The 288,358-nt window shown below is 40.0% G+C and overlaps 6 protein-coding genes, 1 long non-coding RNA gene and 1 other non-coding gene across 14 annotated transcripts in view; 4 read left to right on the top strand and 4 right to left on the bottom strand.

Annotated features, from left to right (window-relative positions):
• slc35f2 (solute carrier family 35 member F2) overlaps positions 1–3,196 on the top strand; it is a 4,947-nt gene extending 1,751 nt beyond the window's left edge. Inside the window, exons 4-9 of the mRNA XM_044041433.1 lie at positions 53–180; positions 834–993; positions 1,219–1,375; positions 1,906–1,958; positions 2,056–2,210; positions 2,438–3,196. Of these exons, the coding sequence (XP_043897368.1) occupies positions 53–180; positions 834–993; positions 1,219–1,375; positions 1,906–1,958; positions 2,056–2,210; positions 2,438–2,644 (860 nt within the window). The 3' untranslated portion in view covers positions 2,645–3,196. The remainder of the gene's footprint in view (positions 1–52; positions 181–833; positions 994–1,218; positions 1,376–1,905; positions 1,959–2,055; positions 2,211–2,437) is intronic.
• Positions 3,197–3,720: 524 nt separating this feature from the next.
• On the top strand, positions 3,721–16,722 carry elmod1 (ELMO/CED-12 domain containing 1). Of its 3 annotated transcripts, none has more exons than XM_044042820.1 (12): positions 3,721–3,867; positions 4,259–4,310; positions 7,565–7,710; positions 7,893–7,921; positions 8,357–8,454; positions 9,398–9,527; positions 9,856–9,989; positions 10,213–10,281; positions 11,562–11,582; positions 11,735–11,785; positions 11,958–12,091; positions 12,918–16,722. In XM_044042820.1, exons 2-12 carry the CDS (start codon positions 4,294–4,296, stop codon positions 13,091–13,093), a joined length of 1,005 nt encoding a protein of 334 aa, XP_043898755.1. In that variant the 5' UTR covers positions 3,721–3,867; positions 4,259–4,293; the 3' UTR covers positions 13,094–16,722. The 3 variants fall into 3 exon arrangements, with proteins under 3 accessions (XP_043898755.1, XP_043898753.1, XP_043898754.1); XM_044042818.1 differs by lacking the exon at positions 3,721–3,867 and adding an exon at positions 3,876–3,997 and having other exon boundaries at positions 4,098–4,310; XM_044042819.1 differs by lacking the exons at positions 3,721–3,867; positions 11,562–11,582 and having other exon boundaries at positions 4,098–4,310.
• A 36,517-nt stretch (positions 16,723–53,239) lies between these two features.
• Positions 53,240–53,321, bottom strand: trnas-cga. Its single transcript has one exon. It is a non-coding gene; the product is annotated as a tRNA-Ser (tRNA).
• A 45,833-nt stretch (positions 53,322–99,154) lies between these two features.
• On the top strand, positions 99,155–219,269 carry LOC122779354 (glutamate receptor 4). 3 transcript variants are annotated; one of them, XM_044041571.1, is made up of 16 exons: positions 99,155–99,595; positions 104,190–104,348; positions 159,358–159,597; positions 165,799–165,983; positions 170,881–170,934; positions 171,831–171,989; positions 176,197–176,364; positions 177,296–177,400; positions 180,485–180,595; positions 189,071–189,277; positions 191,229–191,602; positions 204,043–204,241; positions 205,902–206,149; positions 209,368–209,482; positions 212,866–213,003; positions 216,496–219,269. In XM_044041571.1, exons 1-16 carry the CDS (start codon positions 99,502–99,504, stop codon positions 216,658–216,660), a joined length of 2,721 nt encoding a protein of 906 aa, XP_043897506.1. In that variant the 5' UTR covers positions 99,155–99,501; the 3' UTR covers positions 216,661–219,269. The 3 variants fall into 3 exon arrangements, with proteins under 3 accessions (XP_043897506.1, XP_043897504.1, XP_043897505.1); XM_044041569.1 differs by lacking the exon at positions 209,368–209,482 and adding an exon at positions 208,615–208,729; XM_044041570.1 differs by lacking the exons at positions 189,071–189,277; positions 191,229–191,602; positions 204,043–204,241; ... (2 more) ...; positions 212,866–213,003; positions 216,496–219,269 and adding an exon at positions 181,485–181,902.
• Positions 219,270–234,455: 15,186 nt separating this feature from the next.
• Positions 234,456–249,786, bottom strand: LOC122779645 (14-3-3 protein epsilon). Of its 2 annotated transcripts, none has more exons than XM_044042195.1 (6): positions 249,523–249,778; positions 244,267–244,466; positions 242,322–242,428; positions 240,269–240,475; positions 239,148–239,284; positions 234,456–235,449 (listed from the first exon to the last, which is right to left on the bottom strand). In XM_044042195.1, the coding sequence occupies exons 1-6, from the start codon at positions 249,584–249,586 to the stop codon at positions 235,400–235,402; spliced, it is 765 nt and encodes a 254-aa protein (XP_043898130.1). In that variant the 5' UTR covers positions 249,587–249,778; the 3' UTR covers positions 234,456–235,399. The 2 variants fall into 2 exon arrangements, with proteins under 2 accessions (XP_043898130.1, XP_043898131.1); XM_044042196.1 differs by lacking the exon at positions 234,456–235,449 and adding an exon at positions 238,833–238,855 and having other exon boundaries at positions 249,523–249,786.
• A 2,007-nt stretch (positions 249,787–251,793) lies between these two features.
• Positions 251,794–260,192, bottom strand: LOC122780034 (adapter molecule crk-like). The gene is made up of 3 exons (XM_044042799.1): positions 259,701–260,192; positions 257,140–257,741; positions 251,794–255,414 (listed from the first exon to the last, which is right to left on the bottom strand). Exons 1-3 carry the CDS (start codon positions 259,918–259,920, stop codon positions 255,280–255,282), a joined length of 957 nt encoding a protein of 318 aa, XP_043898734.1. The 5' UTR covers positions 259,921–260,192; the 3' UTR covers positions 251,794–255,279.
• Positions 260,193–261,326: 1,134 nt separating this feature from the next.
• LOC122780122 (smoothelin-like protein 2) lies at positions 261,327–274,308 on the bottom strand. Its single transcript, XM_044042928.1, has 14 exons — positions 274,220–274,308; positions 273,291–274,093; positions 266,668–266,719; positions 266,438–266,578; positions 265,994–266,137; positions 265,745–265,903; positions 265,032–265,226; positions 264,762–264,920; positions 264,621–264,683; positions 264,424–264,481; positions 263,220–263,345; positions 263,017–263,131; positions 262,634–262,785; positions 261,327–261,664 (listed from the first exon to the last, which is right to left on the bottom strand). Exons 2-14 carry the CDS (start codon positions 273,822–273,824, stop codon positions 261,538–261,540), a joined length of 2,025 nt encoding a protein of 674 aa, XP_043898863.1. The 5' UTR covers positions 273,825–274,093; positions 274,220–274,308; the 3' UTR covers positions 261,327–261,537.
• LOC122780123 lies at positions 266,534–273,408 on the top strand. Of its 2 annotated transcripts, XR_006361658.1 has the most exons (6): positions 266,534–266,598; positions 267,645–267,891; positions 268,318–268,400; positions 269,130–269,190; positions 269,328–269,358; positions 273,326–273,408. It is a non-coding gene; the product is annotated as an uncharacterized LOC122780123 (long non-coding RNA). The 2 variants fall into 2 exon arrangements; XR_006361657.1 differs by lacking the exons at positions 266,534–266,598; positions 269,328–269,358 and having other exon boundaries at positions 267,395–267,891.
• Positions 274,309–288,358: the final 14,050 nt, after the last annotated feature.

The following is a 288,358-nucleotide window of genomic DNA, read 5'->3' as shown; positions in this document are numbered from 1 at the left end:
AAGATGAAAATGTTTCTCCTTCATTCCTCCGCGTACTCTTACATTTCTGCAGGTGAAAGAAACATCGTACAGATTTTGAAGACAAAGTGGTGGAAGTATTTGGTGATGGGCTTGGCAGATGTGGAGGCCAACTATGCAGTTGTGCGTGCTTACCAGTATACCACCCTGACAAGTATCCAGGTAAGACTCAACTGACAAACTGCTGGAGTTTGTTTAACATTATTTACACAATATGAAATCAATATCATTACATTATTTAAAAAAAAAAAGAATCCAATATTCTATCAGGATGTCACAGAAATATACAGAACCAAACACAATCAGCTATTTTTGGATCACTGAAAACATGGCTTTAAATGTAGAGAAAATAAAAAAAAAGATTTCAGCAACTTAACAGAAGACTCACCCAGTAGAATATGTGTCATGCTATCAAAACAATATATTTTTGGCTTTAGTTCACTGTTCACTGTTTTTTAAATCTCCTGCACCAAATTTCATGTAAAAAATGAGTAATTTTAGCTCACAGGACACAGGAGTTGGTCTTCTACTGTTGCCTTGCTTAGTAAGTTTGTGTTGCTAAGGTAAATCTGAATTGAGGATTTCACACTTTAAACTGACAAAATAAAGTATTTGTGCAGCTGTGGATCAACAACTGCTGTTTGCTGTGATGTAAAATTACAAATTTTCTCTATGGACTTGCGGGGAAGTGAAGTGTAGTATGACGACTTTGTGTCAGTCCCTCATGCCACGTCCAAAACAACAAACCCAATGAGTCTTCTAAAGAAGCTTGTGTTAAATCCTGTGTCTGTCACTGTGTGTCGGTGTGTTTTCAGCTGCTGGACTGTTTCGTGATCCCAGTGCTGATGCTGCTCTCCTGGTTCTTCCTGAAGACTCGCTATAGGCTGGTCCACTTTATAGCCGTGGTGGTGTGTTTGTTGGGTGTGGGGGCCATGGTAGGAGCCGACATTGTGGCCGAAAGAAACCAGGGGTCCAGTAAGTATTGAAACTTAATGTAGAATTGAGTCAGTTTGTGTCGTAGAAGTGACTTGTGGTGTAGCAGATGATGAAATAACCCATGAAAACATTGGTGTAACTTTTCAGAAAAACACCAGACTGCTATAAAACTAAAATACCTTCTCTGCTTACATTTACAGTGTGTACAGTGTGTACAGTGTGTGTAAAACCTTTTTTTTTTACTGTCCTCCTGTGTGTGTGCAGCCAGTTATGTTGTGCTGGGAGACGGTTTGGTCCTTCTCAGCGCCGCCCTCTACGCTGTATCCAACACGTGTCAGGAGTACACGGTGAAGAACCTGAGTCGGGTGGAGTTCCTGGGCATGATGGGACTCTTTGGGACGCTCATCAGTGGCGTGCAGCTGTGAGTTATTGTGGTCATCTCACTTCTAATTTGTCATTCCTCCAGGTCACAGGGAAAATTAGTTCAGTTTACATTACATGTAACACTCATATTCATGTAGAACTTTTTAAAAACAACAAAGAAAAAGACAGTATAGGTAAAGTTCTGTTAATGTAATGTAATGTAATGTAATGTAAAAATCCACTGCAGTTGATACCGATTCAATGTCTTTTGTGAAAAAAAGTTGACCACTATTTTGTTATTTACATTAGTGCATCTCATCACAGTTGACTGTAACTGGCAGCTTGTCCTAAAACAATAGCAAGTCTTGTTGGAGTTAAATGATGTGTGATGATGGTCAAAATCTGATCCCGTATGTCGCATGCTTCACCGCCCACAGACTGTAAAAATGTAAATGTGCTTGTAAATGAACAAACAGACAACAGATCACCAAGACTAGACCTGTGCTCTATGAATAAAAAACATTTTCTTTCCTTTTTACTGAAGTTTTTCCTGAAATAATCGTAACTATTCGTATCTTAAAATTGCAGTGCTGTGCTGGAAATCGCTGCAGTTTCAGCGATAAAGTGGGACCTCCATATTTGTAAGTCGACAGAACAGAAGAGAGGTGAAGTTACTCTGTTATTCCAGTGTCCATGATCCTGACATTTCTTTTTTTTTTTTAAAAAAACGTTCCGCAGCCATGCTGTTTGCCGTCTACGCCCTATGCATGTACGCCCTCTACAGCTTCATGCCCGTGGTTGTGAAGTTGACCAGCGCTACTGCAGTCAACCTCTCTCTGCTCACCGCTGACCTCTTCAGCCTCTTCTGTGGCCTTTACCTCTTCCACTACAAGGTGAGTGATGCTGAACAAGGTTCACCGCTCCACTTTCAGCTGTTAAACTTATCTCCACTGCTTGTTTTGCTTTTCTCTGGTTAAGTCACTTTTGAGAGTATACTGAAGCTTTTATGGTCCTGTATCATTCACAGTTTATGATACTTATCAGCAGCTAGCTGCTCTCTGCTCACTCTTTTTGGTTTTGATAAAGCAGTAAAAGTCTGACTCTCATGTGTGCTCCACAGTTCTCCGCCTTGTACATCATTTCGTTTGTCGTCATCACCGTGGGGTTCATCATGTTCAACGCCGTTCCCACGTACACCGCTCTGCCCGACGACGACCCAGCCGATCCCTCGGCTGATCGGCCCGATCCCAGCCCCGCAGATTACCTGCTGGCCGCGGACAGAGACTCTCCGAGGACCGAGATGCTCACGGCCGTCGCTGCTCTATGACACAAAGTGACTGGACTTTGTTTTTTTAAGCACAAAATCAACTTCTCCTTTTGAAGCGAAGAGATTGTTACTTTTTATGTTGTTGTTATTTTGTACATTTAGTCATTAGATTTAGTTTTAACGCTTTAATGATTTTGAAAATTAAACCAAAACTTGAAGTGCCACTGTTTATTCATGACTGCACAACATGCTGTTGCATCTGTTTTTAAATCCTTATTTTTGTTACATCCTATACATAAATACATCATTTGTTACTGAAGTAGAAATTATGTTTGTTTACTGCCCTGAAACTGATCAGTTACACTTTTTTTTAAAATACTAATTTACGTTGTTTTTTAAAAAAAAAAAAAACCTTCAGCTGTTCTGTTACAATCACACTTGACTTTTATTTCCTGTTGTCATGCTTTTACAGTTTTCCACAGTATAAATTGTTAATTTATCAAATATCCTGTAAAACAAATTGTTTTCTTTCCCTTTCCAATTAAAACATGTCAGCTGATGTTTTTACAAACATTTCTTTTTTTTAACTAATAAATTCATTTTTTGAATATATTTTCTGTGTTTGTTATTTCTCGTTTGGTTGTATATAATGTGCATATACAATAGATTCATTCATGTCCAAACAAAACACAGTTGGTGTCACCTGGGAAATGTGAGTTTCTTTTAGCCAAGTTTTTACTTTTTATATGAGGTCCTAGGAAAATGTTTGGTTTATGTCCTTCAAAAGGAAAAGGAAAGAATATTCTTCTTTTAATGTATTTATTTAAACATTTGCGTTACAAGATTACATTTGCAAGTAATAATAATAATAATAATAAACAGTTAAAGAAACATAATAAAAACAATAAATATCACAGGACAACCAAACTCGATTTTAAATAATCTCAATCAGATTAATTTCCATAACTGGCAATAACATGCAACAGAAAACAATAAAAAGAGTAAAAACAATAAAAACATTCATCATCCAAATATTTTACTGGCCTTCTTAACAATAACAAAAACACAGGGGTGATACAGAGATTTGTGGGGGAGGAACCATAACTGCGATTTCTACAGGGGGAACCCAGAATGTGTAGGTCCGGCCCTGCCTGGCAGAGTGTCATCATGATGGAGGAAAAGCAGGAGACTGTTGTTTAGCCGAGGAGTGAAGAAGAGGAAGAGAAAAACGCTGCACTCCGACACAGCCTCTGCTTTAATTCATCTGTTATTATTACACACCGGTAAGAGACAACGATATTTATCATATTTTCGCTTTTGATGCATGGATTTTGTCGTCTGTGGCGTCGGATTTTGCGCAGACGTTTGGTGCGAAGTATCGGCGGCTTTCACTGGCTCCTGCTTCTCTGCAAGGTTAAATAATGATTTATATGTGTATGTGTGTGTGTGTTCATAAGGCTTTAAAATACCCTTCGGTGTGCGTGTGCGCCTCGTTTTTCCGTGTTTAATTCAGGGGGGAAAAACCTGCAGTAAAACGCGGTGAACGCGCAGATTACGCGCGCCTTAATCCTCCAGCACCGCGGACAGCTCCGGATCCGCGTCCCCGCGGGCAGAGCGCGCCCCCCTGGCTTCATTCACCAGATTTGTCCCCCCCACGTTCTTCTGTGTCTCCAGGCCTTTCCTCCATCAGCAGAACGAGATCTGACAACATGAAGCATTTCCTCAGGTAAAAAAAACACAACACACACTCACTCTGACATTAACATGTTCATCCTATTATTCCCAATATGTGAAGGAATGAATTGTGAGTGAATTCTGCCTCACTGTGTTTTTCACCATCGATCCACATGTAATGAGATGTTAACAGCAAACACGCTGCAGTGAGGAGGCTTTTATTCACAGTCGATATAGAGCTGAGCTGTTTTGTTTGTTGTGGAGTAAAAAGTAGTTCTGTTGTTACAGAGGCCTCATCTTCATCATGATGAAAGACATGTGTGTGAACCACAGCAAAGATCACCTGCTGTGTTTCTATTAATAGTCCACTGCTGACTCTGTCTGCATTTAAAGAGAATAAAATAAAAAAATAAAAAACAAACTCAAAAAAACCCAGAACCTCACAGGCTAATTCATCTAACAATATGTAACCTGATTTCTTCTTGTTTTTAAAGTTGGAAAAAAGGGGAAATGGTTGACAAAGTTTCATTTTCAGATTCAGAAAATGCACAGACATACAGCAGATCAGGCACTGGGTGTCAGACAACAGGGACATAGGAAAGAAAGAAGAATAAAAAGATGCCTGAAATAGGTAAAATTGACCCCAAAGATTACCAAAACGTGTAGAATTGACCCCAAAGAGCACATTTTTTTTTTTTAAAAAAAAGGACCCCAAAGATCACAAACAATAGTAAAATTGACCCCCAAAGATTACTAAAATTAGTAAAATTGACCCCAAAAATTACTAAGATTAGTAAAATTGACCCCATAGATTACCTGAACTAGTAAAATTGACCCCAAAAATTACTTATGAACCCTTTATAACCCTAATCTGGTTTTCACCTTTTAATGACCCCAAAAGTTTGAATTTGTGAAAAATGAAGGACTTTCTGTCACATTTTATTGATTGATTGGAGTTTTTCCATATAGGACTAAAAAAAAACCCAAAACACATGGTGAGGTCAGTTTCAGTGTCTCCATTCTTGCAGGGAATTGAACCTGCAACTGTTTGCCTGCCGTACATTTTACTGTCCATGCGCCTGTCACTTCTTTGAAGGTTAAGAAAATGACAGTGAAATGATTTGACCTGTTTAACATGCCGCTCTCATCTACACGCTCATGGGGGGAAGGAATTAATTCTTCATGACTGTACCAGCGTTTTTTCTTCTCTTTATTGAGAAGGAAGATGGTGCTTCACAGTAATCCTCCGGCATCAGCAGGGTTTATCTCTGCTAGAGTTCCACTCCACAGAAAAGAAAGAAAGAAAGAGGGGAATTCAACGATAAAACCATTAATAATTCCACTAATATTGAAGCATTCAGGGAAATAATCTCCATTAAATCTTCAAGCCTTTCATACAGTGATATGGAGTCAGATTAGAGGAGCCAAGGTGGGATGAGAAGTTCACAGTTTGATGCATCGGTCGTATTTGACTAAAGGTGGTTTACTTTTCAACATAGTCTCCTCTGTGGTCTACATAGAAGTGGTTATTCTGAAAAAAGTCCTTAACAGCAGATATTTACACTGCGTGGATGCCGTCTTTTTGTCTCTGGCTCAAAATGGCGGATTCAACACTCATCCAGAAACAAACCGGGAGCCAGTGAAGTGCCACTAAAATTGTGAAATTGTAAAATCGTACCAGTTACAAGCTGAGCAGCAGCGTTTTGGACCGACTGTAGTCGAGCAAGTGACGTCAGGCTAAGCCCAACATATAGAAAATAGCTTTCTATGGAATGGAACTCTGAATCTTTAGGTGAGCAAAAGTATAGGAACAGACTTTAATCAGATTTAAATGAGTTATACCTAATATTTAGTGGCAAATCCTTTGTTGTGCATCATGTTGGTTCTTTATTTTTAAGAAAAAACATAACGTGGTATCGGGTGCAGCAGTATCAGAGTAGTTTTACAAATACAAATATGAGGAAGTATCAGGCTGAACAAACACTGGATGTGGACTCAAAAGCATGACTTAACAACAGTCTGAGTTTCAAGAGAAAACCACCCTTTACTGGTTTTTGAAACAAAAAAGCACAAGGCAACAAAACATATAAAAAGGCTACTAGTAACTGAATTTAAATACAGGCAAGGACGCTTACTGGTCGACAGACTCAGGAAACAGGCAGGCTAAATACACAGGTGGATAACGATACACAGGTGAAACACATCAGTTAATCACAGAGGAGGGAAACGAGAGGCAATGGTAATAGTTTCAAAATAAAACAGGAAACAGAACACAAGACGACTCAGGATGTTATAATAAGAATATAAAAGAAAATAAATTCAAGATTCAAGAGGTTTATTTAAATAACAACAATATCAACAATACCAACAATACCAACAACTAGCCTAGAATAATGAATCCTATGAATATATGTGACATGAAAATGAAACCATAGACTTGAATGAGGTCGACTGAAGGATACGATTACAAAAGTATAAAGAGCGAGTCCACAGTCAGCTGTTGTTACAGTGTTACATGCTGTTGCAGAACTTGAGGACCTGAGGACAACATTGGACCTGATCTCTGCATCCCCACTAATCCTCAAAGTCTTTAATTTTCAAATGTGTGTTTATCTGGAGGGAAACAACGCAGTTTTTCTAATTTCTCTGGCTTTTCTTCTTCTTCTTATTCAGCCTGTGAACCTTTTCAGTCCACACTCTGAAATCCACAGTTTCTTAATGGGTCACTTTTCATTTCCCCAGACACGCACACACACACACACACACACACACGCACCTTCATTGTCATTCCCAGAGTCACCTGTAAAAATAGCACACGTTGATCATCATCTGCCGCACAGACAGAAAAGTGGTGAAGCTTCACTTTCTTCCCTCCTCCTTCTTCTCCTCATTCTCTCTTTCATCAAGGTCAAATCTTCATTTTCTTTTTTATTTCCCTCACTCCTCTCTTCTCCTGTGAATGAGAGATAATGAAACCACTTCATTAACACGGTAATGTTTTTCAATCTGAAAGTAAAAGTCGATTTAACTCAAATTTGGACCAAATCCATGATAGAACAGTAGCATTAAAAAGGTTGAATATGACTAAAACTCTGATAAAAGCAACTATTCTATTGTTAAATTAACACCAAAAGAGTAATTTACCTTAAGGACAATGCAGATAAATAAATAAATATTAAAGTGTAACTACTGTATACAGCCTAATGCTATTCCAGACTGTAGCAGTTCAGAAATAATGATCCGTGTCTATGAGTAAATCTGCCCAAACTTTCTTCCTTGCTCTGATCTCCTCCTCTTCCTCCTCAGAGCGGTGACCCAGTTCTTCGTCTTCCTCTACTGTAAGTTCCTGTGGCGAGGACTGAAGTTTGTCGTCAGGAAGTTCACGGGACGATGTGAGCTGCAGAGAATCTGCTACAACAACAAGCACGGAGCCCGCAGGACCCTCAAGATAGGTGGGCCCTCGTTCTGAGAGCCTGTTTTCTCACTGATAGATAATTCCAGCAGACATGTTTCAACATCATGTTGGATTCAATTCATCTTCACCTACATTATAATTAATTTATTTACGATTTAGACTTTTATTCTTGTGCCTTGAAGCAAAAATATCTTTTAAATGTTACTTTTTTCTTTCCAGAATCGTCTCTGAGATACTCTAAGAATGGGGTAAGACTTTCTGATTTACTGTATTATGTCTTATATCAGTATGTTGTTATAAATATATATATATAATTTAAGCCAGTGCAGTGAATTTTTCAACAAGTAGTCTATATATATATACTATATATAAACATCTTGATTTAACAATGGCAGCTTAAAACATATTTTTCATTTATATAGTGTGCAAAAACTAAAATATAGTATAGAATTTTATGTAATTAAAATTGTTTTATACAGAAAGGACAGCTTTGTATTTTCTAGTGTGTCTGTCATTAGTTTTCACATTAAAAAAACGTAACAATGCACCTTAACAACAGAAGCAGTTTGTTGTTTGAAGAAAGACAAACATTCATGTGCTGAGTATTCATAAATGAATGGGTGAGCCTCTGTTCTACACTGAGTATCTTCCTTCTTCTTCTTCTGTGGTGTTTCTGGGTGCAGCTGCTTCAGTCGGCCCTCAGCGTCCATCCTGACAAAGTGGAGAAGACCATTGACGACATCATGTCCTTGAAGAAGATCAACCCGGACACAAACCCACAGTGAGACATTGACGCTGCTGCTGCTGCTTCACACATCACTCGTCACATTAGTGTGATTTTAACACGTCAAAGTGCCGACACTGCTGCCTTTGCTGCATCACACGAACACTCCTTTAAATCTGCGTTAGTGTGAGAATCTGTCTATAAATACAGGGAACGTCTGTTTGACTCTTAATCACATGACTGTGCAGTGTCCACTTTGACGTTGTTTGGATAAGAAATGATAAGAGACATAATTACTTTTATAGATTAATTAACACATTTTACAAAATAATAATAACTTCTTCTTTTGTCATTGTGCATCATAATTTCACTCATCTTCTACCACATGAGGGTTGCTGGTGCCAATTTCAGCTGACACAGGGTGAAAGGCGGGGTCACACCCTGGACAGGTCACCAGTCCATCACAGGGACACACAGAGACAAACAACCATTCACATTCACTCTCAGACGGTCAATTTAGAGAGTCCAATTCTCCTAATGCCCAAATCTGCATGTTTTTGGACGGGGAGAACACGCAGAGAACACGGGGAGAACATGCAAACTCCACACAGAAAGGCCCTTGTTCTGACTATAGAGCCAAGTGGAAGAAGATAGAGAGAAATGAAGAGAAGAGGGCCTTGAACTGAGCCCTGAGGGACCCCACACCAGAGAGAGGAGCAGAGGCTGACACAGAAAGTTCCGTCTGCACAACCACTGCTCTAGACCACAGAGATTATCTCCATATACAAATTGAGCATGTTTATTTGTTAGTTTGTCCCTCGTCATGTCAATTTTATTTGTAAAACCCAACATCACAAACACAGTTTGCCTGGAAGGGCTTTTACAGTCTGTACAGCAAGTCAAGTGACTCTATTCAAAAACCAGTGACAAGGATTGTGTTGAACATTTCTTTGTCTGTGTGTCTCTGTGTTTCTGTCTGTCTGTCTGTGTGTGTGTGTAGGCTGAGTATTTCCCTGCAGGCCAGTCTGCTGCAGATCGTCGGCTACAGGAATCTGGTGATGGAGGTGGAGAAGCTGCGCAGAGAACCATACGACTGTGAAAACCCTGAGCACGAGGACATGCTGATGAAGGTAGACAACAAATAAAGACAAAAAGATAAACAAACAATCAGTAATAATAAGACTAATAATAATAATAATGTTTGAGTATATTTAAACATGTTTAAGCAAAATTTAAATGTGAAAGTAGCTGATACACAAACATCTTAATTGTTGGAAATCACCTTTTAAAGCATATTTATTAAAGGAAAGATTCTATACATGACATTGTTCTTTCTTTTGTGAATACATTTTATTCTTTGTTATATTATTTCCATGCATTTGTTCTAATAAAAATAGTGCTAATAAAAACAAAGATATGTATTATTGTATGAATAAACGTTCCCCTCTTTTGTTGCAGCTGTGGAAGGAGCTGCGCGCCGACACGCCTCTCACCGGCCGCATCTCCAAACAGTGGTGTGAGATCGGTTTCCAAGGCAACGATCCAAAGACTGATTTCAGAGGCATGGGCCTGCTGGGTCTGCACAACCTGCTGTAAGAACAAACACACACATCACCGTGTTTCACTGTGTAATGATAATAATGTTATCTTTAAGTTGTAATCTAAAAGATAAAAATGCCAATCTTTGTGGCATCGTCTCTTACATCGCCTACTTTGTCTTCTTTTTCTTCCTCTTTGTTGTTTTACAGCAGTGAACATCTGACATACTGCGTTTTTGCTTCTTTTAAATGAAAACCTTGTTTGTTTTCCGTGCAGGTATTTTGCAGAACACGACAAAGCGACTGCTCTGCAGATGCTCAATGACTCGCTGCAGCCAAAGCACAAGTACGTCAAACTCCTTCATAACAAATCATGAGCACTCAGTGGCAAGTAAGAGTTTGGCGAGCCTTGAATCGCTTAAAGTATAAATAAAGTGTAAATATAATTAAAAAATATTATTTATTTATGTTACAACACTGGACTAAAAGGTGCACCATACAAATTAAACAACACAATATCACTTTTCCATGTCTAATACTGATCACTTCCTCATCCACATCCTTAATCTGATACAATAATTTATACAGTTTTTAAACCATGGAGATGTTAACAACACATTTGTGGGATGAATTTACACATTTAAATAGCTGTTAAAAATAAAATGTTCCGACTCCGCTCCTGCTTTATTTCCATTTTTACAGTCATGATGTATTATAGGATTTTATCCCATTTTACATTTTTATCTTTTTTGTCCATATCCAATCCAGTGACCAAATAATTAGTATGGTATCGACTCAATCCTTAATTTAAACCTATAAAATTCAAGAATTTATGTTTCATTCCCACAAAAAACTGATGCCTCTGACATTACACTTAGATTTTTAACATGAAAAGCAGTTTTTACTCCACAGTCTTTGGCAATTTGGTCAAAATAGGTCACTTTAAGACATTTAATGACAGCTCTGCATATAAAGAACATTAGATAGAAAAGACAGAAACCACAGTGTGCATTATGTATTATTTATTTATTCACTATTGTCCAACACTCATCATGTATTCATAAAGACACACAAACACACAGAAAACGCAGTTGTACTGATGAACAAGTGAATTAGTGAGCTCACGTCAGCTGACCTCAACCAATCTCTGTTCTTTCATTTAGTAACTTATTATTTTCAGTGTTGGACACGAAAACAGAGCTGAAATAATAATTATTAATAAAATGTTGTCCTGGCTCTTGTATGTAAATAGGCAACTGTTTGCTAACAATTATAAATGTTTTATTTCATCAAATAAAGAAAGTTTTTTTTCCAGATTGTTCTGCTGCCCCCTAGTGGCCTAAAACACCTAATACAACTTTGAAAATGTCTTGTAGAAACTGAAAATGTCCTTTAAATATCCATGACTCATGCATTTGTCATATTCTGCTGATTTCTCTTCATCTGCACAGCTTCTTTTATTTCACTGAATAATTTTTGTATCGAGCACCGCTGCTGCCCCCCCGCTGGTTATTCACTGGCATAACATCATGAGCTGTCTCATTTCACAAATGAAGATTCTACTTCTCCTTCTTCTTTTTTTCTTTTCTTTGTCTCCACCCCCCGTCTTTTTCATGCACTGTTCAGGAGCTCACACCCAAAGCAGAGGTATTCTTTTATTCACATGCTTTGTTTATTTATTCATTTGTTTATTTTTTGCTCCATTCATAGCTTTGTCATTTTTTTAGATGATGTTTCTTGCACAAAGTTTCTAAAATGTGATTTTGCTGAAAGTGACTCAGTGTGTTTGTCCTTCATAGTGAGATTGACAAGGCTGAGTGGGAACAGAAGAACCTTGACAAAGCTATCGGGTAAGTGTGTGTGTGTGTTTCTGTCATAAACACTGACCTTTCCATCTTTAACTATGATCCTCATGAGGTTTTTAAAGCTGCTATAAAACACTTTCTCCTTGTAAAATAATCAAACAAACATGTAAAAATTAATATGAATCTTTATTGAAACTTGTTCATCTCACTCTTACAGTTATTCCTTTGCCATCGTGGGCATCAACATCACAGACCTGACTCACGCTCTGCTGGTGAGTGGAGCTCTGAAGACTCACCTGTACAACGTGGCACCAGAGATGCCCAGTCTGCTGCAGTTCCAGCAAACCTTCTGTGAGTCTGACCCACCTTCTCATATCATTATATATAATATAGAATACATATATGTATGTATAAGTGTGTGTGGAGCTGCATAAAAGGTAACAAGTTTCCACAATTTGGTTCAGAAAATGTTGTGTAATTGTGTTATTTGTGCAAATGAGCAGCAGCAGTTTCTGTTGCATATTTGACTTTAACTGCATATTACATACAATAATAATACGACAGCCGGGCTCAAGTCAACAGTTACTGATATTTTGTCCACTTGGGGGCAGCAGAACACAGTGGAAACACAGATGACTCAATCCGACTAATTTCTTTGATTATTAAATCAGTTGTTTATGTTCATGGGATGATGAAAGAGTCAATAGTAATATAAATTCAAACATATTCACATTGAAATGAAAAAGAAAAAAAAAATCTAATATTAAATAAGATAAATAATGTATTTATCTTATTTCTACTAGTGCTTTGTAAAAAATAAGATTTGAAAAGAAAGGGCATTACCATTATCTGTCTGCTGTTGTTTGATACATTAATATAAAATAATAATAATGTAAGATTTAACATAAAAGTACAGTATGGTTATTACCAAGCTTTTACCTGGATATTACTCTGGAAATAACATGATACTACTGAAATATTATTATGTATAATATAATATCATCTTCATATTACTGCACTTTTATTACCAAGCTGGGATTTGCATGAGGAATAAGATTCCTAATGCAATTTACTCATATAATAATACTCATATAGCAAAATTATTGCTGTATAGTTAATGTACCGTAATGTAAAGAGTTACAAAAGTAAATCTTTATTTCCCTCTTGTCCTCGTCAGGTTACCTGATGCAGGAGTTCCACCGGTTCTGGATCGAGGAGGATCCCAGCGACATCATGGAGTTCAACCGGGTCCGCTCCAAGTTCCACAGGAGGATCCTGCGGCAGCTGAAGAACCCAGACATGGCTCTGTGTCCCCACTTCTCCGCCTCTGACCTCCACCTGGTTAACCTCTAAACACACACACACACACACACACACACACACACACACACAGTCCAGACCCCCACACTGAACCCCACATGTCCCTACAGAACCCAGTTATCCCCCAGGTGTCCGCCAGTCCCAAAACCCTTTACACTCAAACAGAGATGGTTCCTGAAACAGCTGGACACATCTGGGGGAGACGTCTCTCTTTCCTCTGCTCCGCCCACCTCGTCCCAGCTAACACGTCATGTCGCGTCACTGCCAACAGCTCACACACACACGCACACACACACTGCCTCTACGCCTTCACTGCACCGTTAGACCACCAGCATCAGAGATGACCATAGCGATTGTAGCTCTGCATGAGGAGGCCGCGCCACCGCACCACTGCGTCACCACATCTCACACACACACACACACACACACACACACGCATTAATTTCCTGTTTCACGTTGCTTTAATGGTTCATGATTGATTGTATCACAGCCGTTACACCTCAGTTTAGTCATTTATTTAACAAACCAAACTTGAGTTTTCCAAATCCAATCGCTCATCAGCTCAGTATTGTATTCTGGCAGTTAAAGCTGGTCGTTAACCTCTAATAACTGATTTGTGTGTGAATATGGAGAATCTTTAGGCAAGGGATATTTGGGCTAGTTTGACCAATCTTATTTGAGCAGGCTTGTTCGTAGCGTCCTTGTATCGGTTATCGTCCTGGTGAAGCTCCAAGAAAACGATCACTTTATTCAACTTGGTTATCTAGAGGAAGTAAAAGTCGTTTCCATCTGGTTCGCTCGACTGAGTCAGCGGCCGCAGAGACTTGTTCATAATTGTCAGCCAACAGTGTTGGGGAAAGTTAATTTACAAATAACTTAATCTCTTTGTTGCAGTGACAGGTTCATTTTACATGAGCTCAACTTTCATTTTACTGTGATATTCTTGTGCTTTTTTAAAGAAAAGGTACAACTTTCCGCTCTTGACGGCTGAACTGCAGAAATCTGTGCAACCGACTTGGCTGATTTTACTTTCCTGTTGCAAAAATGTGCAGGAATAAATCGCAGCAAAATAAAAGCAACAGATTACTTAAAAATAAGCAACTAAATAACTTGAGTACTTTAACTGTTTACTTTTTACATTACAAAAATAATCTAAAGTACCCGGTAAAAAGTTTCCCCAACACACTTGGCCAAAAACTTGACAGTTGTGAAAAATAAAATTGTATTTGGGGAAAACAGCTCAGTTTGGAGCCCCAAAATATTGACCGTTGTCACCACAGGCTATAAGAGGTTGATATGTGTCAAAAACAAGTTTTTAATTCAAAGTGAAGAGCTATAAATATACATATATTAGTTTAGAAGAAGATTTAGATCACATTGAGTTGCGCTGATTCAATCAAAAGCAATCAAACATCAGAGTCAGTTCATCTCTTAACTTTGTATATGGCAGCGAGTATTATAGATTGTATTTTAGGTACTTATTATACCGACATTTACACCTAAGATTTCTACCTTTTGCCAAATCGTGGAATGTGGAGAGTTTAAAATTAGAGCAGCATTTTGTTTCTTGTAAACCTGTAAAAAAAGAGAAAAAAAAGAAAAGCTGTTCATAAATACTTTAAATAAATACTTAAACTTGTTTGGTTGCACTGTAGCATTTGGCGGCATTGTTTCCAACATTGGACACTAAAAGAGTTTCTTCTCCTTTAATATTTTGACATTATTTCTTATGCACATGTTTACACGCGGTAGAAGTATTTAAAAAATACTATAATATGAACCTTTTTTTTTTACGGGATTACAACAGCGTTTGCCTTTTTTGAGCCCCATGCACATAAAGTATGTTCTTTTACGAATGTTTTTCACATCCATGATTGTTTGCTTCTACTTTAATTCATTGAATGTGACACTGTGTCCACTGTTGTATCAGCCAAAGCAATAATTTACATTCACGCCACTGCACATTTCTGGAATTGTGTTGATGTATGTGCACCACGCGTGCCTAAGTGCTCGCTAACTCAGAGCTGGGATCTGTCAAACAATGTGAAGGAGATCAGGGCTGCAAATAACAATTATTTCTGGTGAGTAGTTTCTTGATTATTGATTTGTTGTTTGGTCAACATCGAATGTTAGAAAATGTTGAAAAATGGGGATTATCGTTTTTCAAATTGAGAAATGATGACGTTCCCAAACGTCTTGTTTAGTTGTCAAACTAAAATAAGTCTGTTTTATGATTTATTTATTTTTTCGAGCCAAGAGACCAGATAGTATTCATAGGAAGCTGATGAATCAATTATCAAAATAGTTTAAAAAAGGACCCCAATTGAAGTATGTATATTAAGGATAAGGAGTGGGCCCAAGGTGGAGCCCTGAGTTACACCACAGTTAAGTGGAATAGCCAAAGAATACCAACCTAAATGAGAACTTAGATGCTGCTGTTTGATAAATAAAGCCTGAACCATTGAAAGGCTGTACTTCTAATGCTCATTATTTTCATAATTGATTATTTTTTTACGATTAATTACTCGATTAATTGATTTGTTGAAATGGTGATTATGGTTTCCCAGACCTAAAAGATTATGATGTTCTCAAACGTCTTGGTTAGTCCTCAAATTAAAATAACTTTAAAGGAAAGCATGTATAATTACAAAAGGAGTGGGCCCACAATAAAGCCCTGAGGTACACCACAGTTAAGTGGATTAGCCAAGTAATATCAACCTAAATGAACAGAGAAGCTGCTGTTTGATAAATAAAGCCTGTACTGCTAATTCTCAACACGACTCAAGACGAGTTATGTGTTTTAATGTCTTTATCGGCAAAAAAAAGCCAGATGTTAGCGAGAGTTAGTGGAAAAATGGGCTTTAGATTTGTCTTGCAACAGCAAAGCTACAGTGGTAGACAGCTCTTCTCATTCAAATCAGAGTCATATTACCTGGTTCCAAAGATGACAAACATCTGTTTGATTGTTTCTCAGCTCTGAGCCACTTTTGATTTTCACCCAATCACAAATGAACAAAAAAGGAACCCATGTTCGTCTTTCACAAACACGTGACCACTCCTCTGTGACGCCCACAGGCGTTTGTCTTGTGTTTTCTCACAGCGCCGACAAATGCTCCCATCACAAACTGAAACTGTACACTTTATTTATTTCAGATATTACTGCCATGCTTGCACTGCTGATTGTGTTTAAGAGTATTAAATATCTTTGTCTCACAGAGGTGAATGTCAGTGCTTTTTTTAGTCTTTAGTATTATGCAGCTGTTTACATCAGTGACTGTCAGTACTCGATTCATATTTTGATTACATCTTTTGCTTTGCTATGGTCAGCTTTGCATTATTTAAAAACAAAGAAAGAAAGATGCAGTTTCTTTTAGTAAATCAGTAGTTTGTGGCACTGGAGTTTGAGGGCCAGTGTGTGTCGTAATGATACTGTAGATGAAGTTATAGATACATGATGTTGCCGCTGCTGTATATTGTGCTTTAAAGCTGCCTACAAGACCGCGATGTGCATGAGGATGTTTCTGTCACTGCTGTGACATTCTGTGTTCTTCAGTAAAGCCTAAAAACAAAAAATACTCTCTTGGATATTGTAACTGTGTGCTTCATTTGTCTGTGCTGTAATTTTTGAGACCACAATAAAAACTAAATGTCAGTAAACACAATGGTTGACTTTGTTTATTTAATTTTATTGTATTGTACCATTGTATTTTACTTTTTCCAAAAGGTCCAGTACGTTGATTGTAACCAGAGAAAGGACTCAGAATTGCTGTACATGCATTTTTAATTTTATCAAGTTAAAAATGAAGAAATGAACATCAAAAGCTTGAAGTAAATGGCTGAAGTCTCGAGCTCCCAGCAGCAAACACATCACTGTCTCATATCGTCCTGTAATTGACAACGCGAAGAAAGCAAACAGCCCTGAACATGTTCGCTGCGCCACCTTTGCTGCTCTGTGTTTGCAAAGATTAATGGAGACATTGTAATGTACAGCGTATGTTACATTATCTCCAGCCTGAGCTGCTTCCTCTCTCTCTCTCTCTCTCTCTCTCTTTCTCCTGCTGCCTGGAACACACACACACACACACAAACAAACAGACAAGGTCTGCGGGGATTGTTGATCGTGTGCTGTGTTGGTATTTCATGAAAAGAAAGATGTTGCTTCTTTAGTCGAGCTGTCATTTCTGTTTAGTGTTAACCAAACGCAATGTTAATGTTGGACCTGATGGAATGATGATTGATTCATGCATTAATTAACATGCAAGAAAAAAACCTTCCAATCCACCTGGCCTTCTATGTCACGTACAATAACAACGTAATATGTCATTTGTATCTAATAAAGTGATCAATGAGTGCAAATGTAAACGCACATGTAAGTACATCAAACACATTTTTTTTTTTTTACCAGTGAATCAATGTCAGTCTATGTTTTATAAAAGTGACACCTTGATGTAGAAAGTTAAAATGAAAAGGAAGAATAAATGAGTTTATGAGCACAGTATGAGACACTGAGCCACCATCACTCCGAGCTGATTGTAGCCAGTTTGGAACATGGATGCCAGTGTGGACACAAGTAAAACTGATTTAGCCTAAATGTACACTGTCCTAAGTCTACAGTATCCTAAGAATAGATCTTCTGCTTTATCTTGTGTGGAGAAAATGAAAGCAATTTTACGTCCCAGCACACAGGAGTTTGTTGATCCACTGCTGCCTCCATCACAACGTTCTTAATGTGTCATTTTGTGACTTTGGCATTTGAAATCCTTGTACAGGATTTACCTTAGTGACATAAAGTCACCGTACAAGGCAGCAGTGGAAGCTAAAAACACAGACACTCTATGGAATTAGGTGCTAGAGTGTAACCACGTAATTTCCAGTTGGATATGACTGTCTATGTTACACTGTGTGTGTCTGTGTGAGAGTGAAAGACTGATGACATCATCTTCTGATCCCTCTTTGTCACTCAGCTCTGTCTTTTTTTATTTTGACTGTTTTAACACAAAAACATAAGCTTGAGCCAAAAGATAAAAGTCTCTGCTGTGACACAATGTTCCACTGTCAAGTTTCACCTTGGGGAGATTATATGAGACATTTAACTGCAGTGTCTGCTCCGTTCCAGGACAGTGGAACAATGCATCAAAACGACCACATGAAGGCGCTAGTGGACAGCGTAATTTCATTTCCCATCCTCACTGCATCCTCCTCCACCTCCTCCTGCTGCTGCTGCTGCTTCACCTGCAGCCAGAAAATACACGAGTGCACTCATTGCACTCATCAACACTTTCACACACACTGTTTGCATTGACTGTGCTGTTTCCTGTCAATATCTAAAGTGACACGTACACATACATGTGTATTGGTAACCTCACCCTGTCACCCACTCACGTTCTCATTGTCTCTCTTCTGAATACAGATAAGTGCCTTGTTTTCCATGAGGTGCCTCATTTTCAACAGGAAATTGATTTTTCTTGTTTTCCAGGACAATCAATGTCACTCCAAGACACAGGCACAAAAAAAAATATACACCACAGATTTCATACACATATATATTTATATATGTGGCTCTAATTATGTTAAATTCATCAACGTTGTCATATTGATTAAGCACAGGCGGCTGCAGCCGTTCCAAACACTCCGGGGATGCCTATGCAGATACCATGTTTTCCAGGCTTATGAAGCAGCAGCAAATTCATAAATCACACCGTGTGTATATCAAAGAGTCAGTGGCACAGCAGGCTGATTTGTACTGTATTTCAATACATGGGCTCAAATGTGAGTCCAAGCTATGGTTTTATCAACACAGCAGATACATGTGAGCTTATCTGATTCTAGGCCTCTGATAAATTCAAAGTTCATGCCGGATGTCGACGACAACCTTGCAGAAGTCACTGATTTGATTCTCGTGCTGCACAATTAAACCATCGGCGACATCTGCACAAGTGGCAATCAGTGTCAAAACAGCGAACCGACGAGTAAATTCAGTCGGCTGACAGCAAATTAACACTCACCAGTTAATTTTTTGATAATTGGGTTATTGTCTGAGTTAATTACAGCAGCTGTGAATCCTGCTCCCTTTCTTTTTATGAATAGTTCACGATCGTTTGATGGACAATACAAGTTTTTTTTTATGACGCTGAATTTATAGACTAAATTAATTTGTACTTTCCTGGTCATAAACACAATGACGGATTAAAACTGCTGTCAGCTCCCGAAGATTGCACTGTGAGCCAGTTTGAGACTTCACCTCATAAATTCTACACTTGCTTCAGTCTATGGTATATTTAAGAGCGTGTTCAATGTAGTTATCTCACTCTTAGACGGAGCTTTCTGGCTGGAAACTGACATTTATGTTGCTTTCTCTCTCTGCACAAAAGTCCACAGAGAAAGTCAGTGTTCTTAGCTCACAGGGACACAGGAGCTGCTGGTCTCCTGACGCCTTATTCAGTAAGATTGTGTCACTCAGGTAAATACCAGTGAAGGAGCACAAACACCAAAGTCACACAATAGATTAAAACATGCTGGTGGAGGCAGAAGTGAATCAACAACTTTTGTGTCGCTTGATTTAAAGTTGCTGATTTTCTCTATGGAATTTGGTGTGGGAGAGTGAAACAGAAAAAAGGTGAATTTTATGTACAAGCTTGATAAAACAAGAAACAAAAAATGTCCCCCAAACAAACATTATCAGGAGAAATGTGGGTTAACTTAAGAGCATGTCGGCATTTTGTCCCACACGGCTCTTGCTTTGTCTTCAATCTGTTGGCTTAAATAATTTGGACAGAGCTGCACACCTGTCTCTCATCACTCAGTCACTCAGATCAACACCTGCTCTTAATTTCTCTGTCAGCTTTTCTGGTGCATGTGCTCCACAATGTTCACAATTCCTATACAGGCTTATTGAATAAAAAGTGATATACTATATACTATATATACGTATATATATATATATACGTATATATATATATATATATATATGTATATATATGTATATTTATATATTTCAATCAAAAAGACTGCAGATTCTCCAATTCCTGCTTCTCAGTTCTGAATATTTGACGCAAAATCGTATAATCTTTGACCAAAAGACTGTAAAATAAATCAAGTTTAATACATTTTCACTATATGTATATTTATTATGAACTATATTTTCTATTATAAATGACATCATTTAGAATCATAAAACAATTACATAAAAACCCATTTTTGGAAAAATGTAACAAGGGACAGGAACTATAAATATATATTATATATTACTATATATATATATATATAAATATATACTAAATATATACTATAAATTAGCCTTGGCTGAAATACTCTATGTAAAACAACAGTTTCCTAGTACTGTGGTATATTAAAAAATTATTTTTGCATTTTCCCTGAGCAGCAAGTCAATAAATATGGGGTTTAAACTACATTTTGTTGTAAACATGTGGAACTTTTGGTCTGGTTTCCTCTAAATCTGTTTAGTTCAGGGACATTTTGTCCTGATTTGTCACCAAAGACGAATCTCCATCTACATTGTTGAGTTTGAGGGTGATCTAGCCAGAAGGTACCAACAAAAACCAAAAATACTTTTCCGCGTTAAACTGATCGATCGATCTGAACAGCTGCGCTTAAGATCCTTGTCGGAAAACGTCACTTGGAGCAACATGGAAAATGAAAAAAGGGGAAGATGTTTCTGTCCAGCTGCAGTTATCGTGATCCGCGGCAATAATTTACAGATCATCTCATAGACAGTAAAGGTCACAACCGCATTCATTTGTGACACGCCACTTCAATGAGGCGTAATAAAGTCGTAGATGTGGAGATGGTGGACAATCATAACAATAATCTTTAATGACACCATTGTTAATAAAAGTCACGCTGAATTATTCTGCTCCATGTGGTGTTGCTGCTGCTGATTCATCCATCCATTTTCTACTGTTTATCCAAGGTCGGCTCTCAGGGGTAGGGCCAGACTTCCCTCTCCCCGGCCAGTTCATTCAGCGCTTCCGAGACGTTCCCAGACTGAGTCTCTCCAGTGAGTCCTGGTCTTCCCAGGGGCCTCCTCCCAGTGGGAAGTGCCTGGAACACCTCACCAGGGTGGCGTCCAGGGGGCATCCTAACCAGATTCCCTGGGCCAACCCATCTGGCTCTTCTCAATTCTTCTCACCCAATCTCTAAGGGAGAGCCCAGACACCCTGCAGAGGAAACTCCTTTTGACTGCTTGTATCCGTGATCTTGTTCTTTCACAAGTGAGGGTAGGAACTTAGATCGACGTAAATCGAGAGCCTTCTCCTTCTTTACCATGACAGACCGATGCAGAGTCCACATTACTGCTGACGCCACAGCATTCCCGCCCGTCGATCTCTAGTTCTGTTCTTCCCTCACTCGTGAAGAAGACCCCGAGATACTTAAACTCCTCCACTAAGTGGAAGGATCTCACTTCTGATCCAGCGAGGGCACGCCACCCTTTTCCGGCTTAGGACCATGGTTTCGCATTTGGAGGAGCTGATTCTCATCTCAGCCGCTTCACAGTTGTTGAAGATCACGGGCTAATGAAGCAAACAGAACCACATCATCCGCAAAAGCAGAGACCCAATCCTGAGCCCACCAAACCGGACTCCCTCAACGCCCATGGCTGCGTCTAAAAGTTCTGTCCATAAAAGTTATGAACAGAATCGGTGACCAAGGGCAAGTCCAACCCTCGCTGGATTGCTGCTGCTGCTAAATAGTCGTAAGTATTGTAAAGAAATCACTGATTTATTTTCCTTTCTCTCTGTGACTTTCATTTCTGTTTATTAATTTTTCTTTTTTCCCTCCAAAAGCAGATCTGCACCATGTTCTTCAAACACTACTTTTGTTTCCTCTGTTCTCTGTAATGAAGCTTCAGGCTCAGTGGTTCACTCTGCTCTCTGCGTTCGAGGGCACATTTAATTTACTGCCCTGTGATCTGGAGCTCCTTTTAAGTCTCTAATATGAAAACTGTGTTGCTCCCAGACCAGAATTGGTTCCTCTCCCGCCATGTTTTTGTCCATTTCCAGCCATTTCCACGTGGAAATATGTCACGTTTACATAACTTAACCTGAAAAAACTTTCTGAATGTGTGGTTTCGGAGCAGGGAATGTGGATTGTCGCGTTTACACGAAGCATTTTAATTCCGATCAGGCTTTTATTCTGATTATTTGTGTCCATGTAAACGCAGCTACTGATAATAACTGGCTAACATCTGCGGTGTGTGTGTGTATTGATTTGCCCTTGAGCTTGTGTTGTCGTCCTGACGTGCTCTTGCTGTTAGAGTGAACATCAGGTGCAGTGATTTGGCAGGAAAAAAAGAAAGAAAAAAGATCCATGTTTGGGAAATCACAGTTTTCTGAGTCAGTCATAAAAATTCTCTTTGATCCACTTTTCCTCGTTGTGTTGCTCATCCTCACCACCACCTTCACATTCTCTCCTCCAGTCTGCTTCCCGTTGCCCTTTACCTCCCCTCCCTTTCTCATTCTATAACCGTCCTTTACCCCTTTTTTTCTTGTATTTCTTTAACCCACCTCTCCTTCCTCTGCCTCGCTGTCTCTGATTTTGCTGGTGCATTAATAAAGTGCAGCTCCTCCTCCCGTCCTCCTCCAGTGGGATTAAGCAGAGCACTAATTCCATCTCCGCTCCCGGCCGCTTTGAAGTCGACTGCCAGGGAATCCGCTGGCTTCTTCAATCCCCCCCCCATCAATTTGCATAATCCCACCACTGCACTCACTCATACATGCTCATCAAAGTGGAGGATGAGCTGCATATTGGCATTAAAATAATCCAGTAGTTTCCAGGAGCATCACTTTCTCCATCTCTTTCACTACCAGGCATCAATGCATCGCCATCAATCGAATGTCGTCATCTCACTTCACGACCCTCTTCTTCATCAATCCCTGCTTATCGTAAATTTGTAATTAGCATGCACGGATGCTAACTGCCGCCAATTGGCGAGTGTCTGATTGTATTTGTGTTGCATTATCTGCCTCGAGCAGTGCCATGTGGGTAATTCCCACGTCTGTGCATGGCGAGGCACTGCGGCAATCCAAGAAACAACACAGCAGAACTGCAGATGAAAATGTTTGCATAATTATGTGAGAAAGCTTCTCTGTGAGGGAAGAAAGAATCATAACAAAAACACAGAAGGTTCCACGAAATGGGATTTCCTCACTCTTTCATCTCATCCATGAGTCAGCAAACTGTGGTCAGCAATCCCGTCGATAATACAGTAACGAGGACAAGTGCTGTACATCCTATTATTTTAAGTACATCCTCAAAAAACACACTGTGCCTTTACAGTTCAGGTAGGTAGTTTGTTTCTAAAACACTTTTGATCTCATTTGTTGGAAAATATAGTGATTAGCCAACAATAAATACTGCAGGGAAGCAAAACAAAACAAACACAAGATGGCGGCCTTCCTGTTGGGTTTGGATCATGGTCCTAATGTCATTTTTTCTTCATCCCAACCTCCTACACATGTGTACCAATTGTTGTGCATGTACAATAAACCTAAATTTGGACAGTGGGCAGCACACTTATTTGACCCTCCCACATCCAATTTTCGACGCACATTTCCCCGAACAGTTTTGAAAAAAACAAACACATGGAACTAAGTAAAAAGCAAACCCTGTCTGTCAGAGAGATTCATCTTTGCCTCCCTCCATCATGAAAGCAACATTTCTCACCAGTGACTCAAACAACATATTTTTGATGCTAAAACCTTGTGTTTCTGAGACTCAGTCTTCTTGCACTTTAGATTAAAAAAAACCTAAAAAAACAAAACATTGAGCCATTGCTTAAAAAGCTGCAGAGGAAGTGTACTATCAGTGGAGCCACAACCAGGTACAGAAGGTTTAAGTGCTGAGGCATCACATAAAATAACTGTAATCCCACTGCCCAGGAAGCTCTGCTTTCATCAGCTGCTACTGCTGAGTCAGCCATGTTGGTGTGTGGCAGGTGAAGGTTTGCAGAGGAAACCGTCCTGGAAACCAACCAACCAACCAAAACCAACACACGTATGACTGATGTGTGGACGAGTGCACATCTATGGATCCTCGTCACATTATGATCAGAAACACAGACACTTGCTCACATGCAGGAATTGTGCAGGATGTGTAAGTAAGTATAAGCCATCCATTATTCTTATTCTACACAAACTATACCCAGTGGATTCTTAAGGTCTCATATTTGCATTAGGCTTAATATTGTGATGGTATCTGGTGTGGTCACACTCCATCTTCATTTTTAAATCTATAACAGAGCAAATATTGACCTAAATGTGGATGTAAACGGTCCGTGTGGAGAACAAGAGATGGAACACACTGATATCAGATGGTGAATAAATCTGCATTCATGTGCAGATATCTGGTTAGGAAGATTAGCCGAATAATAGTCAAACAAGCAAAACTGCATCTCACATTGTTTACTGGCTGATACATGATGATTTCAGACCAACGCACAGTAAAATGTGTCAGCTCTGTTTTGCTACTAAAATACAAAAGTAAAACAAAACAAATCCTGGCCTTCTGTCTTGTGTTGTCGGGTTTTTATCGGAAAGTATCTGTAAATATTCATCTTTTAAACTGCGTCAATATTCCCCCCTGCTGGCAAACCTTCATTGACTGCAACTGGAGGAGAAGAAGGAGAAGAAGAAGAAGAAAAATTAAGTGTCTAATCGTTCACCAAATGAGACAGAAATGAACGTCCTCAAGTCAGAAATTTCAGCTATGAAACAAGGAGACAAAACGACGAGTATGTGAATCCCGTTAATAAAATGTTCAGTAAGTGACCCTGAGAGCAGGTTCTCTGCGATTTCTGAAACGGAATGCTTAATAATTGGACCCGAAATGTTTCACCGAGCTGAAAGCAATAACTCAGAGGAGCTGTCAGCTTCCACAGCTCAAAATGCACAAACAAACCCTCCCTCCCTGCTTTAATCAGGCAACAGACACAAAGAACGAGTTAGAAGTTCTGCGTGTAAGGTATGAAGAAAGTTAAATTAGCTTTCGATTGTCTCCAGGCTGCACTTTAACTCTCAATGCAGCTGAGTTAGAGAGGGCAGTCGAGAAAAAAATAAAACGAAATAAAATAGGATTCTTGTTCCTGTGGCTAAACATGATGGAGTTACCCACACACTCTGCTCCGAGAAATCTATTTGGTGTTAATTTCAGGAAACAACACAAGAGGAAAAGCTTCGCAGTCTTCAGGCAAAGCTGACCCCCGGGTTCTCCACGTGATCCTCAATCCGTGTCCGTGATGGACAAGAGGGAATCAGAGGCAGCAAGAGCACAAAACATCAAGTCATCAAGATGCACAAGCACATGTGCTGCAGCACTTCTTATATCCTGTCGTCTCTTTCGTCGGATTTGCTGGATTTGAAGCATGTTTCGTTAAAGCCTCCTACAACCCTGTGGTTGTTCGGCTTTTCTTTTTGGTTCGATCATTTTGCTTTTGTGTCGTCACATATGGCACAGAGTTTGCTAAAATGTTGATGTCTTTTTGAGACATTTTCATGTCTGTTGGTGGATCACATTGAGCTTCTGCAAGCTGGGATTCAGGTGACACCCAATTTGCCACCATATCTTCTCCATAAACGCCTGCATGTTCTTCATTTCTGCTGTCAATTTCATTTGTATTATTATTTCATCAGGTTCTGAACTGATTTAGTCTCAGTGTGAACGTGGCGGCCTGTTCAAAATTTGGTTTGTGAACTTCTGCCCGGAGCCGTGCATGTGTGAAACCCCAAAGAATCCTAAGAATCTATCTTCTACCGCTTTATCCTCCACACAAGGCTCACGAGAGCTGGTGCCAATCTCAGCTGACATAGGGCGATAGACAAACTGGACTGTGGGAGGAAACCAGAGAACCCGGAGAGAACCCACGCATACACAGGGAGAACATGCAAACTCCATGTAGAAAGGCGTTCGGGAACCTGGTTCTTCTTGTTGCAAAGGCAAGAGCGCTAACCAGTATCCAGTAGCAGCAGCAGCAGCTAGTTTCTGGTTTTCCTCAGGACAGCAGTTGTTTGCGTACACAATAATATTCCAGGTAAATGCTTCTTCTAATATGGAATATAATGTAACAATCTGTAGCACGGTATACATTAAAGGACACTTTACAGTTGCCACTTTCCCAACTTAAAAAAATATAAAGATGTCCTCTCCACCATGTCCTCTTCTGTCCATAAAAAGCTTCTCTGTTCTTCATTTAGCTAAATTGCTAAATAAATACATTAACTCTGTATAGCTCTTGATTTATGCCTAAAGACGCCTAATGAAGTGTTGTAATATCCTCTCACAGTGCTGAGTAAAGTCAGTGTGTGGAGGTCGGGGGAGAAGATGAGAAGCCTGTTATGTGACTCCTGTGGCCCCTAAGCAGTGATGGATTACTGCGTGTGGGTAAAAATGGCCGCGTGCCCAAATCCAATGGAGGCCCTTGGATTTATTACCGGCTCATTTTTTAAAAGTATTTATTAGACCTGAAGGACTGATCGTGCCTACCATCAATCCTTCCGAAAACAATGGTTCAGGGCATAAATGTGCGGAGTGGGTCGAGCCTGAACCGGGACCTCGGAGTGCAATCGCGCACATAATTACAGTTAAACACGTCCAAACATTGTGTTAAGACTGGAGCTGACGCGGTGTCAGTGTTTCACTTAAATGTCTGAGAACAAAAAGGACCAAAGTGATGCAGAGAAGATGAAACATACTGTCACTCGTCACTATGGATGCGTGGAAGTGGAAGTTGGATTAGACACTCTGATTAATGACTATTCTTCAAATAGGGTCAGAAGACAGACAGACAGAGTGCATTTGCTAGAAAATGTTCTATAATGTGTAATCAGTGTTTCCCACTGTCTTTGATATCATCAATATCAATGCTGAATAAACACATTCCCACTAAAACTGGGCTTTTTTCACTGGATGTATGAGAGGAAAAAGAAAAACATACAAACAAGAACATAATCCACCAATGACAGTGGATCATTTAGATTTAGATAATACACAAAGCAGAGTGACATTTTGATTTTTTGAAGATGTGAACGAGGTAATCTATTGTTGTTTTTGTTGATATTTTTGTGTAGATTGATTCCGACATGATGCAGAAATTCCAGATATCACATATATTTTTATATTGTGTTATTCACCAACATTTCCCTTCCAAATGCCACTTGCTGCTGAGAGCCACGCAGCTCCTGAGCACAAGCGAAGAAGGATGTCGGTGGCTGTCAGAGTTTTGAGGTAAAGTCAGACACAGGTGCTGTTTTCGTTTTTCTTCTAACCTTTCCTCACGCAGGTTTCTTTGATGCTTTGTCACACAGTCAGGGTCACACGGGTTTGTTCTTACTCGTCCTTCCAGCTCCATCAAAAAAAAAAGTGGCAAAAGAACTCTCTTCATAAAATGAACACTTGTTTGTTGAAGCGAGGGTTTCTGTGCTGCCTCTGTAAATTGTATTTTTCTCTTTCTCTGGAAAAAAACCAACAACCAACGACCCCGTTTCCCTTGCTTGTAGAAATCATCTTTTTTATACATGACGTTGTATAATCTCATTATAACATATAAAGAACAAAAAATCAGCTTCTGTCTAATGAAAGGTCTCTGAAGCTTCATTTATCTCCATATATTACCTGTCCTCTGTCGCCGGTCCAGCATTATAAAGAGGCAGACAGTGATTAATCTGTTTGCAGATGAGACAGGAGTGAGTGACACCTCTCCTCCACATGAAACAACATTTTCTGGCATCGTTTCCACACCTTTCGTCTGATTAAACTCTCAGCTCTTCAGCTCCTCGTGTTTCCTCTCATTGTTGACAAGCCGTGATGGAAAGCACAGCACAAAGAAACTTAACTGCACAGGAGATCACTTTATTCATGGATTTCAAACTTTAAATAACCTGGGGGCCAATGAGTGTCCAAATTTTCAGAATCAAATCAGAATTTTTTTTTCAGAAAAGTTTCAATAAAAGTCTTATAAAACCAAAGTATTGTTAAAATAAAATGCTGATATCCATAATTGGCCCCCAGTAATCAGCAGATAATGGTTGACCCTTACAAGGTTATGTATATAATTTAATGTAATGCATTTAATAACATGATATATATATATATATATATATATATATATATATATATATATATATATATATACATACATACTTTTATTACCATAAAAATATTGCTAACAAATAATAAAGATGGAGCTGCTGGGCAGGAGGAAAAGAAGCAGACCACAGGAAAGGTTCATGGATGTTTTGAAGGAGGACATGAGGACAGTTGGTGTCAAAGGAGAGGACACAAGAGAGAAGCTGAGGTGATCCCTAAAGGGAGAAAAGCTGAAAGAAGAAGAAGTCTGTCTGTATTCTGCCCTCGCAGGCAGCTGCACCTCAGCATAGAAGAGGTGGTCGTGGGCCATGTTTTCATTAAAACATGATATAAAGTGGAGGACCGCATGAAATTGATTGGGGAGCCACATGTGGCCTGCGGACCGCAGGTTCGACCCCTCTGCCTATATTCATCCATTATGTAAACCACTTATCCTCTGAGGGCTGAGGGGGGAGCTGGAGCCAATCTAAAGTCTCATTTCCACCGAGCAGTTCGGTGCAGCTCTGCTCGCCACTGCACAGGTTCTAAAACGCTTCTTCCAGACACACAACGCTCATAATTCAGATTATTATTATGATTTATTATTGATCTGCTCTATATAATCACAGAGAGAGAGAGAGAGTAGTAACTATAATCAGTAATCTAGTGGCTAACAACATGTCTCGTCCACGGTGTGTCGTCTTAATGACGACACACCGTGGGAAAGTGGAGAACAAACATTCACAGTGTGAAGAGTGAAGAGTGAAGAGTGAAAGGATGATTGGACGGAGGCAGAAAAACGGAGACGGCGACAAGTGGCGGAGCAGAGAAGCTGCTCAAAGATGATCCACGCTTCAGTGGGCAGTGATACTCTGACACATTTCTGAGAAAACATTATCCAGGAGGAGATGAAGAAGAGACGTGCCAGAACCTAGAAACTATATAATATATATATCTATATATATATAGATCTATATATGTATAGATATATGTACTGTATATATGCTATGCCCCATGGTTCTTAAACTGTGGTACATGCACCAGCAGTGTTACTCGAGCTTCATCTGGTGGTACTTGGAAAGTAGGAACATCAGAAATACTTTTCGACTGTATATACCAGGGTATGTGACCAGTGAGGAGCTGAGGAATTTTAACTGTGATAGAAAATGAAAGAAATAATTAAATAATAATAATTAGAGTCACCTTATCTCTCGCTCCATCTTAATCTAATTTCACTACACCAGTATGTGAAGTATATGTGAGGAATAGGAAGATGATGATCTTATTAGGAATAAATCTGCCTCCGGCGAAAAGTCTGACTTTGCTCGTATTTTAACGTTGGTGATACTGGTGTTACTTCAAGAGCTTGATATTTTCTCATTTTCTTTACCATCCTTACTAAATACCTCACCCTAACCGCTAGAGTAAAAACAGGTCTTAACCTGCAAAAAAGGACCAGACAAAATCCATCACCATCCCAAAATGTCCCAATTTTATATGTTTTCTAAGTTTTTTGGTGCAGAGGACATCACATTGGCTTGCATTGATTTCCTGGAGACTTACTCTAACCTTAACCATAACCACAACATGCCTTCCCCTTAAATTGTAATAACTTATGGGGACTTGCTTAATGTCCCCATATTGAAGACAAGTCTCCACAATGTTGCTGTGAAAACAGATTTAGGTCCCCACAACACACACACGCCCCCTACTGCCTGGTATCGGCAGTGGGAAGCTGAGCAGCCTTGGTGGAGGTCTGTGCTCTTTGAGTGCTTTCTCCTGTGGTGACAGTGATGGAGTATAGCGCCAAGTTAACCGTGTTTAAATCTATGCAGAAGAAGAAGAAGAAGAAGAAGAAGAAGAAGAAGAGGAAGAGTGCAGCAGCAGTGATTCAACATTAATCACACAATCCCTTTATTGACACACAAGCTGTGAATGTGTCTGTATTCCTTCAGCGGATAACCTCAGTTCCTGAGTGTCTTGAACGATCTCCTCACATCTGTCTGACAGTGTCAGAAAATTAGAGCTACATGCTCTGACATGTTTGAAAGCAAGACCCAGTGTTCCATTAACTCCCTCTTTATCTCTGTACACACAGGGGAGTATCATACTTTGTTTGATGCCGCGTCAGAGGCTCCGTCTCTCATCAGAAGCTGATGGATGTGCTGCCAAACAGCTGTCTAGTTAACCCGCGCTCTGAACTCTGCTAACATGTCACGCGGCGTGACCGAGGTTGCCTTTGGAAGCCTTTTCATGCAGAATCAGAGACTTTTCAAAGGGCATGTGAAGAGATAAGCGCAGCCCGAAAAAACCTGACTGCGGAATACAAATGTCTTCTTTTAGCATGGAGTGGTGAAAAGGGGACGACAACACAAAGGAAAAGTGTCAGAGGGGAGAGAGTGCATGAATGTGGACCGAACGGTAAAGAAATCTATACTAAATGAAAAGACAGGGTTTGATGTGATGAATGGCTTTCCTTATGTGTTTGGCATTTTGTTGAATAGAATATTTCAGCCACGTTATCTGCAAATTGCAAATTCAAAGGTGCTTCTTTCGTCGTCTTAAACAGGGAGAGAAAAACAGCAATGACGCTCTCTCTGAGGATTGTCTGCGATTTAACCCTAAATTATGTCTGATTCAAACCAATCTTTGGGTCCAAATTTCACATATCATAGTTGATTTCAATGGGTTTGGATTTCTTCCTCTTGTTCTTCTAATAATAATGATAATAATACTTTCTGACGGGCTGTACGCTGAGAAGTGTCATGCTACCCTACACAGTTTGAAGTTCTTTACACAGATCTTCTCAGTAAAATTCACTTGAACTCAACCTCCAAGTTGCGACGTCATGCACACAGAATTCAGTTCAAATCAATTCAAAGGTCAAGACCTTCTAAATACTATAGAGAGACAAAAGGAACACAATGAGCAAGCACAAAAAATCCAACCTTTAAACAGGAAGAATTCTCTAAAAGAAACATGAACTTCTGCCTGGACTTCCTCAGTTGGGGTACGAGAGAGGAGACAAAGGGGACTTTCAGTTCTGGAACTGAGGCTTCTGGACAGAACTGAAGAAGCCTCTTGGATGAAAGATGAAACGCCTTCAAACTTAACTCCAGCAAGTCCAGCTGCCGACAGCTAACTGAAAAACAAATAGTAATAGAGCTGTGGCGTCAAATCTGGATCTTGGGACTCTGGAGTCAGGGACACCAGCAAAATAAGAACAGAGAGGAAGAGCACTCACTCACTCACTCACTCACTCACTGAGAATTCCCATCATGTATTATTTTTTCCTATAGTGGTGCAGTGCAGGGTTTTTGTTTGTTTGTTTATTGAAATCTGCAATCTGTTGAAAAATATATATATATTTTATATTTTTAATTTTCACCAACTATATAAACACATCCGCGTAAAGATTATGGCTTGGCTCGTTTTTTTATGAACAAAAATACAAGAAAAACGATCTATTTTGTGATTTCTGCACATTTATCGCTATACTCCTTTTAAAAAACAAAATATGCGATACAAAATGAATCATAACTTTGACCAAACAACACATAGGAAGATGAGGTTTTTGTGGCAATTCACCACTGATCTGTGCCATGGAACCACGAAAGGTTAAGATGTTTATACTGATGGAGGTTTTTATTCTCTCACAGTTAAAAACACAGAATTTGGAATAACTTTTCATAAAGCATCGGGCGGGCAGGTGCAGGTCATAAAAATCCCTGACCCATGCATCACCGCTGCCCATGCATCCACTGTTACCCCAAACAAAGAAATAGGACTTTCTTACCAGCAGAAGCATGTGCATGCATCTGCTGGTATACATGCAGGTAACTCACATCATAGTCAGAGTGATTCATCGTCTCTGGACATTAAATGTTTCAAAAAGATAACGGCAATCAGTCTCTACATGTGAGATAGTGATAGTGACAAAGAGAAAGAGGGAACGCGGGGCAGGAAAATGACAAAAGAGGATTATAAAGTCGTTTTCCTGGGGCCAAAACCATCAGTCAGCCCCTCAGAAGTTTAAACTCCACAGAGCATAGCATTTCTGAGAGCAGCTTTCTTAGATTTCCTCTCTCATATGTTCGCTCACCGATCCTATGATGCATATTAAATCAGTGGGTGAATAATGAAGCCTATCTCACATAAATTAGGGAGACAAGCTGAATTCCCCTCAGGTTTGATCACCATGAATATTAAAGCAAACTCACAAGGTTACTGAGAGACCAAGAGACAGGCAGAACAAGCCGAGGAGAGAAGGAGAAATATGAAGAACGAAGGACAAAGAGAGAGAGAGAGAGAGCAAATAAAGAGGAGCGCTCTTGGCAAAAGGGCAGATAAAGAGGAGAGCTCCTGACAGGAAGTAGTCGTTATAATTTTACATCGACGAAGGCCGTGTCGCCGTTTACCTCACATTTGAAAATGAGAGTTTAAAAAAGAGGTTGATTGAATTTCCTGCTCTATCTGTGATGCCACAATCTGCAAGGTTGATCTTTTTAAATATTTGAATCCTGAACGGACAAAAAAACATGTAGATATTGAATTACTAAGTAAATAAATTCGATTTTTTTTTGTCTGTTCTTGGGGACATTTTGTCCTATTGGAGACAAAAGATGTGTCCTTGTCTTAGTAAATGCTGATTTTCATGGACAGTGGTTAAGGTTTGAATAAGGGTGGTTACTAAGTAGCAGTTAGGGTAGGTGTCTAGGAAAGGTAGCAGGTGTAGGGGTAGGTTTTGGCATTGTGTGTTCTTTTGTTTGCGGGTGTTATATCCACACTATGATATTTTATTTTGAGAGTAAAGTTAAAGTAAGTAAGCCTATGCTACAGCATTGTATACAAATATGATGACATTGTTTTTATTTTTCAAACAAAAAGAAAACTAATCTCATAAAGAAATGACAAAAGAACGAGCGTGTTTTAGCTCGCTTAGCTTGCACATAATGGCCTGTAATGTAGAGCGACAAAATTGTACGACAAAAAAACCCAAAATCTACAAGGTTCTTTGTTTTGGTGGCACAGACCCGAAACCAAAGGTTCTATAGTGCCAATGCAGGTGATGCAGACCTGCTCAGGCTTTGACAGAGGTGACATTCACCCAGTTTAAGTTGATGCACCATCAAAATAATCTCGGGAGACATTTTTCGAAGGTTAAAATCGTACTTATCCCCTGCGTTATTACCAACCATCCACACTGCTCAGAGACAATGCCGGTCTCTTGCCTCTGATCTTTCTGCGCTTGTTCACTGGCTGATGGTCAGTTGGTGTGATGTTCACAGACAGCTGACAGTTTCCATGCATTCTTAATGAAAGGTATTTTTGGAAAGGGTTGACTTGAAGATTCTGGCAGGATAGTCAACTACTGTCAACCCTCATCTCACGTCAGATTGAAATTCTCATCAGTCCATCCTTGTGTCTTTTGGACCATAGTGTCTGCTGGACAAAATGTGCCTCCCCCTCTTGCTCCTTTTGCTTATACAATCTAAAACCCTTCTCACCTTCCCCCCATTGTCCCATGCAGTGAGACAATGTCTAGCACTGTGCGTTAACACAATGTGAAAAGCAAGCAGAATTAACAGCAGGTATCATCATGTTGCAGAAGAGCAGCGGGAAAACAGAGAATATTTTAACATATTACCATAGATATTCATGATTATCACAGTGTGAGCTGCAAATGCAAACATTTGGTCTAAAATCCATGGATAAGAACCAGCTCTGTCAACACACTGTATACAGTAATATAATACCACTGATTGGCCAGTGCTTCCCTTGTCATAATTGAATCAATCAGTCCCGCACGCTGTTCATGTTCAGTGGACATGATCTGATCATCTGGACATGGACATTCTTGTTATTTTGGTTTTCTGTGTTTTAGGACAAGTTGTTTTATTGAGTATTTCTCTCTTCTTTCCCTTGTATCCCTGTGTGTTTGTTCAGTTTCAGTTCCTGCCCCTGTGTTTTCCCCTGATTACTCACACCTGCTGGTAATTGTTCTCACCTGTGTCTCGTTATCTCACCGTCTGTGTTTCATTTTGCTCCCTGCCAGATATCACTGTTCTCTACAGCATTTGTCAATATATGTACGACACAGTTTTGTGTGTTATTTTATTACCCAGTCATTTTGCTTTGTGTTTTCTGGCTACAGGTGTCTTCACTACTTGCACTAACTGCTCTGCTGAGCATTTTTTCCTCTTTTTTCCTTTTGTTTGCACTTAAACTTTACTTGGGTCCACTCCTGTATTTGAGTCCACACTTTCATTTTTGATGTTGCTGTGTGTTCCAGCTGTAACATTCAATATGAAGTTGTAGCTTTTGCCCATTTTTAAAAATAATGATAAACAGAGTAATGTCTAAGTTCATGCTGCTACAGTGTTTTATATACATAATTATGTTAATCAAGACAAATCAAAGCTGCTAACCCTAGTCAGCAAACCTTGCAATAATGCTAACATAAATCAAAGAATAACACATACTGTATGTGATGCCATTCCCCAATTCTAACTTCAACTTTTGAGGTATATGAACATCTGGAATATGAACATCTGCTCAAATGTCATAGTGAAGTATTAGCCTCGTCAAGCTGCTTTTAGCACGACATTTTCAGGCACATGCTTAAAATGCAGAGACAAAACAGATCACTGCTACGACAAAGCATACATCTCATACATGTTTGCATGTTTGAGTGTTGTTCTCTGGTGTTTGTGAGCAGAGAAAAGAGAATCATTACTTCAGTTAAAACATCACTGTGTTTTGTTTAATTTTCGACAAAAATCACACATTATGAAATCAGAAAACCCTTCAGATTATAGTCAGGGGCATTGTGTCTGATGGCTGGCTTTAGTTTTATTGACTGTGGGAATTATGCTCCTCTTTATGAGGATTCACAGAAGGAGCAGTGAACAAGTGGAAGTAGCCTGGCACAAAATTACTGAAAGATCAAGGTGAATTTTGAGCAGATTACTGATCAAACTCAGACAGTCATGTTTCCAAATACATGTTTCTCATGTGTGTGTCAGTGGTGCACATCTAAATCTAACAGTTTTCACTAATTACAGGGAAATCGCAAATGCAATTTTACAGTCAGGCTAACTGCTCTATAAAGGCTATTTTATGGTACTGTGCGTCTTTTGCGTTGGTATGGAAGTTTACGCAACACTTCAAGGTCAAGGTCAAGGTATGTGGACTATGTGGATCAAAAGCACAGTGCGACTAAAAAGGATAAAAACAATACAGGATAAAAACCATCAAAGCTAGATTAAAGCAAGATCCAAAACTTACTCTAGAGGGCAGGGTCAAGTACCAAGTTGCAGGCATCAACAACCACAGCGACTATCGAAGATTTTGCTGATGAGACTTTTGACAACTTACTTCTCCGGAAAGCCCCTCAAATCAAACATGCCGCATCCCCCCACAGCAGCAAGTTTTCTGGCTGCAGGGATAAGCCAGCAAGCTCTGATAGCCGTTTCCATGACTGATTGGACTATTGCGTCTATACGTCTGAATTCCAGTGGTACTGCGCCATGTAAACCATCATTGCAAGTTAACAATGACAATGACTGAACGCAAAGTACGGACGAAAGGCTTCATCCATTTCCATATAAAACGGCCTTAAAGGTAGGGCGGGAGCATTTTTTAATATATTAATATAATAATATAATAATATAGCAACGTTATGGCAGAAAAGATGCCATGTTGGTTGCATTGAAAGACGTTTTTTGGGAAAGCTTCTGCCAAGAAAAAGGCAGATGCAGAGTGGAGTGAACAGTAGTGCTGCTATTATAATAATGCTGTTATATGAAAAAAATGGTGGCGACAACTGAAAGCTGCAAAATGATGCCATGGTGGCCCTGTTTCTACTGGACCGGTTGTGATGTTTGTTTATCGGCATCATGTTTGTCATGATGTCCTTTGAGTAAGTATCCAAAAAAGTTACAGAAAAGTACCGAAAGTTACTGATGCTGCGCAGTTCATTGTGTGTTCCTGTGCTCTGGAGTTGTAGCTTCCAAGGGAAGTCTGAAGAAAGGGGCTTGGACTTTTGACTTTTGAATTCAAAATGTAGCATGCTTGATCAGCTTTTCCAGGATCTCCAACCCTACCTTATGGGAAACCTACTGTATGTGAGTGTACATCTACATCACAACATGTTATGGCTGCAGTCTTATCCTGAGCTTGTGCTGTACATAAAATAGTTACACGCTTGTTATTCTCTCTGTAGAAACTCACTGTATGATGCAGTTCTCCTCACCTTCGTTCCATTATTAAAAACAAAATGTTTGAGCCAGGGTTCAGGTTTACATCCAATTACAGCATGCTTGTGGATAAATTGTTGAGGCTCAAACAAAACCTGGTGTCTGGCTACAACTGCGTGGCTCTATTGTCGGACTTAAAATGAAAAAAAAAAATCAAATCAATCATTAAAATTAAATAGGGTTGCACAATTTTCAGACCATTGTTTTGGTAATTACAGGTTTTAATTCAACATAATGTGAAATCTCTAGCTGCGTGCACCTCACTACAATGGAGTAATCCATCCACCCACCAGCTCATTGAAGGCAGTGGTTCCCGGCCCACCAGCCTGTGGAGAATCGATTAGCTCTGGCTGGGTAGAAAAAAGATCATGCTGCTGACGGATTTGCAAAAGGCAGCTCAACATACACACACACACACACACACACACACACATTATTTTGGAGTCAGGAATACAGATGCTCTCACAGGAATACAAGTGAGATGTATACTTGCAGGTGCCTGGAGGTACATCCAGAACCAAACCTGCACCTTCTGATCCTTAGAGCCTTGGCTATTCGAACAGATAAAAGATGAAAAAATGCCCCAGTGATTGTAAATGCACTGAGCTTTCCTCCATTCTAACATCTACATCTTTCAAAGCAGAACAACATAATTGTCACTACTGACTCTAACGTGCAGCCGCACAGGCCCGTGTAGCTCCCAGACACCTAATGTGCTGTTGTTATTCCTTCATGTAGCCGCTTTAAAAACAGTTTCATTCCCACTACAATAAACATTCTGAACTCTGAACACCCTTCAACAAGCACATGGGGTGATCGGTTGGTCAAACCCTTTAGAAGCTGCACAACCTAGTACAAATTGACAGTTTTTTTTTATGTTGGCATGATAAAATTGCTTGGACGAGTTTGCCCATTTATGAAGTAAGTAACAGGGGACTTGTTTTCGGAGGACCTACTTCCTGTGTGCAGGTCTTGGCTTGCAGACATGCTCATGGTGGGTCCGTGGGTCCCTGGTCTCACATATGAAGTTTCAAGCAGAGCGGTCAATGTACGGCCAAGTTAAAGGGCACTTCCTGTTTTGTGGAGTTTTTATGCATGTTAACCCTCTCAAAAATTATTGGAAAGCCACGGAAGGAAAACAATAGTTTCTTCGCACATCACGTTTAGATTTAACTCAGATCTAACTCAGAAAGACTTAAAGCAAGTCGAAGGGAACTGTTATTAGGGTTTCAAATGTACATCTTTGCCTCCATAGCTGTTATATGATTTTAAGGAATAAATTGATATTTCTATGAACATCACAGAAATTCCACATTTTTCCCAGACTCGTCGTCGATCGCCGCTCTTCATTTGTGATGTGCCAATGACATGGGGTTGGATGGCGAATTTATACAGTGTTTAATTTATTGATCTTCGTCAGCTTGATGTTTGTGGTTCCATATTATCAGGCCCGCTCTCTCAGACGGCATTTAATTTGGTGTTATCAGAATTGCTGGCAGGAACACAGCTGTGCTGTCTCATCACCCATGCTGGAGGAAAACGATGGAAAGTGAGCTGGGACCTCGACAAATCAGCCGCAAATGACACGACTGATTTGATTCTTCATTTAGGCATGGCAGAGGAGCACACATTTTAAGGCTGAAATGGGGACGGGTGCATTAATTCATTAGCGTGAAATATAACTTCAGGAAGAATTTGGAGTTGTTATCGTTGCTCTGGGGAGACTCTGCGCAGTGTGGGGCCCCACAGCTCAGATGAAAACCCACCGAGCCAAGGTTGTGCAAATTGAGTGGGAGCACACACACTGACTGACACACAGGATATAGGCCGTAGTAGCTGGAAGATTGCCAAGAAAGTCATACCCTACAGTCCTTTAGTCCACCGCTTTTAAATATAGAAGACCATATGTCCAGAGCAAATGGAAAAAAGAGAAGACTGGTGCCAGTTTCGGTGATGAGATAAGCAACAAACACGCCAGAGATATGGCTGTGACATTATTCATGAAGGTTTTTTAGTATGTTTTATTTAGGATGCAATGCCTGATTTGCTTACAACTGTAGCTCGACCATATGATTTAACTAGACTACTGCCCTTTACAAGCATGAATGGGGAATGTATTTAATAAAGTGTGTCTGCTTACACTACACTAGGTGGCCATACTCCCCCTTTAAGCTTGTTCGTCAAGTGAATTTTATTTATATAGCCCATTGTGGTTTCCAGTTTAGCTCAACGTGATGACAACTGCATACCTATACGAGTATCCCTATCATCCATTACCACTTTAAAAACATACATTTCTTGAAGATAATGGGGTATACAATTGAAAATAACAGAATTTACATGAACATTTAACAGCATTATTGCTGGCTTTGATGTCCTGGCAACACATACTAAGGATTCAAAGTCATAAATGGTGTGTACTTTGACGACTGTGCTTGATTGGCTTTAGGGGAAGGTTGATGGATGTGATTCTCCTTGTGTGTTTTCACAGGCAAGGGATCTTTGATGACTTTGAACAAAGAAAAAAATTAAGTACTGATTCCACTGCAAGTGTTGAAGAACTCTTAACTGCAATAAAGAGCTTTGAACTGCGATGAGGGCGTGCGCAAAATAAGGAAAATAATAAAAGATGTGGGGAACATAGGATCGTGATCAACAGTAGTTTGATCCAATGTCATCAGAGGCAATGGAAAACAGGAAGGAAACAATGGAAAGATTCCCACTGCCGAGGTTGAAGAACTCTTAGCTGCACTTGAGCTGTGGTGCAGATGAATTTAAAGAGGACGAGACTCAGTGACCCTCCATCAAAGGGAGGGGGCCAAATAAGAAAAAATGTCAATGATGTAAACAAGTACAAGACGATCTTCAAGATGAAAGACCAATCTGTAGAGGGATTTTAAAGCAGTAAATTGCTTGAAAGTGGCTGACTACCAAATGGTGCACTTTTTGGTGATCTGCATGAGTGAGCAGCAGCTTGGGCAGACAAGGAAAATATGAGGAAATCAGTGAATGCCATCTTCACTGCCCCAGTCCTCTTCACATTTGTGGCAAAGGTGTTAATCGGATACTCTGCTTCTTTTAGTATTGACATAATTGCCGTTGTAAGTTTGTCAGAAGTTATCTAGATCTGATCTTATTAAGTTTGTGTCAGAAGCAGGCGTAAGTTTTCCGGGGCTACAGAACTATGTTCACCAGTAACTTGATATGTATATAAAATCAAGTCAGCCTGCAAGTCCCTCTGTCAGGTGGAGAAAGATTTGAAGAAGCAGGACTCTGTTGAGGAGCTTTGAATTGTCTTGAGGAATGTCGAACTGCGACAGACAGAAGTATTATTTTGGAATGGAAGCAGCATTACCCTCAGCATTATTATTAGAAGACAATTCCTACTACGATAACAGTGCAGCAGCAATGACAATGCAAGAAATATTGGTAGAACTGATGAATCGCTAAATTAGTAAAAAACTGAGAATTTCCTAAACTGATTTAATGGCGAGCACAGGCCACACAAGTCCTTTGTCTTCCCCTCAATAATTTCTGGCAAGCTGTACACTGAGAGGTGCAATACTGCTCCCTAATATTTTAATAATTTTCAGCAAGCCTTGCACTGAGCAGTATAATGCTGCCCTATACAACTCAAAGCTCCAAACACAGTTACTTTTATGTGTGAGGTTATTTGTCCAGCCTTGTCGTCCTTTATCTTTGCTGATGACATCAAGTTCCATAGATGATAGGGTTGTACAATATCCTCTCTTCAAAGGGAAGTGGATGATATCTAAGTCACCTTGTTAAGAAAAAAGGTTAGAAGAAAGGCAGAAGGGAAACATTACTGTGGATACCAACATCTGTGGAGCACTGGAAACAAAGATGTCGGGGAATGAAAATGGGTCCCAAGTCCAGAAAGAGAAATGGACAAAGATGGACCTAGTTAATACACAGGTAGGCCCACCCTAAACCAAACCCTAACCAACCTACCCAAACCCTAATTTTAAGCCACCCAAGCCTTACCCTACCCTAACCCTAAAAAAATGCTTGTTTGTTTGCCTGTTGTCCCTGGGCAGGTAGATGGAACAATACATTACAGAACAAAATGTGGGTGGTCTTATATATGGCAAGCTGTCATGTATAGAGCTCCGGTAGCTGATGTTACACAACCAAGGTAACGCCCTCTGGCAGGGTACTAAGCTGTTCACCTCTATTGACGTAGGCAACACACTTTAGGCAATATGTCAGGCAACTCTTTTTGCCGGATGTTTTCAGCATAAAATGAAGAAGGCGGATAAATGTTGGACCATGTGGTGCCAAAACAGTCAGACACAGGCTAATGGGGAGAGCATTTTTTACACAGAGAAACAACTCCAGAGTTGCTTTGTTTCATTCCAGGTTCTTGTAAGCTTTCAGTGACTCTCTGGAGTAAGATGAAGGGAACTTAATCAGTATGGTTGAAGATGCCAGGATCCTGCAAGTCTGTCATAATGTCCTCTCTGGCTATTTCCTGTTGTGTAAAGTCAAGTTGTCAAGTTTTGCAATGTTTTGGTTGATCTCCATGGATTTAATGTGCACAGTGAACTTTCACAGGTTGAATCCAGCACTGGTCCTGTTCATTTTTGCCATAATCTTAGGCTGCCAACATGGTGGTTCATAGGAACTGACTCACATGACATCCGGAGCAGTTGAATATTTTTCAACATTAATATTAAGACAAACCCAGGTTTTACCAATAACATTAGGGTTCGCTCCATGTTTAAAAGAGCCATGGTTGTGCTATTGTTCAAGTGTAAGTGTAGGTCACAGTAAATACTTTAACACGTCAATCTGTAGAGGCATTTTTCTGGATGTGTTTCAATAAAGTAATTGAGAAGTAATTATACATTATGGTCATTATGGCATTGCTACAAATTGCAACAAATCTAATGATGGACGTTTTACCTTTTAAGACTTTTGCCCAGCACTGAAGTCATTTTGATGTTTCTTACATAAAACATTTACGATGGAATGTCAGCAGAAAGGTGTTGTCCCAAAGAAGAGGCATGCACCGGTTTCACCAACCAGTCGGTCCAGGATTATGGAAGATGAACCCAAACCATTGCAATCTCCGCCTACAAAGGTACACATGCAACTGATACAAATTGCTCTTTGTCATCTAAAGTTTCAAGTTTTCTAAATTTGGTGTTCCTTGATGTGCAATCAGAGTGCAAAAAATGAGATGCCACCACCAGAGAGGAGGTTCTTGATGATGCAAGATTCATCGTCCTGCTCCCAATCCCCAGCTCATGGAGCCTTCAGTCCTCTGAGAGACAAGACCGACTTTAAAGATCATGGTGAACACAGGGTTGGAGCAGGAATCACAGAAAGCAATGTGAAGGGATCCATTTTTTTTTGTACTTCAATTTGAAATGATATCACAAAAAGCCAGGTCTTGACATGAAGACTTCATCAGCACTGATAAAGCGATGCAAAAAATCAACTTGTCAGTGTTGGCTATCACTTTAAGGTTACAATAGATTTGCAAATTTAACTAATTAAAAGGTGACTGCCTCACAAGTAGGGCTGTAACAATGAATTGGTTATTAATCTATTATTACATTTATTGTCAACTATTTTGACAACCGACTAATTGATTTGAGCATTATTTTAAATGCAAAATTATCTAATTATTATATGTGAATTTGTTGTTTGACAAAAAAAAAATTCAAATTGAATAATTTTGGTTGGTAGACAAAACAAGACTTATTCTTAACTGACATATTGATCAAATATGTGATAAACAATTATGATAAAATATAATCTTATTACTAGTCAATCATACCACAAAACAACAACAAAAACACAAAACTATAACACATTTCCACAGACCCTTGTGGTTGGATGGAGCATGAGCTGGGTAGAAACCTAATAAAGTGATGTATAGGCTTTGTGATATAAGTGTGTTATGGGCTTGCTATCAAAACTGTGGGACATTTGTGAATTGGTGTCTCATGTTTTCTTTTGTTTTCTCTTTAAAGCTAAAACACAAAATATGGTGTGTCAGCTGCCACCACAGAAGGAAGTCCTGCCTGTCAATCATGGTCCTATGCCTCCTCCACATCTTAAAAGTGTTGCAGATGATACAAACAATGGATCAAAGAGTGGCCTCGCCTATCAAGGCTACATTCATCCAGCAGCCTCTGCACAGGTCCAGATGTCTACAATGATGCCACCAACAGAGGAGCCAATAAGACAGCAGCTCTTTAAACACAAGCTTCTTCAGCTGGTTAACCAGCTGAAGAAGGCACAAGCTCAGCCAAGAAACTCGACAGAGCAACCAAATCAACAGTTAAGTAACAGAGGGGCAAATGCTCAGGCAAGAAACGTCTCTCAACACCCAAATCAGATGACCAGTATTACTACAGCAGTGCATCCAAGTCAACTGAACAGTAACATAGTGGCAGAAGCCCTGGCAAGAAACATTTCAGTGCACCCAAGTCATCTGAATGGTAGCACGATGGCAGAAGTTCTGGCAAGAAACATTTCACTGCATTCAAACCAACTGAACAGTCGCATAGCGACAGAAGCTCTGTCAAGAAACATTTCAGTGCATCCAAGTCAACTGAACAGTCGCATAGCGACAGAAGCTCTGGCAAGAAACATTTCAGTGCATCCAAGTCAACTGAACGGCAGCACAATGGCAGAAGCTCTGGCAAGAAACATTTCGGTGCATCCAAGTCAACTCAACAGCATAATGGCACAAGCTCTGGCACAAAACTACTCGGTGCATCCAAGTCAACTGAACAAGAGTATGGTGGCTCAAGCCCTGGCAAGAAACATTTCAGCACATTCAAGTCAACTAAACAGTACAGATGCTCTGGCAAGAAGAAACATTTCAGTGCATCCAAGTCAACTGAACAGCAGCATGGTGACACAAGCTCTGGCAAGAAATATTTCAATGCATCCAAGTCAACTGAAAAGAAGCATAGCGGCAGACGCTCTGGCAAGAAATATTTCAATGCATCCAAGTCAGTTGAATGGTAGCATAGTGGCAGAAGCTCTGACAAGAAATATTTCAATGCATCCAAGTCAACTGAATGGTCGCATAGCAGCAGAAGCTCTAGCAAGAAACCTTTCAATGCATCCAAGTCATCTGAATAATAGCATAGCAGCTGAAGCTCAGGGAAGAAACATTTCAATGCATCCAAGTCAACTGAATGGAAGCATTGCAGCAGAGGCCCGGGGAAGAAACATTCCAATGCATCAAAGTCATCTGAATAAGAGCATAGCAGCTGAAGCTCAGGGAAGAAACATTTCAATGCATCCAAGTCATCTGAATGGAAGCATAGCAGCAGAAGCCCGGGGAAGAAACATTCCAGTGCATCAAAGTCAACTGAACAGTGCAGAAGCTCGGGAAAGGAACGTTGCAGTGCATCCAAGTCATCTAAACAATAGCAAGGCGGCAGAAGCTCAGGCAAGAAACTGGATTCAAAGTGATCCCTCACGTAAAAATGGTAAACATTATGACCACTCTATAGCATCGTAAGATGCTACAGGATGGTCCGTCCTGTCTTTACAAAATATCGTTAATATGACTTTATTGTAATGTTGAAACATTACTAGTTAATCTGATGGTTTGCGTGCTGGCATGATTAAAAAAAGAATACTGAAACAATTTCAACACACCTTTGTGCATGGCTGGGGCATGAACCAAATATGAACCCATATAATTTGTGTGTAGATTTTATATAATGTGTCTTATGGGCCTTGGCAGAGGTCTCCCCTCTTCTATTATGACTTGTCACTGATTCTGAATCCTCATGTTTTGTTTTTGCTTTCTCTTTTCAGGTAAAATACAAAAGTTAGCGCTGTGCCAGCTGCCACCACAGTGGGCAACTCTGCTTGTGCATCATGATGCTGAGCCTCAGTCATATACAAATAGTATTGCAGTTTATTCAAACAATGGACCAAATCGTAGCCTCATCTATGCAGGCTATGTTTTTCTGCCCACTACTGCACAGGCCCATGTGTTTACATTGATTCCACCAACAAAGCGGCGTTTTTTTCAACAAAACTTTCGACAGCAGATGGAGAAGTTCAAAGGGAAGGAAGCTGAAGCACAAGCCCTATTGTCAGTGCATCCAAGTCAACTGAGCAGTAACACAGCGGTAGATTCTGCAGCAAGCAGTTCACCAGCGCAAGGTGTTGTAACAGCAGAGCCAAGCACTGCGCCAAGCCAAGAGGACACTACGGCTACGAGTGGAGGTAAGATCCCCCATCACCAATCATTGTTGTCTCTATGATATCCTTTACAGAGAGTTCCTCCTAGAGATAGAGCCTCAATAAAAGGCTCATGTAATGTATGTAAACTTAATTCTACAACATTTGTTTGATGTTAAATGCGTGGTTGTCTCTGTTGGCCCTGCAATGGATTGGTGACCTGTCATTCACCCCGTGTCAGCTGAGATTGGCTCCAGTGACCCGTGACCCTCATATGGAGGATAATGCAGTAGACAATGGACGGATGGATGGATGAATATTTGCTGTTGGGCCATATGGTGGCTTGTTGCCTCACAACAAGAAGGTCCTCGATTCGGATCTAGGATCGACCGAGGGCCTTTCCGTAATGGAGTTTGCATGTTCTCCCTGTTTGTGTGTGTGGGTTCTTTACCCAAAACCATGCATATGATTAGGTTTATTGGACACTCTAAATTGGACAATCTAGATGATTGTTCACCTCTGTATGTTGGCCCTGTGATGGACTGTCGCCTGTCAAGGGTGCACCTTGCTTTTCATCCTATGCCATCTGAGATTGGCTCCAGCTCCCCTGTGACCCTCATATGGAGTGTAAGATGGAAGTTGGATGGATGTTGGCCATTTGTTCTAGTACTTTGACAATGTTCTGTGACTGTTCTAGTCCTTTGACAATGTTCTGTGACTGGAAGGTCTGCCCTCTTCTGACAGCCTTTATGGTTTGTAACTGAAATTGGAGCCTCATGTTTTGTTTTTGCTTTCTCTTTATAGGTACAACACAAAAATTTGTGTTGTGTCATCTGCCATCGCAATGGAAGTCCTTGCCTGTACACCGTGGTCCTATGCCTCCTTTACGCTCTAATGGCATTGCAGTTTATACAAACGTACAAAACTGTGGCCTCACCTATAAAGGCTACATTTGTCCTACTGTACCTGCACCGATTCCAGTGTCTTCATTGGTGGCCCCAACAGAAAAGCCGATGAGAGACCAGATTTTTGAGCAGTTTTTACAGCTAATGGAGAAAGTCAAAACTAAGGAGGCTGAGGCAGAATCTCAGCCAAGAAACATCTCAGAGCATCCAAGTCAGCTGATCAGTAACAGAGAGTCAGACTCGGAAGCAAGCAGCTCACCAGTACAAGTTGTTGTATCTTCAGAGCCGAGTGCCACGCCAAGCCCTGATCCAGTTCTCTTTGATATGCCAGAGCCCCTTGGGGAAAAACAGAGACGAAAGTCCATATAGACCTGTTTTTGTGTGTGTGCCCCTGTGCATTCTGGTTAAAGATGGTGGAAGACGGCTACCTGAACATCAACAGCAGACTGAAGTGGAAGGTCAACAGCGCTCCAGTATATAAGCTTCTTGAGGAAGCTGTGATTAGACAGTGTTGCCAGCTTAGCAACTTTGAGTATTCAGACCCTGCTAGCGACTACTTCCAAAAAAGTGACTAGCGACAAATCTATTACCTACAGCACCCATTACAATTACATACACATGGGCAATTATGTAAATTGGGTGATGACGTCATTTAGAGACTTCTCGCGACTTTTAGGGCAAACAATAGCTACTTTCCTTACTGAGGAGTTGGCAACACTGGCTGCAGAATGCCGTTGATGTTCTTACAGTCAGTCGTGGCCTCCACTGTTCTTGGCCATAATCTGCTGGGGGAGCTGCACCATTAACACGCTCGATAAGCTGATCAGGGAAGCTGGATCTATTAATGGATGCAAGCAGGACCTCTGAAGTTATGAGGGAGAGGTACGACACTGGACCACCCTCGCCACAACACACTGGACGAAGGATAGATGTGGGAAATTCCATATAGGACTTTACAACACGTCTGCTTTGTCTGACATAGGACACTTTAAACTTTTAATTAATAAATAGCAAATTCTAAATAGTTTATTCCAGATTCTCTTTATAGGTGTTATATAAAGAGATATATACATATTATATTATGTAGATATTATATACATATATATGTATATGTACACCGTGTTCCAAATTATTATGCAAATTGTATTTAAGTGACATTTTTTGTTTTTCATAAAGGCTATTCTGACATCCTGAAAAGAAATTCAAGCAAAAACTCTCCAAAAATTCACAAGTTCAATGGAATGCAAGAATTGTGAAGCTGCTATCAAATAGGAGTCCTGTGTCAAAATGTAACTTGACCTGTGAGGATGTTTTTGATTGAAATAGCTTTTGATTTCAGTAAATATGACCTCCTAATGCTGCAAATTCAACAAATGACCATTTTCAGTTCTTTACAACACATAGATTTACTATTACAATTACTATTATCACAGCATAATAGTAATTTGGAATAGTGCATTTCAAGTTTTTGTCATTGGAAGGTTTGTTCAATAACATTCAAATTACACTCTAACAGACTTGGAAATTATTCTGACTGTCATTTGCATAGACTATTTAGGAAAATTAGAGAACAATATAATTTGCATAATAATTGGAACGGGGTGTATTACTTTTTTATACTTTACCATATATAACTGCTATCAGTAGCGTACCGTGGGGTTTCAATCAGGGCCTTCAGTAAAAAAAAAAAACACGCACAAACAACCACATGCAAAACACACTATTATGCACTATATTCACGAGACAGTTGATCTACAACAACCATAGCGCACAAGCACACCACTGCGCATCTATAGGCTACCGCATCATTACCACCACATCTTCCGTTATGTCACTCAGCAACCGCAATTTCACAAGCCACTATATGACACAAAAACAAGTTTCCACATAAGCATAGGCGTCAGCTACGCGGGGAACACATCCCCGGCACTCTTAATGATCAACAGTTTTGTCCTCACCACCAATTTTTTATAAATTTATCATTAACACTCGAACTACCGGAAATGATGTACCTCTTCTGTGTAGGTCTTCCTCTTGAAATAATTTCCTTTTCTCCAAACAATCGCCGTGAAAAGTATAAAAAAAAAAGTACACGAAGGAGATCAGAAACATGATGGATCGGTGGTGTTAATGCAGTGGCCATAGCTTACTTCAAAACCCGTCAAAGGTGCAAACGTCGTTGACGACAACAGCGGGGGCTAGCGCCAGACACATCGCTGGGCCTGGGGCGTTCTGTCACTATGATATCACATTTTGATTGGCTGACGACACACGTCAGTCAAAGGAAATAGCAGCTTCAATGAAAGGCCAGCAATACTATGAGAGCAGGTCCACAGAGCTATGATGCGTTTAATGACATATGGAAAATGCAGCTCAGCTTCACAAAAAATAACCATATTCTTTCTGGAAATATAATTATAACATACTGAAAAAGTAATTGAATTCAGACACGTTCAGACACACATTCATTTGATTATTTAAAAAAATTTTTTTTTTTAAAATAATAATAAAAAAAAATACTTTTTTGATATTGTCAGGGCCAGCAGATAAGACCCTGCTGGCCCTGACAGCCCTGCACTAACTGCTATATTGTCTCCTTTATGTTATTGTGTTTATAGTGTTTATATTGTGTAACCCAAGAATCATTAAATCACATATCACACTTACGTTGTAATTTTCCTTTTTTGAAAACCTGCGGTATGTTTTGGAGAAAAGTTGATAGTTTCTGTCATTCAATGAATGTGGGACATGTTGAGGCTAAAGTCAGCCACATTTGAAGATATTTGAATTTGTGTTGTGATTATAGACTGTATATAAAATTGACATAGTCTCCAAGTCTGCACTGATTGCAAAATTAACTCCGATTGAATGGAACTTGCTCTTGGCGTCCCCCGACAGTTGGTAAGCAGTATTGTTTTTCACAACTGTCAAAACCCTTGATCTGAATCCGGACTTTATGGCTGAGTTTATATATATATACACATATATATATTAACCTAACACATACATAAATTATTGCCAATACAGGTTTCCTGAGGAGTCCATGGTTTCAATCACTTGTTTCAGGTTTTCTTCAGTAGATTATTTTGTCAATTATGTTCATGTATGAAGGAAAATAGATGATAAGGCATTGCAGAAATATGAGTGGACTGGGAGGAAACCGGAGAAAACCCAGGCACAACCGGGGAGAATAAGCCAATTCTAAGCAGAAAGGCGCTTGTTCTGACTTGTTCTGCTACTACACCACCACACAAACCATGTGGCCCGCATTTTTGACACCATCTGGCTGAAAAATGTAGCCAACAAAGTTTACAGACCTTGATTTGGGGCACAACTCATCTGTGGCTCCTGCTGCTGGCTGGGCTTGGCTCAACTCTCATCACACACCTGCAGTTCATCAGCACTGATTACCACCTGCACCACCTCTACCTTAAATACCCACCTGGTCTTCCCCTCCAGATCCTTGTTACGCCCACAGTGGTAACTTCACAGGAAACTTTGCTTGTGCCTGATTTCGATTTCCTCTTTGTCTCTTTGTTTTGTTTCCCTTGCCTCCTCTGCCCTATCAGCAGTTGCCAGGTTTTTTTTTCTTTAGGGACACGTCATTTTATGATTGTATATAATTGTGGGCTCAGAACTTGGGATTTCCAACTCACGTCCCTCAAGTCAGGACTGCTTCTTTTACCATTAATAGCACTTCTGTCATATTTGTTTCACAGTAAATCAATTGTACACATTATAGTCATTCTAAAAACAACAAACAAAAGAACTTAGCAGTCTGAAATAATTAATTGTCCAACAACACTTATTCAGTATGAAAGGTCAAGTTACAAACAATTTCTATAGAATAAATGGAATTTGATTTGTTGGTTTGTGAACATATTTTAACCATAAATGCTTCCTTCTTCCTTCTTATAATTTCACAGCACAAAACACAGGAGTGTAATTTCCTCTTCACACACACAGCAGCTTCTCCTGCATGTGATCAGCTCTTAAAGGCTATTGATTTCCTTCACGCGGGTTTGATTGATTTTTGTTTGTCCTTACTGAATCAGGAGGTGACAGATTAAAGTCTTCATCCTCTCCCATGCACGCATACATGCAGCTGATTCACTTGTGATGCAAAAACATGGCTGTAATTAGACTAAAGGTCACATCAGGAGTGTGAAGGACGACAAATGCCCTTGGGGGACAAAGATTGTGAAGGTGTCGGTGTATTTCTGATTTGTTTTCAGCTTGTTTCTGTCAGGTCTTGGTCTTTCTCAGTTTGGCCCTGATAATTCCTTCTTGTGTCAAACTGGTATTTACCCTGCGTTGTGTTACAGCTGAATTATATGCACAGGTCTCTTCCCACAAAGCAAAGAATGAAAGAAACAAAAAAATTAAATTAAAATTCACACTTGTTTTCTGATGCTGCCAGTGTTCGTGATTCTTCTTCAGCTAAAGATAACACCATCATCTCCTGCTCCAAGGTCAAGGATAATAACTTTCTGAGTGGATAACTGGATTAGAGGCAATTTATATTTGCTTGGTCATGGACTGCTCCACACACTCACACACAGACAGACAGACACATGGACTGACACACAATTTTTTTCCCACTCCTAACTGAGACGACCTTCTAACTCTTCTCTGAAAACACAGACTATAATACAATTACAGTGGTCACAAGTAATTTGTTACCATACTTTTTAGCGTATGTGTTTACTTGAGTATCATTATTTGGGGCGACTTCATACTTTGACTCCACAACATTTGAGATAAATACCTTACTTTTTACTCCACTACAGTTTGTGAAACCTGGCGTTCCTTTCCTCAAGATGCCTCAAAAATTGTGACACTATCATTTTACTGGAGTAATATTTTACATTAAGTAAAATCCTGTACTTTTACTCAAGTACTGGGTTTGTGTACTTCGTCCCCACCAGGTCGAAAGGGCTGGGGTACCCCTGAGCAAGGTACCCAACCCCCATTGCTCCCCGGGCACTACTCAGTGTGGCAGCTCACTGCTCCTAATTCTAGGATGGGTCAAAATGCAGAGAATAATTTCCCTAAGGGGATTAATAAAGTATCTAAAATTAAAGGGGAATTTAACAAGCAACAAATGAACCTTTTCTTGAAATCAACATCATATTCCTTCACAGGATTACATAGAGTCTTTCCCTCTGTGTTCTTGTATTTGTTACCTCTTCAGGACATTTTTCTGTCATAAATACTGACCTTTTCAGGACAAGTAGAAGACCAACACCTGGTCCTAAAGAGGTAGGACCTCATCTCTTAGGAACTGGTAAAGTTTAGATGTAAGATTTGAATTGTGGTTAAGGTAAGATTAAGGTAAGATAAAAGGAAGTCACTGCAGCGTCCTCAGAAGAATAGTTGCACAAACCTGCGTGTGTGTGTGTGTGTGTGTGTGTGTATGTGAGATGGTTCAGAAAAACTAGGCTCCCCTCGTCAAAACAGAACAGTATCTGTGTCATGGATGGGACGGGGCCCCCTGCTGGCAGCTGAACTCGATCTGCGAGGGGGTTTGTCATCTTCGACGACTATGCTAGGGGAAAAAGACGTCGTCGCTGAAGGATAATAGTATGATGCCTCTCTGAATTATGATCCTTTTCTCATCAGTGTGACGAGTTTCACTCCTTGATGAGTCATTTACTGCTGAATGTAGTCTGTGATTTTTGATGTTTATTTCTCTGCTGCGTCGGTTGGTAATCCCGGCCTCTTGTGAGCTGAGCACAGTATCTGTGGGGAGCCTTGAGGCTGTGATGCATTATGGATACTGTGGCGCATGAACACACGCTCTCATAATCACCTATGTGCACACATTTGTGTAACTGTGGCATCATAGTGACTTTGTCTCTGCATAAAAGGTGTGGGTTTGTGGTAAAAACAGATGCATAATAGCCCAACTTCACAGTCCAGAGGCTTTCATGTCATTTATATTTGATTAAACGCATGAACCAGCATCATGAGGATGGGCTCAGCTTTAAAGTGGGGTCTTTATAGAGCAAATACTTAATTAAAAAAATAAACATTGCTCTCTTATTTCAAAACAAATTCCCATTTCGAAGCATCAAGATTTGTGATTTCACCGACGCCAGACATTCACAGATGAGAAAGAGGCACCAACTGTCAACGGCACTGGTGTCCACTCGTATTTGTCATGCTTTATTGTTCATTTTCCTCTTAATGGGAACATGTTTTACAAACTTGACATCACGATCTGTTAAAAAAATAGAGCTGAAATGACTGATTGAGATGAGGAAAATGTTTACCGACGTTATAAATCAAGTGAGGAGTAGAAGTAATATTCATTCAAATGGAGTAAATCTTTTTTTGCAACCAGCTGAGTCACCCCCTAGTGGCCAATTGCTATATCCATCATACTTATTGGGCTTCACAAGTGAAAGAGTACATCCATTTACTATGGTTTTCATCCACTCATGACACTACTGTTTATTCATATTAGAGGAAAAATAACTTAATATTTGGGATTTCACATCGCAATAATTGGACTCAGACACAGGACAACAGATGCCTGGGATGTTTCAAGGATTTTGGGATTCCACAGGGTAAAGGAGCCGACACTGCCTTACTTACCCTTAGAACTTACCCTTTTTGACTCCTTTTATTTAGTGTGTTTTGTGATTCATACAGTTCATAATAGCATGGCTACATAAAACTGCTGTGCTGTGATGTCATTTTATACATGACACAAACTAGTGACTTGGGTGTAACTGAATCATTAGAGTCAGTTGATTAAAAAGATTTGTTCACAGAATCGTTCGGGACTGCCTGCATGACCGGAGCACAGACTCCGTCTGACACAGTCACTGAACTGAAATACGACCGAACGGGTCGTGATTCGGTGCTAAATGCACCAGACTCCTCTGCTAAAAAAGAGATTTTTGACTTTCCTTTGCTGAATATTGGAGATTAATGCATGCTTTCAGGATTTTTAAGTCTTTTTAACTGATCTACAGTTTGATTCTTGTGTCGGATGTGGCGCTCATGCCTCTTCCGGTGACAACACTCTCTGACCAATCAGTCAGAGCAAAGTCACATTTTAGTATCGGCTCAGCTCGTTTTAAACCTCGCCAGAGCAGGTAGTAAAAAAAACACCAGGTACTATCCCTGATGGAAAAGCAAAACGTGCCAAGTTGAGTCGTGCTGAATCAGAATTACTTTAGTAAAACTCAAATATGTCATTTATTTGAATGAACATAGCGATGTGCATTAATTGTGGGCCTCCTATAAGCTTTGCCCACCCTGTTGTAAAAGAAGAGTCTCATGTAAGGCTTTTTACAACAAGGCTGATAACTGGTTGAATATACAAAGATAACCTCCCTCTCCTGTGTTGACATTGTAAATACATCTTTTATACATGACGAGCAGTGATGTTTGTTGAAGAGGCTGTGTTGATGAATGTGTTTAACCTTTTTAGTAGTGCTTATATTTGCACACACCCCAATCACTGATGGTCTTTAACTCAATCCTTTTTTACAATATAAACTGGGAGCAGTTGGCATAGCGCTGGGTCTCTCACTCCTGGTCCTGGAGTACTGCATGTTTTAGATGTTTCCCGCTCAAACACACCTGATTCAAATGCTCAGCTCGTCAGGAAGCTCTGCTGAAGCCTGATAAAGACCCACTGTTTGAATCAGGTGTGTTAGAGCACGGAATCACCTAAAACATGCAGGACAGTGGCTAGATAGGATGAGGTGTGTTCATTTGGTCACTTGTGCCACTCACAACGCTGTGAGCAGGATTCGAACCTGCGCGGGGAGACCCCATTGGATTTCGAGTCCAACGCCTTGACCACTCGGCCATCACAGCTGCTTGTAAAGGTTATTTAATGTAAGTTTGAAAATTTACTGATGGCTGTTTTTATGGTGCCATTCATCATGGATGTTAATTAGTCTTTAAAGCATTTCATTCCCATAGCTACAGTTGTCTCTATTATGTCTCAGAGATTCTCAAAGTGACTGGATATTTAAAACAGTGGAAACAGTTTCCTCCGGGGACACGTGTCTCTCTCTCTCTCTCTCTTTGGTTTTATTAAGCTGTAAAAATGGCTGCAGGAGCTTTTGTCTGTGTTCCAAGTCCGTCTGAATTTGCCCGTATTAGCCTGTAAAAAAGGTCAAGTGTCAAGTGTGTAATCGGATGAACAGGTGCAAGTGCATGAAGGGGAGAGACGGGGTATAAAGCGGTAAAGTCAAAGTATTGATATTTCCTGGAAAAGCTATGAGAGCTCGAAGGTAAATACAAGTGAAAAGATCTCATGCGGATGTTCCTCTTTACAAACTAATGGTCGGGACTCACTGCAGAGCTGCACTTTCATTTGTGTGCCAGTGCTAATAAGGGGGTTGGCAGTGAAATGGCAGTCAGCTGAAATATGTCATTTTCATGAAAAGGGATTTATTCTAATGCATATTATGGGTGAGTCACCACACTCCGAGGCCACATTTGCAAGTTGCTCCTTATCTCGCGCCTGTTAATTAAGATTGGTGAACTAAAAAAGCCTGGGAACGGGATTTCTCTCTGAATTAAACATACAAATCTAAAGTGGCCCGTAGTGAAGCTTTGTCTTCAATGTGTTATTGTTCTCGAAATTTCTTTTTTTGTTTTAGACGAAGAGGCGAGGACTGTTTGTGTGACATTTATGCAGCAAAGCAGTAACAAAAGACATCAACCATAATATAGAAAGAAATGGATGATATTTTTATTTTTAATAGGTTAACATTATTCTGTATATTAAAATCAGTCAAGTTTGTCTATTGTAATATGTTTTTTCTGCATATTTTCAGAAACTGCTCGATACTCGATAAATCTGACATTATGATATTATGTCTCTCTGCAGGACAGTTGTGATATAGTTTGTCATATGACAGAAAAATTAACCTGGAATGATTGGGATAATAGTGAAAAGGAGAGTGTCATCTGCAAAGAAAAGAATAATGATGACAAAAAAAATCTGGAAAATTAATGTGAAACCTACTTTTGTTGAAATTGAAATGAATATACTTTACTATCTCATCAAGAAATTAACTTTGTGTTTATTTTGATGATTAAAATGATGACATAAATACCCAAATAGGCACATATTGAATAGGTACTGCACTATCAGGAGACACTGAGATGCTGAAAAGGTGAATTTTCTACTTTCTCCACATTGTAAGTCAGGTTTTAGGAGAATAAGAGGCAGCATCTTTTCACCTGATGTGGTGTGAAGCCATGAGGCTGACAGTCTGAGCCGATGAGTGACAGGAGAGATGACATCAGCTGCCACTCTGCTGTCAGAGAGCAGCAGTAACACAGCCATGGATGAAAGCTCCGACCCTGCACCATTACCAAAACACTTCCAAAAATCACACATTCCCATTGTGCCGTGTCTGGAAGCAGCTGCGAGGGGAAAACAGACAGTTCCTGCAGACTGTACAAACTACACTAACACTGTGCCATGCATAATGCATGCATGCAGCTGGTAGATTTAAAAAAAGTGAATAAAGTTTGCAGGGAGCTGCATTTGCATCACAAAAAATGGAAGTTTTTCTGAGAAGGAGAAACATCATAGCAGCTTGTGATAGATGAAGACAATAAAAACTGGCTGCTAAAGTGGCTGCTGCTGCTGCTGCATCAGTGATGAGTCACTTATAAGAGCGGTGCTGATGTAACCTTGGGTTCAGTGGCATCCAAATCCTCCACCTGCTCTGGGACTGTGTCAGCATCAGCTGGATGTGTTGCTCAGTCACTTTTCTTCCACTTGGATTACAGGAGCCAAAAGTGATAGATCATGTTTTTCTGAAGTGTGTTGGTGTGAGGTATTGAGACGTTATCAAAAGGGACTTTTGCCGAGCACCGCCAAGCGCTGACGCCTGCGACTGGACACAGGCTCTCAATAAAAAACATGGCTGCCAGTCATGACAGAAGAAAATCTACACCAGCTTAAGTCTATAATATCTTTATTTTTGCACTGAGGCAGCTTCAGTTTTGGCTGGAAACTGACGTTTGTGAAGCAATCTTTTCCTGCACCAAAGTCCATCCAGAAAATCATTAATTCTACATCACAGCACACCAGAGTTGTAGATCCACTATAGCCTCCATCTGTAACTTCAGATGTGGTACAGTGTGACTTTGGGGTTTGATATCTTTTGTTTAGATTTAGCAAAGTTACCAAACTAGGCGGCAGCAGACAAGCAGCTCCCATGTCCTTGCAAGCTAAAAATGCACATTTTCTCAGCTAGAAAAGGCTTTCAAATGGTGAAATAAAGTGACAAACATATTTTTTAAGACATCACAAACTCAGGCAGGTTTAGATTATATGATAATCTATATATAGATTATATTATTGTTTAGTGGCCAAATTGGGAATGTTCCCTTCAAAGCTACAGTTGCAGGGTTGCTATAAAAACAGTAGTTGACTCCTGAGTCTCTTTTAGAATGTATAGATTTCTTTGCATGCACCTGTACATGCATCACCCTCTGAACTGCTCTGTGATTGGCCAACGTCTGCCTCACATTACCCGACTTATATTATGCCATGATGTAAAAAACAAGTTACCAGCCCCAGCTTTAATGTTTCTATCATTCTCATTATATTCCGCTGGGTCATGATATTTCTGTTCTGATAAATAAATCAACTCTGGTGTCGGAGAATGTTTGCTTGTATGTTTCTTCGTATCCAAACATCACGTTCGCGCTCTTAACTGCACGTTGGAGAATCTTTGCTCAACACACAAAACACACCCAGAGGGCAGTTCCAGCCCACGACTGGATAACGAGCTGCTGCTTGTTAAATGAGAATCATCAATTACATTGAGCTTTAAATGTAATAAAATAAGGCACAGTGCAAATTACAGATGCATAAATCCTGCTCTTAGAGAAGAGCCTCAACAGTTTACTGAGGATGTAATATATCCTCATGATAAATAACACAATGCATTGCAAACCCTGCAAAGGGGGAAGCGGTGCGAAGAAAAATAACTTTAGTGCGGCTTTAAATTGATGTCTGCTGAATGAAATATGGCTCGACAGATATATCCTAATGAATTTAGGTATTTCCCGGCCTTTATGAAAACACAAAAATGTATATATTGTATAGAATATAGACGGAGTAGAGAGTGTTATGTTCACACAATGTTAAAACTAGTCTTTTTGATGTTTAAAACTGATCACACAGTTTAATAACAAAAGAAAAATGACTGCACCTACCTTCATATGAGTCTGCTGTCCACCTCATTCCTGGAGGTTCAACTGGAGAAATGATTATGGGTGAAACTTTCAGAGCAGAAGCATAAGCAACATTAAACTGCTTCTTTCCAGAGGCAAAACGCGACAGCGGCTGCAGCAGCAGCAGCAGCAGCAGCAGTGACAAGACTTCAGCATCATGCTGTTCCTGGAGTTCATGATTGTCCTGCAGTTTGAAAAATCACTGATTTTGAAACTAAAACCCAGGGTTGGTGATGTTGGACACTGCCTGCCTTTAAATAAATAACATTGAGACCTTTTTTTACCAAAATGTTTGCTGTGTACAAACTAGGGGTCGGTAAATCTCTATGATAATCGATATGCCAGGGCGCATATAAATATTGTAATGAACAAATTAACACGCTCTAAAGTTTGTTTGTTTATATGTTTATTTCATTCATGACATTTAGATCACTCATCACCCAGCATTGTAGTTCACACAATACACATAAAGGAAATGGAAAGCGGGAGAAGCCAGAAGCTTTTTTTTCTATGACATTTAACAAAGAAAAACATGTTTCAGCATCAGGTAGCACTCAGAGATATAGTCTAGCTCTTGACAGTCAAATCAGACTCCATGTGTGTCTGTACATGTGTCCATGATATTCCGTCGCGCTTGACAGTCTCGACTTGTTCCCTGAAGTAAACAGTCCCCGCCAGTTTCACTCACCAGGTGTCGCTACTTGATATCTCCTCACGTTGGCGCTGTAAGAAGAGAGAGTTTACAGCGGGATAATGGCGGCGATAGCTATGTTAAGAGATGCACCATTTACTTTGTTCTCTATGTTGTGAATAAATAGCCAAATCCTTCACTTCAGTTTGACAGATATCGTGATAAATATGATTGTGTGCAATGTAGTGAATATCACAGAATCATTGTATCGTGATATTATTGGTACCATGGACCCTGTATCATATCGTATCGTATCGTGAGGTACCCTGGGATTCCCACGCCTATTAAATGCTGATAAACTTCAGAGCTTCTCCGTCTGTTGCGACAGACAGAGTTCATTTAATTATTTTTATTTATTATTTGGGAAATACAGAGAGTATTGTATCGCTTTGCTCTAATGTGACATTTACGTTTAAATGGCAGGACATTTAGAGTTAATTTAACTCTTTATCCCACAAATACCAATTGTGTCTTGTCCTCATGAGAATTTGGTGTTAATTTGACACTTTGAGTGTCACTTTCACAATTTCACAATTGATCTCTGTGATAAGTGTCCAGTGACCATGGAAAACACTGGTTCTGCTTTAGTGACAGGACATGCTGGAAGTATCATGGACCATAAGAATAAGGCAGATAAACCCTGCGTTCACTGTGATTTTCACAGAAAAAAACATGTGACGTGTCTTGTTTGCCAGCAGGGGGCGTGGCAGTCATCACCTGCTGTCTGACAAACCTGTATAAAACAGGAAGCAGGACAGGTAACATCACATGACCCTTCTGAGGAAGACTACAGGAAGTGGTCCAAGCATGTCAAGGTAAAAAAAGCTTTATTTTTCTGTCTGACTGAATGAAACTTGAGCTCAAATATGATAATTACCAAGAAGACAGTGTGAAACTGTTAGGACTTTCGACTTACCATACATTCAAATGTTTGCCATCTACCTTTATTGTAGGATAGTGCACATTATTGCTGAATTATTAATCGGAAATTTATCAAAATCACAATACTGTCTACTGCAATTTTCAAATTTGCAAGAGGTGAATATTTCTTGAAACCAAATTACCATTTCTGTTTCAATATTACCCTGAACTTTACACGTCATAATATCACACAGTAATTGTTTTAAATATGTGCTTCAAATGGAAATTAGAATACCAATGTAAACATTACCTTTCCCTCTCAAATCGCGAATCATATCACATCGCAATGAGATATCTTTATGAACTTGTTCAGCCCTCGTGCACATCTTCTCAGTGAAACAATGGGGCTTGTAATCGAAGGGGTGCCTGTTCAAATCCCACAACAGGTCAAAGGCTGGGGTTCCCCGCGGTGCCACAGTTGCATGTGCTGCCAACTTACCTGGTTTATGTATGTTCACTACTGGTGTGTAAAAATAATGATAATAATTAAAAGCAGATTCACTGTCGCTAATTGGTGCATGTGCATTCTGATTCTATACATCTGTCGTCCCTGGGCAGGAAAGAGAGATTATATTCACAATAAATGAACCGAGGAGCAATGAGGCCTGTGTATGTGCCTAACCCGTCATATTAGCGTTGGTAAACGGCTACAATAAAAATTGCCTCAGCGTGGAGCTTGGACCAATTTTCCAGCAGCCACTTCCACTTCCCTGCGTCGGTTCCTCTTCCTCGCGTCACACGCTGGTCAGGCTCACTTGACAAGCGCATCCTGACATGCACTGCATCACGAGCAGCTCTGCATCCGCGACGCACCATGAATAATGATTGTGGCGTGTGTCTATGACGTTAACTTTGTGTGAGCAGCAGAACGGCCACACGCTGACAGTCGCCTGGTGACGTCCTTGTGGGACGCTGATGTACAGCTGTTTTTAAAAGGCCAATACAGACATTAACACAAACGGCCATAACAAACATACAGATCCAAAACAAAAGGCTATTTGTGAACTCAGGTGATCTCAACTTGGTTTTATCAGCGGCTGCTCACAGCATCCCTCCATTCACCCACTCACCTCTGTCTCTCAAAGTTATTACAGCGGCGGCGTCTTCTCCCTCTGCTCTGTGCCGATAACAAGCAGCTACACTCATCTGCTGACTCTGCTCCACCCAAAGCAAAGCTTATCATTCTTAAACACACTGCTCCTGTGGAACTAATTATTATGCTGGCTCTCTGCCGCATGTGTCGCCACACCAATAATGTAAAAAGAAACGTGAGGATTTTCAACCCTGACGTTTCCTTTTGACTTCTGTGTCTCTCCTTTTTACTGAATTCTGCTCAGGTGATGGATCAGTGTTAAAATCACACTGTCACGGATTCAGAGTCAATCTCAGGTCCCATCGTCCAACAACGGGCGACAGTGGAACCTCCAGATAAGATGGATATACCTGAGAATACTCAAGACCATAATGAAGTCGCATACAAATGCACTGCGCGAAAGCACATTTATTCAGTCCATCAATCGGACTTTATTTAGCACTTTTCATACAAATATATAAACTGTCTCACAGACAGAGACATTGTGACAAAGATGACAGGATGACAACATCAACAGTGTAATGTAATGAGGTCGAGTGAAAGAGACGAAGAAAATAAAAACAATCAGAGAATACAAATGAAAGGCAGGGCAGAAAGCGACGAGAATGAAATACTAAAAGAGAAGATTATTGTATGAGAGGCAGATAAGATGAACAAAAACCAGATTAAATAAGACAAAAAGCAGGGGGCCATGACATGAAGACATGATCTGGAGTGGTTCCCAAACTTTTTTCTGTTGGGCCCCCCTTTGGAGGAAGAAATTTCCTGGGGGCCTCGTGACATTTTTGCTTTAGCCATACAAATAACCTCAATATTGCTTTGTGAGAAAGCAATTTTCAAATAAAAATATGAAATGTGCAATTATAACTACAAAAGCTAAGTTGCAACGAATTTCACGAAACTTGGTGGAAAACATGTCACAGCTAAAGACTGACATAAAAGTCCATTGGGACCATGGCCTCAACTCAACAGGAAGTGATCATTCCTAGGTTATTATTATTTTTCTGTTATTTGTTTAATTTTCTACACACTCAAAATTCATCAGCTCCACTTCACATACTCTGCATACAGTAGAACAAAATATCTATAAGTACCACCAGAGGAAGCTCATGTACCACTGGTGGTACACATACCACAGTTTGAGAACCATGGGTCGAGTCAATCAACAAAGATGGCTTGACAAATCACTTCCAACATGTATTATCCCAGGAAAGGAAACATGAGCTGGTGGATTCATGGATTCATGGGAAACGTGGCATTAGTTTTTGGAAAAAAAACAACATTTGTCAATAATTTAATCTGCAGAAAAAATACCACAATCCATCTGATTTGCTGTTTGCACGTGAAGCTGCAGACTGACTTTGAAAGGAAAACCCAGATGATTGATTGTGTGTTAGCACTGCTGCGTCTCCGCCACATGAGCTGTCAACGATATATAAACGCTGCACGCTCCCCGCTGATCGGAGACGCTGGTCTTCTGTGTGTTCTATATTTTGCAGAGATAGATTCCACTGTGGCTCGCAGCGCGATGAAGGCTGATTGAAATCTAATGGATAATTTATATTGTGGAGGTGAGCCTGTAATTTCCAGGGGAGCAGCAGTCTATGTGCTTGGCTGGCCACCATGAATGATTAATACATAAACATTATTCATAACTTTCCGTCATAAATTTAGCTGGTCATTAATTCCACCAACCTCTGCACAGGTCGAGAGGGGAGGGATAGAGGAAGAGTTCCAGACTCAGGTGTGAAGGAGGAGGAGGAGGAGGAGGAAGAAAGAAAGAAAGAAATGTGTGCAAACTGAAAAGTCACGTGAGCGAAAAATGATTCTCACTGTTCTTTATTCAATACCCACTTCTGTCTTTGTGCTGTTTTTGGAAGGGCAGTCTGATGCGGTGGTTAAACACACTGTTGACATTTTTAGTGCAGCAGTTTGAACTAATCAGTTACTAATTAGCCTGCGTCAGTGTCATCCTCGGAGAGACGCTGCTTTTCCAGAACAATGAGCTTCAGGAAGCAGCTGATCAGACGTGAGAGAATGTTGACACATGTAGGAGGAGCCTGTGTGGGGCTGCGTGTTTTTAAAGCGTAACTAAACCCAGTGTGTACGGGTTTATAATAATGTTATTTGATGATCCAGGTGCAATTCTTCACAGTTTACTATAGCAATTATTAAAATTATACATTCAATATACCGTATGTATCAAAACAGTGTATCTACTGCCTCTCTGATCAAACACCATCTACTGCATTCAAATTTTGCCATAGGTTTTGTTCCTGTCCAATCAGCATGAGGCTAATTGTCCCAGACTCCTCCCCCTGACTGGACTCACTGTTTTCATTAGTAGTTGGTATTTTCCTCACAGCTGCAATTTGGGGTCAGGGTTCACTACCAGGCCACGTCCCCTGCACTGCGACCCACTCTCGCCTCTCAGCCCACTTCTTGGCACCTCCCTGAATTAGATCTGCTCTAAATCAGTTAGCCTCAGAAGAGCGGGTTTATAATCCAGCTAATAATCTCTATAATCAACTGTGATCAACACACAAGACTAGCATCAGTAATGACACTTTACACTTATAAAAACATAAAATGTCACAATATTGCTACACACACACATATATATATATAGAGTACCTGCTATATTAGGTCAGATAAAATAAAAATAACACGCCATCTTTTGTTTGATTGCTTATAACAGCATTTTGCGGTCAGGGTTCTCACTATCATGGCCTATCTGCAATACAATAACAATTGTGTTCCGGGTGTCACGTGACTAAAAGCCTGAATGACACCAGTGCAGGTTTCAAGCTTTACGAGTTCAATGTGCACTTTATATCCATGGAGATTGAGTCATATATCACAGAACCTGACAGACTGAATATATCTGATCCTTAGAAATTCCCCCGCGTGCTTTTCACAGGTATGAAAACTGCCGCAGCAAACATTATTCCAGACCTGCGGCATAATGACATTTCCAACTTTCTGATAAACTTCCCCTCGTTCTACTCCAGAAAACGCTTACACGTGACAATAAAAGCATGAAAAAAGACATTTCAGTAAATTAAGATGAAGTTGGCGTACAGATTTGCAGCTTCCCGGACAGCAGCTAAGGGGAAACTTAAGTATAATGTTAACTATTTAAGTGTCTGCCAGAACAATGCATCTCTTCTTTTTTTAACAGTAGCTGACTGACACATTTCTTCCAAGAACAAAATGGAACACATGAAGTTGAAAAGCACAGACGGCTGTCGTTGGTCCTGAATCACAAGCTTTTCTTTTTAAGTGGTGATTTAATGCTCCAGTGTGGTTTTGTCTTTTGGCGCGCAGGGCTCTGCATTGATACATTCACTCATGCAGTCGGGCTTTTGAGGTACACTGCCTGTGTGCCTTTTAACTGCACGTTTGGAATCTTCCACACTTCTGTGAATATCATTTAGCGAAGGCTGAAGGGGACTGCAAACTCAGCAGATGTCTGTCATTGTCATAGACAATCTGCTCGCCAACATCACGTGTCCATTTCTGTGTTTCTGGATTTCGATTAGTTTACAAAATCATTCACGATCGTGCCCCTCCACCTCCTTAAAAACGTTGTTCATCAGTACAACACTACAGCAATAACACCTAGAGATATGCGATCTCCATCCAGAGTTCAGTGTGTCTTTTGCACAGTCGGCATTTCCATATAAAGTTAGAAAGTAGTGGAATAAGCTCCGCCAAGGAAATGTTTAGCACATGATTTCACCACCTTCTCCAGAAAAGTCAAAGCATGGTTTCTCAGAAACCAAATAATGTGTACACTAATCCTCTCTTATTGTCTATAATTGTACTCTGCTGAGGCCAGTGTCTGAGGTTTGTCACTGTCTGGCATCTGCTTTGCTGACATCAGGTGCCAGTTTCAGCTGTTTGTACCACGGCCAGTCTGCATTTCCACATAACTGTAAGTTATTTCCTCACCTGGAGCAATATCTCTTGAAGTGCTTATGAAGCAAATGCAGTTTCCTCCTCTTCACATATTATGCAGTAGCGTACCGTGGGGTTCCAGTCAGGGCCTTCAGAAAAAAACAACAAAAAAAAACACGCCATAGCGCACACGCACACCACTGCGCATCTATAGGCTACTGCATCATTACCACCACATCTTTCGTTAAGTCACTCAGCATACGCAATTCCACAAGCCACTACATGACACAATAACAAGCTTCCACAGCATAGGCGTTGGCTATGAGTAGAACACGTCCCCAGCACTATTAATGATCAACAGTTTTGTCCTCACCACTTCTAAAATTTTTTAGAAATTTATCATTAACACTCGAACTACCGTATATGATGTACCTCTTAAAATAGAAATAATAATAATAAAAAAATACTTTTTTGATATTGTCAGCCCACCACTGTACTTATGTCTTCAAGAGATGCATCAAGACATCAGTGTTGCTGTTCATTTCCAGTGGAATTATCACAAAATCTCCTTTACTGAAAAACACACCTTAACCTCTGTAATTACAACAAATCATCCAAACCCTAACTCCATGTTTTGAAAAATAAAACTGACAATAAGTTATAGGGGGAAACAAATAAATAGATAATGTCAACGGGGAGAATTTGAGTGTTAGAAATTCAAAGGCTTTTAAATTTTTTAAATCTAGTGAGATGGATTTACTTAAATCCTCTTGTACCTCTGGGTACAAACCACTCCAGTTTTCTAAGTGAATATATGGTTGTTTTAGTACAACTGGGAAATTCACTGCATCAGACAAACACTTTGTTAGTTGTCGCAGTGATGGAGCCGAGGAGAGTTGTCACAAGCTCAAGTACCTTTCCTGTAAACCAATGTTGTGTATATATAGCACAGTGTATCCACAGGGACTTTTTCTTAACACAACAACAACACGACAGCTGAAGAAAATTCTCCATTACTGTTAAATTGTGACTTTTACTAATCAGTCACTGCGGGTCAGAGGCCACAGCCCATGAAATTGCACTCAATTTCAAAGGTGCAGCTCCACTATCTATGTAAATTGGTAACAAATTATGGTTGTGAACTTTGACTCCAGCTGATTATGGTACTGGCTCATTGTTATGCCACAGTTGGCATTGTTTGATTTTACATGAAGAGCAACCAAAACAGGACATAAAACATACACTATGTCTGCTGCTACTCTACCATTTTGTGAGGCTAGTTTTTAACCACTAACCTTTATTACTCAGCTCTAAGGGACAAACGGCAAAAGGTAGTAAAGGTAGATATTTGAGAAAAATGGAATTGGGCCGTAAACTTTGTGTATTGTTGAGATGCCGCCACAGTAATGGCATCTTGCCTAGTTTTGGCACTGTGCTGGATTTGTCTGCGGCCTGACTGCAGAGTGAAAAGACCACATAGGGCATACTTTTAACCCCAAACAACGACAAAATAAATGATGTAATTTAGAATTTAATATTAATTGCCAAGTGTTTAAATGTAAATATGACATTTATCAGTTGTGTATAAAATGTCACCTTCACACACACGCACAGTGTCACATGGTTTGGCCTGTTTCATTGGCTGATCATTAATGTTGGAGCTTGTGTTCCTCCTGGCTGTGAATCAATAACAGTTTAGAGACATGCAGCGCTGGAGTTGGATGGTCTATTAAAAAACAAAAAAAAACAAAAAAAAAACACCCCACCACAGTGAGGTTTTATTTAGTTCATGACTGGCTGAGATGATGGATGATGGATGGCAGAGGTGACGACAGCGTTTTTGATGATGTGATAGATGATGTGATGTGAAAGCTTCGTAAGACCAGCTGTCCACTTTGTCTCACACAGGTTGTGCACGTTAACGAGACGAGTGCATTACTCTGCAAACCCACAGCAGCTGCCGGGAGTGTTTTTTTTCTTCTTCATTCATTTGCTTTAAAAATGAAACTGACTACAGATCATTACCTGGTGAATCTCCTCTCTGCCGCAACTCCGTTTGAAGTTTTTCAAAGTTTGCATAAACAACATTGATTGACTTTTCACTGACTTTGCAGCCGGGCCTGTGATCAGGCTGAATGTGCTGACTCCAGCTCGCACTCCTCCACGTCTGCATTAGCACTTTAAAGCACATCTGTCGGCTGCGGGGGCAATTACTGCCAGAGAAACGCTAATTTCACAATCTTAGATGGAAAGTGAGGTTTGAATTTTAAGATGAAGGAGCTAATGTTGGAAATGCAAAGATGTTGAAATGGAGAGGAGAAAAAAGATTTCCAGGAGGGATTTTGTCAGTCAGTGGGAGACTCGCATGCTTTTTTCCTCAGCTATTATTTTCTCAAACTTGCACTGACCCACATTTCCTGTTGGTTTGCCTTGGAGGACTTGGCTTTGTTTTCAGGGCTGCATCTCTCCCCGTCTGGCCATTTCAAACAGAAACGACTCTCTTTTTTCAGACAAAGCCATATGCTGCACTGGAGTCAAATCTTTTCCCATCATTCAGAAAACATGAGTGTGGTGCTCTGATTGTGGCTGCACACAGTTATAATACACAATTGGGTAAGGATTGGATTTGTGTATTCTAATTGTAGTTTAATTTAACAATCTTTCAGATTGTTTGATGTCAACATTTGTGCAAGTATTTGTTTTTTCTCCCGAGGTTGAGGATTTAGTGGTGGCAAACATTTCAAGATCATCTTGGCATCAGGTGTGTTTTAATTCTGTCTATTACTGTTATGGGACGTCCTGGATGCAGACATTAAAGTGTATTTTAATGCTGTGACATAGAAGGTTATGACGTTAATGGGACGTCATGGACGCAGTGACACAGCATGTTTTTGAGGACACTGAAGTGAGTTTTAATGCTGTGAGATGGAAGGTTATGACGCTGTTAATGGGACATCCTGGACGCAGTGACACAGCGTGTTTTTATGCTCTGAAATATGGCGTTTTAACACTGTTTTGTGGATATTTAAGTGTGTTTGAATGCAGATATGTGGACATTTGAGTGTGTTTTAATGCAGATATGGGGACATCCTGGTCACTGTGTCATGCTATGTTTTTTAACATTGTTGTTGTGATATCCTGCTGTGTTTCATGATGTGACGTAGTATGTTTAGACACTGTTAATGGGGATATCCTGGATGCAGTCACACAGCATGTTTTTGTGGACATTGCAGTGTGTTTTAATGCTGTGAAATTTGATAAGACTTGTTAGTTGTAGAATCGTTGTATGGTGTATGTGTGCTTTGTGATATGTCTGCAGGGATGTATTTAAATTGTATTTTCATTCATATAAGCTTATTTATACATATATATGTATAGGTATATATACATGTATATACAGTACATAAAATATGTACATATTTATATATATATATCTATACACATATACTGTATATATACTATTTGTGCTGCATTGTGTCTTGGAAGTATGTTAAACTGCATTGTCCCTATTAAAAACAACAACATAATTCTCAATAGGTAAAGACACAACCAAAAATCTGAAATATAAGATCACTTTTTTTCAAGTATGGCTTGTATCTCAGTGTTGTGTTGCTCGTGTAGTTGTTGTTGTCGTCGTTGTTGCTGCTGCTGTGTTTGCTGTGTTTGCTGTCCTGCTGCCTCGCCGATGACACTCAGTTTATCAGGTTATAACCAGCAGCGTATTAGCACAGTTTTGGAAAGCACCCAGGTATCACACATTAGATTACCCTCCATGTGTTCACTGCACAGTCACGGTTGTTTTTCTCCCACTGTGAAAACTCACACACTCCTGACTCCTGCTTTGTGGCTGATTTGCATGAATCCCATCATCGTTTGTAAAAAGCCATATAGTACGTGTATATTTTTGGTATGAAAGAGAAACGTCTCAGGGAAGAATCCTAAAATTGAAACTGGCTCGACACATTCCCTGACCTGTATAGGACTATTAATCCAAGCCCCTTAATTAGAAATTGTTCTCATATCCCAGGACTCATTAATATTAATCTGACTCTGGTCATGGAGAAACTCATAAGTCCGAGCCCTGTTTTGTATCTGGATAATTAGAACCAAACAATTACACAGAATTATTGTTAATTGTGTATTCAGATAGAGGAATTCAACTTTTTAATTGGCACCATTCATTCATGCATTACATTATTCGTCACAATGAATTAAACGTTAGGGCAGAAATGTTCTGCTCAGTTTTCAGTGTGTTCTCATGAACGTTTGTATGTATGTATATATTATTATGGTGTGTAGTATTTATCATGGAGGGTATAGTTTATGATGATATGCACTGGATCAGCTCTACAAGCTGAATTCCATCTGGACGAGCAGGTGTCGGCGATTTTATTATTTGGACACAGTTTATTGTAATGTGCAGAAATTTGGCTGCAACCAAACCTGTGGCCTGAGATTAAAGCAAAGTGAATTTAAGGCACAGTGAAGCCACATTTCCCTTTATTTTCTGTGTGATGTTGGAAAAATGGCAGCTCATTTTTCTCTTTCCTACAATTGAAGGCTGAATTTTTTAATGTTGTGCTGTTCAAAGGTCCAGTCCAGGGTTTAGTGGCTAGTTAGTGTAGCTGTACAACATGCTAACCAATGCTATTCTTACGATAGTACGATATGCTATACAGAAGCCGCCAACTTGTGTCATAATGTTTCTACAGCAGCCTTAACACAGGTGCTAACTACATGTGAAGGCTCAGAGTGTGGCAGACACTTTAAATGTCATATAAATACACAATCAAATACAAAGAGAGTGTAAAGAATGAAACATTAATATAATCCACAGAAGGAAAACTACATAAACCCATGAAGACGGAGATGAAAAAGATTGTTTTGAGGCTTTCTGGTACGTGAAGGCCACCGTAGTTCCCTCATGCTGTCTGCAGTGTCACCATTAGGTGTTTACTAATTAACTCAATTCAACTTTGAGTGCAAAAATATACTTCAAAAACTTAAAAACTTAATTTAGTGTATAGCACTTTACAGTGCAAACTAAAAGCAAACAAGCACTTGATAGATGGGAAGATGGTTATTTATGGCAACACTTAAAATGAGTGAAAATTGAAAACAAATGAAAACTGATGAATGACTTTCGCCAATGTCAGATCAAAGTGTAAATCAAATATTCCCGAAAACTTTGATTAAAAAACTGAGAGAAAAGATGAGATTTGTCTGAGATGAATAAGGAGAGAGTTCCAGAATGTTGGGACGCCAACAGCAAAACCGCGTTCGTGTCGCTTTTTATCCTCTTGTAGGCTTTTCGAGTTAAATATAAAACATCTTTGCGTCATAAACCATATTTACATTTTTCCAGGTGCAGCAAGCAGCTGCTTCCAGCGACAAGAAGGGTAAAAAAAACAAACAACAACCTCCACGCAGAAAACGTTGACGACAAGCTTGAGAGAGCAGCCATACGGGCGCGTTACTGAAGGATTAATGATGAACCACAACTGAGGGAAAAAGGGGGCCTGTCCCCTGAGATACTGGAATTACACTGACATCAGCCATATTCTCCCTGTCTCATTAAAGTGACTGACTCCAAACACTCACACACACACACACACATATGGTGCTGATGTAGGGTTGATCGGCTCCCGCAGTAAATTAACATGTGGCTGATGAATTAGAGTTTTATTAAGATGATAGAACTCGTGTCTCATTCAAAGTCAGACAAATAATCCCAGTGTTCACGGAGAACTAGATAAGCAGAGTTAATGAAACATAACAGCTGACCTCTGGACTGGACAAGAGTTGACCCTTTCTTTGTATTTATAGAAGAAAATTAAGATATACTCTGGAGTGCTGGGGTCTTTTTCACATTTTGACAGACTACAGTAGGAAAATTACAGGTTTAAGTAATCAAATTAACCTCAAACTGGAATGACCTGGGGGCCACTGAGCCTCTAGTGTGCCTCTAGTGTGGTCAGTCAGGGGCCGGTCAAGTGACGAATAAAGAAAAACAGTCAGACTGTTCAGTAGGGGGTTGTGACGATATTTCACAGAATTTAAAAATTAAACTGTTTGTTTTAAACTTGTAACAATAAATAGCACATAATAAAAATATATTTTTGATGGAAAAAAAACCTATTCATACAAAAATCATACAGAAATAACACATTTTTAAGTTGATATTATGTGGCAGGCCAAATGAAATCCTTCGGAGGTCCACATGTGGCCTCAGAGCCATGAGTTTGAGACCTTTTGGTCTAATCTGACCAACTCTCCTGAGTCATAAATGTTTCATAGACATTGTGTTTTTCATCTGAACAAATATAACTGCAGTTGGTTTCACCGGTCCATCACAGGACAAACATGTGTCCAATTAAAACCGACTCACACATGGGGAGATCCAGGAAACAAACCGGTGACCCTCTTGCTGTGAGGCAACAATGCTAACCACTGTGTCACTGTGTGACAACTGAAAGTTCTTCTTCAGAATGTTGCGTTTCTGCCGCCTCCTGGATTTATTCATCTATTAGTTTCCTCAGTCAACCGTGAAAAACTCAGAACAGCTTAAAGTGAGGTCAAAGTGACATGACATTTAAAGTGAAGAGAGACTCTGCTACACGTCATAACTCGTAAAACACTCACCAGACACTTTGTTAGGGAACACAGGACATGACACCTAATTACGTGTCAGGAGAAGCAAACCATGGTAGTAACAATGATCATTTTGAGTCCAGTCCAGTCGTTTTCCTCTGACTTCTGGCATCAACATATTCTGCTGCTCAGAAAGTAGATATCACCTTTTTTTTCCCCCTCAATGTTGATGCTCGTCTTGACCATGATCTTAGGGTGCATTCACACCAGACACTTCTCAATAGAACCCTAGTCGGTTTATTTGGAACGTCCGGTTTGCTTGAGGTGGTGTGAATGCGAAACTGAACTCTGGGTGAACAGAAGTTGTCCTGCATTAACCAACAGACTGTTTGTCTCGTCTTTAGTAATTCTTGATGCAGCGCCCCCCTCAGATGAGGAGGGGAATATGTTAGTCAAAAGGTTCATTTCACTGTAGTGCAGTATGAAAGCAAACTTGGACTGGCTGAATGTGGCAATCCCCAATTGAACCGAGTCCACAATCGTGTCTCACGGACTATTAGTTGTGAAAATAACCTTAATGTCTTCACACACTGAGTTGCTGCCATGTGATTGGCTGATTCAGGTGTACCTGATAAAGTGGCTTCTGAATGTATTTTATATTTGTGATGCTTTCAGTTGTTTCCAATTGAATGTTCAACACGTATATAAAAGTGATGACATGTAAAAAAAAAAAGGTGGTAAACAAAAACAGAATCAGGATGATCTGGTTGTTTCTGAAAACTTGGCTATAATTTGAAAACAAGCCTCCCGAGACTTCAGAGCGCCGAAGCAGACAGCTGCCAATTCCGGCGGCCTCGCGTCGCCACGGTGATGGATGAGCCTGTCTCGTTGTCTCACCTTACTCGTGTAATTTAGGCTTCAGTTGTTGCCACGCCACGCGGCCGTGCTCATAAAGGACAGAGTGCTGCTGTCCCCGGCACTCAAACGCAGCGAATGAGAAAAATCTAATTTTGGCTGAATGGATTTTGGAGCTGTTGTAAAGAGGGGATAGTGGCGCACATTGAGAGTTATGATATGCAAACATGATTGAGCCACCTTCACTGTATAATTCTGGCTCCTCAGAAACACTTTTGTTGACTTATGCTGTGTAGCATTTATGGCGTTTGAATTCTGAAATGGATCTTTAATGACGAGCCAAATCAGAGAAATGTTTTTGAACTCGCGTGCCAGTGTGGATCGTCCAAAAATTAATTAACATTTTATGTTGCGTCGCTCTGTTTTTAGCCAACTTTAATTTACTGTAAAGCTTATGCCAAAGAGCCAGATGATGTTCATCGATGAAGCTGATGGGTTATGATGCAGAGTCTTCCAGAAATACAATAACAACAAAAAATAAAACTCAACCAAAGTGTTCCTGTTAGAAAATCCTGCCTTTTTTTTAAAATGTGACTCCATCGCCTGCAAATATATTCAGCAAGTTACAACACAGTCTACTCACTATATTATTACACTGAGTGCAGTTTGATTTAAATGAAGTTTGAAGGCTCAAAGTGTTTCTGCCTGGGTCGAACACATTTCGCCTGATCGCAGGATGCTTAATATTTAATATAAAACACAGCCGGGGTGTTCTGCGAACACAAACTGTAATATATATGAGCAAACACACAGTGAGGAACAGGGCGGACTCCGTGAAGCGGAGGACGTTTGTCTGGATAAGGAGCTGAGGACGACTTGACACTGAGACTCCGTATCTGCCTCTCTGCTTCCCTTCCCTTCAGATTGGTTTGGAGGGTGTGGGGGAAGACGGCTGTGTGTGTGTGTGGACCAGATGAAGTGCTCATGTTAGATGGAGTGTGTGACCAGTGGAGCAATCAAAAACCAGTTATGCTTGAGCTTGTGTCAGCCTGTCTGTGGCAGGGAGCCTTTTCCTGCAGCAGTGAAATCAAAACTCCGACACACAAGCACTTGACCAAATATTCCAGCTTCTACCCAGCTAACAATTTCTGGTTCCCAGAATGTTCTGGGAACGTTACCTTTTGGATGTGGGAAGGTACCCTGAAGGTTCTTCTATGGTTGATATGGGAAGTTTTCACCTTCATACAACATTCATAGAACGTTCCCTTTGTGGTTCCCAGAACATTCCCCTCAAGGTACTTTGTCACAATCTTCATACAACGTTCTCTTTTGGTTTCCAGAATGTTCCCGTAATGACTTTTGTCACAACCTTTTATAGAACGTTCCTGTAACATTACTTTGTCACAACCTTCATAGAACCTTCTCTTTTGGTTCCCAGAACGTTCCCCTTACCTTTCTTACCCAGAACTTACCTTACGCACATGATGCACACGCAGCCATCAGGAGCCATGTGGGGTTCATAATCTCGTCCAAGGTCGCTGTGATCTGGAGGAGCTGGGGATCAAACCACCGACCTTATGACCACAGGACCATAGACCATTTATAAATAATAGAACATAGTCTTCGTTGATATACCCGCTACTTCCTCTCGTCCTTGTCTTCTGACGCTATTTCCTGTGTCCAACCTATTGTTTTTCATTAGCTATTTGATTGTATAGGCTCAAACAAGGCAAACATGTTTGTTTAACTGTGGCTGAGATCGGCTCAAATCTTTTATCTTCGCACACCAACAGATTTCTGTGCCGACTGTCCCCAGCGAGTGCAGACTGGTGCAGACTGTGTCCACAGCGTTACCCAGGCTACAAAAACACACACAAACATGCACTTTACTGCTAATTAGCACCTTTTTGTCAGCACCTCTGTGTTCTAAATGTCTGTGTCTCCCTCGTTCCACACCTCCAGTTTCCACTGCAGGTTTCCCTGTAATAAATAACCTCCACACACATATTTTCCCTAATGAAATCACCATGACATAATCAGGGTGATTATCACTGAGCAGCACTCTCCGTGATGAGTAAGCCCAAAATTTACAACATAACAACATCAAGGATTTACAGTAAATGTTAATCGACAGCAGGGAAAACTATGTAAAAGTCCCGGAATATGATTTATGATCGATGTATTGACCGGCGCACTTTTTAAAGGATTAGTTTATATACGGGGAGTCGGAGTAAATCACTCTTGTTCACTCTTCTCGGATGTGAGTCACAGAATGAGAACGTGTAAAAATATTAGTCTTACAAAATCCCATTAATATGCTGCTAAAGACACAGAATTTAAATGAGTGATAATTAAAATCATCACAAATTGTTCGTGTGGCGGACAATGATTCATAACATCACCACATGTGCAGTTAATTTGTTGTTTCCTTTACTACAATCATTCAGTAAATAATGATCACATTATTATGGCATTATTATGTTGTAAAAATCTTTTAAAACAATGAAAAAGGGAAAAAATGAAACAAAACATTAGTTTCCCGTTCACTCACAGCGACAGCAGCTTTAATCTGTTCTCTGTGGCAATTAAAATGTCACGCACTGCTTCAGGTGTTATTTGTCAAGTCAGATATTTTAGTATTTACACCCTCTTCATACTGGATTATATGCAGGAGAACAGGTTTCGTTAAATAGTAGGACGTGGCCAGAAAGTGGGTCACTGTGCCAAGTTTAGTTGGTCACAGATGTGTTTTTATTTTGAAGGGCACCCATTTTTAAATGGGACTGCATGCATTTGATCATCTCAAACAGCTGTTTTTGTGTCTGTTATTTTAGGAGTTATTACAGCTTTGATGAAACTGCTAAGACATACAAGCACAAAACCATCAACCATGAAACACAGTTTTAGAAACAAAGGATTCAACAATCAATAAATTTTTTTCAAATAGAAAAAAACAGTTTGAAAAACCATAAAAAAGCTGCAAATTATTTCACCATATGCAGATGACGTAACTATTTACATGCTGGAGTTTTTAATTCATTATTTATTAAACAGCGTTACAGCTTTTGTGATAACTGTTATGTTTTTTCTTGCAATCCCACATTAAAAAGGTAGTTCATACAAAGTTGCCAACATTCAAATTAAAATGTGCTTTGCTTTTAGTGATGGTGTGTCATGTTTTAAACCCATTGACGCCGCTGCATATTAGAGAAAAAAACTTACAATATCAGTCATACAAATAAAATCGCTATTATAAATTTCCCCTGAATGGTTTCGTTCTACTTTCCTCTTTGTCTGACATGTGCATAAAGAATGATGTCAGTAATTATGCAGAATTATGCAATAAAGAGTGCATTAGTGAGTTGTTCAAATTAAGGTGGTGTCTTAATGACTCAAGGTTTAGACTATTTTACCATTGTTGGATATCTTAAAGAGAGAAAGTGTGTGTTTTGCAATGACAATAAAGTCTGTTCTATTGTATAATTTGAGAAATTCTGGGATAAAAGTACTATTTTTTACTTAAACCTACTCAGTCACTCGTGTGTGTGTGCATTTATTTATAAAATAGGACTCACTTGTTTGTTTACACATCTGCAGGCTGACAAAAATCAAACATGCCGCCGCTGTACGAGACGAACCGAAGCCACAAACTCAGTCTGGATGTCTTTTTTAAGCAGTGGATCTAATTGTGCCCGCAGACTAACTTGCACATTGTCTTTGCTGTCACAAACATGCACTGAGTCAAATTGCAGAAAATCAGATGCAGATTGGACAACACACTAACAGCTCAGGCTCCGAAACTCCGATACGTGAAAGACAAACATAAATTCAGCCTCATAGTTAGTGTGCAGAGACACTTTAACAGAGTCCGTTGTGTGACTGTTGTCGTGGAGGATCAAAGTGTCCGCCATTGTGCTTTTCTCTCCTGTGACGTTTCTGTGCTGCACTTCTCTCTCTGCACTCAGTGAGGGATTAGGCCAGCCTTGAATTTAAAAGGGGTGGGGGTGAATTTTAGCCTACAGGGGGTGGCATGTTTCTATTTATGGCATGAGCTGCACAAACTCAGACTTAGAGTCTTGCAGGAATCAACTGGCGTCTTGGCCCTGCTTTGAAACACGCGTTTCATTTCCATCCATCCGTCCATCTTCTACCACTTTATCCTCCGCATGAGGGTCACGGGGTTGCTATGCAATCTCTGCTGACATAGGGCGATAGGCGTGGTCACACCATCGCACAGGGCCACATGAAGACAAACAACCACCCACTCTCACACTCACACCTCTGTTCAATTGTCCACTTAGTGGTTAAAGATATGTACAATATACACTCATTCATATTAAGCGAAATATTAAATTAAAATTTCATGATTCAATTCAAATTTGACCCAAATAACCATGCTCATTATTTTCCCACATTGGATCAGCACTTGTTTCTGGGATGCACTAATGTGTGAGGATGTTCCTTCCTGATGCATATCCGTCACCACATCCACAACCTTTCATCGTTTATGGAAACCCCGCTGTGTTTGCGTCTGCGACTGTCACATCGTGTGAAACGCAGGTGTCACTGCGATCGCCGAGGCCCGGTGTCACGCGAGCATCCACCAATTACACACCAGCTGTGTTAGACCCAGGGGGAGTTTGGCACGTTTTCAAGTGTGCGAGTTCAGTGTGTGAGAATAGGGAAGAACAGCAGAGACAACACACAGCAGCGAAAAAACAAAGGGCTTCTATACGTCTGTCCTTCATTATCATTAACATGATCCTGTCTAAATATGCTACTATTTTAAAAAGAATAAAGGGAAACGTCAACATATGTGTCGGGGAACTACAGTGGCCTTCGCTTACCAGAAAGGACGTTGTTCTTTTTTGTTTGTGTCACAAGGTTTTTGCTGCAAAACACACTGGCTGGTTTGTCCTTTCAGGCTCCTGTAGAACCAAAGAGACGCGAGATGTAAAGCGAGACCCTCGACCAAAGTACATATTGAATTCATGTGGTAGATTCAGAAGAGACCGGCAACACTTGTTTATAGAGGTGATCGCTATAGCTGATGCGTTTGTGTTTTTCCTTCAACTCAATTTTGAACCCTTCAACACCTAAGCCTCAAAATGTCCGTTCAGACTTTTTTTTTTTTGCTTATTTTAACCATAAAAAGTAGGGACTTTGATGTATGTATGTTTTTTTTTATATATACTGTATATTCTATTCCTGTCAATGAAACTTCCCAAATGTTACACACTGTATAATTCAATAGCGGAATATTTTCAGAAGGAAACAATTCTTCAAGAACAACATTTGTTTGTTTGTTATCTCTCACGTTAACTGCGAACGTACCCCAGATTCTCGTCCTCAGATCTTGAAACAACACTGACCTAAAAAAAACAAACTCGTTCTTTCTTTATTTCGTTTATTTACCATATTTCTTTGGATTCCTCTGAGCCACCACCAAGGTCGTAACTGCTCGTCCTGGGAGGGAAAAAAAAAGCTTTACATCATAATAAAGTAGAACAAAAACAACAACAAAAAAGTGAATAAGCAGGCTTTAAAAATAACAAATGATTACTGACAATAGAGTTAACAGTGAATAAAACAAATAAAAGACTGATGTCAGCTTTTCCAAATAAAACAATTGATCTATATTTATACGTAAATGTGTCCTAGTTTATCTTTAACACAACATTACATCAGGAAGTCAAAACATTTACTACTATGTGCATATAACGTAAGATTATAAATGCTGGTGGTTTTCTGAATATTTGTATATCTTATTGCTGCTTCACAGCTTTTGTGTTTTGTTGTGCAAAACAATATAAAAAACAATAAACAAAGCGTTTATGCCTGAAATGGCCACTAATCAGAATTTATGATTCAAATGTGAACGGTAAAGGTCAAATGGAATCAATTTAAGATTCAGGCCACTTTCAAATGTGGTTCAAATGGCAAACGCAAGGACGATTCACCGGTTTGGTTTGATATAATGCATCAATGCAAAGGCAAAAAAACATACTTTTACAGTCAATACACCTTATTTTAACCGTGTAACAGTGTAAAATGTGTGAATAATTTCATAATCAGGCCTCTGGGTGACGTAGAGACAAATGATTTAATCATATCTGATGAAACCGTCGATGAATTTGCACCAAATTGTTTCCTGATAAACAAAAACGATCAAATATTGTAGACGAAATCTGCGGTGATGTTTGGATTGTTTGTGTTGACTGCGGCAGAAACAGTTCCTCCTCCTCCTCCGCTGCGTCTCACACTGTGTTTTCCCACTGATCCCAGCCCATAATAAGTGGAGGTTATTAAATGAACAGTCACTCCTGGAAGGCATTTCCTCCGGTCATCACGTTCCCTGAGTCATTTTCTATTCCCGTTTAAAAGACCTATTTAAAGATTCATGCAATGGCCTCTCCTCCACTTAATAAATAAACACTTAATGAAATGGTAATTAATATTTAATTGTCTCATTGTGCATTATTGAAGACATAATGAGACGGTTAGGCATTTTGGAATTGATTTGGCTAATTAAGGTGGTGGGTTTTAGACTCAGCGTCGACTCTTTGTTTGGTCACGTTCCACACTGGACTTGGACGTGGTGGATTCCTGCAGCAGCACGTTCACTCACAGACAGATGAATAACAAACAGGCCAAAGCAGGGGAAGCGGGAATAGGGCAGAGAAACGCGAAACAAAGCACTGCATGAACGCCGTGCACGTCTGCGTTAGATCATTCTAGATTTAAGCCCGCACTTATCGTCTTCTGTGGTGTGACACTAAATATGCATAATTACACCAAGTGTAAAGCAATTCATTTGGCTAATTAATCACGGATCCGACTGTGGTGTAAGGGTTAATCTGCTGGCATAAATAACACGGCACACGCAGTTCTGTCAGTGTACAGATGAAAAGTACACACAGTGCAGTGGACATGTCTGTGGGTCTCATTCATAAAGAGTGTGTGATTGTGTGTTTGTGTTTGTGTTTGTGTGTCTCCTCCTTCTGTGTTTTAAATTCAGCCAGAGTCTGTTTGTCAGTGCAGATTGTTACTGAGTCTCATTGAAAAGTGAGGAGTAAATAATATAGAATTCCTGCAAACTCAAACAACCATGTCTGACGAAAATGTACAAAACATGCTGTTTATTAATTATCCTTTTTAAACAAAATAATAACAGTTTGAGGCATGAAAAAGACTATTTTGGCTGATTCCCTCCAAGTGATAAAACATCATACATTTTTGTCTCAATGTCCCAAAACAGGCCAAAAAATGGAAACTATGTACAGGCGTTTTTCCCAATTATTCCCTTTCTGGTGACAAAGACGCTGATTTGTCAGCTTCCTGCAACAGTGCAAGTGAAATAACAGTAATTACCACACATTGGCTTGCATTGACGTGCAACCTCTCAGCAAAGTTTTGCATTACCGTAATTACGGCTTGGTGGCCACATTTTTTTGTATACATATTTGGTTGCCAGGTAGCACTTCCTGAGCTCGGAGGCTCAAACTGACAGATCTGCCAGGATACGCCTCGCTTTTTTTGAAAAGTTGTTCCTGGGATTTATCAATTACTTTGGTTGCTGTTGACACAATTTTAAATAGCTTAGTGCTAGAAATAAGAATAGAAAAGCTCCACGACTGCTCTCATCAGCTGCTTCTCTGATAAATGAACGTTTCACCATCGCTTCAAATCAATTAACTTAAAACTGATGGTGCGTTTCTTCAAGATATAACATTTCATCTGTCATTTGGGATTTCTTTTGGGGGGTATTTTCAACTCTGTTTAAAGCAAACCTTCAGTCACGCAGACGGGAAGAGCCCAGAGCCTCTGCTGTCTGTATTCTCTGTGAATGGAAGGTGTCTGTGAACACGAGGCTGCAGGCTCACGCGTCAGAGGCTGCTTTAATCTGCCACGTCACACTGATATATGGCTGGGATGAAAGTGCAGGGAGGACAGACCCAGTGCGTTCTGAAGGGCATCTTCAACCTTTTGCTGCTGTATCACTAACAGAGTGGGTGGAGGGGACCGTGTGTGTGGAGCCCCGCCCCCTCCACAGCAGTGTAATCATTTAGAAAATAACAACGTGCCGGTCAAGCCGCTGCTTTCACTGTGAGCCATAGAACACAGCTGGAAGTGTGAGAATGATGCACATGCTATTTTAACCCTTTAACGCCAAACCCTCAATTTTGTTTTTGCTTATTTTAACTATAAAAGTAACAGAAAATGTCATGTGAGTAAGTGCTTTTGCCCATTTTTTTACAGAATAGCTGTCAATATTACTGCATGTTAAAATGGTGTATTAACATGTGTTGATGTGTTGTTGAGTCAAAAGTTATGATTCATTTTTAGCAGTGATATAAAGTATCAATAATTGTTTCACAAAGTCACAAATTAGACAGGTTTTCTTTTCTTTTTGTTCATTAAAACGAGCCAGGTGAATAATATTTTTAGTACTTTTTGCTCAGGTGTGTTATATAGTTGGTGTGCACTGTACGTTTAAATATAGTAACGGAAAAAAGTGGCCGAAATGCTCTGTGAGACTTGACGTTGTTAGGAAATACCGATGAAACAATGAAATTGTCACACACATGCCAAAACAAAACAGAAATGTAAGCTTTCGTTGTTGTTCCTGCTGGAAACAATTAGACAAAGCAGACAATCGCCTGGCAACCTGATAATGGCTCACTACATTAGTCCAAAGCAACAATGATTTTTGTGAGAGCCCTAAGGAATTTAATTTACAGGAGACCCCGCCCACAAATTGACCTGATGTCACGAGCTTGTTGCCACAGTCTTCATCATTCCACAGCGTCAGAGCATGGAACTTAAAGCACACACACAGTTTCAAGGAGTTTAGAAAGAAAGTGACAGGAAGAGAAGGTGGAAAAGACGGTTAATGCTGACTCCTACGTACAGGAGGTTGGCTCGCTTACAGGAGGTACAGAAGGAGGTTTCCTGCCTTTGCTGAATTGCATTGTGGGTCCAGTGATGTCGTTTCTGAATGTGTTAACTTCTCTTTACTTGTAAGTAACGTTCCAATTCACAAGTACAAGTAAGAGTAGCAAGTACAGTTCAAAGTGTTCTCACTCTCACACCATTTTACCAAGTATGCCTCGGGAAAGCCATGTATCCCAGAATGCCTTTTTTCCTGGACATGTCGACAGAAAAAACACAAAAACTGGGAATAGTACATGTTCTGTGTCACTAAATGCTTTCATCACATGATTTGCTTGTTTTTTTAATAATGGTTATTATAAATCTTATCACTATTTATTAAATCACATGGTAGCTCAGTGGTGGAGTGAGTCGTCGTTCAACTTGAAGGTTGTGGGTTTTGATCCCCAGCTCTGCTCGTCTACATGCCGATGTGTCCTTAAAACACTTAACCCCACGTTGCTCCTGACTTTATAAATACATTACAGACCATTTTACCTTATATTTTAATTAAAATAAATAACTTAGAACATATAAATGATAAACAAGAAAATTAGTCATGGTTGTTTCATATAGTATAGCTTTATTGTTTTGTCATTTTGATTTTATTAAAGGTATTATCAGCACACTATAGGTGGCAATAATGAGGCTTAAGCTCTTCACGTCACCCTCCATTCAAACAGCAGAAGAAGAAGAAAGTACACAGCTGTTCCAATTGCAGTGACCGATCACACTTGTGTTCTCAGGTACTTGGTGAGTGTGTACTTGAGTTGTACTTCCCAAGTACATAGTTACATACTTTAGAACTGATAACTGCTCTTTAAAAACACCTGAACTTCGTATCCAAAACAGTTATTATGTTACATAATGATAAAATACGATCTTTATTGTCACGTACTAACCCGAGCATGAAACAGTAATTGATTGAAAATATTTTCAGGCGTCTGCAGGATTTATTTTTGTGATTCCCTTCACTCCAAAACATCTGTCATATTAATTTATGTAAATACTTCACAGGAGTTAATTAAGCAGGCACAAATACAGTGTTCAGATGTACAAATGTTAAAGTGATGGACACTAAAGTCAGTGAGTCTGTAGTCACTGTGTTGACTCCCATTATTGTGTAGACTTGAATCAAATCCTATCGAGCTTTTCTCACAAAGAGCATTTAATTAGGATTACATTGCCCGGGAAATAACCTGCGACGTACTTTTATTTGTTCTGTACAAAGACCTTGTACAATGTTCACTTTAAAAGTGTGAAAAGGCCTAGTTGTCATTGTTTAATGTGTTCTCCAGACCCAAAAAACCCCAGACTCAGACGTGTCGTTGTCTCCTAGAAACACGAGCAGAACCACGGGCCTTTATATCTGCACATTTTTCCCCACTCGTACTTTAAAAAGTGCCATTAGTCAATATTAGTGAAACTGCTAAACACGGAACATTTGAATAATTAAATAAAGCCACATAATTTGTGCTCTGCATGCTGAGCGCGACGCTCTGCAGCTCAGCTCGGTGCAACAGGAAGAACAACTGTGATGGAGCCAGACTGGAAATGTGAGGCGAGACGATTCATCATGCAATAGAGGCGGCCTGTCACGCGGCGGAATCTATCGACCGCAGCCGCGCTCTGCATCTTGATTCGTTTAGGAAACATATTGCTCTCCTTGTAAGAATAAACATACGTGCGGCTGTGTTTGTTTGTGTGTCAGTGGCCGACATGCTTCACAATATTCCCGCTGTGAAACTGGTCTCATATTCAAAGAGCGATGTGGACTAATGTGGACTCATGACGGCGATGCTCCGGCTGCCAAACGTATTTATGGTATGTGTTACCAATGGTATGGTATGTGTTTGGCAATATTTCAGAGGGACAGCTTACAACATCTTACAACATCAGCCATGACACCAGCAAATGACAATATTTATGTTGAAATTGTTATAAATTAAAGGTCCTTAAAGGTTCAATATTATTGTATTCAGTCATAATCAGTCATATGACGCGTCATCAGCGATTAACCCTTTAAAACCCTTTAAAAAGTTATATTTTGGTTTGGGCTTCAAAAAAAAGGAAATTCTTAATGTTTTGGCTCATCGGTGCCACATTATCGTCAACATACAGGTTTTGTTGTTTCCATTCAACTTTTGCGATAAAGTTTAATATCGACACTTTCAATATTTAGGTTTTGGGCATTTCGAGCAGTAACAGAAACCCAGCCCCTAGGAAACATAGACAAACAACCATTTACTCACACATTCACAGAAAGGCCCTTGGTCAAACTGGGATCCAAAACCGGTGCCTTTCTTGCTGTGAGGCAACCATGCTCACCACTGCAGCACCATGTCGCCCAGCTCTGTACAATGAAAACATCAAAAAGCATAGAGCAGTGAGTTCTCTCTCTCTGTAAAGATTTTACAGATTTTACAGTCGTTTATTTCCGCCTTGTCGTCTCCTCTCAGTGTGTGATAATTTTCTGCTGCTGTGACTCTTTCATTCTCTTCCTACGTGTACATTTAACCACGTATGTCTTGTTCTCTCGTATCTTCTTCTGTATTATATATTACATATGAATATTTTTTCTTTCATTTTCCCCTGTATATTATATTTAAAGCATTCCATATTTTTCTATTCCATATAAAAGGTGTGGATAACTTTAGTTTTACAGCCTTTCTGACTGTTTTTGTTGTGCAGTGTCCCAGTGCTTCCTCAAGGCAATGACTCTGTTATGGGAACATTGTGCTGTTTAAGACCTCAGCTGTGATAAAACTGGTACTTTCTCCTTTAAAGTGAGCATCTTATTGTTGGTAAAATCAGATAGGAGTCAGATTCATCGCCACAGTGGACGCACACACTGTGATCTACACCTCTCATAACCCTTGGTGCTTTGCCTTCAGCTTACATCACGACTGTAGCCAGTTTTTATTTTGTTTCCCCTGCAGGTTCTCAGGTTATTGGTGCAAACCATTTGTAGACAGAAATAGGGGTGGGACATATGGACAAAACAATAATATCTCAATATGTTTTTGTGGAGTTTGATGAAAATAATAATTAGACGATATTCTTACCCGAAGAGTGATAATTCATTAATTGTTGCTCACAAAACTATTTTCCCATTTCATAACAAAACAACACTTTGATTTTGAAATATTGTGACAAATATTGTTATTGCAATATATAGTGTTTACATTTTGAGGTCGTATCACCTATAAACGTGACTGAAAAGATTTTTTTTTTATCCACTTAACCAGTCCCTGCTGACCAGACTGGACACTTAGTGGCCCTCTGGTCATTTAATATACCTTGCATGCTCCTAATTGGAATTCGGAAAATTTTTTCCATTGTGGGCAGATTTCCAACTTGGAGCAACGTCACCAAGATGGCTACTTTTCTGCCTTTCATCCACACAAAAACTCAGAAAACCCTGGAGAACTTGGGAAATGGGAGTCACTGTTCTTTCAGGATTCTTTATTACACTGCCACCTATGGGTATGGCATGCTCATGACTGCGACTGAGAGAGAGAGAGAGAGAGAGAGAGAGAGAGAGAGAGAAAAATCAGTGACAGCAGCTTTAATCACAGGAGCACAGGCATTTGTTCTGTCAGCAGAAAAAATAGAGAGCGTCAGAGGGGACGAGTGTTTTCACAAGGAGGCTGAAAAGCGTTCCTCTGTGGAAAAGATTGAGTGTGTGTGGATGAAGGTGAGAAACACACACACATGCAGTAAATGGACATATGGAAGGATTTCTCTTACCATTTTCAAAATGGATGAAGCCCAGAGAGAATCCCGGGTCTCCTCTTCACCTCTGTCCCCATCCTCTCATCCCTTTTCCCTCCTGCTTCTCGTGATCATTCACACCTGGTGTTAACAAATGGATGGATGCAGGTTGACCTCATTGACTCCCCGGTGCGGTTACAGAAGGAGACACGAGTGGAGCCTCGTCCCGTGAGGTCGTGTATCTCGGTAAATCACCGAGGCTGGGTCTGATCCAGATGTTAAGATGAAGTGCAGTTCAAGGTGAGCACCATGCATCTCCTCTCATGACGTGTGGAGCACAGTCTGGCTTTAACTGGCTACAGTCAGTAAGACCAGATGGGAAAACATGAGCTGCTGGTCCACTGCTGCCTTGTTTTGTAAATTTGTGACACTTAAATAAGTCACTTGGACAGAACCTTCTGATCCAGACAGTGCGTGATGTACTGGGGGCTGAGTAGAAAAAACAGCATGTCCGATGTGCAGCTCTTTGGAGCACATAAGCTGCTGCCCTAAAGCCCTGGGAGAGGGGAGGTACACAAGAGGCCACGGTCAGGCGCTAAAGGTGTAGTAGCTGACACCATCTGCACTGGAATCCAGCACAGTAAACATCAGCCCCTGACTGCTAGCCTTGGCGGCTTAAAGTGGACCTCCAGAAGCAGCTTAAGTTTCCAGAGCACATCACAAGGACATCTCTCAGGCCAGAGTTGGTCTTAACTAGCAGGTGGTGCTGATGGAACTTCTAGTCCCTTGAGAAGAGCCCATGAACGTTAGAGGGCCAAATATCTCGAGTTGGTGATTGGGTGGTTGTGGATCAGGAGGTGGCGAAGCATGGAGAAGCATGGAGAAGTATGGACACTAGCCAGGGTCTGATCAACACCAGCTGGGTCGCCCAGGTGAGGGTGTCCGGTCACCTGATACCCGAAATTAATCCAAATTAAGGTTTTCAAACAATTAAGTCACAACATATCATTTTTGAACTCTGATAAAGTTTGCAGTAGATGAGAAACTCCTGTGTGCTGTAACATAAAATCACTGATTTTCTGATTTTAATTAGTGAGCCTTTCTAATGTGTTCTTGTTCTTCTGTCCTTGCCACCACCATCCATTACCTTTTAAATTGAAGATTATTGACATAATAGAAGCACTAAAATCCAATATGAAGTGGTGAATCCTTTGCGGAGGGTAGTAAAGGCATGTTTTTGGAGTCTGTGTCACATGACACAGATTCTTAGTTCCTCACTTTTTTTAGTTGGATTGTACATCCCATTGTTTAAACTTCACATTCACTATGACTCAAGGATGAACCGCTTTGATTCTTGGTGATTACAGGTCAAGCTCTCCAACTATTCTAATGTGTTATTTTAAAAAAAAACACCTCCAGAGAATCCTTTCAAAAAGGGTTGTGTTGTGCTGACAGATTAACTCAAAACTCCTACACCGTGTTTTTTTTCTGTGTGAGACCACATTATGTCCGTTAGTGTTGCCGTGGGTGACCACATTTCCAAAAAACAAGGTCACGGTGGACTCACAGACGTGTTTTCAGCCTCTTGAATATTAAATTCCCTTTGAATACTGTATGTACGTGATTCTGCACCGGTGTGGGCAAACAACCGCCGGGAGGTAATTGTAGTTTTCATAGTGGAGAACAGTCGCACTATAGCAGCGCGATCACATGTTGAAGTGACTCACACACAGACGTGTAATCTAAAGAAAAGCGACCACAGATTGACAGGAGGGAGGTTCTGGAAATGAGTGTGAGAAAATTGCTTGTTTTTCCAGCCGACTTAACACACGGTGAAAATTGAAAAATAGAGCCGGAATTTACACTGACAAGTTGACATATCGCCACCATTGTGTGGTCTCCGAGAAATTTTCTTTTATTTCTGCCTCATAGAGACACACGACCCCTGTGATTGCCGCGATCAATCGATTTATATGTGATGTCAACTGTGATTTTTGATAATAATACGTAAATGAATTGATTTTACATGACACTGGACTCTCCTAATTTTCATTTAATTTTCTTTCTATACCATTTCTTTCTTACTTAACAATCAATGAAGTCTTAAACTTTAGATGATGGTGAGAAGCAGGATTTATGTGTATCTATTGTAAATGTGATCCATAACTCAGATATTCACTGATGCTAGTGCTTCATGGGTCTGCTCCCACCGACTTAAATGCTCTCGTAAAGGCTTACGTTACCCCGTTCTCCAGACTCTTTTTTGTGTCGTTCCACGCTGGTGGAATGACCGAGCGCTACCACAACAAGGGTCATCCCTGTGTATCTTCAAGAAGCTCTTGAAGACCCAGCTCTTCCAGGAGCATCTCCTTCCCTATAGTATACCTTTAGCTTACCTTTACCCCTTCCACCTCTGCGCTGTCTTTCCAACACTACGTCTATTTCTATAAAAGCGTCCGCTAAATGCGTGAAATGTAAATATTGCAGCCTTGAATGCAGAGATAATTCATTGTTTTCATGTCATCGTGGAGACATTTTATGTCAAATCGTCAGATGAAAACGGAGGAAACGGGTCAACTCATGTACAGAAGGCGCTTTCTTTCTCATGGGTCAAATTCTCCTCAGCACATAATGACTCATGCTGTGTGAGTCACATGCAGCCAAAAAAAGAAGATAATGGAGGCTTTGCGTCTTTGCAGCTCACCTCTGCCGGTCGCCGAGTGCAGAAAAGAAGCTTACAGAGTCGAGCAAAAAGACAGGGGTTCCGTATAGTGACGGATTATTCTCACTAATGGTTAAGACCTTCTGCAGAAGCAGAAGCCGAGCGCACTGCAGACACCCAGCGTTTTATATTCATGAGAGGAGAGAAAGAAGTAAGGAAAGAGGGGAAAGAATGACAAGGGGTGGGGAAACAATGAGTGACAGGATTGAGCAGCATTGACTCACAACCTCCAGTTTCTCTTCAAAGAAACCTCCATTTCCCATAGAAAGCAAAGCTACTACTGCTGAGTGTGAGAGGGGGTTTGCAGGAATCAATGAAGCGGCGGATCATTGAGGTGCTGTCAAATCTCATGTACTGTACGTTAAAGAAGTGGGAGGATGTATCTGAGGGTGAGTTTGGAGCCCGTGCTAATCAATATTCCCTAAACAAAGGCTGCAATCATGTTTGGAACCATTTTGTTGACGTCTTAAAAGCCAATAAATACGATTTAAATGTTGCTGCCGGCTCTGATTGCTTTACATTGTTTACATCTGCCGCACACAAAAGGGCCTGGAATGATCCATTCCAGTAATAAATAGCTTTAATGTTGGGCTTTTTTTTGTGGCATCACGGTGACTTCACAGTAATCAATGGATGTGAGTTAACTTGGTCGACGTGGTGGATCCTCATTATTACAACTATCATTCAAGGATTCAATGATTCAAGGATTCAAGGGGCTTTATTGTCATTCCAACAGCCAGACATGAAAGAATGAAATCTGGAACTGAAGCCCCGGAGAAATGCAATAAATAAATAGTTTGAGCAGTTCATGGATAACTTTAAATCGAAAAGTCGCTCATATCTGCAGGACTGAATATTTGACAGTGAACAATGAGGACAGGTGAATGATGATGATGAGGACAGGTGAATGATAATGAAGAAGACAGGTGAAAAATGTCCTCTGAGTGAGTGAATTTGTGACCTTTGACCCATTGGCATTGTCATTATGTGTTTACATATTTTATTGTGAGATTTGTGTCCCTTATCCTTTTAGGACAACACAAAAAGAACCTTGTTAAAAAAGTAACTTTTACTCTAACAAAAAGTAACTTTTAAACAAGCTACTTTTTAAAAAAAAAACTTTAACTTAATTAAATTTTTAGACCACTAATTTACTATATACAGTATATACATACATATATTTACTTGTAGAATATTTTCTATTCTAGTCAAGTGTGTATACATATATATATATATATATATATATATATATATATATATATGTGTATATGTGTATACATGACGCTGTTGGAATGAGAACAGACTGATATATAAGATAAATAACTACCTCTACTTGAAACCCGACCTCTGCCTTGGAGCCTATATGCATTTTATGAGGATATAGGCTTAAATTGAATTTCCCTGCAGCCAAGGTGTGAGAGAACTGTGAGGAGGTAAAGTATAAGTGAGCATATGTGTGTGTATTAGTCTATAGGCAGTGTGACGGGTGCTGGTGGTGGTGGTGGGTGCTGGTTTGGCAACAAGAAAAGGGTATTTATCACAAAACACCGCTGCTGTTTCCTTCTTACAACAGAGTAATCCCGTCTGGAGCAGCCACGGTGATTACACGTAACACACACCAGCACACACGCTTTCATGTGACGTGCTTCATGCGCACACATAAAAATTGACCAGCGTGCACATATAAACACACGCGCTGGCACATATAATACACATATACAGCATCCTGGGGGTATAGAAGAGGAATGGGCTGCAAATGCACTGTAAGAAATGGCTGGTGGCTGTGGGGAAAGTGTCAGGCCGACACTGATGAAACACACAGATGTAGCTAATACACCTGCACTGCTCTCGCCGCGGCGTATAACTGTAAAATAGGTTCTGTCCCGTGCACTAATTGATTTCTGCTCTTGCTGTGTAGCCTGCAGGGGTAAACGGGTTTAGTCTTTTTGAGTTCAGTGCACCTGTGGGTACATTAGAAAAGCTCAGATCAATACGAGAATTATTATCTACCAGTATTGTTCATTATCTGCACAACATTACTCACATTTCCTCCTGCGGGAACTCAGCCCATCTCCACGGACTCTCCCGCATGCCAGCCAAAGTTTACACACAGAAGTAGTGAGGGATGATAGCTTACATTTGCATCACAGAGGGAAAGGAATGACAGGGCGGAAGTCAGTTTGTCTCCAGCGACTCCATTAAAATCGCTGCACACTTCCGAGGGCGTTCTCCCGAAGCCGACCTGGGACACTTGTGTAAGTGCTTATTCATCTTCTCTGGAAGGCCGCTGCTGTTTGGGCTCTTTCTGCTGCTTACTTGACGAAAGTTAGTCCCCGCGTGACGCAACTGCCTCAGAAGCACAAAGCGCCGCTTCAGCTGATGTGTTGACGCTCGAATGTGAGACTTTTTTAATGGTGCAATGTCAGGGAAACAAATCTGGAACAAAGACGAGGGGAAAAGTTCTCAGCCTCAGCCAGAAAACATCACAGGAAATCTGATTGTTCTTCATCATAATCCAGTTTAATGTCCTTCACATGTAGACACGAAAAACTGATGTGATCTTCCCTCTGTAGGCCTCTATTTTAGGTGTTTGAACACCTGTAAATAGACTGTATCCAACTGGGGTTGTTGGGGGCGATGGTTTCATCTTTAAACCGCAAGGCTGTGAGTGCAATTCCTGGTTCAATGGGTTCTTGGGCAGGACACGAGGACAGGAGAACGGTTAAATATTGTAGACGAGCAACAGCCATAAACGACCTCACTGTGCAGCGTTTGTTACGAGGGTTAAAGGGAAGCCACAAATTGGTGGTGAAATCAAAAAGCTACACAACTTTTACAGTCTTTCCTAGAGCTCACACTAACCGACATTTAGCGTCTGATGAGGCGTCACAGACTAGTAATAATAACTTACATTTCTATCGTGCCTTTCACGAACCCCAAGGTCGCTGTACCAGGAACAGTAAAACAAAGACACACAAAGAAAACACAAACAAAAACAATCAAGAGGCAAAAACCTGCAGGGACAAGTGTCGCTTTTAACATAGATTTAAAACTGAGTAATAGTTTTCATATCAGTAAATAAATTCTCAGAAGTTTAGCCAAAGCTTTTTTTATTATTATTATTATTTTTCTAAAAGAACCCAAGTAGAAACAAAATCTTCTAACAAACCAAAAACAGCGGAACGTAAACTGCTAATGTGTGTGGAACTAACCAAGCCTCGAATAATCTTGATTTACAGAGTTCAGAAAGTGCAAAATACAAAGACATAAGACATACTGTTTGTCAGTCTTTTGATCGATGATGCTACAAACACGACACAGCTGCTCTGACTGATGTGATGTCACTCAGTGATCAATAATGTGACGATACCTCATATTTATCCCTTACAGACAGTTGTTAACATGAACTCCAGGTTAACCTGTTATTCCCGGTTGTCTTTGAGGACTTGACTTGCAGACGTGGGTGAAAAGGGGAAGAAAAGAAAATCCACTACTGTGAGTCAGACTTCTCTCTTTGCCTCGCTGAGGTTTTCTCTGGGGCTGCTGCAGGGCCTCATATCCCCTCTGTCTCCTCCTGTCACTTCCTATTTCCTTCATTTACTTCTCCCCGCTTTTTTCCCCCCTCCCTTACCTCGGTTCTGTCCTGCTCTGGTAGCTCGGGCTGCTTATTGTCCGGGACTCGCACAGTCAAACCACTCTCTGCCCTTAACTCTTTCCTTATTTCCCCGCCATTTACCGCCGCACTGTGGAAATCAATAACACGCCTTCTCAGGACCTCAGCCGTTTAATTTGACATTTGATCCCGTTGTGGGTTATTTATGTGGAGGAGATACAAATGAATTCTCCCTCACTCTTTCCCCTCCTCCCTCTCTCCTGCTCCTTTACCCCAACACCACCCACCACCACCCAGTCTCTTTGCTGTGGATGTGAAGCCGCCCCCCGGTGGGAGCTTGAGCCTCGTTCATTCACATGTGGCCTTGCCCACAGGACCCCCATTTGCGGCGATGGATGACACTGCTGAATCATTTCCTGAGCCGCAGTCTGGATCCCCATCCTGGGCTGCGTGACTAACATCGAGCATGACGACTCACGTGAGTCTGTGTACAAAAATAAGGCAATTTAGATGAGGCATCGCACCGTTAGGATGAAGTCACCACCGCTTTGTAATCTGCCTTGACTCTGCTGGGCTTACAATGATGTCAGACTGAGCCTGTGATGCTCATTATTACACGTGGGACACGGTAAATTCAATTAGTCAAAGTAAAGCTTTGCTTCACTGCCGTTCCTGTGGAGTCTTTTTTCACCAAGGTGTTGGAGAACAGTTAGCAAACTTGCCTTTGCAGCAAGAAGACCCGGGTTTGCGTGGGTTTTCTCAGGCTTCCTCCCACTGTGCAAAAACATGCAATATGGGAATTAGGTAAATTGGTCACTTGAAATGAATAGGTGTGAGTGTGAGAGTGGGTGGTTGTTTGTCTCTATGTGTGGCCCTGTGATGGACTGGCGAACTGTACCCCACCTATCGCCCTATGTCTGCTGAGATTGGCATCTCCCCCCCCCCGTGACCCTCATGTGGAGGATAAAGTGGTAGAAGATAGATGGATGGATGCTTGGCCAGTGCACATTGTCAACCTCCTGGAGGAGGGAGAGACTGTGACTGAAGGTAAATTGTAAAGTGTACATGGAGGGCATATAGTAATGGGAGATAATACGCGTGTATTTTGTTGTTAGGACCAGCTAACAACAAAATAACAAAAATAGCTTTCAGTTATAGCAATAGACCTTACTATGTAAAGTGCCTTACTTAAAGGAAGGGTTGGGATCCTGGAAAAACTCAAAAATCCAAGCCTCTTTCTTCAGACTTCCCACCGGATCTACGCCTCCAGAGCACAGGAACGCACGATGCTTGTTCACGAAGAGCGTTGGTTTCACACGGATTCATGAGCACTGCGCTCTCAAAACATCACAAATACATAAGATTAACTCACCTGTCCACTCGAAACAGAGCCACCATGGCGTCACTTTGCAGCCCTTTCTGGGCTTTCAGTTGTCGGAACCGTTCAAATGCAGCACCGATGTTCACTCGTTGACTTCTGAGAATGCACGATCAATGCACGAAGAGGGGTATGTGCGTGGGGGGAGGGTGGCAGATGGCATTCATTCATTAGTTACAATCAGGGTGTGAAGAGGATTTTAAGCAACACAGTAGAAATACTCCACAAAAAGATCTCCTATCCTACCTTTAATCATCAGTCTTTTCTTGTCTGCAGGTCCAAATGCACAGAGATGCTGTCACGTGATTGGTGAATTTCAAAATTCAAGACACGAGACAATTTCAGTCTGACATGAGCAAGAAAAAAAAACAACAACATTTCCTCTTCGGTGCATTTACTGACATAATGCTGCTGGTGTCATTACAGCGTCTGCATGAAAATGACTGCTGCCATTATCACAGAAAAATGAGGAGCAAGTCTCTCTTTGAATGTTATTATTATTATTATTATTTTTTTTTTCTTAAAAAGCTTCATCAAAAACTAAATCCACAGCATGAGCCACGAACGACTTCAAAACAGCACAAACTCACTGTGTTTATATTCAAAAGAGGAAAAAGTCATTTGGGTTTTGGCTGAAAAGTGGAAATGTTTGTGTTTCTCTTCTCGACTTTAAATCTTTGGAAATGTCTGGCAGTGGTTACTTCTAATTTTTCTGCCAACACGTCTTGAATTGCAAGAAAAATATCCAATTGGCCTCAACACAGTATTTCAAGGTAATAATATAATGAGTAAGGAAGCATTGATTCATTGTCTCTATTTCAGCTCCTTTAAATGAGCATTTTATCATTTTAGTAAGGGTGAAAACACATTTTCTCTCTAGAAGAAGTCAAAGAAAACATAAAAGTTATTTTCTTTTTTTCTTCTCCTGTCTTTTTGGCTGAATTATAATTGCCTTTCTTTAATAAAAAGCAGAGGTTAGGTGTCTGAGGTTTTAAACTTTCTCATCATGGGGGCGAAAAATGGGTTTTTCACAAACGAGAAAACATTCTTAAAGAAAAGAAGCAGGAGTTTGCAAACGTTTGCCAGAGTGTTTTACATTAAATTAAATTAAACCGAGTTGTCTTTAAACATTTGTGATGCAAATTGTCATAATGCAGTGTATGAGTGTCGGAGGTGTCGTCAGACTGGAGTCACGTGACTCCACTCGAGTCTGACTTAAGTGGCAAATTTGAGGACTTTATTTAACCTTTATTGAACTAGGTTGGTTCCACTGAGATCCAAAGATCTCTTTTGCAATCGAGAGAGCAGGCCAAGAGAGCAGCAGCAGCATAATGACATTAAAAACAACCAACCACAGTTACATTAAACACTTGCACACAGACAAAGGTAGATTGACACTATTTCACTGGAGCTTTGAACTCATTCAGTGTAACGAAGGATTGAATTTGAAGTTCAGATTATATTTTTGCTTTCTTGCTCAGTTCAGTTTGTACTTTTCAGATGTGAAATTGCAAAAACATTCATAGACCGGAGATCGTGACGTCCATGTTGACTAACGTCGGTAGAAGACTCGAAATGACTCGACTTAAGGGACATTTATGCCTTTGCGGTCTTGCGTACAAACCTCGCAACCGAGCGACACCAACACCATGACATGACATTTCATTCAACATTTCAAATACCACAAAGGACAGTTTATTGATGTTAATTATAAATGTCCTTCTAAACAATCCAGTTGAATGGGACCATGAAGAAATCCTTAGACTGTACGAGTGATACAGTGCTTCTGTTACAGATAAAACTCTCAAAATGAAACAAAAAAATCATTCAATCAATTATTTAACTAGGAATATCCCATTGAGATAGAATAATGATAATAATAATAATCATGATAATAATGAGGAAGTGCTTCATAATAAAACACAAACACAGGGTGGAATGAAAAGGAAAATTGTTTGTGTTTAACTTTAAAAAAGAGTAAAAATGCAAACAAAACACAACAAGATACATGATCTCTTATTCCATGTCAAATTAGCATCACAAACAGAACAAATAGTTCACTATGGAGACAAAACAAATTTAGATATAAAACACACAACAGAATATAAAAGCTAACAGGAAGTAGTTAAAGGAAATGAAAAAATGTAATAAAAGTAAAGTGCAGAAGTAAACACACTAAACCAACAAGACGCTTAATCCAAACCCCCTTAAAAAAAGGTTAAATGTAAAACAACATGTTTCTTTCATGGCGGTCCATAAAACGCCTTTGAAGGTGTTTAAAAAAGTCGGTGATGTTTCGCAGCTCATTCCATGTCCACGCTTACGTACAAGGAGAAAGCAAATGTGGAATATCTGGTAAATTACGGTTATGGTAAATGACTTGAGTATCACAGCAGAAGCAGTTCATCCTCAGGTAATTTTAAACCATTCTGGTTTCTTCTCGGAAAAGCTTGGACGCCGCCGTACGACAGTGTGGTGTCGTAATTTGGTTGTTATAAAATCCACATTATAATCCCAGTAGATCTGCTAACTGTCAATTAGACTCTGATACAGATGCTCCTGTAAAATAAAAAAACACTCACAGGCTCACGGTAAATTGGATAATGGTAGTGGAGAGAGGTGTGATTACAGGGACGAGAAAAAATAGCAAATACAGAGTATATGGTTGTGATGGGAGAGGGTTTATCAAAGACAGAGTGTATAGAAAAGTGCAGTCATTACACTTTCTTCATGTTCCCTGCTCCTACAGTGAAAAATAAAGTTAAAAAAAGAAAAATGAAAAAAGTTTTAACTAAATAATAGTCATTCCATCCAACATACATAGCATTTACATTTTTAAAAGCAAAACTCTGGTGAAAATAGATTTATTTTACTTTACTTGTGACATGTAACCTCGCTGATGCATTTCCTTTCATGCATGTCATTATTTCAAAATAAAAGCGTGTGCAAGTGGAAAATGTACAATGTGTGGTGTGTATTTGCTGGTTTTAATGGTGTCTGTTTCTTCTGCAGAGCATTTATGAGGCCTGGCACTGGTGTTCCACTTCATTACAAAGATGCTCCATGTGGTTGAGGTCAGGTCAGTCAAGTTCTTCTAGTCACAGTCAAAGCATGTTGCACAGTCATGTTGGACTGTGCCTTATGTTGACCATGTGTGCTCTGCAAGATTTCTTTTCATCAAATCGTTTTTTTATCCGCACAGAACCGACATTTTGGGAGCCCTGAAATACTATTTTTGCAAAACCCAGCGAGTGACAAAATATCAAAAATGCCTCCCTTACATTTTCATGTTTACTACCAATATGCAACTTTGGAAGGAAAATGATGATGTCATAGCTCCACCTCTTGCTCTTGTCTGTGAGTCATTTTGAGGTGTTTTGTGTGTATGAAGATGTTTCGTGAAAAGTTTTAGGGAAAACTTTTTAGAATGAAAAAGAAAAATATCACAAAAAGGAAAGTTCTGTGTCTCGTGTGGATAAAATCTAACAGTCTTTTCATGAGTGTGGATGCTTTTCATCAGTGTCAGTCATTTTGGTGTCAGCAGGAAAACAAAAGAAAAACTTCATTTCCAAACTGCAGGACCTCACTGGGGACAGACATCCATTTCATAAACCATGACGTCAGCTTCTTTTCTGAATCATGAATGATATTTACACAGTTTAGTCAGCGCAGACCTTCAGAACCTTCACTGACGGCAGGATTTGTGACTCTGCACAAACACAAATCTGTCAGCAAAGCGACTTTGAAGTCTCACAGAGACGTTTCAAGGAGGTTCTGTTTTATCCACACCAGTGCAGTTTTGGTCTTGATTTCTATAATTTACCTACACAATGGTGAAGGTAGCTTTTTCTTGTTCTTTTGCACTAAAATGTGCTGTGCTGCCTGCAGGTTTTTTTTCTATTGATTACCCATTGTTAAAAAACAGCTCAGTTAGGATGGTCATTATGTTTAGTTTTGCTGTGAACTGGTCCTCTCTGATTACCATTGCATTGCATTCCAGTTTGCCACAGTTGAATGCACTCTGGTAAAAAGTAAGAATTTCAAACTCAGCAGGACTTTATTTTAGAGTTTCCAAGTGAAATTCCGCATTTCTTTAAAAAGAAATAAAGTAAGTGAGTAAGAGACAGAAAAATAAACTGTCTTACTCCTGAAGAATCCTCTATAATAACTAAAATGTGGACAGCATGTGTCGTTTTTAAGCCATTTACAGACCTGACTTATATCAGGTGATTTTAAACAGCAACAAGATTAAAACTGAGTGAATCAGACACATATTTGATGGCACATGAAAGTATTTATTGTATAACGTTGTAATAAATGACAAAATACAGAACAAAAAAAACACAGAGAAACACAATATTAGAAGACAATGTGTGAAATCGGTAAAGAGTGGAAGCACATATAACATTTTATTTACAACATATTTTAAACATTTAAAACAAATGTGACAAAAGCCAGCATACTAAGGAATATTTGAGTATAGACACATGATGAAATGAAAGCAGCAGAGAATTTGCAAAAGCATTTTAACCTATTTTAAAACTTGTATTGAATTTGGAATATGAAACAAATGATACTATAAGAATCAACTAACACTAATCCACAAATATACACAGAAAGTCAGTTTTTTTTCCAATTGACTAACTGACTTAGACTTTGCCCGGTTACAGCGAGAGAAATTACCGTAATAACCACAAGTTGCCTTTGACGTGCAACTTCTCCGCTTTCAGAAACCATCGGAATTTTTCCAACAACACAAACCGTGGCATAATTACGGTAATGCAAAGTGCACAAATATGTCGTCTGCGATGCACACGGTGTTAAAGGGTTAAAGTGTTACATTTACTCAGATACAACAACATTATTACATCTCCTCACTTTAGCATATAGATATACAGATATGTGACACATGCTCCCTGAAAGGATTAGTCATATTATTTCATGTGAGTCTTTCTTTGTTCAGTTTTCTGTGCTGATATTTGATATTGAAAAAGACATGCTGCAAAAAAATACTGCACACTTTCTTTATATTTGTTGCTCATCATCCTCGAGTGCAAATATTTTCACAGAGAAAATGCACACGCGATGAAGTAGTACTTTTGTTTTGGATGTGCGTGATGTGCCTAACCATCCGTGTTCTGTGCAGATCTGCTGCACAGCGAGAAGCCATTTTCTGCTTCATGGCGGCGACGCTTAGAGAAAAGCAAAAACTCAGCACAAAACAACTGTGTTCGGAAAACAAGTGCCTATATGGAACATACAGACAACTTCAGAATTCACTTAATACGTTATTGACAAACTGATGAGGGACATTCACTCACAACAAATCATGTTTGCAGCACTGTTTTTTCCACACACGGTGTAAATGAAATATTTATATATTTATCGATCCCTGTGAGGAAAAACTGACTTTCACTGCCACAACAACAACTAGAGTGAGCACGGAAGTTTAACCGTCACCCATGAGGACTGTAAACCATTGATTATTTCACTGATCTTTACTAATCCACCTTTTAAGTTCTCAATCCTGTCTGTTCATGTCAGGCCCTCGGTGATGCTCTCCTGCCTTCAAGAATCTTTAGAGTAGAACTGAACTACTTTTTTATCATCAAATAACGTTGTTGTTATTCAAATGTGTTTAAATGTTGAAAAAAGTAACTTCAAACTGCCACAGATTGTTACTTGTGTCATAAAAACATACTGACTTTCTCGTTTTTGTCAAAAAAAATTTTTTTTAAGAAAATCTTAATTTATGAATTCATTTACTGGGCCGAAAATGAATCCCGGGTTGCCAGTTTTGGTCCACGGGCCCTCAAGGTGCTGAAATACTTTATTATGAAAGTACAGTACAGTATCTTAGGAAAGGAATTGGGCTCATAACTGGAAGGTTGCTGGTTCAAATCCCAGGAAGGTTCAAAGGTTATGGTGCCCTTGAGCCCCCCACTGCTGCCCACTGTCCCTGTGCTCACTGCTGGTGTGTAATAATTATGTGTTAAATGCAGAGGACAAAAGTTACTCTCACTAATTACTGTGTGTGCAAAAATGACTAATTCTATATAATGCTGTCATTTTTAATCCTCCATAGTGTTTGTCGTTCTATCTGTTTTGCTAAATCTTTTTTTCCTGTATCTTGTTAATTTCCTGTTTTATTTTGTAATTCCTCCTACTGTGTGTACCTTGTTGAGTTTACTTCCTGTCCTCTGATTGTCTGCCTCGCCCTGATGTGAAACACCTGTGTCTCATCCATTTCACCTGTGCTGTTGTGGATTTAATCACTGCTCTTCTCAGTGTCTTTGTCGGTCCATCACGTTTGTTTCATGAGTTCTGTTGCGTTCTGGTTCCTGTTGTTACTCCATGTTCGCAGGTATTTTTGTGTTTTTTTATCTTTGTGTTGCACAGATAGCGTCTTTAAGCTGCTTTACATCGTTTTGAGAGGAGCCTGTTTGTCAGACAGGGGGCGGAACTTTAAGTGGGTGAACAACACACACAGGGCAGAGGATGGAGAAAAAAAAGAGGACAAGACTTAAGAGAACATAACGGAGTGGATACAGAGGAGGAGTTTTCTAATTCCACAAGGTGGCAGTAATGGATGCAAACTAATGCTAAACCCATAGAAGAAGATGAAGAAGAACTACAAGCTGCCCAAACACGAGATAATGACGGTAAGATGACACTGATCAACATATCGCAGAACCAGACAGAATATATCCGATCCTTTTTGTTTCACCATGTGCTGTGTTTGGAAATAAACAGGATATTAAAGTTAATTAGCGTTGGATTCTGTACCTGACACATACCTGTTACCTGTGGTTTCACATCGCTCATCGTCTTCTGTGTTCACTTTGAGCATGTTTTTGTGTGTGTGGGATTCAGCTCTGTTGTCTCTCAGAATCTTTGCTGATCTGACAAAAAGCTCTCAAGTGTCCTTGTCTCCGACGGTCTCTCTGCATCCTGGAAACGATCTGCCGTTGTCAATCTTTGGGAAAGAAGCCAGGAAAGAGGTGAACCTGTCCTCCAACATCCAGACCCATATGAGCATATCCTAATCTACCACCCCCCAGTGGTAGGAGCGATATGGCAATGGTATTTTTAGTGAATTTAGGGGTTTGGCGTTAAAATACTTGGCTATCACTTCAAAACTTTCGATCAAATGTGTGTGTCGTGTGATTATTGACGCCTTGTTACAGCTATTTGATGATGACACTCACACAGTACCATATTGTTGCTATGTATGCGACTGCTCGAGGCCCTTATTTAAAAAAATAACTATATAATGTATAGCAAACATGCAGTAGGATGGTTTGAGTTGGAGGACAGGCTCCCTGCTGCTGATTTGACATATTTATGACTTTGAGCTGTGTGGCTTCCTGACAAAATGGCGTTGTTTTGGTTCTGGGAGTTGCATGATGGGATTTTTCAGAGCTCTGTTGATTGTATTTGCTTCTTATGTTCAGTTTTATTTTCAGTAGAATAATTTTTTGTCTCAATACAACCAGACAGCAGAAAATGATTTTTTTCTCTCAATAATCAGATGATTGGTGCATATTAAATATCAGAAAATGTAGAAAAATAGTAATTGTTGTTTCCCAAACATCAAAATGATGATGATCACAAATGTCTCATATGTCCATGAACCACAATGTGTTCAGTTTTTATGATTTATTTGTTATTTGGTGCAAAGAAACCAGTAAATATTGATATTTACGAAGCTGGAAAACCAGTGAACTTGCTTTAGATGTTGAACAAACACAGATTAGTTGATGATTAATTGAACATTGCAGGACTGCTGTTAAGCTTGTGATGCTGAATGACTTGCTGGAACAGACTGAGTGAATGAATGAGTGGTTCCCTCGTGTGTGTGAATGTCTGTCCCGCTGTGGAAACAGTAAAACGCGCGTGTGCGCTGATGTCGCTGTGGTGTGAATTGAGCCGCATCCAGACGCACTGGCCGCCGCTGGCTACTGCTCCCCCCTCTCCTCTCCTCCTCCTCTCCTCCCTCACCCACTCACCCCCACTCTCCTCCTCATCTCCGCTGTGGTGGTGGCGGTGGTGTTGGTGTCGGTGGTGGTTGTGCGCAAAATCTCCAGCGCCGGACGCACGGACGCAGCTTTGACGGCAACAAACGAGCGGAGGGAGCGCGACACTGCGGGAGGAGTACCGTCCAAGAGAAAAGAAGAAGAAGAAGAAGAAAAAGAAGCAGACATGGATCACTAAGGGACATTTCTACAGCTCCTTTTAATTTTTTCTACCTCTTTGGTTTAATTTTTTAATTCCTTCTTTCAAAGAAAAAGAAAAAAGCCTGTGATGTTGCTTTTGCCCCGCGGGTGTTTTTAATTCGACCTGCTCGATGTCTCTCATCAGTTCATAACCGAAACAAAATGAGGATTTCTTCTCGACACTGGTTTCTGTTGATATTCTCCTCGGGCTTTTGGGGGCTGACGATGGGAGCTTTCCCGAGCAGCGTTCAGATCGGTGAGTTCATGCACCGTTTTTGAATGAATGAATGATGTGACTGGATAGGTGTGTGTGTGTGGACGGTCCTCTGTCCTGACACCATGTAACATCACCTCTGTCCAGCTGGTCCACTGTTTCACTCTCTCTTTGGTCTTGTCTGAAAACCATCACATTGTTTCCTCTCATGATGCTCTCTGTCTCTCTCTCACACACGCACACACACATGCACCTAATGCGCTCTGCATCTGCAGGCTACACTGTGTGTATCCCAGTGCAATCCGCCACTGCAGCAAAGTGTGTGTGTGTGTGTGTGTGTGTGTATTCCCTGAATGCAGCCTGTCTGCCTGTGCATTGACTGCTGTTAACACACTCGCAGACCCTCTGGTCCTATAACACTGCAATAAACCTCTGCCACACACTTCCATGCAGGCCATCACATTAACACACACATGTCCAGAAAGATTCATTTCAACAGCCTCAACAAACCTTGATCTCTAACCCTAACCATAACCAGTTAATATTTAACCTTAACAACCTCACCCCAATTCAAATCTTTGCTCCAAACTTAACCTCAGAAATGAGATTTTGCCTCATTAGGACCAGACCATGAGGACTATACTGGTCCTGACAAGGTCAGTGTTGATGCCAGAGGAGGTAACATTATGCAAACACACACATGCACATTCTGCATGTTTGCATGTATCAACTTGACCGTATGTGTTTGTCGTGGGAGGAAATAAAGGTGTTAGATTGATGGTTGGTTTCAGTGCTGTGGAGCAGAGGGGGCAGATTGACTTACATGATTTAATGACACTGGGACGAATAAACCAGCAGAAAAACCTGTGACCTCCAGTCTGTTCATGATCACAGCGTTCTCCTCGCAAATCAATCACTAAAGCAGTTGGTCATGTTTTTTCTGTAGTATCTGTGTTTGTTCATATAAGAAAAACGTTATTATTATTATTTTTACTTCAGCCTGTAGCTGGGTGGAGGAACATCACATCACCAGTGAGGCTGATGGAAAATGACAAGCTGCTCAAATGATTCACCTTGTCCTTTTATATTAATGTGATGCTGCTTCGCAGATCAGACATGCTCTCGCTCTGTTCGTGTTTTTCCAAAACACTCAGGAACTTTACATTCCGACAAGCACTATGGTGACAAAAGCGGGAATTTAGTCTCTCGTGTTCTGCGCTTTCACACAGTCTTTTTAAAATACTTTGGATTTTTAAAATCGAATTATTTGTGAATGAATTTGATTAGAATTTTTTTCCACCTGAGCTTGCATTTTATTTATGAAATGAAGGTGCTATAAATTCTAGTATTATTACTCAACAAAGCTTTAGTTGATGCTCCCATTGTGTCACAAAATGTACAAAATGATCCCGCAATTGGCACGGAGTGACGCAACAAATTGCCTTCAAAATCCAAACTCCTCTCCTTGTTTTGTAGCCTTGAGATTTGCAATTCGACCGGCGCCATGTAGACATTTTGCAAATGGAAGTTCACAGAGGCTTCACCACCACCACCACCAGGCTCCTATTGGACGATACCAGCTGTCAAACACACTGGTGTCCACTCGTATGTGCTTTATTGTTAATTTTCCTCTAAATGAGAAGACATTTTACAAAAGAGCAGAAACTGACCTCAGGAAAACGTTCACTGACGTTATAAATCAGGTGAAAAGCTCATTTTCACATAGACTTTTTACATTTAAAATTAGTTATTTTTGCAACCAGTGGGCTCGCCCCCTGGTGGCTATTCAGTATATTCTCCCATCCTGATGAGATCCAATGGCAAAACAGAAGACTACTTTCATTTTTGTTGAAAAGAAAATCAAATCTAAGTGACTTTCTGAGAGCAAAACTTCTAGTAATTGGTCTCTACAGTGCTTATCAGTTTTGAAATGCAGCCAGTCCAGCATTTCATCAGCTTTTGGAGAAGGCAAACAACGTCTCTCTCCATGCAGTCTGTTTCAAATAATTGTCCCCTCCAAAATAAATCAACACTGATTATCACAGGGACGTTTGTCGAACAACACAGAAGCAAGTGCACAAACACAGTCATGGCAAACACACGCTCTGCTCTGAACACCTGAGACGACACAAGAATTCTCTCTGACCTTTCATTCATTCTTTTTCCGTTTATTTCAGAAAAGAATTTGAATGAAAACCTACGAAAGACAGGATTTGTCACTAAACAGCCACAATTAAATTCACCCTCACAGCAACCAAGGACGTCTAGAAATCTGATTTTACACAGTATTATTTTGCCGTTTCATTCATAAACTCTTATTCAGAAAGATGACAAAATAACATTATCGGTAACGCTTGGCTCTGTGTCATTTACGACAGATTTGATTATTTCATCAGTGTTTGAAAATAATCTGAAATGTGTAATAAAGGGCAATTCCCACTGAGTGTGAGCCAAGATGTACAAACTGTTCACACCTTTTCTGTAACTCAGGGATTCACACTTCCTGTGAGCATGTGAGAGCAAGTGTGAGCCAGTGGCACATTAAATCATCATCTCACTAAAAATATTACATGGAAATTAAAAAAAAAACAAAAAACACCCTGCTTCATCAGATTCATACGAGCGGTAAATTATTCTGAGGTTTGCCTTTTTAAGGAGGTCAAACATAAGAAGAACATGGTGGCATTTTGCTCTGAATGACATTTGCGCGGTCTCATCTCAGGAACTATAGCCTTAAGTCAGAAACTGTGAAACGTGGGAACAAACTGCTTCTAACTTCAAACCTCACTGACATTTGCACGACTTGGCTTTGTGGCGATATGTGTGTGTATGAGAGAGGGAGAGGATCCAAGAGCAAAGTCATCTGTGAGGTGTTTCCACACGGGAGTTGGAGCTAATGTACTGTAGGGGAAATACAGCCTATCACCTTGTAGCCGTTTGCATTCATATGAAACAGGTGATTTGCATTTTAAACAGACCGTATATTGTATTTCGCCATGAGGCCTAGTGGTGCTTTAAATTACCCACAAGTTGCCAGTAGTATAGCATTAATGCTGAATTGACAGCACTGCAATATCGGAAATGTGATTTTTCTGACTAATATTGTCCTTTTCATTATTGTCCAAGTCACAGCTGATGAAACAGTCTACGTAACCTTTTTACCAAGCAGATTTCACGACTGATCAAGTTTACTTCTCTTTAAAAACCAAAACCACATGACGCCTCTTGATCTGAACTGTGTCATATTTTGTCATTATGAAATATCTCAGCAGTTACAGGATGGATTGCAGTTGCATTTGGTTCACACCTCCATGGTACCCAATTAAAGGCTGAACAATTACATTCAGTCAGTGCTTAATGGCCTTTTAAAAAACTGCAAAAATAAAATACTATTGACTTGAATTTGAGTATTTTCTGGTTTCTTTGCTCCACATAAAGTAATTGAATCATTTTAGTTTGTGGACAAAACAAGAAATTTGAGAACATCATAATTTCCAGGTTTGAAAAAAACAAACAAACATTTTCTGACTTTTTGTGGACCAAAGGATTACTCAAATAATCAAGAAAACATTTGACGAATTAAGCGATTATGCAAATAATCATTAGTTGCAGCTCTAATTTAATCCCGGCTTTATTAAAGCCTCAAAGTCAATTCATGAGACAATTCATAATTATTATCTGTCATTATCAGATGCATCAACTTGGCAAATTAATTTAAATTTAATAATAATAGTTCATATTTTTGGTGGTGTCATGATGTAGACTTGTATATGTCACAAACATAAACCCTATTTAAAAAAAAAAAGTGGATGTAGCCTTCTGGTTCTCCCAGGGACGCCACCAGGGGGCGACTCTTAAAGCAGTTTCTGTAAGTCTGGAAAACACTTTAACACAATCTTAGCATGAGAACACACTGTGTGTGATCAATTCTGTATCCATAAACATGGATAAATAAACATTAATACACTTTATTGACTCTTTAAAGGGCTGCTGTTATTGTTGTAGACCCAACTCTTAACACATGCTCATGCAGCTGCTCGCATGGCTGTCACCTGTCATCATAACCCATCCCACAATATTCCTGTGACTAAATCCGACTATTGTAAAGACTCCGGCGTCTCGTTTTGCCCCCAAATGTCTCAGGTGTCGTCTCATTTTAGGCGATCGCGCAGTAAAAGATGTGATGCAATTCAAGCAAACGCTCTGTAATGCAGAGTCTTTTCTTTTCCACAGGCTCTGACAGAAAACTTATTTCGCTCTTTGATTCAGTTCCACTTCTCCACCCAGGACCCTCAGGGAGACTGCGGGACATCCTCAGCAGGGGAGGAACAGTTGAATATGACTTAGATTTTGAGTTTGAACACCTCCTCCGAGGACGATGCATAAGACTTGTGATGATTTTTCATTCTCGAGGCTCAGATATTCAAGTGTAAACGGGTGATAACTCAGGAAATCTCGGAGGCTGGAGTGGCAGTTTTAGCGCATTTGTGGGTCGCTGAAGACCTAACGCTCGCCTCTCAATCTTACTCGGTGGACATTTTTCAGATTGTTTCGTGTGGGCCGTAATTGAAGTGTCTGCAGTAAGTGGATTCTTCCTCTCATCAGAGCCGTGTGCGTGTCTCCCTCTTGTGTTCAGGTGGTCTGTTCATCAGAAACACTGATCAGGAGTACACGGCCTTTCGTCTGGCAATCTTCCTGCACAACACCAGCCCCAACGCCTCGGAGGCGCCGTTCAACCTGGTGCCTCACGTGGACAACATCGAGACGGCCAACAGCTTCGCCGTCACCAACGCCTGTAAGTCGCACACCTGCCGCCTTTTCCCGTTGTTTTGATGTATCTAAAGGTACAGTGTGTACAATTGCACCACAGAACCCATGTAGTCTTCAGCGAGTATCAAAACTCAGAAGATCCTTTGTTTGTCCATTGTGGGCTTCAGTAAAAGCATCGTGATTTCATACATCATACATCAGGATGATGATACACTTATGATAATTATATTTTCAATTTCCGACAAACAAAAACAAAGTCCATGTAAGTTTTACACACTGGACCTCTAAGTTTGGGATTTCCATTGAATAAACATAGGATTCCTGGTGTGTTTTAATGGATAAAACTGTTGAACACTCATGAGATCGAGAGCTGCCCATTCTCCTTGTTTCCAGCCTGTATGCTATGCTTAGTTAACAAAACATTAAACAGGTTCACTGATTTTGAGAAATGAGAAATCATTAATTTATTAATGCTTAATGCAGCTCCATTCAAAGTGAATGAGTAGTGTTTCAGTGCATGAGTGTAAATCAGCCATAACTTTAAAGTTCAAGGTTTTCTTTTTCATCCCCGAGGGTTAAATTGCAGTAAAAACACACATTTCACAGCAAATCATCTTTCAAAATGAGTTGTTTATAAATAACAACAGAGGCACAGACAATCAAGTCTTTTCAGTTTGTTCTGCATCTTTGGAGATTGAGTCTGCTGCAAGAATCTGCAAGATGTCACACAATCAGCTCATTCACCGTAGAAAGAGTCAAACGTAAGGTTTGGAATCCTTGAAATAAACATGCATCACAGTTCACACAAGGCAACACTGTGCTTCCATTTTGTCTCACTGTCTTTACTGCAGTTGTTTGCACACAGTCTTTCTGTGCAGTGAAGGAATATTACCAGCATTCCTGCTTTTCTCACCAGTGACTTAGATCATTTGATTAAACTGACGAGCTTCTTGTGCTCTCTTGCCACGTGGGACTTGGATGTTGCCATACCCTCAGGTCATAGCAGTTTAAAATTACACTTTTATGATATAATGAATAGAAATAATGGTTCACCTGGGGCGTAGAAGTTGCACGTTCCGAAGCTCCCGCAAGATGGTTCCAGTCGTTGTAATGGTGTAAATGCTAATATGTATAATTAGGATATAATGGGCATCAGCCACTCTGAATGACACATGTTTTGGGTTTGATGATACTGTCACTAAAAGCAGCTGAGTGTCTGTGTGTGTGTGTGTGTGTGTGTGTGTGTGTGAGATGCGTCAGTACAGAGCTTCTGCTGCTTCACATCTGATCTGAGCTGCACATGCTGAAGGGGACAGCAGCTGGACACGTGTGTGTGTGTGTGTGTGTGTGTGTGTGTGAGAGAGAGAGTGAACGAGGGGGGGTAGGTGGGAGCAAAGACCATAAAACACTGCAGCCTGATGTCTCCTAGTATCTCTAGTGTTATCTGGTGTTTGCAAAATCAATGGCTAAATTAAGCAGAGAATGAAGTGCTGTTATTTTTGCTTGGTAATGTGTGTGTGTGTGTGTGTGTGTGTGTGTGTGGGCATGTCTACATGCATGGGTGTTTGTTCACTAGAGACTGTTTGAGACATTTTCTCATCAGATGACAGTTGTATATTTTATGGAAAATCTAGCATTTACATTTTTTTGACACCGTTCTCCCTTAAATTTACCCTTAACATATTGTGGCATACAATATGTTAAGGGTAAATTCTCAATATCTCAAAGCACATTTATGGATGTTATTCGGGCTGACCAATTTTGAATAAATATCTAATCGCGATCATTTTTGACTGAAATTGTGATGTGATTTGTGATATCAGAGGGATTTTTGCATTATTATGTCTATTTTCTTTTGAATAACATATTTGAAAATGATTACAAGAAACAAAGATGTCCTCATCAGTCTGCAGAATATGATCTGTAAAGGTCAGGACAATATTTGATCTAAAATGGTAATTTGACACACATTTAGGCTTTAGGCTTTTGAGTAATTGTTCAGCCCTACACCCAATGACTTGTTTATCTGGAAAATGTAATGCATATCAAATCCAAAAATATGTACATTGTGTCTCAAGTACAAACCTCTGAATTACACCACCAATATGCTGAGCCACATGTAGTGAAACGGTCGATAGCTACGCAATTACATGTAAAATAATCTCATTTTCCTACATGCAGGGGAAACCCTGTAAGTTTAAAAATGGCATCCAGCTCCAGGGCTTTAAAAAGTAAAATGTCTGTATCTGTAGAGTTTACTGTTTATAAATGACCTCCAAGATGAAGTTACAGTAGATGAAGCTGTATTGATCTCTGTGGGGAAAAGAGTAGTGCCAGCAGCAGACAGAATAATGCAGGGGAAAGAGAGAAAATGTAGGTTACGCGCACGAGAATGGAATATAAGATGAGTGATCAAAACAATGGCAGGCTAATGTATAGGTATATGTATAAGGATACAGCTGACAGTGTGGGAAAAAGCTGAATATCTAAATATATAGTGAGTATCATATTTGTACTTGCAGTATTTTTAGTTTGTATCAGTCACTTGCAGAACTAGAAATGAGAAATTTCAATAATTCCTCATTTTTGCGTGGATTCTATTTGAAAGTTTTTCTAATTGTCTTCCAAAACAGACACTTGTGCATTATATCTGAGAGTCATGTTACAATCAAGGTACTGGAGTGCAGTCATTTCCAGTCAGGACCCACACTTATTAAAATACACATAAAATCAAACATTCTTCAAAATGTCTAGGTTTAAGTGTCAAGATTAGTATTGTTTATGTAGTAGTTATAGTTTAACATCTTTCCAAAACAGGTTCCCATACCATTTATTTAGGAAGCATTGCTCTAAAGTATACCCAGACATCTAATGGTGAGACAACTGATGGCAACACATGGACACCTCTTCCCCAATCCTGTCAGGCAACTACAAAAACAAACTAAAAAAAGAACGCCCCATAGATAGAGTTGATTTATGAATCAACTTCCGCATTAAAATGTAAAACACACTCTCAGTCTTCTATAGGAATGTGGCAATGCAAGATGGCAGCCTCCTTAAAGCAAGAACCCTGCCTTAAGTCCTTTATTAAAAGGATATTTATAAAAATCTTTATTTGAAGCAATTATACACTTAAGTGTACATTCTAATGGGTAGTATATTCAATAGACACTAATAAACCATCCTTAATGTTAATTTAATTGCAATCATAGCTTAAAATTAACCTATTGAAGAAGAATGACTTTTTTTGCGACTAGTGGAGTTGCCCTCTGTTGGCCGTTTGAGAGAATACAGCTTTCAAGCACTTTGTCAATGGCTTCACTTTACATACTTTGTCTTTGAATATAAGTATTATAGTCAGAAATGGTTTATTATTTACAAACGTGTCACGATTTACATTGTGAATTCGGTTTGTCGACTTTGTCGAAAGTAGGATCCCCTCTAAAAAAGTTGCACTAGTGGGTTTAAACTGGATATTTTCCAGGAACAGAAGAAACTATGGGATTTTTCACCTCTCGTCTAATGGCTGCACAGTCACAGGATGTGAGACTGCAGCCCATTGATTGGCCGAGCCAAATCAGAGCAGTATTACATGAGCCAGTCAATGCCTCTGATAGCTCAGGGCCAGCGGGAATTCTGAGATCGAACCTCATCGCTTGTTTTCACCACCACACCCACCCTACCACCCATCCCCCGCACACACTTTTCACATTTCCCCGTCTCTTTTGTCTTTTTCCTTCCAGCGTCGCTGCATTGCTGCTGTTATCAAAGGCCCCTCAGATAATGGTTATGAATTGAACAGTGTTGCTGTGTGACGTTTAAGGGCACAGTACATACATTTGGGAGAGGCGGATGAGAGACAAAGCTAATTTGTAAAACGAGATTAGACCATTCAACATCCCGACGTGCGTTTGTCAGGGAGGCTGATGGGAATAATTGGTGGGTTGACGGGAGAAAAATAGGGCTGCACATTCTTTTTGTCATTGATTATAATTTTGTGGACTGCGACCCCCTGATTAATCTTTCTTTATTAACACTGTGGCCATTAATTCCTTTCACAGGAGGGTTACTGGTAATACTTGTAGTATCTTCTAATCATAAAAAATGATCTTTTCACTTATATCACAACTTTCAAAGGCCCCATTAGTGGCTGACACAGCAATGTCGTGTATCAGAATCAATTAAGTTATGACACCTTGGTGTAATTACTATGAACAGATGAGGCACTGGTGATATTCAGTGATTCCCTCAGGCTGGTGCTCAGGAATGGATTTAAGGATAATTATTTGTCTTTCAGAAAACACATGCAATAATAATGCAGTATTTGCATTCTCCACTTTACTGGGTACACTTGTTCAACCGCTCGTCAGTGCAAATATCTAATCAGCCAATCATTTGGCAGCAACGCAGCAAAGCTCTCAGGCCTGTAGACAAGGTCAAAACGGCCTGATGGAATTAAAATGGGCATCAGAATGGACGATTAAGAGAAAGGTGATTAAAGTGACTTTGACCATGGTAAACGTGCTCGTGTGAGTATTTAAGAATCTGCTGGGATTTTCCTGCACAACCATCATCAGTTTGATGATGGTTGTCACTTTAATAGGTGTGAGTGTGTAATAGTTACTAGCCATCTATCTAGATAGTCAACTCACTATCTGTCTGTCTGTCTTCCTCTTACCATTTCAATAACATTCAGTCACCACTCATATTGAGCTGAGAACATTTATTTAGTCGATGTATAAGTCTGATTTGTGCTCCTTTGAAGAATGTTGATTATGTGTAAATAATCAAAAAATAAAGCCTCACATAGATTATCAGATTTAATTTGCCACATTTTGATTTTTGAAAATGATAATTTGGTTGAAACAGTGACGTTATACCCGTGTTACAGTTTGGTATAAATTAATATACAGCGCACTCATAATGAGCTATTTTTATAAATCAGTATTTAGTGAGAAGAATTATGAAAGAGCTGGCAGTAGAATACCAACGCAACAGACTGCCTGGCTTATTAGCAAGCACTCAGCCAATGTGATGATCACGGATCTCTGCTGTCAAGGTGCCATTGCTGGTGATGTGTGGACATCCACGACGGCCAGAGTTGGGCTGTGTTTGGTTTGTGTTCTTGTTCGTGTTTGAACTTGAAAGGCCTCTCAAACATTTGTTCCTTGGATGTGAAGACTTGTCCTCTGGGAATTTAGACTGAAAGTCGATGAGAATGTCTCAGTTTTTCTGACAACCACTGTGCACATGGAGGGAATTATCAATATGGTGGTGGAAAACCAAGGCATTTTTCACCAGTGTAATGCAGATTGTGTGATATATTTTATATTTTCAGTACAGTACGTACTCTCACTGCAGACTTTGGCTCTCTTCAGACCCGGCATCAAAAACCGTCCTCTGTGATCTGATCACATGTGAACAGATCACAGAGTAAAGTATGACTAGGACTGGACGATATGGCCAAAAAATAGTGATATTTGAATACAAAATATATGATATAGAATAGATATGAAAAGAAAACAATAACCACATGTTATTGTTTTAACCAACGTGTTGCATATCTGCGGCAAAACACGAGAAAAATGCATTCCTGCATGTCAGTTCATATTTTGGGGCAAAATTGTTGACAATTATTGTCGTTAAACTGTCACCGAAACATCTTGCTTCATTTTTAATGTTTATTCTGCTCATTTCCTGATAAGTGGGGAATAATTAACACTTGACTCCGCCTTTTTTGCCCAAGGGACCAACATTTTTCATCACATTTGTCATCTTTCTAATTACAGCGGGATTGTTGGCTGTATTTTGTCACACCTGTACTCTAATGAGCTGCTGCTGGTGTTTGTGTATTTTCTCGTAGTTTTTGTCTTGTTGTTAAATAATTTCGAATGGACAAACTGGCCAAACATCTTTCAAATGTTTTGAAGATGACTGGATCAAAGAGTAGATTAAAGGTGTGCTTTTGATGATGTGGTGCTCAGCATAATGATGAGGGAGTTGGAGATAGGATATTGAATAAATTCACCTCTGAGTGATGAAGGAAGTGGGTTTTGGGGAGCAGTGTGTAATCATGGTGCACAGTTTGCAGCAAAGTGGGAATTGGGTCCCCTTGCCTTGATTATAAACTCTAAATTAAATGGATATTTAGGCCGACTCTTACCACTTTCATGTAGAAAATAAAACCAAAACCAATCACCGTGCCTCAGTGGAGCTGCAGACTTTCTCTGTGGTGTGTTACCTTATTCATCTGCAGCTCATTTTATCCCGCTGATCTTTATTTTCTGTTTCATAACCTCTTCACCATGCAGCCACACAAAGGTTTAAAAAGAAGTGAGGGGGGTGGAAGGGGTTAATTTGACCTCCCACACACCATCCCTGCCTTCGCCTTCATTGAAACAGTGACACTTTAATCTGCATTGAGTCATTTATATTCCGCGTGGCGCCCTGGCTCACTTCAGATCCAGATAGTGAGCAGCCTGTGTCTCTTACATGCACTTGTGCCGCATAGGAGACTCAACATCTTTTGCTCCTGCGAACACATGCCCTCCTTGTCCGTTCATGAGTATGAAAAAGCTCTCCCATTTGTGTTTTGCTTGTGTGTTTGTGTGCGTGTCTGTGGGCATGCACGCACAGAGTCTGGCTGTGCTGCTGTGTTAGCCCCATTTAAATCTATTATCTGTCCCTCCATGGGCTGCATTCAGAGGGGCTCTTTGCTCTGTAGGGCTGCCCTTTAAATGGCTGTCCATGCCCCTCATTTGTCTGAGGATTCTTCTGAAGCAGGAGGGAAAATGTACAGGCCTTTTGGCGATGCATGAACTCGCGTATGTGTGCGTAATAGCTGGTGTTGGGAGGGAAAGGGATGGGGAGAAAGGGGGGGGGAGGGGCTGCTAATGAGAGATTAATGTGGCGAAGCAGGGAGGGGGATGGAGGAATTAGGAGGTGTGGGGGGTAAGGGGAAGAAAAGGCGATGGGGAAGAGGCTTTTTTTTGCTATGGAAGTAGGGATTCATTAGTGCTGTAAAAGGTAAAATGTAAGCATGGTAATGTAAGTACAGTAGTACAGTATTTTTCAGGTCTGCACAAGACTATTCTTCATTTACCTGCACTTATAATAAGTCAAATGTCATGGCTGCGAAATGTATTCGGGGCATTTTGATGAAAAGGGACCTCTGCACCACTGTTCTTTCTCCCTGGTGCGTGTCTGGCAGGTAAAAATCCAACAAAAGAGTCGACTTTACAGTCGTAGTCGTTTGCCCTTGAAATCACAGGCTGTCAGGTTCTCTATAACTGTCAAAATAAATGTCACATTTTCTACCAGGAGTCGAAAGGAACATAACTTTTTTTTTTTTTTGGCCCAGCCAGCATGTCAATGTGGGACCCCATAAGGGATATATTCAGGCTGACCACATGGGTCCCAAGTGGGTCTGTCCATCCATGTTTGTCTACTATAAGCTCACGCCCCCTTGGTCATCTTTCCAGGCTACATTGTGGGCATGAGCTTTGAGGTCCCTTATGGTTTCAGTAACATGGGCCCCAGACAGGAAGCTCATGCGGGCCAACACGGGAGGGGCCACTGTGGAAACTACGGCTTGGGACCCATATTTTCAGCCCAAGTATAACCCTTATGGGGCTCACAATGACACGCTAGTTGGTGTTGCACGATATTGGACTTTATGCTGATATTTTTCGGGAGAGCTGGTGCCGATAACCGATATTCTTTCTTCCCTGCACCCAACTCCCCACAGTCATTTAACGCTTTCTGTAGTGAAACTGACATGTTTTTCATACTCGTGTCACTGCAAATATACATATAAACTTTCCTGTATCCAATAAAAAGCCAATATCGCCTGATACCAATAGATAGTTCATGTTTTTGAACTTTCCCAGGTTGTGGAATAAGGTACTGACACGTAGAGCGAGTCTGCTCTGTGTGTGCAGTAACAACTGTTTTAGCCGCAGAACAAAATGTTCCTCTCCTAAAATCTGCACCAGGCTAAGTCTGTGATGCCTTAAGATGTTTGGCTGCTTTATCTCACAGTTAGATGGCCTTTTCCCAACAGGAAACACGAAATGTTTGTGCCACACTGTAAACCTTTGACTCCCTGCACCAAAGTCCATACAGAAAATCAGCGATTTTACATCAGGGCTCACAGGTGTTGCTGATCCACCACGGCCTCCATCTTCAAGCTCAAATTTGTTATTTTGTGACTTCTGTTTTCCAAGTCCTTCATTCACATTTACCTCAGTGACGCAACGTTGCCAGATGAGGCCGCAGTAGACCAGCAGCTCCTGTGTCCCTGTGAGACAAAAATGCTGTTTTTCTGTATGGACTTTATGGTGTGGGAGAGTAGAAATAAAGCAGCAAACATATTCTTATGATGTTGTCGACGAGAGGTGTTGCTTGTGAAGTGGAGAGAAAACTGCTCGTTTTACATAAGAAAACGTTCCCTTTTACGTCGTAGATTTAATCTTAGATGAGTTACACAAAATGTGCGCACTTGCTTTTGACATCTGAGTCATTGCTGCTTCCACTCCTGAAGAAAGAGTTTTATCGTGCTGCGTTTTTCACATTCTGTCTTTAGCGTTGCATCACACCTGAGAATCCTTAACCGTAAAAAAATAAAATAGACTTGTGTCTGTTCAGAAGGGACACCCCAAGAGTACAATTGAAGTAATGTATACATAATTTATGTGCCAATTCCATCCAATTACTCCTCCTCCTCCTCCCTGACCTGTCTGTTAGTGTTGGTGTGTGTGTGGGCAGACCTCGGAGGAGAGAACCACACAGGAGATTTGGACATTTCCTACAGGATGAGATTCTGTGTGTGGTGGTGATTAAGGTTGATTATTGTGAACATGCTATCATGCGCACGCACACACACACACACACTTATAACAAGTAGATGTTGAGCCCTGAGATCTGCCTCCCTGACATGAGAATATAGGAAGCTACTGTGCCAATTTAAGCTCTGTTTATTCCTAAATGTAAGAAACCAATTTACACTCGAATGGATGCATTCAACAGTGTTTTGAAAAAGCGCTGCTCACAAAAATGTTTGAGGTCGAAAATCAGACATTGAAATATGAAAATGTTTCCTAAGAAGCTCTGCTTATTGAAGCGCATAATGGTTTCCAATCTTCCAAATCACAAACACAAAGACATATTTGGACATATATAAACACATAAGAATTGTTTGTTCCGTGGTGGCACACTTTAGCTGCCGTCGTATTACGGCCTCTGTGGTTCCAGTCAAAGGGAAATATTTGACATTTAGACGCCAACAGTGGTGTAAAAAAGAAGAGGAAGCACTTTTAACACCTTCCCACTTAATTGACGATATAAGTGGTCACTTCCTGGTTTTCAATAAGTCAGGCCGATTATTTCTGGTAAGCTGTCAGAAAAAGATGCAGAGGTGAATTCAGTGGAAGGGACGCAGCTGTGTGCCACTTTTTTTCCATTCCACATTTAAGTGCTGTTTTCATTTGAGACCATTTTGAATCCCTGAGGACGAACAACTAGGGCTGCAATGATGATTTGGTTGATTGAGTGTTAATGTTTATTCATTTGATAATTGATGAATTGGTTTGAGTATTTATTTTTTTTTTTTCAAAAATTGAAACAAGCTTTCTGATTTTTCAGCTTTAAATGTGAATATTTTCTGGTTGCTTTGGTCCAAAACACAAATAAATAATTTCAACTGTATGTTTGTGGAAAAAAAACTAGACATTTTAGAAGCACTGATCAATGTTTTTCATCAAGCAATCACTCGATCGAGAAAATAATCAACAGATTAATCGATTATGAACATAATCATTCCTTGCAGACATAAAAAAGTACTGAAAACACAATGTTAAAGATATATCGGAAATTGTAATCTCTAACATTACATTAAAAAGTCCAAGTTCCCCCTTAACAACACTCATTGCCAAACTAGGTCTGCAAGTCATGTTGATGTTTCTCTTTATGGTTTGGTTTATTTGGCTTTTTATCAACCTAAACATAAGCTTACTTCAGAACTTCCACGCCAGAAAAAATCCATCTCAGGTTTTCCGGGCTTTCAGTCAGAGAGTTCAGTTCAGTAAACATTTGGGTCTCCAAAAAAAAGAAAAACCTAACTATGAAGTCATCCACAAATTAAGTCAAATAGGCCAACACTCATTGAATAGAAGGGAACAAAAAATGGCAACAAAGATTTACAGATGGGGAACAAAGTCACTGCTTCTGCTTCACCACACGCTCCAGATATGTTCCTGGTTTTTTTGGGCAATCTGGGTTCAAAAAGTCAGGGATTTGAAGAGGGATTTAGTTCCTCAGTTTCAGTTCTAGCCAAACTTCATACGTGGACAGATGGCAAATGCAGACTTTTACACAAAAGTAAAAGCCTGAATGGGCTCTTGGCGCTCTGCTCCATTGTCTCTCCACTGGTGTCTCCGAGAACCTATTTGATTTTAAATGCATCGCATTGCATCACCGAGGGAAATAAAGTCACAGTAAACAGCACCGTGAAAAAATACTTTTTCAGTATATGTAAGGCTGGGCAATAATTCAATAATATTACTGTGTATATATCACCATAAAAATGTTTTAATATCGATATCACAGGGGTTTGATGTCATGTTTATTCACAGTTGTTTAAGAAAATGTTTAAAATCCACAAATATCCTGTCACACAGAAGTAGAAATCTGTACATAAATAGATAAATACATGCATTTTGTCATGATAATTATAGATATCGACCGATTTGAAACTTTCCTTACTGTGGTAACATTTTATGCAAGTACATAATTAATAATAAAGTCAGTATTTTCCAGTGTTTTTCATTGTCAGAGGCAAGGGAGCCAGATTTAGTGACGTTTTGTCTCATGTAGCTTTTTGCTGCAACGATGAATCGATTAATACATTAATTTTACTTAAATAAACAGTTAAATAGGAATATTTTCTGGTTTCTTAGCTCTTGACATTGTCTCTGCAAGGTGTGGAAAACAGGGTTGAACATTTTTCCCAATTTTCTGGCATTTCATGCACCAACAATTCATCGATCAGGTGAAACAATATTTGAAGGATTGATCGAGTCCACGTCGGCTGGACAGAGCTTTGGTCACAGCCTCATTGTTCGTCTCAGGGAGTCCATTAGTCGTTGTAAAACAGCAGAAAGGTCACGGGACTGTACAGTGTCTTCTTGTGCCGGTAATTCTCACCCAGCACTCGCAGGTTTATGGCTCCACCTCCACGATATTTTTTCATGCAGCTCGCATAAAAAATAATCAGCTAATCAAAAACCATGGTAAGGTGATGACACACTAAGGTCAAAAAGTCCCGTTTCCTATTATTAGTTAATGTTGTTTATAGGTGTTTGGTCTGGCTTGAAGATGGAGGGACAAAGACGAAGAGGGCAGGGAAGCAGCTTAGTTCAGTGAAGGAGTAACATTTCAAACGTTGTGTGGAAGACATTCATAGTGATGCACTTAGTTGTTCATATAAAAAAGATGGAAGGAGCTCAGGAGAGGAGTTCAAACCCTGGTGAATGTCGGCTTGTCAGTTTTGGAGAATTTGTTTGATGGAGCGTTCTATAACCTTGGTATACGAGGCAATTTCTTGTGATTTTTACCACCAACAATAGTCTATTTTATCAAAGACCTCTCATAATAAAAATAACAATGTTATATCCATAAACAATATACAGTTTAGAGTCAAATGGTTGAAGAGCTGCTGTTTGACCTTCAAACAACCATGTCAGTCATTTGCTAATATCAACGTCTCTCATGCAACATTAACGTGAATGAGACCATAACGGATTGAGGAGAATTGCTTTCGTGAGGCGTTCCCAAGAGGGTCGGAATATTTTGTGACGGAGACGGAAATAACAGTCGATCTGTTCTTGGATCACAGTGAATAAGTCGTGTGAAGTCACAGATGATTTTTTTTAACGGGAACAACACTCAGGCCAGGGGAGTTGTTCTCACACACACTGAAGGATGCTGTTACAGCTCACGCACACATACTCTCGCACGTATCATTTTTTTGAAATGGCAGGAGGACACAGCAGCATTTACATGCTCAGATTTCAGTGGTTTGTAAATGAAGTAGTACAGGAAGTGAGGGACAGAGACTTGATAGTAAATGTCTTCAGGATGAAAGGACAGAGAGCTGAAATCAATAAAAGTCACATATGTTCTAAACATGACTCAGCTAACATGTTTTTGCTGATTTTTATTTACATTTTACAGTCTGTGCATTGTGAAGTGTCAGATTTTACATTTTTAATATCCGATCCAGGGATTTTGACCTGTATCGGACCAATACCGATTCCCATCCCTCATACTGTTATCGGTTTGATTCCGTCATTTTAGACCCTTACTATAAACTATTAACTTGTTAACAACACATTTGTACAATTTCAAGCTGAAGAAATAAACAGCCCAATAAATAATCCTGCAATAGGACTTTGCCATTGTATCAGATTTTACATTTGTATCTGATACTGAGTATAGTATGGGTTCATCCCTAGTTTTTTTGCTGCTTTCTACTTCAATTTGTACTTCCTGTGAGACAGACATTATTTAGCCTATTGTGCATTAACATAGACCACGGAAGAAGCTGTTCAATTTCGCTGGGAATCATTTAAAATTGGCAAATCCAAAGCCTTAAATTGTCGACCCTACCCTTAAAGCTAGGGTTGGCAAGTCCCCAATAGCAGGCTACACTTTCTAAACAAATGCAAACAATGCATCCTAACTCTTCCCGTCGGCTCTCTCATCGAAGCTCTTTGAAAACGCTACTGTAGAAATGTGAATTTTTGCTGCACTTTCTTCCAATTTTCTGCGATTCACTCGCTAACTTCAGGCTATCTTCTCCACTTCATTGGTGCGCGGCTCTTAGGCCTGTTGTGTTTTCAGGGAGGCGGTTCAGTGCTGCACAGGTGCACCAATCGATCATTCCATGCAATCTGAGCTAAATGATGGGTCGTGTTTATTACAGCACTGCGATGGCGCAGTGGCTGTCAGGACATGAGGAGGAAAAACCAGTGTTTCAGAAACAATTTTAGGGGGGTGCAGATCCGAGAGTTTTCCTCCACAGATTTAAAGAGTTTTCAATTTAGTTTTGTCTGTAAAAATGTAATAAAAACCACAGACATTTATGGTGATGAGATCTGAGTTTGTACAATTTGTTGAATTGTTAAATTATAGAAAGTTTATCCAGGAGTTTCTTTTAATTCTCTATTATATTATCAAATGTTTGCAATTCATTTTAAAATCATATTCATTAAAGCATGACACATACATGTTCCTTCTTGTTAAGGCCTTTAAAACCCCAGTGTGTAACATAAAGGAGGGTTTATTGGCTTCAATTGAATGTACTAGCCTTAAGTATATGACCATAAGTGGAAAAATTGCATTATCACAACAATTAGCCTTTAACATGTACTTTAGGCAAAGGCCATGTTTCTATAGCAACTAATCCTCTACTAAGGTTCCTAGTAGAGGATAGGTTACATGCAGAAAATAAATTTCCCTGTACGAATTATTATTTGATCATTTCTGGTATATGTCTCACAAATTCTACTTTTCCATGATACAGTTTTAGCTCGACTCGACTCGGTGTGGAACCTACGTTAATGCATGTTTTCAGTCTTTTTAACGGATCTACAGTTGGACATTGTTCTCTTGATTCTTGTGCTGGACGTGGCACGACCAGTGACGTCACTCTCTGACCAATCAGTGGCCGGCAGTCTGTTGATTTTAGTATTGGCTCAGCTCAGCTCGCTTGAAACCTCACAGTAGCAGGTACCGTGCTACAACTGTACAAAGGAAAACTGTGATCCAAATGTGGACTGATTCGACGTGTTGTCGGAACTAATGAAAGCATATGTTGTGTTGACGTTTCTTTGATGACTCAGCAGAGGATAATTCCTCACAAATCGGCATCATCAGCCTGACGTCGGGACGTTTTACTCTGCAGTGAATGGTGAAGACAAATGAGTAACAGCATCTGCTTAATGAACAGGCGTGTCCATACGCTGAGCAGCTCTGGTTTTCTGGCTCATTATATTTCCAGTGCGAGTTCAGGTGCTGTACGGTGGAGAAAGCCTTGGAGGACTTTTCTTCATTAGCTACTGTTGTTCATTAGTGTGGGGTCAAATGGTCAAACTCACACCGAATGGCCCCGGGAGGGAATGGATCCTGACCACACACACACAGCAATGATGACCTCCTCACCTTTAACCCCACCTCTTTAGGAATAAAGATGCAAGGAAGCCAGATGCTGTCTCTCAATCTGTAGCTCTAGTTCTTATGGATACAACAACAGAAAATAATTGGTTTATGGATGCCGGGGCGTGATCAATAATCTAAAATGGAGACTTCTCAAGATTGAAAACACAGCAGGATTTTTAATGAGTCTATTACATTTTTGATGATACATGTGTAAAAATTCCACTCAAATCAAAAGATTCAATTATATATCAGTTTAGCGTTAGTGGTTTTATATTGACGACTGGCAGGAAGGAAGTTTTGTTGATTGGTCTCGTGAGTCATCATCATCATCATCATCGTGGATCCTCAGTCATTATGTTTCCACAGTCACACATTCCTATTGTAGCCTGTAACTCAGCATTCACGCCTTCACACGTCAGTTCTCCGCCATTTGTAAACGCTGCGGAGGCAGAAAATGACATGTCCGATAACAGAACACATACTGCTGTTATTAAACAGTGAATATGACAAATACAGGCTGCGCTGATGCATTAGCTTTCCAGCTTATCCCGGTGTCTCCCAGAGAACTAGATTTGTTTTTCAGCATCGCTGTAATTCCATATATTCTGTCATGTGTCATCTTCACTTTCCTTCTCCTTTGCTGGCGTATTTTTCTTTGATTACGTGTAAACTTCCACTTGAAAATGTGAAACACACTTTTAGAAACATGGCGGCGCAAGGTGATAAAGTAAGGCCCTTACCTGAAGTACCTATAAAAGTCTTATTCTAAGGCTACAAAAACCAAGTGACTCTTATTTTAAAGTGATTATACACTTATACAAACATACTTATGGGAGATGTTATGCATTTCTGCCAATAAACTCTCATAAATGTCTTACACTGGACCTTTATACCAACCAACACAGACACACAAACTAGTGAGGCACAAAGAAGAATAGATTCACGCGAACACACACATGCACAGTTTTGCATAGCAATTCTTCTGAGGACACGTTATTGACTTAACTATTTGAACACCGTAAACAAAGCATTATACTAACCCTAACCCTAATCTTAACTAATCTGAACCCGAACCATAGTTCACATCTCAAACCTAAACTTTAACAGTTTCTTAAACATGAGCTTCTGCCTCATTAGAACCAGGTCTTGGTCTCCATGAGGACTACTGAGCCTGACAAGTATTCACACAAATGCTCACACACGTGTGCTTTGATGATGGAACTATTATTATGGGGCGATGGTAGATCAGTAGTTATAGTTCAGCAAGTTGTCTTTCAACTGGAAGGTTGTGCTGCAAAAATGATTCGACTACTTGATGAACAATTTGTTTTTTAGCTTCTTTAATGTGAATATTTTCTAGTTTCTTTGCTCCATTATTAAAACTTAGTCATTTTAGTTTGTGGACAAAACGAGACATCATAATTTTCAGGTTTGGTAAACAAAGATCAACACATCGACTTACATTTTGCAGATCAAATTTATTGATTATGAAAATGATCTTGAGTTGCATTACTAGTTATGGGTCCCGGCTCAGATAGTCTACATGCCGATGTGCCCTTGGGCAAGACACTTGACCCCACGTTGCCCCTGACAGCTGTGCGGGCAGCACGTGAAAGGGTTATGAAAGATGTGTGGTAGAAAACCGCGCTGTGTACATGCACGAATGAATGAAAAAACAGTTTCGTCAAGCAGCTTTGAGTGGTCTTCAAGACTAGACAAGCGCTCTATAAATATGGAGCATTTACCATTATGGAGGATTATTATTAGGTATCAATGTGTTTGAAACAGTGTGTGTGTGATTACTCCAGCTTGACTAAGCTGCTGATGGATGGCTCCACCACCTCAGCTCCCTCCAGCAGACGAACTGAGAAGAGCCCGTGATTGCAACGTGATTGGCCAATTATTGCTCTTTTATCACACCAGCCACGGCGTCTCCCTGCTCGCTGGTCAGTGGGAGGCGGTGGATGAGTTCATTCAGTGGAGCTTTTTTTTTTTATTATTTTTTTACGCTGCCGTGTGTGGCTTAATAACTCCATACAAAATCACCCAAATGACGGCGCTGATGACAGTGATTTAGCTCAGGATGCTCACAGTACGGTCGCCGGGGGAAAACGAAAAGGGAAACAGGCGGCTGCTTTGATGGAGAACGGAACAAATAGGGAGTCATTGTGGCAAATGAAGGACTGTACAAATCCAGCACGACTCCCCCGGTTATAATGAAATAAGCTAATCATGTTCTATATATAAAATTGAAGTTCTCTGTGTGACCTGCTCCAATACTAATCAAACGGATTGTTTTCTTCATCAGCTCCCGACAATAATGACAGACACTGGCAAAAAGCTGGAGGGTTTGAGGTTTATTCCTCTATAGTAACAGTAGCACACTGACTGCACAGAAAACAAAACTAACTATGCAAATGGCTGTTGTGCTGTTCTTTATTTATGTTGTGGGGAAAAACACAAAACACAAACTCAGTCTTTGAAAGCCAAACAAAGATAGTCTTTTAACTGTAAGAATCAGAAAACGTTCCACTCCATGGTTCCTGAAAAGGCAGGGAACGAGTTAAACGTAACTATACGTACATATGTTTTGTTTAAATACTGTTTTTCAATCATGACAGAACCTGCTGACCTTTGTCGTGCTTTATGGAAATCACAATGATACCATAATCTTCCTGGTATGGTGCTGTCCTGTGTCTAATCCACTTAACGTGACATATTTCTGTTTTGTTACAGCTGTATTTTCATTCCGAAAAAGAGAATAACAAACAGACACGAAAGACATGGAAAAGGAATTTTCAGGACAATAAGACGGACAGTGTACAGCGAAGGGACGAGCAGACACGTGTTGTGCTTGTTTACTTAGAAAGTGGAAGCGAAGCTTCTTCTTCTGCTGTGCATGTGTACGCGCGCCATTTAATTTTGTGTCCATGTAAACGATAGAATCGGAAACAAATCTTTCCGGGATTGAAGACATTTTCGCACACGTAAACACAGCTATTGTCTAAGGCAGGCGAGACATGCAGCAGTGGCTGCCAGTGTTTTCACCCCGGAGCGTCTCTTTCAGGCAGTAATGTTGCTTCAGGTTATACAACACTGATGTATTCTTCTTCCTCTGTGCACACAGATGCACAATCACACAGCTGACGTCAGGACTTATTTTCTGAGACAGCTTGTGGTGGATTTGCAGAGCGAGCAGGGAATGGCGTTGTTTATGCGGCGCCCTTGACATTTTCCCCACCTCCTCACTTCCGCTCAGTCGAATCAAAACTCGTATTATTATTGAACCGAGGTCCTGGAGCCCACTACCACTATATCCACCCAACCCCCCAACACCGTTTTGCCCTACTCCACTGTGGTAGTGATCATGAATTGCCCTTGAATCCTGACGGAGGCTGGATCTTAAACCCCCTCCTCTCCTCCAGACATTTCCATCTCACACAGCATGACTGGGACCAATGTGGTGTTTGATTGTGATTGAGAAACAAAGCGAGAGATGGAGGTGAAAAGAGGGGATAAAGGGAGAGAAAGAGAAGGAGTGGGTGTGAGAAAGGAGCGTTTGACAATGATTTGTCATTTTATTGGCGTCGAAACGGAAAATGCAAATGACTGCAGACAGAATGAAGCAGTGAATGAATGCTCGCTCTGGTTTTACATGACTAACACTGTGTTTTCACAGTAAAATACCGCAGTGTTCATTATTTCCGAGATCTTACTGATTACTGTGAAGTTACAGTATAATACAGTATTTATAAAGGAAAATACTGCTTCATCACAGTTCTGTACTGTACTGTAAAGTAGCAGTAAAAAACATACTGCTAAACCACAGTAATGTATGGTATGACTGCAGTGAAGTTACAGTAAAACACAGTATTTATACAGGAAAAATCCTTTGCTCTCATGGTAATACACTGTACTGAATAAAGCTACTCTAAAGAAATAGTAAAACAGAAAAAAAATACTGTTAAATCACAGTCATTTACGGTACAGCACAACCAATATAAATAAATAGTAAAATGCCAGCTAAGCACAGTACTATTTTGTTTGGTAAAAACTTACATGTATTCAGGAAAATACTGCTGAATATCAGTTATGTATAGTAAGACTGCAGTGAAGTTACAGTAACACGCAATATTTATACAGGAAAAATACTTATACTAATACTAACTGTACTGGGATAGCTACTATAAAGGAAAATACTGCTTAATCACAGTTCTATATTGATAGTATGGCATAACTACTGTAAAATAACTGTAAAATACAGTAATTTTGCAAAAATACTGCTGCACTGTAAAATATTTGACAGTAAATTGCTCTGTCCTTTATACTGTACTTAATAGCTATGTCACACATTTGTTGCATTAGTAATAGCTAATTAGTAATAACTTGTTGTTTTATGTATAAATACTGTATTCCTGTGACGTTGCAGTATTCCTTTCCTTTATAAATTGTACATTTTACTATAACTTCACAGCACTCAAAACATACAATACATTATTGTGCTTTAAGAGTATTTTAACTAATGTATTTTATTGTAACTTCACTGTAGTCGCACCAACTATTATTGTAATTTAGCAACATCCTACTGCATAAATACTCCTGTATACATACAGTTTATTACTGTGATTTACCACAATTTCCTAGTAAAAACAAAGTATTTGTGTAACTGTGTAAATCACATTTAAAAATCACAAGCAGTTTCCTGTAATAGCCACACTTGTAGTCATTTTACAATATGTAAATGATCACAGTCAAAGCCTGTGAAATGATAATGATGCCATTTACAGTTAAAGCCTATAAAATCCTCAAATATAAAACTCCTGAAAATAATTAACGAGACACCTGCTCCTTGCTATAGTACTGCCGTCTAATACAGCCGCGTGTGGAGTTTGTTGTCGCCTGTCACCGAGAACAAGGTGGGAAATATTGTTATGCAACGCTTATATTTTAAATGTTAAAAACATTGGTGTCAAAAGACGCCACAGCACTGTGCAGCTGGATGTTCTTTATGACTGCTTTAATAGTAAATCAGCTCCTTTGGCAGGGACTTCTACTTTCAGGCATCAGTGCAGATATTAAATATGAAAAACTCTACACTTCTTTTTTTTTTCTTCTTTGTTTACTACTATAACTGGGAGATATAAATAAAAAAATGGCAGGAATCATTTCTCACTGACAATACATCGGTTTAAAAGCCAGTCGGGCTTAAAATCCACCCCACATACATTTCCTGGTCATCTGAGGATGGTGCAAGGCCATGTGCAACAAGGCAGTTTTCATAAATGCTGGTCTTTATGTATTAAAGGACAGAAATTTTCTGACTAAAAGCGTTCAGAGATTTATGCACATTACAAAGTTTTTATAGGAATCATTTCAAAGGATATCCTTGTTCATTTTAAACAGGTTTTTGTTTTTTTTTACCAGGTGTTAGAGCTTGGAAAATGAGTCAAAAATGTCACTGTTGTACAAGGAAAGAAAAACCAAAGTTGTAATAAGCCAGAGAAAAATGACAGATTGTTGGGTTTCATATGCAGGATATTAAAAAATACTAAGATTTTGGCAAGGCCTCTCTCTCTCCTGAATTATGGCCCATTTATTCTCCCCTTTTGTCTCTTTTTTTACATCTGTCCCAAATGTTATGTCCGTCACTACCTCACATATTACCCCCTTGCATCTTTTGCTTTGGTATGACATTACGCAATTCTTCCTCTAGGGGGCAGAGCCAGGTGGCAGGCATCAACAAACATGGTGTTCGTTGAAGACATCATTGTACTGTGCTTGATCCGAAATAGACATAAACGAAAGTGGATGTTCGGTTCAACTACAATTATTTGGTACAATATTTCCTTATCCGGTGAAGCAAGTAAAAAAAAATGAATAACAACGTTCACAACTTGCTTTGCCGTATAGCCCTGCTTCATGTCTGGATGAATGTAATTGCACACCATCTCGCAGACACGCTCTTTAAAACTTTCCTTGGCTGCTTGGACAATTGACTCTATACTGCCCCCACGATTTACGTCATTTGCGTATTTTGAGTATAAATGGGACTTTACTCTGATAATATAAACACTAGGGATGAGCACAAATACTTAATTATTAATATAGTTAATGTGACTAATATATAATTAAAATAATACAAAACTGAAAAAAATGTGTTTATTGATTCCAAAGATTATATTAGGTGACATGAGGCTTTTGCTTTGTTCTTTAAAAATCTGTTACCCACACAAACATCCCTCACACTCACACGTATCCATCATTTACGCCACTCCGTGCATCCAGGCCTCCTCTCAGTGTTATTTCCTGTCTCCGTGGGGAGCTGAGAGAGGGTTAATGAGGCAGACAGGCCAGATGATGCTCCTCCTGGTGAAGAACATCCAACGTTCCTTAAACCTGTGTTACGCACGACCTCTGTATAACATGAGTTAAAAGCTGTGCGCAAGTGTATTTTTTATCTAAAAAGATTTTAGCATTTGTGTGCGTCTCTGTTGAAATATAACAAAATAATTGACCCCACATTTTCCCAGCACAACAACATATATTCACTGATTGTCTGATGGGCCAAGAGGGCATTTAAAATGGACTTGAGAGCGCCCTCTCCTGGACCGTGTGGTACTATCGCCAGACAATCGGATGCACTTCTGCGATGTGTATTTTAAGTTGCTCACACTGGAATCGTTCCATAATTTCAAATGATTTCAAATTCAGTGTAGTCTCTTATAAAGTACATTTATGTAAGAAGATATATTGGTTTCAAATGATGTTACAATAAGCAACATAACCACTAGAGGGCAGTAAAGAGGTACGGTTCTGTCTGATGACAACAGACCTGACAACCAAGGACAGATGTGACAAGGGACAAAAGTGGACACGTTTATGTTCTTTACATGTATGTAATTCTTGTCAAAATCAGACATGTCTGATGGTCATTTCAGAGGAACCATTAGCTCTACTGCCCCCTAATGAGCACCAGTGGTACTGATCTTTTTTGTCACCATCCCATTTTTGTAAGCTTTTGTAAGATATTCCAAAACGTTAATGAAATCGATGCTGAGTGTGGACACAATCCAGACTCTATGTGCATACAGATACTATGCGATAAATATGCTAAAGCAACTGGCAAGTGGGCCATAACATTGCTAAGAATCTTTACATGAGATTTAATTGTAGAGTTAAATTATTACACGAAAAGCAATCACGATAAACGGAAATATGCAGAAAACGCCATTTAACCACATGATTCTCCCTTTGTGTTAAGATCTACACTATTACATCAGTATCAGTCCTTTGTGTGTATAAAAACATGCTCACAGTGGAACGTTTACCAGGTGTAATGTTCACTTTAATTCACTGTGTCAGCACCCAATCCTTGCTACTAATGTGAAAACAAAGATGTACCGTCTCAAGTACTGTACCTCCTGGACTACTGCACTGCACAATTCAAAAACTGCTTGTTCGTGTGTGTGTGTGTGTGTGTGTGCGTGTGCGTGTGTGTGTGTGTGTTTGTGTTTGTGTTTTAAACCAGTCCTGGACAATAGAAATGTTCAGTAAAACATGATGTTGTACATCCTTGTTAGATGTTGTAGACTGACGTCGGGTCGTGTTTGGGCGACTGATGGGACTGAAAGATAACGGGCACAAAAACAGTGAGAGAGGGAGCGAGAGTGTGAGGCTGAAGTTTGCTCAAGGGACCGAGAGACTTTCTCATGTTGTTCAACCGAAGAGCCTAATGTACAACGTAAACGCACACACCTGCACACACCTGCACACACCTGCACACACTTAACAGGGCTTCTTATTGACGTTGATAGGTAGCAGTAGGGGAATAGTGTTGTGTTGTTACTGCACCATACTAAGCAGCTCAATATTCGACTGACTCCAGGCAGGTGTCCCACTCTCTTGCAGTTTGTGTTTATTCTAAGACCTGAAGAAAAATGGGGGAAGTTTAATGATCTCTGCAGGGAAATTGGTTGTTACAGCAGCAAAGTAAAAACAAGGCACAGTGTGTAGGAAGCAAAGTTTATGAAGTTTCCGAAGATGAAACTGCTCATCAGACCTGGTCTGAGGACATCCGTCTGAGGGATCACATTGACCGATAGTGGACATTTAAAGGAAGATAATGTGATGCAAGAAAAGGCAGATAGTTGTTTAACCATCTGATAACACCCTACCCCCATCTCCCCTTGGTAAAATCCACCAGAAATGGAAAGATTTGTAAATGTCTTGATATTCCAAGACCATTTCCAAGATAAAAAAAACTCTGCACAGTGTTGTAAAAATGATAGCATTCATAAGCAAAATGTTTATTTCCATACTTGTCTCATGACCTTCTGATTTCCTCCTTACTTGTGTATCTATTACCACAAAATAACAGCAGCACTAAGTTTGTTTAGGCGACTGCAGAAGTAATGAAATTTTGTAAGGTGCATTGAATGCTTCTCTAAGCTCAATATGCGATGGATCAATCCCACTAACTCTCATGCAAAAGAGTGTTGCGGCTTTTTGCATCATTTCATCTTGTGGAGTCTTTAAATTGTTATTTTTGTTATTAGTAATCAGGAGAAAATCATGTATACACAACAATAGTGGCACTTTAATGAGCAAATATTGCCACTGACCTGTTCAAATCTCGCGATAATCAATATTATAACAACATTTGAGAGTGGGGGTGGTGGTTTTGGGTTAGAATAATATGAGGACTGAAAAGGTCTTATGTTGTTTATCACTTCTTTAGTAAACACTGAAGGAAATGCTCCTCTTCTCAAACAACACCAAAGCTTCAGAAACACTATCATACACAAGCAAGAACAGGATGTTGGCTGTAAGAAATCTGAATGAATGAGACGTTTCTGTGTTGTTATAGCTCACTCTGAGTGAGTCAGTGGTAAACCTTCAGGATGTTTTTCATTTACTTTCATTTTGTATTCATTCTTCAAACATTAGCTGCTACTTCAAACACACTTGGCAAATACAAGATGAAAAGGACTTTATTCCGGAAGGATCTATTATCCTCTGTACTTATTCTTACACTGATCTGAAGTGGGGAGGATTTTGTAGGAGGTCGAGATTGGAACATCAGGTCAAAAATAATTATGTTATGTACTATAAAGGGGGGTTAGCAGTCTCACCTTGCAGCGAGAAGACCCAGGTTTGATCCCCAGTTGGAACAAGGGCCTTTCTGCATGGAGTTTGCATGTTCTCCCCGTGTGCGCGTGGGTTCTCTCCGGGTTCTCCGGCTTCCTTCCACAGTCCAAAAACATGCAATGTGGGGATTATGGTAAATTGGACACTCTGAATTGACCATAGGAGTGAGTGTGAGAGTGAACGGTTATTTGTCTCTAGTTGTGTGTGGCCCTGCGATGGACTGGCGAACTGTCCAGGGTGTACCCCGCCTATCGCCCAATGTAGCTGAGATTGGCACAGCACCCCCCGCGACCCTCTGGTGGAGGATAAAGTGGTAGATGATGACTGACTATAAAGGGGGAAAGTGCATCAAGAATTAATATTTAAAATATAGGTTAAAGACTTTTATTTTTAGATTATCCCTTAATTCATCCACTTGTGCTTTGGTAAATCTTTATTAAATAATTAAAGGTCACCAGGTTATTAGCAGTCTGGATAAAATGACAGCTGGAACCTGGTCATTCTGCATCGCGGCAGGTTGTATCTGCACCATGAGGGAAGCAACATGATCTCACACTGTAAGTGATGGCCAGGACCAGCCAGGATTACTCTGGTTTTCTTCAAAATTGCTGACTTTATTCAGGTCATTGAGGTCGTTCAGGGATGTTCTTTCTATTTGTACTCCACACCTTCACAATGGACAGATTGATGGAGCTGTTAATGTGATGAGCTAAAGAGAAAGTTAGACCAGTCACTTATGGTTGTTCGATCTCACAGAAGAGTGACACTTGGCACCATTCCTACGTCACCTTCGTCCCCATAATCTATAGCTTATAGAATTTCTTTACCACACTTTACACTTGAGTTATGACCCTCAAACTTTCATCAGAGCTGGTGAAATTGATGAAGTGACAAAATTTTCAGTTCGGTTAAAATATATACAGTAAATGTCACAAAGGTCTGTTTGTCAAAATTTTGTCTATTTTCCATTGATGCTTCAGAAAATACATTATATACACCAAGACCACATGTAAAATGACTCTGGAGCTAAACTTGCAAGACCCCAACAGTTTTTTTAGCAGCAACAAATTAAAGTTTGGGAAATGTCAGTTTCACAAGTCACCCCAAATTTCATTTTATTTATTAACAGTCTATAAGGTCATTCATCCTTAAGGCACCATGCGTTAGGGTTGTCACTTTTATCAAAAATCAAATGCAAACAAATTTAGTTATTTCTCCGAATAAATTCAACTCTATTTGCGCCCTCTGCTGGATTATTTGGGGACTCAACCTAAATAGACGCAGCCTGCACTTTACATCCCACATTTGAAATAACACCGACAGCCCTACTATGCATATCTACACCAAATGTTATACAGTGGTTGCATGTGGAACTCCACATATCCAAACTCAATAAGCACTAAGAGCTGACAACTTGAACAGAAATGACCACCTTCTTCAGAATGATGGTCTGACATTTCTTCTTTTCTACTTTTCATTTCTTCAGCCAAGCATTGTACGCATTGTGTTTGGATGTGTTTCGTGTGACGTCTAATTGACTAGAAACGCAAGCACGAGTGAGTTTTATCTAGACGCCTTTAGATGACTGGAGACGTGTCTGCACCAAATTCTATTATATTGGTTGTCATGACATTTCACTCAACTCCAAAAAAAACCATCTTATTGTGAAGGCTGAGAACACGACAGATTGATTTGTACCGTGGGGGCCATGTGTGTCAATTGAAGAAATTCATACTAGTTTTGAGTCAATTTAGACCAAAATGATGCAACACTGGTCCATCATTCGATGAGATTTTGTGATGAAAGCCTTAAACAATAACATTTCTGTTTCTATGTTGTAGTTACAGCTCAAAATTGTGTGACAATATCTAATTTATTTTATCTAAAAACATATGTACAACTGAAGCAACTACTACTAAAAAATATTTGTACCACAGATATGATATAAAATTATAAATTGTGAATGTTACAAGCTGCGGTATGCCTTGAAAACTGTGCGTGCCTATTGGGTTAAAAGTGATAAGTACAAAGTACATATGTTTCTGTAAACATTTCAAAGGGAAAAAATCTAAAATCCTTTCATTTTAACAAATGTCGACATGAACACGAGAGAGCAGACTCTTACTTTCACTGACACCTCATTGTTCTTCGTTTAACTAAGACGCACAAGCTCTGCAGAACATCAATTTTGATGCAGCGTGCGCCTCCTCTGCTCGGCGGTGTGGAGCAACAGCGAGGAGCAGTGGGAATGAGGGGATAAATCCTGAGCCCAAATGGTGTTGATGAAGCTTGTTACCGGCCGTAATGAGGTCAGAGTTGCTGCTGTCGGGACTCGGATGGAGATTTATACGGGAATGAAGAGGTCCAGTTGTCCTCCACTGCAAACTCCTATAAAGATAGATCTACTAAAGCAGTTTGGAGCATCGCGGGGGTGACGGGCATGATGGAGAACGCTGCTGCTCTGATAGAGTATTGATATAATCAGGCGGTGGCGACTCTTTGGGCGGTTGAATGGGCAACAATGAAGCGCAATCACAGTCAGCACCCATTGTTTTTGATGATTGGGTGTCCAACATTCGCGTTAGGAAGAAATTGAGACGCGCTGTGCTTATCTGACCGAGTGTGAATGGAGGAAGATGTTAAATGGAAGTGGGCACATTTGGCCCGTCTTTAATTATCAGTCTTTTTGATGAGTTGACCAGTGCATGAGTTGACCTCATGCACTTTGAGTTGACCAAATGCAAGAAAGGTGCACACCTTTCTTGCATTACAAGAAAGGTGTGCACAATAATTCATTTCTGCCATTAGATATTGTGTTGTCTCTGGGCTCAGGTTCATAACACAGCACACATTTTCAAACTCAATAAGCACACGATACTGGACAAAAGAGTCAAGAAGACAAGCTTTGTGAATCACAGCGTAGTGAAACTGGCAGGGACTGTTTACTTTAGAGCGCCTTCATTTGTGAATATCTGTTTTTTTGCATGTCGATTACTGTATTTCACAAGGAAGGATGACGATATACAGTATCACCAAATTGATATTTTGACCCACCATCTTCCTATTTTCATTTCTTCTGTTCAACATGAGTTTGGATGTGTGCACATTCATATGTTTGACTGAGAAGTTTAGAAACCAGTGAGTTGAGAGGTGTGGTTGACATCTGCAAGAAATAAATGACTGTCATGGCGTCAGAGGTATAGCATTTTTAAGAGTTATGACATTATTTTAACAGTAATATATCATTGTTTTTGACGTGTTAGCTTTCAATCTGTTTATTGTCAATTTACAAAATAACAAAGCATTTGGAAAAGGGCACAAAATGACTTAAACCAGAAGGTTCGGCGACATTCACATTACCAATTCTGGTTACTCAACAGATTTGATTCTTCACAATATTGACTACAAATGTCCTTTATCTGACTTGCATGTCAAAGTCACACTGCTCTGAAACAGCACACATGCTCACAACGTTTTTTTCTTTTTTACATGCGTCTTCATCGGCAGAAAGCGGCATATGCGATATTTTGTTGTCACTGAAGTGTGACATATAGTGTATGTCACAAGTTGAAGCTATCTTGGCAACTTTGTGGGGGAGATTTATCTCTCGAGGACAGAGCGCTCCTCCGCTGTTTTAGTCGTGCTGCTGGTGCAGGTTGATGACATCAACGCTCAAGAGTGCAAGAGTGCAGACTAAAGGCTGCGTAGATTCTGATATGGCCCTTCTCACCTCATGTCGCTTTACCACATATCATATCTGATAGGACCAGATGCAGAACAAATTGACACAAATTTGTTTGACTGAGTCATACAGTCCTGAAAAAAATCACATGTGAGTAGTTTAAATGTGGCTTTGAGGGCATTCGACCAAACTCAGGACTTCTGGAGAGTCTGAAGCCAGCCTTGGCTGGGACTAAATTCAAGACACCAGTGCAAAGACTTCATTTCTGTAATATGGAGGGTATTCTACAGACCGTGGCAGCCCTTCTATCCATATATTGGATATACAAGGTTCCTCAGCATTAGCTGCGGGTCATCAACCTGCAGGTGGGCGTCAGACAGTTTTGTGGAACCGGATTATTCCTGGCGAAAGTCACATGCATAATTTTCTACCAAATGAAATGCCACAGCAGCAGTTTATGAGTCTCACCCGACTCGTCTGACGTATGAATCTCTCTCCGCCGGGGCCAGCGGGGAGGCTTCCTGGAAGAGGAAAGCAATTAAACACAGAGGCTGAACCAATTCACTGCACTGAGCTTCACTGAAGTGTAACAGTAGCAGACGGAGGAGAGAGACCAAAGGAACGTCGTTAGCCACCACCATATCATCTCCTCTCCACAGCGAGGAGGAGACTACATTTCAGCAGCAGAACAAATGCAGAGTGGAGAGAAGGAGCGGTTCTGCTGTGAGCTGAGGCGTTCAAAGTAACCTGAGAGGAGAGAAAGCGACAAATAAGAGAAAACACTGGGGAGAACAGATGGTATATACACTGTCTGGTTTGGAACTAAGCCTGTGAGGCTACAGGGTGGTCTTTTACCAAATCCCTCTTCCACAGCTTCAAAGTGTTTCCCTGTAAAACTGGCCACTTGCTACTTTTTATTCACCCCATACTTTCACCAACTTTGTCAGGATGTGAAGTTGTGGACTTGACAAAATCGCTGACACTGCTCAGTTTCTGCAGCGCGAATGTAGATAAATCTGCCTCTGCAGCAGAACAATCTGATTTAACACATATTAAAATCACATATTAAATTATATACATTATATTTAACATAAGCATATTTTATGCAGTGTGTTGCTATACTGCTGATTAAATGCATATGTTGTGTTTCTCCACTACTACTCCACTATTGCAATATTTTTTTATTACCTACAGACTTATTTATCACATGACTTATAAGATTAATTAACATTTTTGAAGAAATGTTAGTTTCAGGTCATTGTCAATACAGAATGACATCCATTTTGTCAATAATGGTCCCATTAAGAGTCAAAAAGCATGGACACATTGTGCTTGACCACTAGTCCTGTCCTCTAGCTGTGTGTTTGTAGTTGTAATAATATAATTACATATATAGTGACTAATTAATGTCCATATCTGCAACAGCTGATATTGATCTGAATTGGTAACCAAACAACTTCCAAGAGATGTTTAGTAAATTGAATAGAACTTAATTTCATGCATGTCGTTTAAATTTCAACTAAAAGTTTGGGAAAATTATGCAAAATTTATTGGGGAAAATGTATCTGTCTTTGGGGCTTCTGTCAATTTATCAGGTCCTGGAATCATGTGTTCTTTATGGTTAAATTACTTTGTCTGTACTATTCACTCAAAGCATTATGGTAAATGTACTGTAGTGCGAAACTATTCTCTGTCCCAGAGACACTTATTTTCTACATATTTATTAGACGTTAAAAGCCTTTTAAACGTCAAATTCAATTTTCCTCAAATGTCTATCGTGCCATTATATTGCCAAATAGCTTTTTCTGGGTTTACTTACCCTAAAAAAGTAACAGCACATTAAATCCTCAGTGACTCTTCCATATTTCTCTGTGAAGTGGGCTTCAGTCAGCGAGACGTGTGTGCGTGTGTGTGCACATTGTGTGTCGACACTGGCCAACGTGTCCTTTTCAAGGTGAGCGATTCAGCGAGAGGAAACAATTTCTGTTGTGTCATGAGGCGTGTAAATGCAACATGGGTTCTGAGTTATTCATGGTCGGAGTTTTAACAATGCATGGCTTCTAAGTTTACATTCACAACACTGTCTCACACACACACAAACACACAAATATATGACAGTGAAAGTGAGATGGAGCGATGGTGTGTGTGTGAGAGCATGAGCCGCTTTACAGTTGTCCCTTTAAACCACGGGAAATAAACAAAAACAATTACGAATAAAAAACACGTGCTTTCATACTGACATGCTTCGCTTGTACTCGCACATGTTTAATACAAATTTCAATTAACCACGGCCGACGATACACAATACAAAGAATACAACAAAAAACAACACTCCATGTGCACTGGCAAAAAATAACAAAGCCTCTAAGACCTCAAAAGACAAAGTTAATTCAAGTCAACTTTATTTCGAGAGCGTAATTTAATTTAAAAAACAACCAAGGTTGACCAAAGTGCTTTACAGATTTAAAGGCACAGCAACATAAAATGTGTGTATGTACAATAGAAGTAAAATAGTGACATAATAAAATAGTAAAATGGTAAAAACTACATGGAAGTGTCCGGGTTTACGCTGAAGTGAAGGCCAAGGCGACGAGGTGGGTCTTTAAAAAGCCATTTAAAATGTTCAGCTGTGGAGGCAGATTTAATTTCCATGGGTAACTCGTTCCAAAGTTTAGGGGCAGCTACAGAAAAGGCCCGATGATGACCCCAGGTTTTTGGCACTAAAATCTAAAAGCACCCTCTTATTAGACCTCAGAGCTCGAGGTGGTGCGTGAAGAAAAAGAAGATGGTGCCGAACCGTTAAGAGCTGTAAAAAACAACAATAACATTTTTAAAGTCATTCCTAAAACAAACAGGACGCCAGGCGTTCTGGACCAGCTGGAGTGGCTGGACAGACGACACAATCAGGGAACTGCAATCATCCAGCTGAGATGTTATAATGTAATGTGATGTGACTGATGACTGCATCAGCGAGATTCATAGTGTGACATTGCACCAGTGCGACAACAACAAACAACATCGAATGAGACACAAACGACAACAATAGAGGACGTCCAGCAGCTCTTTTTGTCCTGCTCGACTTTAAAGACCTGTTCCTGTGTGTGTGTTAACTTGTATTTGTGACCTCTTTAAGATCTTCTCTGGCATCAACACTGACCTTGCCAGGACCCGTAATTAATAATACAGTTCTTAAAATAACAGTAATTAGTGTAATAAGTATAATTTATAACATAAAATAAAGGAATAATTTAGTTAAGATACAAAGCGTTGAAATCTAAAGACCCAATTAAATAAACACACATTTTTTTCTCTTTTTTAAGATTAATGAACAGATATTTAAAGTTAATTTGTTCCAATTAAAATTTGCTTAAATTTTTAAGCCATGACAGTATGTTTTTAATCCAACAAAATATTGTATATACACACACACACACACACACACACAGACAAACGCTCAATCCTCAGCTCCCTGTTGATTCAGTGCGACATGAAGGTGTTGTGTTCATCGAGATCCTTCCCATCTGGTTGCACGTTGTGTCGGAGTGTAAATCTTTCTGGGAGCCATGAGTCATTCACAACTTCACGTGTGTGTGTGTGTGTGTGTGTGTGTGTGTGTGTGTGTGTGTGTGTGTGTGTGTGTGTGTGTGTGTGTGTGTGTGTGTGTGTGTGTGTGTGTGTGTGTGTGTGTGTGTGTCATGTCACCACGGTTCTTGCTCGCACTCTCATGAGAGTTTCATAGTCACAGATTCTTCTGACCTCTCAGGTTTGTTCATCTCAAAGGGTCAGACTGATAATTAAAGCCCATTGTTGTCAGCCATGACAGAGGAGTGTGTGTGCGTGTGTGTGTGTGTGTGTGTGTGTGTGTCAGTGTCTGACACTGAGGTGGTTTCAATCACTTTATTTGTTTCACATGAAGAGGATTTTTTTCATTTTCGCTATTTTTACTCTATTCTCTCATCAGGCGTCTGTTTTCAAGTCTTTGTTTCCTCCACATACACACTCATACTTATTAATTAGTGCATGTGCAGATAGTGTATGTGTGTGTGTGTGTGTGTGTGTGTGTTTGCATTGCATAAGCTTGAAGGTCGCTGTTGTTTTGTTTTTTTGTTTTTTTCCCTGTCTTTTTCATCCACTCACTGACCTTCTACGTTCACTCCCCCCAAGGGCGAAAAGCATTTCATGACTAAATTAATAATTCTCTGTGCGCGTTCGCTGTTTTAATTAAGTTACTTCTTTGTGCAGCGCATTTCCCCAGGTGCTGTTTGTGAAGCTCAGTTGTTGGATGTTTTATTCAAACAGACATTTCATTTTCTTTTTTCGACACATTTCCATTTGATTTATCTCGTCAGTCTCATGCAGGAGATGAGACTGGCTGTTCAGCTGATGCGAGTGCAGTTGTCGACATGTAATTGCTGTGAAATAGCAATTACTATACCTGAGCATAGAAATAGTTAAACTTAGACCAAGTTGCAACCGCTCGTGACGTCACTTCTAAGAGTCTCAACTGCTGACGTCACCTGCAACCAGGCTTTGATTTGACAAAACCAGCTGTCAAACACACTCGTGCACCATAATTTATCATCTGTTTCTCTTTAAATGGCAACATAATTTACAAAAGTGACATCATGTTCTATTGAAGAAATGCAGAATCAAGTTATTGAGAACATAAACAAAGGAAAATGTTTACCGATGCTCTAAAGAGAGTTCCTTATTGCAGACAGAGAAGTCGCCCCCTAATGGCTGTTAAATATATTCTTATTTCCTGGTCGGCTTATGAAGGAACCCAGAAGATGGGGTTGTCCACATGAAAATTAGTCTAAGTGAGTCCATTTTTTGGAAACAGGTCCCAGAGTGAGCGTTTAGAGTCCTCTCGTGTGGATGAAGACATTTCCTGAAACGATGTCCACAGAGAACTTTTTCAAAGTGACAAACTTGCGTTCATTTACATACTGTTCACACGTCTGACTCCAACTTTGAAGAACAGATAATTTGCTTTTTGGTGACGGTAGAGAAAAGGTTGCTCGTGTTTACTTCAGAGATCATGGCAGAAAAAAAAAACCATGATTTTGTTTTCAGTTTAATGCAAATTTGCTGTCAGGGAACAACGCTTGCCACTGCACCACCGTGTGCATTTCTGCTAAACTCTGTAGACTGTATCACAGAGTCACATCTTCTCTTTGCCCTAATTGTTTACTTGTCACTTTTTATGCTAAGTTGCTGAGTTTGATCCGAGAGGTTGGAACCGCTATGATCAACCCTCCATCTGACCTCATAATTTCAATAAAGATCCTTTCCTTTCACGACACACTAAACCAAAGGTCTCAAACTCGCAGCCCAATTCATTTTATGTGGCCCACCACTTCACCAAGAATTATTTAAGTCTGTTTTTATTATATATAGATTAATTTGGCGTCATTAATATGTTTTTTTTTAATATTGTTATTTATGATGAAATATCTTAATATAATTTAATGTTTTTTCACAAACCCTGCACTAAACTATGAAAGCTGGAGAGGTTATAATCCACGGTGTTTTATCTGCTCTTAATAAACATGTATCCGTCAAAACTCTCTTAAACTTTGATGCGACATGTGACGTTAAATATCATAAAATCAAAGTGTTTCGTCGCCATTCATATAGAAATGTCCCGGTGCTGCTCTCACACGGCTGAAATGTTCTGTCCTGCCGCTACCTTGCACTCGCCACTGTGGAGACATTGTCCTATTTTTGGCACTGAAAGCAGCTCAGTCGAGCAGAAAACATCCCCAAAAAAATAAAAAATAAAAGTTATCCAGCAAAGGCAAAGGAGGAGATAAAGAAGAGAACGGGTGGTGGGGTTATTTACAACTTCAAGTAATCATCGACTTGCCAGGAAATATAAGAAAAAGTGTCAGTCCCTGTGCTGCCTTTTATCAAAAATGAGGAAAAAGGTGGAAAAACGCTGCACAGGCGTTATGTAAATTGTGTATGTTTTTAGTTTAAGTGTATATACAGTAAATCTGTGGAGGCAGCGTGTGGCTTTACATAACAAACTACGCAATAAGAAGAGAAATCCAATAACAAGGTCAGCCACAAGGTTATTATCTCAACGGCAGCAATCACAGCCAGCAAGGCTCTCACTGCTGACAGCTGAGTGTTAAATATGTGCTTGAACTACGTGATGCATCAGCTGACGTCAAACAAAGAGTGGAACGTGGCAGTGGATTATGAATTCACTCAACATTCCCTCAATTATAAAACATAAAAGACTATATAAATATGTAGAATAGCAGGCGCTGCAGAGATGATAGTAATCTGCTACCGTCATTTTGAAGCTGCAACTTTTTTTATTTATTTTTTATTGGTTATTGGTTTTCATGTCCAATAACAATGTCAAAAACTATGTTTGCGACCTAATTATGGCATGTTGTGATATCATTTCATGTTTATTTTGCTGACTGAACAGTACTTATTTTCCTCAAGAAGTTGGTCTTTTTTTCACTTCACTGGCTCCGCGGGCCCAAACAAGGCGCTGAGTGACCCCCCCAGGTCATTTAAGTTTGAGACCCCTGCTTTAGTTTATTTTATGTCTGTCTAGACATGAAATAAATAACGTCCTGCGTGCAGTGTGGAAATGTCACTGGGCGACACGATACTAAGGAATACAGAGAAACACAGAGAATCATGTTAAGCTGAGTTAATCAACCCTGTGTTAACATAAGAAACATCCAGTCAGCTGATTTTGTAAATAAAAAAAGATAAGATGAGACTTATAAAAAGTGTATTGTAGAAATGTTGAAGAATATGATGAAAACAGAATAATGAATACACTCGAATCTGATTATGTACTAATACGAACCCCCTTGTCATAGAATGATTGGTATTTCCGAGTTAAAAGTTATAAAAGTGCATCAGCAATGCATTTTCTCCCAGAGAACTGTCACTCACTGGATATTTTCTTTTATTTCCCAGATCAATCTATGCAAACAATAGAGATAAAGTGCGTAAAAATCCCAGTGGAACATGATGTTCTGAAATATTCAGAGCAGCTGGTCTCATTCGCTCAATCACATTTCTTACTCATTCTGAGTTTTGGTTTAAACTTCAGCAGTCTACATACTTAAATACACTGGATTGTCTGATTGGATGTTTGTGTTAACAAGCATTTGAGAGAGGTGTACCTAATAAAATGGTTGCTGAGTTTACAAATAATAAGCTTGTTTTAACTATATATGAACCTGAAAATGATCATGCTCTCACATGCCTCGTTTTGTCACAAACGCAACATTTTGCAGTTTTAATGATTTCTTTGTCAAATGGAGCAAAAATGTTCACATTTAAGAATCTGAAAACTTGTTGTATTCATTTGTAGAAACCTCCCTAATACCTAATAAAGTGGCAGATGAGTTTATATCCTGTGGTGAGTGAAATGAAAGGATCCACCTGACCTGACGAACATCATGACTAATACCTTCATGAATGGAAGTAGGAAGAGAGACCTCATTGAAAAGCAGACGCTGAGGACATAAGGCTGAATCATGTAGAGAGACTGAGGGTGTGAAGCCGCAGTGATGGAAGGACGTAACAAGTGTGTCTCCATTCTGGACACTGTGATATCACTGCCAGTCCCGCCCCCTCTCTCTCTCTCTGTGTCCTCTTTCTGCCCTGAACCTCTTCATCCTCCTGTTCCTTCTTTTTCTGACTCATAGCTTTGATTTAACCCCCACTACACACACACACACAGTCTGGTTTCCATGTCTTCAGAGGACATCACATTGACTTACATTAATTTCCTGGAGACTAACTCTCACCTTAACCATAATTACTAATGGCCTTATCCTAACCCTGACCTCAGCCTAACTTTAAAACATGTCTTGTTGTGGTAATGTGGTAATTTACATTATGGGGACTTGATTTTTGTCCCGATAAGGACGACAAATCCCTATAATGTGACTATGTCCCCACAACATAAGGAATATCAGGTACACACACACACTGAGAGAGAGAGAGCGAGACTCTGCATGCTATGAATATTCATCTGTTTTTTTGCCTCAATCCTTTACTCACTGTTAACTCACTTGCTCTTATAAGACACAGCTGAATGTGTGTGTCTCTTCTTTGTGTGTTTGTGAATGTGTATTTCAGTGTGTGTGTCTGGGAGTTCCATGCATCTCTGAGGATGAGCAGAACTGACAGCATCAGCAGAAAGAACTGTTGTCCTCAGACCAAGAATCTCTCAGTTCTCTTATAGTTGGTGTGTGTGTGTGCGTGTGCGGTGCGCATGTGTAGTTGTGTGTGCGTTTGTTTCCTTTCATTTGCGTGTGTGTGTGGGTGGATAGACTGTCTCAAAAATCAGTGAAGCAGTGTGTTTCTTCAACCAGAGTGATTCCTCTGTCTGAATGCCCTTTCCCATGATGCCTCAGTGCATGTGTGTGTGTGTGTGTGTTTGCTCCCATGACCTAAAACAGATCCTATTAACGATCATATTCCTCTGTGTGGAGCCACTCAGGGCCCCAGGGTGCAGCTCTGAGCTGGGCCCTAGGGCTGACAGCAGACCAGCAGCCACCTGACTGAGAGAGGAGCAGGAATTGGGGGGGGCCTCGTGGTGCAGCTCTTCCCCCAGGCTCAGACTGTGCTCTCTGACCATTCAGTGAGTCATAAAGCATTAGCTAACATGCTAACAGAGACCCATCCTCCACTACTGGATTCCATGAAAACATGCCACTTAATACCAAGAGTTAGTTCTGTCTGTTTTTGTTTTGCATCATACAAACAAACACTAATAATGATATTCTGTCAAATATCAACATCAGTCAGTCATCATCTACCTGAGCATTTTACGGCCCGCGGGCCACATACGGCCCTTTAAGCGTCTCTGTCCGGCCCGCGGTATGTCGGTCATAAACACAGATGGAGTATTTATGCTGCGCATGCACTACAACTTTTATTTTGAAAAGCCTGACGTATGGACGCACGTATCTGCACTTGTCTGCACAGCGACAGGTGACGCTAGCCAGTTACCCCTGGCCCCCTAAAAATGTCGACTCACGTTAAAAAAAGGAAAAGTTAATTCCGAATGGTGCATTTTCAACAAGACATGGACTGCTAAATATTTCTTTACAGGCGTCAAAGGTAACGCCGTGTACTTAGTTTGTGGTACACAAGTCGCCGTGTTTAATGATTACAATCGCTACTACTTGACCAAACACGAAGAGAAATATAAGAACTTATCTGATGACGAGTGCGTAAAGGATTCGGAGGCAGCCTATATAGAAGACAAGAACGAGGTCCATGATACTTTCTTCAAGTGTCTCGGTTTGAGTTCAGGAGTTATCATTATCTCCCTCCCTGTTCATTATCTAACCAGCGAAGCACCGTCACTCATATGTAAACTCATCCGGTGTGCTCTGTGTGTGTGTTTAATTAAATTAAAATGAATTCAAATTTGGCTCGGCCCTCAACAATATTTTTTGTTTCTCATGTGGCCCCTTGTGGAAAATAATTGCCCACCCCTGCCCTGGACAGTTCGCCAGTCCATCGCAGGGCCACACACAGCTAGAGACAAACAACCATTCACTCTCACACTCACTCCTACGGTCAGTTCAGATTATCCAATTCACCTAATCCCCACATTGCATGTTTTTGGACTGTGGGAGGAAGCCGGAGAACCCGGAGAGAACCCACGTGCACACGGGGAGAACATGCAAACTCTATGCAGAAAGACCCTTGTTCCAACCGGGGCTCGAACCCGGGTCTTCTCGCTGCAAGGCGAGAGTGCTATATGATATTTTGATATAATACAGCAAACAATATATATTTATCTCTGTCATTCATTTCTCATGCACATCAGTGTGTTGGAAAACCTAAACCTCAACTTGCTTTCATGATGTTGCATCTCAGCGACTCAAACAATGTGAATTTTGCGTCTTTTGTCTAAAATGAAAATGAAAATTTGATATTCTGGAGTTCCTGTTAATGGCACTCACTTTAATAGGATTTCTAAATACATTTACAGGCATTTATTTTGCAATAGACCCAGAAATAGTGATATTTTGGGGGGGATGTGAAAGCCACACCGAGCCTAAAAATACGTGTAACTTATCTGTGAGAGCTGTGGCTCTGAAGGACGACACACAGTTTTGACTCAAATTGCATCTCGCGTCTGTCCCCGTGCGACCCCTTCAGCTCCAGAGTTTCATTAAAAAACCTCTGGACCGGAGACTTGCCATAATGAACACTCTGAACTCAGTTATTTCCGTAACTGCTGACATTTAAAGGAACGTCGAGGGGACAGCGCAATGTTTTAATACAACTGCATTCACTTCACCATGGATGAAATTAACCATTTTCATCTCAGAGACAAAGTTTTGTGCCTAACACATAATTTCTTTTCAGATTAACAGTGATACTTTAATAAAGCTGAAGCAGGCAATATATTTTGCCATTATTGATTATTAATTCCTTAATAACCTTGTAGACCAATGTAAATAATGTAAACAAAAGGCATGTTCTGCACTTCATGTCAGCGCTTTGACCAATCACAGGACAGATCAGAGAGCGACAGTGCCTCCTATTGGCTGTTCTACCAAGAAGCTGCTTGTACTCTAAAAGCAACATAATTATACATAAGTATTTAATGATTTGTAGATAAAACTCATCATACAGCACTCTAACAACCCTGCTTATTACAGCTTTAAAGGTCCAGTGTGTAAGATTTAGTGACATCTAATGGTGAGACTGCAGATTGTAACAAACAGAACTCAATCCTCTCTTACCCAAACACATCAGGGAACTATGGTGGCCCTCGCAGACCAAAAAGGATATCATTCCTCTCCATTTGTGTCATAATGCTTCTTCTTCAAAATGAAAAACCCACACACTCTGGCTGGTTTGTCTATTCAGGCTTCTGTAGAAACTTTCCATAAGTAGACCATTTTTATTTTAAAGCATTTATAATTATAATTTCTGCCAATGAACACTGGACCACTTTCTTATTATTTACTGGATTAAAAGAGTAAAATGCATTCCAGCCTTGGTTACACAGTCAACATTTGCAACAAAGTATACAATTGAATTATGTTGTGAAAGGATTCATGTTGTCCTTGTCAGGACCAGTAGTCCCCATGGAGGCCAAATCCTCATTTCTCAACTGGTTAATTTTAAGGATAAGATTTGAATTGTGGTTCTAGGTTAAGGTTCGGTTTAAGCCTGAACTGGTTCTGGTTAAAGTCAGAGATAACAGTGTCCAAATACATGGAAATCAATGCGGCGTCCTAAGAAGACTATCTGTGCAAACCCGAGTTTGTGTTTGTGTGAAATAAACGACAACAGCTGCTGGGTGACACGAGTGATGTCTGTATTGGATGAAGCAAACGACTCAATTGGCTAAGTCACCTGTGGAGCAGAGAAATGTCTGGCAGCTGCTGTAAATCAGGCCGTGCAGATATGAGGCGGCAGCCGCGGCGAGCGTCTGGGGAGCGATGCTGCTGCTTATTGGGTTTTCTCACTGACGCGCTCACACGTGTGCTCGGGAGAGCGTGGCCTCCAGCTGCATGTGAGCGATCCGACGCACCGAGGCTGACACAGCATCAGAATCATGACAACAAACAGGTGAAACATTTGCAGAGGCATCGCGGGGACCCGTTTACACGAGGACATAAATAAGCTTTATTCTCTACCATGGGTCCAATACTGTTAGAGGTTATGAGAAACGGAATGACAAACTAATAAAAATACATAAATCAGGTCTAAGCACTTAGCCTTGTAAAAAGGTGTAGAGTGGTTGGAAATGAAGAGGGGAATTCTTCTCTCGGGCCGAGACAGTGACAAGATGAACCGATAACAGTCACCATCATGAGCAGAATCGATCGATGCTGTTCAATTGACAAACCCAAAACATAAGTGACCTTTTCCCCCTGAACTCGACTCAACCTCGTCAGCAGTTAAAGCTGCATTGTGCAGGATTCAGCGGTGTCCTATCAGCAGAAACTAAAAATATATATATATGTATATTCAAAATAACAATTGGTTTATATTCATTTATTATCTGAAAATTCCAATGGGTTGTTTTTTGGTTGCCTCGGATCTGCTGTCACAGAGTTTACCATGTCTGTACAATAGCCCAGAAAGGACAAATCTTCATACATAATAAAATATCACCTCTAGGGAGGGATATTCATGTTTTTATGCTTCCTGAAGGCCATTGTAATTTCCAATATACACTTGTATGGGTAGAAGGAGGCATTAGTTTCAACATTCATGTTCATTTTGTTGTCGTCTTTCGTTATCATTCCAGTTCTTTTCTCTGTGTCTGTGGAGTCAACACACAACTATGAGTGAATGGCATATGTATTACAGTCACTATCAAACACTCAATGCTAAATGCAATGTTAAAAGTCTGATTTTATGTCACGTAAACAGGACTAACATACCCAGATAATGCGATTCATAGTCCCATTACCTCTGCAGTGCTGTTGTTGGAAAAAGAACAAAAACATGATGGCGTTGACGTGAGAGAAAGCCACTGAGAGGACCCAGTTTTTGATTTTACATGTTTGTTTTTCTGTGACAGAAAGGTCAACGAGAAACTGATTCAATACACACGAGCTTATGGAGAGATACAGCTCCACCTACGGAGGCGGAGTCAGACATACATGGCCAATAAATGGATTTTCTCCTCTACATGAGATGAGACGTCCGATTGCCTGTCGTAGTCAGACTATGACCATAGCTCGATTAAACTGTGCATGTTAAACGTAACGACTGTCACAGTAAAGGTAGTGATATTAGAGACAGAGGACATCTTGGTATGTTAACCTTCTCTAAATCACAGTCCTACCTTACCTTAATGACTAATGTACCTTTTAGCCGTTAAACAAACATAATACATTCACTCTAATTTCCTTGTTTACGTTGTTCATTGATCAACTCCACCGTTTCCCAGTGCTGGATTCAAATGGCCCTTTGCACAAGGGATTTACGGGAAATGATTCATTCATGAAATCCAGTTACCTCCACTACTGCTCGTCCACATTGAAAACATTAAACCGTAAAAACACACACACACACACACACACCGCTGTGTGATAGACTGACGACCTGTCCAGGATGTGCCATAGCTCTTTCCCCAACGACAGCCGGGATTGGCTGCAGCCCCGACAGCAACCCTCAGAAGGATCGGCAGAGGAGCTAATGGATGAATGGATGGATGGATAGCAAGGCACAGACTGACTTTTATTATAACGCAAGCACAAGAAAACCCAGCATATTTGTCACCAAGGGTTACTGCTAAGAGAACATGGGTCTATATACCCAACCCCAACCTAAGAAGAAACATGTCAGTGCCGACAGAGCTAAGGACGTTGTGTAAAAAGCTTCTGCAAAACATGGTGCCAGTGTTGGACTTATGTTAGCAGGAAAAGGCTTAGACATTGGAAAAAAATATATAAAACACGTGATATTAAAGGTAGTTGGCGTTGGATTCCATCACTCCGTTCTTTATGCTTCCACTGAGCTTGTTGTATGGCAGTGATCCACCTCTGCTGTCTCACAGGATCTCTGAAAATGCTCTCTCCTTTCCTTGTTGTGGTGTCTTGGTGGAATAGCAGCTTCTTCCACTATCATTCCACCATGACATATTGCCTGGTATATACAGTATACTAACAGCGGAGTTTCCTGACAAAATGGTGTCCCCCCCAAAACAAATTAAAGTCCCCGTCTCTTGCACTTGCATATTTAAACTCTGTTATTCAGACTCCTTCTCGACCTCTGTGTTCCTCCCTGGACACAAGACAATCTGAGTCCTGATTGTTCTCATTCGTGTTTCCCCCCGATAATGAGCAGCGGCGTCTCTCACTCTCCTCCTCTCCTTCTAAAATCCCTTAATGCCACTAACTAACAAACTCACCCTTGTTATTTCTGATGGTCTCTCATTGCGCCGTTACTCTAAATGAAGTCTCTTAATTGCATCACAGTTTTTTCTATTACATTCTAACCTTAATATGTTGATCACTTGAAAGTCACTCTGTATCAAAGCGTCTTCCAAACAACTTAAGTATACCTAGTTTTTTTCCATATGTGATATAAATTTCCCTTTAGGTGTAAGAAGCCATGTCGATATATTAATTTGTGTGAAGATTGCACGAGTGTCTCCGAGGCTCCGTGTGTAATAGTCTGAATTTCACACTTTGTCAGTGTTTGGCAGCCGTCTGTCCATCAAACGCTCCTCTGCTCAAATGTCCACAGGAGTGGAGAAATTAGAATTTCACACACTCGTGTTATCAGTGTTCGTCTTCTGCCCAGAAAAAAAAGTCTTGTGTGGTCAAACTCGAAGTTGAAGTGTTTCATGTGGTTTTGAAGAAGGAACCTCCTGGTTTTAATCTGTGTGATGTTTGATGCCATGATGGCGAGGTGTTCTCAGATTGTTACAGATGAATTGGAATTGCTAAATTCCCTTAAATCTTTTGGAATAAAGATCATTTTTGATTAGTTTTTCTTAATCGTTCACAGTAGAGAAAACTTGGTCCAGATGGGAACATTTTAAATAAGGAGGTGAGCTGATGCCTTTCACATTGATTCTTGCCTAATGATTATTTAATCTTTTTTCTTCAGTCAGGGAGTTTTAATGAGATCAAAATCTCTTCTCCATGAGAGATGTTAGAAAGATGAACATTTATTAAACATGAATACCAAACATAAACAATGCAAAGAACAGATTTGGAAAGTTCACAGTTACAAGGACAATAAAACGGAACATCGTACCTGAAACAAGTTTGCCTAACAGTAATAGTTGTCGTAGTAAATGGATAAATGGTTGCATAAATACTTTTATTGTGTTGTAAAATGTTCTTGGATCTTTTTGCCATAGTAGCTCCATTAACAATGTTACACAAAGCTCATGAAATAAAAAATACATAATTACAATTAATCACACACCATACCTTTTATTTATTCATTTATTCATTCATTTATTCATTTTACCTTTATTTAACCAGAAATTCTCATTGAGATTAGCCCTCGAGAACTCTCAGTTTGTATTTAAAAACGCTCAATGAAATTAACTCCAGTTCGTTTTCAGTCTTTCTGCAACTTTTTAACTGATCTAAAATGTAAAGTGTGTAAAAAAAAGTGTAAAGCAGGTTTGACCATCTATAAATGAATAGCAGAAGATACATATTCCATCTTGACTGTATCGAGAAGATACCCTTTAAAGTTTAATAATTGTTTTATGTAATTCATGACTTAGTTGGTAACATAGAAATCCTAAAAGTTAACTCGCTGTTGTCCTTGTCTGGGCTTCATTTCCCTGGTAACGTGTCCAGGTTCCAGCTGGGATCAGCTCCAGCTCACAACCTCTCAAAGGAAAAGCAATATAGATAATGGCAGTGTGGATGGTCTGCCTTTGCCTCTGCCGGTTATGATGATAACATAATCTTCAGATGATCAGATACTCAAAATTATGTGGAAGAGAAAATTATGGTTAGGGGTATGAAATAAAAAATGTATTATCTAAATCGTCTCATCTGCTTCATTAAATAAACCCTTTTGATATATTAAGTGTAAAAAAAAAAAAGGTGGGTGCAGATATAGTTATTGATTTTCTTTCACATTTAACATGAAATACATTGAGTTCATTTGCTGATGACTCCAGGTCACTGCGGCGGCCGTTTGTGATCCTATACTCTTCATAAGTGGATTTATTTTGTTCGGCTGCATGTCTGTGTGTGTGTGTGTGTGTGTGTGTGTGTGTGTGTGTGTGTGTGTGTATATACAGTGTGTTTGTCCCATACCCTGTTGTGATATGATGACACATCGTCAATTACGGTTATGACGACACCAGGAAACACCTGGAACTCGGGTTTAATTGCAGGAAAGTGAACTTTCACTGTGTTTCCTGCAGAATCAAACTCAATCTGAGATTGATTCAATCGTCACTTCACCAAAAAAAAACGACTCACAGCTTCACATAATGCGACTGTGATGTCATTTTTCATCTTTGCACCTCGAAAGAATTCACTTTTACTCCACAGTGTCGGTTTTCCTCCTCCTTCAAGAGCGAGGAGGGTGTCGGCAGGAAGTCACTCCAGTTTGAATGGCTGCCACGGCTCCAAATAACTCCCCCTCTCTCCACGCCTCCCTCTCCCCTCTGGTTAGCTCATGTTTTATGGATGAGCAGTGGTGAAGGATTTACCAGGAGTTTAGTTTGCTCATCCCTCGGTGCTTGCACTTTAAATATTCACAGTTAGAAGCGTTTTGTGCCTCTTGACTCCGTCCCTCTGAGGACATGCGCTTAAAGTATTAGCTGTTATATTTGTTGCTTTTTGATTCCTTTTGATTTAGAAATCTAACATGTGTTTTATGGCTGACGTATGGGGCAGCGGCAGAGCCGGTGGCTGCCGTACGACTGAATTATGGTCGTCTGCCATGTGCCTTTTTCTCCCCACAGGGACAATTGGCTTAGGTAGCAGGAGCCCGATGGCTGCAGCAGCCACTTAATATAATTGTTAAGATGGAGGTTGGAGATTGTGTGATTTCAGTTGTGTCACTAATATACTGTATACCCCAATATTTAGTCAATACCTTGATCCACTGGTCTGATTTTCTGCAGGACTGTAACAAGCACATCTTGATAGATTCCTTATGAATATGTGTTCATGCTTTTCTCATGCTGCTTTTTAAAGGATATATCAGGTTGTGTGACACATAAACTGTGCTGTGCAACCAGTCTGAGACATGGAGGTTTGCTCTCTAAATATGTGGCTGCCAGGCTTTTAACCACTTGACAGACCACTCACCTAATAAATGTATATTCCGCTTAAGTTTATTATACGTGAAGACTATGTTTATTGCTGTATTTTCTGACAGGAAAAAGTTTTTAGAGGGTACACTCTCTTGCACCAAAGTCTGTAGAAGCCGAATGAAGGAATTCAAACTGTGAAGTCACAAAAAAACACATTTGGACTTACTGGTGGAGGCAGCAGTAGATCCACGACTCCTGAGTGCTGTCATGTAAATCGCTGATTTTTTCAATGTACTTTGCTGTGGCCTACAAAGCAACACAAACTTAAATTTCCAATTTCCACATAAAGTCACGAACATATTCAAAAGATAGTGTAGATTTTACAAGGAGTGTGTTTTGTTAATTGGCTAAAATCATTTTTTCCTTGTGACCCCACTGTGTTAGAGAGAGAGAGATTAAGTCAGGTTGGTTCTTGGCACAGGGGAGGCTTTTAATGTGTTGTGAGAAGATTGATAAGCACTTATTGTGAAAAATGTGCGGTGAATGAGGTGAATGCCATCAGCTGTGACACCTTGGGTTTAACCAGCCTTCCCATGTACATGTACACACAGAGTGCAGTGAAATGGAAGAGTGTAAATGATGTACAGAGCAGAGCTTTGTCTCTCCTCTGCCCTGCACCACAGCTCTTTAACCCAGGGCATGGTGGGAGACAAAGTCAAGCGGATAGAATGCAGCACTGCACTGTGTGAGTGTCCACTTGTATTTATAGCTTTGTGAGGTCCAACAAAATGTAAAAACCTATCTTTTTTGAAGACATTTTGACCTTGTGAAGACATTTTGTGATTTAAGTGCTTTCTCAGGGGTTAAGACCTGGTTTTAGGCTTGTGAATGTGTTGTGTATGCGGTGTCCTCACGAAGATATAAGCACAAGTTTGTGTGTGTGTGTGTGTGTGTGTGTGTGACTTGGTCTGTCAGTGGCACTTATGCATTTATGTGGAAATGTGCCGCAATGATGTCCAGTGGGACTCTCTCTTCCTCTCTCTTCTGTGTGTGTGCGTGTTAGTGTGTGTCTGTGTTGCCAAAGGAAATGTCGTGCATGTGCACAAATGCATACATGTGTGCAACATTCACTTGAACACACACAGGCACATGGCACGGGCGCCTTATTCGCTGCGACACACACACACACACACATACACACACAGAATCTGAGGTGCCAGATTTATCTGCATGGTGTCATGAAGCAGAGAGACGTGATGTAAATGTTTCATGCAGAGTGGCATCATGTGAAGTGATGTCACTCTGGGATACTGCTCATGTCTGTGTCGCTGCTGTCTGTTTGCTGAAAGCTGCTCCACTTACTGTTGTGTTATAAAGAGTTCACTTTTTCTGTTACGAGAATTACGACATTGAGAAGGGTAAGATGATGCAGACCCAGGAACTGTTTAACCGTGTGAAGCAGCAGGATTTCTCACAAGTGAGAATTAGGGACAGACATGAGGGTCTCGGGGGGCTACTGGTGCCAGGCCATTACAGGGGCCATCGCAGAGACAGGCAGACCATTCACTCTCACTCTTACTCTCACATAGAGTGTCCAATTTACCTAATCCCCAAATCTGCCTCTTTTGGGACTGTGGGGGGAAACCGGAGAACCCGCAGAAAACCCATGCACACATGGGGAGAACATGTTACTTTGACTATTTGTAATAAATTAAAAAGATACAAGTGTAAAAACAAATATTTCTCCTCCAAAGGCGACCTCATTTGTAATGCATCTGTTATCACAAGGTGGCAGCACAAGCAAACATTTAGTTGTAGTGGACTTTTACAGAGGGGATGACATTTACAAGATTTCTTGAATGCATCTTGAAGCGGCTCCTCTAAACTTTACACACTGTGTAGATTAGGGCTGAACTATTTTGAATAAATATCAACTACAGGAATTCAGAGGTTATGGTCATTTTTAGATTGTTATTCTTATTTATTAAACCATGCCTTTTAGTGAATTAAAATTATGCATCCACAGAATTATTTGGATTAATTCCATGGAAATCGCCAAAGGTAGCGACATAATTTTCAAACACTGAATTATCTCTGATGTTGGTACAGTGCGTTGCTATAGGAGACAGTCACTCATTGAGTGTTAACACAGTTTAAAAGGTGATAAAAGTGTAATGACTTTAACTGCAATGACTCAACTGTTGATGCTAACGAGGCAGTTTTACAGTCGCGGCTCAGCCACAGTGAGGTTTTTCCTGCTGACACAGCGACTTTCTGTAATTAACCCTTTAAAGAAGTGGATGGTGAGAAGCTTCTAGACTGTGTTTGACAGACAGCGGTTGTGTCATCAATGGAGTCTTTGAAGTGAGACTGCGAATTGAGAGATTGCTCATTGCTTTTCAAAAATGGCCGCCTGGTCGGTAAAACAGTGATGGTGTCTTTTCAGAAAGAAGGTCTGTATTGATTTTTCAGGCCTCATTCATGTTCCTCCTCCATCTCTTTTCATAAAAGACCTCCACCCGCGTTGCTTTGCTTCTTTGTGAGTCGATGAAGACGCCTCATGACTGCTGATGATAGAAAATACCATCGTCGATGGCTGCCCTTTGTGTTTGAAAAGGTTCCAACACTTGTTTCTCGTCTCATTTTCAAACATTGTATCCTCAGAAATGATCCTTTGTTAAGTCACTGCTGCTCCTCTGCACGGTTGAGCTCAAGTATGAAACTTCCCATTGATTGAACCAAGTGATTCCAGCTGTGTTTGGAAGATGGATTATGATATTATTGGTTTTGATCGATGTAGCTTGGACCACGCAGTAAGAGTTGCCACAGTGGTGGCCCAAGTCTTTATGGGGCCCCAAAGCAGAATTTTATCTGGGTCCCCCTCCCACCACTTTGGAGTCACCACTTTGGAGGGCAGTAAAATCACAAAAGTGTCCCAGTATTAATGTTTACTTTCGAAAATTCAAAGTAAAGCACTAAGTGTGATGATACTGAACTTGAATTAAACAAGGAAACCAGTTCAATGGCTTTGGTTTTTAAAACTTGGAACAGAAACTTCAATAAAACAAAATAAAACAAACTCATTTTAGATAAACAATATTTAAATTTCTCAATATAGAGAGATAGATTTCTTGGGGGCCACTTATGCATAAACTTTCCTAGTAAAGATGGCAAACAATTACCAAGGAAACATTTATGCGTTGGTTTCCTCTTAGTTTTAATATTGATGTTTAAAATGTTACTCAGGACTGTTTATTCAAAAACATATATGTATCTCTCGGTGTGTATTTGTATATGTACCCATATGCATGATTATGCATCTACTTGTTTGTGTCTTTACTGTTTGTGTCATTAAATTGCCTGTTGTTTTTTTGAAAATGGCAATAAAGTTATTGAGGTCTTCAGAATCTGAATCCCTGGTAGGAAGTTGGATTTTTGGACTTTCAAGGCCCTTTGCAAAAGAAATGTCGTCAGTGGGACGACATTTTTGTGCTTCAAAGACGACAAATTCAGCGTTTTCGAAGTTTGAAAAGTTGACGGATTGGAGGAGGATTCCAGGAAGGAACAATGTGAAGTCACTTTACTGTCAGTCATCACTCACTTTCTCACTGAAGTGTCACTGGATGCATCGCTGAGTCCATCACTGTAAATGTTAACATTCTGCAGGGATAGTTTTGCTCTAAATGAAATAATGGAGGTTTGTTCTGTGCAGCTGTGGTCGATGGATATCGATGGAGCAGAGGTCGTGGCGCAGTCGCCATAAAACTGTCCCATTGCTGTGGGCGGGGCCTGACATCTGAGAGACCGAGGGAAGTAAACTGAACGTAAACCGCTCACTGATGACGAGGCACTTTCAAAGTCCCGCTGGTCAATCGTAAAACATCGAGGGAAGTTTATTTTACCTGTTAGCATAACGTAGCATATAAATCAGCTCTGCTGTTTAAGATTTCAACAATTCATGAATGAAATTGTCTAAAACAAAAGTCTGTTTTTTATGTTTTACAGGGATTTGATGCGAGGTGATTTCAGACAAGTGTTAAATGTCAGGAAAGCTTGTGCTGCACGGCTCTGTTAGTGTGTCACACACACACAGTGTTTGGCCCATTGATCAGAGTGAGCTACTCTCTGTGTGTGTGTGTGTGTGTGTGTGTGTGTGTGTGTGTGCGCTCTGACCTGTTTGTGCAGCAGAGTGTGAGGCCAGCGGATGCTGTTTCGGGGTCACTGCCAGTGTGGGACTAAATGGACCAGTCCAGGAGCTCTGCCTGTCACCAGTGGCTGCCCCACTCACTGTCACTACTCTCACTACTGCTGTCACTTCACCGCCAGGTCACACAGAGCAAACGCAGTTTCACATACAGCTTCACTCTGATGGATCGCTACCGCCGGCCTCTGCAGTGTCTTTGCAGCACAGAGAGATTCTGCTCTGGACTCTGAAGTGAGGTTTTCTCAAAATGCACAAGGAAAAAAGACACATCGCAGAGAAAGTCATGAAGACTTTTTTTTTTTAGTGTGAAATGTGAAATATGGGGGCCACACGGTTGGTGAAGTGGTTAGCGCTCTTGCCTTTGCAACAAGAAGACCCGTGTTTGTGACCTGGCTGGAACAAGGGCCTTCCTGCATGGAGTTTGCATGTTCTCCCCCGTGTGTGCATGGGTTTCCGGGTTCTTCGACTTCCTCCCACAGTCCAAAAACATGTAATATGAGGATTAGTCTCTAAAGGTGTGAGTGTGAGAGTAAATGGTAGTTTGTCTCTATATGTGGCCCCGATCTGTCTAGGGTGTGACCGCCTTTGTCAGCTGAGATTGGCACAGACCCCCCCCGTGACCCTCATGTGGAGGATAAAGCTGTAGAAGAGGGATGGCTGGATCTGCTGAAGTTCAATCTGAGCATCAGACTGAGGCAGAAAAGTGAATTAGGTGACTTTGACCCTTTTTACTGCTGCACCACCCAAACACATGATAAAGGCTGAGCTGAGGAAGTAATTGTGGTAGAAATGGAAAGGTTGGACTGTGAAGGTACCAAAATGACAGTCATCTAAAAATGTAGGTGAGCTTTTGTGAATAAAGTGAATTAAGTTTGTTATTGCTCAAGGTGTTTGAGGACAATTTTTCAGTGAGGTTAAATAAAAAAACGAAATTTCAATTTCAATTTCAACATCATCTGACAGCATGTTTTATCTAACATGGGACTATGTGTTGCAGTCAAAGCAAAAAGATCAATTGACTTAGTTAAGTCAACAGTCCTGTTTTATAGTATTATTCATTCTTTTTTATCAAAAGGATAATATATACTATATATACATTTCACCCAGCGGCTCAGAGTGATTTTTCTAATATATACTTTTCAGTGGTTGACATTCAGGAATTCTCCCTCTGGACAAACAGTTCTTTCTTTCGCTAAAAGCTAAAGGTCTTTGTGGTCCAGAGGTGGTCATGTGATCACTGCACTGTGACATTTATTTTAATTAAGAAAATGTACCTATTGTGTGCTAAATATGTATAAATGACGTAAAGTAAGTTAATATTCTTCGAGGTGTTTTAAAAAAAATATCTTCTTTTTCAATTTATTTCCCACCTTGAAGCAGCAGTTGATGACATCCGATCCAGCACTGTTCATGAACCTTTATAAATACTGTATCATGAAGGATTGTCTTTGTACTTTTGGAATATTTTATGTATTTTGTTTTATTTGCTTCAAAATCCCGATGAATACCTGCCCCATACAAGAGGATAATTGGCGAGATTTCAGCCCTTGCAACAATCACGGGTATACCTTCAGATTTTAGGCTGATTTAGGCTCAGTTTTTTTGCGTTTTCAGCACAAAACATCGCACGCACAACAGCTGTTAACTGACGGCGCCGACAGTCCACCTCCATGTCTGTTTATCTTCTGAAGTCTCCCAAAATCCCCGGAATCTCCTCCCTGACATGGTTCGATTAAACGCCAAGTGTGTGGTCCTGCGTCTTTACTGGATCGTTTAGTCTGTGCTTTCTCAGAATTAAATTGTTGAAAATAGCTCAAATCAAGTCAGATTTGAAAATCATCTCGTGCAGAGCAGGCTTTAGGACAAAGGGCTGGGGTACTTCTGAGCAAGGTACCCAATCTCCTTTGCTCCGCATTGATTGGGTTAAATGGATATTATAAAATTGACCCCAGACACAGGGGTCACAGTCAGTGTACTCTGAGTGCCAGTGCCAACCCCTGGTGAATGGGAAGTTGTGTCCAAAAGGTAATCTAGTGTAAAAAATCTCAGCCAAAAAAGATAAACTCTGTAGATTGCTGAAAAAGCAGGTGATATACAGAGGCTAAAAGTAATAGATTAATCGATTACTTAATGAATGGCTATCTATTTTGATCTCAGAGTTGTCGGCGACGACAGGATGGTAACAGACGGGTTAAATGTGAGCATTTTCTGGTTTCTTTGATCCATATAACAAAGAAATCATTAAAAAAAATCATTATAATCAGTGGAGAAAATTAGACCTTTAAGAACATCATAATTTCGAGGCGTGTGACTTTTATGTGTTGGGTAAATCCTGTATTTTTCTTTTTTTGTGGGATTAAAAATAGCTGCTGCTGAAAGGGAATCCAGCAGAAATCAGACTCCCTGGTGAAAGTGCCTGGGGCCGACTCTTAGTTCTTTATAGTTTAGATGAATTTCCCTCTTCAGTGCAGAGACAATCTGTTTGAATTAAATGGGAAACACTTATCGTTTGCCATTTGGCTTGAGCGACTGCAGCTCACTGCTTCACTGTCCGCTGTGCCAGAGCTTCTCCGGGCACCGCGCTCTCGTTGGCAGCGCCTGAGGAAACATGACCTTGGAGCTTTCCTCCGTTATGATCGTAGCTGGACTCTTAACTTATATTGTGAATAAATTTTCCTATTACGGCACTGAGAGTGCCACATCTTTGGGCGCCTGCCAGGAAGTAAGTCCAAGTCCTTCTATAAAATGAATAAATCATTTTTAAACAAATTCAGTCCCACATGGCACGCATACCTCAAACGTTTTATCTAAAAACATGAAAATGATACACCATAATCCAGACTTTGTGCTGTAGTTTAATGGAACTTCGTTGAATATTGTTTTATATGAGTTTTGTAACTGCAATTTCAAATCAGATTGGTGATGACACCAGCTCATGATAAAATCATGTTCTGTGGGAAATGAAAAACAATAATTAACACACTTTTAAAAGGAATTAAGTATAATCAGGCTGCAACTAACAATTATTTTCATACCCAGTTTATCTGTTGATTATTTTCCCGATTAGTTTGATCCCGAAAATGTCAGAAAATATTGATCAGTGTTTCTCAAACGTGGAAATAATGATGTTCTTGAATGTCTCGTTTTGTCCGCAAACCAAAATGATTCAGTTTTAATGATTCATTTGTCACATGGAGCAAAGAAACCAGAAAATATTGACATATAAGAAGCTGTAAAATCAGAAAGCTTGTTTTAATTATGGAAAATAATAGTTGTCAAAAATGTAATAATCAATGAATACAATAATGGTTGCAGCCCTTTTGAAATAAAATGTCCCCTAAATTTTACACACTGGACCTTTTAAGACATGCAAACATGTGATAGACAGGAAAGTAAACATCATCAAAGGTAGAAAAAACATCTTGAGTTTCTGACAAATAATTTCCTCTAAATTTTACACCCTGGACCTTTAAGACACGCCACCATGTGACAGGCAGGCAGGTAAAATGTGGTTATCAAAAGTACTCAACAAAAGTACAAAATACTTTAGTACTAATACATAGAATCATAATAGCACCATATACAGCATCAGTTGTAGATGGTGCAGAATTTTCTGGCTTCAACGCTGATTAAAAGCAACAAAAGAAGATGAAACGAAACTAAATCTGTTCCCATTTTGTGACGCTTGACCTTTGACCTGACAGAAGCAGCTGGAGCTCAATGCTTAACGGTTGAAAAGTGTCGGAAATCATCGCCCAAATCCCTATCAAGGCTGACCCCAGCAGTATTAAAACACAGCCTGAACCTTTTGTGCTTGATTTGTGTGTGTGTGTTTTAATTAGTTTCACTCGTGGTTTTTCTATAAAGCAGAAATCAGATGGAGTCGCAGCAGGAGGAGGAGGAGGCAGAGTTTGAGTTAAACTGTCACGTTTTAATCTCACACCAGTGGCTTTCTTTATGGATTTTATTTTTATTTCTTTTTTTTTAACTCAAACTAGCATTTCTGCTGAATAGAGAGCATGTGATGTGACATGTAAGGATTCAGGCGAAATGTGTGTGTGTGTGTATTGATGTCATCCTGTCCCTCGAGGCGACATCAGTGGACTGTGTGGATTTTTCAACCTCTGGACTCCTTTCTTGGTTGAGTGGACACTCGCTGTCTGCCACTGTGCTCTCCACAGCCTTCATCCCTCCATATAGAGACACACACACACACACACACATACATATGCATAGACACATGTATTTACACTCATGGACATGATGTGTTTCCTTTAAACCAGGGGCGTCAAACTGGTAATGTGAAAAACAGTGAAATTTAACTATATAATTACAATTATGTCTTGACAATCCATCATGATGTTGCCGTTACAAAATATTAAGGATGACACTGCACCCCATTTCAAAGTAAAAGTGTGATAAAGTTAAGTAAAGTTCACACACAAAAAAGAACATGACCATGATGGAATTGAACAATTTAAACGATAATTACATGTAGGCCGTTGTTATTTAAACACTAGACAAGCTTATATATTATTAAATGTTGAATTTAGTGCATTTAATGATGTGATAAATGTAACCAAATATATTATTATAATGTAAATATTGCTAATGGGACAGTTTTCCTTCTAAATTTCAAGTGTAGGGCCACAGGATATAAAAATAATGAAAACGTTAAACAAACAAGAGTATCGTGTATCGTATCACGAGGCACATGCTTCACGATACCATTAATATCGTGGACCATGTATCGAGTATTGTCTCGTGAGGTACGATACCAATAATATCACAGGATCGTTGTATTGTGTCGCGTGTCACATCCTGAGGTCCCCTGTGATTCCTAGTTTGAGTCTTCATGAAATCTGTACATCTCCTCAACCAGTTGCAACTGAATAAATGATTGTATATTATTTCATAGCCATGACCGGCATGAATAAGAATCAACTGAGATATGGTGTAAGAAGATGTAAATTAGAGGAGTCTTGTGAAGTTTCAGTTACTTTGACATAACTTGAAGAGACACTTGTTCCTGCAGGTTTGACACTGCTTTCTTTTTTCTTCTACTGTCCCTCGTACAGTGACCTCAGGGTCCGCCAAAGGTGCTACAGTAATTGAAGTTATTATTGTTATTAAATGTAAGTAAATATCCGATCAGAAAACAGTTCAGTCTCGTCTTGATCGTTGAAGTTCCCGCTGGTTCCGTGTTCTTTAATTGTGTCAACAACAGACGCAGCCATGTGTTTTCTGCGTGTGTGTGAGAGTTTCTCCAGTGAAGTCGTGCACTCTGCACGGAAACAGCGGCTCTGTCAGTGAAGCCACCGCCGTCCCGAGCTCCTGCTTCACTTTTCACTCTGATTCTCGGTGTAAACTGGCAGAAGATGCTCATTATCTCACCTCTCTGTTGTTGTTGTTGTTTTTCTGTGCCGTGTGTAAAACAGTGTGCAATTATACAACCGCTCTTTGTTGACAGCCAAACCTTTTCTATAATGAGGAGGAGTTCTCCTTAAGAAGGACCTGCTCTGTGTGTGTGTGTGTGTGTGTGTGTGTGTGTCTCTGTCGACTCGATGCAAATGAAAAGTTTCCACCGCGCTCAGTTTCCAGAAGACGCTCTAACCACGTTAAGAGAAGCCTTTGTAATGCAAAAATATCTCATTACTCAACACTAATAAATGAAATTATGCTCTAACTGTTTATTTAATTGGACGTTTGCTCACATGCAGTCGCAGTCGCTGTGACTCACGAGATGCTTTACTGGTAAAATCCTCACGATTGGTGACACAATTCATTATGTTTGGCCTCGAGTGACACAGATGATTTATCATCACAGACAAATGCACAGGTTGACAAAGTTAAAAGAATGACTTCAGTTTGTAAGTCACATTAAAGTCACATAAGAGTTACTTCAAAGATTCAAAGATGCCATAAGTAAAATGTTCTTAATTTCAATACAGAAAACACATTAAACAACAGTTTTATTATCAGTTTGCTGTTGTTTTTGATGTTTGATGAAACGCTGTGTATTTTTCTGTAAATGAGTCTGTGTTGATGAATCCTCTGTATATTTTACGACGCTGAATAAAATGAATTTATCCGTAAACGTCGTCTCTGTCGCTGCAGTTTAACGTCTTTCCAGATGAAAGCGTGCGTTTGATCTGTATTCTGTTTTTTCCTGTGAAGACTCAAAGTGCTTAATCAGCGTGATAATGGTTTACTGTGCCGTCTCCACTCATGATGATGCTACGCTCTCATCGCCATGGTGATCGTATTATCATGTTTTTACACCACGTCTCACGGCGCTTCATTGTCATTCAAATCAGTCAACGCTTGTTGTTTTTCTTCACCGTCCGTTCAGGTGTTTAGCGTCTTATCGACGCTCGTTTTAACAACTTACTTCTTCTTCTTCTTCTTTCTCTTCTTCAGTTTGTCTGAAGTGAAACTGAAACATCACTTCCTGTGCATCAAATCCCGACAGCGTGTGTCAAATAAAATTTGCATTCAAAGATTTGTTTATGCTTCTCAGGGGACGAGTCCCCGTTTGTGTGTGTTGTTTTTCTGTTCTTGTCACGGCAGAAACAAGCTTATTAAAAGACGAGTAACAGCCTGACAAAGTCCTTAATGTGTAGATTTGACAAATTTCAGCTGTAATAGAGTTCCTAATATTTAGTTTCTGTTCAGAAAAACATAAAAAAGGTAACATTTTCATTGCAATTCGGTAGAAACATGATAATATGGATCCAACCTCGTTCTGTTTTGTTTAACTACACGATCGCCAAGCTTTTACCTGAACATCACACTGCAAATAACATGTTTATTACAGATTATTTTAGATAATTTCCGAATAATAGACTTTATTTATTTATATATAACTTATAACTGCTGTACAGTAGTTCTCATTTATATTTTCTGATTATTTTATTTGTGTATTTAAGTCAAGTCAAATCCTTTTGTGGGCCGCGTGACCCATTTTGAGGAGCCCTGCTTTACACTATTTTCTCCTACAGCCTCGCAGTGTCTTCTCTTATTTACACGTTGATTTATTGTTGTTTTCTCTTTCTTCTTGCTCTCAGTTTGCTCGCAGTACTCCCGTGGTGTCTTCGCCATCTTTGGCCTGTACGACAAGCGCTCGGTGCACACGTTGACGTCGTTCTGCAGCGCTCTGCACATCTCCCTCATCACGCCCAGCTTCCCCACCGAGGGCGAGAGCCAGTTCACACTGCAGCTGCGGCCGTCCATCCGGGGAGCGCTGCTGTCCCTGCTGGACCACTACGACTGGAACAAGTTTGTCTTCCTCTACGACACCGACCGAGGTGAGTGACCAGAATCACCAGAAGGGACGGAATTAGATACATTTTTTAAATTTGTTTCATTTTCTCAGCACACACAAGTACCACAGTTTGAGAACCATGGATCTAGTTAATTCAGAAAAGTTGTGATAACACCTGGAGCCTAGTACCTAGGACCATGCTCCGACGAGGTTCCAAGCGAGCTGAGCCGATACTAAAATGTGACATCAACAGACTGTCGGCCACCGATTGGTCAGGGAGGGCGACATCCGACACAAGAATCAGAAACGGAACAATGCCGAACTGTCGATCAGTTAAAAAGACAGAGAAGAAAATCTCTGTTAATCTCCAACGTTTTGCAAAGGAAATGGTGTATTTAGCGACAGCGCTGCTAAAAGCACGATCTGTGCCGAAGGGGCACCCTCTGTAAATTGTAAGTCTTCAGACTTAGTAAAAGTTATGATTCATTTTATATTGCATGTTTGTTTATTTAGTTTTCTAAAAAAAAAAGGAAGGGAGTAGTGATTATTGTGCAAAAGTGTGATGCATTTCCGAATTTCACAAATTCAATCAGATTTTGAAAATTCTGAGTACTTTTTTGCTCAGGTTTGTTTATATAGTTGATGAAAATGAAATAAAACTATAGTTTGTGTATGAAACAACTGTAGTTTGTGTATAAAATGACTAGTTTGTATATAAAACACCTATAGTTTATGTATAAAATGACTTCATGAATTTGTTTTGTTTTAGGAAAGTGAATTTATTTTTATTAAACAGTAACAACATTTTCAGGAACATTGGTTTTGTCACTACAGAAAACAAAACCCATGAGGAAAAATCATCTCATTGATTAAAAAAAAAAACAGTTCAATTGCAATATACTGTAGATGACCACTCGTTTTTTACTCTCCGCCTCCTCCGCTCCCTCGTGTTACATTTCCATTGTAAGACAGAATAGACATGCTCCACTGCGTGGATCACATCTCTTCATCTCACATTCATGTATTTTCAAGAAGGCCCTCAAGTGGTTTTAATTTTTTTTTGCTCTCTCTCTGTTCGGCGCCGCTGTGGGTGAACGTTAGAAAAGATTGGGCGTATCGTAGCTGCAGAGTGAAGACAATATCAGGATCTGCTCTTCCTTCAGAACAAATCATTCTCTGCCTCCTTTCTCTCCCTCTTATCTCAGGTCGTACATGCTTGACTGGCTAAAAAAAAGCCTCTGCTCATGTCTAATCAAGTGTTTCCCACCCCCACAGAAAAGAAAATAGCTGCAAAGGTCCAGAGCTGTCAATCACCTGATACAAAACCTGATCGCTTCCATCAGAACTGATAAGAGATGGGCATTGATGTGTGACAGGAGCACACATGGTCTGTGGTTGTGTCATATTTCATGGCACTCGCCTCCTGCCACATGTATGGTAGAAACCTGACTTAAATTTAGCCTCAGTGCTCACATGACACAGATCAGTGCATCCTTGAATGGACATCCTGGGGTGTGTGTTTATAGGTCACATCTACAGGCTTAAAAAAAATGTTTGTGTGTTATGACTCATTTTAAATTGCATATACAATAGCAGGTAACGGTCACTATAATTTTGCAAAAGTCACAAAATAGACCGCTTTTCTTTCATTTTTGTTCAAGCCAAGTGAACTTTGAACTGTGAATTTTTTTCCAAATTTCACTCTTTCAATTCATTCGTTTATTGTCAAAAAGATTCATCAGATTGCCTATAGGTAGTGCTAAAAAATGATATAAGACACTCTATACTGCATATAGCTTCTGTATAAACATATGTTTTAACATAATTAATGGGGAAAAAAAAGCTTTTTGTGTTCTAAGGATTAACTGATTCTAAGGATTCAGTAACAACTGCTTTGTTTGTCACTAGTTTGTGTATAAAACGACTAGTATAGAAACAAACCGAACAATGCCAAACTGTAAATCATTACAAAGACTTAAAAAAGTCCTGAAAACATGCTTAATCTCCAACATTAAGCAAAGGAAATCTCTGGTCTGGTGTATTTAGTGACAGCACTGTTGAAAGCTGCCCATCGTGAGCCGAATAACGACCCGTGGTATTTCAGTTCAGCGCCTGTGTCAGACGCAGTCTGTGCTCCGGTCATGCAGGAAGTTACTGAACTAATCTAACTAAACTAGTTCTAATGACTCACGACACTGAAAACAACTGCTTTGACTGTTACTATTGTCACTAGTTTGTTGTGTTTGTGTCGCGTGTAAAAAACAAAGTCACGGCAGTTTAATTCAGCCATGATGACTCCGCCCACGTTGTGGAGGTCGGAGAATAATGGAAAACCAATCAAACCGTGTAGAGTCGAGCCGTACCAGCACTGTGTAGTTGGAAAGTGCCTTAAGTTTTTAGAGGAAGAAAGTGGAGTGAATGAAGTGAGTTTCACTGTGTGTTGCAGATGATTCCAGTCAAACACAGCAGAAGGTCACATCTTACAACTACAACAAGAATCCACCATGAGTGCTTGTCTTAACTAGAAATGGTTGCATCTCTTTTAGAAATAGAGCAAACAATGAAGAACTTAGGTTCCTCTCGTTGTCCATAGGAGTCGAAGCTAAAAAGAAAAAAAAAACCTGTGCCTTGCAGAGTCATTTGACCCAGCAGTGATTGCTGATTAAACACATTCCCATTGATGAAGAAAAAACCTTTAAAACCCAAGATTTGACTGTTTTTTTTGACCAGTGGGAATGCAGTGTGTGTGTGTGTGTGTGCACATTTCAGAAGGCTTTTGGGAGCAGGCTGCAGCACTTTAGCCTGAGGACTCACACACACACACACACACACACACACACACACACACACACAGGACTAGGCATTCATCCAGTATCGACTATAATGTAGAATCAGTCCTCGCATGGCTGAGCTCAGTCAATGAGTGCCAGACTGATTCCCTGCATCAAAGCTCCAGAGATACGAGGGACCGAACACTCGAGCTCTGTGTGTGTGTGAGAGTGTGAGTTCCAGGTGTTGCTCATGTTGTGGGGACCTAGAAAATGAATGTAAGTCAATGTAATGTCCTCTGAAGACATGGAAATCTGTGTGTGTTGCCTCTGTAGGACCTTATCTGCCACAAACACTGTGCTTGTCAGGACCAGGAGTCCTCATAGAGACCAAAACCTGGTCCCAATGAGACAGAAACTCATTTCTGAGGAACTGAGGATGTTTTAAATTGTAGTTAGGTTCAGGTTGAATGGGAGGCAGTTATAGCCAGTGATTTTTCTATTAACCTTCAAATTTCCCATAATACACACAATTAACACACACACAACACAACAACAACAACAACAACAAAAAAAAGAGGAAATGTTGGAATCAGACACATTAAGGAGAAAAAAGAGAGAGAAAAAACACATAAATCAGATTAATGGGAAACAGAATCCAGGGATGTTACGATGAGGTGAGACAAGAGGAGAGGGGATGAAATGGAGGAAGAAAGGAAGAGAGGAAACAAAATGGTGGAGGAAAATGGCGATAAAAGGAAGAGATAAAAGGGGCAAGTAGGAGGGAAAAGAAGAGTAAAGAATATAGATGAAGGACAGGGGATGGGGAGAGGAAACATGATGGAATCAACAGAGTGGATGGAACAGGACGAGGAAAGGAGGAGGGGAATGAAGGGGGAAGGAAAGGAGAGGAAATGTCAGTGGAGGATAGGAAAGATGAAACAAGAGAAGAGAAAAGGAGAAGACAAGAGAGGAAAGGGCAGAGGAGACAGGAAAGTCGACAGAGAAAAGGACAAACAAAAAGGAGAAGAGGAGGAAGAGGATTAAAGAAAGGAAGAGGGAACAATATGAGGAGAAGGGAAGTAAAGAAAGGGCAGGTGAGAGGAGGAAGCAGATGAAGGACAAAAAAGATAGCAGAGGAGAGGAAACGAGCAGGAGACGAGGGCTGGACGGAGTGAATATGAAGGAAAGGAATTTTTTGGAAGGTTGAGGAATGAAATGAGAAAAGAGAGAGAGAGAGAGAGGAGATGATCAGGGAAGGTGAGAGGAAATAAGGAGATGACAAATGAGGAGAGGAGCCAGAGAGGAGGAGGAAACATGATGAGCTCTCCTCAGCAGATGGGCAGGTGGTTCCAGCAGCAGCAGCAGCAGTGTGGTCAGGTCGTGATGAATGACTCTTTAAAGAACAAAAACCTCAGTATGTTCCTCTGAGAGGAAGAAGAGGTGAGAGGAGGACGAGGAGGAGGAGGGACGAAGGATTGGTGAATCACAGTGGAGGGTAAAGACGTTTTCTCTCCACTGTTGTCCAGCTGTGCTGTGGTCAGTTCAGCACATGTCAGCCTCAGTGTCAGTCGCTCTGACCTCTGACCTCTGGCTGAGGTTGTGACACTGCTGCTGTTGCTGCTGCTGCTGCTGCTGCTGCTGTTGCTGTTGCTGCTGCTGCTGCTGTCCCCACACGTCTCTGCAGCTGGACACATTTATCAGCTGGTAATCAGTTGCTGCTGTTGCTGCTGCCTCATGTCTGTGTGCTGGGACCATCATCATCATCATCATCACATCATAGCAGAATAGCATGATGAAGTGTCATCATCATCATCATCATCATTGTTTCTGTGAAAGAATTGTTATAACCTTTTTGTAAAGATTTGTGCATGTTACAAAACATTTCTTGGAAATGATTGTTTACCAATTCAAAATAATATTAGATGCTCTCATGATTTATATAAAAAAAACAAAGTGTTTTGTTATATGGAAACGTTGGGAAATACAGGTTTAAATTAAATGTGACACTCAAATTGACAGAAGTGACATTAATGTTAAAAGTAGCAGCGTCATCTCAGAATGTCATGTTGCTCCGAGTTGGAAATTCCAGTTGGTAATTAAAGAAAATCCCGAGTTCTGACTACATATGGAACGCACCATTGACACTTTGACACCATTGATTCAAGAAGCTTGAATCACTGAGTGGATTATTAATGATTATTAATGGCTGAACAAGGCTTTAGGGATTTAAACCAGTAACCTTGTTGCTGTGAGGTGAAATTTTCTTCCTCTGCGTCTGCGTTTGCAACAAAGGGCCTCATATGTGTTGTTATGTTCTTGGAATCTGAACAGTCCCATATGGTCTAAGGTCAGGTTTGTGTCTTTAGCAGAAACTGAAGACATCACAAACTACATACGTGTGTGTGTGTGACTGCAGTCAAATGTTCCTGCTGGCATCCACAGTCCCTCTAATGGGGAGCGCAGAGCTGGGGAGGTGCTGAGGAGGTGGAGAGGGAGCCAGGTTTGTCAGTGCACAGGTTAATCCACTAATTGGGAGCAAAGGGAGACGGGTTGCCAGATTGTGATGGCCACCAGGAGGGGCCGTTTAAGGGGGACATCTGCTCCTGCTGGAGAACAGCCGCCCTCACAGCTCCCCAGTTTCCTTTCTGACACTCGTCTCTTTCACACACAAACCTGACAGCGAGGTGTCCCCTTCCCCGTCCTCTCTGGAGTCTAGTGACACATTTAAGTCATGAAACTGAGATTGTTTTTCCCCAGACTGGACCAAAAGACAAGATCAGACTGGAAAAAGATAAAAGCTTGAGAGGAGTTTGATTAAAAGCAGTTTCTTTTCAAACTTCATATTCTGTCTTGTAGTAGTGGTGAGAATCACAAGGAACCTCATGTTATGGGACACGATACCAATAATACCACAATACAAAGATTCTGTGATAATCATGTAGCGATACATCACGATATCTGTCTAACTGAAGAAAACAAAACGTTAAAAGTGCAGGATTTCTCTATTTATTCACAACATAGAGAACAAAGTGCATGAAGTTTAATTGTTTACACTAGGGCAGAAACAATGACCTGGTTCATGAATTATAATATCAATGACTTAATTAATTGTAATTTTTTTTGATAATCATTAGAATTACAACAAGTTTTCTGACTTTTCAGCATCTTAAAAGTGAATATTTTGCAGTTTCTTTGCTCAATGAAACAAAGAAATCAAATGAATAATGTCGCCCTGCTCCAACACACCTGATTCAGCTTGTCATCAAGCTCTGCAGAAGCCTGATAACGACCCAATCGTCTGAGTCAGGTGTGTTGTAGCAGGGCCATGCAGTTTTATTTAAATACAGACATAATTATGGGAAATATATTTAATTATACCATTAAACTCTCTAGAATGTAAACACACAACCTTGAACTTCACTCTTGCATTTCTTTCCTTCACCTCCTTCACTCATGTGTCGTGTTGTGTCCAGGTTACGCCATCCTGCAGGCCATCATGGAGAAGGCGGGGCAGAACAACTGGCAGGTCAGCGCCATCTGCGTGGAAAACTTCAACGACGCCAGTTACCGGCGACTGCTGGAGGACCTGGACCGGAGACAGGAGAAGAAGTTTGTGATCGACCTGGAGGCCGAGAGACTGCAGAACATGCTGGAGCAGGTGACGCCACCGTGTTTGTTTGTTTTTCACTACAGATTTTATTCCCGCTCGCCTGAAAAGCACATGATCACAGGAAGTACGACACTTACTCGGTGTTTGTGCTAATTAGCATGTTTTGAACTTGAAAAACCGTCTGTTCTGATCTCCAGTGGCGTTACTTGGCATAAACACACTCGGAATATGAGTCACGTCTTCTTCTTCTTCTTCCTCCTCCTCCTCCTCCTGCGTCTCCTCGTTCCTTCATCTCTCAGTGTTTCCTCTGGAGCTTCTGGTGTCTCAGTAATTGTTCAATTATTCAGGAAAGCTTCGCTCTGGCATCTGTCATACTTCCAACTATTTATTTTGCAGGTGTGTGTGTTTCGTGTGTGTGTGTGTGTGTGACACAGAGAACATCACGCATCCAGACATGATGGACTTAGAGCGGCTGGGATGATGCACAGCCTCGTGTTCATGTCGTCTTCTTTAAAACCAGCTGATGTTATGGTTATTGTAAACCATCTGCCTCTCTTATCTTAGCTTCTGTTGCGCTTTATTTTCTACTTTTTACATTTCTGTATTTCATATACGTTTTTCACTCGTAAACCCCATTTACACGGGATTACCTTAATCTGGGCAACTCATGTCTGTGTATGGAATCAGATTTAGAGCAACCAGGAATGAACCACAAAAATCAAAACACACAAACTGCAAATAAAATATTAATTTAATCGTTGAAAGATATTGTATTTTATTTTTTTAAAAATACACTTTTGTTTGCAATGACCGGAATTTTGTTTGCTGCGACTCTTTTGTTCTCTCCCTCACTTGTTCTTTGTGCCGTGGGTGGATCTTAGGACGCTGTCTGCTGATTGGCTACTGAGTTTTGGAGCAACAGCTCGAGCTCACGCTTAACAAACGTTCACTACTTAGAATTATTTTGCCAGATGTCGATGGGGAAAACTTGGGGAACGAGTTCCAGAGGGACAGCGACACCAAGCCCATGAAAACTTCCGGTCCGTTGAGCTGTCGCTACAAAACTCAGTAGCCAATCAGCAGGCAGCTTCCTAAGCCCCGCCCATGGACGGAATCGCAAACAAAAAACAACAGCGCAAATCATTGCAGACAAAATGTGTATTTTCAAAAAAATAAAATACAATATTTTTGAATGATTAAAACGATATTTTATTTGCATTTTGTGTATTTTGATTTTGTACTTGCTTCGTGAGACGTGTTGTTTGACAATATTGACACAAATCTAACTTCACACGTGAGGCACATGTTGCACGGTTATGCAAAGCCTGTGATTTGACATGATGTCAGCTTCCATGCACTACAGGTTTTTTTTTTTGCATCACTGCAAATAAAATCACACTACATTGTAAAATGCATGGATTGATGGATGGAGCGTGTTGAGAGATTTCCTGACCGCACGCGCCGACGCATATCATCCGTCTCAGTCTCATCGTTTTTCCTTGGTTCTGGTCTTTTCATTGCCTTCAGTTCCAAGTTAACTCTGCATCCAACGCACATTCAAAACCTTCCAAGGCAGCCTCTGTTCTTGCTTCTGACCGAGGAAGAGGCAGAGAAAACTAATATTATCACAGCACCTCTATGTCTGCTGAAATATGGAAGGTAATTTCCAGTGGAATTTTTACTTTACTCATTACACACATGGACGATTCGCATGGGATTAACATCACAGATATTACTCGAGGTTCCCAGGTCATACTCATTCCGTGCTCGTAGGGATTTAGTAAATTTTGTTGGGTTTTGTTTGGCTCCTCCTGAGGTTTCTCCCTCTCCCGGAGTTTTTCCCCTTACATGAAGGGGTCTCAGGATAAAGGATGTCACTTTCTGTAAACCACTTTGAGGCAAATTGTGTTTGTGATGACTTGTTCTCCGCAGCCGTGGTCACAGTCGCTGCCACAGGCGTAAACATCTATTTTGTCCTCTTTCTTTTTTTTCTCCTTTTTCAAATGTGAGCCGTTCATGTTTACGCTGTGCCACATTATTCTGATGCAGGGCAAGGATTTGAATGCGTAAATGGGTTTTCATTAGCTGCTTTATCAACACCTCGAACAGAATGGATGAGCGCTCATAAGCAACCAGATGTTACTCCACAAACACTAAGTGTCAGATCAGTGCAGAGAACATGACCGACTCAGTTCTCCATGAATCTCTGAGTCAGTTGGATTTAAAAGAGAAGAGATGAAGCCTATCATATATTATTATAATTATTATTATTATTATTATTATTATTATTATTAGAATTACTGTTATTAAAGCTGCCTGCAGTGTTAGACGTGATGTAGGGTTAGGGTGAGCCAGAAACACATTAGAGCATAAGTGAGGTCTCCAACTAAAGGATATATTATTTCAAATCTGTGCCAGTTTGTGTGAGAACCTGACTTTTCTAACGGCCTCAAACATGTGTTCATAAATTGGAAAAAATGCCGCAGGAAATCCAACTTGGCTGACTTCCTGTTTGGGTTTAAAAAAAAAAGTTCTAAACATTCAGGATTAGTGTGAGAGCAACAAACTCATGTTTCAAGTCAAGTTTTGTAATAAAGTCACAGTGGAGTTTATGCTTATCGACGCTGTATATCTGCAGGTTGCAACAAGTCGAATTTAAGATCTTTATAAGACATTTTTAAGACCATTGTGAACACTATTTAAGACCTGTTTCATGTCCATGCTGGCACAACAAATAAAAATATTTGCTATAAAAATAATATGAAGCATGTTAAGGAAAATGACTTAAGTATTTAAGTAATATAATTGAAGTACACATAATTCTGTGGCTTCACGATGTTGTAGCCACAGAATCCGATCCTCACGCTGCCAGACTGGCTCGTGTTTGGTCTGTGCCGATAAATTCTGACTGGGCTGCAATTAACTTTATTAGTTATTGTTTCTTCCATTTTTATATCACAGCGTATCATAAATCCAAACATTTTCCCCCCAAATGAAAACAAGAGTAACCAAACTTTATAACTCAATAAAAGTAGTAAAGTTTTTATTTAAGACGTCGATTCCCTTCTTTTGTTATATTTCCAACATGAGCCAAGACTGAAGTAAATGTCTGCACTTTAATAGCCCCCACATTTCCAGAAGGGTTACTTTTATTTTCAGGTGCAGTGGAAACACAAACTACACAGATTACTGGGAATTCTTTTCCCAAGGTTGTTCCTTGACCTTGGTAAAAAATATTCCTGGTAATCTGTGTAATCTGTGCTGCAGATTACTCACTGCACCTTTTTCAAATGAGTCTGATGACGTGCAGGCGAGTGTTATAAGAAACGACTAAACCTCCTGCTCAGCCTGGACCTTGTCGTCCGTCCTTTTCTTCTTTCTTTGTCTTCTTTTAAAGGTCTTGTTCAAAGGTGGGTTGCAAAGGGGGTTGGTATAAATCTCAGCTGGGATTGGGGCGGAAAGGTGGGGTACATCCTGGACATGTCACCAGTCCATCGCAGGGCCACATAGAGACAAACAGCCTTCCACTCTCACACCCACGCTCAATTTAGAATGTTCAATTTGCGTAATCGCCAAATCTGCGAGTTTTTGGACTGTGGTAGGAAACCGGAGAACCCAGAGAAAACCCAGACACACGGGAAAGGCCCTTGTTCTGACTGGGTCGTGAACCCGGGTCTAGAGTTCCTTGTAATCTGAAAAGTCCCTAGTCCAGAGGAGGTAGTACTTTGAGTGAAAGTGTGGGGTTGAATTTGGTTGAAACGCGTTGAGGTTTTTCAAAATCCCAGCGAAATGAGAAAAGTTCCCGCGCTGGAAGGGAGACTATAGTAAAAGCTGCAGCAGCAGCCGCATAGAGTTAAAGAGTGAAATCTCTAAAGAACACTGTAATTAATGAATCACTTAATTATCATCTCTTTGGCACAAAAAAAAACTGAAATGAGTTTATTAATCTGTGAAAAACTGTGAAAGAGCCAATTTCAACTTGCTGAGAAGGAGATTCGTCTCATATCAGATTAAACCATTAACAGGATTTTTTCCCACCGCTCACAGTTTGTGGTAAAGGAGGTGAAAGACAACAAAAACCAAAGAGAAGAACCGCGGCACAGCTGTAATGATCATGAGACCCGCGCTCAGTCCTTTTAATTTTCCCTTTTTATGCAAAAACCAGCTGCATGGAATTAAATGAGAGTCAGTCACTGCTCGCGCTCGGCTGGATATTATAAAACAGGCGGCAGAGTCTCTATCTGATAACATTTATTAGGTGACTCACAGGGAGAAGCAGAGATTAACTTAAGAATTTAACGGCACACGATTTAAAGTCCATCAATGATTCAGCTTCTGAGAGAATAAAAAAAAAACACTCTTCTTTTTATTTAAAAGGTCAACTTCAACAAAAAATGTAAAAATACGAGGCGATGTTTTTAGTTTGTGGACAAAACGAGACATTTGAGGATGTTGTTTTGTCAACAATGATTGACATTTTATGACATTTTATGGACCAAACACCTTAACAACGATTAATTGAGTAAATAACTGACAGATTACTCCATGGTACAAACAGTTCAAAGTGGTTCAAAGCCTTTTTTTAGGATTAAATCATGCTCTTATTGACTGGATTTCCCAACAGGTGTCAGCTTATATCACCAGTGTTTGTGTCTCTGTGTGTGTGTGTGTGTGTGTCGTGCAAGGTTATCCAGCAGCATTGTCACGTCCTTGTGAGCATGAAGTGTGTTTCTCCTCTGCGACGCAGCACCGTCTGTGAACGACTGCTCATTTGTTTAGACGTCCGATCCTCTACGGATTAAAGCTGACAGTCGCACCGTGTCTCTCACACACACACACATACACACACACATACACCTGCCTCATGCATCGTTTAAAGTCATTAACGTATGATATGCTGTAATCCAGTCAGATTAACGTTGAACTGTGCTTTGACTCCTCGCAGATTGTCAGCGTGGGGAAACACGTCAAAGGCTACCATTACATCATGGCCAACCTGGTGAGGGAAACACTGGCACTTGTTGTTATTGTTATTGTTGTTGTTGTTTACGTGTCTTGTTTGTCTCCTTCTTCCCCTGAATCTGTGTCCTTCAGTCTATGTGAAAATGGGCCCTGAAAATTATTCTTATTTATCTTTTTAAAGAAAAGAAAAGATTTTCTGGAAAACCTACCAAAAAATTGCAAACATTGTGTTGTCTTGTGTCCCGACTGAGCTCCATCTGCTGCTTAACATGTAAATTAAGATTTTTCCTATATAAGGTGTTAATACGTGCTTAATATTTACTAATAAAAGGCTAGTATGCTACTCATATGCATGTTAGTAAGCACCTAGTTAATGGTGAATATGTGTTCCTGAATATAAAGTGTTACCAAAGTAATTAGAATTATTATTTTTAAATGGCAATGTAACAAATCGAAGCCACGCTGGAGTGAAAAAATGGGCCTTCACATCTGGAGTTAAATAACATATGATAACAATAATAGGAGGTGAATGCAGTGTAATGTAATGATAAAGAAGAGGAACAAGCTTTTCAACCAGCAAAAATGTTGAGGTATAAATGATCAAATTATCTTTAAAGCCTTTTAAAACAGCATAAATACAATAAATGCAACACAAAGTAACACAGTTGAGGATAAATGTGTGTAAATGATGTAATATTCAAATGATTTAATCGCTAAAACAATAAATTGTAACTATGTTACGAGCCCATTTCATCAGATTTGTAGGATTAAAACCAAGGAGACAAAATCTTTATGTTCTTTAATTCACGTCATATGTTCCATAAATGTTCAGTGTGTCACCTTCGTGCTCGTCATGTCATGAAATCGAGTCATCAGTCGCCGCTAAACCTGGATTTGGACCGTGACCACGTCTCTCCTCTCCGTGTCCTTCAGGGTTTCAAGGACATCAACCTGGAGCGCTTCATGCACGGCGGCGCCAACGTGACGGGCTTCCAGCTGGTGGACTTCAGCAACCCCATGGTCATCAAACTGATGCAGCGCTGGAACAAGCTGGATCAGAGGGAGTATCCCGGCTCCGACGCTCCGCCCAAGGTCGGTCCATGGCAATTTATTCAGCGTTCATTTGTCTGAAAACTTTGCTTTGTCGTCTCCGAGTTAAATTAAATTCATAAGCAGTGACTCAGTGGTCAGACTTTCTCTTAAAGACTTGAATGTTTCTGAGGTCGTGCACAGGAATCTGTAATACGGTGGCTTTGTAATTGTGCAGGAGAACTGTGCAGAGGGCTTCAGACAGAGAATTAAAGTGGTTCATATTAAAGAGAAAGCACAGTTTTCACAGTTTAATTGCTTCCCTTTGGAGGGTTTCATCTCATTTTACACTCTCAGCGACTAGGAATTGTTTGCACCAAGTGAAATTAAATTATTAAATCATCAAATAGCTGACCTGGATTAAAAAAAACTGTAATTGAAGTCCAAGCTCTATAGTTTTACTGTCTGTTCTTATTTGAAATTTGAGGTTATCTGGTGTTTCTATGTGGCTTCAAATCTAAGTTATTATTATTATTATTATTATTATTATTATTATTATCATTATTATTATTCCATACCAAGGACAATAAAGATTTCACCGAACCTCAACAAGAAGATCTTTATAAAGGATAATGTGAATTTTGTCACTTCTTATTTAAAAAGACCTGTGTTTCATAAAGTTTATCTGCATTTTAAGATAAGATAAGATCATCCTTTAGTAGTCCCTTAGTGGGGGAATTTACATTGTCACAGCAGCAAAGACAGTCAAGATAATGATAATAAATAATAAACATGCATTTCCACATTATGTGAACGTACATACATACAACGTACAACGTATATAGACTTCAAGGAGTTTGTAAGTAACATCCACCAACGATGGTCCCTTTAATCATCACCTGGAGGTTGTGTAAGAATAATAAAATAAATAATAAAAATAAAACAGAGGAGGTTTAATCCTGATAAATGTGCTCTGTTCCTCTGCGTGTGACAGACTGACCCACTTTACGTTCTCTGCAGCCGCACAGATTGTAAGTGGCGGTGAAGGCATCATCATCATCATCACCACGTCGCTGTGGTCAGCAAACCTTCTCCCCCCCAGCAAATCTGTGTCCAACCTAAGATTTCTGTTTTAAAATACAGAGACACAGCAGAGTGGAAGTGGTGCGAGTTACACTGTGTGCGTGCGTGCGTGTTGTATTGTTACCATGTAACTCATGTTTTAGGAGTAAAACTCTATTTTTGGGTCCCAGAGTGAAAACATCTCAAAAATGTCCCACTTGTGTTTGACTAATACACAACTTCAGGTTAGCTAAGGTTAGTTAAGATTAAGTTGGGTGAGGTTGGGTTAACTTAGTGTAGGATAGGTTACAGGTTAGGTTGGGTTAAGATAAGAGAGTCATTGATTAGTTAGACAAATTTAGTTTAGGTTAATCTGTGTTTGCTTAGGTTAAGTGTTTTGTAAGTAGTAATTACAGCACAGGTTTGCATAAATCTCCAGGAATTTAGTCGATGTGAATTCCCCTGAAGTCATGGCGACATGACTCTGTGTGTGTGCGTGTGTACGTGTGTGTGTGTGTGTGTGTGTGTGTGTGTGTGTGTGTCCACTCCACCTCTTGATAAATTGCCTTCCCTCCTGGAAATCTACTCAGACCAAATGACTCTGCTCCCTGTGAGTTTGTCCACAGCCTGACTCACAGTCAGAACCTTCTTTCTTTCTGCTCAGGCTTTAACACGGCTGCTGTGTCTTTGTTATTGTTTTTTTGGCAGGCGGTGAACTAACTCACACTGCTCAGATTACTTTTTCAATCATCAGATCTTTGGGAAGCCTTTGATAACCGTAGAAGAGAGAGAGAGACCAAGTCCAGCTGTAACCTTCACAAACATCCTTATCTTAGCCGGACTTCCCTTCATACCGTATCTTCCAATTAGCCGCAGCAGTTATCTCATCAAAAGCTTGATTTCCTGTGTGGGGAAACAAATTGGCCAATTACAGCTTGGTCAGCAAGAATGAGAATGGTGACGTTCACCTGATCTGTGTCTCTCTTGTCATTTCTCGTCCACAGTGACATTTGTTAGTGAGATTAACGCAGCTGTAACGACAGTGTCTCTTCAAAACCACGCTGCCACACAACGACGCTGCGTTCCTTAATTAATTATCTTTGGAAATGAGATTTCTGAAAGCAGAGCTTGACTTGTTTTGTGTTTTGTTGACAACTGCTCTTTGAGTCTTTGATTTGCCCCCGGGAACTAATACAGTTTTTTTTGTTTTAACTTAATTAAATTTCATTTAATTTTATAAACTAATGAAGAATGAATTGGAAGCAGACGAGAGAGTGGGAGTGTGGAGAAAGTGTGCGTCATTTCTGGTGTGCAGAAGCAAACATAGATGACTGACACAGTTGGGGAAGGGATGGGTGAGTGGAGGAGTCCTCCATTTTGTCGCATCTGCATCTCAATGTCAGTGAAGTATGGGTCTGGAAACTCCCTCTTCCAAGAGGTGTGGCCAAAATCGGTATGCAACTGTACGGACCGATAATCTGGATGACGTATGCAGAGCGACAGAGAAAGTGTCAGCAAAGGTGTTTCTTGTAGTTTTGTAGGCGCGATGACTATCGAGTAAAGCCAGCCTCTCGTGCCCAATTTATGCTTGGTTTTCCAAGTCTGGTCACTTTATCGGAGCGCCCCCTACAGTTTTTGTGTATATTTTTTACTACACCACCATCTGCCACTTTATCCTCTTCCCTCCCTTCCCCTCTCCTGGCTTTGTGTATTTGTTTTCAACGGAGCTGGCGAACACCAGACGTGAAGCCACGTCCATGTCGGTCTGTGTGTTTTAATTCCTCGCTTCCTCCGACAACAGTTTTCTCTGCTTCTTTTCCGCCAGCTCTGCCATGATGAATGCCAAAAATCACGCAATCACTGTCTTGATCTTGTAGTATCTGAATCGGGGGGTTTGTGTGTAGAGCCGTGAAGCAATCCGTGTTTCGACCCGAGCTCCTGATTCTGAGGGCTCTTGCAAGGAGACATTATTTTAACCGTCACAACGATTCCAAAGCTGTTAAATTAGGGTGAAAATCCTGCATAGTTCCACTTTAAGTATCAGCTCTACAGTGTATAATGTCCTGACAGTAGTAGTTCCTTTCATGGAGTCTGCTTTGATTTACAGACTGGTGAGAGATTCTCTCACTTGCTCAGAAAGAGAAGGTGCAGTGAGAGGAATTCATTTACCTACAATGCTTTTAAATCTCACTCCCTAGCGTCTATATCGATGTTTTCTTCAGTGTGCTGATTGGAAAAACAAAAAGTGGCAGATTTCGGACTCTTGTCACACAAGCATTACTCGGATTAATCCCACACTGACACCTTTTTCACGTTCCTGGCAGAATTGAGCTGATAGCAACAATCGTACTGATTGTTGGGTCGTTTACGTCGCACCTTGATTGGTTGCATGTATAAGTGAGTGAGCGTGTGTGTGTGTGTTATTCTCTGCAGCAATTTGTCAAAGAGGAACCGGGGGATGGAGTGTAGTGTCTCTGTTCAGAGCCATAACGTCACAGTGAGCAGTGGGTTTAATGAATAGGATTCACCCCCCGACCGGAGGCAAAGTTAATGAACTCCTGCTAGTTGGGATAATTGATGCCAGGCTGCCGCCCGGCTGGACAGCCCGTCAGCCCTTTCCCTGCCTCCCTCATCCCTCCTTCTCATCCTGCTGCCTTTTTGTCTTTCCCTCAATTAGTTTTCTGCCACGCCAGAGGTGAGTTATAGGGAGAGAGTGATTTTTTTGTGGATCCAAATAATCAGATGCAGCGTGAGGTCTCCGGGTCAAAGATGGACTCTGGGAGAGTGGGCTAACGCTGTGGGGGTGTGTGCTCTTCCTGACTCTCACTCCCGGAGAATAATGAGTGCACTAAAAGTGCTGCGCCCCCTACAGCTGCCACGACTCTACGGCGCGCTGCAGAAACGCAGCGTGCTCGCTGATTCAGCTTCACGCAGGTTGTTTTCAAAGATATCCGACCAGCAAATGCTGCAGAACATTCCGCTAAATCAGCATTTAATTGGCCTCATAACTTTTTTGCACTGTGTGTACCCAAACCAGGTGACAGTGTTACAAATAGTGTTTTATTTCTCTCTGATTAATCGAAAAGGTCGGAGTTGAACCATAATTCCTACTGCAGCGCTTTTATGAGATGTGACGTTTGTTTTTGCAGCTGCAGGATAAGTAAGGTCTTTGTAAACAAACACAGTAAAGTCTGTATCTCCTTCCCAGTACACCTCAGCGCTCACATATGACGGCGTGATGGTGATGGCCGAGGCCTTCAGGAACCTGCGCAGGCAGAAGGTGGACATTTCCAGACGGGGGAACGCGGGCGACTGTCTCGCCAACCCCGCCGCCCCGTGGAACCAGGGCATCGACATGGAGCGCACTCTCAAACAGGTGAGAGAGAGCGAGGGAAGACGTGAAGGATACAACATCCAGGGTTTTTGAAATTCTCCCTCAATAAGAACAACATTAAGTTGACATTTAGGTAAATGTCTCTCTTGTTTGTTACGACGCCACCTACTGTTTCATCCCCCGCATTGCTCGATGTACGTAGACTAGACTTAAATTTGAGGACATAGGTCCTGGATCGTCCTCGAAAAGTCCTTGAATTTGATGTCAACCAAGGTGTTGGAACCCTGCATACTTACTTGGAATCAAAACTAATAAGTTACATTACATGTCGGGATGTATAACACGTTTGCTTCTGGAACTGAATCCACTTTATTGGAACAAAAGAAATCAGATTCTCTCACCTTTTTCTGTGAATTACCATGATATTGTACGTACACATCCTCATCAGATAATAAAACCCTTTAAAGGACAAAATAATCTGCAATCCACAGTCCAGTATTTCCACTCTACTTTGCTTAGTAAAAGTCCTTGAATTTGTTGTCGAGGTGATTTTATTTGTCCTCTATGGTTTTAAATGTCGAATGAAAAGTCTACGGTTGTCACTCCTGAGGACATAGTAAAAGTAGCGTCACTTAAGCTGGAGTCTCTGCTTGAATATGTGTGACCTATTTCTTTAGAACCATGTAAACAGTTGTTTGAAATGCATAAGTATGATTAAAGCCAACTAGAAAATCAGTTAAATCCTCCTCAGGATATATTTAAACATTAAAAATGTGTCCTCAGTTTCCCCAACTTCAAAGATCATGATTGTTCTTCAATCACTGTGCTGCTTCCTGTGAAATTATGTTCTCACCATCCAAAATAAATATACCTTTTTTATGCAACAGTTTTGTTTTTATAATAAATGTATAAACCTACAGTATTTACTGTTTTATAGTTGGAAGTTTGATTCCCTGTCGTCCTCTGTGTGCAGGTCCGGCTGCAGGGATTAACAGGTAATGTCCAGTTTGACCACTATGGCCGCAGGGTCAACTACAATATGGACGTGTTTGAGCTGAAGAGTAATGGACCCAGACGGGTAAAACTTCACACCACACTCACACACTCGCTGTTTGTTTGTGTCGTGATTTATTTTTTTCGATAGATAGATGGATAGATAGATAGATAGATAGATAGATAGATAGATAGACAGATAGATAGATAGATAGATAGATAGAGAGATAGATAGATAGATGTCCAGCATCCTTTTACAATAAATAGAATAAATAAATAGAAAACATGACATAAGAAAGATAGAGAGAGAGAGAGAGATGACAGGAGGGTTAAATGAAATGGAGAGCAACCAAGAGAAGGTAGAATGAGAGGAGGAGCAGTGAGGAAGCATAGAGGAGTTCCCGTCAATCAAAAAAAAAGTTTTAACCTGTCCTTCATTCACAGTGTGTGTCCTGTCAGGACACTGCGTGTGCGTGTGTGTGCCTGGTATTCCTTATGTTGTGGGGACCTAAATCTGTTTACGCAGTCACAATATGGGGACTTGTCTTTTTTGTGGGGACAAAAATGATGTCCCCATAATCTAAATGATTACATTTTAAGGTAGATTTTAAAGTTAAGTCTCCAGGAAGTCAACGCAATGTCCTCTGGAGTCATGGAAACCAGACTGTGTGTGTGTGTTTTTGGATCTTTGGCTCTTTTCTTCTACATTTCCCCACAATTCCTCCATCACCTCGGTGTCCAGCATCACAGAAGAGTATCAGCCAATCACTGCTCCTCCTTCCACTGTCTGGCTCGTCAGCAGCAGCAACACACACTGTGACTTATAGCTGCTTACGGCTGCTGTCAAACGCTCGCGTCTTATTTTACGATCAATACACTCAAAGATCAATACTTATTGGCGTTTCTTTTCGTGAGGGAAATCAAAAGTCATAAATCAGCTGACCGTTACTGTGCGCCTCCTCTCAGTGTGTTCGTATTGTAACACACATATCACATCTGTCACTTCCTGTCAGTCAAACCGTCAGTCAAGGACTCCTGGACGGTAAAAGGAGCTGCATGAGCAGGGCCGTGTCGGGGCAATTTAGGGGCCCACAGGATTAAGGGCCCGACATAGAAGTGAACCACCGACAAAACCTTTTATAACCGCCAATTGGTACAGTGCAGTTTGGAACTGTTTGGAATGTGACACAGTTAAAGAAAAAGGTCTCAAACTTGTGGCTCACGGGCCACATACAGCCCCCTCAATCTACTTCATGTGGCCCACCACTTAGTATCCAGTTAAATTAGTTATTTCTCTCAGTTTTTACTATTTAGAGATTCATTCTTGTTAGTTTGTTGTGAATTATACGTAGTTTCTTGTCAGAACAAATACTTATTTTGAAATTTTGTGAAATATCATCATGAATATTAGTATTGTGATCTGTTTATTATGTATGAAAGTGTTAAGTCTCTGTCAACAAATTAACCGACTGCAGTGTTTCTAGCTCAGACCACTGGTCAGGCATGGTCTCCCAACTGAAGGGTGCCATTAATTTGAAACCTTTCTCTACGTTTGATGATGGAAACCTAAATAATTGCGTGACGTACCAAACTGAACCATTTAAAGGAAATAGAGTTCATCTGACGTAGCGGTAACTGTGCTTTCACTTTCTTCTCTGAAGCATATGTGAGCTTCTCAGTCCATTCGTTGGAATGACAGTGGTTTTGTCAGTAATCTCGTGGCATTGGGCCGTTTTAAATAGACTTCTGGGAATTCTCTCACACAACTGTCCATATTGTGGAGCTAATTCAATCACCCATTCAAACGCCCGCCCCACCTGAACGCTCAGCGCGACTTTCATCTCCAAATTGAGATGGAAATCGATAAGTCAGTCGAGACTACGGGGCAATAACTCGAGCAAAGCAAAAACAAAACAAAGCTGTAGTGTCTTTCACTGCGTCCTCACTGCTCTGTTTTTGTTTTAAAACCAATCAATATGCTCTGGTGGCGCCAAATACGCAACCACTGAAACAGAGATGTGTTAAAACACTGTTGGCTTACACTGGCAACAGTTATTTTTACTTACCCTGTTGTCACTTTAATAAAATGAATCCTTCAGTATTAGACATTTTTTTAAGCAAACAACTGCAGATTATGTTTGTTTACACTAGTTTGTGAATGGTTACATGATCCACTCTCACAGTCAGTATGGACTCACAGAGCTGAATCTCTGGTCTAGATTTGTCCTTTAAATGGAATCACAGCACGATGAGAGAAAAAAGGATTTTAAGGACAGGAAACAGGAAATACATTGTATTTGTATCCAATGAATTAATGCAATGAATCAATTATATATATACACTGATCATGGTGGCACAAGAGCAAGCCTTAAGCACTAGATCAATAGAGGCTGGAGTCTATCATACCAGGCAGAACCCAAAGTGTAGACTGTGTAAAGACGTCCCTGAGACAGTTCAGCACTTACTGTCGCGTGTAAGATGCTGGCTGGGAAGGGGCGTTCATGGACGCCACAACCAAGTGGCTGGAATAGTGTACAGGAACATCTGCACCGAGTATGGACCGGAGGTCGCAAGATCGAGATGGAAGACAACAATAGGGCTGAGATCCTTTGGGACTTTACAGGTCCACACAGACAAACTGCTGATGGCTAACCAACCAGACACAGTGGTCGTCAATAAGCAGCAGAAGAAGGAGCAGTATTGATAGACTTGGCAATCCCAAGTGACGGCAACATCAAGAAGAAGGAACATGAGAAGCTTGAGCTCGAGAAGATGTGGGGAGTAAAAGCTGTATATACATATATATATGTATATATATACACAGTGTAGTAGCTACATGGACAGCCCATGGCCAAGAGGACAGGCATTGGGTTTGTAACCGGAGGGTTGCCAGTACAAATCCCGGGATTTGTCAAGGGCTGGTTTGCCCCTTGAGCAAGGCAACCAATGCCAGTTGCTCCCCAGGTGCAGATAAGTGCTGCCCACTGCTCCTGTGCCCAGCTTGCGTTTGTGTTCAATCCTGGTGTGTACGAAAGAATGTGTGATATACTGTCATTAAATTGGTGTGTGTGTGTGTAAATGATATACTATTCTGATGATACTCATTTTAATTCTACATGCACTTGAACACATCGTGCGACACAAACTCATATTTTTCTCCTCCGCACAGATCGGCTACTGGACTGACACGGACAAACTGGTGCTGATCCAGGATTCTCCGCTGCTCCCTAATGACACGTCCGGCATGGAGAACCGAACCGTCGTCGTGACGACTATCATGGTAAGAGACCGGCATGTCAAACACGCCCCAAACATTAACCCTAAAATCAACCATAACCACTTAATATCAAACCCTAACTTTAACCTTAACCTGACCACAATTCAAATCTTAGCTCTAAATCAAACTAGTTTCCGCCTCATTGGGACCAGGTTTTGGTCTCCATGAGGACTACTGGTCCTGACAGGATCGGTGTGTGCTGATCAGCGGCTTCTTCTACACCTTTTAAATTCAGCATCAGAATATAATATTAATCTCATGGGTGGGAGGGGAAATTGGATGTGCTACATTTCCAAAAAATATATATATATATACATATATGATGAAATTATCAATATGTATAAATGTATAAATATGAAATATTAACGTAGCAAGACCCTTTAAATTATATGAAAAATAAATATAACGGGATAATAAATAGAATGTGTGAATATAATTAATGGAGAATTGTAGAGAATTGTGTATACACACTTCAATAGTTCTACTCTATCTTTTTATTCATTATTTCCAGCTGATGGTTATGAATCTTATCTTTTTACTGTATTTCCCTCGTGTTTCTTGCTGTAGATTTACTGATTTTTGTGAAAATTATTAAAAAAACAAATATTTAGAACAAAACCCCAAATTTAGCACATTTTTCATCCTTAAAATCCAAATTTCTAAATCCAAACAACAGTTATTGGCATGGGAGAAGGGCAATGTGTACTTATCCTGATTCATACACTGTAAGCGTGATACAAGTGAACGGCCTTTGCATGGCATGTGAAAGTCTGGCTGCAGCTGCAGACAGATGTTGAACCATACATGTAGCAGCTGAGTGGAGGAGGAGGAGGAGGAAGGAAGGAGGTGAGAATGGAGAGTCACAGCTCAGCACAATCCTCCCTCTTTTCAGCCCCTGATGAGGAACCCCATTTTAAGAAACTGAGCCCCTGCAGTCGGACGCAAGCAGGATATGAAAGCCCTTAAAGGCAGAGTGACGGACACTGAAGGCCGAGCCAAAATGAAACCTAAAGACACTGAGGAGACGAGAGGAGAGACAGACAGAGACACACACACACACGCACACACACACATACACACACTCACATGTTAATGGACGCCCTGCTCAGAAATCTCAGCGAGGACTGGAGCCACTGGAGAGGAAAATGAAATGCAAATTGAGATTTTACTTTTTTTTTTCTTAAGGACGGTGCTCGCAGATGGACGCCCATTCAGGCTAAAATGGTTTCTCCTAACGGCTCAGTGTCTGTTTGCGAGCATAAACAATGTGTGTGTGCGCGTGTTATCGAGTCGTATGTTGTGTTTTTGTGGCAGCTTCATCCATTCATCCACCTTCTACCGCTTTATCCTCCACATCAGCTGACATACGGCAACAGGCAGGAGTCGCACCCACATCGCCAGTCCATCACAGGGACACGTAGAGTCAAACAACTATCTGCTCACGGTCAACTTAGAGTGTCCTGGAGTTTAAATCGATATTTTATTAAGTGTTGTTTGTTTATATTGACACAGATCTAATTCCATACAGTTCAGTTCCATCTTGGTGTGAATTCTGTGGAGATCCTACGATTTCAAAAGAAAAAAGTAGAATCTTTGAATCTTGTATGTCCAACTGATTCACTCTCTGCTCTGAATCTGTCACTGTACCTGCTCCAACGCACAGAACACGACACACTGAGCCTTAAAACAGCTTAGAAAGACTAATCCTCTCATAATCATCCCAGTTCATATCCATCATGCTTGTGTGTGTGTGTAGCGTGATGTTATAGTTACATTGTGACGGCTGCTTTTAAAGTGTGTGTTCACCGTTTTGCTCGGCACAAACTAAACAAAGTGTCTTGTGATACATGCAGGGTTTTCTTAAGGCCTTTGCACATTGTGATTCATTTGGAAGCAAATTGTGACGCACTCATTCATATTAAGAAAAACATGCAATAGCTGGTGTCTGTTTTGCTTAAATTCTACCATACGGTCCCAATATAAGGTGCATTTTATATGAAATTCATGTCACATGACCTGAAAATTAAGCAATGTTGTCAAAAATGACCAAAAATGGATCCATCTCTACGGAGTCATTTGTTTACAAAATCACCCTGAATTCAACAAAGTGAACTGCTCTACTTTTCACTTTTTACTTTAAATATACTGTTATTTTAAATCATTTTCATGTGTTTTTATTGTGGTTATAGGTTTTCTGTTTTTCTGTTATTGGTGATATTAAGACCTTTTTCTATTCTATTCACTTGGTTGTAAAATGCAGCTTCACATCTAGACACCACTGAATCCTACACACCGTTCCTTTAAAGGTCCAGCTTGTAACATTTAAGAGATGTGAACATACTATGAATTTTCAATTACCATCGATAATAATAACTTTAAATTTAAAAACAGTTTCTTTAGAATAAGACTTGTATGTTTACTATAGGTAAGGGCCTTGTTGTACACAGTCAGCCAGGTCCTGGGTCTCGACTCGATCGTCTAGTCTGTTTTTAATATCAAGTCAGATTTTGGTGTTTGGGGCGGACTTTAGGAAGCCTCTATTTTCACCGTTAGATGTCGCTAATTCTCACTTACTGGACCTTTATTATAGGAAAATATAGCAAGAGGACACTGAAGAACTATAGGACATATGTCACACAGTTTGACGATTTGAAGGAAGGTTTACAGACCCAGCTGTTTGCAGCTTAATCATTTAAATATTATTATATTATTATAAATATCATGTCATAAACAAAACAAAATTGTCTTTGCTTAGATGTTTATCCATCAGTAGCAAAAAAAATAGAATAACTGTTCCCGCAATATTGATGGGAAATCTTGCATCAAACAGATCACTGTGCAAAAACCTGCATTAAGATGTGTGTAACATCTGTGTGCAAAGGCCTTTGGGGGGAACACATGTAAAGGAGCAGTTCCACCTGTTCAGAAATCATCATCAAACATAGGTTAGCACCTTGTTTTCTCGGATTAGTAGACGCCTTTTTCATTTATTTTTATCCAGCTGTATGTGCGCTGCAGTGAAATCTGTATCCGCTCTGTCATTTGAAGTCAGAGAGCAGCTCCTCAGCGTTCCTCTGTAGACGTTTGCCAAAATCCACAGTCTGTCAGTGCTCATGAGGCTTTTGTGCCCGAACAAAAACAACAAAGAAGGAGATGAAGATGAATCCGCGATAACATTGCAATCGATTTTCTTTCATGTTTAACCGAACAAGAGATTTAACAAGAAGAAATAAGTGAACAATAGAAGTTTGAGCGCCGGCAGAGAATCCGCTGCACAGCTGGGACCTGCGAAATCTGTATGTTTGGCCACGAGGCTTCGCTCTGTGAATTATTTCCACTCTTCACATTTGTTTCCAGCACCAGTTTGCTGCTGTTTTCTGACTGAGTTTGTTGTATATTAATATTCCAACAAAGTTCTGCAAAGGAGCTTAAACAGAGACCAGGACTTGGGTGTCACATACAGGGCGGATCATTTCATCGCTTTCAAATCCAAATCACAATTTCAAACTAAATATTTGCCTGTTTTATGCCAGTTTAAAAAATGCTTTACATGAATGTTAGACATATTTCATCTAGTTAAGCTCTCGTCCTTGCATTTGACGAGAGCGGTGGTTCCCAACCATCCTTGGTTGTGTCCAAGACAAACCAGAATCCCTGTCCACACACAGACCACAAGAATCAAGTGAATAATTACAAGCGTTTATTTGCGAAAAATCAACTGCTGTTATAGGTTTTTGTTCCTATTCTCACACAGTATATTTGATTGACACTGCCCTGTGCCTGCATCAAATTTCTCAGACGGGATATTTTGGCTGAAAACAGGATGAGTTCAGATATAGGCGCTGACTGATGTGATGAGACTTGCTGACTCGGGGTGTCACGATTCTCCAAATCCTTCATTCAATTTGGTCTGCCATTTTTACACTTGTCTAGTTTAGTCTACGATCATTGGTTTTGTGTCAACTCACTTAATTAGTTTGCATTGTATTACACTAAGGGCTTATTGTCAAGTTCAAATACTGTATTACCAATATGAATGTAACAATAAGCAGTAAATGTTTAAATCCAGGGTTTTCCACCAATGAATAAGGTCACATGTCTGTCACGTCTGTCGTTAGTTATACGTCATTTATAATCAAGATCGTGACACTCCCTATCGCTTACACAGTAATGGTCACAGAAGGTCAGAGATCATAGAATTTTTAAGGCGTGGGATTAATTGGGATTTTCTAAATTGAATATGCAGAACTCTAATTTCAATAACCTCAGAGTAGAGAAAGTTCTGCGCCCCTGCATGTGGTCTTTGGCACCCCCTGAAGGGGACTTGGACCCCAGGTTGGGAACCATTGCTTTAGAGTAATGTAGTTGTTGTATTTCAATGCTTTAACTTGTCTCAAATCTATGAAAGTGATATCACAAGTCAAATAAAAAATACGATGTATACATTTATTAGTCCAATTACTTTATTTAAATTTTACAGATGATTCTGCATATTCCAGGAAAACATCTGTAATGCAAACAAATGAGGACTTTTCTTATAATAAGAAATAATGAGAAAAATAAGCTACATCAAGACTACAAAGCTACTATGACTAGCCCAGTGTGCTAAATTATCCCTTACAAGAATGATCCAGTGCTTGTACACTTTGATATTCACCTGAAATAAAACAAGAACGACAGTCTTAACAAAAGTCCCCACTGATAAAAATCTCTGTCGTCAGTATCTTGAGAATACGTTTGCTGCTTCATTTCACGTTAGACCAAGTTTTCCAGCAGGAGATATTGAAGTCTCAGTGCTTCACTCTCCCACACCTGATTCCATAGAGATCGTCAACATTTTTATCCGTTTGTGACACAGGAGCTGCTCGTCTACCGCTGCCGTTTTTGGCAAGCTGGTGTCACACAAGGTAAATCTGAAGTGAGGATTTCAAACACTGAAGTCACAAAATAACATGTTAGGACTTACTGGTGGATCAACAACTCCTGCTTGCTGTGATGTGAAATTACAGGTTTTCTCTATGGACTTTGGTGCTGTAGAGAGAGCTTTTGACAGAAAATGCTGTGTGATAATGAAATAAGGATCCAAACTTATTCTGAATATATTGCCGAGTCAAGTTTGCGTAGATTTTTTTTGATGGTTGAAATCTGCCATGTTTTCACTGCGTGTGTTCAGGCGGGTTCACTGTAAAAAAAAGCTTTAAGAAGCTTCTGTTTGGGGATTTTATCCTTGATTTAAGTTGTGATCTCATAGTAGCTTCCCAGTCGACTCATGGAAAATGAATGCATGTGTTCGGAAAAGAGATGGATAGAAAGAAAGAGAATGATTTGTGCAAAAACCTAGTATCCTAATATTTGTATTGCTTCAATGTCAAAAACAATACATGCTTTTAATTGAACCTAAAACCTTTGACAAGGTCTTCACGTCCTGTCGAGAGCGGGGGGGAAAAAAACCTGGAGTGGACATGTTCCATTCTTTTTTCCCTTGTGCTTTAAATGTTTTCAATGGCGTTCACGGCCACATTCAGTCAAATTCAAATCAAAACAGGTTTCGTGCCTGAAGTGGCTGCAGACGAATGAGACCCAGAGAAAATGGAGGAGCAAACATTGGTTTCTCTGTTTATCGCGGCTCATATTCAAACAGAAGGTGCAACAGACTGTTTACGTAACACACGCACACACGTATGGATTTGTGACATTGAGTGTCCGTATGTACATGTGCTGTTAATGGCATGTTTAATGAGTCTCATTAGGCTGTGAGTGATTCAGTGTGGTTGTGATTATTGACCAGCCTGTCAGCCATGCTGGCCTGTTACTCTGAAGATCTCCGTGACGACGACGATGCTCTCCTCCCGTGCCAGAAAACACTGACTGACTCGTTTCACCTCTGACACTTCTCCAGCTCCTCTGGCTGCCGACACCTACACACACGCCCTGACATCATTAATCATATGAATTACAGATTCCTCTCTGATATAAATCCAAAACTAAAAACAACTCGGGAAAGTTTGAAATTTACTCTGAGGAGTTGAGTGATTTCTTCTTTTGGCTAACTTCACATTTATTGTTGTCGTTAGAATTTCCGATCCACACTTTAAACCTTACGCATGTGCAAAGTGCAGAAAAATGTTATATTTTATATTCTCCTTTCATGTTATTTATTTTTTTAAACAGGTACCAAATAATCTAGTTCTTTGTGGGAAACTTGTGGCAATTTATTTGCAAGTAATGGACTGGAAATTAGGGAGTGTTTACAGGATTATTGCATCTTTTAAATGATCCCAATGGCCAAAGAAAACAGAGTCAATTTATAGCTTATATTATTCTGTATTCTGTATTCTATAGTGCGTTTTTTTGATACAATCAGAAAGAAATCTTGGCATTTCTGTCCTTATTTCAGGCTTTAGGGTCTATATATGTATGTGTATATGTATATATATATATATATATATATATATATATATATATATACATAGTCACACTTTACAAATCCAATTAAAGCAAACACATCCTAATCCTAATTATCTTCATAATTCCTTGAAAATCTGTCACAATGAGGCAGGAAATTAATTGGATACAGTCCCTAAATTAAATGTGTGAATACTAACAGTTGCTGTCAAACTGTGAGTTTGTTGTGTGACTACTAAGTGTGTGTCTTATTTTACTAACTTTAAAATGTAGTTTGAGTCCAAACAAACTTCTTCTTTTTGATTCTAATCATAATTCCTCGTGCGATAGCATCTGTGGTATCCATATTTCATATTGCATATGTCTGGTTTCGGCGCAGCGCTGTTAAACCGTGCCGTCATTTTGCTGTACATCTACGCTGTGTTGTGCCGCAGGCTCGAACCAGAACATTTGTGGTCTCTCCCCGCTGACAAGTCTCTGGTTTACCTTTTTGTTGCCCCGGGGCGATGTCAAGCAAACACGTCTGGAAAATAAATTGCTCCTGTTCTCAGTATGCGATAGGCTGCCTTCCATGACAAAAGTAATTTGTTTGGAAATGTAAAACGAGGAAAGTGGAAGAGGTTTACATTTGATCACTTTTCTGAGCAAAGGCAAATCTAATAGTGCTGGTTACAGAGTGGACCGGTGCATTCAAAGTGATGAGTCAGGCCTGTGTTCGGTGTAAAGTCGTTCAGTCTGACTGCAGCTCGTTTCTCAGCTGTGTTTCTGCCTCCAATTCTGCTGAGTCATGTCCTCCCTCCCTTCTGTGCATCAATATTGACACTTTTTTAAATGCTTAAAATCCACTCTTTTGTGTTTGCATACATCACAGTGTCGTCATTCTAATTATTTTGTTGTACAACACTGAATAACGTCTGGCAAAGACACTGATCTGGCAGCCAGTAGCTTTAAAGACATTAAATATAGAGTCGCACAGTGTAGTTTTTTATTTAAACAGAGCCAGATGTTTGAATTACGATATGAAGTGGAATGAGTAAATGTGTAAAGTAACTTTTCAGCTGATTTTGGATTCTGTTGTAGCTCACAATGTTTAACATTCCACACAGACTATGATGAGATGCCTCTGATTAAAAATTCAAAGATACAAACCACGTACATGAAACATGCTGCAAAATTAACTTCATCTCTTCACATGCATCTTTTAAAGAAGCATCTAATTACTGAATGCAGTCCATATAGGGCTGCAACTAGTATTTTCTCAAATATCTTATTTTGTCCACAAGGCAAAAGTGTTCAGATTTAATCATGTATTTGTTACATGGAGCAGAAGCAACCAGACAATATTCATATTTAATAACCTTTTTAATTATTAAAAAAAAACACTTAACCTGGTTAACCGACTATGAAAATAGTCGGTGAATAATTTAGTGATTGACTAAATGTGCTTTTTGTAATCTAATCTATGTCCCTGACTGTATTTCTTTACCGTTACAGCTGAGGATTCTGGGTATTGGAGTGCTTACAGTCATATATCACAATAAACTTTATTTTATTCTTTTAAAAAAGTATGTTTTGTCAAATAAAGAGTTGAAAAAACTCGAGTGCAAAATATGCCGTTCACCTTTGTAAATAAGTTGTTAACTGTCTCATGCCACACGTCATGTTGGCTCAGACTAATTATTGTGAATGTTTTGGATTCATTGATTGATGGCGGAAGGCAAACACACTTTATTAGTTGACCCTGTGGTAAGAAATACAGCATAATATGTGTCTTTGATGCCAAATGGGATTCAAACCTGCTGCGGTCCTGCTCATCAAAATTTTGCTCTATAGCACTCCCGGTGGTCAAAAAAATCTCAGAATCCCTTTAACCCCGACCCTGGTTGGTGCTAATGTTTTCATTGCATTCTGTTGTTTGTTGCCATGTTGATGAGTCACTGTGTGAGTCCTCATGTCTGTGTGTGTGTGTGTGTGTGTGTGTGTGTGTGTGTGTGTGTGTGTGTGTGTGTGTGTGTGTGTGTGTGTGTGTGTGTTTGTGCTGGGTTGCTTCACTGGTTCTGGTCCCATGTGTAGGAGGGTCCGTATGTGATGCTCAAGAAGAACTGGGAGATGTACGAGGGCAACGACCAGTTCGAGGGATACTGCGTGGACTTGGCCTCGGAAATCGCCAAACACATCGGCATCAAGTACAAGATCTCCATCGTGCCCGATGGAAAGTACGGCGCCAGGGACCCGGAGACCAAGATCTGGAACGGCATGGTCGGGGAGCTGGTGTACGGGGTAAGACTTCATGTGTTCAAGTTCTCGTTTTCACTGATTCACTCACATTTAAACTAGATTTGTGATAATACAAGTGTACAAATACTTTATTACTGTACTTAAGTTTACTCCATGACATTACATTACATTATATTACATTTCCAGTTGAAGGAACTTTACGCTTTCATATTTTTATATCAGAAAAAAATACTTTTGCTGCTTATATACATTTTATATCAGAAACTTTAAGACTTAGTTAAAAGTCTAAGTAAAAAGTAATTTCAACTTTTACTTAAGTAATTTTCTAGTAAGATACTCTTGGAATAGCATGCGGAAAATTGGGAACTACTGTTGAATGAGTTTCCATGACATTTATGTCATACAAGGTCATGATTTTCAGTCACAAAATGGGCGGGGCTTGGCTGTAGCGTCATATATACAGACATACCAAACCTATAAAGCTTTTAAGGTGTCATGCACACGGAAACAGAACTTTACCCATGTGATCTTTTTCTTTGTCATTTTTAAAAAAAAAAATCAAAGCTGCAAATTCAGGGGTCAAATTCACTGCCAGACCACGCCCCCCCTGCACCTCCCACTTCTTACCCTTTAACTCCAAGTTGTCAAAGTCAGATAAAAACATCCATCTCTTTCTTCTTCTTTGGGCTTCTCCCTTTAGCGGTCACCACTGCCTCCATCTTGTCCTCTCCCCTGTGTCCTTTTCTGTTACACCAACTGTCCTCATGTCCTCCTTCACAGCATCCCTGAACCTTCTCTGTGGTCTTCCCCTTCTCCATCTTCAGCATCCTTTGTCCACTATAATCACTATCTTTTATCTGCATCTCGACCATGACGCTCTTACTTTATTTCTAAACCTTTCACCCTGAGCTGTCCCTCGGATAATGGAGACACCTGTCTCCTGTCCTCACAATACCATTTACATCCATGGCAGGACAAAAAGAACGGTGTCCTTTCAGTCGTGTGGTCTGGGGTTTGTTTTGTGGTTTTGGAGACGTGTGGGACACCGGAGGCTGTCAGCACTTTGCCGAGCTGCACTTTGCTCCGAGACCATTCACTTCCTCCTGAAAAGCCCAGTAGCTGTGCTGCTCTCACAAAAACCCCGGCCTCCCTTTAACCTGCCGTGTATTTTAGCGCTCACTAAATGCCCTCAAGCTGTCATCTTAGTGCATTTTGCTGAGGATGAAAGAACCTAAATCTCTTTCATTTTCTTCCCCGCGTCCCCATTTTCTCCTTCTCTACCTCCTTAAATGTCAGATGGTCGTAATGAAACTTTAAATTCTCAGCTCTTATTAAGCCCACTGCCGCGGAGCCGGGCAGGCAAGGTCACACAAGTGTTGCTTAGTCACTAACTTTAATCTGGTTTGTGGATTTTCAGCAAACCACTGTGCTTTTATTTCCTTCATCCACACACAACTGCAGACCTTGGAAAATGGCTGCATCCCATTTTTGCCCCCCCGTCCCCCCCTCCCCATCCTGTGCAGTAAGCATATTTCTCTGACACATTATTTTATCCACCCCGCTGATTCCCTCAGAGTTTCAGCTAAGCCTCTCAGCTTTAGACATGGTTTGAGAATTTCTTGTTCAATTTTCTTTTCTTTTTCTCTCTGTGTCTTCACTTGGTCACGATGAGATTTATTCAGCTCCCGTTTTGAATTTGATCACTCTGAGATTTGTTCAGCCAAGGGGAAAAATGATGAAATGACACAAGCTGAAACAGAAAATAGGGTAATTGTTGTTGTTGTTGTTGTTGTTGTTGTGTTTTATGACGGCTGGCTCGCTGTCGGCCTTTGAGATGCCATGAATAAGTGATGTCTGATTGCTTCATGGCACGGCTCAGAGAGATGCTCCATCATTTGCGTTTGTCCATTTGTCATCATCTGGATTTAGCGTTGCTCTGAATCAGACGGCTAATCAGATTCCTCTTCCTGCAACGTTTTTCTTTGCCCCTCAGAAAGCGGAAATCGCTGTGGCCCCTTTGACTATCACGTTGGTCCGGGAGGAGGTGATTGATTTTTCCAAGCCCTTCATGTCGCTGGGCATTTCCATCATGATCAAGAAGCCCCAGAAATCCAAACCTGGGGTGTTCTCCTTCCTGGACCCGTTGGCCTACGAGATCTGGATGTGCATCGTGTTCGCCTACATCGGCGTGAGCGTGGTGCTCTTCCTGGTCAGCCGCTTCAGCCCGTACGAATGGCACACCGAGGAGCCCGAAGAGGGCACTGACGGTCCGCCTAGTGACCAGCCTCCCAATGAGTTTGGTATCTTCAACTCCCTCTGGTTCTCCCTGGGCGCCTTCATGCAGCAGGGCTGCGACATCTCCCCCCGGTAAGACATGTATGCTCTCACTGATGGACGACATCGTTATGACTGTAATTATTCAGCATTTAAATTTAAAAAGGTCTGTGTGCACTGTGCCTGATGTTCCGAAAACCACAAGCTTTTATATCATCACTAAACATTAAACTACAATTTAAGGCAAGTGACAATGCAATTTAACACTTTTCAGCTTCAGTCTGATATAAATATGCTGTAGTAACTGATGTTTTGCATATAGAGGTTATAACGTTATCAATGGTAGCTAAATAACCCTAAATCCAATTCTAATCCAATTATGATATAAAAAGAAGATAAAACATGACAAGCGTGACAAAGCAATGTCACATTCTATATAAAGCTACAACACAGTGTGATAGCATATTGTGGAAAAAATTGTTTTTCAGTTGTAAAATTGACACTTTTTGACAGCTGAAAACTTAGCAGAGAAAATTTGGTGCCAGGTTTTATAAGCATTTTAAGAACAGTTTGAGGGAAGAAAATTAAAATTCCAGTTCCAAAAGTCCAAAGGTCAAGCACATGGTGGTTGTGGAGTAAAAGTCAGGGTTCAGTGAAATCATCAGGATTCATCTTCTGGAAAACCTTTAAAATTCCAAAAATTCTTTACATATTTTTATATGAAATGTTTAAACACAATTCAGTCATTTGTAGCTTTTAGATAAGTTGTTTTATTTGCTTTGACCAGTATTACTGTGTCTCTCTGTTTCTGGTCTTCATGCTCAGCCTAGTTTAGCTCCTAAGTTAAACTACAAACAATAGATTGACATCAGCTTCTGTTTTTATTTCACAAGAAGAAGAAGAAGAAGAAGACTTAGTACTAGTTTCACCAATGTTTACACTCTGGAGATACAAGGTTTTCATCTGCCAAAGATGATAGACTTCTTATTATAATAATTATTATTATTATCGTTGTTGTTGTTGTTGTTGTTGTTATTACAGTCATTGGTGTATATCTCTGGTAGTTTGTATAAGATCTGCGGTTAAGTACTGGGTTCGATGTTTTGTGTTCATCATGTGTCGTGCACTGCTCCTGTTGTGTGTACATCTGTACGTGCACAATGACATCACACCTGTTATGGTGTGTGTGTCGGTGTGTGTGTGTCAGTGTGTGAGTCTCTGCTGGTATTGATTTTTGTTGTCTCTCTCCCTCTTCCTCTGCCATATTGTAATTCACTGTCTGTCTGATTCACACACACACACACGCACACTCTTGTTTGCTTGTAAGGGAATCAGGTTTTCTCAGTGTCTGTCAGCTTTGTGCCACTTGTGGCTTTGGCACTTGAACGCCTCATGTCTCGTGTTATTCCAGTTGCAGTTGGGTTTGTCTACTCCGCACTTGAACCTGCGTGATTCATCGAGAACTCACTGTCCAGATCTCGGCTTTCACCGCGTCTGCAGCTTCTCCTCCTTCTGTCCAAGTGACAAAACACAAACTAAGAGTCCATTTAGCGTCTGTGCAGCAGACTGATGTCCACTACAGACTGATTTATGGTTCCACAGAAGCCTGTTGTGTGCATTTATGCTTGTGCCCCGGTGTTTATTACTCTGCCAACTTGCTAATTGGCGATAACAGGATCAAGAGTGTTGACTTCAAACAGTGTTGGACAAATTAATGAGGAAGTGAAATAAGTACAATCTTTTACAAATATCAGGGTTACCGCTTTTGAAAATTGACCTATATAGTCATGGGTCAAGTGCCTGAATTTTGTGCAACAAAGTTAAGTTGATATTTAAATAAACGTCTCCCTTATTTGTCAAGACGCCACCTACTGCCCTGAATTGCTTGATGTATGGAGACGAGGCCGACGCAGAACAAACGTTGAGGAAATGCAAATTCCAAGATCCCCGTCTCACGACAGAACATTACAAAGACTGACTTTGACCAAGATCCCAAGGTCAATCACTTTTCCAGACGCAGAGCATGCTGCAAGTCAATAAAAGTAGACGCCATGGGCGAAGACGCTCACACTCTCCCATTTTAAGCTGTGTCAGCCCATTTGATCCTTGAATTTGAGGGAATTGGTTGATATCAACCAAGGTGTGGGAACCCCTGAATACTTATATTACATGGAATCAAAACAAAAAAAATACATTACATTACATTTAAATTCAAAAAGTGAAGTATAACAAGTTTCTTTATTTGCAGTCAAACTTCAGACATGGCAGCCTCTCAAAAAAGGCAAAAAATCAGTTTCTCACTTTAACTGTTGTCTTCGTATTCCTTCAGATGTGAATTATCATTATATCGTACATAAAACCCTTTTAGGACAACCAAAATCTATAATATACAACCCAGTTATTCCACTTAACTTTGCTTAGTAATTGTGATATTACTGTTTTGCACATTTTATTCCCTTACACTACTTGTTACAGGGTAAAGTAATGGTTTTACAGTAATCTATTGCCGTCCAACAAACTAAAGTAAAAAAAACAGAAGGACTTTGTTGATTAACCAATCCTCAATTTGATCCATGTTTGGTCAACGAGGTTTGAAAATGGCGGCGAGGTCATCAGATCGTAAACACCTTATATGTCGGAATGTGGAACCATAAATTGGGCTTAAGTGTGGCGTACTTTGGCAGGAGGATGAAGAACTGGGGTTTGTAGAGTCCATGTCTTTAAATAAGAGCTGGTTGTCTTTGTTTCAGGCTTCCTGTCCATCATCACACCGCTGACGGTCAAACATATAGAAGTTAAGCCTGTAATGTCTTCTCTGTGTCTTTAAAGTCGCTCTCAGCTGTTTGAATGGCTTTGTCGGGCTTTGAGTTCCAGCATCGATGAGTGTTTGAGTTATTTTTATCGGCCGCTAAAATGGCTCCTATAGCTATTTTAAGTCTTTCATATAATACGTCTCTTATCTGCTTTTAATCCCTCATGGACCTTGTGCTGTAATAGAGTTGGTAAGATTTTTTTAGTAGATGAAAGGAGGACCAAACTGGAACTGTATCTTTCAGCCTCCCCCACACCAGAGGAGAGCAGAGAAACACACAAGATGGAGGATCCCGAGGTACATTCGAAATTATAGCCCGGTGTCACGTAAGCAACCTATAGAGGAGACTATAGTGGCCGTGTGACTGTGATTAAGCACACTCATTTAAGGAGTGCACTTGCTTTGTTTACATGAGTGCAGACCACCACCACCACCACCATAACCATCTCCGCCTGTGTAGTGCAGATAAGGACTTCAGTGCTGCACAACAATGTCGCCCTCGGAATGAAAAAGTCTACATTTCAGGCCGTCTCTGTCTCTGACTGTGGTCCGCGCTGCTTCCCACCTGTCACTGCTAATCCCACAGGTTTTCCCCCAATCCATCAGCACTGAGCGCCGAAGCACTTCCCCTCCACTTTAACCACACAGGGCAACGTCGCTCCTTCACATTTGGGTTGAGATTAGGCAGAGAGAGGGGAGTCGCCAGGGCAGAGGTGAAGGGGATACATTTGGCCACAGTGCTCGCTCATAGTTGTCGGTGAAACCTTTATTATTTTTCTATGTTTCTAGTTTTGTTTTGTCCATTTTAGTCCCAAGGTAGCAGCAGCACAGTTGCAGTAAAGGTCAGAACCACATAAATTGATGTAATCCTAGGTTTTTCTAGGATTACCTGTTACTGCTCAGTGGGCTGTGGTTGCAACAAACAGGGACACACACAGGGAGAGGATCTTCTTTGTAATTCAGAAAGGCACACGATCAGAGCTACAGTGTTTTCATTTGATCACTACACCTATTTCAACCACAACACTGCAAAACAAGGTGTGCTACATAATCCAATGTTAAAATCAGGAGAGTTATGGGTTTGGTGGAATTGGTCACTGCTTTGGTAACTCGTGATCACGCAGTGTACATTTTCTCAAAAGTAGACCTCAAAGTTACAGCTTTAAATTCATTTTTATGTGGAAACGTGACTTGGTGATCTAGTGTTGCAGAAATCACTGCTGAAATCAGGTCCAGTAACCTCAAGAGTGATACTGAAAACATTATTCAGTGGCAATATTTAGTGCAGAAACTTATACCATACATTCTTAGGGTAGTATATTCAATTTCTGCTAATAAACTCACCAAAATGCCACACACTGGACCTTTAAAGACAGCCCCTGAGTTTATGTCAGTGCAACACAAGTAGCGAGAGGAGGATATTGTGTCACGCTCATGATATTTACATATTCTCTCTTTGTTTTTGTGTGAATCAAACTCATTAAGCCTCTTTACCTGCACAACCTCGTGTTTAATTGAGCCTGATAAATGTCTTGATTTAGATAATTAATCCAGGTTGACTGTTAGCACAACAAACACCTTCTATTTGCTGTATAAGGCAACTGTGTGCAACTGTGTCAATTATGAGTAAAGATGAAGCCTTTTGCCGATTTGATCTCGTCTTGCAGAAATTCATTAGCACATGCAGCTGCAAGCTAACTAGCGAGAGATTAAAGTTTAAACAGGAAGAGGAGGGCTGTGAGGCTTTCATTAAAAGATAATCCAGCTGGAGAGCGAGATTAGCCACTGGCTTCTAAATTTGAGAAACTATATTTGTATATTTTTCCTTGTTCAAACTCAACAGTGAGTGAATGATTTAACAGCTAAGCTAAGGATGAATGTGCAAATTTGACAAACTACCTTAGTTTTAAAAAAGGGAAAATTGTACGTGACTGTGTCCTCTAATAAAAATGTAATTCCGTCTCTTCATGTTCTCTCTCCACAACTGACTACAGCCGTTAGTTATTTTACTTTAGTCCTTCATTTGAACTCAAAAGCATGAGTTCAAATATATCTAAAAAGTAAGGTCCTCTAAAAACATTGATGGCTAACAGCTAGGCTAATAGCTATGCAAATGGCCGGAGGGTCCATGTGGATCTTAGCGTTGCACTAAAAATGACTCAGGAATTTGCATTGGTGGCAAAAAAAAATGAAGACGACAGTGAAGAAAGAAGAATAATCTTGCATTTTTAGTAATTAACTAACAGAAGGGGGCAGCCTTGAGCGTTTCATTAAAAGATAATCCAGCTGGAGAGCAAGATTAGCCACTGGCTTCTAAATATAAGAAACTATCTTAAAAAGTAGATCACCATCATTAAAAGTTAGCCCCCTGATCTTCCTTCTGTCATGTTCAACTTTACTACGTGATTCTGTCCTCTGAGAAGAATGAACTCTCTTTTCTTCTTCTTCTTCTTCTTCTTCTTCTTCTTAATTTCAGGACACGGCTCTTTGACATAAAAGGCAGAGGTTGAGGTAGCATCAAACATTTTATTCTGCGTCTTTCCCTCTCTCAGTAAGGGTTAACACCTCCTTCTGCTTCCTCGAGGCAGCCCATAATAATTAATTCAGTGATTAATATCGCGGTCTCCAATGGTAATGTCTCCAGGGAAACAGGGGAAGAAGAGGTGTTTAAATGAAATACTGACACTGAGACTTTTCTCACTTCACATCAGTGGCTCTAAAGTTATTGTTCTCCCGGGGCCGTCGTTTGTCACGTCACAGGTCAGAGAATGTCTCTGCGAGTGTCGCGGCGCGCAGGTGTAATCAGTCACGGCTTCTCCAGGTGTTTTTCATTCACTTCCGTCTCGTTTGCTTCGGACAAATTATCTTTGTCTCTTCCGCTGAGTCACAGTCGCCACATCTCCGGCGATGCTAATGAGAGCGCCGCGAATGGCCTGATTAGTCGTGATTAGCTCAGAGTGTGCGCGCGCCTGTGTCCTGATTGCAGATTTTCCGATGGCTGCATGCGGATGAAGCATAACTTTTAATTTCAGCGGTGACTTTAGGCCAACAGACGCTGCGTCTGTCAGAGGAGAGATGACTTTCAAGAGCTCTATCGGCAGGATCCACCATTATTCTATTAATTCAACGCCAATTAGCTTTGTCATGCAGCTGACACGCGGCTCTCCTGCCGCATCACTTACTGCTCGAGTCAGCAGCGCTTGTCCTCCCTCGCTCTCGCATGATTTGTCGCAGTATTCCGGCAAATTATGGCCAGAGGCACTGAGTAAGTGCTGTTAAAGCGAATTCTAAATCACGATACACTCGTAAATATTCATCAATCTATGTCATAATTGCATGCAATAAAAAGTAAAATACGTAAGCTATTCATCGAAAAACGTTCATGTATACAGGTAAATGGGCATATAAATTACAAAATAGACAAAAACAAATGTTTTGTTTGTGGTGCCCCCTGCCAAGTTCAGAGTGGTACTGCAGATGCTTCTGTAGTTAAACCAGACGTGCAAGGGACGTTAAGATTAAATAAAAAACTTAAAATACGATATACACTGTGTGTAAAAGAGGCGTTCCAGTTGAGAAGTCGGAAAACTACACTGATGAAAAAGTCACGATTTTGAGCAATATTTGTCAACACAACCATTTTAGCAACATAATAATTGAACAGCACTATGTGTATGATTGACTTAATGTGACACAAATTAGACAGAAGTGCAATTAACAATAAAATGTTGTATTTTTGACATAAGTGGCAGTTAGTTTAGAATCCTATGTCTGGGTTTTTGAGGTTGCTCCAACTTTAAGTTTGGAAATTCGACTTGAGGGGCGTTTCAGTCAAAACTTCCCGACTAAAATATAGGAAATTCTGACTTCGACTACAACTAGAACACACCAATTAGATCCTGCACCTGCTGTTACGATGTGTTCATGCATGTTTAAAATCTACCAGAAATGTAAAGGAGTAAGAGAGTTAGCCAACCTTGGCTAAAGTTGCTTCAGTACGCACTGTTCACTTCCTCTCTGCTTTTATTTCTAGATACTTTTTAATTTTTCTTCTTCTTTTGTTGAGACTTTTTTCAGTGAGGGTGTGAGTCTTTGTTGGCCTGACATCATTACATGCTGTGCTAAAGTGCTCCTGGCTGTGTTAGCGGGTGGTGAGTGGGGATTTTGTGAATTTCTACTTTGCAAAACCAGTCACCAGTTTTTCCATAGAATAGATTATTTTAATTTGAAAAATCAGCAGGGAGGGTTTCTGCTCATGAGAGCTAAAATAAATAAATAAATAAATAAACAATGGGAATAATTTCAGAAAGTTTTTTTTCTGTCAAAACAAGCAACAGAGTAGGTGAGTACATTAATGGAATACATTAAAGGTAGATTACGCTCAAATTACCATGTGAGCTACTGCATTTTTATTCACTTCAGCCATTGATTTTTTTTACCCAAAATTAACAAGTGGCCATCTTCTGCTTCCATTGCAGAATTTATGGTAATACACACATTTTAAATCTCACCCTGTGAGTGTGTGTGTGTGAGGACACGGAGAACAGCATCTGGAGTGACAGTTTGTCTGCAGGAATAAGTCAGAAAGTGAGGTGGCCCCAGGTGTCACCCTGAGAGCAGACGAGCTCCTCCTCGTTTATTTAGTCCTCGCTCAAGGACATTCCTGAAAATCATGGGGAAAAGCAACACACACACACACACACATACACACACTCTGTACCAAATTATGTCTGACAGTCGCTTTAATTTCTGTTCAAACAGTAAAGTGGATAAAAGAGTGAAGCAGAGGATGTGAGGCGTGTGGTTTAAAGTTTGTTGCCTCACTGCTCTCTGATTTTAACATGAACCAAAATGAGATATTTACTTTCATTCAATCATCGCGTACCGCTTTATCCCCCACATTGGGGTTGCTGGTGCCAATCCCAGCGGACATGGGGTGAAATGCTGATTTTGGAACTCAGTATATTTCAGTTTAGTTTTGTGCCTCACACCCTGTATTTTCCTAATTGTTTTTTTTAAACACGTGGAGGTTTATTTTATAAATTGCTGAGAGGGGCTAACGCCACAGAGCATGCAAAGCACGCACACCACACTCCCTGTTTTTATTTTAATGAAAACAAATTAATTTTAATTGATCAACTTAGTCACTTGGGTGGGAAAAAAGTGCTGACTAATGGCTGAGTAATAGCTGAAATGACTCTTTAGTTTTGTTCTTTTACAAATGTATAATTTATTCTCTGGTGTTTGCTGTGAAGGATTCAATTCCCACAAACACTGAGACAATTTCTGCTTTATTTCCAATTTATGTCTCCTAATGATTTTCATGTTCTTGTTTGAAACCAGGGCTCATACATAATTACAGTCAAGTTCTCCCTCAGCACTTTCCACAACATCTTACTGCTCTCAGACCTCTGTGGATTTTCTTATTCTCCTTTTTCTGCAGAGTTTCATATCACGGAAAACACTTTGATACTGTTCACTGTACAGTATATTTACAAAAATGTAAAAAACAACAAAAAAACCTTCACCTGTAAACCTTCTTTAATACAGATTGTTGTTCCTTTTTAAATTTCAAAACTGAGTGATTATATTGACCTTTTTAGCTGCCCTTATACAAATACTGGTTATTAAATATAAAATATTAAATACACTCATCCCTTTCACAAGGAACTACAGTAGCCTTCACATACCAGAAAAGATTATTTTCATCTTCTTTATTTGTGTGCTAACCTTCGCCTTCAAAGAAGAAAAACTCAAGCTTTGGATGATTTGTCCTTTTGGGCTTCTGTAGAGACATAATGGAAACAAGATAGTGTAGATCTACACCACCTGATAAAAAAATGTTGTGGCATGGAGGGAGTGTGAAGGCTCCTGAGGTGACTCTTTATTATTTAAAGGTACAGTGTGTAAAATTTTGAAAAAGTTGCATGTCGCAGCTCTCCCTTTCCTCTCCTCAGTCCCCCATTTTTCCTTTCACCCCAACCTGTCTCGGCAGGTGGCCGCACATCTTTGAGTCTGGTTCTGTCAGACTTTTCTTCCTGTTAAAAGGAAGCTCATTGTGTAAACTGTCAGGTCTCTCTGCTCTCTATAATATTGTAAAGGTGTACAAATAAATAATATATTTATTTGTACACTATACATATACATTTGAATTGAAAAGGACAATGGAGCAACAGTTCATGGCTGACCCTGCTATGATATGATATGATAAGTCTCATTCTGGGATCAGTTTCTGCCAAATGAAAAATAATTTCACCTCAATTTTACACACTGCACCTTTAAATACACATCATGGAGGACTAATTCACCTTGTGTGTCACCACCATCAGCTCAAGGTCAAACCAGGAACAAGGACACACTGAAATACTGATGAAATCCCACAGAGCTGGCCATCTCTTTGACCCCGCCCTCTGCCCCTCCCCCCCTCTGTGTACCGCAGGCCCATGAAGACACTGCAGTGTGTCACTGTGCATCATAGTCAGCGGTAGTTCACGGGGTCATGGGGACCGGCAAAGAGACACTCTTCCTCCTCCGGTCCCTCGATCGCACTCCCATAATCCTCTGCTGCTGCTGCTGCTCACACAGAGACAAAATAACAGCAACAAAAATGGATTGACAGAGAGAATAAAGGGACTTCCTCATGTGTATAACACAGGCAGGAGAAGGTAGAGGAGAGGAACGGTCCACGTATCTTATGAGTGCACATGCTCCAAACCTTGAAGTCATTATTTTACACTTAATGTCCTTGTGCAGAAAAAAGCCACAGAAATGCTCTCAATCATCTCAGGGAGACGGAAAATAGAGAAAGAGACGGAAGTCATTTGTATTCAAATCCAGAGATTATACGTCAACTCGGTGTCTTTCATGGTCTTGTATTTGTTACCTCTTTAGGATCTTTTTCTGTCATAAACACTGGCCTTGTCAGGACCAGTAAAGTCCTCATGGAGACCAAAACCGGGTCCTAAATGAGACAGAACCTCATTTTATAATGTTTAAAGTTTAGGTTAAGATTAAGGTAACTGGTTATGGTTAAGATTAGGTAAAAGGCTTTGTTTAGGCTTTTCAAATGAATGGAAATCAATGCAGTGTCCCCAGAAGACAGCTGCACAAACCTGTGTGTGTGTGTGTGTGTGTGTGCGGTTTTGTATTTGTGCTTTGTGAGGACCAACAATCGTATATAAACCATACAGAGTGAGAACATTTTGGCAAAGTGAAGATGTATTGGCTGGTCCTCATTTCTTTTAAGGGCTTTTTGTGGGTTAAGTCCTGGTCTTAGAGTTAGACTTAGAATTGGGTAAATGTGTGTGTGTGTGTGTGTGTAACCTGGTATTCCTTATGTTGTGGGGATTAGGTCAGTAGTAACTATGGTTAAGGTTAGAGTAAGTCAGAGCAATGTGCATGCACATGTTGATGCAGTACCACAGCTCTTCTGTGGTAAAACTTTTCTTCAGCAGCTTCAGGCTCTTTTTCGTCCTCAGCACAGAAGCAGAAAACAAACGTTTCTTCTGCATTTGTTTGTTTGTTTATTCACAGTGACAGTTTGCAGAACGCTGTGCTTTGTTTCATAAGAAATTCCCCCAAACGTTTCTTGAATTATGTTGTGTAGATGTAGTTCCCCGGGCCACAGAACTGTCCTGAGTCTCCGTTAAAGTGATAGTTGAGGGCTTTTTTGTTTTGTATTTAAGTTCAGCCACTTTAAACGTAAAACTCTTTTACTCTTAAATTAACAGGAATAGTCTTGATTTTAAGCAAAACTAGTGTTTCAACACCAACAACACATACAGCCCTCAGTGATGACATTATATTGGTCACTTTTTTGTATCTTTTCTTTCAGTTATAGAAATCTATGTATCAATCTAACAGTTATGCAACCTGCTGTAGCCGAAACAGAAAAATCCTCCTTGCATTGAGCTATTTGACCAGTAAATACTGATTAATCACATTAAACACTAGTTAAAACCACATTTGGGGCTAATAGTTGGGCTAAACTCTGCCTGAAGTGGTATATTTACCGATAGCTGCAGCTGCTAGTGGGGACACAAGGAAAACACTCTCACCAAATCTACTCAAGTCTCCAGCATCTTTAGAACATGATAAACATTTTAACTTGCTGTAAGACTGTTTTTTCAAACTCCCCACTCTCCCACACCAAAGTCCTTGGAGAAAATCAACGATTTTCCCTCGCAGGGACGTGGGAGCCGTTGGTCTCCCGCTACCTCGTTTGGTAAGTGTTTGTCTCCGAGGTAAATCCAAACAAAGGATTTCAAACACCAAAGTCACAAAATAAAACATCTGAACTGCGGTGATGGATGCAGTTGTGGATCAACAGCTCCTGTGTGTCTGTGTTGTAAAATGACTGATTTTCAGCTCACTGAGGTTGTGAGCTGAGAGTGAAAACATATTGTGGCTATATCATAGACGTAAGAGGGCATCGGTTTTAACAGGTGAGCCTGTTGTTCAGTTATGTTTTATGAGGGAACACGGCTGGTTTTTTATCACTATGTCATGCAGCTGCAGTGGACACAACCATTTCTTTAATGTATAATGTATAGGTTGTATAGAAAATGACGCTCCGTGCAGAGAGAACAGAGTGTTTGCCGGGGACAATGGGATTTGGACACATTTCAAAAAGAATCACAGTTGAAATACGGGCCAGGAAAACAGGGACTGTTGCCAGACGACTCTTTTCCCTCTTCTCCTCCTCACATCTCTCTTTTCTCCCTGTCTATCTGACAAGGCGCAAGGCCTGGGGGTTTTGTTTCCTCCGCTGTTCGACTCGCACCGAGGGGAGATCTTGTTTGTTCTCCTCAATGCAGCATTTACGGTTTAAGATTCTCCTCACGACCTCGCGCTGCTCCAGAGCAGCGAGCTATCTGTCTCCCCCGAGCGAACAAACAGGAAAAGAACAGTGTCCTCACCGCGATGGCGAGAGGTCATCTCTTCTTTTTTCTTTTTTATATCCATCCAATAAACAAACTGGGAGGGTAGTGTACCTTTTCATTCTCAGTAAAGGTGGTCAATGCAAGCATGTGGGACTTTTTATGAGGCAATCTGCTCTAATGAAGGATAAATAACAGCTGTGGAGGGTTTGTGTTGTTAGAGCTCCCCTTTGTGGTGGTCTGCTTTACAACACTTTGACATTACAGTACAGAAACGACATAGTAATATAATATTAGTAGCAGTGTGCTATGAATGTTGGTATGGTAATATGATCTTGATAAATATTTAGGTCATGACAATTCATTTAGGTTTCATCCACACGGAAACAGAAACTTTATTTGGAAACAAAATTTTAAAAAAATTAAAAGTCAGCGAGCTGAGAAAATGAATCGCAATTCTGAGGAAAAAGTCAGACTTCTAAATTAATCTGAATTTTTCCTCAGGATTCTGACTTTAATCTCAGAAGTTTTATATATGTGTTGTTTTGTTTTCACCTCTTCTTTTCCTCACTTCTCCATTACTGTTTTTTTCTCTGATTTGTTGCATTGCCTTATATGAAAAGTGCTTTATTAATAATGTTTGATTGAGTTACAGTCAAGTATAATTGTCTAATCTCTCATTCTATTTTCAATAATAACTGTTTTCTCTTTTCTCTCCCCCTTCTCTTCCCCGATTTTACCTTTATTACGTTACGTTACTTCCTCTCGTTACTTCCATCCAAACTCTCCTCCCCCTCCTTTTTTCTCGCTTCTACTCTTTCTCCTTCTCCCTCCACCTGAAGATCTTTATCAGGCAGAATAGTGGGCGGAGTCTGGTGGTTCTTCACGCTCATCATCATCTCGTCGTACACGGCGAACCTGGCTGCCTTCCTCACCGTGGAGAGGATGGTGTCACCCATCGAGAGCGCCGAGGATCTGGCCAAACAGACCGACATCGCCTACGGCACTCTGGACTCCGGCTCCACAAAAGAGTTCTTCAGGGTGAGTCAGTGCTCTAGTTTGACCGGTTTCCATGACAACGCTGCTTCCTATGATTATGATTAGAACTTCCATTGATAAATTCTAGTTATTATTTTGTTTTTTTATTTTAATTGTGCACTACACGGCAGCTGTAAGGATGTTTTTATTACATCTTTAAGTTGAGAATTTGTCCATTTAAAAAGTGCAGAAATTGGACTTTTAACTTGAAATATCTCTAAAACTATGAATGTGCCACATAGAGTTAATGTTTTATTAATCATTAAAAAAAATCTATACGTGCAAGAACTTACTGTAGTAAAACAGTAAGGGACATTTTTAAGATGCATTATGACGTAATTCCTGTGGATTTTTGTTGGTTTTTGGTGTTTTTATGATATAGACTCAGTCGTATGGCATTTTTTGTGCAGGCAACAACATACTAAAACCTTTATGGCCCTTTTTGGACATGCTTGTGTACAGTATGATGTAGTTTGGTATTTTTTAGGATACATTATTACTTAGACATTGTGAGTTTTGTGCTGTATTTTGGCTTTTTGGTCGTATAGACTGTAGTTTATTTTAACATTTTTACATAATTGTCAACAGCACAGTGTATTTTGGCACAGTCATCATTTAGACTGTAGCTTGGTGTTTAGTTTTTTGGCACACATACTGTGGTAAAAAGTTTTTCTGGCGTCTCCTTTGACGAGCTTCTGTACAGTATGACAGATTTTTGGCTTTCATTGGACGCATTGATTATGCAGGAGGTTCTGTGAATTTGTGCCGCATCTTTCATTACTTAGACTACAGCATGGTGGAGGGTTTTATTGGCACACGACGACGACACACACTGCAGTAAAAGCTGGTTTTTTTTACATTTCTGACATGACCTTATATGACTGATTTTTAGAATTCATTATTCTGAAGAGACTGTGGATTTAGCTTGTTTTTTATGACATGGAGTGTAGCAGTGTGAGTTTTTTTGTGTTTCATTATAAAAGAAGGTTAAAGCACAACAATATCTTTCAGTATGAGAGATTTTGGTATTTAAGCATGAAAACAATAATTAAATGGCAGCCATTTTGACATATTTTAGCAGGAAAGCATTCACCCAGAAACTGAGGAAGCTAAATGGAACTCAGCCTTCATTCTTTTGATTGTTTACATTTTTCAAAATGGCTGCTCTGCAAGGGGCCTATTGTATTGCCTGTTAATTATTATGAATTGATCCTTTTTATATAAATTCTGGTGAGATTATAATGAAATTAAATGAAGTAGTTTAAACCATTGGGAGATTTTTTGAGGTCCCCCAAACAAATGTTATCCTTAATTTAAGTAAATGTTGAATAACATGCATACTAAGTTTTAATTATTTTATCAAACATTTATTGGTAAAGATTAGTTTGGCAATTCAAAATGATATTAGGTGTTACTGATAAGGCTGTAAATTACCCAAATTATACATTATATATACATACATACATAGGATTAATGTTAGGATTTTGATTTTGCCATCTTAAAAAGTGAGTCCCCCATATAGAGAGAGTTTGGGAAACCAGCTTGTAAACTGTGGTTCTTCTGCCTGTTGTTGTGATTTCTTTCTCTCTCTCTCACACACACACACACACACACCTCACCTGTCTTCAAACCTTTTAACCGTCTTCGAAAAAAAAACCCACAGCGCTCAAAAATCGCCGTCTACGAGAAGATGTGGGGCTACATGAAGTCGGCCGAGCCCACGGTCTTCACTAAGACCACGGCCGAGGGCGTTGCGCGCGTCCGCAAGTCCAAAGGGAAATACGCCTTCCTCTTGGAGTCCACGATGAACGAGTACACAGAGCAGCGGAAGCCCTGCGACACAATGAAAGTGGGAGGCAACTTGGACTCCAAAGGCTACGGAGTCGCTACACCCAAGGGTTCACAGTTAAGGTGGGTGGAATAGTGTAACAATATGTTCTACGTGTTGTTATGGTATTCCACCTTCCCTGGTGTGCCGCCTTTTCTATCTCTGTCTCCTCTTACTGCTGGGTGTGGGCGGGTGGCGGCGTTTTCATTTCACTTAGACGTTAGTTTCAGGGCAGGAGTCATGGCTTTTTTTGTTTGTTTGTTTGTTTGTTTGACATCTGTATTTGTTGCATGCATGCTGGGGTGGTTGTAATGACGCAGTGGTGTTTGTTTTATTTCATTTGTCTTTTCTTTACAGCTCTCCACACCAGGTAAAATCTCTGTGCTTGTGCTTGCTGTTTGAGCAAAGACGTTGGAATGGCATGCTTGAGGCCTCTGGTACAGCTAACTCTGAGAAAATGTCTCATTTGAGATCATTTGCATTTTTATAAACAAACCTAATTAGTGTGTGATATTTAGCTCGACACTCTTTGTTTTCCTTCACGGTTGACTGTTTCTTTCTTTGCGACTAAATGACTGGAATAGTGTTTTGGGAGTCATGTGAACGCTCAGCCCTGGGTAACGCTGCCAGACTCTGTCACTGCCTCTCGGAACAGAGTGGAATTTACAGACCTGCCAGAGAATCTGGCGTCATTACTGAGGGGAGTTTGCACTTTCAATCCGCACGCTCATCGATCAAAACCTGATGGCAAGGTCTCACTGCAGGGAACCGATAAATACACGAAAGGCAAAAAGTGCACAGATGCGTGCGTGTGTGTGTGTGTGTGTGTGTGCAAACCGTTTACCCCATGATTGCTTGAGCTTTCATTTATTCCCGTGGCGGCACAGGAACATTGTTGAACAAATGATAGCAACTGTGCTCCATAAATAGATGATAGTCGAGCACAGCGTCCATTCATCATTTGTAATTGGGGAGAGAATGAATTGAAAGCATGAGCCAAACATTAAAGTACACTATGTAACTATTCTTTTTTTATAAACAACCTTAAAATAGCAACTCCGGAGTCATAGTGATGGGTCACTGAGTGTCTTTAAACCTCACTCTGCAACTGAACCTGTTGAATGGGTAGAAACACTGTGCGAAATGTAGAATTTACTGATAGTATGGTCAGGTCAAGACTAAATAAGAATAAAGCTAAACTGAGGTCACTTCAGTAGACTTTACGACGTTTTCACACTTTTTGTTATGTCACTGGAACATTTGTGCTTCCACAAAAACAGCTGGTTAAAACGGCACGTGTTCATGTTCATTTTCCCAAACTTCTCTCGTTAATGTGCTTTAAAACCCCTGGCCGGTGTAAATTAAACACATTTGAGAGCACTGTAGCATCCAGAACAAGTCACATAGTGTTGCTTTCATTATCTACATTGAAAGACAAAGAAGTAAATCAAACTTCCGTTTGTTGTTGTTTTGTGTAAATTCCTGGAGCCTGACATCGATCAGATCAGCTGCTGGTTTGTTTTGCAGCCGAGCTGGTGCCAGTGTTCAGCCACTGCTTTTAGCAGGAAGAGTTCCTGACAGATCACGGTAGAGCCTCTGCGTTGCTGTTTTTCGGGGGATTATCATCTTCTGTCAGTCACTTGTCCATGATATCGGCGAGGAAACACACCAGCAGCATCAGGAGTGGGCAACACTGTTGGTCAGGGCTGTGGTTTCACATGGCTCCACACCTTAAAACTGAAATATCAGCTGTGTTGCTTTGTATCTCTGATTCATCTGCATTATTGACTGTTTTCTTTTTTTTTAGACTTAAATGAGGAGACAAATAAATTAAAAAAGGATCAAAATACACACTAAGGCAAATCTCTCTCAACTACCGTCATACATCACTACAGCAGCCTTCGAATAAACCCAATTAAAATGATCAACTGCGATTTTTCCAGAAAAGCTTATTACTCAGAAAAATCCTGTGAGTTTTAAATTGGCCGACGTGCAAACACCATGTAAAACGAGTCCAAAATTTCAAAAGCAGCGGCTGATGTTGATATTCCGTGACTGCTGATTGTGTCAATGTTTGCTGTTAGAATTAGGCACTGGTTTTGTTTTTCCAGTCATAATAATCATCTTGATATCACTTAGATTTTCTCGCGATTTAACGATGATTGATCGTTGACTGAACTGTTGTTTAACGTTGAAAATGTGGCTGGAAAAAATTAGATCATTCCCACTGATGTTTTATTTCCTCGCTCGGATAGAATGAAAGATAAATTTAGAGACAGACTTAAGTAAGAGATACAAAACAGTCGCTCGTCGCTGTTGTTGTCGTTCCCTTCTTCCTTTAGGAGAGATTTGTGTTCAGCGTGTATTTGGGTCCTGGGTTGGGATGTAACCGCTAGAGCATTGATGCACTTTTCCACCCTTGTCCCCTCTCTCACTGCTACTCCTCCCTCCTTTCTCCCTCCCCTCCCCCCTTTACCCCCTTCCCTCTCAATTTGGACAGCATACTCACCCCCCTCTCACCCAAATAATATGTCTTATCGTTTTCAAGAAGTGCAGTTAACCTGGCAGTGTTAAAACTCAATGAACAAGGCCTGTTGGACAAATTGAAAAACAAGTGGTGGTACGACAAAGGAGAGTGTGGCAGCGGAGGCGGTGGCGAGAAGGTTAGCCGCTATGTCGCTATGCCCATGTGACCTTCATGCGGGTAAAAGAGAAATGTGTTGTTGCTGGTAACAGGGGCATCTGCCGGGTCGACACTCAGGAAGAATTTTAAAAACCCCCGAGAGGAGAGCGAGTACTGTTGAAGCAAGAATATTTGCTGCGCCGCTTTTGTAGCATTAGCGGGGAGATCTGAATGTTAGCATCACAGGTGCGCTACGTCATGTAGCATATTAAATCTTGGGTATTAATCATACTGCTAGAGCGTCAAGCGCAAATTTCCGAGCCAATAGTTTTGGGTTGACAGTAGTGGCCTCCATATTTATTGTAATAAAAGTCCCGGCAGTATGTACCTGTTCCAGGAAAGCGACGCAGCCGGAGCCCCGTGCGTATATGTCTGTTAGCTCCGCCCCTCCCCCGTTAGCGTCCACCCGCCAATAAACCCAACAAACGACCACGAGCAAAGAGACATGTAGCGCTGAATGGGGCTCATTACCGGCTTCGTCGCTTTGTGAAGAGTACTGAGCTGCTCTTGTTGGGCTTCTTCTGATTGAATAACATAAAATAACATGTCCTATGATGTTATTTATGTTATTTTCCCCACCTCGCCCTTCCCCCCCCGGCCCCCCCTCGTGATTTGAAGAACGCCTGTAAACCTTGCCGTATTGAAACTGAGTGAAGCAGGAGTCTTAGACAAACTGAAAAACAAATGGTGGTACGATAAAGGGGAGTGTGGACCCAAGGACTCGGGAAGTAAGGTCAGTCTCCACCAGCCCGGGAGCCTCCCCTCCTCCTCCTCCTCCTCTCTTTGTCTCTACACGCACACTGACGGACACGTACCGCCGCCATGCCAGAGAGATTATTAAAAAAATTATCATTTACACATTAAAACAGGTTTCACTTTATAAGAAGACATTTTGACGTTATTATGACGCACAACCTCATCACGTTACATGAAGAAATGATAGATGATCTCATTATTCACACATCATTTTAATCATTAGCCTTGAATGCTGAGGTAAATTTTTTTATATAATTTGAGTTTGACTTCTCCAAACAGGGATTTATCGTCATTATAACACTTTAAACGTGACATCGAGATAACAAGGAACCATAATTAATCTCACGTAATAATGACCTTAATTGTGATGTTATAAAGTGTAACATTTTACATTATTATGATGTCAGAACATGGAATGGTTTCCTTTATAACGAGAGAATTCATGACACTAGAACCTGAAAAATTTCAAGATGTAATGAGAGTATTTATGGCAGTAAAAACTGAAAAGATGTTACATTAAAATTTATGGCATTACAACATTAAATATTTCACATTATAATGAGATAATATATGACACTATAACTTAAAACATTCCCTGTTCTCACTTCACTTCATTTATGACACAAAAGGTTTCCTTTTGAAATTAAATAGTTTACAGATATAACATGAATTGTTATTATTTTACAATCATGTAAGACATTATACTATATTTTCAATGAGGTTGTTTTTGTTATAATATTGAATTTTTTATTTATTTATTCCTATATTATCTTCCTGACTCTTACTTTGACCTTTACATTGACAGTTACTATCTAACGCCCATAAACCTTGTTTTTAATTGCTTTATATATTATTTTTTATTACCGTTATTATTGTACTTTTATTTCTTCTTGCTGCTTTTGTTTATTTGCTTGTCTGCCATCTCGGTTGGCCTATGAAAACACGCTATGTTTAAAAAGGTGCTATATTAATAAACTTCTTATTATTAGGTTAGAACATGAAACATGTCAGATTATAATGACGTCATTAATGAGGTAATAATGTGACACATTTTTTTAGGTCACGATGAGGTCATTTGTGACGTTTTTAGATTAGTTTCTCGAGGTCGTATGTCATACTAACGTTAAAATATCTTGATATTTTAGATTTTTCTGACATGGCGGCAGTAGGCTTCCGTACATACTCGACTGATACTGTATCACACAAACACAAACACACACACTCTGAGAGCGAGTGACAGACGTGCAGGTAGAGACTTGAGGCGTAGCCTTAGGGAGATACAGCATGACAGAAACAAGGCATGACTCAGCGCTAACACTTTTGTGAAGACTCACACTCCACATGTAAGACGATGCCAAGGCATGTTCATACATTACTGCACTGTATGTCACTCTACATTCTACTCTACTGTTAATAAACACGTCGCACACTGACGACTGACTGCTGATGCACTGGGGCATGAAGAGGGGTCGCCACATTTGAAACAAAGCAGCATGTATATAGAGTCCACGTCAGGCACGTCCTCCCCAGTCAGACCCTTAATCACGACACACACACACACACATACACTCTACATCACCTGCAAATGAGACGTAAGCATGACAGACAGTCGCTTGTGTGGCGGTAATCAGTTGAAGACCTCTGTGAGGATGTCTGGTTTATTTGATGAAGGGAGATAAATAACAGGGAGAGGGCAGGAGTCACAGCTCAGACGCGTCACCTGCATACATGAGAGTAGAGAAAGAGTTTTAAAAAAAGGTGACAGGCAGAGCAGCGCGTCAAATGCAGAGGGACCTTAAAGGGCCAGTTCATCCAAAAAAAAAAGAAGTACAACCCATTGTATCTAGCCATGCAGACAGTTTTAATTACCTTCTTTAAATAACAGCCGCAGCGTCTCGAGGCTGTGGATAATCCACATAACATGCTGTCAACAGATTTTAAGGGACTCTCTGTGGTAGCGCTGAACAATTAATCGAACATAAAATATCATTTTAGATGAATTATTGTCTTGACCCATACAAAGCATACTCTACAGACCGATGAGAACGTCTTTGTTTCACACAGGTCTGCACAAATATCACACAGTGATCATTTGGAATAGGTTTTTCGGGTGAAAATGGGAAGTAAAAAAAAAATCAACTATTTGCAAATTGCATCTCAATCACAATTCCTGTCAAAATAACCGCAATTAGATATTTATTCAAAATCGTCAAAATCAGCCCTAGTTTAAAGCCTTTAAACCAGAGTGAATTTAGGCTGTAATGAGAAGAAAGTTCACCAGTTTATTATTAAGTATTATAAGTAGACATGGGTCAGTGAAAGTGCTTAATTTAGGTTAAGTTGATATTCAGGTAAATATCTTCCTTGTTTGTAAAGACGCCACCTACTGTTTCATGCCCTGCATTACTTGATGTACGTAAGAACAAACGTGAAGTCATAACGAACAATGGGCGAGTAACATTAAGCAAGAAAGATCAAATGATAACGGGATACCTGGGAAATGAAAATTCCAAGATCTTTGGCTCACCAAGGAAAAATACAAAAACTGCCTTGTCCAAGATCCCGAGGACAATCACTTGTCCAGATGCTGCAAATCAATGAAAGCGGAAGCCAAGGGCAAAGCAGCTCTTACAAGTTGACCTCCCATCTTAAGCTGTTTCAGCACATTCCGTCCTTGAATTTGAGGGAATTGGTCCTGGAAAGTCCTTGACAAAGTCACCCTGGTTACCATGTAACCTTTTGTCAACAATCCAAACAGTCGTCGTAGTTCATACTGTGACACTTTTCAGGAGATTATTTTTTGTTTCGTTTTTTTTATTTAAAGTAAATTCATTGATAAAAATTCATTAATTTATTTACGTGAATACGTTTTTAAAGGAGCAATAGAAAACACAAATATAGGTTAAAATAATCAAATACTACCTTTTGATTTGTGAAACTCAGAAGATGTTTAGTTTGTCCATTATGGGCTACTGTAAAAATATGGGGGTCCAAATTGACGGCCATTGCAATTGCCTTGTTTGTCCACTGCGATGAAGTTGAAGAAACAAAAATCTTAATGGTGCATTTTTCAAAAGCTTGGTAATTCAAATCAAAACTGTCGACATGTCGAGAAACCCTGGAGTTCTTTTAGAAAATGTCATAGTTTGCTTGAACTGACCCTCTAGTTTTCTAATGTTTGGGGTAGATCAGGAGTAGACTGAAAGGTGAGAGGAAGTGTAAAAAAGTTGTGTGTGTGTGTGTGCATGATGTAAAGATTATTGAACTTGTGTTATTTGTGTATAAATGTGAAGTGATTGTATGCAATTGCTGCTAAAACCAGCACTGATTTTTTTTTGTCCCTCTCCCCGTCGGCCACAGGACAAGTCATCGCAGGCCCTGAGCCTGAGCAACGTGGCGGGGGTCTTCTACATCCTCGTCGGAGGCCTGGGCCTGGCCATGCTGGTGGCCCTCATCGAATTCTGCTACAAGTCACGCAACGAGGCCAAGAGAATGAAGGTGGAGGCCCAGTCCCCGTCTCAACACCCCCATCACAACCACCGCTTCCCCAGCCCGCACCAAAGCCCCGAGCCTAGCCAGAGCCAAACCCAGAGCCCGAGACCCAGCATCCACAACTTAGCTGAGTTTAGCGAGGTTTTCCGTGGGTATGGCAGCGATGGGGGAGCTGATAAGATGTAGTTAGGAGTTTTTCGTAGAGGGTTTCGTCCAAGCCTTTGCTCCCCATCCCCCCTTCCCCCCTCACTAGCTCGCTGCACAGAGACTGTAAGTGAAACCTACCGTAACCCTGTGCTAGCTATCGTCATGCTGAGTGACTGTCGTGACCAGTGGCAAAACGCATACCCACTTCTGTCTTATCCGCTCACTATGTGGTCATGTGACATCCTGGTCTGCGTTCCAAACCTCTTCTTTTTTTTTGTTTCCTCAGTGTGACAGGAAGCAATGAGTCATCCTCAGACATGACGTCGCTTCTTCGACCGCTTCACGGCTTGTGTGGCTGCAGACTTTGGCCCTCATTTATCAAGCGGGCAATGCGGTGTGACCCATTTCCCTGCCAAAATTTTTAGAATGTATTACTCATCCTGAACTCAGTGGGAAGATAATCTTCATGCCCGGTGCTCACATGAATTAAATAAAGGCCATGACTGATCGCCCTGATCAAAATTCGCTCTCTAATTAGAAACTAATGTTTTAAGTTAGTGGGTATAAAATACGAGAGTGAAAACGCACGTTTACATAGATAGGACAATAGCAGTTTAATTTGGCATAAAAAAAATTATGAAGTGCATTTCTCTTCTTGATGGTACACTTTTGAGTGTCAATATTTGCTAAAAAATAAAAAGTCTCACTGTTGAGATCTGGTGCTTTTCTGGGCTCACATAAGGCAAGAAAGACACGGTGAATGAGGATCAATGTCGTATTTGTACACACGTGTCTACTCCTGTGAGGACATTTCATCATGCTGCAGAGCATTCGTCCATCCAATGTCTACTCTTTTACCCTCTGAAACTTCAGTGCTCTGTTTTCTACGAGCGAGTCACCCAGTGTTCACAGACTGGTCACTTTTCTGCAAACCGCGTTACATTCGGGCAAATTGCCTTATATGCTTCATATCGAGGATTTGGTGGCAAAAGAGTGACAGTGGTGTTGTGGTACAGTGTGTGACATCGTAAGCACTTGTGTCGTCTGTCTGCTGTCGCACTGGTGCTATTTTACAGATTTCCATAAATAAGATACTTTTAAATACTATAAATACTCAGGACTCTTCAATATGAATATGTTGGAGGTGTGAAACAGGCTGAGGCTTGTGGTGAAAACAGGCAAGAGATCTATTCTCAGAAATAGCAGCTGAGTTGCAGGTATTTCACGGTCGGAGTGGCTGCTCTAATCAGTTTATATGTGTGACGAAATGAAAAAAAAATCAAGACATCTTGGTCGTGGTCAGTCAGACAGTTATTTACTCTTCCTCACTTCCTCCCACAGCAGTTTTCTCTGCTTCTTTTCCAGCAGCCCTGATCTTGCATGGCTGGTTTTCCGCTGACAGACAGCACGAAATGTAACCATCGTAATGACACTCTGAAGCTTTTTGGGTTTAAAATCCTGCTTCACTTTTTTTAAAAAGGTGTTCAAATATCACTAGTGTGCTGTAGTTTTGTATTTTCAAAATAGTAAAACTACTATAAGGCTGTCATGAAACAAAATGACACCATGTAGTGTCACAGCAAAAGCAGCCCATGCTGCAAGCCGGACCCGTACTGGGTCAGACTGGCATTTTGACTGAGAAAAGTACCTTTACTTGGTAGGCGGGGTGGGTGTTCGCTGTACTTCAAGGGTTGATTCTGTGCACAAAGTGGCAAGTTTGGTTCCACAAAGATATAGTGGACATAGACAAGATTGGGGCCCTTCCTTATGAAGCTGAACCTGCCGGATCAAAAAAACCCAGTGGTGGTGAAACTAAATCCTCCAGATCTGAACAACCTCATGGTTGTGGACCTGCCAACTGCCAAACTGGGACTGTTTTCACTGTTTAAGACACCAAATCATTGTGGTTCAGAAACATGCAGTTTGCAGAAACGTGACTGTGGTGAAAAAAACTGCAGCTCTGGGACATTATTGCCTCAATTCTGTCCATCAATGTACAACCATAGAGCATATTTAAAAAGAGCGCAGGAAACCCTATATTTAAAACCATTTAAGCAGTATATATGTAAACATTAAACCTGACTGATCAATCCCTAGTGATGAGCTGATATTGACGTGCAGCTGTTGTCTCCGGATATTTCCCTAAGGCCCTCGACCGCTTCACTCTTTCGTCTCACTCGTTGTATATATCTGTCCGACAGTGTTATGTGTCCCCCATCAGCACTTCAGCACCAACTTCATTAGCTTCACTGTTGCTAAGTCAGCTTCCCTGTTCCCCACCTGTCCCCACACCTGTCCGGCTGCCTGCTACGATCAATCACTCACTGTGTAGTATGAGGCTGGCTTCATATCACATATCACAGTGAAAGATGTCTTCTGACTTTACATACATATACATGTACATTTATACTACTTGTTGTTTTTGAACAAAGCAGATTGGAGTTTTAGTTTGAAGTACATAAGCTAAGCTAATTGTAGAAGAATGTAGGTCATTATTGCCCATTTGTTAGCGTTTTTTATTTATTTACTTACTTATAATTTTTGGTGATATTTCAACATCTTGAAGAATTTGTTGGTCAACAGCTTTAATCTTTAGTTTAGACATGAATTAAGTCTGAGGTTTTTGGTACATTGTCATGTGAGCATTGAACATTTTAGCGAACGCAAAACAACACATTTAAAATGTAAAATGTTACTGCCTAACTAGATTATAATTAAATTAAATAATTAAAGTTAATTTTATATTTCTTGCTGTCCATACACAATTTTTTTTTACATATATTTTCATTGAAATGTACTGCTGTGATCTGTTAATAAAATAGCAACACATACAGTAGCCCCACCCATGATAATGACCCGTATGTGGGGACAGTTAATTATTGTTACACCTCAAATGTTGTGGCCTTTTGGGAACAGAAATTATATCACAACATTTCACTCCAGTGGGCCTTTGCTGCCCTCTGCTGGACAACACTGAAACTCCGCACACCTCACCACTTAAATTGTCTTAAATTATTTCAGTCATAACAGAAAAACTATTAAATACAAAAAGGGTTAATTGCTGTAATTTTAACTTAGGTTTTATCTTTTTTTTATTATTTTATATATATATACATTTATATATATATATACATATATTTATATATATACTTTGTGAAAATATAGTCAAGTGTATTAGATATTTGCAGTGGCAGTAAAATTAATGGAAACTACTTAAGTGTTTGTGTTTTAGCACTTGAAAAATAGACTGGAAAAATGTGAATTGAAATGTTTTTAAAACTCCAATCTGCAAACACATCATTTTTTCAAACTGTTCCAAACACAAACCTGTCCTCGTCTCTTTGTCCCCAGCTCACATTTACTGAAGCCATGAGGAACAAGGCCCGTCTGTCTATCACGGGCAGCGTTGGGGAGAACGGACGGGTGCTGACGCCCGACTGTCCCAAGGCCGTTCACGCCGGGCCTCCCCTCCGCCAGAGCTCAGGCCTCGCCCTGGTCTCCTCTGAGCTCCCGTGAAAACCAAAAACCTCTCAAGTGCCTTAATTCCAATAACAATAGACAAAGAAAAAAAGAAACTCTTCGATCGCAACAACCACAAACTACCCACAAAGGAACAGGAGTCACACACACAACATCAGGTCACCTCCAGGGGGGCGAGACAGCACCGACAGAGGAGCAGAGAGGTCAGGACTTGCCGAGGCTTGACGACTTCTCCCTGAAGTCTGTGGAAACCAGAGGCAGACTGTTTTTAGTTTTACTATTTTTTTGAATCACGGGAATCGACTTCAGCGACAGAGGAGGAAACAAAATAATATCATGATTTATGATAAAGACGAAGACCAGAAAACTGTAAACTTGAAACTCAAACTGTGTTGTTTTTTTCCCTTTGGGATCGCTGTGAATTGGCAAAAGAAAAAACACTGAACCACAATCAAGATTGTTTTGAAACGGAACAGTATTTGCTACACAAACAGCGTTCAAGAGACAACAATCTTACTAGATATCAACAAGTGGCAGCACGGGCGAGAGCTGTTGCCCAGTGCTGTGAAGATATGAGGAAAAATATTTGTATTCATAATTTAAAAGTAAAAAAAGAAAAAGAATAATCTATGAATATATGAGCAAAGATAGAAAACTGTGAAAATAAGTAAATATGTATATTCCATGACAAACTAAATAACTCTAGCTGTACATAGGAGACAACTGTGTAACATGCTTGCTTTTTAAACAGATGTACATAACAGATACTGTAGTGAACTGTTTGTTTTTTTTGTAAATCATCTTCAAGGATTTTATGCATCGCAATAATGAAAAAGATGACGCCACTTGAAGGAGGAGACGTGTTAAAGAGATAGTTCAGGGTTTGTTTTTTCAAAGCTACTTTGAGTGTTGACTTCTGACACATAAGCTGCTATTGGCCATTTAACAAATGGCTCATCTTATAAAATCTATGCCTGCTTAAGTCTGTGATATGTTCAGAAGTTGTTTTTCACTTTACCTCACTGTAAAGACGGAGTTTGTACCACTTTGTAAACCGCTTACTCCCTGCACCAAAGCCCATAGAGAAAATCTGTGATTTTAAATCACAGCACATGGGAGCTGTTGGTCCACTGCTGCCTCCGTCAGTAAGTGCAAATGTTTTATTTTATTACTTTGGTGTTTGAAATCCGTTGTTCGGATTTACTTTAGTGGCATACTTTTATCAAATTTTGCAGCAGAAGACGAGCAGCTTGTGTTGCGAGCTAAAATTGGTGCAGGACAGTGAGTGGTACACAAACTTCAGTTGGCAGCCCTAAAATGATATCTAGTAGCAAGATAAAGTACCAAACATATACTTTGGATATCATAGACTTCAGCAGGCTTTGATTTTATAATGTGAGCTTTTTGTTAAAGGTCCAGTGTGCAAGAATTAGCAGGGTCCACGAGCAGAAAAATAGATATATTACCCATAACTCTGTTTGTATTACTCTAATATCACTTTAAAATTAAATACAAAATGTTTGGTTTTTGTAGACCTTTGTGGGCCTCAATTTGTGAAGGCCACCATGTTTCTACAAATTATTCCAGAGAAAAACGGCATACTTTTCAAAAATGACTGGAGGAAAGCATCAGTGAATTACAATCTGCAGTCTCGTCACCAGATGGATTAAATGGATTTAATTGTGAGCCTTTTAGTTCAATGGCTAAAATCTGTTTTTGCTTTTGTCCACGCCATGTTTTCAGTGATGGTCGCACACAGTGTACATTTCAGAAGGAAAAAACTATCCCGAACTATCCCTTTAAATCTGGACTGTATTTGTGTAGGAAACTTTCAGACTCTAAATGTGAACAGGTATCAACTGCCCAAATACTTCTGATACCTGGTGAATACAAATTATTATTATTAATAATAATAATAATAATAATAATAATAACAATAAAAAATATATTCAACAATGAATGTGAAATCTATAGCTCCACCCCCACTCCTTAAACCACACCCCTCACTGTGCAGACGTAGACCCAGAGCGCTCACCAGCTTTTTTTTTTGTCGAGAGATTTTAAAGAGAAAATGTCCGTCTCCTGGTTTTCAAATGTTGAAGATATGAGGTTATTTTAGGTCAGTGTGTGTGTGTGTGTGTGTGTGTGTGTAAGTGTGAGTGGGTGTGTGTCTGTGGAGACACGAGTCCAACCATTACATTGCTGGGAATTTAAAAGAAAAATTTGTGTGTTTTTCCCATAAGACATCAAATCTGCAGCAGAAGATGATGAAGTCAGTGTTTGTTTGTGTGTCTGAACAATGATTTTAAAACCCTTTCTTTATATATAAAAAAACACTGTGGACACAGACACACACACACACCCACACAGAGAAATGTGACTCTCATCTGAGTCTCATCTGTTTTTGGACAATTTGGACGGACAATCTGCAGCAGGACACGAGACGCCACATCGTTAGCAGCACACAAAAACAAAAACAGAGTGATGCTGGTTAACACTTTCACTCACACACACACAACACACATAGACAAACAGACAGAGTGACTGTATGTGTGTAGAGCTGAAAAGTGTAACATGGCAACTTATTTTGGTTCAATTGTACAACTTTATTTTGATCTTTTTTTTAAGTAAAAACTAATTTCAAATTGCAGCGTACAGAGTCGTTATTGGATATTTTGAGTAGGGGCTGCGATGATTTAACAATGGTGAACACCACATCTTGGTAAATAATTCCACCACACTGGGAGAACAGCCAAGTGTACCTCATGTCATATGTTTGTATCATCGAGTTTGTGGCAGGTTTGATTTGTGCAGAACTGCACATATGGTTGGACGTGAAGTGGTGAATTGTGACAGTGCCATCTAGTGGAAATAGCATGTTTTTTCCTTTTTGTTGTGTAGCAATTTGCCATTGAAACAACAATTCAAACATCAATTTTTGATCTCACTTGCATTAAATCATAATACATGCATTTTATTATATCTGGGGGTCAGTCAGCTTTTTCTTTGGAAGTGATCATTTCTACTACTCTCCACCAGATGGCATTGTTTTTTGGTCATATTTGGCATATGGAGGAAAAACATGCTATACAATATCATAAGTGTTGCTGCTAATCATTGACACATTGATCGCAGACTGTAATAATTCAACACAGAAATATTGAAAATAATTATATACTCATTTTTTTTTTTATCTAAAAACCATGGTGTTAAACATAGTATTAAAAGGGTTAAAATCTTTGGACTCAATAATTAGGTCAGATGTCGGTGAAAAAAAACCCATCTTACTGAAGGTAGAATATAACAATGCATAACACTACAATGATTCCTTTCATTTTCAAAAAGCAAATTTTTTGTGCTCAGTGGAATGAGTGTGTATGGACACAAAACGTCTAGTGTCCTAGTAATAAAAGACACAACAAGGAAAAATATCAATTACTGTCACAACATTTATTGTTGATCATTTTAAGATAAAGAGCTAAACGGGATCATTTGGGGAGCTTTGATAAGATGAGGGGGAGAAAGCACGTCCAGCAGGTGGCAGCATTTCCTATAGGTGGTGGGGGTTTTTTCTCTGTTTTAGAAAAAATGTTTTTAAATAACAACAATTTGAGCTGCCATTTTTCTTTTATTTGTCCAGCGAGGACATGAACGTTATTAATTACAGGTGGAGCTGCTCCTGCACAAAGACACACTGATTTAATAGCCTTTGTGTACTTTCCATGACTTGGTACATTCCACTCCTCCCCTCTGTGTCGATCTATTTGGAATGTTCCATTTACCTTGTGGGAGATTCTTCCATGCGGAGAGAAACAACAAGAAGAGGACGAGGAGCAGCGGCAACGAACGTGTGGTAACCAGCTTAAAAATGATCCACACATTTCTTAGATTCCCTGTTGTCGCTCTGTTCACACCTGCTTTTAACATACGACCTGAGCGATCCGATAACAGGTGTTCAGATTACACCTGCTAGGCTGCTACTGCTAATGTGACGTCACTGCTCCACCGCAAATCCACGATCACGTCTAACCATGTACGTGGGTGTTTTCAACGCATCTGTTTTTTCAAAAAATCTGATTTAGTGTCAAATATATAATTATATAGTATGACGTCAACAACTGCTTTCATACTGTCTAAAACTGTCCAAATACTAACTGTCAAAAATATCCTAGTATAATATCAACAAAAATTATTTAGTAAAATTATTTAGTATTATTTAGTAAACTGTCCACTTATAAACTGTCTAAAATGTCAAACAATGTCCAAATATAGTATGTCAACAAAGAATATCAATTTACCGTTAAAATAGTTAAGAATTAGTATCTAGTCTGGCCAGTAGGGGGCAGGTTAAGTAAAAAAAAAAACTGTTGAGAAGCAGTGGTTTAGTAGAATTTCAAAATAAAAGTGTCCGTGTTGATGTGGACCAATATTTAGTTGACAATAAAAACGTTTTAATGTAGTTTACTCGCATTTCTATAGTCATTTACTGCAATGACCACATTTGAGCACTTTAAACTGGATACTACTTTGTCTCATCATGTCTCATGACTGAAGACCTACAAACAACTGCAGTTAAAGTCACAGTTCATGTGTTTTCAAGCATGGTTAAATGAGGTCATTATCATCACAATTTAGGGCAATAAGAAACAAGCCATGACTTTACAGTGAAGAGTAAAAAGAGGCTTTCGGCTTTGCTATCATTGCTATCAATACATCAGAATCCTCTGTTAAATATTGAGATTTTAGAAATGTTTTCTGGATTTTTAAAGTCTTTGTAACTGATCTACAGCATTGTTTGGACCAGGACCAGAACCAGGACCATGAGCCGGCAGGAGCAGGAGGACCTGGAGGAGGACGAGGAGCAGCGCGGACAGCTGTGTGGTAACTGCTGCTTAAAAATGATCCACACATTTATTAGATGTTCTGTTGACGCTCTGTTCACACCTGCTGTTAAAATCCGACCTGAGTGATCCCATCACAGGTGTTCAGATTACACCTGCTTCAGTTTATGTGACGTCACTGCTCCATATGCAAACACACACCTTTCATTTCTCTTCACATACAAATGATGTTGTTTTCTGTTTGTTACAGAAAGACAAAGAATCCAGGAAATATTAATGTTATTAATTTCAAACCAGGAAATAATGTGAAAGTGAGCATTTGGCACCATCTAGTGGACTGAAATCCTAATTTATTTTCTTACTTTTTAATGCTAATCCACAAAAAAGTTTGATGTTATTTGTAACATCAGTTAAAAATATATACTCTAAAAAAAATGTAAGCAATATAATTTTGCCACACAAACTGTCGTGATATTTCACTGTATTTGTTCCCCCCATCACCTCCACTACTAATAATACACTCAAACAGCTTAACATCCTGTGTGCAACCATAGAAACCACAACAACATTAGCTGGACATAAACTTGCACTATTGTATAGACGCACTTTTGTCGCCGCTTTCACGTCAGACACACCGGTGACGCATCGGAGACTCGTTGCATTGACACTGTTCAGTGTTGTCACAATGTGTCCGCGACCACCTCCCGTGTTTGTGCTTTGGCAGATCAGATAACAATCTAAACATTTTCTGTTTTTATTGCTCCATAGAACAAAGAAATCATTCAAACTCAATCATTTTTGCTTTGAAGACAAAACAACCCATTTCACAACATCATCATTTACACTTTTAAAAAAACCCTCATCAACATTTTAGCACTTTTCATGGACCGAACCATGACTCTTTCACCTGTCATTGCATCACCTCACACGGACCACGTTAACAGCACTTGTCAACAGAGCCTCTGTTTAATGTGTGCACATGATTTGTTCCATTGTTAACAGGCGAAAACTATGGACCAGTCAAAGTGGCAACAAGTCAATCAATAAATACACCATTAAATAATGACTCAAATGTGCCATTCATTCATTCAAATTGGAATGAAATACATACATGTCTTTATTAAATGTGCCATTCATTCAAATACTCAATTCATTTGATGTAAAAAAAAAAAACCAACAACATATACAATGACTTGACTATTGAATAGACAAGTCATTCTATATGGTTTTTTTTTTCTTAAAATGAATAGTTTTTAATGAATTAATGTCACATTTAATAAGACGTGTATATATTTCATTCCAAATTGAATGAATGGCATATTTGAGTCATTATTTATGGTGTATTGATTGATTGATTTTTGACACTTTGACTCCTCCATACTTTTCACCTGTTAACAATGGAACAAATCGTGTGCACACATTAATCACACAGAAGTCTAATTCATGTGTTTATCATTTTTAAACAGCAGTTACTGGACACCTGGACCCCAACTGTGTGGTCAACAGTCCAGAGAGTGGACCCCTGTCAATTTTTTCTGTGTTTTTATGGCTTTTTTTGGGATTTCTTTGGCCAAAAAATGTGAAATAAAATGGCATAACCCCCTGTTGTTATGTGTGTGGGAAGCCGGGGGAGCACAGCCCAGCCCCAACCCCCCACTACTACAATGGCAGTGGGAGCGCGCGTAGCGCGGCCCCGGCGCCGGGGCCAGGCATTCGCAGCGTGCTGGATTTGAACCAGCCACGGCCGGACTGGCACAACCTTGCGGTTGCGGACAAATCCACCACGCCACGAACCCTTTCGCTTGTTGGAACAAGCTTCGGGCGTTTTTCACTTTTCACTTTGGCTGTGGAACCTTAAAAGTGACGTACAAAGGAGTTGAACCTTCAACGTCAGAACTCGAAGGCAGCTCTCTAACCAGCTGAGCTATCTGTCCACACTCTTTCTCCGGTTTTCTCACATCAATTCACTCTCTGCGCTGAAAATTGTGCTTAAAAAGTCACTTGGTCTAAGATTCGAACCCCTGACCTCAGGAACTCTAGTCTTTGATTTAACCACGTGAGCTATTTGTCTTCACTGGGTACATTCTGAACGTTGGAAGTATTTCAATAACAGACTGCCCGTGACTTCACAGGCCTCGGCCTGATGAAATATTTAAGAATGTCTGTCCTATGTCTTGGGCCAGATCTTTGGTGTAGTGGTTAGTGCTCTTGTCTTTGAACCAAGAAGACCTGGGTTCAAGACCCATTTGGAACAACTATCTTTCTGCATGGAGTTTTTCATGTTCTCCCCGTGTCTGTGTGGCTTTTCTCCAGGTTGTCTGGCTTCCTCCCACAGTCCATCGATCATCTACCGCTTTGTCCTCCACCAGAGGGACGCAGTGCCAAGCCCAGCTGTCTGGGGGGCATAGGCGGGGGTCCACCCTGCACTCTTCACCAGTACGTTCAAAACAATGGTTAGGTAAAGTTCCACTTCAACATTGACTTCATGTAAGATTCGAACCCCTGACCATAGGAACACCAGTCCATGGCTGAACCATGTGAGCTATTGGTCTTTGTATGCTTTGCAGCAAAATTTGGAAGTCTTTCAATAATAGAACCCATGACTTCAAAAAAACCTCAGACTGGTGGAATACTTAATAAAGTCAATCCCAAATGACGGCCCAGATCTTTGGTGTAGTGGTTTGTGCTGTTGCCTTTGGGACGATAAGACCTGGGTTCAAGACCCAGTTGGAACAACTATCTTTCTGCATGGAGTTTTTCATGTTCTCCCCGTGTCTGTGTGGCTTTTCTCCAGGTTGTCTGGCTTCCTCCCACAGTCCATCGATCATCTACCGCTTTGTCCTCCACCAGAGGGACGCAGTGCCAAGCCCAGCTGTCATGGGGGGCATAGGCGGGGGTCCACCCTGCACTGTTCACCAGTACGTTCAAAACAATGGTTAGGTAAAGTTCCACTTCAACATTGAAGTCATGTAAGATTCGAACCCCTGACCATAGGAACACCAGTCCATGGCTGAACCATGTGAGCTATTGGTCTTTGTATGCTTTTTACAAAATTGGGAAGTCTTTCAATAATAGAACCCATGACTTCAAAAAAACCTCAGACTGGTGAAATACTTAATAAAGTCGGTCCCAAATGACGGCCCAGATCTTTGGTGTAGTGGTTTGTGCTGTTGCCTTTGGTACAATAAGACCTGGGTTCAAGACCCAGTTGGAACAAGTATCTTTCTGCATGGAGTTTTTCATGTTCTCCCCGTGTCTGTGTGGCTTTTCTCCAGGTTGTCTGGCTTCCTCCCACAGTCCATCGATCATCTACCGCTTTGTCCTCCACCAGAGGGACGCAGTGCCAAGCCCAGCTGTCATGGGGGGCAGAGGCGGGGGTCCACCCTGCACTCTTCACCAGTACGTTCAAAACAATGGTTAGGTAAAGTTCCACTTCAACATTGACTTCATGTAAGATTCGAACCCCTGACCATAGGAACACCAGTCCATGGCTGAACCATGTGAGCTATTGGTCTTTGTATGCTTTTCACAAAATTGGGAAGTCTTTCAATAATAGAACCCATGACTTCAAAAAAACCTCAGACTGGTGAAATACTTAATAAAGTCAATCCCAAATGGCGGCCCAGATCTTTGGTGTAGCGGTTAGTGCTGTTGCCTTTGGGACGATAAGACCTGGGTTCGAGACCCATTTGGAACAAGTATCATTCTGCATGGAGTTTTTCATGTTCTCCCCGTGTCTGTGTGGCTTTTCTCCGAGTTCTCTGGCTTCCTCCCACAGTCCATCGATCATCTACCGATTTGTCCTCCACCAGAGGGACGCAGTGCCAAGCCCAGCTGTCATAGGGGGCATAGGCGGGGGTCCACCCTGCACCGTTCAAAACAATGGTGAGGTAAAGTTCCACTTGAACATTGAAGTCATGCAAGACTCGAACCCCTGACCATAGGAACACCAGTCCATGGCTGAACCATGTGAGCTATTGGTCTTTGTATGCTTTGTAGCAAAATTTGGAAGTCTTTCAATAATAGAACCCATGACTTCAAAAAAACCTCAGACTGGTGGAATACTTAATAAAGTCTGTCCCAAATGACGGCCCAGATCTTTGGTGTAGCGGTTTGTGCTCTTGCCTTTGAAGCGAGAGGAGCTGGGTTCAAACCCCCCATTGAACTCGAATCTTTGTGCATGGAATTTAAGAGACAAACAATCATTTCACTCTCACAAATTTACATTACCCATGACTTTACAGACCTCAGCTATGTTCTTGGACTGTGGGAGGAAGCAGGAGAATCAGAAGAAGACCCACACACATACGAGGAGAACATGCAGAAAGATAGTTGTTCCAAATGGGTCTCGAACCCAGGTCTTACCGTCCCAAAGGCAACAGCACTAACCACTACACCAAAGATCTGGGCCGTCATCTGGGATTGACTTTATTAAGTATTTCACCAGTCTGAGGTTTTTTTGAAGTCATGGGTTCTATTATTGAAAGACTTCCAAATTTTGCTACAAAGCATACAAAGACCAATAGCTCACATGGTTCAGCCATGGACTGGTGTTCCTATGGTCAGGGGTTCGAATCTTACATGAAGTCAATGTTGAAGTGGAACTTTACCTAATCAATGTTTTGAACGTACTGGTGAACAGTGCAGGATGGACCCCCGCCTATGCCGCCCATGACAGCTGGGCTTGGCACTGCGTCCCTCTGGTGGAGGACAAATCGGTAGATGATCGATGGACTGTGGGAGGAAGCCAGACAACCTGGAGAAAAGCCACACAGACACGGGGAGAACATGAAAAACGCCATGCAGAAAGATGTTTGTTCCAACTGGGTCTCGAACCCAGGTCTTATCGTCCCAAAGGCAACAGCATTAACCACTAGACCAAAGATCTGGGCCGTCATTTGGGACCGACTTTCTTAAGTATTCCACCAGTCTGAAGTTTTTTTGAAGTCATGGGATCTATTATTGAAAGACTTCCAAATTGTGCTGCAAAGACAACAAAGAGAAGTAGCTCACCTGGTTCAGCCATGGACTGGTGTTCCTATGGTCAGGGGTTCGAATCTTACATGAAGTCAACTTTGAAGTGGAACTTTACCTAATCAATGTTTTGAACGTACTGGTGAACAGTGCAGGATGGACCCCCGCCTATGGCCCCCATGACAGCTGGGCTTGGCACTGCGTCCCTCTGGTGGAGGACAAATCGGTAGATGATCGATGGACTGCGGGAGGAAGCCAGACAACCTGGAGAAAAGCCACACAGACACGGGGAGAACATGAAAAACGCCATGCAGAAAGATACTTGTTCCAACTGGGTCTCGAACCCAGGTCTTATCGTCCCAAAGGCAACAGCACAAACCACTACACCAAAGATCTGGGCCGTCATTTGGGATTGACTTTATTAAGTATTCCACCAGTCTGAGGTTTTTTTGAAGTCATGGGTTCTATTATTGAAAGACTTTCAAATTTTGCTGCAAAGCATACAAAGACCAATAGCTCACATGGTTCAGCCATGGACTGGTGTTCCTATGGTCAGGGGTTCGAATCTTGCATGACTTCAATGTTGAAGTGGAACTTTACCTAACCATTGTTTTGAATGTACTGGTGAATAGTGCAGGGTGAACCCCCGCCTATGCCCCCCATGACAGCTGGGCTTGGCACTGCGTCCCTCTGGTGGAGGACAAATCGGTAGATGATCGATGGACTGTGGGAGGAAGCCAGACAACCTGGAGAAAAGCCACACAGACACGGGGAGAACATGAAAAACTCCATGCAGAAAGATACTTGTTCCAACTGGGTCTTGAACCCAGGTCTTATTGTCCCAAAGGCAACAGCACAAACCACTACACCAAAGATCTGGGCCGTCATTTGGGATTGACTTTATTAAGTATTCCACCAGTCTGAGGTTTTTTTGAAGTCATGGGTTCTATTATTGAAAGGCTTCCAAATTTTGCTGCAAAGCATACAAAGACCAATAGCTCACATGGTTCAGCCATGGACTGGTGTTCCTATGGTCAGGGGTTCGAATCTTACATGAAGTCAATGTTGAAGTGGAACTTTACCTAACCATTGTTTTGAACGTACTGGTGAAGAGTGCAGGGTGGACCCCCGCCTCTGCCCCCCATGACAGCTGGGCTTGGCACTGCGTCCCTCTGGTGGAGGACAAAGCGGTAGATGATCGATGGACTGTGGGAGGAAGCCAGACAACCTGGAGAAAAGCCACACAGACACGGGGAGAACATGAAAAACTCCATGCAGAAAGATAGTTGTTCCAAATGGGTCTTGAACCCAGGTCTTCTTGGTTCAAAGACAAGAGCACTAACCACTACACCAAAGATCTGGCCCAAGACATAGGACAGACATTCTTAAATATTTCATCAGGCCGAGGCCTGTGAAGTCACGGGCAGTCTGTTATTGAAATACTTCCAACGTTCAGAATGTACCCAGTGAAGACAAATAGCTCACGTGGTTAAATCAAAGACTAGAGTTCCTGAGGTCAGGGGTTCGAATCTTAGACCAAGTGACTTTTTAAGCACAATTTTCAGCGCAGAGAGTGAATTGATGTGAGAAAACCGGAGAAAGAGTGTGGACAGATAGCTCAGCTGGTTAGAGAGCTGCCTTCGAGTTCTGACGTTGAAGGTTCAACTCCTTTGTACGTCACTTTTAAGGTTCCACAGCCAAAGTGAAAAGTGAAAAACGCCCGAAGCTTGTTCCAACAAGCGAAAGGGTTCGTGGCGTGGTGGATTTGTCCGCAACCGCAAGGTTGTGCCAGTCCGGCCGTGGCTGGTTCAAATCCAGCACGCTGCGAATGCCTGGCCCCGGCGCCGGGGCCGCGCTACGCGCGCTCCCACTGCCATTGTAGTAGTGGGGGGTTGGGGCTGGGCTGTGCTCCCCCGGCTTCCCACACACATAACAACAGGGGGTTATGCCATTTTATTTCACATTTTTTGGCCAAAGAAATCCCAAAAAAAGCCATAAAAACACAGAAAAAATTGACAGGGGTCCACTCTCTGGACTGTTGACCACACAGTTGGGGTCCAGGTGTCCAGTAACTGCTGTTTAAAAATGATAAACACATGAATTAGACTTCTGTGTGATTAATGTGTGCACACGATTTGTTCCATTGTTAACAGGTGAAAAGTGTGGAGGAGTCAAAGTGTCAAAAATCAATCAATCAATACACCATTAAATAATGACTCAAATATGCCATTCATTCAATTTGGAATGAAATATATACACGTCTTATTAAATGTGACATTAATTCATTAAAAACTATTCATTTGATGAAAAAAAAAACCATATAGAATGACTTGTCTATTCAATAGTCAAGTCATTGTATATGTTGTTGGTTTTTTTTTTTTACATCAAATGAATTGAGTATTTGAATGAATGGCACATTTAATAAAGACATGTATGTATTTCATTCCAATTTGAATGAATGAATGGCACATTTGAGTCATTATTTAATGGTGTATTTATTGATTGACTTGTTGCCACTTTGACTTGTCCATAGTTTTCGCCTGTTAACAATGGAACAAATCATGTGCACACATTAAACAGAGGCTCTGTTGACAAGTGCTGTTAACGTGGTCCGTGTGAGGTGATGCAATGACAGGTGAAAGAGTCATGAAAAGTGCTAAAATGTTGATGAGGGTTTTTTTAAAAGTGTATATGATGATGTTGTGAAATGTGTTGTTTTGTCTTCAAAGCAAAAATGATTGAGTTTGAATGATTTCTTTGTTCTATGGAGCAATAAAAACAGAAAATGTTTAGATTGTTATCTGATCTGCCAAAGCACAAACACGGGAGGTGGTCGCGGACACATTGTGACAACACTGAACAGTGTGAATGCAACGAGTCTCCGATGCGTCACCGGTGTGTCTGACGTGAAAGCGGCGACAAAAGTGCGTCTATACAATAGTGCAAGTTTATGTCCAGCTAATGTTGTTGTGGTTTCTATGGTTGCACACAGGATGTTAAGCTGTTTGAGTGTATTATTATTAGTAGTGGAGGTGATGGGGGGAACAAATACAGTGAAATATCACGACAGTTTGTGTGGCAATATTATATCGCTTACATTTTTTTTAGAGTATATATTTTTAACTGATGTTACAAATTAACATCAAACTTTTTTGTGGATAAGCATTAAAAAGTAACAAAATAAATTAGCATTTCAGTCCACTAGATGGTGCCAAATGCTCACTTTCCTGTTCCTATTTCCTGGTTTGAAATTAATAACATTAATATTTCCTGGATTCTTTGTCTTTCTGTAACAAACAGAAAACGACATCATTTGTATGTGAAGAGAAATGAAAGGTGTGTGTTTGCATATGGAGCAGTGACGTCACATAAACTGAAGCAGGTGTAATCTGAACACCTGTGATGGGATCACTCAGGTCGGATGTTAACAGCAGGTGTAAACAGAGCGTCAACAGAACATCTAATAAATGTGTGGATCATTTTTAAGCAGCAGTTACCACACAGCTGTCCGCGCTGCTCCTCGTCCTCCTCCAGGTCCTCCTGCTCCTGCCGGCTCATGGTCCTGGTTCTGGTCCTGGTCCAAACAATGCTGTAGATCAGTTACAAAGACTTTAAAAATCCAGAAAACATTTCTAAAATCTCAATATTTAACAGAGGATTCTGATGTATTGATAGCAATGATAGCAAAGCCGAAAGCCTCTTTTTACTCTTCACTGTAAAGTCATGGCTTGTTTCTTATTGCCCTAAATTGTGATGATAATGACCTCATTCAACCATGCTTGAAAACACATGAACTGTGCCTTTAACCGCAGTTGTTTGTAGGTCTTCAGTCATGAGACATGATGAGACAAAGTAGTATCCAGTTTAAAGTGCTCAAATGTGGTCATTGCAGTAAATGACTATAGAAATGCGAGTAAACTACATTAAAACGTTTTTATTGTCAACTAAATATTGGTCCACATCAACACGGACACTTTTATTTTGAAATTCTACTAAACCACTGCTTCTCAACAGTTTTTTTTTTTACTTAACCTGCCCCCTACTGGCCAGACTAGATACTAATTCTTAACTATTTTAACGGTAAATTGATATTCTTTGTTGACATACTATATTTGGACATTGTTTGACATTTTAGACAGTTTATAAGTGGACAGTTTACTAAATAATATACATGGAGTTTTTCTTACGACATACTACACTAGGACACACTTAGACAGTTCATATTGGGTTTTTTTTTGTTGATATTATACTAGGATATTTTTGACAGTTAGTATTTGGACAGTTTTAGACACTATGAAAGCAGTTGTTGACGTCATACTATATAATTATATATTTGACACTAAATCAGATTTTTTGGAAAACAGATGCGTTGAAAACACCCACGTACATGGTTAGACGTGATCGTGGATTTGCGGTGGAGCAGTGACGTCACATTAGCAGTAGCAGCCTAGCAGGTGTAATCTGAACACCTGTTATCGGATCGCTCAGGTCGTATGTTAAAAGCAGGTGTGAACAGAGCGACAACAGAGAATCTAAGAAATGTGTGGATCATTTTTAAGCTGGTTACCACACGTTCGTTGCCGCTGCTCCTCGTCCTCTTCCTGTTGTTTCTCTCCGCATGGAAGAATCTCCCACAAGGTAAATGGAACATTCCAAATAGATCGACACAGAGGGGAGGAGTGGAATGTACCAAGTCATGGAAAGTACACAAAGGCTATTAAATCAGTGTGTCTTTGTGCAGGAGCAGCTCCACCTGTAATTAATAACGTTCATGTCCTCGCTGGACAAATAAAAGAAAAATGGCAGCTCAAATTGTTGTTATTTAAAAACATTTTTTCTAAAACAGAGAAAAAAACCCCACCACCTATAGGAAATGCTGCCACCTGCTGGACGTGCTTTCTCCTCCTCATCTTATCAAAGCTCCCCAAATGATCCCGTTTAGCTCTTTATCTTAAACTGATCAACAATAAATGTTGTGACAGTAATTATTTTTCCTTGTTGTGTCTTGTGTCTAGGACATTTTTGACAGTTTATATTTGAACAGTTTAGTTTTTTGTTGAAATATTATACTAGGACATTTTTGACAGTTTCTATTTGGACAGTTTTTGTCGACGTATTATACTAGCCTAGTATAGTATGTCTTCAAAAACTGTCCAACCATAAACTGTCAAAAATGTCCCAAAATATGTACCTGTATAGTATTTCGTCAAAAACTACAAATGTGAACTGACAAAGGGCAATAAGCGGGGTACACCTGGACAGTTCGCCAGCCGTAGTATAATACATCGACAAAACATCTAAACTGTCAAAAATGCCCTAGTACAGCATGACTGTACATGTTATCGATGAATCGCTTTCAGTGTTAGTTTTCAATAATTAAAAATGCATTCGTTTTCTGATTCTGCTTCTTAAATGTGAATAGTTTCTGGTTTCTTTGGTTCAAATATTGCTCCGTATAACAAAGAAATAAAATGTGTCCACATTTTCTGGTATTTCACGGACCAAACAGCAGCATGTATTTAAGCTGCATACAGGTCCAGCTTCCTAAATGTGAATATTTTCTGGTTCTCTTTGCTCCATATAACAAATAATTAAAATTGAATAAGTTTGGTTTGGCAAACACTGACCTTGTTTTTTAATATTTCTGATATTTTATGGACCAATTACTTGATTATGAAAATAATGGTTAGTTGCGGCTCTACTGACTGAGATGGTAATAATAACTGATATCCATGATAACTGACATAAATGAGCTTTAAATAAGTCAAGAAATGAGCGTGAAATAACTTCATTAATAACAAAATGACAGGTGAGGCCTGGTTTGAACCTAATTATCTTCTCATCAGCTGAAATTAAAATTAAAGTTGCCAGACTATAATATGTAAGTAACTAAAGTTTATTTATATGGAAGTTTTCAGAGATAAGTGCTGTACAATCATATATAAACCAAACCTGTTTCTATGCAGGAAATACTGAAGAGTCCTTTAAATACTAAACTTTTTGAATGTGATTGTTTTACTCTTGCTGTTAATAAAAACTACCAGCAGATGGCGCCGTGTGTGCTATACAGAGCGTAGCTGACGCGAGTAAAGTTTAATTGTTAAATTGAATTTAACGTCACCAAGAGCTGATATAGAGATTATTTAACACAATAATTTAGTAAAAAGCGTAACATTTTAGAGATAACTTTACCTTTGTTGCTGCTGCGCTGACTGGTTCTGGTTCACCTGCTGCTGTGAGGAGCTGTAGGTAACAAGGAAAACCTGGAGTGTTTTTTTAATATATAGTGGTGTGGGTGTCATTCTCCTCACGATCCGGTGGAATGGATTTTTGGCGGAGCAATAGAAACAGCGCTGGACGGAAACACTAATGTATGAAAAATTATTATACATTTGTCATTATTGTGACATCGATAATGCAGTAATGTAAGTTTTACAAGAATAGTTGTAATTATAGAATTGTTTTTTGGTTACGTTCACCGTCAATAAACCAAAAACTTTAAAAAAAGAATCTACGAATTAAAGAATCTCCACTTTCACTGCCCTCTTGTGACTCAATACTTGAACTGTCAAAACACACAGTCCGAAGACAGACAAAACAGGACGTAGCTTCAGTTAGCCACCAGGGGGCAGCTTTTCTGGTTACACAAAGAACTCTTTTGGAATCTAAGGCAAATTGAGCATTTATTACTCACAAGCAGTCTTGTATACAACACCTTAAAGGGATACTTGAGGAAAAAGTACTTTAGTAGAAGATGAAGTCAGTTTTTTGTAATATTATTTAAGTAAAGGTCTTTAAGTTTATGACAGTTAATGTACTTAAGTATTAAAAATCATTCTGATATAAACTGTACTTAAGTTTAGTACAAGTAAAAGCATTTAAAAAAAAACATTGGTGAGTCAGTGGTAGGGCAAGTTGTCTTTCAACTAGAAAATTGTGTGCTCAATTCCCAGCTCTGCTAGTCTATACGTGTCCTTGAGCAGAACACTTAACCCCATGTTGCAGTGTGTGAGTGGCAGTTTATTTTATTTGGTAGTAACAAACATAGTTAAGGCAAATGTAGTGGAGCAAAAGTCAAAGTTGCTGGAAATATAACAAAGTACAGATACATGAACCCTGCTCACATGATTTAGAAGATATGTAAACATTTTCCGAGTAGTTATGTGCATCCCGTGTTTCACTTTCACAGCACATAAATCAGTCGTAGACAATGTATTGTTTATTATTTTTGTTAACCGACGACGGATGTTGCTTTGCTATTTGTGAGCACAAAATACCAGGTATTGCAGATGTCACACGCCCATTTCTTTAACTTTTCCCCGACGAGCTTGTGTTACATTAATGGTATATATGTAATTTAATGGTACTTAAATTACATATAATGGTACGATCCTTGCATGTCGTTGGCCGCTTCATTCAATACAATCGGCTCTGAGGCAGCTCGTTCATGGACAAAACATCATCTTCTCCCCGGGGGCAGATTAGTGCTGCCCACTGTTCCTGTCCCCATCGTGCATTTTCTTAACTGGAACACAGTAAAAGTTCCAACTTCTGAGGTAAATGGAACCCAGCATTAAAGCTCCATCACAAGTTTTAGCTGTTCTTAAAAAAATATGACATTGATTTTGTAAACCATGTTCCTATTATAGTGGAAAAAGGAGACAATACATGATGGCAGTGTGATTGACAGCTGATTGTGGGTGAAGTCTGAACTTACCATGAGGCTTTTTTCACGACGACAACACGATGCAGCACGTTTGAAAACAGACACAAATGAAAAATAACTCCACAAAATCTCACTTTTTTTCCATACTTTTTTTCAATTTGAAGTTTAATGTTAATTCCATGCTGTGTTTCAGTAAGAATACAGATGGTACTTGTGGCTCCGGTGAGAATATCCAGTAGTACAAATCAGATTCACGTTACACATACTGAACAGAAGGAAGAGAGGAAATGACAGGAAAAGGGACGAGAGTTGAGACGAGGAAAACCCGGAAGAGTCGGGGTGGGGGGGTAGTTAAAGATTCAGCAGGCCTCCATTTCCCAAAACCTTTTTTTTGTTATATATAGTGCCAATGCAAAACTGCATTACATTACAATCAAAGAGTGTAGAGCATTCCCCTCCCACGCGCACACATATGAACACTTTGTCTGCTAAAAAGCCATTACCTAACTATCTGCCATTAGCAAAATTAGCGCTACAGCCTCACAGCACAATACTTGGTCCGAGGATGGACAAAAGTAAGGTCAGACCGATGCTTAGAAACGGGGGACATTCTGCTGTTTCTCGTTGACGTGGGGGTTAAATAAAAAACCGTATTGATGTTTTTGGAGGAAACTGTGGTAACCACAAAGTAAAACAGGACACTTGGTTCTTCCTAGAAAGCTTTTCCACGTCCCTTTTAGACCCTCAGTCACCACTTTATTTCCTCTGTTTAAGGGGGGAAAATAAAAAACTGACCAAAGCGTGGACAATGTTCAAAAACACACACGTGGGGATTCAGGGAAACAAAACGGAACAAAAAAGAAAATCAGTCTTTAAATAAACTCTTGCATATGTGTTTTTACGAATACAGGCGAGGGTTCTTGGCAACAGATAACAGCAAAAAAATAATAATAAAGAAGAAAACTGCAAAAAAGAAAAACAGGGGGGGGACAGGAACCTTAAAGGGTACAGACTTGCAAGAGGAGTCAGAAAAGAAAGGGTGAGAAAAAACCCGGGAGTGGGGGACTAAGACGCGAGCAGGGGAGGACGTGGAAATGACATGCATACGAGGAGGGGAGGTGTGTGACAGACGAGTGGAGGTGGAGAGAGAGAGAGAGAGTGGGCTGCAGTATAAACCCAGTGGAAAAAGGTGGCTGGGGACAAGAGCTAGTGCTAGAGGGGAGAAACAAGGGAAGGGAAGAGGAGGAGGTGGAAAAGGAAGGAGGAGAGGGGGCTTGTCTTGTGTTGTTCAGTCTCACGGGGCCGCGTCCTCTGCATCTTGCTGTGCATCTTTGTTCTGTTCTTCTGAAATCAAAAAACAAAAACAGGGACAGTCGTCAGTCGAGCTGAACCATGAGGGGAAAAATATCTAACTGCCATCCTACGTGATTTTTATACAATTTATTCACATCCAATATGTCTGGTGTCGTCTTTTTACAAAATTACACTGGTCTGTTTTGTTTGTATCCTTTTAAAAAAAAAAAAGATTTTTTGTGGCACAAACAGTTTACATCTAACAGTAACTGTGAAAATGTAAAATTTGGTAACACATATTGATTTCAACACAAATTCCATAACTTTTTTTGGTAACACTGAGTACAAATATTTTTAGCAGGACAACTTATTTTTTACCTACAATTTGGCAACAGTGTTTTGTATTTTTACATTTTATTTAAACTTTTGGTAGCACATGTATTTTATCAAGTTTGTACAGTAAATAAAGAAAAAAGTATATCTGTGACAAACTTTGGTAACTCTTCTCAGTAGTGCAAACATTTATAAAAACATTTTTAGTGGCACATCTCATTGTTAAAAATAAACTAAATGTGAACCCTTTGGAATGACCTTTTCCTGCATAAATTGGTCAAACACAGTCTTCTTAGTCTTATACCTCTAACAATTATATGTTTTCATGTTTTTATTGAAGGCCCTGAGGCAGCAAAGCGGCCCCAAACCATGATGCCCCCTCCACCGTACTTAACAGTTGGTGAGGATTAGGTTGGTGAGGATATTGGTGTGCTGCTGAGCCTTTTTTTCCCCCCACACATAGCGTTGTGTGTTCCTTCCAAACAACTCAACCTTGGTTTCATGATCTGTCAACAGAACACTTTGCCAGTCGTGCTGTGGAACATCCAGGTGCTCTCTTTTGCAAACTTCAAAAACGTGCAACAATGGGGTTCTCCGTGTTGTCCTCCCACAAACTCCATTCTCGTTTGATGTCTTACGAATCATAGATTTGTCCACAGAGATGTTAGCATGTGCAAGAGATTTCTGCACTGTGCTCTTACAGTCAGCGTTACAGGAAGGCCGCTCCTAGGGAGAGGAGCAACAGTGCTGAACTTTCTCCACTTGTCTTAAGGTGGACTGATGAACGTCAAGGTTTTGAGAGATACTTTTCTCACACTTTGCAGCTTTACGCAAGTCATCAATTGTTCATTGTAGCGCTTCTTTGTGCGAGGCATGGTTCACATCACACAGTGCGTCTTGAGAACAGCAACCTCAAAACTAGAGCAACATTAACCAACAACTCTAACCTTGTCTCAGTGACCGGACTCCTCCTCGGGGGTTTACATACTTTTTCCACCATGCACCGTGAATGTTTACTTTGTGTGTTCAATAAAAACATATTCGTTTGTGAGGTATTAATTTAAGATACCTGTGTTTGTCTGTTGTTGTGATTTAGAGGACAATCAGATCACATTTTATGACCAATTTGTGCAGAAATCCAGGTCAATCCAAAGGGTTCACATAGTGTTTGAGACTGGTGTGCAAATGTATTTATTTTACAGCAAACTGATCCAACCTTTCCTTCTACATTTACTTGTTTAGGGGTCACAACTGTGTGGTGACAACCATCACATTATTTATAGTAACCTTTATTTGTCACTGTCCAAATGATCTATACTAATTTTAAAGCATCAGTTCAGGAGTTAATGTCATACATTTCTATCAACCGTTTAAAGACATAAATGACTGAAATCACTTGTTTATCATGCTACAAAATAAAAAAATCATCAGTTAGTGGTAAACAACATGCAGGTCTGTGACCAAGAGCTAATTTAGTGTCTTCTGAACAAGCTGTGGACACATTTAGTAAAGGGGTGGAATTCCTCGTGAACCTGCACAAGTGGTTGCTTGGGAAGGTTACCATGGAGACGGCACAGCCATCCGTGTAATGAAGAATTAAGAGGCACAAATAACAAAGGACGGAGGATCCATCACGACTAAAATAGAAACCTTAACAGTGCTCATTAGCGCCACAGCAAACTGGGGATGTGAGAAAGTCACAGGAGACGCAGCAGCTTCACATGCAGAGAGTGCTACAGCCGCCGTGATTCAGTGAGCTGCGCTCGCGCGTCTCTACGGTCACGCACACGGTCATCCGCCGACATGCAGAGTGAAGGTGCCGGGGTGTCGGCAAGCTCTGAAGTCACCTCATTAGGTTTAACTGTTCCCTCCACAGTCTAGGGCTGAACAATTAATCACTTGTGTTTCAATTAGGATTACACAAACAAGATCATCTTGAATTTTATCTAAAATAAAGCTTTGGAGGAAGCAAGTATTGTTCTAAAGGCCTAAAGTGTGAATAATTCAAGCGCAATGCAAAGAAATTGATAAATTATGCGGACGTGGGGGAAACATGGGTGATTTGTAATTATTTCTTCTTTGTTTCTGGTTCATACAAAACATAATGAAGCATCCCGCCACCATGTTAAATGTATATTGATGAATGTTCGTCGTCAATAACAACACTCCTGATTGGTTAGCTTTTGAATCCGTCGACTGAACGTCACAATCGTTTGAAATAATCGTGATTTCAGTTTTTCCCCATAATTGAGCAGCCCTACTCCACAGAGGGAAACGTTACCACGACAACTGCTTTTTGTTCATTGACTCGCAGGGAGATTTTAGTTCATTACATTCAACAGCAATAAAGTTTTAGTGACTCGGCCGCAGCTATCAAGCTTTGGAGATAAAATAATGTAAATAAGTAACTTATTGGTGGTGAATAAGATGACATACTATACAAGATGAGATATCTTCGTTACATATACTGAGGATCTTCCAAAATATAGTGGTTAAATAAGGGGCGCTAAACCGGTTACTCTTTGTTTCATGAATCTGTGAGGATTCTGAACTAGTGTGACGGTACCGTGTTTCGGACAAATTGCAGTTTTGAACTTCAGCATCAGCCTGAAACTTCACAATCAATGCACTGTTAAACTAACAAAACTAACTATATCTTTGATTAAACTTGACACCATCGTGACCAGGCCAGCAACGTTTATCGATTTGTGGAAATAAATGAAGACATTTTGAGGTTGGGTAAAACACTGCTCAACACTTCATAATAATTGTGAGTTGCAGCCCTAATCGTGACTGGAGACAACCCAAGACAATAAAAGGCCATCCTGAACAACGTTAACGAATAACAGATTCAAGCTAAATGAAACGCTATTGAACTGCATTTCTTCTTTAAGCGTTTCTTTTATCATCAGCCGTCTTGCAGACACCCATGAGGAGTTTTACATGGACAGAAAAACAAAGTAACTCTGGAGCCTCTGGAGTTTGTGCTGAGAGGAGGTTAGTGAGGTCAGGGTGGTGAGACAGGAGTAAACGCTAGAGGTGGAGGGGGGGGGAAAGCCCATGACAGATGTTTGACTTACAAAATACACCTCTATGAAGGAGGAAGAGGGCTGTCCTTAAGAATCTACAGAAGAATGAGGGACAGAGGAGATGTTAAAGGAGTGCGAGTGCCCGAGAAAGAAAACAGGGAGGAAGGAGGTGCTTCAAATTCAGAAACAGAGGGACGGCTATGAGGAGAGGACATGTTAGGAGGAAGGTTAGAAAGGTTATTGTAGCTGCCGTTTGAAGGTAAAAAGCCTTAGCATCCCTCTGTAAAAAAGACAAATGATGATGCTGATGAAAGTTCCAGCAGTTTAATCCAAAAAGGAACAGTGTGAGATCTGTGCCAACGGCCCGAGAAGGGATGGTGCTCTTACCTTCTCCCTGGGTGTCTGAGGTCCATAGTGTCAAGTTGTCACGTAGCAACTGCATGATAAGTGTTGAGTCCTTGTAGCTCTCGTCACTCAGCGAGTCCAGTTCTGCGATCGCTTCGTCGAATGCCGTCTTCGCCAGCCTGTGGGTCGAGGAGACACAGGGGAACGAGGTCATGCACGTTTACAGTGAAGCTGCTTTTCACAACAGAATGACTGGGTTTATCTGTGATTTCTTTAAAGTTTCCATTATACTGAAATAAAATCAAATATAAAAACAGCACATACCCAAACAGTATAAATTAGGGTTTGCTTTTTATGGCTAACGCAACGCTAAAGGCTCAAAGATAAATGACTTAGCTCTCCTCCAATCAGCACTATTAGAAACCTGCATGAACATGCCATTTTCCTCTTCCTCATTTTTGGCAGCGACGCAAAATTCTGCCTTGACTTCTGAACCGACACTGTTTAGCAGAGTCCTCAGAATGCTGATTGAACACGTTTCCACCAGTTAAAAAAATAGTTCAAACCCAGGAATTAAAACATTTCTTCAGATTACATACTGAACGTAATAAAAGTAAATAAATAATGCGTGTAGTTGTGATGTTTGGCCTCTAGGGGGACAGAAAGACACCAAAGTGAGAAATGACTGTCTACCTGATTAATGGAACCTTTATCACTCTTACAAATCTAGTCCTTTTAAATTGGCAAAAGGTGTTAGCTTTTCCTTTTCTAAATCGGTTGCCCTGATTTCTAAAGATCAGCATCAACCTTTGAATAAAAGACAATCTTAACAAGCTGCCCAGGGTGTAATTTCCACTGTCAAGATCATCCAGAAGTGCCACAAGGGGGAGCATCCATCTCTCCAGTGAGTTAAGATGCAAGAAAATTATTTGATTCTTCCCATTATATTGCGGTATTGTGGTTTGGAGCCATTTTAAGACTTCAAAACATGTTTTATTCCCAATTATCATCACAGATAATCACATTACCTAAGACTGGCTCTCTTTAATATTTGGTACCGGTTAGAAGTGAACAGAAGGCATTATTCCAATATTTAGAGGTTTGTAACAGCTGCTGTGCATCAGAAAACACAGCTTGAACTACCAGGGTAGATTCACACTTACTTGCATGCACGGTCTGGTGAGTTGAGGATTTCATAATAGAAAACTGAAAAGTTAAGGGCCAGTCCCAGGCGAATGGGGTGTGTTGAAGGGAGCTCGTTCATGGCGATGTCACTTGCAGCTTTGTACGCTACCAGGCTGTTCTCTGCCGCCTCCTTCCTGTCGTTGCCCGCAGCAAACTCCGCCAGGTACCTGTGGTAATCTCCCTTCCTGGACAGGGAAAATAAAAAAAACAAAAAAAAAACAGAAACACCGTCAGACTCTGCAATTGTTTTTGTGATTCTGAAGATTGCGGGATTTCAGAGCAACGATTGGTAGACAAATGTGGACTCCATGGACCAAAGTTAATGGAGAAAATCAGTGGTTTAACATCACAGTGAACACAAGTTTGTGGATCAACTGCTTCCTCTATTAATAAGTTAATTTGTTATCTTGCAAATTGGGTCATTGAAATCCTTCATGTGGATTTTCCAAAGCAACGACAAACTCAAGGATTGCAGCATAAGACCAACAGCTCCTGTGGATCCATGAACTAAAAACGCTGATTTGTACTATGCCAGTTTCATAGAATCGCAATTAAAAAAACTGTCTCCAACTAATAAATAATAGTTGGATTACATCATTTACTCAAACAGAACACCTAGTCATCGTTTAATTAAACATATGGCTCAGTGTGGGATAATTATGGTCTATTCCACAACAAGTTATAAATGATAGTTCTTTTTACAAAGAAAATTAATATTTCAAACAATAAGCAGCCAGGACTAAGCATTTTCCAGACCTGAACTGCAGCAGACATTTAATATTTAATTAATTTAAGGAGGTTCGATGATACAAGATACCTTTTTCTTTAATATTTAGTAAAGAATTTGCCAAAATAAGCCAATCAACCACCTTTACTCACGTTTATCAGCTTCTATGTTACTACCATTTCACTACTGTAGCCTGAAACAATTGCTAATGTGATCAAGGAGTTTCTGCTGGTGCAGAAAATGGTAGGTAAAAATGTTTTCATATGATGGTTTCATTTATTCAGAGGTTCGTAAAAGGAGCTGAATCATCTATTTATTTATTTATCTAAAGGGCATGATGTTTCATGTTCGGGCACAGTACCTCTTGTGGCATCCAGCTGTGTGGTAAAGATTAATTTTCCAGTTGGACAATGAGCCTAAAAATCCGTCTACCTGCTGCCAAGTTTATTTGAAGGCGAGGAAGAAGATGAAGGCGTGCTGATTTGTGTGTTTTTTTTACGTACTCAGCAACTTTCATGGAGACATTAATGAAACATTTTAAATGGGAGGAGGTTCTCGTGTGCTCTGAAACTTTTGCCAGGAAGAAAATTGACGGAAAGACATGCTTTAGTTTGGGTAAAAGTATTTTAGCTAATCTAAGAAAAATCTATGCCAATTTAAGACATTTAACACGTTGAAACGAGAAACTGAAACTGTAAACTTCAGTTTCTCCCACACCAATGTCCATAGAGAAAGTATTCATTTTAAGTTTGCAGGGACACAGGAGCTGCTGGTCCACAGCTGCCTTAGTTGGGAAGTTTGTGTAAAATCAGAATGAGACATTTCAAATGCTGAAGTGAAAAAATAACACGTTTGAAGATCATGATGGAGCCAGCAGTGCCATGATGTAAAATTACATCATACAATCAATGGGCTTTGGTGCTGGGAATTAGCGGTTTAGATTTTGTGAGGGAAGCCTTATGTTAAACCTTCATTGTGTAACTTCCAGCCCAGATTCACCTGAACACAGAACTCAGGTGAGCCCACAGAGCTTTCTGAAAGTCCATATTCCAAGGTCGTTTGGTATCTCACTAGATTCAAAATCAAAATGTAATGGGCATTTTGTTTATATTTAAAAAGTTACACCCTACAGATTTCAGTGGTTAAAGTCTGTCTTTCCTAGCTCCCCTGCTGGCAAACATTTTTCACTGATTGTGGGTCTCTGTCATTGGTTTCTGGCACTTTTGGCCCAGTGAGCACCAACTAAATTTCTTAAAAATCAAATAAATTAGCCATCGTTGCTTAGCAAAGGAACATTAACTTACATTTTGTAGTAGAAAACCTTTGACTCTCCCAAATCGGCGGATTTGATGAGATGCTGGTCCAGTACATCCAGAATGTCTTGGCAGATTGATTTCAGCTCTTTCTCGACCTACAGGTCAAAACACACACAAATACCACTTTCAGCCAGTGTGGTCAGAGTTATCAAAAAGGGCTCCACTAGAATAACAACAAGGTTCAGTTGAACCACGTCTTTGCTTGCGGTGTAAATCAAGTCCAAAAGAAAGCCTCAGTTCAAGGGTCAGCATCAATCATTCAAGTCTGGCATCTTTAACATCATGTCCTTGTAAAATAATGCAGGCCTTTGTTTAAATATTGCTTTCACACAGCGGGGAGTCAGGGGAACTTTGGAAATTGGAATTTGCTCGTTTTCACTTCCAAATAAGTGTTTCAGGAATGTACAATAATTTAAATTAATGCCGATATGTAGTAGGAAATCCTTCCTTCACATAAAAACGAGGACGGGATTCCCAGTATTACTGTGTCAATGACTTATTTTTAACCTGGGGAAAATCTCAAACAAAGACCGTCTCAAGCCCTCATGTAGATTTTTGTTTTAGTTTGTCAGGGACAAAGTTCTGGCATCTCTCACTCGCCCCAACGCTGCAATAAACCTTTAAAACAAAGAACCGAACGTGACAATAACAGACTTTAGAAGTCATAAAATCTGAAAGCCTGGAGGGTCACTGTGCTTCACTGCACTCACAGGAGCAGACAGAAGCTGCTCTGCAGCAGAAATGAAGAAATTGTGATTAAATGCTGATTCATGGCTCCTGCCTGCCTTGTTATTTCACTGGGACAAGTGTTGCCGGGTGTAAATGAAATCTGACCCCTTTCCCTGGAGAAGAAGTTACCGGAGGAGAGCTTAAAAAATATCCTGCCTGTAGAAGGTGAAACCTCTTGCCAATGTATATGGAAATGAGAATATCTATGACATCTATTCCATATATCCATGTTAAAGCTGCTGTCAGTGATCTTCTTGGAAACTTTGTGGTCATGAACGTAAACCTCAGGAAATGCATTTTATGTTTCTCGTCTTTATTGTATGTCTATGGCTGATGAAAATTACATTGGCACAGTATTTTCAATAAAAAATAAAATAGTATAAGCTAAACATTAAACCCATCAAAAACCTAAGAAGCTCGGATGAAAAAATACATTCTGTCAGATTACTAGTTTTTTTTTTTTTTAGAGACTGCCATGTAAATAACATGCCCTAGCACAGAAACGGACAAAAGCCAACAAGAGCCATTAATGTCAATTATTAAAAGCCCCAAGTCGAGTTGGCGAACCTAGCAAACAAGCCTCAACTCCACCTTAAATATATATATATATTTTTAGATGTGTATCGTATCAGACCGAGGACCAATGTCTCCCATCAGAGTCAAAGCCGGCTGAAAAAATCAAGGTTAATGTTTCGCAGTAATTGGTTACAGACGTCAGCACAGACAGCCTGCAGTTAAGTGATGTGACTGTTGCTTCATCAACACTCAATATTGAGTTAATCTCTCTTTTCAACTGAGGTCTGGTTTGTTCTCAATAAAAACAGATATCAACATGTAGATTAACACAGACTGTAAAAATGTAAATAAAATCAGCAACAACATTGTTTTGGGCTGATCATTTCTTCTTTAACAGAATTATGTCTTAAGTCTTAAGACTTGAAATGGCACAAACGTCCAAAATGACAATCGGACTGATATTGGTATGGAGAGATAAATGAGTTTGGGATATCAGTATTGGTATCGGACATCCTATTCAAAAATAGAATTTGACTGCAACCTTTCCAAAACTACTAAAATAATTGTTTTATATCAAACCTTCAATCTATGACATTCAGCCTTTCAGGCCGTAAGTGAACCTTCAGGGTGCAAACTTCTGTACGTACGAAAAACCTACAAATACACAATCCCAACGCCACAAACTCACCGCTTTTCTGTAATCCCGAATCATGGCTACTTTGTCCTCTGAGTTTTTGTTATCTTCTTTCTGCTCGAGGCTGCTGATTATCCTCCAGGAGGCTCTTCTGGCTCCAATCACGTTCTTGTACGCGACGGACAGCAGGTTCCTCTCCTCCACCGTCAGCTCCATGTCCATACCTGCCACTTGCTTCATCGACTCCACCATTTCTGAGACGCAAAAGGGGGAAACAAACGGCATCAGGAATAATTCTTCATATAAATCTCAACTCTGGCAGAAATAAAACCAAATATGGCTGAATGGCTCAATGCCAGTGGAAGCATGGATTTACAGTACATTCACCACATTAACGAGAGGATATGTACATACACAGCAATTCCCTTTATTAAATACAAGTATATCACATTAACTGAGAGTTTAAACCTGACAACAGAGCCTCGAAAGGATTCCGTCATCCTCTGCATCTTATAAATGGAGTCGTCTGGGACACTGGCCAGGTATTAAACCCCGTCAGAGCTCCAGAAATCTCACAAAAAAAATCAATTTCTATAACGTTTCCAGGACATTTTCAGCAAATAATCTTGCTGGTAGAACAAACAGATCACAGACTCTCACATAGAGTTTTTCTAACATACTGTCTCTTAATAGTGTAATAACAAGTGTACAATAAATGTACATGCATTACATATGTATACAATAGGGTGATGACTAAAACATCCAGCGACTATTTTGATGAATCAATTAGCCAGTTTGAGTTTTAGTTTCATAAAAACAAATTCTCAGATTTCATTTTTTAAATGGGACAAGTTTCTGGTTTTGCTCTGTTATGACACTGGCTAAATATTAATTAGATATGAAATGTGAGGGTTTGGTAAACACAGATTGACATTCCCAACCATTTGATAGAAATTAATCAACAAATTCAAATATCATGTTCTCATATTTCATAGCCTCATAATAGATATTTAGTCATTTTTGGCCACTATTTTAATTTCATCTGTGACCAAAAAAACACTTGCAGCCACGCCCTATTTAAGATAGATTCTTAATTACCAAGAACTGTTGGCCAGATTAAGGTCGAGCAGCGAAATATGCAGATATTCGTAGATTTGTATTAAAAATACTGTGTATATAATTGTAGTGCAGTGAGGAAACAAAATGTATATTCTGTTTTTTGTATTATTTGCCATCATTAAACAGGGGCTGAAAATTTTACTTGATTATAACAATTACTAAATTAATATTCAAGAACTAAAATAAGTTTTCAGATTTTTCAGCCACTTAAATGTGAATGTGTATTTTCTGCTTTTTTTGCTCTATTTAACAAAAAAAATATTAAAATGTAATAAACTTGGTTTGGGATCATCATAATTTCCAGGTTTGAGAAACACTGATCAATATTTTCTGACATTTTATGATTTATTATGAAAATAATGACTTGTTGCAGCTCTACATTAAACAGCTCTATTTCATCAGGAGGGAAAAAAAGAAAATTGGCTACAAAAACATATTTTGTGTTATGGCGCATGGAAGAAAGCATCAATCTGTAACGCTGACAAAAACAACCGCCATTAGTTACCAGCAGCTGTGAGTCATATTCAAACATGGATGACATAACTGGCATCATGAGGAGTTTCAGTCTCTTCAGTTGTAATGTCCTCCACCCTTCTTCATTTGCTACCATGTGGCGTGTCTCCAGGCTGTGTGTTCACCGCGTTTCCACTGCACAACTGTGAAACACTTCTCACTCTCACTAAACCACAACCTGCACAATCACATGCAGCTCAGCAAACAGCAGACACAGGAGTTATTAAAAAGCAATGAGTGTTAGAATAAAAGTGAGACTGAAACATAAAATAAGTGGAGGAGAAAACCAAACTCATCTTCACAGACACCACGTTACTCAGACGAACAAAACAGATTAGCAGTTGTTCTGCATGCAACGAGCTGTACTGCACATGCGCAGCTCATTCTTCACCGTGACTCTGTGCTGTGTGGTCACGGTGCTTTTCCCATTCACTCGCCGTCTGTCTTTGTGTCTACAGCCAGACCGGCTCTCCACCCGTGGTGAAAAGAGCCAGATGCAGCACACAAGTGCAGCAGAACTGACAACTTTCTCCCTTAGAAAGTAGCTCAGGTCTGGCCAGAAAGTTAAGAGTGAGATTTGACGCGCCTTGCTGAAAAGTTACTAAAGCTAACAACAAAGAGACTAAGTTGGCAACATTGCACATGCTGAGGCAGGATGGGGGGGGTGTGTCACATGTGGATCCAGGGATGAAATGGTAATGACAACAATGACACACTGCGTTAAAGCAGCGGATAATATGCAAAACATGACATTTCCCTGTAGAGTCACTACATCGCACAGACAGCTCAACAAGGCATCGCCAGAACACAATTTTTTTCACACAGATATTCAAGCTCAAAAAAGCTTGAATAATGAATAGCTTTGCATTCTTCCATAAGTTTTAATATGTAGAGTCCATGTACAGCATGCATGCCAAATCAATATCATAGACATTGAGGACCCGTTTCTGGCATCCTTGTCAGGACCAGTAATAATCATACATTTTATTTATCATTTATTCAAATAAATCACAAAGTGCTACATGGATAAAAATCATGTTCATAAAAAAGGCTAAAGGCGGAAGCTGAGCTGCAGACAGGTCACACCTACCAGGCTAATAAACATGTTAGCTGTGAGCAAAGAGCCAATCAATCGGCTTTTAACTTCACAGAAAGGGTGTTCTCTGTTGAAGCCAATGGCAGGGTTCAATGCAGCACGCCGACGAAACCCGATACACAACGGTTTCAAGCCAGGAGGAGCACTGTGCTGCTTTGATCACTTTACCCTCCAGCCTGGCCTGCACTCCAGGAAACTCAATGACCTCTGCTTTTTCAATGTTTTCTCAACATGTAAAGCTCCATATACCTGATTAGCAGATCTGTCAAGTCAAAGATTACATTGGTATACATTTGACGCATACACTGCACACCCTGTGATGCAACAACTACAGGAACAAAGAGGTGGGGTGTGACAGACAGCAGACACCTGAGTACAGGATGTATGTTTTGTTCATATTCTTTGAAGAAGCAAATAAGCCACACTGTAGCCTGACTGCAGACATACAAGTCAGGATGTAACAGTTACCGATGCCATGGAAAAATTCCCAACGGTGAATGTTACTGTATTAGTTTTAATTACCATGGTAACTGCAGATGACAACTTGTGTGAAAAAGATATTTTACTGTATTTAATGTTGATTTTACAATCTATTTAAATATAATTATTGGTGAAATGCTAGGGCTGAAGGACTTTGAATATATATCTAATTATTTTGACAGGAATTGCAATTGCGATATGATTCTCGTAATCATTCTCCACCTTCTCTTCAGTCTGTAGAATAAGATGTATATGTGCAATAAAATAAGTAATGCAAAATTATATTTTGACACATTTTGGATTTAAAAAATATTGGGCCTGCTGCATTTGGAAAATCTCAGTATTTAATTCAATTAATAATCGATTATTTAATTAATCATTGCAGCTCTAAGGTGGCTTATCATTTTCTATTTCCAGCAAGTGAACATTTGGTAAGGCAAGCCTTTTGTTGAGTGGCCAATATCTGTTTTTCCTTCCGTCTCTGACAGTAGCCATGTTGTCAGAGTCTGTCTTCCATGCAGGTCTACAGAAACTACTTTGTGCACTGCATATTTGGCATCTATACCTTATACAACCGCTGTGATAAATGCTGAGCTATCCCTCTGATCTGCTTTCTTTACAAACACAAATGGTGGCGTCTGTGCTGGTCAAGTAAATACTTATTTCATAAAAATTGTATAATTGTATAAAAATTGTATATCATGTGAAGCTACAAACAACACTGTATATAGAGTAACCACCTTTCAAAGAAATGACAAGGGGAAAGTATCTTACATCAATGATACTTATTTTGTGGCTTAAAACAAACTTAATTGTAGATTTAATTTTTTTTTTTTAAATACTATGTCCAAATCATCGCCACATATTTGCAGCAGCACAATTTCTGATGATTGATATCAACAATTTAGTGCTTATAACCTAAATACCTGTGTACAGCTGATTTTTATGATTAGGTCAACACAAATTGGCATCAAATCCAGTACATTTACTGAGCTGCTTGGGGGTGCAATGATTCATCGATCATTTACTGAATTAATTGCCATCTGTTTTGCTATCAGGGTTTTTAAAGGACTGAATAAATTCCCAGATGTTTCTGCTGAAGTTCTTTGCTCTTGATAAAGAAATGATCACGAGTAATGCACACAATGTGTATGGTGTAATTGTGTAGGTAAAGCCACTATACTGTAAATTCACTGTGGAATTAAGAACGTAATTAACTATTAAAGCTTTGAATACACGAGCTGAAATCAGTGCGAAAAAGCACCGATTGAGGACAAGCTGGTCGACTTTACAACCACGGTGGCAAACACTCCCTGCCCTGCCCATCCATGTGTATGATTGGTGCTGCACCTATCAATCATCAACTGTTCATTATGAGCGTCTTCATGGAGTTAAATTTGAAAATACATGACGATGTGGCCATTTATATAGACTGTATATTGAAAATATTGACTGTTAATACATAATGTCACACCTGTGTGGTGAAAAACTTGGGTCACATTAGAGTTTTCCTTTGGCTTCAACCGCTTGGCTAAGCTAACACACTACGTTAGCGTGAACCTGTGACTCAGTTTTCAGATAAATCATTGCTGCGTGTCGGAGCAGAATCTTCCAGACGCTGCCAGTAGATGCTAGTAAATCCAGAGGGGGCGCGGGTCATGTTTGGTAGGGTGTGGACGAATGCTGTATTTTTGACTGGAAATCAACGTGACGCGTGTCGGAGCCAAGGAAAAGGGGGCTAGCGTGCTAACTGGCTAGTTAGCAATTTAAACGGCTTGCTAACTACCGGTGGCCGCGGACTAGCTTAGCTTATTCCGCGTCATGTAAACGGTAACCAGACACCGGACCACCAGACAAAGCACGTTTCATTTTCCCACGGAGCGAGCTAGCTGCTGCGTCCGTTACCGCCGAGACGTGGTTCATTTCAGTGTCCAGCGGCTCGGCTGGCAGGACAAGTCTCCGCCATTTTGTCTCCTCTCACCCAACAAATCCATGTGAACCGCTTTACCTGAGTCTCCGAGCCCCCTGCGCAGGGAGACGGAGGGGGAAAGAGGGGCCAGGCTTTCTGCAATGACCCTGCTTTGTGCGGCTGTGAGGCTTACCATCGTATCGCTCTGCCTGCTCGGCGAGTTTCGCCTTGTACACCAGCATTTCTTTGTCACTCATGGTCGATTCGGCGTTGGGGGCTGTTCGAAGCGTCCCGGGGAGTAAAGGGGGAAAAGATTATCAGCTGCTCGGCGATTCCTTGTGATGGATCAGCAACGGCACCGTCGCTCCGCTGAATCGAAGACCCACCGGTAGCACTGGCGTAAAGATGGCGTCTCTACTCCATCCGGGAAACCCACGCAGCGACAGTCTTCATCTACGCCTACACCCTCAGGACGAGTCCCGAAATAGACCACCCTCCGCGTTTAAACGCCACCAAATCCCCTGGAAACACCGCCGAATACACAAATAATAATATCAATAAAGATGTGCTTAAATTGTCGCTATAAAAAGCAAATAATTGACTTTATTCTATCTAGCGCTTTTAAAAAAAAAAGTGTTTACAAAGGCCTTACGTTGACAGACCAGGTTAGTAAACTGAAACCAGATAAAAGAAACAAAACAGTAATAACAAGGAAATAAAAGTACGCTGGGTTAAAAGGTCAAGATCAAAGGGTCAAATAAATACATAACAATGAATATATTTGTTTAATTTCCTGAATTTAAAAAGCTTGATTCTTTTTTTCTTGTTAATAATTGCAACATACTGTATATTACAACAACCTTTATTTTATATTTGAATACACTCTTTAATCCATACAGAGCACTGTAAGTACTGTATCGAAGAATATTATAAGAGCATGTATTGGAAATAAATACTATTGATTTTTTCACAAATTGTGCCTAAATTGTTAAAAATTTGTGCAAATATTTACTTTCTCACTAACTTTTCAGGAAAATAACTGAAGATATTCAAGTGTGTATGTTGCATGTGTGTTATTTTGTCTTATGCTTTCACTTTGCAATATTTATATGAAGTCATTCTTGAATACTTTGTGACTATTCTGTCATAAGACAAGACTTAAATGCATTTAAATTGTTCAGTTCTTTTCATATGTTGTGTAAAATACATTAACTTTATATTATTGTAGACTGTATAGTCACTTATTTAAAATAATAAATGATTTTGCTAATAATTTACTGTATATATGAGTGTTACATTCATTTCTGACTTTGAACGACAATTATAATATAGGTATTAGAATTTCTGCAGTCTTAATTTAATTTTACCTTTGAACTGTATGTGGTTGAAAAACAAATTTCCCAAGTAATAATTAGTAAAATATTGTGTAAGATGAAAATTCTGTTAGATAAACAAATTCCTGAGAGAATTTTAACAAGGAAAACTGAATCAGCACATTCCAAATTTGGATCCAATTAGGCATTTACCAAATGAAAACTGGGTGTAACTGAGTGGCACATGGAAACAATAATGTAAGGCCATTTTTATTGACTAAGTAAAAGACTACAATTGAGATTAGCTTTTGTAGAAATATGGAAACACGCTCTTATTGTGAAATTGCGTGCAGGTGCATAATCTATGTGGAGAATTAGTTACAGGAATAAACTGGAGAGCTACAACAACTGATTAATTATTAATCGATCACTGATCTATGTTTAGTGTATTGATTGTGTGATTTTTAAATGTAAAGCAAACGTCTATATAGGGCTGCAATGACAAATCAATTATCAATTTAATCATAAACTATTTTGATAAATCCTGTAAATAAATATTCACATAAATGTGAATATTTCCTTGTTTATTAACAAAGAAATCATTCATATATAGAGAAGTTTACTGAATATCTTAATAGTTTGCCAAAAATGTTGATAAATGATTAATCTGTGATTTTTTAATGATTAAAACAAGTTCTCTGTGGGTTTTTCAGCTTCTTAAATAAGAATATTTTCTGGTTTCTTTGCTCCATACAACAAAAAAATCATTAAAACTGATACATTTTTGGTTTGTGGACAAAAAGGGCATTTGAGAAAATAAACATTCCAAAGTTTGGGAAGCTAAGATTGACATTTTTCAACATTTTATGCACCAAACAAATTAATCACGACACTTTAACCAATGATAGAAATAATTGTTTGTTTCACCCCTAGATTTATGATTGTAAAGCCATTTTATGTCAGTATTATTTGTTCTAAACATGAAAAACAAAAATGACTGACCTTCCTATTCTTTTTCAATCTATGAGGTTGAGAGGATGAAACTCAGCAGATCCTCCCTAATGTATTGTCAATCTCTGTGGTCCGACTGTGGCTCAGCAGCACTACCCATGCTTTCTACAGAACTTTGTAAACGAGCTGAAAAACAAACATTTCTTTTTTCATGGTTTATTTTCATATCGACATAGTGAGAGCTGTGTGTGGAAACAAAGTTTTCAATGTGGAACAGTAAACCTACAGCATCGTCAGAGTCAATCACAGCATTTCAGCGGCACAGGAAATGACCAAGTGACATCATGTCTGTTTTAGCAGTTAAACATGAAAAAAAAAAAAATGCATAATAACTAGTGTTTAGGGTGAAGTTTTTCTCAAAAACATAAGCAGCTGATGCAACATCTTTAAAAAAAAAAGGAAAAATAAACTGCTGGAAGACAAAAAAAGAAAATCCCTCCATGTCATCTTCGTCTACGTCCGGTGTTTGTTTTGTTCTTTGCTGCATTTGAAGTCGTCCACGTCGGCGCCGGATAGTGTTTAAAAAGTAATAATAGGCGCATAGTCTCAAAAAAAGTAAACAAAAATCAAATGTAAGGAAGGAAGAAACAAAGGCTTACAGTATTTAAGCATGTAAGGTCAGGTGTGTGTATATATATATATATTCATATATAAAATCAATTCTATCATAATATTTTCCACTTTTAGTCCAAAAAAAGAGGACTTGGGGGGTTTGTAGTGTGTAAGTTACGAGGTGGACGCCGTCAGGAAAAGTCTTTGTTCATTTCACTCCGAGGTTCACAGTCGAGAATTACACCCCAAAAAACAAAAAAACAAAAAAAACCCTCACTGATTCATGATTCAGTGAGAGCAGCTGAGTGTTTCACCTCCTGTGTGCAATCAATGTTTTTCCCTTCTGTGTATGAATGAACTGCAGTGGCTGGGTGTGTGTGTGGGGGGGTACACAGAGCAATGGTGGGAGGGGACAAGTGTGTGTGGAGTGCATACGTCAATACTGGGCTGGATCTGTGTAAACTAAGGTTTGACTGATATCGGTCACTGCTGCCTAATACTGTCCACTGCGCATATAAAACAGGCTTGAATATGACGTTATGCTGTCTTTCCCTGCTGGCCTTTAAACCTGATTTTGTTCATTTACTGTAGCAGCTTTTTCTTTTTTTCTTAAGTGTTGAGTGAATTCATTGAGGCTATTGCTTGTTAAAAGTCCCTGTAAAACAAATGCAGTGTGTCTCCTCTTCGCAGATACACGATACGGACCAAAGTATTTGGCCAGACCTGCTAAGAATTAAATTGAGGTGTTTCAATCAGGCTTTGGTTCTGCATACTGACATTCTGGACAATGTTGTGCTTCCAACGTTATTGATGAAGACCCTTTTCTATTCCAACATGACTGCGCTCCAGTGCACAAAGCAAGGACTATAAAAAACAAAATTTGACAAGTTTGGTGTGGAAGAACGTGACTGACCTGACCTCAACCCCATCGAGCACCTTTGGGATGAACTGGAACATCAGTGCCTGACCTCATAAACGCTCTACAGAATGAATGGACACACATAGCCATAGAAACACTTGATCTTGACAAAAGTTGCCAAAAAAGAGTGGAAGCTTTTGGTGGAATGGTCAGGAGTCTGAACACTATTGTCCATGTAGTCGATGTTAGAGAGTAGTGGTTGAGAACATGTGCAAAAACATTAGGAAAATCGTTTTTCTGTCTTCTGTTCTATAACCGATATAAAAAAACTGTTTGCTGTTTGTAACGTGTGCTGTTTCCACCGTTTACGGTGCACTTGTGAGTAACTGCACCCTGCCTTTGGTTTGCTAGCTATCGGAGACGTCTTTGTCTTGAAAATGTGAAAATGCACAGAAAAGCTCTGATCTGGAAATTTTTCGGAGCAGAATGACGAAGTGGCGACGTGTGGATTTAGTGTATAGTTATGAATGGAACCAAAGAAGAAGAGCCTAAGTTTCCTGGACAAAAGGTAATTCACGAGCGATGTTTACATGGACACAAGTAATCACAATAAAAGCCTGATTGGAATAACAACAATATGTCGTAAATGTCGAACTCTGAACCGATACAGCCCATTCCGAATTGAGAGGGCTGGTAAATGCCAAGTATTGTTTCGATGTCGGATCCACGCAAACTTGACGCTTTTCCATTTTGTTACTGCTGTATTTACAGAAGGGTTGAAAAAATTACTGGATTAAATTGATTATTAAATTCATCGTCACTTTTCTTCATTACTAAAACAATTTTCTGATTTGTCAGCTTCTTTAAATCTGAATAGTTTCTGGTTTCTTTACTCCACGTAACAAAAAAATCTTGTTTTGTGGACAAAAGACATTTGAGATCATCATCACTATTTCCAGATTCGGGAAACACTGATCAACATTTTCTGACATTTCATGGTCCAAACGATTACTTGATTAATCAATAAAATAATCGACCCACACGACGCACACCAAAATCGAATCATTTAACTTTAAGTCCATGTAAACAATGAAATAAATTCCAATTGGAAAGAATCTTTTTGGAATGAAGAAAATCAGCACATACAAACACAGCTACTGACTGGAATGGTTTGGTGACTGTGAGCGTGCGTCATCACTCCCGTTTGATCGTTTCGATCTCATTCAGTGAGACGAAGAGTAAACGAATAAAACAAATGGGTTCAACAAATGGAATGATTAGCTGAGCCTTTAACTGGGGCTTTCTGGTGTAATAAATAATGCCCGAAAGATTCAAAAAACAAAAACAAAAAAACAAGCCAAAGAGGAAGTGTCTTGTGCTAATGCATGGCAGCTAATGTGTGGTCACGACATGACTCTCACTTTTTCCAGTTCAGAGTCAGAGATTAGCTTCGCTTCTGAATGCCTGATAAAACGTGTGTAACGTTATTAAACCCCGTGTTAAATCCGGTGAACTGAACTCAATGCAGCAGTTCATTTGAATCCAAAACCAAGCAGGTTAAGTGTAAAAGCATCTGGAAAACAATGCCTAACTTTAGGTTTACTTAAAGTAGATGATGGAAAAATATAAAGTGAGTTAACGGCCGACTCATGTTTTCTAATCACGGAGGTTAACAAACGAACTCGCAGAAGTCGGAAAAAAAGTGAACGTTGGCAATAGCGACGCTCTACACCGTATCAGTATGGCAACACATATACAGATAAAAATTTAACTGTATTATACGTCCGACTGATTTACGGTGAAACAAATATGACACAAGTTTTTTTTTCTGTTCTATCTTGGAATCCTATGACGGGCTTTGCAAGGTCGCTCCGACGTTCCGAGTTGAGGGGGCGTTCCTAAAACTACAACTGGAACACACCAACACACTTACTGTCGAGCTTTCCTTGTGTGTTGTGGCTGTCATTGAGAAAGGGGGGAGAAAAAAAAAGAAAATAAGCTAATATAGGTAAAACTGATTTCAGTCTGACCGTAGTGTAAACTCATATGAATGGCGTCCATGAAAATGACATTAGGCAAGATCGGCCAACACGTCGTGTGAAGGCAGGGTCAAAGTCCTGACGGGTCATAGGTTCATATTCTGTGTGCTTGTCGAAAAATCTGTCAAAATGGCCAGAGAGAAGGGAGAAAGGACGACGGGAGCGCAGGGGTTTTCTCAGCTCTCGTCGTCGGGATGGTGTTGTTCCAACAGTCGAACGTGGGTGAAGGGAAAGTGGCCCCGTTTGCCCTTGCACTCGCCCTCCCACTGACCGTTCACGTTGATCTTGGTCACTTTTACCATGTCTCCCACCTGTTGGACGACAAAAAACAACAACAGCAGCAAGTAAATGCAAGGACGTAATCAAAGAAACTCTCTGCTCTGTATTTACAGGCAGAATCAGCCGTCAATACAATTTCAATGTGCGACAGAGAGAAAGAAAAGTATTGAACAAGGATCGATTGACCCATCTGGTTTTTCTTTTTACGACTGCACCACATACATCAGTATTGTAGTACTGCACAGACAGAAAACCAGTGGCGGGCAAGTTGTTTCAAGTTCCTGAAGAACTGGTTTGCAGAGAGTCAGTGTCACTGCAACAACTTAAATACAAACCCATAACTCTTAAATTAATGTGAGGTGTCACCGATCCACTGCTAGCTCTTGAAGAAAAAAAAAGTATTCTTTCTCTGAAATTGACTGACAAATAACTGCCATAACTGTGTTGCCATGGTTAACATTTTTGTCTCTATTTATAGCAAACCAAAGCCAAGTCTTCATGTCGCCACTCTGACGTTGGCATTATCAGTTGTTATTCATTGTTGTCTTTCACACAACCACAAACAAATATTTAAATAAGACTTGATTTTTTAAGGCTTGATTTGCGGTAAACCAATAATCGGTTGAGCCAATTTTTGATGACCCGTTTCAAGTATTTAATATTTACTTAATACATTATTTTTTTATCAAAAATACTGTATATAATTGCACTGGAGTGCAGACATTAATCGGCCTCTAGGCTAGATATTACTTTTTCAAGCTATTTCAAAGAATATGTTCCCATAAAGAAGACATGCTAAAGTTTTAGTGCAAATTTAATCGTGTTTTCCCAATTTGGACCAATATTGATACTAAATATTGTCACAAAATGAAATTTTGAGGTTCTCTGAAGCTTTAGCTGAGACATTTTACAATATCTTGTTACATTTTTGTTTCTACTGCCATTTTTTAGTTGCATCTGGCAACATAAAAGTAAAGAGCTGCAAGAGGATGAATAATGCTCAGGTTTTAAAACTGTGCTGCAGATGATTTCAGTCATAAATTATAGATTAACTGTTGAGTGCTTGTCCACACTGACAGCACTGAGCATCTAACTGCACAGACACTGTATTCTGTGTCCTACTTTAACACCAGCAGAGGTTCATAAACACAGTCTGCTCCATCCCACACAGCAGCAGACGCACACCGTCCATTCTTCTTATATTTAACAAAATGGTGGCATCTGCGATTTTCCTCAGGAGTCAAAAGCCTTGATTGAAACAATTTGCTGCTTTTCCTCACTGTAAACTCATTATGCGGGGGAATAAACTACAAATATAATCAATCCAGAACATAACTGTCAGAATTATCTTTCACGAATGTGATGCTTTAGCAGCAGTAAAGAGTGTGTGTTCCTTTAACCAGAATCGCACACAAACTAAACGTTGTCGCGAAAACAACATAAACCAATGTGCCTAATTTCACCAGCATTGATGAATGTGCCATTCACATTAACCCAATGGGCCAGTGTGTACATAGAGAAGGGCTTTTATAAGGATCTGTGTCTGTCTCTATTGATGAAGCCGCCCCACTGTGAGTGTCTTCATGTGCGCTGTCAGCTTGTATTTGTGGCGATACTTTGTGCGTACGCTCGTACACATGAGTGAGCCATTAACAACCGGGACAATCTGGGCCGTCACAGCTGAGAATCAACAGAAGAAAACAAAACAGTAGGGGGAAAAAAAGGAAAACGCAGACAATGGTGGGTGGAATTACTACCTCAAGAGCCAGTGCCGTCTTGTCGTAGGCGTTGGGCACCCTCTTCTGAATGGCTCGTGCATACACAGGACCATTCTGTAAGTTGGGAAGCTGAGTGTTGACTACGGGCTGAGCATACTGGCCTGGGTCGCCCAGAGGGTTGACCGGTGCTGCCCCTGTTCCGTCTGTGCTGCCTAGTAATGCTCCAGCTTGCCCTCCCTGTCCAGCCCCCCCAACAGGAGGGCTCAGACCAGCAGAGGTGGGCGAGGCAGGCCGGTACTTCTCCACGTAGGGCACAGGGATCATTCCAGCTCGGCCCTCTTGGTTCGCAGCGTTCCACCACTGCTCCTCTGGTTTCTCCAGCACGCGCAGAATGTCGCCCTTACGGAAGGGGAGGTCCTCCTCATCATTGCCAGGGAAGTCAAACAGAGCCCTGACGAACTCAGCCTCCTCTGACTGCTGTGGGACACCGGCAGAGGACCTGACGAAACCTGCGTTCTTGGACTTGCTTACGGGCTCTATGAGTGTAGTGGTGTCCAGGTAATGGATCTTATAAAACTCCAGCAGGACTGCCAGCGCGTCAAACTCCTGATCCCCGATCCGAAACCGAGGAAGAGCCAAACCTAGAAAAAGAAAAAGGTTTTTTTTGTGAGTTTGAAACAAACCAACCCACAAAACCCTGCCTTCTGTAGACAGACCAGGGAGGTCCGTGATTAATTGCCCCCCCAAACCAGCTCCCTCTGCCTCTGTATACACCAGTATCAGCCCAACATTAATCATACCCTACTTCATCTGCAGATATTGCACAAACATATCCATCAAACACACAACAAACTTGCATGTTTCATAACAGTGTTCATATCCCAGACATGCTGGGGAACTCATGATGGCAAGTGAACAGATGGAGCACCAACATTCTCACAGCAGGGATACGATGAGGCTTCCAAAATTCCCAGAGTTAAGTTCCAAACAGGGATAGAACAGTCATCTTTTTTAGCAGCATGGCAAACCAAGTGAGAGAGACATAATTTATATGCACATTAATCAGACATTCTGGTTTAGAAGCAAGAAATTGGTTTAAAAACATGATCAATTTCAAATATGGAAATACAATAATGATGAATGGTTTACAGATGTTTTAGTGGCAGAAAATTTTAGTCTCACTTAATCTTTTAAAATGTGCAACTAAATATAATCGTACTGACTCAATGTAAACACTGGTTTTCATTTAGCCCAAAATATTTATGTGAAGTCGATTTGTTGTCGATTATTTCTGCAAGGTTGATGTAATAAACAGTGTCTGGAAGACAAAAGTAATAAATATTGAATTGCTACCGATATGCACACATCTCTATTTGATTGAAGATTTGTGCCAAATTTTATACTTGTTTTTAAAAAGCAGATTGAAATCCGATCTTTAGTACTTCTGCCTAGAAGGTTTCGCTTTTGGTTTCATGTGGTAAAAACAGATTACGATGATACATATATATATATATATATACATTTTTTTTTTTAAGGAATGTGGGTTGTTCTGGCCCAAGGAAAATGGTGGTTAGATGATAAGAAGACTTTGTTTTCAAAAGTTACTGTTAACCTGGCAAGATAAGGGAATGTGTGTACTGATGATGTGAGGAAACTGAGCAGCCTAGGAGGAGGTCTACACTCTCTGAGTGTCTACTGTTGGTATTTATGTAACTAACTGTTAATACTTTTTTCTTTTAATAACAACCACTGCACACAATAGTTGACTCCCTCAAAGATTCGCAATTGCTCGGAAACTCAGGTAAGTGTGGAGTTGTGTAACAGCCATGAGGAGTTACTGGCAGCAACAGTAACAGCAGCAGACCTGAGAGCAGGACTGTGAACAGGGCAAGATCACAGACATTCCTGAGAAGCCAATCTGACCAGTCATTCTCCAGTTGTGACAGCCCAGTCTGCCCAGTTAGTCCCATTCAATCCCAGCAGCAACAGGTTTCCCTCATTAAGGAAAAATAGATGTAGTCTCGAGTTTGGTGGCTTGCACCAAACTCTATTTAAAAAGGCGCATACTTTAACTCTACTTTGCTGGCACACAGTAACGCCCATTGCCTGTTTTAATTACTATATTTCAAAAATGAGGATTGGCCTGTAAAACAAAATGCGTCTAATTTCAATAAAAAGTCTTTTAAAAAAAACCCTGAATACAGATTTCTGGTTTACCCCCTAGCAGCTAGGCTGTTAGCATCACCATCCAAAATAGAGGAGGGTGTTAGCAACCACAGCACATATTAAAAGTTTTCAATTTTGCTCACCTATATGCATAATACTGCATTAAACATATGCCGAATCCTAGAGTACCCTTCTGTAACACTATGCTGCTGTAACTACGTGATTTTGTGACCGATCTGTTGTAGATTAACTCAGATTGAATAAAAGTTGACCATTTGTGGATGGAGTTTGGCATGGCTTGGCGAGCGAGTGGGACGTAACGGGGCTAAATCACTGCAATCCGCTATATCCCGATATTGAAATGCTAGTGGAAAAAGCCGTATAGCAACATTTTCAAAGCAGTAGATTGAGTGGCAACAATAATTCAACGTTACCTGAGCCAGACTGCCTGTTGTTACTGATGCTGTTGATTATATAATGGGACACTTTGGAGTTCTCCGATACGGACAGAACGTAGTCGCCTGGGATGGTGAACGAGTCCCTCACCAGGAAAACACCGTGTCTCTGTCCCTGAAGAAGGGAGACGGCCTCCTGACGACTCAGCTGGCCCCAGTACCAGCTATCACGGTCTTCGGCATCAAAATTACCGGCCATGGCTGTGAAATCTCGTCCGAGGCTTGAGGCCTCTCCCTATCCACAACTCATACAAAAACTTTGGTTGACTAACGCTGGCGCTGGGAAAACGTCGCAACGCCAAGAATTGTGCAACTTTAACCAAACAACGTCAAAGCGTTTGATTCGACTGAGTCGACGTTGGAATACAAATCGCAATATTTTACTGCTTCGCCGATAAAAAGCTACATTTAAAACTCAAAACTAATGTGCAACAAGAAACTCCAGTACTGAAATGGCGGATCCAAGGAAACGTTGACCTCATCTACCGGAAGTGATGCCTGGTTAATGGGAAGCTCCGTAAAGAAAATCCGTAAATCCCAGGTGTCATCGTTTTTATTTTTATTTTAAAATTACAAAGCATTTTTGCTGTCGTCTGCTTTGTTCACTGAGTTCTCTTTTAATCATTCACTTTACAGAGAAGAAATGTTGATGTCTAGATAAATAAGAGCACCATCATTTAAATTTTAATTTTAATTTCACTGCAAAACAATCAGTGATTTTTTTTGACAGCAAACTAATAATTAAACATTCACACAAAAAACACTGAGTGCTTATCTGTCTGTTACAATTAAAATTGTATTTTGTATGAATGCCATTTTGCAGTAAATACAGCCCACCAGTAGATGGCAATGTACACACACTGAATCTATGTTTTAATTATTCTTACATTACCTGACTTATCTGACATTATCTTAATTACTGATTATTTATGTCTGTAACATTTCACAAAAGCTGTGTAAAATGATCAGTCTCATCTATAAATGTCTTATATTATCTGACAAACAACCCCACAAATTGTTCATTCTAATGTAATATTACACATAGAACAGCAGGGAATTTTCATAACTGAGTGATTGAAAAGATCAATATTAGGTATAACACTTCATCATTTCAATTTGTTTTTTTGATAAACTAATCAAGGTTTTCTTGTCCGTGCTGTATTGTACACAGTTATACACAACTACAATTTGCCTCAATTATGAAAGAATATGTAGGTCATGAGATATTAGAAAGTAGCTCTCTCAAGATTTTACAGACAGGTAAAGCTGCAACTAACGATTATTTTCATAATTGATTAATCTGTCGATTATGTTCTCGATTAATCGATAAGTTGTTTGGTACATTAAGTTTTAATGATTTCTTTGTTTCATGGAGCAAATAAACCAGAAAATATCATTATCACATTTAAGAAGCTGAAAAAGTATTTACTCTGTGCATCTAGTTTGTTAAATGTCACTTGTTTTCCACAAAAGTTAATGTTCAACAACCGGTGCTACAAACTATATTTTTTATTTTGTCTTTGTCATTATTTGGAAAATCACACAAAGCTTCTTTTTTTGTTGTTGTAAATACAGCGTAATTCACACACTTCACATCACACGCCGTAAGACACTACACTTTAATAACTCAGTATTTATCTACCAATACTACAGGGGAAACTGGTGACCACACACACACACACACACACACGCACATACAGTATAAAACTCTTCACATGTGATTTAACAGTTTTTCCTATTATCATTGGCTGGTTTTCAACTTATATCCAAGTGTTCACAACACACTGTGGTTAAAAACGTCTTCTCTGATACAGAGTCATTCAAACGTCTTCAGGTGGCTGTAGAGGGACTGGACGTACGTAAACACACACATGGGGTCCGGCTTGTCCCCCATGTCCATCATGTCCTCCACCTCGATCAGACGGAGACAGTCCGCCTGCTCCCTAGAACACACAAAGAAAATAAATAAAAAAGAATGAAGTTAATCCTAGTGGTGTGTCTAATCACAAAATAAATAAATAAATTCTATCATTATGAAGAATTCATATCCAAAGCTCATGATAGTGTGCTACTTTTAACATTTAGCTCAGCTAGAAAAATGTATTTTAGCCACTTAATAAAATGCTCACAAAAAAATCCACACATAATTAAATCTACAACATCTTAGGAACATTTTGTCACTTTATTTTGTTGCTAGAAAAGATTGTCAACTGCTCACTCTCTTGTACCAAACTCCATAGAGAAAATCAACGGTTTTAGCTCACAACTACACAGGAGCTGTTGGTCTACCACTGCCTCGTTTGGTAAGTTTGTGCCACTAAGTTGCAAATAAAGGATTTTAAACATCAGAATCTCTAATAATAACACATTTGGACTTGCTAATAGAGACAGCAGTGTATTAAGAACTCCTCTGTGTACTGTGAAAATTTCAAATTTTCTCTTTGGACTTTGGTGTGGACGAGTGGAAGAGTGATGGGTTTAAAGACTTTCGTTTCCAGTCAGAAAAAGATAAAGCAGCAAACATATTCTTAAGATACTGTAGACTCAAGCATTTGTTTTTAGCTTAAATCTGTTTTGTTTTCTTCATAAACATGCTTTTCTTCTGCTGGCTGACTTGAATTTCACGCCATGAGATTGATTTCAAACTGTTTTTATTCATGTCTATTATTCGTAATGTTGTGACTCAGTTATTCTGGCAAACTGAAATTTGAAATGTTTTAATGTTGGTTTTAGTCACAGTGAAGCATCCCACAGCTCAGCTTTTAAACCAACTGGGGATTTGATGCTCAGTTTCTCCCATTTCTTGTGTTTACAAGTCGAACAAACCGTGTTACCATCTGGAAACATTGATTTCTTCAGTGTAATCTCTGCACAAACACACTCAGACACACACAGTCACTCAGCCTGCTTACTCTGCAGTGGTGAAAGCCAGCGACAGGTTGTGTTTGCGGTTTGTGGGGTCCAGCTTGTTGTAATCAAACTCCAGAGGGAAGAAGGAGTGAACCAGAGCACAAAAAGCCATCCCATCACTCCAGCTGGACGAGAAGTTCTGAATGTCAATGTTCTGAGAAGAAGATGAAGAAAACAGTGGGAGTGACAATTTCAAGCAAGACCGCAGGTAAAAAAGGATTAAAAATACTGTATTCAAAACATTATAAGAGGAAAAGATAAAAACTAAAAATGTAATTATACTGCAGGGAATAGTTAAGCAGAGGATCATGATGAAACATCAGAAACATAATAATCTGACAGTGTCATGTGATTTTAAATATTAGGGGATATGCTGCTCTCATACCTGATAGCCAATGGTTTTCGAGCGGCACCACTCCAGTAGAATTTGTTTGATGCCGCTGGCACTGGACATACCGAAACTCTGAGAGCGCTTCAGTTTAGGCTTCGGGTCTTTAGGCCTGTTCAAGACAAACACATGTCACTCTGTCACAAAAAATGTCTTTTATATGTGGGATTATTATTATTAAGTATTGTGTTTACACTGACTTGGTCGGCTCCGAGTTCATCCTCTCAAAAAGAGCCCGTTTGGCCTGAGCCCCGTTAGCGCGGGGAAGTGTCTGTGATTTCATGAGATCCTGTTTAAACTCAACAGATGCTGGTTTGTTCATTTTCCTGCAGAGACACATCAAGAACATGAGCTCCAAATATCAGTGAAATAAAAGTTCCTATGTTGGCTGTAAAGAGACAGAATGAGGCTTTAGGGAAAGGGTTTTAAATAAGCAAGCCAACCCAATTCGGCTAAGCTGTCAAAGATGCAGAGATGTTCCAGAGTCCATGTCTGCAGAAGTTACCAAGAGAATTTAGCCACAAATGATAGAATTTAGTAACAAATGATAGAATTTAGTAACAAATGATAGAATTTAGTAACAAATGATAGAATTTAGTGACATTACATTACATTACATGTCATTTAGCAGACGCTTTTATCCAAAGCAACGGACAAGGGAATTGAGTACAACCTGCCAGGGGTGGAGTTGATATTGCGACCATGGAAATTATAGTTTTCAGTTTTCAGTGACAAAATACAGAATATAGTGACAAATTATAGAATTTCATGACAAAATAAACAGAATTTTTTTAACGACAAATTATAGAATTTAGCATGTGACAAATGTTAGAATTTATAAACAAAATAAAGAATTTAGCGACAAAATATAGAATATAATGACAAATTATAGAATTTAGTGACAAAATATAGAATTTAGCACCAAATATATGGAAATCAGTGACAAATTATAGAATTTGGCAAAAAAATATAGAACTTAGCGACAAAAAATATAGAATCTGGCAACAAAACATGGAATTTAATGACAAATTCGAGAATTTACACACAAAATATGGAATTTAATGACAAATTATAGAACAACAACTGTCCAGAAATTAACTGTCTAGCTTCAAATTTAGCAGAAGTTGTGCATATCGTGAATTTTAGCTCAACTTTCTCTGCCATGTTTTTCAAAGGTATACGTACTTCCAGCTTGTTATTGTTATTAAATTGTTTTAAAAATCATTAATTAATGGCTATTATGACAAATTAAATACCCTGTTTTTAAATAGAAATTCTGTGGACTTGCTCCACAATGGTTTGAATGTAAAGAACATTTGTTATTATTTAAAAGTGACATACTACAGCTTTAATGGTAATGAGGACAATTTACAGACTGTAGCTGGATCTGTGGCGATGACTTACTTGTCCAGACTTGGTGAGAAACCGGATTTTATGATTGATTTGGAGGGAAGTAACTTTTCTGTGGGGAAAAAGAGAAATTGAGAATTTTTGATTCACTGATTCAATTTATTTGATTCACAGATCACAGAAACTAAAGCACACAGGTGAAAAAAGTTGCATGCTTCAGTCAACTGGGATTAATGTAAGGATAATTTCACCTGCAGACTGAGGGAAACTCACACTTCTCTTCAGACTCGGACTCTGTGTTTTCAGAACTGGTGCTGAATGAGTGAGACGTGAAAACAAGCATCAAAGATAAAAGTTATCGAAATTAAGAAATGTCAGATCTCTGCACTCACCCCGCTTAAAGGGATATTCCCCAGATTTTACTATTGAGTCCTGTGATGCTGACAAAGTCACAGACTGAGCTGATGTAGCTGCTGATGTTGATGATGAAGACTCTGTGTTGGGTTTGGACATGGCAGAGAGAGGCAACAGTGGCTTAGGTTCACCGACGTCTAATTACAAGAAAAAAGAAAATACACACAAAGATCATTCTTCTATACATCGTGACAAATTAACATGTCATAATAAAACCAAAACCACCATTGTCGTTGCCGTGAACTCACCACGTCTGAATGGATATTCTCCTCGTTTCATTGTCGGGGAGTCTGGCACTGAAGGATTCAGAGCAGAACCAGGACTTGTGTCAGATTTAGCTGGAGCAGGTGTCTCAGAGCTGCTTCTGGTCACAGCCGTGAGGGGAAAATGTGCCTGAGACCCAGAACCTGGTTGATCCTGAGAGACTTTCACTCCAGACACGGCTGCTCAAGAGGAAACAGTCAGGGAGAAAAGTAGAAAGTGACTATGAATAGAACTGCCAAGTTAAATGATAAAGGATTAATTGTTTGACTGAGTGATTTCAGCTCCTTAAATATGATTATTTTCTGGCTTCTTTGCTTCTCTGACAGTAAACTTAATATATTTGTTTTTTTTGGACAGAGCAAGACAATTGAAGATCACATTATATGGGGGTTTGGAAACACTGATTTCAAGTTAGTTGGTTGACTTAGGGTTAGTAAAAATAATCAACACAATAATCAATAGTGAACAATGAAGTTAGTTGCAGCCCTAAAACAAAACAAACACTAATCATAAAATTGTGTGACAGTGTGGCTAATGAGAAATATTACTGGAAAGTGAAAAGGTTCAATTTCTGTTTGCTGTTTGTGACAATGTACAGTTTTAAATGTAATATAGAGAAAGTTTTTTCACCAAAGTATCTTTAAATCTGTCATCTTTAAAAAGTGGGTTCTCTATCATCAGTTTGGGAAACACTGACCTCTAGTGGACAAACTCTCTCCTGCCTCCACCGTGGAAGCCTCAGTTGTTTTTGTCACTGAAGATGTAGTTTGAGCAGGATTGGTTGTAGGCGGAGCCTCAGGAGTGGGTTTGGTTTTCATGGCAGTGACAGGCAGATGTGGCTTAGGTTCATCAACATCTTAATATGAAAAAAAATCATAATGTAAAGGGTCTTTAAAATGGAGTAGACTCGGAATAAATATACAGCTGTGTGGAGGGCTCCACTCACCAGCAGAGGGCTCCACTGGAGTTTCTTTCGTTGCTTTGGAAACGGAGGCAGGAGCCTGGTGAAGAGATGGCGCTTCAGAGGTGACCTTCATCACTGCAGTGAGAGGAAGATGAGGTTTGGTCAGAGGACCTGGTGTTTCCTGGTCTGAAAGAGAACATGATATTTGATGATCGAATAATCAGGAACAGTGAAGGCAACATTTTGTCCTTGTTTTGTACCACACCAGGGTTTATTCACACTACAATATGTGTGTAGGTAGTAAGGTAGACAGGTAGCAAGGTAGGGTGGTCGTTAGGTTGGTACCTACCTACTAGGTCAATAGATTATTTTTACTGAGGTAGGTAGGGAAGTAGGTAGGTAGGTAAAGAGGGAGGAAGTTAGGGAGGTAGAGAATGTAGTTTGGTATGTAGGTAGATTTGCAGATAGGTAGGCAGGTAGACTGACCAGATGCTCTGGGCGTTTCCTGTGTGTGAATCGTGGCAGACTCTGTCTCTGGGTTTGGTTTTGTGACGGCAGTGAGAGGCTGGTGAGACTGAGGAACAGCTCCAGACGCCTGTGCCGCGTCACAGTCCACTGGTGAACATTCTGTGAAAACAGAAACGGAGGTGAGTTCAGCACAGCGTCACCTCACCTGTGTGAAATTCTTCACGACATCAGCCTGTCTTGGTTCTTACCATTCTCTTGTGCAGCGGCAGTGAACTTTCTCTCTCCTTTAGTGTCTGCTCCCTGCTCGGATAAGACAAGAGGTCTCATCATTTTCAAAAACTATTCATAAACAAGGTCATACACAAACTACTGAGGCCAAACAGCAATGAGTAAAGTGTAAAACGTTAATGGATGACTGATGTGATAAAGCCCAAGTATGCACACAGAGATCCTGTCCGTCCACTTAACATCAGCGTGATGTGAATTACAGTCAATAAAAGCATCATCATTAATGCATGAGAAGTAGTTATCTTGTCTGAGGCGTCTTTGACTAGAGTGGTTATCTGAGCTTTCTGCGCAGGCATTTGGAAGATCATGAATTATTTATGACTATTTATTGGTAACAGAAGCATAAAAGGTTTATTTCAGTGTTGTGTGTTTACTCAGCTGTTGTGATTTTCTTGCAAATATACAAATCTGGAAGTTGTTTCCTTTGTTAGCTCGGGGAGGTACAGTGGGTGAGTTCTGCATCACATCCAGCTGACTTTTCTATTTGTGCATCAGCCTCAGCAACATCAATCTTCTCACAACAACAAAGAGACTTGTTTTGTCTTTCACACCGCTGCATGAGATAAAAAAAAATCTCCTCTTCGTTTTTATCATCTGGTGTAAATCTGTGTGTACTTTGTGTGTTCACTTCCCTGCATGAGTGCGTTCCTCAGCTGTTAACAGCTGAAAGCCTCTGCTTTAGTGACAGCTGGGGCCAACAAACCCATGTTCCCAGAGAGAGCCTATTTTAGATTCTGCAATCAGTCTCTTTGCGAGAGTTTCCGCTCCACTCTTCTTACACCCCAATATAGCCCCAAATGGATGCTTTGGAAATCAGGGTGTTAGCCTGGGCAGCTTAGACAGACAGTGCCTCACTAAGTATAAATCAGCCAAAGCTTTGGTCTGCATTTGACTCCCCTCTCTCCCTCCATCCCTCTGGCTTTTTTTTGCTTTCCAGAGAGCCACAATTTAGTCGTCACTGTCCGTCTGTCAACTCGTCGCCAGGAGGGAGATAAGCTCCGCAGGGATGTGTGGACTCCACAGGAGTTGATGTAGGATTCCACAGTCTGACCCTGCTAATCCCTTCAACCTCTGCCTTACCTCCATGTCGCAGTGGCTCCATAGAAACACACAAACAAACCGTGGCTGGATACTGACACACACAGGCATGTGCCCACTGCCTACCTATCTATGTTCTACCAAAGGTACCTATTCCTAGGTACCTACCCTCCTGATCAATCATCTATCCACCTACCAACCTAACCTCCTACCTACTTACCTACCTACCTACCTACCTAAGCACCCACCTATCTACCTTCCTATCTATCTTCCTAACTTCTACTGTCCGTCCATCTACCCACCTACCTTCTACATTCTTATGTCCTCCATCTTCAATGATCCGTTTTCTTGGTTTTAGGGCATAATATTTTACAAACATTACTTACACCCCTTAAATAACCTTTATCCATGTGTAACCCAGGTTGAAAATATAAATAACTAGTGCAAAATGTATTGTAATGTACAATATAATTAGAAAAACTAAAATAAACAAGAATAAATTAAGAAATGTTCAAATACTTCCAGGTAAGGTGATGTCACTTCCTCTTATTATATATTTCCTGTTCACACAGGTCACTTCCTGTTTTTCATCATGCCACCTGAGAGCCACACACACACACCCAAACTAAGAACCTGAAACTTTGACTGGACTGCAGTAAGTTGTTCATTTCTGTTTTAATTTTGACTTTGGTTGATTCTAAATCCTGATTGTTACCATGTTAGCATTTGTATTTTTGCAAATTATCTTTTTTGTTTTTGTAGTATTTGTATGCTAGCCAATTATCTTTTAGCATGTGTATGTTAGCCAATTATCTGTTTTGTTTAGCATTCGTATGTTAGCCTATTAGCTTTTTATTTGTTAGCATTTCCTGTTGACATTGGCTTGTTTAAATGGATTTTACATTATTTTACACACGCAACAATGTTTACACTAGTGTGTATTTAGAAATTAATTGATTGACTTGGTTAATTACAGCACCCACTGCCCTGCATGTTGTTAGATGTCGTCTTGCTCCGATACACCTGATTCAAATCATCAGCTCGTCATCATGCTCGACCTGTGTATGTGAATCAGGTGTGTTGGAGCAAGGACATTTCTAAAACATGCAGGACACTGTGTAACTGAAACACTGTTTGCCAATTAGCTTTTATAAAAGGATTTTATGCTCTTTACATACAGTTTACAGTATTGTTTTATTTGGAGATGAATGATTTATTGTTGGATTTACTGATGGATCGCTTAACTCCATTTAACTATTGATTTAGTGATTGTTCAATATTATGAACAATCACATATTTAATTTAAAAGGTTGAACTACTGGGATTTTAATTATAATTGTTATTTTTTTATTTTTTATTTTTTTGTATTTTTTTTTTTTTAAAGGAGCATTGTGATGGTGAACCCCAAGAACGTGGAGAAAGGTCATGCCCTTCCACAGATTGTGGTAGGACGTTGAAACTTTGGAACTAAAAACTGCTAAAAGCTATTGTACTGGAAAAGAACTGGACCCTAAAGTATTAATGAAACTGGAAAAGTTCACATCACAAGAACTGATTTGTTTTTCCGTGTTGTCCTTTGCAGATTGAGCTTCCAAACGATTCTACACATCCAAGTCAGTAATTTGTTAACCTCAGAATCAGAATCAGAAGAGCTTTATTGCCAAGTACGATTTGCACATACAAGGAATTTGTTCTGGTGTCATTGGCGCATAACAAGCATACAAAATTTTCTAAAGTGAACAGTAAACGTATATATACACAGTATATAGATGTTTTTAAAGATGAAAAAGAGCATTTATCATTCATGTTGAAATGGGAGTTATTGCACATGGTTCTCAAACTGTGCTGCATGTACCACCAGTGGTATGCGAGCTTCCTCTGGTGGTACTTGGAGGAAAATCAGAAATACTGCTCTATTATATATACCAGGGTATGTGAGCTGAGGAGTCTTTGACCCAAGTGCCTAGAAAATTAAACAAATTAAATAATTAGTCACTTTATCTCTTGTGCCATCTTAATCTAATTTCACTATACCAGTGTGAAGTATACGGTATGTGAGGAAGAGGATGGAGCAAATTTTTATTGGGAAGAATCTGCCTCCTGTGAAGTCTGTAGCTGACTTTGCTCGACTTATTTACGCCACTGTATTTCAACGTTGGTGATAATGGTGTTCAAGAGCTCAATATTTTGTTGGGTGGTAGTTGGTATAAAACGTTTGAGAACAGACCTAAATAACCTAATCTCCCAGATGGAAGGTAGCTAGTAGCTAAATATGGTACATAGTAACTGTTTTTCTGTAATAAAATACAAACACTATATAGATTTGACTAAATGTTTAGATTTATCTCAGTTTTGATTTATGTTGCATTATAAATATGCCTTTTGTTAGGTAAACGTGTCATTAAAACAAGCACTTTTACATGATGGAATATTTTGTTATTTTAATATTATAATGCTACTGAACAGTAGTTTGTTCCCTCTTTTTTTTGCCCATAGGTAATTTGAGTTTGACACCTGATAATTGAAATCACTGCATTGGCTTCAGTTTTTCAGATTAGACTTGGACTTCACATTTAATTTCTCCAGCTGAAAATGGCAGCAGGTGTTACAAATATAAATAAGAAGTACTATATTATAGAACAGTTGGTTTTGTAAAGCACTCTTGAACGTGGCATCTTTCCAGTTTTGTCGCCAATTCTTCACTGAAGAGAAGGATAATCACTCAAACTTGTCAAATGATAGAGCGCAGTATTAAGTGAAGAACCATAGAGGGGGTTTAACTGTTGTACGCCAGTTGGGGTCTGATGTGCTGGAAAAGACGGGTGGATTTAGCAGTGAGGAATGTGGACGGGTGTGTGTTTCGACGGGACAGCTGGTTGTGCCCCTCGGGGACTGGGACGAAGAAGCAAATTTCAACTTTCCATTCGGAGATTTGAGAGCCAAGTTGGCTGCGACGGGAGATTCCTGCACAAGTATAAAGGACAGGGATTTATTTATGTGCTGTCAGTTTGTGTGTGGGTTACATCATTAAGAGGGAAAAACAATAATAGAGAAATGGGTGTAATGTCATGTGGTGAAGCTGTTTCATGCATTAATTAGACTTAATTAAAGACCAGGGATTGATAATGAATTGAGGAGTTGCCTCAGTTGTGGTCTGTTCATGTTTACACTGTTTCTAAGAAACGGCAGAGGGGTGAAGTCAGTGAAGAGCAAGCAGACACTCGGTCCAAATCACAGACCCAAAAATACATGTGACCTTTGGAGGACCTGCTGTTTATAAAAGAGGGTCATAAGCAGAGGAGGGAGGTGGAGGAAAGTGTGTGTGTGTGTGTAAATATGAAGGTGTGGCAGCTGCGTGGCTTTTAACTTCATTCATATAGGGATATATAAAGCTATTGGTTACATTTCATTTTAATTTTATTATATCGGTACTAAATCAATATTGTGACGTAAGGCAAGATGTGTTTAATTTAATGAAATATTCATTTGGCGTTTGAAATGTCCATTATTTAAAGCTAAATACTAAAGTAGATTATACTAGAGTATTGATATCAGTCAAATATGTATGATAATTCAATATTTAAGCATACATTGTGTAACAAAGCTCTATAACAAACCCACTTCAATTTTAAGCCTGATTTATTTCTGTCAGAGCAGAATTTGACCACATTTCATTGTCACACTTAAACCACAGATGTAATCTAAAATTTAATTAAACTATATTTTAATGAGCTAGAAAACACATCTGGTTACACTATCTAGAATGTATTATCAATGGCTTATAAGATGCTCAAGCTTAAAAATAAAACTTAATGAGCTCAAACAGTCTGTGTCCAGCTTTAAATCCAAGATGCTTTGAGATATCTTATAAATTCTAGCATATATTTCTCATTCGTACGTGATAATATCTAATAACACTTGTGGCAGATAATGCGGAGTGTTTTAAGTAACCACCCCATAGTGATTATACTTATTTTAGACAAACATACTACAGAGGGCTCAGATTCAAGCTGGGGGCCCTCGCCACAATCTAGCCTGAATCCTATTGACCTTCTCACACAGGTTTTTATAGACCAGGTAGTCTCAGTCCCTGAGTGTAAAGGAGTATGTTTAACATGTGCAGAAAATATGTGGGTACATGTACAGCGATGCCGTTTTCGGTCGAAGCATGTACCAGTCGTGTTGGCATGAGCGGGATGGATGATCTATTGTGACGTTTAAAGGCAGTTTAAGCTCACGGTTTAAACACCGAGTGCAGTATGACTTTATAAGTATAAAACCAAACGTGTCAGAGCTGTGGTTCTGAAACGTTTTATACCAAGTACCACCTGAGAAGATATTGAACTCCAAGTGTCATTAAATGTTAAAATACAGTGGTGAAAATAGGCTGAGCGAAGTCCGCTATGGACTTTTCACAGGAGGCAGATTTATTTCCAATAAGAACTTACTCTTATCCTCCTCTTCCTCATATATACTTCGCAAACTGGTATAGTGAAATTAGAGATAAGGTGACTCTTTTTTGCTCCATTTTCTGCACACTACTGTCACATAGCCTGGTATATACAGAACAGTACTATATTTCTGATTTTCCTCCAAGCACCACCAGACGAAGCTCGCCCCATACCACTTGTGGTACACGCACCACTGTTTGAGAACCGTGTTCGCTAGAGAAAATAAAGACATACAAGGTCGTATAAAGGGACCCCGTTACGTGAAGCATGAGGACGGGTTGGGTTCACTGGAGTAATGTGTAACACTTTGGCTCAGTTTAAAAGAAAAGCAGATATTTGCACGGCAGCAGCAGCTGAATCATTCATTTCAATGAGGTCACTGTGGTGATGTAATGCGGGTCAAGGGGGCTCAAATTAAACCACGTTTCAATTTCCTTCGAAGAGCAATTCGGCATCACGTGGCTATGCTCCCTTCCTGGTGTATTATATAGCAATGAGACTGAGCTAATTCTATTTATAATACAGAAATGATTGTAATTGTAAGGGGGACTTTATTTAGGTTCAGGTGAATAAAGTCTGAACTTTTCCTCACACCCTGTGCATCTCCTTTTATTGATCTATTCATCACTTTTTGTGGTGATATGACTATTGCATCATTAATGTTGATGATATAGTTCAAGTGTGGTTGTATGATGTACTGACGCATAATAATCAGGTGGTTATGGTGGCTCACCCTCAGAGAAAATCATGACACAACAGCTCTCTCCCTGCAGTAAAGTCCATAGAGAAAACATTCAGTAAGTTCAAATTTTGTGTATTTGTGACTTTACTGTTTGAAAAACCTTGATTAAATTAATCTAAGGTAAAAAACTTGCCATATGAGGCAGCAGTAAACAACCAGCTTCTCTGTTCCTGAGTTGAGTGAGCACTTTACAAACTTCAGTTTCCACTTGGAAAATGGTGAGGGTGAGAAAATGGTAATGCAGTCTTCAGATATCATAGACTTTATGATGAATATTTTGTTAAGTGAGCGTTTTGATACTGAATTGCTATAATCATGATTCTTTTGGGAGGAAAAACTAAAGAATACTCACATTGATGTCACTTTGTCTCTTTGCTCTCCATGGAGGGGCAGCGGTGGTGTTTCTGGCAACAGCGGCAGCATAGCTGGATCCTTCACTGCACACGGACAGCTCCGATAATGTGGACGTGGACCGACTCGACAGACTTTCCTCTGACCTTCCAGAATAAAGCAAATGCCTCTTCTCTTCCTGGGTCTGGCCACTTGATACTTGCACATGTCCATTCTCTATACTCTCCCCCACAACCTTACTCTTCGCCTCGGCGCGGCGACTCTCCACTTTTACTCCAACGAGACCCTCCACCAGGCGGCTGAGGGCCTCCAGCTGCGCCCTGAGCTGCTGGTTCTCCTCTTCCAGACGGGCCACCGCCGCGGCCAAGGGTCCATTGGAAACGCACAGCTCGTCGATCCTCTGCTCTATGCGTTGCTTGAAGGCACTTACATCCACGTGTACTTCCCGTATGGCGGCCTGCACCGTGGTCTTGAACTGATCCTTGTGAGCCTTGCTAACCGCAACTCCCTGAGAACCTTCTGTAGCTACATCCATGGCTTTTCTTCTTCTAGCAACCTTCACTACTTGGGAACAAAACCTTCCTTCTCGTCTTCAGTTGGTTCCTTTAAAAGAGTTCCTGACCTAAATAACTTTGTACTCTTATAATGTTGTCTCAGAGATGTCCGTGTTGTTCCATGCCAGCTTTCCAGCAAAGTTAGCGATGCAAATGTCTGGGGTCACAAGACACCTCGACCGCAACGCTTCAGAGTCCCATCATGCTCCATGGAGGATGTCTCTCAACGTGCGTCTTTCTCTCTCCTCATCTGGTCAAAGCAAGAGCGCTTGTTATTTATAAGCAACAGAAAACCTATGCACAATGTCATCCTAGGAAAAGAGGGTTATGAGAAGATTAGGTTCTTGGTGTGTGAGGGCTGAGGGATCAAACTAACCTTTCAGAGGGATCCAGTAGAAGTGGCAGAGGTGCTCTTTGGAGGACCATCTACTCTTGTGTCTCCTAGACGTTTCCCCCTGCTGCTCCTGCTGCCTCTGTCCACTGTGTTTAAAGCTATTTGTGTCTCCTGTGCTTGGGAGCAACAGGTTCACCACTGTATTTTGGGACGTAACGAGGAGGGGGCCTAAAACAAATCAAATAGGGAGGAGGAGCCGGGAATATTGATCATTTTTGTCTCTTTGATGTTGATAAATGAGTGAAGTCACACCAGGTGGTCGTTCAACATGGAAAAATGGAGCAATTGGAATATTTTGGATTTTATTAAGGAAGCACAATATTGGCATTGGCACATTGGCTTTAAAATGTAATGGGATATCAGCAAAACCCCCAAGATCCCCTGATATGATTAATGATAAAACTGTACACCCTAGATGCTAATACCTCCAACTTCTGTGTGTATCCTCTACAACAGTTTTTTTGTTTATTTTGAAAAATGAAGAAACTATTTGTTTTGAAAAAAAAAACCTATCAGTTAATAGCCCAAGCACTCCTGAAATATTGGCAGATAGTCCAATGTTGTGCATCCCTATTTTTATTCAAATATTTGGTGCAAATAACTTCCACACAGTTGGTGTTAAGTTAAAACTGTTATTTAAGCCATTTTCAAGATTGAGTTTACCAGGCACCGTCTTCTCAGGATGGGTTACATTGTGAAAAATGTCAAAACATAAGTTCATACCCCACTAATTTTGAGTCGAGAAATATCTGTGACACTTGGTCTGAGGCTTGAAACTGCAACTGCTAACCAAGTGTCACGGGTGGGCACGTAACAAGGAAAAGAATGAAGATATAACTAAGGGCAAACTGAGGTTGAGAAGCACAATTTTTCAAAAATACTACCCCTATTCTAGTAATTCAAAGGTAAATGCAGTGGCATATCGGTCCTTTAATTAAAATCGCTACAACAGTGCCACTGTGTGGCTGTGACTTCACGGTGCAAGTGAACAATGAACACAACCAGACAATACAGACACCAAAAAATGCATTTGAGGGAGGAAAAAAAAAGCAGATTTTTCATTTAACACAGAAAAATGACCAGTGTTCTGTTTTTTTTCCAGTTAGAAATTGGTCACACAATGATGTTCCTGCATGTCACTGTCCTTGTTTTTACTAAGGTTGTCTTTTCATATGCATATTGCACATACGGACAAAAATCAAAGCATGTACCCTTGACTTAGTTTTCATGTGCTGATGATTTTGAGCCAGTCTGAGGAAAGTGGTTAGTGATTCTATAACATCCCCAGAGTGTGGGTTAAATGTTTGAAAGACTTCTTAAAATCTCTGACCTGGATGAGAAAAATATCAAAAAAAGCTTTTATCCAGCTCAGTGGAAAAGAGCATTCCTGTCAGGTTCTGAGGTCAGAGGTTAAATTCTAACAATTTTAAAGTTCAACATCTAAAGTAAAGATTGAAAGAAAACAAAAAGTCCAAAATGCTGCTGCAATTCATGGTGTGGTGGCTTTCTTCATGACTTTAATAGTTTATAAAAAATAAAAAATAACTTGGTCAGTTGGATGACTTGTATACCTGAGGTTGTGAGTTCGAATCTCACTTGGGTTTTTTTTTTTTAACGTGAAGATTCAATAGAAACAGTCAAAACTCAGTGCATCGGAACACTACTATGAAGTTCAGTTATTATAAAGAACATGTTTTAAGGTTCAAACATCCAAAAGTCAACATTGAAAGGAGGACGAAAAGTCTCATTTATGTCACACACTCATAGTGTGGTGGCTTTCTTCATGACCATAAATAAGGTTGTTCACTCCACAAGGTCGCAGGTTCGATTCCTCAACCACTTGGTTGTGTCTAGCTTCGTTCCACACTGGCAGTGTTATAGATAAACATAATTAAATGCAATATGATATGGCATAACAGTGTAATCTGTTAAACATATATAGTTATAGCAGAAGATGATGCTTCTAATCTAACATTGAGCTGAATTTCACAACATTTTAAAAGAATCCCCAAAATGTCTGTAAGAATAGCTGATGCTGTGAGAGTAAGACTTTTAAGTTAAAGGTTGTGAGTTCAAACCCTGTGGTAATTTTTTCTTAAGTTCAATATTCAGTGTAAACAGTCAAAAGCTGTAAGAAAACATGGAGACCCATAGGAGCAGGTTGCTCAGTGGATAAGAACATTGCTGTTAAGTTCAGTTTGTGGCAAGTTTGGTTCAATAACTGTGGTGTTGTCCTGGTCCACAAGGGGGCAGACTCAACTGTTCTTAACAGGTTTGAGCATGTGAGAGAGAGAGAGTAAAAAAGAGGGACTGAGTGAATTAAAGCTCAACTCACACTGCTTTAACATGGGATAAGATTAGAGTAGGAGCACTGATAAGTAGGGCTGGGTTGCCCAGCCGCTCCCAGCGTCTGTTAGTAACACAGATTATAAAAATGCCTTATTTAATGCACCTACTTATTTGTATCCAAATGTTAAAATGCACTTATTGTAAGCACTTATTGGATAAAAGTGTCTGCTAATTGACATGTAACGGTAGTTTACATTCAAATATCAAAGCACGTCACGGTGCAGAAGCTCTGTTGTAAAAATTGCGAGTAAAGAATCTAAAATATTCTATCGCTCTTGCTAGTATAATGTCTCAGGTAACTGAACAAATCCCCCTCAATGAACTTGTTATGTCTATAATCAATTTGGGTTTAAACCTGAACATCATGGAATGTATTTTTTTAGATGATTTTAAAGCTTTTGAAAATGATTTCATAAACTGTATCAAGCAGGTGTGGCTCAATATACTGTATGGTTAGATATTTGTCTTATTGGTGTGCTCACTGGACTGTGTAGGTCAAATGGGATAACTGTGTCTCAAAACAGTTACATTTGTGCAGAACTGGGCATGTGGTTGGATGTGAAGTGGTGCCATCTAGTGGAAATAGCATGTTTTTTTCCTTTTTGCAGTGTCGCGAAATATCTTGGACATTCTATAACAGTTCGACTGGCAGAGGATATCTATCTATAATACACTGTGTTCAAATAATTGTTATACTCGCACTGTTAAGCGCAGAAAATGTGCCATTGAAACCCATTCAAACATCAATTTTTGATCTCACTTCCATTAAATCATAATACATGCATTTTATTATATCTGGGGGTCAGTCAGCTTTTGGCTTGGAAGTGATCATTTCTACTACTCTCCACCAGATGACATTGTTTTTTGGTCATATTTGGCATATGGAGGAAAAACATGCTATACACGCGAACAAGTGTTGCTGCTAATCACTGATATATCACAGACTGTAATAATTCAACACAGAAATATACTTTAAATGTAGTATATTGGTTATAATTCACATATTCAGTGGTATTTAAAGGGTTAAAATCTTTAAAGATTATTTAGTATTTGATATCAATAATTAAGTCAGATGTACGTGAAAAATGCATGTTTTTCATAGCTCATTTTCAAAAAACACATCTTTTGTGCTCAGTGGAATGAGTTTGTGTATTTGACACTGCACTGACCTTATTAATGATACCAAAGGATTACTTCTCAAATTGATTTTTTTAAAAGTTGAACAATCTGCAGTGTACTTCATGTTGTTAGGAGGACGTTGAAAACTGTAACACAACATGAGTTTTCCTTCTGTGAGAACAAATGATAGTTCTCATTAGTTTGTGATGAGAAAACCTTGTGAGAACTAATGATAAATATTGTTGTCAAATAACGTTTGTGTGCTTTAGCAGTTTATGGCCAGTAGAAGGTGCTATACTGTGTTATGCATACAGTTATTTGCCTGCATTAAAAATCAGCTGAATGGAAGTTGAAGTTTCTGCTTCCATGTCCATATTAACATCAACAAAAACTGTCCAAATAGAAACTGTCAAAAATGTCCTAGTATGTTGAGAAAAACTTTCCAAATATAAACTGGCAAAATGTCAGAGTATAGTATGTGAAAAAAAACGTCCAGGCATAAACCGTGAAAAGAGCAACAAGAAAAAACATTTATTGTTGATTACTTTTAGACAAAGAGCTAAAACTGGATCATTTGGGCAGCTTTTATAAGATGAGAGGGAGAAAGCACGTCCAGCAGGGGGGCAGCATTTCCTATAGGTAGTGTTTTTTTTCTGCTTTAGCAAAAATGTTTTTAAGTAACAACAATTTCAGCTGCCATTTTTTCTTTTATTTGTCCAGCGTGGACATAAACGTTGATTAATCACAGGTGGAGCTGCTCCTGCACAAGGACACACTGACTTAAAGGCCAGGGTATACTCTCTCCGTGACTTGGTACATTCCACTCCTCCCCTCTGTGTCGATCTATTTGGAATGTCCCACTTCCCTTGTCGCAGCTTCCTTCACGCGGAGACGGAAACAGGAAGACGACGATGAGCAGCGGGAACAAATTTGTGGACAAACGGTGGTAACTTGCTAAAAAATGACCCACACATTTCTTAGATTCTCTGTTGACGCTCTGTTCACACCTGCTGTTAACATCCGACCTGAGCGACCCGAACACATGTGTTCAGATTACACCTGCTACTGCTAATGTGACGTCACTGTTCCACAGCAAACACGATCATGGTCATACCTTTCTTTTCAGTGCAACTGTTCAAAAAAACTGACTTAGTTTTAAATATATAATTATATAGTATGACGTCAGCAACTACCTTCATACTGTCTAAAATTGTCCAAATATTAACTGTCAAAAATATCCTAGTATAATATCAACAAAAAATCGAAGTGTGTCCTAGTGTAGTATGTTGTAAGAAAAACTCCATGTATATTATTTAGTAAACTGTCCACTTATAAACTGTCTGAAATGTCAAACAATATCCAAATATAGTATGTCAACAAAGAATATCAATTTACCGTTAAAATGGTTAAGAATTAGTATCTAGTCTGGCCAGTAGGGGGCAGGTTAAGTAAAAAAAAAACTGTTGAGAAGCAGTGGTTTAGTAGAATTTCAAAATAAAAGTGTCCGTGTTGATGTGGACCAATATATAGTTGACAATAAATACGTTTTAATGTAGTTTACTCGCATTTCTAAAGTCATTTACTGCAATGACCACATTTGAGCACTTTAAACTGGATACTACTTTGTCTCATCATGTCTCATGACTGAAGACCTACAAACAACTGCGGTTAAAGGCACAGTTCTTGTGTTTTCAAGCATGGTTGAATGAGGTCATTATCATCACAATTTAGGGCAATAAGAAACAAGCCATGACTTTACAGTGAAGAGTAAAAAGAGGCTTTCGGCTTTGCTATCATTGCTATCAATACATCAGAATCCTCTGTTAAATATTGAGATTTTAGAAATGTTTTCTGGATTTTTAAAGTCTTTGTAACTGATCTACAGCATTGTTTGGACCAGGACCAGAACCAGAACCAGGACCATGAGCCAGCAGGAGCAGGAGGACCTGGAGGAGGACGAGGAGCAGCGCGGACAGCTGTGTGGTAACTGCTGCTTAAAAATGATCCACACATTTATTAGATGTTCTGTTGACGCTCTGTTCACACCTGCTGTTAACATCCGACCTGAGTGATCCCATCACAGGTGTTCAGATTACACCTGCTTCAGTTTATGTGACGTCACTGCTCCATATGCAAACACACACCTTTCATTTCTCTTCACATACAAATGATGTCGTTTTCTGTTTGTTACAGAAAGACAAAGAATCCAGGAAATATTAATGTTATTAATTTCAAACCAGGAAATAGGAACAGGAAAGTGAGCATTTGGCACCATCTAGTGGACTGAAATGCTAATTTATTTTGTTACTTTTTAATGCTTATCCACAAAAAAGTTTGATGTTAATTTGTAACATCTGTTAAAAATATATACTCTAAAAAAAATGTAAGCGATATAATTTTGCCACACAAACTGTCGTGATATTTCACTGTATTTGTTCCCCCCATCACCTCCACTACTAATAATACACTCAAACAGCTTAACATCCTGTGTGCAACCATAGAAACCACAACAACATTTCACAAGCTTTCACGTCAGACACACTCGAGACGCATCGGAGACTCGTTGCATTCACACTGTTCAGTGTTGTCACAATGTGTCCGCGACCACCTCCCGTGTTTGTGCTTTGGCAGATCAGATAACAATCTAAACATTTTCTGTTTTTATTGCTCCATAGAACAAAGAAATCATTCAAACTCAATCATTTTTGCTTTGAAGACAAAACAACCCATTTCACAACATCATCATTTACACTTTTAAAAAAACCCTCATCAACATTTTAGCACTTTTCATGACTCTTTCACCTGTCATTGCATCACCTCACACGGACCACGTTAACAGCACTTGTCAACAGAGCCTCTGTTTAATGTGTGCACATGATTTGTTCCATTGTTAACAGGCGAAAACTATGGACCAGTCAAAGTGGCAACAAGTCAATCAATAAATACACCATTAAATAATGACTCAAATGTGCCATTCATTCATTCAAATTGGAATGAAATACATACACGTCTTATTCAATGTGCCATTCATTCAAATACTCAATTCATTTGATGTAAAAAAAAACAACATATACAATGACTTGACTATTGAATAGACAAGTCATTCTATATGGGTTTTTTTTTTTTCTTCAAATGAATAGTTTTTAATGAATTAATGTCACATTTAATAAGACGTGTATATATTTCATTCCAAATTGAATGAATGGCATATTTGAGTCATTATTTAATGGTGTATTTATTGATTGATTTTTGACACTTTGACTCCTCCACACTTTTCACCTGTTAACAATGGAACAAATCGTGTGCACACATTAATCACACAGAAGTCTAATTCATGTGTTTATCATTTTTAAACAGCAGTTACTGGACACCTGGACCCCAACTGTGTGGTCAACAGTCCAGAGAGTGGACCCCTGTCAATTTTTTCTGTGTTTTTATGGCTTTTTTTGGGATTTCTTTGGCCAAAAATGTGAAATAAAATGGCATAACCCCCTGGTGTTATGTGTGTGGGAAGCCGGGGGAGCACAGCCCAGCCCCAACCCCCCACTACTACAATGGCAGTGGGAGCGCGCGTAGCGCGGCCCCGGCGCCGGGGCCAGGCATTCGCAGCGTGCTGGATTTGAACCAGCCACGGCCGGACTGGCACAACCTTGCGGTTGCGGACAAATCCACCACGCCACGAACCCTTTCGCTTGTTGGAACAAGCTCCGGGCGTTTTTCACTTTTCACTTTGGCTGTGGAACCTTAAAAGTTGACGTACAAAGGAGTTGAACCTTCAACGTCAGGACTCGAAGGCAGCTCTCTAACCAGCTGAGCTATCTGTCCACACTCTTTCTCCGGTTTTCTCACATCAATTCACTCTCTGCGCTGAAAATTGTGCTTAAAAAGTCACTTGGTCTAAGATTCGAACCCCTGACCTCAGGAACTCTAGTCTTTGATTTAACCACGTGAGCTATTTGTCTTCACTGGGTACATTCTGAACGTTGGAAGTATTTCAATAACAGACTGCCCGTGACTTCACAGGCCTCGGCCTGATGAAATATTTAAGAATGTCTGTCCTATGTCTTGGGCCAGATCTTTGGTGTAGTGGTTAGTGCTCTTGTCTTTGAAACAAGAAGACCTGGGTTCAAGACCCATTTGGAACAACTATCTTTCTGCATGGAGTTTTTCATGTTCTCCCCGTGTCTGTGTGGCTTTTCTCCAGGTTGTCTGGCTTCCTCCCACAGTCCATCGATCATCTACCGCTTTGTCCTCCACCAGAGGGACGCAGTGCCAAGCCCAGCTGTCATGGGGGGCAGAGGCGGGGGTCCACCCTGCACTCTTCACCAGTACGTTCAAAACAATGGTTAGGTAAAGTTCCACTTCAACATTGACTTCATGTAAGATTCGAACCCCTGACCATAGGAACACCAGTCCATGGCTGAACCATGTGAGCTATTGGTCTTTATATGCTTTGTAGCAAAATTTGGAAGTCTTTCAATAATAGAACCCATGACTTCAATAAAACCTCAGACTGGTGGAATACTTAATAAAGTCAATCCCAAATGACGGCCCAGATCTTTGGTGTAGTGGTTAGTGCTGTTGCCTTTGGGACGATAAGACCTGGGTTCGAGACCCAGTTGGAACAAGTATCTTTCTGCATGGAGTTTTTCATGTTCTCCCCGTGTCTGTGTGGCTTTTCTCCAGGTTGTCTGGCTTCCTCCCACAGTCCATCGATCATCTACCGATTTGTCCTCCACCAGAGGGACGCAGTGCCAAGCCCAGCTGTCATAGGGGGCATAGGCGGGGGTCCACCCTGCACTGTTCACCAGTACGTTCAAAACAATGGTTAGGTAAAGTTCCACTTGAACATTGAAGTCATGCAAGACTCGAACCCCTGACCATAGGAACACCAGTCCATGGCTGAACCATGTGAGCTATTGGTCTTTGTATGCTTTGTAGCAAAATTTGGAAGTCTTTCAATAATAGAACCCATGACTTCAAAAAAAACCTCAGACTGGTGGAATACTTAATAAAGTCTGTCCCAAATGACGGCCCAGATCTTTGGTGTAGCGGTTTGTGCTCTTGCCTTTGAAGCGAGAGGACCTGGGTTCAAACCCCCCATGGAACTCGAATCTTTGTGCATGGAATTTAAGAGACAAACAATCATTTCACTCTCACAAATTTACATTACCCATGACTTTACAGACCTCAGCTATGTTCTTGGACTGTGGGAGGAAGCAGGAGAATCAGAAGAAGACCCACACACATACGAGGAGAACATGCAGAAAGATAGTTGTTCCAAATGGGTCTCGAACCCAGGTCTTCTTGTTTCAAAGGCAACAGCACTAACCACTACACCAAAGATCTGGGCCGTCATTTGGGACCGACTTTATTAAGTATTCCACCAGTCTGAGGTTTTTTTGAAGTCATGGGTTCTACTATTTAAAGGCTCTACTATTTAAATTTTGCTGCAAGGCATACAAAGACCAATAGCTCACATGGTTCAGCCATGGACTGGTGTTCCTATGGTCAGGGGTTCGAATCTTACATGAAGTCAATGTTGAAGTGGAACTTTACCTAACCAATGTTTTGAACGTACTGGTGAAGAGTGCAGGGTGGACCCCCGCCTCTGCCCCCCTAACAGCTGGGCTTGGTACTGCGTCCCTCTGGTGGAGGACAAATCGGTAGATGATCGATGGACTGCGGGAGGAAGCCAGACAACCTGGAGAAAAGCCACACAGACACGGGGAGAACATGAAAAACTCCATGCAGAAAGATACTTGTTCCAACTGGGTCTCGAACCCAGGTCTTATCGTCCCAAAGGCAACAGCACAAACCACTACACCAAAGATCTGGGCCGTCATTTGGGATTGACTTTATTAAGTATTCCACCAGTCTGAGGTTTTTTTGAAGTCATGGGTTCTATTATTGAAAGACTTCCAAATTTTGCTGCAAAGCATACAAAGACCAATAGCTCACATGGTTCAGCCATGGACTGGTGTTCCTATGGTCAGGGGTTCGAATCTTACATGAAGTCAATGTTGAAGTGGAACTTTACCTAACCATTGTTTTGAACGTACTGGTGAACAGTGCAGGGTGGACCCCCGCCTCTGCCCCCCATGACAGCTGGGCTTGGCACTGCGTCCCTCTGGTGGAGGACAAAGCGGTAGATGATCGATGGACTGTGGGAGGAAGCCAGACAACCTGGAGAAAAGCCACACAGACACGGGGAGAACATGAAAAACTCCATGCAGAAAGATAGTTGTTCCAAATGGGTCTTGAACCCAGGTCTTCTTGTTTCAAAGACAAGAGCACTAACCACTACACCAAAGATCTGGCCCAAGACATAGGACAGACATTCTTAAATATTTCATCAGGCCGAGGCCTGTGAAGTCACGGGCAGTCTGTTATTGAAATACTTCCAACGTTCAAAATCTACCCAGTGAAGACAAATAGCTCACGTGGTTAAATCAAAGACTAGAGTTCCTGAGGTCAGGGGTTCAAATCTTAGACCAAGTGACTTTTTAAGCACAATTTTCAGCGCAGAGAGTGAATTGATGTGAGAAAACCAGAGAAAGAGTGTGGACAGATAGCTCAGCTGGTTAGAGAGCTGCCTTCGAGTCCTGACGTTGAAGGTTCAACTCCTTTGTACGTCAACTTTTAAGGTTCCACAGCCAAAGTGAAAAGTGAAAAACGCCCGGAGCTTGTTCCAACAGGCGAAAGGGTTCGTGGCGTGGTGGATTTGTCCGCAACCGCAAGGTTGTGCCAGTCCGGCCGTGGCTGGTTCAAATCCAGCACGCTCCGAATGCCTGGCCCCGGCGCCGGGGCCGCGCTACGCGCGCTCCCATTGCCATTGTAGTAGTGGGGGGTTGGGGCTGGGCTGTGCTCCCCCGGCTTCCCACACACATAACACCAGGGGGTTATGCCATTTTATTTCACATTTTTGGCCAAAGAAATCCCAAAAAAAGCCATAAAAACACAGAAAAAATTGACAGGGGTCCACTCTATGGACTGTTGACCACACAGTTGGGGTCCAGGTGTCCAGTAACTGCTGTTTAAAAATGATAAACACATGAATTAGACTTCTGTGTGATTAATGTGTGCACACGATTTGTTCCATTGTTAACAGGTGAAAAGTATGGAGGAGTCAAAGTGTCAAAAATCAATCAATCAGTACACCATAAATAATGACTCAAATATGCCATTCTTTCAATTTGGAATGAAATATATACACGTCTTATTAAATGTGACATTAATTCATTAAAAACTATTCATTTGATGAAAAAAAAACCCATATAGAATGACTTGTCTATTCAATAGTCAAGTCATTGTATATGTTGTTGGTTTTTTTTTTTTACATCAAATGAATTGAGTATTTGAATGAATGGCACATTGAATAAGACATGTATGTATTTCATTCCAATTTGAATGAATGAATGGCACATTTGAGTCATTATTTAATGGTGTATTTATTGATTGAATTGTTGCCACTTTGACTGGTCCATAGTTTTCACCTGTTAACAATGGAACAAATCATGTGCACACATTAAACAGAGGCTCTGTTGACAAGTGCTGTTAACATGGTCCGTGTGAGGTGATGCAATGACAGGTGAAAGAGTCATGAAAAGTGCTAAAATGTTGATGAGGTTTTTTTAAAAGTGTAAATGATGATGTTGTGAAATGGGTTGTTTTGTCTTCAAAGCAAGTTTGAATGATTTCTTTGTTCTATGGAGCAATAAAAACAGAAAATGTTTAGATTGTTATCTGATCTGCCAAAGCACAAACACGGGAGGTGGTCGCGGACACATTGTGACAACACTGAACAGTGTGAATGCAACGAGTCTCCGATGCGTCTCGAGTGTGTCTGACGTGAAAGCTTGTGAAATGTTGTTGTGGTTTCTATGGTTGCACACAGGATGTTAAGCTGTTTGAGTGTATTATTAGTAGTGGAGGTGATGGGGGGAACAAATACAGTGAAATATCACGACAGTTTGTGTGGCAAAATTATATCGCTTACATTTTTTTTTAGAGTATATATTTTTAACAGATGTTACAAATTAACATCAAACTTTTTTGTGGATAAGCATTAAAAAGTAACAAAATAAATTAGCATTTCAGTCCACTAGATGGTGCCAAATGCTCACTTTCCTGTTCCTATTTCCTGGTTTGAAATTAATAACATTAATATTTCCTGGATTCTTTGTCTTTCTGTAACAAACAGAAAACGACATCATTTGTATGTGAAGAGAAATGAAAGGTGTGTGTTTGCATATGGAGCAGTGACGTCACATAAACTGAAGCAGGTGTAATCTGAACACCTGTGATGGGATCACTCAGGTCGGATGTTAACAGCAGGTGTGAACAGAGCGTCAACAGAACATCTAATAAATGTGTGGATCATTTTTAAGCAGCAGTTACCACACAGCTGTCTGCGCTGCTGCTCCTCGTCCTCCTCCAGGTCCTCCTGCTCCTGCCGGCTCATGGTCCTGGTTCTGGTCCTGGTCCAAACAATGCTGTAGATCAGTTACAAAGACTTTAAAAATCCAGAAAACATTTCTAAAATCTCAATATTTAACAGAGGATTCTGATGTATTGATAGCAATGATAGCAAAGCCGAAAGCCTCTTTTTACTCTTCACTGTAAAGTCATGGCTTGTTTCTTATTGCCCTAAATTGTGATGATAATGACCTCATTCAACCATGCTTGAAAACACATGAACTGTGCCTTTAACTGCAGTTGTTTGTAGGTCTTCAGTCATGAGACATGATGAGACAATCCAGTTAAAAGAGCTCAAATGTGGTCTTTGCAGTAAATGAGTGAAGAAATGTGAGTAAACTACATTAAAACATTTTTATTGTCAACTATATATTGGTCCATATCAACACGGACACTTTTATTTTGAAATTCTACTATACTGCTATTAAATTCTTTTATTAAATTCTTCGTTTTTTTTACTTAACCTGCCCCCTACTGGCCAGACTAGATACTCATTCTTAACAGTTTTAATGATATATTGACATTTTTTGTTGACATACTAGAACATTGTTTGACATTTTGGACAGTTTACTAAATAATATACATATACACACAGATCCTATTTTAACTTTTTGTTAAAGGCAGTTGCTGACGTCATACTATATAATTATATATTTGACACTAAGTCAGTTTTTTTTAACAGTTTTTGAATTGAAATTGAATTGAAAAATTGTGTTTTCAGAATTGAAAACACACATACATGGTTAGACAACGATCGTGTGTTTGCTGTGGAACAGTGACGTCACATGAGCAGTCGCAGGTGTAATCTGAACACCTGTGTTCGGATCGCTCAGGTCGGATGTTAACAGCAGGTGTGAACAGAGCGTCAACAGGGAATCTAAGAAATGTGTGGGTCATTTTGAGCAAGTTACCACCGTTTGTCCACAAATTTGTTCCCGCTGCTCATCGTCGTCTTCCTGTTTCCGTCTCCGCGTGAAAGAAGCTCCGACAAGGGAAGTGGAACATTCCAAATAGATCGACACAGAGGGGGAGGAGTGGAATGTACCAAGTCACGGAAAGAGTATACAATGGCCTTTCAATCAGTGTCGCTTTGTGCAAGAGCAGCTCTACCAAGAATGAATCAATGTTTGTGTCGTAACTGAACAAATTAAAAAATAGCAGCTGGAATTGTCAACATTAAAACAGGAAAACCCAGCACGTTAGGAAACGCTGCCATCTGCTGGACATACTTGCCCCCTTCATCTTTTAAAAGCTGCTGAAAGGTTCCAGTTTTAACTCTTATCTTAAAAATATGAACATCGATAATTAAGTCAGTGTTGAAATGTCATAATTATGTTGTTTTTGCCGTCATGAGACGAGGGCTGTGATGCGTCAGTCCTGCCGGGCGTCACCTTTGGTGGTCCATTTCCAAAAATGCGTTCCTTTTGGAAGAAAAAAATTTATAAATCCCAGGAATTCCAACAGGTCCTCGCTCCACCGAGTGAGCACTCGGGCCCTAATGAAGAAGACACTCGTTCAAAACAGTCTATCAAATAAAATTTATTGAATTTTAAAGGGGTGCTCTGAATTCACATGTTGCAGCTACAGTACTTAACTCCTGTGATGTCAATAAAGTTTTTAAGTCAATTTTAAAACAAAACAACAAGTCCAGTCTTTTCTTCTACTTTTTTTTTTCGTCAAAAGGCAACGCTACACACAAAAAAGGACAGATGCACCAAATCTTATATATATATATATATTTATATATGTATGAAAAATTAGAACGCTATCAAAAATAATCAGGGAAGTGTTATTAAATTGTTGTGAAGCTGCTGCCTTTTAAGTCATTTTTACACACCGACCGATGACGACAGCAGTTGAAATCAATTTCCAAAGAAAAACAGAATAAACACATCCAGAAAAAAAGGTTTTAAAACACAACAACAACAAAAGACACGGCAAACCGGTTCCAGACTACGATATATGCCTACAGTTTCAAATGATTCATGATGATCATGTAGAAAATAATAATAAAAAAAACAAAAAAAATCATGGGATTTTGGAAATATATACTAAACTTACACTTACAAAAATGTAATCCTACAAAAACGTTAGTAGAAAGGATTCAGTTTCACGTTTTAATCTCATTCTGAAGTAAATGCATAGCAATTTGTTGTGTTTTTTTTATTTATATAT

The sequence above is a fragment of the Solea senegalensis genome, linkage group LG13, assembly GCF_019176455.1.
Source record: "Solea senegalensis isolate Sse05_10M linkage group LG13, IFAPA_SoseM_1, whole genome shotgun sequence".
NCBI lineage: Eukaryota > Metazoa > Chordata > Actinopteri > Pleuronectiformes > Soleidae > Solea > Solea senegalensis.
The sequence above is the reverse complement of the archived record's forward strand: the minus strand, read 5'-3'. Positions and strand labels throughout refer to the sequence as shown.

What these genes read in the sequence shown, in the direction of transcription:
- elmod1 (XM_044042818.1), top strand. Translation starts at nt 3,909, where the DNA reads ATGGATTTTGTCGTCTGTGGCGTCGGATTTTGCGCAGACGTTTGGTGC. An exon ending in CCGCAGGACCCTCAAGATAG is followed by an intron (nt 7,711 to 7,892) that starts GTGGGCCCTCGT and finishes TTTTCTTTCCAG; the next exon opens with AATCGTCTCTGAGATACTCT. An exon ending in AACCCGGACACAAACCCACA is followed by an intron (nt 8,455 to 9,397) that starts GTGAGACATTGA and finishes GTGTGTGTGTAG; the next exon opens with GCTGAGTATTTCCCTGCAGG.
- LOC122779354 (XM_044041571.1), top strand. Translation starts at nt 99,502, where the DNA reads ATGAGGATTTCTTCTCGACACTGGTTTCTGTTGATATTCTCCTCGGGC. An exon ending in ATTACATCATGGCCAACCTG is followed by an intron (nt 170,935 to 171,830) that starts GTGAGGGAAACA and finishes CGTGTCCTTCAG; the next exon opens with GGTTTCAAGGACATCAACCT. An exon ending in TGGAGCGCACTCTCAAACAG is followed by an intron (nt 176,365 to 177,295) that starts GTGAGAGAGAGC and finishes CTCTGTGTGCAG; the next exon opens with GTCCGGCTGCAGGGATTAAC.
- LOC122779645 (XM_044042195.1), bottom strand. Translation starts at nt 249,586, where the DNA reads ATGAGTGACAAAGAAATGCTGGTGTACAAGGCGAAACTCGCCGAGCAG. An exon ending in GCAGGCAGAGCGATACGATG is followed by an intron (nt 244,467 to 249,522) that starts GTAAGCCTCACA and finishes TTTGCGTCTCAG; the next exon opens with AAATGGTGGAGTCGATGAAG. An exon ending in AAGGTTTTCTACTACAAAAT is followed by an intron (nt 240,476 to 242,321) that starts GTAAGTTAATGT and finishes TTCCCTGTCCAG; the next exon opens with GAAGGGAGATTACCACAGGT.
- LOC122780034 (XM_044042799.1), bottom strand. Translation starts at nt 259,920, where the DNA reads ATGGCCGGTAATTTTGATGCCGAAGACCGTGATAGCTGGTACTGGGGC. An exon ending in CAACAGGCAGTCTGGCTCAG is followed by an intron (nt 257,742 to 259,700) that starts GTAACGTTGAAT and finishes TTCTTTTTCTAG; the next exon opens with GTTTGGCTCTTCCTCGGTTT. An exon ending in AGACGGCACTGGCTCTTGAG is followed by an intron (nt 255,415 to 257,139) that starts GTAGTAATTCCA and finishes GTCGTCCAACAG; the next exon opens with GTGGGAGACATGGTAAAAGT.
- LOC122780122 (XM_044042928.1), bottom strand. Translation starts at nt 273,824, where the DNA reads ATGGATGTAGCTACAGAAGGTTCTCAGGGAGTTGCGGTTAGCAAGGCT. An exon ending in TCCAGTGGAGCCCTCTGCTG is followed by an intron (nt 265,904 to 265,993) that starts GTGAGTGGAGCC and finishes TTTCATATTAAG; the next exon opens with ATGTTGATGAACCTAAGCCA. An exon ending in ATGAACTCGGAGCCGACCAA is followed by an intron (nt 263,132 to 263,219) that starts GTCAGTGTAAAC and finishes TGTCTTGAACAG; the next exon opens with GCCTAAAGACCCGAAGCCTA.